At 43.6% G+C, this 255,903-nt stretch overlaps 5 protein-coding genes and 1 long non-coding RNA gene across 17 annotated transcripts; 3 read left to right on the top strand and 3 right to left on the bottom strand.

The window, feature by feature from the left end:
- The first annotated feature begins 9,451 nt into the window (after window positions 1-9,451).
- C6H5orf34 (chromosome 6 C5orf34 homolog) lies at window positions 9,452-34,789 on the top strand. Of its 4 annotated transcripts, none has more exons than XM_045021286.1 (14): window positions 9,452-9,681; window positions 9,992-10,048; window positions 10,278-10,505; window positions 11,025-11,114; window positions 12,572-13,236; window positions 14,162-14,263; window positions 22,543-22,666; window positions 24,017-24,108; window positions 24,412-24,481; window positions 26,268-26,438; window positions 27,136-27,263; window positions 30,824-30,904; window positions 32,271-32,311; window positions 34,034-34,789. In XM_045021286.1, the coding sequence occupies exons 3-14, from the start codon at window positions 10,311-10,313 to the stop codon at window positions 34,222-34,224; spliced, it is 1,950 nt and encodes a 649-aa protein (XP_044877221.1). In that variant the 5' UTR covers window positions 9,452-9,681; window positions 9,992-10,048; window positions 10,278-10,310; the 3' UTR covers window positions 34,225-34,789. The 4 variants fall into 4 exon arrangements, with proteins under 4 accessions (XP_044877221.1, XP_044877224.1, XP_044877222.1 ...); XM_045021289.1 differs by having other exon boundaries at window positions 27,169-27,263; window positions 34,034-34,787; XM_045021288.1 differs by lacking the exon at window positions 9,452-9,681 and adding an exon at window positions 9,733-9,751.
- A 14,847-nt stretch (window positions 34,790-49,636) lies between these two features.
- On the top strand, window positions 49,637-104,004 carry TMEM267 (transmembrane protein 267). Its single transcript, XM_045021192.1, has 4 exons — window positions 49,637-50,013; window positions 57,029-57,446; window positions 80,340-80,400; window positions 103,881-104,004. The coding sequence occupies exons 1-2, from the start codon at window positions 49,690-49,692 to the stop codon at window positions 57,362-57,364; spliced, it is 660 nt and encodes a 219-aa protein (XP_044877127.1). The 5' UTR covers window positions 49,637-49,689; the 3' UTR covers window positions 57,365-57,446; window positions 80,340-80,400; window positions 103,881-104,004.
- A 10,753-nt stretch (window positions 104,005-114,757) lies between these two features.
- Window positions 114,758-117,763, bottom strand: LOC123372762. The gene is made up of 3 exons (XR_006580438.1): window positions 117,743-117,763; window positions 115,793-115,884; window positions 114,758-114,842 (listed from the first exon to the last, which is right to left on the bottom strand). It is a non-coding gene; the product is annotated as an uncharacterized LOC123372762 (long non-coding RNA).
- Window positions 117,764-119,424: 1,661 nt separating this feature from the next.
- Window positions 119,425-139,897, top strand: HMGCS1 (3-hydroxy-3-methylglutaryl-CoA synthase 1). Of its 3 annotated transcripts, none has more exons than XM_045021111.1 (10): window positions 119,425-119,572; window positions 129,242-129,699; window positions 130,219-130,344; window positions 131,803-131,967; window positions 132,637-132,805; window positions 132,942-133,112; window positions 134,320-134,426; window positions 134,806-134,931; window positions 135,456-135,619; window positions 136,025-139,897. In XM_045021111.1, the coding sequence occupies exons 2-10, from the start codon at window positions 129,252-129,254 to the stop codon at window positions 136,115-136,117; spliced, it is 1,569 nt and encodes a 522-aa protein (XP_044877046.1). In that variant the 5' UTR covers window positions 119,425-119,572; window positions 129,242-129,251; the 3' UTR covers window positions 136,118-139,897. The 3 variants fall into 3 exon arrangements, with proteins under 3 accessions (XP_044877046.1, XP_044877044.1, XP_044877045.1); XM_045021109.1 differs by lacking the exon at window positions 119,425-119,572 and adding an exon at window positions 126,788-126,893; XM_045021110.1 differs by lacking the exon at window positions 119,425-119,572 and adding an exon at window positions 126,909-126,924.
- Window positions 139,884-214,898, bottom strand: NIM1K (NIM1 serine/threonine protein kinase). 3 transcript variants are annotated; one of them, XM_045021114.1, is made up of 4 exons: window positions 214,807-214,898; window positions 160,209-161,363; window positions 142,605-142,873; window positions 139,884-140,986 (listed from the first exon to the last, which is right to left on the bottom strand). In XM_045021114.1, exons 2-4 carry the CDS (start codon window positions 160,498-160,500, stop codon window positions 140,237-140,239), a joined length of 1,311 nt encoding a protein of 436 aa, XP_044877049.1. In that variant the 5' UTR covers window positions 160,501-161,363; window positions 214,807-214,898; the 3' UTR covers window positions 139,884-140,236. The 3 variants fall into 3 exon arrangements, with proteins under 3 accessions (XP_044877049.1, XP_044877050.1, XP_044877047.1); XM_045021115.1 differs by lacking the exon at window positions 214,807-214,898 and adding an exon at window positions 171,368-171,401; XM_045021112.1 differs by lacking the exon at window positions 214,807-214,898 and adding an exon at window positions 166,862-167,238.
- Window positions 214,899-220,057: 5,159 nt separating this feature from the next.
- Window positions 220,058-255,506, bottom strand: ZNF131 (zinc finger protein 131). 5 transcript variants are annotated; one of them, XM_045020086.1, is made up of 9 exons: window positions 255,385-255,463; window positions 251,231-251,307; window positions 248,252-248,390; window positions 246,806-246,907; window positions 246,078-246,222; window positions 239,876-240,239; window positions 239,551-239,773; window positions 230,916-231,046; window positions 220,058-221,842 (listed from the first exon to the last, which is right to left on the bottom strand). In XM_045020086.1, exons 3-9 carry the CDS (start codon window positions 248,373-248,375, stop codon window positions 221,177-221,179), a joined length of 1,755 nt encoding a protein of 584 aa, XP_044876021.1. In that variant the 5' UTR covers window positions 248,376-248,390; window positions 251,231-251,307; window positions 255,385-255,463; the 3' UTR covers window positions 220,058-221,176. The 5 variants fall into 5 exon arrangements, with proteins under 5 accessions (XP_044876021.1, XP_044876017.1, XP_044876018.1 ...); XM_045020082.1 differs by having other exon boundaries at window positions 239,551-240,239; XM_045020083.1 differs by lacking the exon at window positions 251,231-251,307 and having other exon boundaries at window positions 239,551-240,239; window positions 255,385-255,506.
- Window positions 255,507-255,903: the final 397 nt, after the last annotated feature.

The raw sequence follows: 255,903 nt of genomic DNA, 5'->3' as shown, positions 1-255,903 counted from the left end.
TAGCTTACACAATCAAATGCTTATTCTCCTGGTTTGGCTCTTCTATGTCACATTTCTTTCGTGTGTGTAGCTGCAGCAGCTTGGTGGCTGAGATCTAGACACCTATTGGTAAAGCCTTCCTATGTTGATATTTATATGGCTTATCCTCCAGTGCTTTATCCATAGAGACCCTACCTGGAAGAAGCCAATTATAGAGAGACTACCTAATGTGCCTTTCCTTGAGGTCCGCAGATTTCCTAATTGAAAGAATGAAGCAGCTGCTCAGGAGTCCAACAGGTGGTGCCAAAAATCAAGAGACTCACAGTCAAATTGGGAGACTTGACTTAGATCTGTAAAGGGTATTTTACAGAGTGGTGCCCTGTCCTGTTCACTGGGACACTGCCTGCACTCTTCTGCTGATAAAATCACTAAGCCTCCCCCTCCCCCCCACTGCTTATACAAGCAGGAAGTGGAAATTGGTAAACAATCAATTTTATTTAAAAGTATTTGGAAAAAAATGGTTTCATTCCTAAATGCCAGATCTAAATTTTAAAAGCATATTTTAAAAGTTTATATGAATGATACTTTGTGCGTGAGGGAGACACGTCCAGAATTATGGATTTGATACTGTAAACGATGTGATTATTTATATTACAAATAAATAGTCCCTATCAGGGATTGAGGCTTCAGTGCACTGGGCACTGTAGAAACATAAAGTAAAAAGACACTTCTTACCCCCAGAGAGCTAACATTCTTGCCTATTGTTTTGTCCAATAGGTGGACAAAACAAGTGTGTCGGTGGAGGAAGGGGGCATGTGGTAACAAGGAAAATGAGCATATTTTGTATAGAATGCAGTAGTTATAAATGATCACTTGTCTAGCTCCTATCAGCTAGCAGTGCTTTTGTAGGTATCTTGTCTCTTGGGAAACGAAAGGTGGTGAGGAACCAGATAATGGCATTCAAGGAGTGGAGGGGAACTTGAGGAAATATATTCATTCATTTTCAAGTGCAAATACTGAAAATACCAACCTGTGGGTAGATTACTTGATTACACCAATTCGAACAGCTGCTATTTCAAACTTCACATATAAATAGAAATGAATGGTATTTGCTAAATTTGTCAGAAATCTTTGCATACTTACCAAAGGTATGCAAAGGGATTTTAAAATTACATATGCAGAATGCACAGTTGGAACACAAAAAAATCCAGCTGATACTGCTAATGTGCCAATCTGAAGTGTATGGTTTTTTCTTTAGTAAAAGACAAACATTCCAGACTGAAACGAACCTTTTGTCAGAAATTACTTTCTTCTAACTGCCTTTTTAAAAATACTTTTGCTTAACACTTCCCACTCCTGGATTCATCTTTCTTTGTGGACATAGGTCAAAATCTATGTGTGCTAAATTGTTGAATGTTTATTTTAAACAATGGTCCATTGATGCTAGTTACAGAAAGAAACAAAAAATGGTTCAGCTGTGTCAGGTTTCACAAATATGTGTAACTTTAACTTGTTTTAAAAAAAAAAATTATGGGAGCAGCCTTTAAATGCCAGTTGTCCCAGTTTTTCTCTTGTCAATTTTATTAGATTCTTGTAAATGTTTTGTTTTAGCTAGTATGATCTTTCTTTCTTTTTCACTGTATATCCTACTTGTGATGGTTCAACTTTCCAGCATTTCTTCTCTCTGGGCCAAATGCAGTCCCACACATTAAGTTTATCTTTTTGGCTCTTACTACTATATAAGGGGTAGAAAGCTTTCCTTCACACCCAAGACCATACTGCAGCTTTGGCTGCAATAATCCTTGCTACTGCAGTATTTAACATAGTGTTGGATTTGTTCCTTCCTCCCACCTCATCTCAAACATATTATAAAATTTTTCACCAAGTTGACCACAGAATGTCACAATTGCTCCATAGCCACCAACTCAGCAACAGATAGTTCTTACAGTAAATTCAGTCAGAGCGCTATTTATCTGTAAAGTGGGGATAATTATAAAGTGACACCGTTTACAGCACACTCAGGATAAGAACTCTGTTTCTGAGTCCTAGTCCAATGCCATAAGCATAGAACCATCCTTCCTTTAAAACAAATATTCCTAGTATTTAGAGAGAACAAAAATCCTAAAAAGATTAATAATCCAAATTTGTGTCCACACACAGACTGCTGCAAAATAGCACCTGGTGTGAAATAAAACTAATGTATAGAACAGGCTTAAATTCAGGTATTTCAATTTGCAAGTGCTTGGCAGTGTCCTCTTCAGTCTTCGTGGGGTCTGCAGAACCCACGCCGAGCACTTCCTCATCAGTCTGCAGTGCTCCGGTAGCCGAGCAAGGACTTGACTCCCAGCACCGCCACGGCTCTGCACATAAGAAACCCCCTTCGGTGTGGCACCGTTCTCAATCCCCAGTGCCACAAAAGAAGAAAAGGATGGATAGGAGTCACTCTTCCCCCTTTGAAGAGACCTGTGGCATCGAACCACGTCTCAAGCCAGGCCACCTCATCTCTCCAGCCTTCTAGGGCCTTGTTGATTCCTGCCTTGTCTGGGGTTCAGTTGAGTCTGAACTCTCAACAGTCCCCGGAGCGCCAAGGTGATCACTTCCAGCTCCCCTCAACGATGGAGGCATTCAAGGCAGCCAGGGATCTTATACTCCTCACAGCGCCGTCCTCCCCGCAAAGGAGAGACAAGTCACCGGTGACTGCGTGGCCCCAGTTCCAATCAGATCAGCAATGATGGCGTGCAGATCACCATCTCCGGCGCATCTCTCCCTGGCACGGCCCACCCACCCAGGGGAGTTGCACCAGTCCCCGACCACTCAGCACTGCTCTCTGGCAGCCCAGAGTATTGCTCCTTCATGGTCCTACTCGGAGACCTCAGAGGCAGAATCCTATCATTCAGATAGGAGCAGGAGGTCCAGATCCCGCCACAACCAGCCCTACTCAGCACTGTGGCCTCCTCAGTTGCAACCTTCCATGCAGTGGCCCTTTTGGACACCTTGGGTGTATCACCAGGGACAGGTCCAGGGCCCAAGGTCCAGGTCTGCATCGGTGTCCTTCATCCCCCACAGGCACCGCCGGCTCCACCAGCAGCGGCATGGCCAACAGAAGCGCCGCCGACACCGCTGTTGTCTCCTACAGCTCCGGCACCAACCCGCCCATCAGCAGTACCGCTAGTGGCTGCAGCATTGCTACTACCGGCATTGACAATATCAGCACCGCCGGAACCAACAACTTCGGTACCGCCTGCCTCAGCACCAACATTTCCATCTCCAGTGGCCCTGGCACCACAAGCTTCAGAATAACACGTGCGGCAAGACCCACGGGGCACTGAAGGGAGTGAGCAGGCCTCTCCTCCTCATCCTCCCCAGATGAAGCAGTGGCAGGGACGTCGACGGCCCCAGGTCTGCATGATAACAGGGTCCTCCAGCAGCTCCTATGTTGTGCTGCCCAGAACCTGGGCATACAGGTGGAGGAGGTCGTGGAGGAATCTGACCCTGTCGTCGACATCCTCACACCTTCTGGTCTCTCTCGTATCTCCTTGTCCTTAATAAGGATGATTTCTGAGACAACAAAGACCCTATGGCAGACCCCTGCATCTCTGGCCCCTACAGCCAAAAGGAACGAGAATCAGTAGTTTCTCCCTTCTAAGGGATATGAACATAAACATCAAGTAGCTCAGGGCAGTCTGGCTGGCGTGCGTGGCCTTCCGCTCGCATCTGGAGGGCAGGGTGGTCAGGGTTCTCACGGACAACATGGCCTCGATGTTTTACATCAACAGGCAAGGTGAGGCCCGATCCTCTGCCTGGAATCCCTCAAGCTGTGGGACTTCTGTATAGCCCATGACATTTGTCTACAGGCCTACCACCTACCGGGCACCTGGAATTCGAGGGTGGATCACTTGAGCAGGGACTTCTCCTCTCAGCACGAGTGGTCTCTTCACCCAGAGGTGGTGCACAGACTTTTCCAAGAGTGGGGAACTCCCTGGGTGGACCTGTTCATGACTCGACAGAACCGTCGCTGTCCCTGGTTCTGCTCCAGGGGGCTGGGATGGGGCACTATCTCCAAAGCCTTCCTCCTATTCTGGCCAGGCCAGTTTCTCTATGCCTTCCCCCCATTCCCACTGATTGGTAAGGTCCTGGAAAAGATAAAGATGGACAGGGCCCGGGTCCTCCTGATTGCCCAGTGTGGCTCAGGCAGCATTGGTATGGGACCCTCACGAGCCTGGCGGTCGCCCCGGCGTGGCCGTTACCATCCCACCTGGACCTGTTGTCCCAGGACCAGGGCCACTTCCTCCACCTCAACATAGTGGCACTCCACTTCACGGCATGGCTGCTCAATGGTTAGGCCAGGAGGAAGGGACTTGCTTGGAAGGGGTTCAGCACATCATCTTGGAAAGCAGCCAACCCTCCAAATGCCAAGCCTACTTGGCAAAGTGGTCTCAGTTTTCCCAATGGGCGGCTGAGCGGGGCGTTTCCCCCATGGCTGCCCAGATCCAGCTCATTTTGGATTACCTCCTTCACCTTAAAGCCCAGGGCCTGGCACCCTCACCCATATCGGCCTTCCACCCACTGATGCAGGGGCACATAGTATTATCCCATGCCATGACTGGCCAATTCCTTAAGGGATTGGATCATCTCTTCCTGTACGTTAGGCCCCCAGCCACGCAGTGGGACATGAACTTGGTGCTGGCCTGGCTGACGGGTCCCCCGTTTGGGCTGCTAGTTACGTGCTCCTGGTCGCACCTCTCATGGAAGGTAGCCTTCCTTGTAGCGATCACATCAGCTAGGTGGGTCTTGGAACTCAGAGCCCTGACCTCCGAGCCCCCATACATGGAGTTCCATAAGGATAAGGTCCAGCTCTGCCCACATTTTTTGTTCCTCCCGAAGGTGGTCTCCGCCTACCATGTGGGTCAGGACATTTTCCTGCCGGTCCTCTGCCCCAAGCCCAATGCGTCCAGTGAGGAACGCTGCCTCTACACGCTGGATGTGAGTCTGGCTCTGGCTTTTTACCTGGAGCGAACTAAGCCATTCAGGAAGTCTTCGCAGCTGTTCATCTCCTCGGCCGAATGCATGAGGGAGTCAGCCGATCTCCACTCAGTGGCTCTCCAAATGGATTACCTCGTGCATCTGTACCTTTTATGACCTGGCGGGAATCCCTCCGCCGTCAATTGAGGACACACTCAACTAGGGCGCAAGCCTCATCAGCTGCCTTTTTAGCCCATGTCCCCATTCAGAACATTTGGTCTTCAGTTCACACGTTCACCTCGCATTATGTGATCATCTCTCAGACCAGGGAAGACACCAGGTTCGTCGGGGCTGTGCTCCGTCCAGAGAGTTTGTGAACTACCCACCTCCAACAGATATCGCTTGGAATCACCTATTGTGGAATACAAATGAGCCGTCACTCAAAGAAGAAAAGACCAGTTACCTTTTCCGTAACTAGTGTACTTTGAGATGTGTTGCTCATGTCTATTCTGCATCCCACCTTCCTTCCCCTCTGTCAGAGTTGTCTGGCAAGAAAGAACTGAGGGTGGAGGGAACGCACAGCGCCCCTTATACCGTGCCAAGGAGGCGCCACTCCAGGGGTCGCTAGGGGCGCTCCCCTACGGGTACTGCTAGGGGAAAAACTTCCAACACCAGTGCACAGGGCGAGCACACATACCTATTGTGGAATAGACATGAGCAACACATCTTGAACACCAGTTATGGAAAAGGTAACTTTTTTCTTTTTTTTCCAGAGTCACTGCTTTCCAGGATAAAGATCCTCATTCTATAAGTATGGCCTGCGTTCCTTGTTCCTAGATGTAGAACTTTGCATTTGGCCGTATTACAATGCATTTTGTTTGAATAAGCGGCAAAGAGTTCTGTGGCACCTTATAGACTAACAAACGTATTGGAGCATGAGCTTTCATGGGTGAATACCCACTTTGTCGGATGCATGCAATACGTACGTTAGTCTATAAGGTGCCACAGAACTCTTTGCCACTTTTACAGATCCAGACTAACACAGCTACCCTTCTGATATTTGTTTGAATAGATTCAGGGTACCAATCAATCCATATCACTCTGTAGAACGGTCATGTCTTCATAATTTACCATTTGGCTAATTTTTGTGTCATCTACAAATTTTATCAGCAGTGATTTTACTTCCAGGTCATTTATTAAAATGTTGAATAGCATCAGGCCTCATACCAATCCCTGCAGAAATCCACTGGAAACACCCCCCATTTGATGATGATTCCCCATTGACTGCTAATTTTTGAGCTGTCAATTCTTAATCCTTTTAACATACTTTTATTGATATTGTATAGAGCTATTTTTTTTAAATCAGAATGTTGTGTGGTACTATGTCAAATGCTTTGCAAATGTCTAAGTACACCTTTACCCTGATATAACACGGTCCTCGGGAGACAAAAAATCTCATGGTGTTATAGGTGAGATCGTGTTATATCGAACTTGCTTTGCCTCCCCACCCTGTTCCTTGTTCCCTGACTGCCCCCTCCAGAGACCTGTCCCTAATCACCCCCCAGGACCCCACCTGCTAATCAACCCACCTGCTCCCTGTCCCCTGACTGCTCCGACCTCTATCCACACCACCTGCCCCCTGACAGGTACTCAACAGCAGATAGGAGCAGGAGGTCCGGATCCCGCTGTGACCACCAGCCCTACTCCACCACCTTGTAGGTTTTTGGCCATCTCATAAACTCTTCTTTAAGAGCTCCCAATTTTCATTCACAGTTTTTCTGTCTAAATTTTTATTCCAATCAATTTGACTCATAATTTCTCAAAACTAGGGAAAATTTAGCTTTTTGAAGCATCAGGGTATATATGTTACTGGTTGGGACTTTCTTCTGTTGGACCATATTCTGTGTAATCAGGTCATGATCATTTGCGTGTGTGTGTGTGTATATATATAATATTTTTAGAAATTAAGAACTCTCTTGTATGTGTCTCCCAAATTGAAGTTTTGCCCATAATGGCACAATTTTGTTTTTTACACATTAGACAGGTGCTTAAAAAATAACTCACCCTATTTGCTGATTTGATTTGCTGGTCTGTAACTGATCCAGAAACTAAGGTTCCACCTCCCAACCTTAGCAGCTCCTGTGATGTCACTCAGCTGCCACCTTAAAACCATTGAAATAGAGATAAATTCAAGAAAGATATTGATACACTGTCAAGTATCAGAGGGGTAGCCGTGTTAGTCTGGTTCTGTAAAAGCAGCAAAGAATCCTGTGGCACCTTATAGACTAACAGACGTTTTGCAGCATGAGCTTTCGTGGGTGAATACCCACTTCTTCGGATGCAAACTTGCATCCGAAGAAGTGGGTATTCACCCACGAAAGCTCATGCTGCAAAACGTCTGTTAGTCTATAAGGTGCCACAGGATTCTTTGCTGCTTTTATTGATAAACTGGAGACGGTTAGGAGAAGATCCACACAAATGATTAAAGGATTAGATAACAAGCCTTGTAGTGATCGATTTAAGCTTAATCTACTTATTTTAACAGCAAAGGTTAAGTGGAGACTTGATTACAATCTATAAGTACCTGCCTGGGGAACCAATATTTAATAGTGGGCTCTTAAGTCTATCAGAAAAAGATATCCTGATCCTGGAAGTTGAAACTAGACAAATTCAACTGGAAATAGGTATACATTTTTAATGGTGAGAGTAGTTAACCATTGGAACAATTTATGAAGGGGGGTGGTGGATTCTATATCATGGACAATTTAAAAATCAAGGTTGGATTTTTTTTTAAATATGCTTTAGAAAATATTTTGGGAAAGTTCTAGGGTGCTACATAGGTCAGACTAGATCATGACGATGGTCCCTTATGGACTTAGAATCTATGACTAAAGGATGGTTCTGCAACTCCTCTTGCAGCGATTGTGATGTTTAGTTATCATCCCACCCCTAGCAGAGACCTAGAGAACATGTTGATCAGTGACAATATTGCCAACCATGAGTGCTCAAAAATCAGGCTGCCCCAAATATAATGCTTTAAAAATCATGATTTTTAAATATATATATATATATATATAAATATGGTTCTTTTTACTTATATTCTGTTTTTTAACACCTTTTTACACTCAGATCATGTTTTCAAGCTTTCCTATGCAAGCATGAGGCACAGAAGATTACTGTTTTATAAAAAATGAAAGCATATAGTCACATGCCTCCAGGAGCTGGGGCTATAAGAAATACACTGAATATTGGAATAATCCAGTGATGTCACATTCATTACTGAAAAGCTGATTTGCAAACTTGCTTTCAGTTCATGTATCCCCAGTAATTTCTTTCATTTCAGAAATGGAGAGTTAGCACAATTGTGGAGATGCATAGGTGAGGCAGTGGTTGAATGCCTACCATTTCAGTTCTTTCTCTTTTGACATTTCTGCAGTAACAGCTTCTACTATTCTGCATGCTTTACAACTATTTTGATTATTTCACAGTAACGTATCAGCAGACCTGCCATATCCATCCCATATATGTAAAACAGCCAGACCCTGAAAACTAGCTTTAGGGATGGTATAATTTCTATCAATGGGTGGACTAGGCCCAGTATCATTATATACAGACATGTCACATGCTGATGTCTTCAAGATCAGTGTTTTCTTACATGAGTAAAGTACCTCATGGGGTGTCTACTGTTGACCCAGGGTGTAATAGTATAAGAGAGGTGTAGGAACATAGAATGGATGCATTTCCCCTGCAACCATGTTCTATTCTCTGTTTGTTATGCTCCCTCATACATTCAGTTGCAGGAACAGCTCCTGCAGGAGGCTGCCGTGCCTCATGCACAGCAGCTCTCTTCTCTCGCGGTGCTCAATCTAGACCTAAGAGCATACCTAACCCTGCTTTGCAGAGCTATCCCCAGTGTGCTGGAACAATTTTGACAGTGGGGATGGTGAGAGCCATTGAATCAAATGGTAACCCTGTATTAGGGTGACCAGATTTCCTGATTTTATAGGGCCAGTCCTGATTTTTCTTATATAGGCTCCTATGATATAGGCCCCACCCTGGTCCCGATTTTTCACACTTGCTGTCTGGTCACCCTACCCTGTATATAATTGAAATCACTTCAAGTCACGTGGTGCAGCGTTACCCTCCACACCCCTATTTCAAGCAGCGATGGCCACCCTTGCAGTGGCACCTCAGAGGAAGACAAGGGGAGCGAGCAACTGGTAAACACGGGGAAGTGCACAATGAAATGACCCCGAGGCGAAGGAATGGGTAACGCCCCCCCAGCCGCTGAACAGGTCGCAACGGGAGGCCGGTCCGCCGCGGCTTGCTCCCTGCGCGCGCGCGCGCGCGCCCAGCTGCAGAGCGGGCCGTGCAGCGCTTCCGCGCGAGCCTGGGGCACCACGCGCAGCCGCCGCGCGCCAGAACCTCGTCACGCCAGCGGGGTCTGCAAGCCCCGCCCCGCTACACGAAGCCCCGCCCCGTTCCTCTTCTCATTGGGCCCCGACTCCAGCCCGCCAGAGCTGCCGCCGCTCAAGCGGGAGTCGCCGAACTAGGCTCCCCGGCAGCTTGGGGCGCGGCGCTTCCCGCTCTGATCCGGCTGCACGGTCTGAGGCGCTGCGGGCGGCACCCGGCCCTCCGCGCTGCTCGGCGCCCTGATGCGGAGCGGCCCGCGCCTGGGACGGGACGGGGCAGGGTTGTGGCTGGCCTGGGCCGTGCTTGTGGGGATCTGCCATTGACTCTGTAAGCGGCCCTGGGGACAATACAGCTAAACGCCCCCAAGCGCTGAGGCTGAAACGACTCCTGTAGAAAAGTGTGTTATTGTTATTCCCCCTCCCCGCAGTATAGTCGCTGTCTGCGGAAAAGGCCCAACGTAGCTCAGGAGCATCGTCAGCGCTCCCCTGTTGTGCTGATGATGTTGTGTACCACCAAGTATTGTTAATAAGCAAATGCTAAGTGTGGTTAAGGAAAAGGCACCTTAACTAAGCCTACACTGATCGTTTCAGCCTTGGCAGCAGAATTAATTGAAGTTTCGATACTTACTTTCTTCCAGAACTGTTGATATTTGCCCTGGGACATACTGAAGCTGTAAACAATACTTTAATAAGGGGTGGGTATATGTCTATTTATACCTATAAAATGGAGCTTATGCTGTTTGTTTTGTCTATGCATGCTATGTAAAAACTTGCTCCACCACCCCCATGCTATGATAATTTGTTAACTGTGGAGCTAGGAATTTACTGTAATCCTTTTTTATAGATCTGCTCCTGTTTCATTATTTGTACATGTGTATTAGGAAGACTACCCTTATAGCCTAAGTCTGTTGTCCCTTAATGTAGACTCTCTTCGACAAACATTTTCCTTTTACTGCAATGAAGCCTGAAAGTCTCATGATTCTCTATGAGGATGACTCTGTAGAGGTGCACTATATAGATGGATCCAGACTGCTTCTTTCTCCCTGTGGCTCTGAATTCCTGTTTGAAAAGGCACTTCCTGTCTCTGCCCATCCTCTGCAGCCAGCTGAAAGGATTCGCCAAAGGACTCAGTTTGTTATTAGTACCTACCGAGTACGTGAGTTAAATTTCTTTTTCTATGCTATCTCCACATAGAGCAAAAATAAAGGAGAAGAGCAGGTGGGATAAGAAGATAGTACCATGGCATATTATTATTCCTTCCATTATAGCAGCAAACAACATTCAATGTTTCAACTACCTTTTTTTAGAACATTTTTATGAACTGCCAATGTTAGCAATCCAAGTAAACATTGTCAGTCAGCTAACATGTTCTTCTCAAATGTATAGATGCCCATTGTGGATGGACAATATATCTGGCCCTTAGTATTCCAAAAGGCTATGTAGACTTCTTAATGTTGATTGGTAGTTCATACAGTGCCTTAGCGTTTGGTAGTTCATACAGTGCTTCTGTGGTGTAGAGAAATTGTGATGGCATTGTTGGTTATCACTGTACAAATAATGCTGAATTCTAAATCACTATTTTCCTCCCAAAAAGAGGAGATAAAGCAACCACTGAAATGTTCCCACTGTGTAGCCAGTTCCATGATCATGTGTCTCATACCCTTTCCTCAGGAGCAACTCCTACGAGCAATAGGTTTCCGGAACCAGTTTTGTACTTCCTTGTATTTACCTTCAAGTATCATACCTTCTGAAAGGAAAAATGTAAGTTTTGCATACCTAATAATATTTTTGCAAAATAAACTTCAGTGAGAGTCTGATTCAGTGATTTTTTTTTTCTAGTTTGTTTTACTTTCGTAGTATGTGTTTTTTGTTTTGTTTTTAAGTTCTGTAAAATGCAGTTTGGTTGGTAAATTAGATTTAGAAAATTTTGATTTTTAAGTTGCATAAGAAGAACATAAGAGTGGCCATATTGGGTCAGACCAATGGTCCATCTAGCACAATATCCTGTCTTCTAACAGTGGCTAATGCCAGGAGCTTCAGAGGGAATGAATAGAACAAGTAATCATCAAGTAATTCATCCTGGAAATAAGGATGGAAACTATTTTATTTAATGTATTTAGTTTGGTAAAAGCACCCAATATTAAAATGATGGGCACAGTGGAAAAAGTTATACAAGAATGTAAGTTGAAGCAAGTTGAAGAATGTAAGTTGTACTTGTATGTAGCTAGGTAGTTGAGGTGTAACTGATCTAGCAGCAAATTTTGACACCTTTTTTGCAAATAGGTTTAATAGGTATAGTTTCAGGTACCTCTGAAATGTGATACCACAAAAGCTCTAATTCAGGGGTCCCCAACGCGGTGCCCGCGGGTGCATTTAATGCGCCCGCGTCCTGGCCGGCGGTCGAGCATCCGCCGAAATGCCGCCAAAATTCGGCGGCATTTCAGCGGATGCTCGACCACCACCACGGTCCTTCATCTGGCACCACTAGTGTAAATTCATTATTATATTTTAAAATTTCCTTCGGGAATGTATTCTAGACACTTTCCAAAAGAGATCCACATCACTAAATCACCAAAGCCGCTGCCCTGTTGGTAAGATTGGAAGGATTAGATTTTTTTTTAAAATGTTTATTTCACTGTACACAAACTGAAATAAACATATTTCTATCGATCTTAATTGAAATTTATAGACAGGGAAAGTTAAAAAAAAAAAAAAAAAAAAAAGCCACTTGAGAACTTTGATTAAAGGATAATTACTTTGTATATTTTGACATGTGATGTTGAAAAATTGTGGTTTTAATGGTTAAAAAGCTTTAATTTTTGAGTCCCCGCATCTACTGTTATTACATAACTATTGTCTGACCTCCCTTCCCATAATTTTGCACAACTGTGAAAATTTAAATGGATAAAAAAATGCTAAAAATTAACTAACTCTAGCCATTGAAATTATTTAAAAAAAAAAATCAAATTCTGCCAAGCCTACTTGTTGGCAGTCTCAACAGAGAGGACAAGGATTAAATGAGCATAATAACTAAATTACTCAGTGCTAAAGGAGTATGGTTCCGCTAGAACAGGTAGAGGCACACTTGAGAAGTGAAGTGAGATGTCTTATTTTATAGATAAATAGGAACCTTCACTCTTCACCACTGTCACCTTTCAGAAGAACTAAGTTCACTTAAAATAGATTCTATTACCTTCTGTTCATTTTCCTCTTTTTAGATTCTTCTCTCTGATATCTCAGAAATCAATTGGCCTAGCCCCAATGCTACTGATGCAGCAGAATGTATGGATAATGGAAGTGTAAAAATATTATCCTTAGATGGTCGTGCTTATCTCTGCATGTCAGAACTGCAGCAAGAGTTTACAGTGGAATTTTTATGCAAAGTAAGCCAAAAGTGTGCTGCGTCTTCATCTTTCTCTGAAAAAAACAGCAATAATCAAAACAAAGGTCAGCATGGAAAATCAAGCAGAAGTGTTATCTCAGAAGTGTTTCCTAAACAAATGAGAATGGAGAATAAGAAAGAGGAACATTGCTGGACTATAAACAAATGCAGGGAATTGGACAAATCAAAGGACTGTTTAAACCAAGTAAAAGGACAAGATGAGGCCCCATTGTCTCTTACATGCTGTTCATCTGAATACGTGTGGGTTATGCAGCGCTGGTCTGTTTCCTCATATCCAGAAGAATGGAAATACCCTTTGTCCTTGGCGTTAATGTTCTATCAATTGCACACTGATAACATATGTAAAACATATGTGGAGAATAAATGCACTAGAAATGGAACTGCAGGATCTGATGTTTTAAAGGAAACTGAAAAAACAAAGGCAGTTTCTCATTTGCCTAGAGCTTTGCCACTCAGCTGTAGTGCACCACACCTACACAGGTAACAGGAAATTTGTTTGCTTTTTAGTTTTCTGCAATATATTTTTATAGTTCCGAAGATCTGAATGTCAGCTCTTCAACAGCCTGATTGAATATTAACCATCATAAATGTCTATTTAAAATAAAACATGTAACAAACACACTTTTCGTAGGAACTTCATGAAATGTAGTATTCATAAGACCAACAATACATAGACTAGGGTAAGCAATTGTAATAGTAATCCGAAGAAAAATGGTAAACTTTAATATTTGGTATATTGTCGAGAGAGAACCTCTAATTCGACAAATATGCACGTAGCAGTAATGGTGATATTGAAAAAATACATTCAAACTACTTTGGGTTTTGGGAAAATAATGCTTGGGAAGTTTGCCAGTGGCATGGACTACTCTTTTTAAAAACTGTATTTTCAGAAAAAGGAAGAGGATAAGGGGTGTGTGTGTGTGTGTGTGTGTGTGTGTTTATGTTCGTTAGTACACATCCATTCTTGGCTGTTCACAAAAACATGATTCATATTTGATTATAAGTAACTTGTTCCGTATTAAGTATGAGAGGGAAAGTACAGCTATAACTTAGAAAGTAAGGTTAAATGGTAATAATTGAGCAGACTGAGTTTCCTTGAAACAAATTTTTTAAGGGTCACTAAGTTTGAACACACTCTCTCATGCCAATTTACTCTGAGACCTTTCATTGACTGAAGAATAACTTCTTGGCTAGTTGGGTAGTTCTCAGTTCATCCATTTGCAGTTCCTGAACATGTGCTGCTTTTTTAAATGAGTTGAGTATTGCATTTTTTTGGATATTTTATCAAAAATTAAGCAAGTTATATGAAGATTTCCCTTGTTTCTTTGAACAGTGCAAAATATTAATAATAATACTGATGAACTGCAAACTTACTGCAGCTTTTCTGTCTTTGACTTTTGCCCAGGTGGAGTTTCTGTGACCTCTTTCTACAGAGGAAGCAAGACAGTGAACATAATTCTCACACTCTACTAATAAAAATTGTTTGGTGCCAGGGTATTATTTACAGGTAAGAAACAAATAATTTGTTCACTTTTGGAAACTTATGCACTTCTGTGGTAATTACGCTTTTAAAAAATGAAATTTCCAGATTCAAATCTCTATTTTACTTCCTGAGGAGTTAGTTACATTTAATATTCTGAACATGTTTTTGCTGTATTTATTGGGGTTCATTACTCTGAAATAAAACTTCATAGACTGTGACTTGGCCATTGTGGTATTAGCTTGGGAGTAAACATATGTCACTGAATTGAAAAATGTTTTATTCAATCATTCTTTAATTATATGAACTTTAAAAAGGTGCTTCAGAATTTCTTGTCTTTGAAAATTCTGGGCTGGGTATGTATTGTACAAATAAAGTTAGGACTTTGAGGCCACATTTAAAACTCCTAAATAAGAGGACTGGTTTTTTTTTTTTGTTTTTTTTTGGAGCAGCAGGGGGAGAGAGTATTTAGCTCCTATGCACAGCTGCCAGAGTTAAGGAGTTTGGCTCCTCAGAAAATTATGCTGCTTGTTTAGGGCTAATTTCAGGCAACCAAGTTTTAATACGTTGGTCCCAGTTTCTAAATAAATCCAGATTTAGCAATCAGCCAAACGCTACTATGAACTAATTGCATAGAATTATATGCAAATAATTTAAAATAGGGCTGTCGATTAATCACAGTTAACTGATGCGATTAACTCAAAAAAATTAATCGCAATTTAAAAAATTAATCGTGTTTGTTAAACAATAGAATGCCAATTGAAATTTATTAAATATTTTGGATGTTTTTCTACATTTTCATATACATTGTATTCTGTGTTGTAATTGAAATCAAAGTGTATATTTGATTATCATTTTACAGTGCAAATATTTATAAACAAAAGAAATAATAATTTTCAATTCACTTCATATGAGTACTGTAGTGCAATCTTTGCTGTGAAAGTGCAACTTACAAATGTAGGTTGGGTTTGATTTTTTTATTTATTTATTTTTTTTTTTGGTTACATAACTGCACTCAAACAAAACAATGTAAAACTTCGGAGCCTACAAGTCCACTCAGTCCATAGGCGGCAGGTTTGTATAATTTTTGGTGGGGCCCAAAATGGTGGTGCCCCCCCGCTCCCGCCCTGTAAGCCGATATAAAATGAAGCTACAACGCGTCAGCGCCACAAGATTACAAGGGTCAATTAAAAGTGGAAAGTCAGAAGCAGCACTTGCCTACTTCAATATACGGTATTATATTTTGTTGCATCTGTTGTGATGAAGTGGGAATGTTCTTAATATTTTCTCTGAATACTGTGTGGGTGCCTCAGTTTTCCCCTGCAAGATGCCAACTGAAGGTGTTGGGGACAAAGAGATCAGGTGGCCCTCCTTGTCCAGAAGAGACACAGAGGCCAGAGGAGGGAGTGTCTTTTTGGAGCTGGCTGGGGAAATTGGGAGAGACCAAGAACTTGGTTCTGGGCTCCCCACCCCCCCAAGATGGACCTGACAGAGGTGTTCTGTCTTCTGTTCCAACAAGCTCTGTTTAAACTGTGTTCCCGTCATCTAATAAACCTTCTGTTTTACTGTCTTGGCTGAGAGTCACATCTGACTGCAGAGTTGGGGTGCAGCGACCTGTGGTTGCCCCAGGACCAGCCTGGCAGACTCACTTTGGAAAGTGCATGACGTGGAAGGGCATGCTGAATGCTCCCCGAGGTCAGACCCAGGAAGGTGTAAGCTTCTTGGCCCTGGAGACAGTATGCTCCGAGAGAGGAGGCTCCCCCAGAGTCCTGACTGGCTTTGTATGGAGATGTTTCCAAAGCATCACAGCATCCCCTTCCACACCGTGCACTTCCCAGAAGTCCGCACAGGCACTGACACTCCCTCCTCCGGCCTTTGTCTCTTTTCCAGGCATTAGGAGGCCACCCTGATCTCTCTGTTCCTCCAACACCTTCAGTTGGCACCTTGCAGGGGAAACTGATTTGGGAGAAATGAAGTAAAAGCTGCCCAAACCGAGCTTGAGCACTCCTGAATTTTGAGGTGTTCAAATCTGGAAGGCAGGTGCTGGGGTGTGGGAGAGGGCTGTGGGCTCCATGGGGGAGCATGGCAGCAACTGTCTGGAGCTGCATGGAGCCAGATACCCTGGTATGAGTGGCACAGTAAGCAGTTTGGGGGTTGGATAATAGGTAGGGAGTTCCGGGGGGCAGTCAAGGGGACAAGGAGCTGGGGGAGTTGGATGGGGCCGAGGTTCGAAGGGGCAGTCAGGGGACAGGACGCAATGGGATAGGCATCGGAGGCTAAGAGGTTTTATCAGGGGACAGGTAGGGGGTGCGGTCCTGGGGGGGGAAGTTGGGTGGGGTCTCAGGAGGGGGGCAGTTGGGGAAAAGGAGAAGGGAGGCTTAGATAGGGGCTGAGGTCCCAAGGGGCAGTTAGGGGCAGGGGTCTCGGGAGGGGATAATCGGGGAACAAGGACCAGTGGGGCTTAGATAGAGGGTGGAGGTTCTGGGGGGCAGTTGGGCAGGGGTCTGGGGAGGGGGCAATCAGCGGACAGAGGCTGGGATTCAAAGGGCTCTGGGCTGCTGGCAGCCGCGGGGATCCCAGAGCCCTTTGAACCCAGCCCCGGCTGGGAGTCAGAGGACTCAGGGCTGCCTGCAACCGCAGGGAGCCCAGAGCCTTTTAAATCCCAGCCGGGCCGGGAATCAGAGGGCTCTGGGCTGCCCGCTGCGGCGGGGAGGCCCAGAACCCTTTAAATCTCAGCCGCTGCTGGGATTTAAATGGCGCTGGGCTGCCTGCAACCGCGGGGAGCCCGCAGCCCTTAAAAACTCAGCCGCGGCAGGGATTTAAAGGGCTCTGGGCTGCCTGCACCCGCGGGGAGCACAGAGCTTTTAAAATCCCAGCCCGCGTCCGGGAATCAGAGGGCTCTGGGCTCCCCGCCGCAGCAGGCAGCCCAGAGCCCTCTGATTCCCGGCCCGCGGCTGGGATTTAAAAGGCTCTGGGCTGCCCGCCGCGGCGGGGAGCCCAGAGCCCTCTGATTCCCGGCCGCGGCTCGGATTTAAAAGGCTCTGGGCTCCCCGCGGTTTGCAGGCAGCCCAGAGCCCTTTAAATCCCAGCCGCGGCCGGGAATCAGAGGGCTCTGGGCTGCCTGCTGCAGCGGGAAGCCCAGAGCCCTCTGATTCCCGGCCGCGGCTGGGATTTTAAAAGGCTCTGGGCTCCCCGTGGTTGCAGGCAGCCCAGAGCCCTTTAAATCCCAGCCGCGGCCGGGAATCAGAGGGCTCTGGGCTGACAGCTGCGGCGGGCAGCCCAGAGCCCTCTGATTCCCGGCCGCGGCTGGGATTTAAAAGGCTCTGGGCTGCCCGCCGCAGCCGCCCGCCCAGAGCCCTCTGATTCCCGCCGCGGCGGGATTTAAAGGGCTCTGGGCTCCCCGCCGTAACAGCGGGAAGCCCAGAGCCCTCTGATTCCCGGCTGCGGCTGGGATTTAAAAAGGCTCTGGGCTCCCCGCGGTTGCAGGCAGCCCAGAGCCCTTTAAATCCCAGCCGCGGCCGGGAATCAGCGGGCTCTGGGCTTTCTGGTGCGGCGGGCAGCCCAGAGCCTTTTAAATACCAGCCGCCGCCGGGGAATCAGAGGGCTCTGGGCTGCCTGCACCCGCGGGGGAGCCCAGAGCCTTTTAAATCCCCGCCGCTGCTGGGATTTAAAGGGCTCTGGGCTGCCTGCAACCGCGGGGAGCCCAGAGCCTTTTAAATCCCAGCGCGCCCGCCGGAATCAGAGGGCTCTGGGCTTCCCGCTGCAGCAGGCAGCCCAGAGCCCTCTGATTCCCGGCGGCGGCTGGGATTTAAAGGGCTCTGGGCAGCCCTGGCGGCGGCGGCAGCGGCGGGGGGGCGCGCTCCAAGCAGGGGAGAAAAAACATTGGTGGGGCAGAGCCCCTGCTTGGGATTTATTCATGGGGCTAAAGCCCCAGAGCCCCATATAAGTCGGCGCCTATGACTCAGTCCTACTTCTTGTTCAGGCAATTGCTAACACAAACAAGTTGGTTTTTTTTTTATATATTTACAGGAGACAATGCTGTGCTCTTCTTATTTACAATATCACCAGAAAGCATTTGCGTGGCAATTTTGTAGCCTGCGTTGCAAGGTATTTATGTGCCAGATATGCTAAACATTCATATGTCCCCCTTCATGCTTTGGCCACCATCCCAGAGGACATGTATCCATGCTGATGATGCTCATTAAAAAAATAATGCATTAATTAAATTTGTGACTGAACTCCTTGGGGGAGAATTGTATGTCCTCGACTCTGTTTTATCTACTTTCTGCCTGTTTTATACACCTCTACCTCGATATAACGCTGTCCTCGGGAGCCAAAAAATCTTACTGCATTATAGGTGAAACCGCATTATATCGAACTTGCTTTGATCTGCTGGAGTGCACAGCCACCCCCCACTCCCCCTGGAGGACTGCTTTACGACATTATATCCGAATTCGTGTTCTATTGGGTCGCATTATATCGGGGTAGAGATGTATTTCACGTTATAGCAGCACATGTTTATTTTAAGAACACTTTCACTGCAGATTTGACAAAATGCAAAGAAGATATCAGTGTGAGATTTCTAAAGATAACTACAGCACTCGACCCAAGGTTTAAGAATCTGAAATGCCTTCCAAAATCTGAGAGGGATGAGGTGTGGAGCATGCTTTCAGAAGTCTTAAGAGCAACGCTCCAATGCGGAAACTATAGAACCCAAACTATCAAAAAAGAGAATCAACCTTCTGCTGGTGACATCTGATTCAGATAAAGAAAATAAATGTGTGTTGGTCCGCACTGGTTTGGATTGTTATCAGGCAGAACCTGTCATCAGCATGGACGCACGTCCCCTGCGATGGTGGTTGAAGCATGAAGGGACATGTGAATCTTTAGAGCCTCTGGCATGTAAATATCTTGTGACACTGGCTACAACAGTGCCATGAGAACTCCTGTTCTCGCTTTCAGGTGACATTGTAAACAAAAAGCAGGCAGCATTATCTCTTGCAAATGTAAACGAACTTGTTTAAGTTATTGGCTGAACAAGTAGGAATGAGTAGACGTTGCAGACTCTAAAATTTTACATTGGTTTATTTTAGAATGCAGGTTTTTTTGTAGATAATTCTACATTTGTAAGTTCAACTTTCATGATAAAGAGATTGCACTATAGTACTTGTATTAGGTAAATTGAAAATTACTATTTCTTTTGGGGTTCTTTACTGTGCAAATACTTTAATAAAAAATAAATATAAAGTGAGCACTGTATACTTTGTATTCTGTGTTTTATAATTGAAATCAATATATTTGAAAATGTAGAAAAATCCAAACATATTTAAATGGTATCCTATTATTATTTATCAGTGTGATTAATCGCTTGACAAGCCCTTACTTTAAAATTAGGGCTGTCTACACTGGCAAGTTTTGTCACCACAACCTGCCTTTTGGCGACAAAACAGCAAGAGCATACACACAACAATGGGACTTTTGTCACAAAAAACACTCAGTTTTGGCGACAAACAACTTCCACCCCTACAAGAGACTTTTTTGTCTTTCCCCCTCCCTTTATTGTTGACAAAGAGCCAGTGTAGACACTACTGATTTTGTCAACAGATCTGGCTTCCGCCAGTATCCCACAATGCCTGCCCTGATTGCTCTGCTCAGTATTTTGATCTCTGCTGCCACGCAGGCATGTGCCTCTCCCCTTTCAAAGCTCCTGGAAGTATCTGTGTGCTGCTCCCTTTGGGGAACAAACAAAGAGCAAATCACTGGAATGCTCCTGTTCTGCTCAGCACTAGGAACACAGCCATAGGCAGACTGCTGCTGCAGGGGGAGGGGGACAGACTGCTGTGCTGCTATGCCATTTCTCAGCACTGAGAGCTCACAGAGATTAGCCCACGAAAGCTTATGCTCAAATAAATTTTAGTCTCTAAGGAAGTGGTCCCAACGCGGTGCCTGCGGGTGCAACGGCGCCCGCTGGGGCATTTGTGCACCCGCGCACTGGCCGGTGGACAAGCATCAGCCGAAATGCCACCGAAAAGCAGCGTCATCAAGAGGCATCGCCGCCAAAATGCTGCTGATTTTCGGCCGCATTTCAGCAGCGATGCCTCTTGATGTTGCCACGTCTCGGCATTTTGGCGGATGCTTGTCTACCGGCCACGGTCCTCGGTGGCTCATCATCTGGCGCCTGCCACCTGGAAAAGGTTGGGGACCATTGCTCTAAGGTGCCACAAGTACTCCTGTTCTTCTTGTGGATACAGGATAACACGGCTGCTACTCTGAAACCTGTCAAATAAATTTGTTAGTCTCTAAGGTTCTTTTTGCTGATACAGACTAACACGGCTATCGCTCTGGAACTTGTTTTGAAAATCTGATTTCAGTGTCTTGATGACAACTGAAACAGAATTTGGTATTATGTCCTTCACAGTAGTATAGTGGGAAAGCAAATACTTTAAAGCTTCATTCTTTCTCTAGAATATCTATTTGCCAAGTAACAATGAGTGTGAAATATTTCTGAACTTTCCAAATGTTTAACCCACATGAGCAGACTGACTATTAAGGCCCCAGTTCTGCAATTCATTCCACATGTGTTTCCCTGTGCCCATGTAAAGCCATTTGGACTTCAGTGGGGCTTTTTGTGGACAGAGTGTACTGCCCATCCAGATTAAATTGCAGGATTGGGCCCTGGTCTAGTCATAGATCACATAATATTATGTGATCGTGTAATGAAAAATCCTGTATCATATCAAAATATATACAAGGAAGAGGTGGTAAGGTTGCTAAGGTAGCATTAAGTCTGAGGGCTTATCTAAATGTGGATAAATGTAAAGTAATGCACATTGGGGAAAAAAATAACCCCAACTATCCATACAATATGATGAGGGCTACTTTAGTTGCAGCTAATCAGGAAAGTAATCTTGGGGGTCATCGTGGATAGGTCTTTGAAGACGTGCAGGCAATGTGCAAAGGCGGTCAAAAAAGCAAACAGATTGTTAGGAATCATTAAAAAAGGGATAGAGAATAAAACTGAGAATATCTTATTGCCCTTATATAAATCCATGGTACGCCCATATCTTGAATACTGTGTACAGATGTGGTCTCCTCGTCTCAAAAAAGATATACTGGCATTAGAAAAGGTTCAGAGAAGGGCAACTAAAATGATTAGGGGTTTGGAATGGGTTCCATGTGAGGAGAGATTAAAGAGGCTAGGACTTTTCAGCTTGGAAAAGAGGAGACTTGTGGGGGTGGGGGAGGAATATGATAGAGGTATATAAAATCATGAGTGGTGTGGAGAAAGTGAATAAGGAAAAGTTATTTACTTGTTCCCATAATATAAGAACTAAGGGCCACCAAATGAAATTAATGGGCAGCAGGTTTAAAACAAATAAAAGGAAGTTCTTCACACAGGGCACAGTCAACCTGTGGAACTCCTTGCCTGAGGAAGTTGTGAAGGCTAGGACTATAACAGGGTTTAAAAGAGAACTATAAATTCATGGCGGTTAAGTCCATTAATGGCTATTAGCCAGAATGGATAAGGAATGGTGTCCCCAGCCTCGGTTTGTCAGAGGGTGGAGATGGATGGCAGGAGAGAAATCACTTGATCTTACCTGTTAGGTTCACTCCCTCTGGGGCACCTGGCATTGGCCACTGTCGGCAGACAGGATACTGAGCTGGATGGACCTTTGGTCTGACCCATATGGCCGTTCTTATGTTCGCTACGCAGCTTTTAGTGACAAGGCTGGATCGACACAGCCTTGTAGCTAAAAGTCAGCAAGTGTGAACCCTCTTTTGTGGTATTTTGTCAGCACTTTTGAGCTGAGCGCTCCTGCCAACAAAGCCACATTCACACTGCCTCTTGCGTCGGCAAAACTTTTGTCTTTCGGCGGGGGGGTTAAGTACCGACGAAAGACAAAAGTTTTGGGTTCAACTTGCAGTGTAGACACACCCTGAATTTCCTGCTTCTTGAGGGGTTTAATCAAAACTTCCCTCCTAATGTGGACATACTCCTCCATCATTGCTATATTTCATTTCCAATACCTGTGGGTGAATTATGTTTTTATGGGATATCTACTTATATTTAAGAAATTTTAAAAAGCTCTCTTTTTAAAAAATTGGATAGTGCTAAGCTTCCTTTTTAAAGGGGAAAATAAAAAGTAAGCAGTGAGAATACTGATGGGGAAACAAGGAAATAACTTTTCATGTGGAGGCTTTGGTGAAAGGATGTGTATTCACATCTAGCAAATTACCATTTTCCCCCCTTTAATTGGCAATACTGATAGTTAACTCCTTTTGTGTCCTGTCTTCTGATCTCTTAGGTTTATCCATGATATTGAAAACTTTATAGAAATTTATCCTGGAGATGGATCAGTTTTCAAGTCAGAAGGAGCATTTTTGGGAAACTATTTTACACATTATTCAGTTCACAAAGAAACAAGACAGGTGGGAATTGCCCTTCTTAAAAAACCCAAACTGTTTTACTACTTGAATACTACTCTAATTTTCCATTCAAGGTTATCTGCATATTTCACTTGAAGAAACTGCTTTAACAGGATAGTTTGTACTAAGACATTTTTCTAGTTTAAGTCACTTTTTAGTACTTTGTGTGATAGCTCCTCTGAAGATTTTTCAATAATATATTTTTATCACTTGTAAATTAGAGAAAAATCTGGTTAGAACATTTATCTCAAAAACTCAGGAAAGTAGGTATTGTGATCTCATATTCCCTATTTTTCTCTCTCTGTTAGGATTTTTCCCGTTTAAAAACTTAATTCTTGAAAGTTTTTTTTTTAAAATAGCATCAAAGGCCCAGAGAGTCAATTTTAAGTGGTAGCACTCCATTCTTAAGCTGTCTTACTACATTCTGATCTCCTTTAAAAACAAGACAAATAAAAGAGGCAGTGTGGTGCAGTGGATGGGACTCAGCAGACCTGGTTTCTATTCCTTGGTCTGCGACTGACCTAGTGAACTTTGGACAAGTCACTTCACTTCACCTCTCTCTCGCTCTGTTTTCCCTCTCACCCTTTATCTATTTATTTCATGTTCTTTGGGGCAGAGCCTGTCTCAAGTATTAGCACAATGGGTTTGGAGAGATCCTGATTTTTAGCTGGTGCTGCCATACTATAAATAATAAAGGGGTGAGTGGGAAAAGAACAGAAAATATAGGAAAATGCAGCTTGTGTGTCTAGGATGGAATTCAGTTGCTAAATGATCACAGGTGGCACAGCAAATGACTTGAGTTGGCAACTGCAGACTCGGTAAAAACTCCACAGTGAATCAGTTTCTAAGATGGTCACAGCAGAGTGTTGCAAAGTGCAACTTGTTCTGGTTGTCTAAACCAGGCTCTTAAAATGAGGACTGGAGGGCGGGGTGGGAGATGGGATGGAAATTGACTCACGGGTTGTATAGCTAACATGAACCTTATGTTCACATCTTAGGAGTTGCTAAGAACACAGAAACAAACAACTATTTCTAGGGCTATCTCCTTCCTTGGTCTGGTCAGAATACCTTTCAAAATCAGATAATAGGAACTTAGTATTACAGTTGGGCCTTGGTGAAAGGCCTTGGTCCAAGGGGATGACATGATGTTTGTTTGATGTGGTGGTGGTGATGCCTCCTCCCATGCTGAATAAGATGTCTGGTGTGCCTCAAAAGAACCATTCAAAATAGGGGTGGCAACCTTCAAAATCTTTTTATTCACTGGGCGAAGGAATGCCCAAAACTTGATGTCTTGCTAGTTCTTAAATACCACAATATCTATAAATAAATCCTCTATTTTCTGTCATGTTCTAGAGAGAAGAAAAAATGTATTCAGCAAACAGTCTGCCTCCTGATACACCAGAAAGTCCATACTCCATCTGTTCCATTATTACCCAGGCAACCAGGTGAATTATTTCTTTTGTTTTATTTTTGTTATATTAATTGCTCTAGCCTTCGGAAGGGCATTCAGTAACAATGATGACAAATAATGATTACCATATTGTTCTAGTTAGACTTCAACTATAGCTCTGAATATGAGAAATAAATCAAAGTAATTTATATCAACAGTACCAGAAAAAATATATAAACATAATGAAATAGGTTACAAAATAGATCCTTAACAATAACTGTGTAAATGAAGCTACAGCAAGTATTTGTGCAGTGCAGCATGTTTTCTGCATATGAGATATGTATTTTTTCCTTCTCAGAATTCTCCAATACTGTCACAAGACTAAACTTTCATTAATCCATAATTACAGTATCTGCTGCTGGAGAATGGTATGTAACTGAAGACTTGTAAGTATGTTAACAGTTGAACTGTTAGCCTGTGGTTAGTAGGGTCTACAGACAACAGCTTCTGGGAAAAAGAGAGGTGGTGCTGGAATTAGTAATATTTGAAATTCATAATATTGATTATGGGAAACCACCAAACACTAATTTAGCCATAAATTCCTTTATTAAATCCAAAGGCCAAATGGTATTGGTACCATTGCTCTAAACATGCCTAAAAAGCCTAACTAATAAGCAACTTACTATGTTAAACAGTACAAAACATTTATAAGCATTTGATCGAGATCCGTACAAATGAGCTAAACCTGTGAGTGCTTAGATCCATATTGGTCAGCTTCAACGTGGTCAGGCAGGTATTAGCAATCAAGTAAGAATTTACTTTTTATACCTGTTTGTTAAAAAGGGTATGTCATTGTCAGTTACTGACTTCAGCTAAAAAACAACTTGAGACAATTCACCCTTATTTCCAGTTTTAATCCAGATAAGATTTACAGCTTCCTTTCTTCCCAAGGCCTTCCCTTTTGTACCTTCTCCTTCCTACCCTCAAGCAGAACAGTGGGAAGATTTGGACTTGTTTCTTTTAAGACATTTTTGCTTTGTCTTGTTACTACAGCTCTTTATTTTATTAGTTACTTTTGAAACCATACATCGGGGTGGGCAAACTTTTTGGTCCAAAGGCCACATCTGTGTATAGAAATTGTATGGTGGGCCATGAATGCTCATGACATTTGGGCTGGGGTGCGGGAGGGGGTGCAGGCTCAGGACTAGGGCTGGGGATGAGGGGTTTGGGGTGCAGGAGAGTGTTCTAGGCTGGGACAGAGGGGTTCAGAGGGTGGGAGGGGGTTCAGGGCTGGGGCAGGGGGTTGGGACACGGGAGGATGGCTCAGGGGTGCAGACTCTGGGCAGCACTTATCTCAAGCAGCTCCTGGAGGCAGCTTCATGTCCCCACTACGGCTCCTACACGGAGGCATGGCCAGGCAGCTCTGCTGCGTGCTGCCTTGTCCTCAGGTGCTGCCCCTAACTCTCCCATTGGCCACAGTTCCTGGCCAATGGGAGCTGCAGCGGCGGCGCTTGGGGCAGAGCAGCGTGCGGAGTGGAGCCCCTTGTCTGCCCCTATGTGTAGGAGCCAGAGAGGGGACATGTCGCTGCTTCCAGGAGCCGCACAGAGTAGCCCCCGGCCCTGCTCCCTGGCTGGAGCACCAGAGCGGGACAAGCCCCATACCCCGCTCCCCAGCAGGAGTTTGAGGGCTGGATTAAAACAGCTGGTGGGCCGTAGTTTGCCCACCCCTGTCATATATATCCTTACCACACTACAGTACTAATTATTATTCTCATGGTCTTCTTTTACTTGATGATTGGGGGCTTCTTTATAAGACACACACATAGATATCTATATCTAGTGTTGAAGTCAGGATCATAATCTTTTACCTTCTGGATTGCTAATTTGTGAAGTGGTGCTCTGCTTCTCCATCCTTTGTTGGTTAAGTTACACCCTTAACCAAACTTAGGATAACTTTAGTTATTTAATGTTACATGTATCCTACAGGTGGGTATAAGCTAAGAACAAGAACAAAGACCTAGGACTAGCTGGTGGGGCCTGAACCAATTGAATGTAAGGGGATGTCAGCAAGTCAGAGAGCAGGCAGGGAAGCAGGTTGCTGGTGTCTCAGTAAAAAAGCTGCACTGTGAATCTGGGTACAAGTTAAATATTAGTAATGACATAACTTTAAATATAGTAAATTTTATTTTTTCTTGAACACTTGGTTTAAATTAGATACCAGGGACAGATGGAAGAGAAATGCTGCCAGTTCCGTTGCATGAAACAGTTATTCCCAATGTGGGGAGACTTGTTGCATATTCAGATAATAAAATCCATGCTCTGTTTTGTGATGGGATGACCTTGAATATGGTTTGGGATTTCAGCTCTTACTATGGAAGAACACAGGTAATTCTCAGGAGCAGGGAAATATCTGTTTTTAAAATCTTTCTGTCTGAAGGTGGTGTTAGTTAATAAATGTGAAGTCTAGGGAAAGTTTTATACTTGGTTCTGATGTGCATAAAAAGCAAATTGTGCAGGTGGGGAGCCTCCATCTGCCCTGAGTTTGTAAGTCACATTTGTTATACACTGTGGTTCACTGTCACAACACTCTTCTGTAGCTCTGTTGTGTTAGAATGTTGACTGAAGTAAAAAGTACTTGCGGGGGCGGGGAAGCATCAGCAGATGTGACTCAGTACATGCAGAGTAAGATTTGTTAAGAAATTAGGTTTTGTTTGTATGAAGTTACTACTCTAACAATAACAGAACTTGAGAATGAAGACAAATCTATAACCTCATTCTCCAGATGAAAGTAGAAGGAATTAAATATTCTGAAAGACTGGATATTTCTTCACATGGGGTCAGACAGGAAGTGAAGGAGTTGAATTTTCCATTGTTCTCGGATAGCAAATTGAAATCAGTGTTTGGGCAATGCTTGGCACCAGGAACTCCCAGTTGTTCTTGTTTCTGTGATCATGCTGCCAGACCACACCTTACATCTATAGCCAGATACAAATGTTTAAGTGAAGCATTTGCAGATATTTCATTTTGAACTAGTGTTGTTGATGTTATTTAAAGTAGGTCTACCTCTTTGATTCCACTACAGAACAATGATGCTCTTTCATCTTTCTCTTCCAAGATAAATCAAGGTGGTACCACAGGATGGTGTAAAGTAATTTCTCCTGATGGGGCACAGCAGCTAATCCAGATAAAACATCCTGGACTCTATGAAAGGTATAGCTGATGCATGGAACAAATTTAACAAAATCAGGAATTCAGTAAAAGTTGAATGTGTTTCTGAAAATAGACTGTGAAAAAGGTTGTACCTGACTGGCTAGCAAAGATCCAGATTGCACAGCACAGGGCGTCAGCCAATTAATTTGATGGGATATTCACTTATTCATTTAATCATTTTTCCATCATTCTGAATAATAGCTATTAGGAGTTGAAGGAAGCAGAGCCTGTCACCTGAGGGATGCATTCAAGAGGGACTGCTAAGGGGTCTTAACTGTGACACTACTTTTAGTTGTCCCCCCTCTCCCCTCCGTTACACTAATAAAATAATACCAACAGGATCGTATAAGAGGGATAAGACACAATGCTGGGTTTATTGTAAATACAGAGAGAGAGCGAGAAATCAGGATATGCAATTCAATATTATTTCACTACCATTCCTTATTCATTCACACACTCATTCATACAAGTTCTGCAGAGTTGTTATAGTTACCAGCCTAAAGGTTGCTCGCGGCAGAGTACTGGCCAGGTAGCCTGCACACGAGGGTGGAGCAGAGTCTTCGTCAGATGCGCATCCGATGCTCCTGGAGGGTGGTTGCAGAACCAGACTCAATAGAGCCCTTCAGCGTAAAGCTGAAATCAGGGGCGGGAGGGGAAGTCAAAGATATTGGTAACAGAACAGGCCTCTGAGTTTTTGGTTCTGTTCTTAAAGGATTTTGTCCTTATACAAGTCCATGGGAATCGCTTCATCATGCTGATGTTTGTTTGAAATGATTATCAATCAGCAGGTGGCACATCCCTGACAGATGAATGTTATCTTGTTCTTCGAGTCTTCAGCCCTCCATCGGGGGAGAGGAGGGCACTTGGGTGGATTCTGGCTTCCCCTGCAGGGTCATCCGGTTATCTCCCTGCTACACATTCTTCGGCCAATCGAGACTGAAGTTGTAATTCTTAGGCTGGCACCTCCCTGACCATTCATCCTTTATCTAAATCAAGCATCCATCCACATACATCCTCTATTTTAACATACATTTATCACTTATTACTTCACTATCTCTTTTAACATCTAACAATTCTCAGGATGTTGCAAATCTACTTAAACGTTAACATACATAGCAAACAAGTTAAAAGCAAGGAAGAGTGGGTAGCTGTGTTCTGTTTTGAAGAACAATTACAGTTGTTTTTGCAAAGCCTTATCACTCCTTTGAGAACAGACTTTCTGTCTTAGGATGTGTTAACACATTTAGCAGAGAGAGAGAGACACAAAAATGAAAAATCAAGAGGCCTGTTCTGTTACCAATATCTTTGACTTCCCCTCCTGCCCCTTTCTCTCTTGGCCTCAGACTTGTTATACACATACACTTTATGGTTCTAATACAGGTCTGTCGCAACTTACGCGCATTTAACATGCGTGATTTCAGCTTTACGCTGAAGGGCCGGAGTCTGGAAGCATGGCCTCAAGTGGAAGAGGTGTGGCCTCAAGATTTAAAGGTCCTGGGGCACCAGCTGTGGCTGGGAGTTTAAGGCTTTTAAATCACCTAGGGGGTTCCCAGCTGCAGAGGTGGCTGGTAGCCCCTGGGGTGAACTAAAGGGCCCGAGCTCCAGCCACTGTAGAGCTCCGGGCCCTTTAAATGCCAGCCCCAGCCCGGCTGCTAAAGCTGCGGGCGGGATTTAAAGGGCTCCTCCGGGCTCCCCACCGCGGCAGGAAGCCCGGCGGAGCCCTTTAAATCCCGCCCGCAACTCCGGCAGCGGGGCCGGGGCCAGCATTTAAAGGGCTCCTCTGGGCTCCCCACGGCGGCAGGAGCCCAGAGGAGCCCTTTAAATGCCGCCCCTGCCCTGCTGCCGGAGCTGCAGGCAGGATTTAAAGGGCTTGAGAATATAATTTTCAGTATACGCGGTTTTCGCTTTACGCGATAACTGCGGAACAGAACCCTCGCGTATGATAAGACTTGCCTGTACAGAAATTCCCTGATATAGTCCAACACCCTGCTCCCCCCCCCTTTTTTCCCCCTCAAATAATGTATCCTAAGCAAAAGGACTAGGGAGAGCACTTGTTCTTTGCTTAGGTATACCCTATATCCACAACTACTTATAGGGTTCAAAAAGGTTGCTTAACTTAAATTCTCTAAGAATTATTTTTGTACAAATATTAAAGCAAATTTGACCAGATAGCAATTCTTGAATTATTTTAATGTTAATGTTCTTGCATCATTTCCATACATTTCTTAAGACTAATTCTACTCACCATCATGACACAAGTAGTCTAATTCAGTGGTTCTCAAACTGGTCCGTGAGCTCTATTCGGGTGGTCCGCAGATAGTTCCCTCTAAGGTTTGTGCCTGCACGGCTGCACAGAAGAGAATGAAGGGCCACCCACCTAATTAGTGGAGCACAGGCATGGCTCCACTAATTAGGTGCCTGGACCCTGGAGAAGATGCACATGTAAGGTGAGGTGGTGGCCTTGGGGGGAATATGGGGTAGGTGGGAGGGGGAAATGGGGTGGCTGGAATTTGGGACGTGCAGGGGTGTGGTGGCCAGAGAAAGAGGCGACTTTCTGCAGCTCCAGGGCTACAGCTGCTGGGGAGAGAGGGCCCTCCTTCCCAGCCCCAGCTCGGGGGCTGCTGCAGTGGGGGAGAGAGGGAGAGACCCCGCCTCCTTCCCAGCCCCAGCTGCTGCGCCAGGGGAGAGAGGGCACATCCATCGCATTAGAAAGGTAAGACTACTGATATTAAAATATGAGTTGTGTGCTGTTATTTGTAGAACAAATATATGTTAATTATTAAGATTTTTTAATATAGCACTTTTATCCAAAGCACTTTTACAAAAGTTAGCTAACAGTACAAACAATATTTGGAAATATTAAGTGGTGTGCCGAGACCCTCAGCAGCCCCAGAGCACCCATGGAGTCAGCGCCTATGCCTGTGGCAACCTGTATTCTTACAAAAATTCCTGTGGACTCTTTAATATCCATGCAGAGCAGACAATGCCTCGGTTTTAAAGTTGCATTCAAAACACATGCATATCAAACTGAATGGAACTTCATAATATAGGAGTTCTGTGAATTAAGTTTAAGGGCTGAATTGACCATATAGCATTAAAAACTGGTTTTTGATTCCAGTGAGTTTGGGCATATCAAATCTGATGCTTTAAACCACTAAGCTGTCCCTTTCTATCTCCAGTATCTAATCTCCTCTTCTGTCTATCACCTGAAACTCTAAAAAGTGCTTTACAAGCAACAAATTAAATGCAAAGTAATGTTCCTTTTTAAACATAATTAATATACTCAGTTGTACAGTAAGGTTCTCTTTCATTTATATGTGGGATTCATAAAAGGACAAATTTCTTCACTGGGTAATCACTTATTGATTCTGGAGGGTTTTTTGTTTTCCTCTTTTATCAAATTCACATAAGAATATCCTGGAGGTTAGCTTTATTCTGTTCCATACCCTACTCCAGATTTATTGTTTAATGCTGTCAACTTTCTGTTCAAATTTAATTAAGAGGTATTTGTCTGATCTAAATGGTTATTTTCTTTTTTATGAATTGTGTTTTTAATACAGGTACATCAGAATTATAGTAGCATGGTGCAGAAGTTTGAATGATGATGAGGGAGAGACTCTTCCTGCAACTGAGAGAAACTGGTATTCATCACGTATAACTTGCTATTCATAATATAAAAGGAAACTACCAAAGTTTTAAACTCTAAATATGACACACTGCACTTTTTTAAAGATGAAAAATTTAAACCCATTTATATTTTGTGACTCCACATAATTTTTCTTACAATATATTAAACTATACAAGCAGCTTGTGTTTAAACAGAGGCTTGTTTCCTCATCTCTATTTTCTGTTTCTGTATTGAAGCCATAATGCTGAAGCTCTTGTCAAAGTAGAAGACAAATATTAAACGGTGTTTTGACTTTGTTGCAGGATCAAACGGAGAAACTGGGCTATGAGAACATAAGAGAATCATCATTATTAAAAAACAAAATACTTCCATACTAGCATAGGAAATCCAGAAAATTCTAGTTCCAAAATATATGCTTCCTTGTGACGGTCCACTATAAAAATCTTATAATCAGAAGAACAAAGTCATTTCATATTTTAGATTCTGTGTACACTCCCATCATTTTGGGAAGTGCTCAGATAGCATGGGTAATAAGCACTAAGAACACAGATTATAAACATTTACTTTGAAGCAGAGGTGCTGGCTTTGTACTCTTCCTGTTGCTAAAGTTTTTGTTCTAATAGCCACCATTCTGACCCCACAGGAACGCATCTTGTGCTTCTACAGAATCTGTAACAGTAGTTAAAGGGACTATTTAATCATACTTCTGTCTGAATTATTTTTTTGAACTGTTACTTGTAACATCTAAAATTACTATCTCAGAGATAGTTAAGGAAAAAATCTTTTCTTGTTTGCTTTGAGCACGTCACAAGGTTTTATAGAAACAATTTATGTACAGTTTTTCCTTTGTATCTGTGTCTTTTTTACACAACAATAGAAGAAACTTTTTTTTTTTAAATAGGGAAATGTGATCACAACCCCACAGTAATTGGCAGAGAGCTTTAGGTGCAGGTGTAGTATTTTGAAAGTACTTCCAAATGACGTTTTAAATTAACTAGACTTCTAGCTGTGTCCTTTTTAATGAATATGTAAGCTATTCCCTAGCACTGTGCTGATATTTAAGAAGACTGGTACACCTATATAATTTGGCATTAAAAATCTCTATATAGATTGAATTAAAATTGGCGGGGGAGAATATTCTCAAAGTAGAGCTCTCATCCTGCAAACAATTGCACATATTTAACTTTATCCACATGAGCAGTTCCGTTGACCTCAAAAATATGAAGTGGGGAGAAGAAAAAGCAAATCATTCTTTTACTTGTACAGGTCATCTATAAAACTGCATAAGGAAATAAAATCATAAAGGCAAAAATACACATGAGAAATTTTTCATCATCTATCCTGCTATATAAAATAAGTTTTAAATCTTCTTTTAACAGGTCTGTTGTTGCTGAACTTGAGAAAATACAAAGATTTAACTGTATCCTTTCAACAAATATTTCTTTAGCATATTTTGAGTGTTTAATGACCGTGTCCCTTTATTCCTTTTATTGTGTAGGTCTTTTTTAAAAGTGTCTGCCCAGTTATTTATCCTAGGGAAGCTCCCCATGTCACACCACTGGGAACTCCAAAAAACGGGCAGAACACACAGAAATCCCCAAAAGGGAATAGCTCTATTGTTCAAACTTCTATATTTATCTTTTTATTAACCTTTTCTTGGAATACTTGGAATAGATAACGAAGTTATCAAGTGCCTCAATTTTGCTCCATTGTTAAGCCAGCTGCAAAAAAACCTTTTACTTCATATACTCAAAACATCATGTAATTACCCATAAATTTACTTCAGTTTTTTAACATGCATTGTTAATTCCTTTAGACTGCACAATCTGACATCTTCCTTGATGGCTTTTCTTTTAAATACACTTTGATATATACAGGAAAATATTCATTTTATATAGAGATTTGATTGGAATAAGATTTGGAAATATTAAAGAACTTTCACTTATTTGATTTCATAGCTTTATTTATTGGTTATTTATTGGTTTATTTAAAGGGGTAAACAGTGAGGTGGCAAAGTTTGCAGATGATACTAAACTGCTCAAGATAGTTAAGACCAAAGCAGATTGTGAAGAACTTCAAAAAGATCTCACAAAACTAAGTGATTGGGCAACAAAATGGCAAATGAAATTTAATGTGAATAAATGTAAAGTAATGCACATTGGAAAAAATAACCCCAACTATACATACAACATGATGGGGGCTAATTTAGCTACAACGAGTCAGGAAAAAGATCTTGGCATCATCGTGGATAGTTCTCTGAAGATGTCCATGCAGTGTGCAGAGGCGGTCAAAAAAGCAAACAGGATGTTAGGAATCATTAAAAAGGGGATAGAAAATAAGACTGAGAATATATTATTGCCCTTATATAAATCCATGGTACGCCCACATCTCGAATACTGTGTACAGATGTGGTCTCCTCACCTCAAAAAAGATATTCTAGCACTAGAAAAGGTTCAGAAAAGGGCAACTAAAATGATTAGGGGTTTAGAGAGGGTCCCATATGAGGAAAGATTAGAGAGGGTAGGACTCTTCAGCTTGGAAAAGAGAAGACTAAGGGGAGACATGATAGAGGTATATAAAATCATGAGTGATGTTGAGAAAGTGGATAAGGAAAAGTTATTTACTTATTCCCATAATACAAGAACTAGGGGTCACCAAATGAAATTAATAGGCAGCAGGTTTAAAACAAATTAAAGGAAGTTCTTCACGCAGCGCACAGTCAACTTGTGGAACTCCTTACCTGAGGAGGTTGTGAAGGCTAGGACTATAACCATGTTTAAAAGGGGACTGGATAAATTCATGGTGGCTAAGTCCATAAATGGCTATTAGCCAAGATGGGTAAGAATGGTGTCCCTAGCCTCTGTTCGTCAGAGGATGGAGATGGATGGCAGGAGAGAGATCACTTGATCATTGCCTGTTAGGTTCACTCCCTCTGGGGCACCTGGCATTGGCCACTGTCGGTAGACAAATACTGGGCTAGATGGACCTTTGGTCTGACCCAGAACGGCCTTATGTTCTTATGGTTGCAGTATGCAGTGGCAAACCACCTAATTGAGAACAATGGTTAAAATATTTTAAAAGAATTTCTTTCATTATTAGATGGGAGACAAAACAGAAATTTCCTTAACAAAGCAACTGCTAGTCTTACTGCAGAACAGCAATGTTCCAAACAAGACTTCGGCTATGAAAAATAATCCATCTCATATTACTGATAGACAACCAGAAAACAGTTTACCTGAGGATTTCGGTGAAAGGAGCATATCAGAGGCTTTGGAAAAAACGTCAAAAGTCATCCAAGATATTGAATCTCTCCTAGCCTCCTCTGGGAAGTGACGCTTGAGCAAGCATGTGAAAGACTAGCATTATTTAAATGTTTATGGCTCTATCCTGCAGTCTTGTGCATCAAGTGGGATTTTTGGGTGTGCAAAGAATGAAAGATCAGGCCCTAAGAGTTGGAAACCTGTAATTTTTGTTCTGAATAATTGACACTCTCCTACTGTAACAACAGAATTCTAATATCCCATACAGACATACAAAGGATAGAACAGAAATGAGGTATATTTATGTTGTCTGGTTTTATTTACAGGGCTTGAGTAAAATTGCCGCCTTTAATAGAAATTAAAATGACAGTGCATGTTTCTAAATTCCAACATGTTTGATTTATATACAGAATTGTTTTAAGCAATTGAATTACTGGTAAATAACTGACGTGGCTATCATAATCTGGTTAAGCAATTTTTAAATATGAAACACTTAAATGTTTTATTTTTAAGAGATCAAAGGAATATTCAAGATGGCCCCTCAACTTTTTCTGCTCTATACTTTTACTGTAAAACAGAATTTTAAGAACATTTTGAAAATAAAGTTTCACTAACTCTCATTTGTTTTTCATTTAATGAATATTGCCTTATAGTGCCCTACCTAAACAAAACTTATTTTCTTTTTAGGTTATCGTACTTATACATACTGTAGATAAAGAAAAAGTCTTCTAGATCATCTTGTCTGTTCCTAACCTTATCAGCCAAATACAGGATTATTCCCTCCAGAATATTCTCCGCTGCTTATCTAGTCTTGTGTTAAATCACTAATGAAAAGAAGCTTGCGCTATCAAAATTATTTCCAAAACCCACAACACTCCAATAGTTCATAAAATGCTCTTTAACAATTTTCAGCATGAACAAGGTTTTTGTGTTTTTAGTATTGATACTTTGGAGCATAGTGGTGGAGGTGTGTGTAATCTTCCTTAAAAGGCATTTGGGACCCAGTGTCATGCCCTATGACTCAGCCTGCAACCAACTTTAGTGCTGTATATACTTGTTCATAAGCTGAATATTTTTGGTAAAAAAGTGACGCATTGAAAAGCGGGGGTTGGCTTATAAATGGGTCTACACCAAAATTTGATGATTTTAAACTCTATGGAATCATTTAATTGAATATCTAATACATTGTTTTGTTTACCTGGAGCATCCGCAGGCATAGAGCTCCGCAGCTCCCTGTGGCTGCAGTTTGCCGTTCTCAGCCAATGGGAGCTACGGGAAGTGGCGGCCAGGTAAACAAAATGTCCTGACCTGCCAGGGGCTTACCCTGACGAGCTAGAGCCAAAGTTTGCCAACCCATTTATTGATGTCAATACTACAGCCTTTTAAAGTTGCAAAGGCTTTGTTTAGTGGACTAGATTGGCTTGAAATGAATACTAAAAGAGCAGTGATGCAGATCTGCATGACATTTGACCCATGCAGTTCAAAAAATGCTACACCTTACAAGCCAATCAGAAAAATACAATGAACGATAGTACTATAGCACTGGTGTCAGTCTGCTACTGTGTAATTTGATCTCTTCATGCATTTCTACCAATGAACCTCATAAGTCTCGAGCCAATATGAAAATATAACGTGCAGAATCGATGGAATCGCAAATAAAATTGAAATAGCCTGTTATCGCCATAGACATGCCAATCTACAGGGCTGCTTTGAAATTAAAAAAAAACAATAACTTGACAGTGAAAGCAGGTGAAATTCCTATATAAAGTCCTACAAAATCTATAACTAATCTATTTTCATACTAGTATTTAAAATGAACAGTGAAATAAAAAGAAAATGGTCTGCTTATCACACAGCGTTCAAACTTAAAGTTGTTGAATATGCAGAAGCAAACAATTACACCGCTGCTCTTGAGAAGCAAGTAAGAGAATGACGAAAATATAAAACAACACTAAAAGACATGCCAAGAAGCAAGAAAAAACGTCCAATGAGGTGTGCTTCATTTCCTGAGCTGGAGAAAGATCTCAATAATTAGGTTGTTGAATGTTGACAAAATGGGTACATTGTCACTAGAACTGGAATTCGTCTGCGTGCTCTGCAAATGTCGAAAGATGACAAATACAAGTCAGTAAAGCTGTCAATGTTTGTTGCATCAGCAGGTTGGTGTACTCACTTCATGAACCATCATGATCTCTGACTTTGTCAGTGAACAAAGATAGTGCAAAAGCTGCTGAGAAATCTAGAAGAAAAAGTCGAATCTTTCCAAAGGTTTATTATAAAATATCAAAAGGAAAATGTATTTGAACTATCATAAATAGGAAATATGGATGAAACACGGATGAAATTCGATCTCTCGAGCAACAGAATGGTAACCGGTGTTGGTGAAAAAAACAGTTTTAATTAAAACCACTGGCCATGGAAAAAATCCATTTAACAGTGGTTTTATCGTGTTTGGCAAATGGATCAAAGCTCCCTCCTGTTGTTATTTTTAAAAGAAAAACTTTGCCTAAACACATGAAATTTCCTGCTGGTGTCATCCTACGTGCACACGAAAAGGGAGGGATGGATGAAAGTGGGACTATTGAATGGCTGGAAAAAGTGTGGAATAAGAGACCAGGAGCACTTTTCAAGAAAGCTGCTATGCTCGTTTGAGACATGTTCAGGGCACACAAGATGGATGAGGTGAAAAATGTGGCCAAAAATATGAAAACTACTTTGGCTGTAATACCTGGAGGCTTAACTTCAGTTCTACAACCGCTTGATGTCTGTCTGAACAAACCCTTTACAGACAGGCTATGCAAAATGTGGTCTGAATGGATGTGCTCAGGTATGGTGAAGTTGACAAAAGGCGGGAATCTTATGAAGCCCAAAATCAATCGGGTTGCCCAGTGGATCAAGGACGCGTGGGTGTCCATTCCCTTGGAAATGATACAGCATTTCTAAAATGAAATTTCTATCAGCAATGCACTCAAGGGGTCAGAAGATGATGCCATATTTGATGATTACACAACAGAGTCTGATGAGGAGAAGGAATCTGAGTCTGAAGACGACACTGCCAACATCTACGATGACAATGCAGGTGTAGCGGTGACTGAAGCAGAGTTTAATGAACTGTTTGGTGAATCAGACTGATTCAGATTGTGAAGGATTTTAAGACTTTCAAGTCTCATTGTTTTGTTTTAAATATCCATTTACTGATTTTGAATATTGACTAATTTTGAAGGTGAATACAGATTTGTTCAGTTATTATAACAATAGTTTTTTTGTTAAATTACATAAAAGTTTTGCTAGAATTATTTTAGAGCGTTTCTTATGACGCCAACTTTTAAAACATAGCAGGGGCCGAAAGGCTTTGACTCCCCGTCCGTCAGGGTAAGCCGCTGGCGGGTCAGGACATTTTGTTTACTTGGAGCGTAGATGATGTAAAGAAACTGGAAAAGATCCAGAGGTGAGTGACAAAGATGAAAGGGCTAGAATGCAAGCCATACGACCAAAGGCAGAAGGAACTGGCTATGTTTAGTTTGAAAAAGGGGAGATGAAGTGGGGACAAGATACCAGTCTTTAAATACTGAAAAGGCTGCCATAAAGATGGAGAAAAGTTGCTCACTCCTATTATAAGTGCAGCTAAGAGGCCATTGCTTCAAACTGCAGCATAGCAGCTTTAGATTAACTTTCCGTTAAATTTTTCTTAAGTACAGTAGGACAATGGAACAACCTGCCGCGGGATGTTGGGGAATTTCCTTCCTTGGAGGTTTTCAGGAGACAGGTTAGCCGTCTGTCTTGCATGGTTTAGACACAATACGTCCTACACCTTGGCAGTGGCTGGGATTAGACCATATGACCCTTACAGTCCTGTCTAACCCTATTGTTCTATGATGCTGATTTTCACAAGCTGCTCTTGCTTTTCAGCCAGGTGGCTGCCTCCAGAGCACAGTGTACCATTAATGTGGCTTTTAACTGCTGGCTGTATGGTAGGCTGGCCGGGAAGGGACGGGGGGGCTAGCGATGTGTTCACAATCTCTGACCGAGCCGGCAGTGCTCATTTTCTAGGAAACGTTTTACAAGGGTGTCAAGTATCAGTGGGTATTCACCCACGAAAGCTCATGCTGCAAAACGTCTGTTAGTCTATAAGGTGCCACAGGATTCTTTGCTGGTTTTACAAGGGAACGCTGCATAATCAAGGACCAGCTGCCCAAAGCCAACGGGGCGGGGCCAGGGGATCCGGCGCTGCCACCAGCGGGACGGAGGCACTGTCTGCCTTGGCAGCTCCTCAGCTTCTCCCGCGCCGCCCCTGCTGCGGCGAGACACTTAGCGGGGTCCCGGGGGCGCGACCCGCGGGCAGGGCGGCTCCTGGAGGTCAGTCCGCCAGCCGCTATCCCAGAGTGCTTTGTGCCTTTCAGCGGGCGGGCCGCCCGCTGTGCTGCTCTAGTGAGAGGCGGGCCCCGCCTGTGAGCGCCGGCGGCAGCGCCCCCACCCGGGAGCAGAGCCGGGCGCCGCACGGAGCCGGGCCGCCAGCAGGAACGTGCGCGCCGGAGCCGCCGGCTTGGGAGAGAAGCTGCGGCGGCAGCAGCAGCAGGAGCGGCTGGGACGAGAAAGGTCTGCGCGGGGTCGCGGCATGAGCCGGGCTGGGGTCAGTTCGGGCGGGGCCCTGCCCGGGTGTTAGGATGGGGGAGTGGAGGGCTGGGCCGGGCCCTGATGTCAGTCCAGGCTGGGCCGTGGCTCCCCAGACGCGCTTGGCTGCGTGTTCTCAGGGACTCAGCGCTGCTGCAGATTCCTCTGCTGCCCTAATTAGGCTCCAGTGTCACCCGCCCTCCCTGGGATTAGGGCGGGGTCACACACGCCCCTTCCCTCGGCACCAAAAGCTGGGCTCCCTGCACAGCGTGCTCAGGCTCTGCTCGAGCAGCCGAGAACCGAGACCGCCTAGCGCAGGGGTTTGGGGCAGAACAAGTGCTGAGCTGCTGCTTTGTCATCACTAGAGACTAGCTGCCCCCGGCATAGACGGCAGGTTTGTATAATTTTTGGTGGGGCCCAAAATGGTGGGGCCTCCCCGCTCCCACCCTCGCTGTGGAAAGTGCATGATGTGGAAGGGCAAGCTGAATGCTCCGAGGTCAGACCCAGGAAGGTGTAAGCTTCTTGCCCTGGAGACAGTATGCTCCAAGAGAGGAGGGTCCCCCAGAGTCCTGACTGGCTTTGTATGGAGTTGCTCCAAAGCATCCCAGCATCCCCTTCCACACCATGCACTTCCCAGAAGTCCGCACAGACACTGACACTCCCTCCTCTGGCCTTTGTCTCTTTTCCAGGCATTAGGAGGCCACCCAATCTGTTTTCCAACACCTTCAGTTGGCACCTTGCAGGGGAAACTGATTTGGGAGAAATGAAGTAAAAGCTGCCCAAACGGAGCTTGAATTTTGAGGTGTTCAAATCTGGAAGGCAGGTGCTGGGGGTGGGAGAGGGCTGTGGGCTCCATGGGGGAGCATGGCAGCAACTGTCTGGAGCTGCATGGAGCCAGACATGCTGGTCTGAGTGGCACAGTAAGCAGTTTGGGGGTTGGAGAAGGGGTAGGGGGTTCCGGGGGGCAGTCAAGGGACAAGGAGCAGGGGGGGTTGGATGGAGCAGAGGTTCGGAGGGGCAGTCGGGACAGGCAGCAATTGGATAGGCATGGGAGTCCAGGAGGTTTATCAGGGGACAGGTAGGGGGTGGGGTCCTGGGGGGAAGTTGGGTGGAGTCTCAGGAGAGGGCTGTTGGGGACAAGGAGAAGGGAGGCTTAGATAGGGGCTGGGGTCCCAAGGGGCAGTTAGGGGCAGGGGTCTTGGGAGGGGGTAATCGGGGGACAAGGACCAGTGGTGCTTAGATAGGGGATGGGGGTCCTGAGGGACAATTGGGGCAGGGGTCTGGGGAGGGGGCAATCAGCGGCCGGGGGCTGGGATTCAAAGGGCTCTGGGCTGCTGGCAGCTGTGGGGAGCCCTGAGTCCTTTAAATCCCAGCCGCGGCCGGGAGTCAGAGGGCTCTGCGCTGCCCGCAGGCTTTGCGGCGGCGGCTGGGATTTAAAGGGCTCAGGGCTCCCCGCGGCTGCCAGGAGCCCAGAGCCCTTTGAATCCCAGCCCCTGGCCGCTGATTGCCCCCTCCCCAGACTCCTGCCCCAATTGCCCCTCAGGACCTCCACCCCCTATCTAAGCACCACTGGTCCTTGTCCCCCGATTACCCCCTCCCGAGACAACTGCCCCTTGGAACCCCAGCCCCTATCTAAGCCTCCCTTCCCCTTGTCCCCAACTGCCCCCTCCTGAGACCCCACCCAACTTCCCCCCAGGACCCCACCCCCTACCTGTCCCCTGATAAGCCCCCTGGACTCCCATGCCTATCCAATTGCTGCCTGTCCCCTGACTGCCCCTCTGAACCTCTGCCCCATCCAACCCCCCCTGCTCCTTGTCCCTTGACTGCCCCCCGGAACCCCCTACCCCTTCTCCAACCCGCTTACTGTGCCATTCAGACCAGCGTGTCTGGCTCCGTGCAGCTCCAGACAGTTATTGCCATGCTCCCCCGTGGAGCCCACAGCCCTCTTCCACCCCCAGCACCTGCCTTCCAGATTTGAACACCTCAAAATTCAGGAGTGCTCAAGCTCCGTTTGGACAGCTTTTACTTCATTTCTCCCAAATCAAATATACTGATCCACTGTAACTTGCTGTAGAAAAAGTAAGATAAAATTGAGCAAGAAATGCTTATTAGCACTGGAATTGCTACTTTCAACAGCCATTGCCTTTTTGTTTGTTTGAAAGGAAGACAGTGAGATTGCACTGGCAAATTCCCCATAGAAAGAAAGAGTGGAACAAAAGAATAATAAAGGCTCCTCAACTTTTCCTCATTTATGGAGGACAGTCTGTCTGTCCCACAACCCCCTGGCTGTGTCCGTGTGTGTGTCTGTCCCACAGCGCCCCCCCTCCCCTCCCCTCCCCTCCCCAAGCTGTGTCCCTGTGTCTGGCTGCCCCCAGAGCTCACCGGCTGTGTCTGTCTGACAGTGACAGACCCTGCTGCTGCTCTGCCCAGGGCTGAGAGCCGCTGCCTGTGGCTCCCTCCCCCTCCCTGCTGTGGAAGTGTGGCCAGGCAGCTCCGGCACCGCCCCCGGCAGCTCCCATTGGCTGGGGTTCCCGGCCAATGGGCTGTGAGCCAAGTCAGCCCCGGAGCCTCTCTGGGGCTGGGGAGAGCTGCCGCTGAGGTAAGAGCGCCCACATTGCTGGCGCGGGGACCCCCGGAGCACAGGGCCTGGGGCCCAAACATTGGTGGAGCTGGGCCCACCCTCGGGATTATTGGTGGGGCCTGGGCTCCACGGGCCCATAGAACTCGCCACCTATGGCCCCCGGGACAACTGGGCTTCAGCGCTGCTCTGTGAAGCTAGCCAGGTAGTCGTAGATTTACTGACCGCTCTTCAGAACTGCCTCTGTCAGGCTGATACACTCTTCCCCGCACGCACAGCCCAGCCATCCCCTGCTTGCAGTGGTTCTGCTACCTGACTTTAGGTGCCTAGAAAATCATAGGAACAACACTGTGATCCATAAAGCTGAGTTAGGCACCTAGGCTCCCCATACAATGCGGGGAGAGAGGCATCTAACAATTTGATCCACAAAAGCTAGGATGCTAAATGGGGAGTTGCTTAAACTAGCCAATTGGAGATGCCAACAATAGGGGTGTGTCTTATACCCTGCTCCTCCCTCTGAGATAGGTGCCTCCCTGCAGCCTGGATTTAGGTGCTAGCTATCCACAAACAAGAACCTGCCACAGATTGGAGTTAGGCATTTTAGGCACCTAAACTGTTTCTTGTGTGAATGAGTTAGGTTCCTGTCTCACTTCTCACAAAACAGCCCAAGGAGTTGGTGTTGCCCATGTTTTGAGTTTTGGCCCGGTGGTTAGAGCACTAACCTGGTATGTGGGAGTCAAAGGGGTGGAGAGCATTTGAACAGGGGTCTCTCACCTGAGGAGAGAGCTTTAACCGCTGTGCTTTTGGATAATCCAGTGTGGGGTTCTTGCAGTCACTACTGTTGAAGCTCTTCCAATGTGGATAAATAATAAAAGAGAGTGATAGGAGCAGGAGGACTGGGCCTAGGGTGTTTTCACCTACCAGGTGCATGTCCAGACTACTGGACTACAGAGAGAGGGGTAAATTGGACCTTGATATCCCACATCCCCAGTGAGTGCTCTAACCACTGGGCTAAAAATCACAAGATGTGCACCATCACCTCCTCCCACTTCTTGCCAAGGAGTTCTTCAGTGGACTCTCTTTAAAACAGTGGACCAGACAAGACTGAACTTTTAGTTCAGTGGGTTTCCTAGAAAATACTTTGGAGGGGAATGCAAATTACCCACCCCTGGATCCATCCATTTGAAGCTGCAATCTGAGAGGAAACCTATTGTTTGCTGATCACCTGTAACATAAGGATGAGATCAGAGGCGTATACTGGATAGAAGAGTGACTCTAAGATTTATGAGTGTGTGTGTTCTGGGCTAACAGCTGTTGTGAACTCATGACCATAGAAAAAACCCTTGTTGGGGTTTGAACAAGTGTTTATCAGTCAGAGCCCTTGTTGGAGTTGAGGCAATCTCTGGTAATGTTATTAGCATGCATCACGTGTAGGATCTTTTGTCGTCTTTAATATTTTTTTCTGTAATGCTTTTACCTTAGGAATAAATGTACTTGGTTAGAAAGGGCTGTGTGGTAACTTACAACTGTGGCAATTATGCCATTTGTAGCCTCTGAGGAGAAAATCAGAGCAGGCCTGCTTCGTCAGTCTGACTTTGCTGGGAAATTCACAGTATAGGCAGTAAATTGTGAAGCCTGGAAATAACCTGGTTAGGAGGCAAACAGATGTGTGTGTCTCTGCCCAAGAGAAGTGACAATTGGGGAGCAAGAAGCCCAGGAGCAAACACTCTTGCTGGACCATGGAGGGAGAATACAGTTGCCCAACAAATTATGTTCGTCTTTATGTCTGACAATTTTATTCTTTACTATAGTTTCAAGCAGTTTGCCCGGTACTGAAGTCAGGCTTACCGGCCTGTAATTGGGGTCATATTAGTGATCCTCCAGTCATGTGGTACAGAATCTGATTTAAATGATAGCTTACAGACTACAGTTAGTAGTTCTGCAATTTCACATTTGAGTTCCTTCAGAACTCTAGGGTGAATACCATCTGGTCCTGGTGACTTATTACTATTTAGTTTATCAATTTGTTCCAAAACCACCTCTGATGACACCTCAATCTGGGACAGTTACTCAGATTTATCACCTAAAAAGAATGGCTCAGGTTTGGGAATCTCTTTCACATCCTCAGCCATGAAGACCCATGTAAAGAATTCATTTAGTTTCTCCACAATGGCCTTATCGTCCTTGAGTGCTCCTTCAGCACCTCGATCGTCTAGTGGTCTGATGGTTTAGCAGGCTTCCTGCTTCTGATGTACTTAAAATACTTTTTTTTTCCCCTATTACTTTTTGAGTTTTTGGCTAGCTGTTTTTCAAATTCTTTTTTGGCCTTCCTAATTATATTTTTACACTTCATTTGTCAGAGTTTATGCTCCTTTCTATTTTTCTCACTAGCATTTCACTTCCACTTTTTAAGGATGCCTTTTTGCCTCTCACTGCTTCTTTTACTTTGTTGTTCAGCCACCGTGGCACTTTTTTGGTTCTCTTATTATGTTTTTTAATTTGGGGTATACATTTAAGTTGAGCCTCTACTATGATGTCTTTAAAAAGTTTCCATGCAGCTTGCAGAAATTTCACTTTTTGCACTGTACCTTTTAGTTTGTGTTTAACTAACTTCCTGTTTTTGTGTTGTCTCCCTTTCTGAAATTCAATGCTACAGTGTTGGGCTTAATTATTACACTATTACCAAGCTGTCCAGCTATATTCATCTCTTGGACCAAATCCTATGCTCCACTTAGGACTAAATCAAGAATTCCCTCTCTTCTTGTGGGTTCCAGGACTAGTTGCTCCAAGAAGCAGTAATTTAAGGTGTCAAGAAATTTTATCTCTGCATCCCTTCCTGAGGTGACATGTACCTAGTCAATATGGGGATAGTTGAAATCACCTATTATTATAGAGGTTGTTTTTTTTAATAGCCTCTCTAATCTCCTTGTGCATTTCACAGTCACTATCACCATCCTGGTTGTGTGGTCGGTAATATATCCCTACTGCTATATTCTTATTATTAAAGCATGGAATTATTATCCATAGAGATTCCATGGTACAGTTTTGTTCATTTAAGATTTGTTCTTCATTTGATTCTATGCTTTCTTTCATATATATATATATATATGACACTCCCCCACCAGCATGACCTGTTCTGTTCTTCTGATATATTTTGTACCCTGGTATTACTGGGTCCCATTGATTATCCTCATTCCGCCAAGTTTCTGTGATGCCTATTATATCAATATCCTCATTTAATATGAGGCACTCTAGTTCACCTATCTTGTTGTTTAGACTTCTAACATTGGTATATAAGCACTTTAAGAACTTGTCACTTTTCAGCTGTCTGCCATTACATGACGTACTTATAGACTGGGATCGAGGCAGCTGTGCTACACTGGCAAAGTTTTGACACTATAGCTAGCAAACCCTGCTAGTGCAGAAACAGTTTATACCAGCAGAAGAGTGTGGGTATATCTTATACCAGTTTCCTGAATAAAATAAGCTAAACTGGCAAAAACAATTCTTTGCTGGTATAACTGCATCTAGAATAAGGCTTTGGCCAGTATAAATATGTCATAAAAATGATATCCATAACTGATATTACTACACCGACCAAATTTTTAATTGTAGATCTGGTCTAAATCTTCTTTTCACACAATAACTAGATTGAGATCATTAAGTAATGTATTTTGCAAGCCCTCTAATCATTATTGTAGCTCTTCTTTGAAACCGCTCCAGTTTTTCAGTATCCTTTTTTAAAGTGTGGACACCAAAACTGAGGCAGTATTCCAGTAGTGATCTCTTCAGTACCATATTCGGAGATAATATCACCTCCCTACCCCAACTTGATATTCCCACTATGTGAAATGGGGTTTTCTGGTACTCTAATGCTATGATGGATAGAGTGTATGTTGCTTTCATTGACATGTTACCAGAAGTGTGTCCTTTTTGGTACATTAGCATAATCTTAATTCTAATCTATATTTTTGTGAGTCTATAGCTGCATGTTCTCAACCACTTTTGGGATAATACCTTTGTACACATAATACTTGTTTGTATATCTTCAGTTATAGGATTTCAACTAGGGTTTTATTCCCTTTGCTGTGTTTGCAATAACCACTTGGAAGGGAGGCCCAGATTTCATTTGATATTTATTATCTAATACTTAGAGCAGTGATATGTCCTGTGGGGGTTCTGTAGCAAAGAAAGTCTACATCATCTGGAGACAGCAGTTATTTTTGTCTTGTTCGGTGGTGGTCCTGCAAGAACAGGCTGTTTTAACAGAACAGCTAGGTCACTCATGTAAATGTTGAATAGGGTAAGTCTGAGGCAGCATCCCTGCCTTACTCATCATTCTTGCTTGAAGACTTCTTTTTGCATATCTTTTATCTCTCAGTTGGATTGTTATGTTTATTTTAATTGTATCAAATGCTTTCACACTAATTCCATTTTGTAGTAGTTTAAATATGAGGTTCTGTATTGACTCAACTTTTTTTTTTTAAAGTACTTAGTTTCTCTCCTTGTCTTATGTTTTTATATGTATGTTAATAAGTGTGTAGTGTAAAGATGTGAGGCTTCTACAGAATTGTTTACTAATATTGATGCTGCCAACACAGATGCCTCTGTTGCTTGGCTGAGAGCATCTCTAGTTCTTTGTCAGTGGAGGGTTAGGTTAAGCTGCATGTGCGTAGTGGTATGGTTCAGAATCTCAGTTTATATGTTATGGACAGCAAGTTTTCAGTTTCTGGAGGTTTTCTTTGCTTTTTTGTGTTGCTGTGGGGGTGGAGTGGGTAGTCTTTAATGGGATTTTCTAGTAGATGTTAAATTTAAGGTGGCATTTTTCCCTGGTCTATGATTTTGGCCTTTAGTTCCTTAAAAGCAGAGGGTTAGATGTGTTCTTTCAGACTTTACCATTCTGAATTGCTAGGTGTTTTTGTAGTTAGGTTTGATTCTTATGTGTCAGAAGTAGTGTCTTTTGCAGGAAAAAAATAAAAGTAAGTCTGAGGTTTTTTTGTTGGAGCCTTGATTTATAGTTCCTTAGTATGGTGGTGGAGGTGTGTAACCTGAAGAGCCCCTAAATGTCCACAGGCAGGTGGCCCACTATACTGTAATGCATATCAGGCTTGACACACTCACTACACCCAACATATGCATCATACTGTGTACTTAAAAGGTATCATGTGAGGTATCATATGTAAACAGGTGACATGCTGGTTCCAAAAATGATTGTGTGATGTATGTACATGTTGAGTACAAAGAGTTATGCATGTGTCCTGGAAATATGTTCTTAAAATGCATTTGGGAGGCAGTGCATAAACTCATCCTGCCCTAGACAAAGAAATATGGATTCTGTCTGGCTTGATTACAGGCAGAGGACAATGAAAGTACATTTAGATATATAAGCAGGGTCTGAATGAACTCTCCCCTGATAGCTACTTCGGGACGGGGAGAGACTTCAGGAGCAAACTGTATTTACATGAACACTACTCTGCATAGGTATCTAGCAGATAGGAGTTGTGTAGCTCCAAGTGATCTGCTTTGGCTGGTGTTGGGTTACAGATCACTTTAGTATGGCATGCAGGGGTAGTGAAATGTTATTATCAATGTTGTCTTCATTGTATGACAAAAGAGGAGCAGAACTGTGCTGAGCGTGTCCTGATTGAGGGGTCACCCTCAGCTGAAAGGAATTTGTAAACCAGGGGCTCAAATGCCAGCCTGCCAATGAATTAAGTTAATTGTATTTAATATTTCTGAAGAATCTTAGATTTTGTGCAATGAATTTTCTATTAGGATATGTTTTATTACAGCTTCAGATAGAGTTGACAGGTTTCAGAGTAGCAGCCGTGTTAGTCTGTATCCGCAAAAAGAACAGGAGTACTTGTGGCACCTTAAAGACTAACAAATTTATTGAAGCATGAGCTTTCGTGAGCTACAGCTCACTTCTTCGGATGCATAGAATTCAGACTTTACCATTCTGAATTGCTAGGTGTTTTTGTAGTTAGGTTTGATTCTTATGTGTCAGAAGTAGTGTCTTTTGCAGGAAAAAAATAAAAGTAAGTCTGAGGTTTTTTTGTTGGAGCCTTGATTTATAGTTCCTTAGTATGGTGGTGGAGGTGTGTAACCTGAAGAGCCCCTAAATGTCCACAGGCAGGTGGCCCACTATACTGTAATGCATATCAGAATTCAGAATGGTAAAGTCTGTGTGTTCCATTCTATGCATCCGAAGAAGTGAGCTGTAGCTCACGAAAGCTCATGCTTCAATAAATTTGTTAGATAGAGTTGAGTTTAACAAGTATTTAGTGCTAGCTGACACTTCTTCATTAAGACTTTTCTCTTTGATAATTTACAGAATGACTGAAGATTAAAAGGACAATGGGCTGCGTGTATCCTGATGGTATCTTGTGTACAGTGACATGTTATTTGCTATGGCATCTGAGACTGAAAAGGCTCATGCTCTTCTCCAAACTTTCAGCACAGCTTCAGTTATTTCCAGTTTAGGATTGGGAATATTCTGCTTCATAGCAGACCGACTTCTCCCTGTGAAAGTAAGAGGGATGGGGACAAGTGTCCCAGCCAGGAGGTGTGAACTCTTCCTAAAGGTCCCTGGTCTGTTCCTCCCCACTGTTCAAAAATAGAGCTAAGTAGGCTTCATTAGGAGCCTTTATGTCAAAGTGCTTAAATGAGAGCTGAAATCACCTCTGGTGGGGCAGTGTTTCTGCCCAGCCTGCAAAGAGCTGACAATCACTAGGGGCTTGGCTACACTTACAAATTTGCAGCGCTGCAGCAAGGTGTGAAAACACACCCTCTCCAGCGCTGCAAATTGCGGCGCTGCAAAGCGCCAGTGTGGTCAAAGCCCCAGCGCTGGGAGTGCGGCTCCCAGCACTGTACGTTATTCCCCACAGGGAGGTGGAGTACGGACAGCGCTCGGAGAGCTTTCTCCCAGCGCTGGCGCTTTGACTACACTTAGCGCTTCAAAGCGCTGCCGCGGCAGCACTTTGAAGTGTAAGTGTAGCCAAAGCCTAAGACTGGTGAGCAGAGGTCACAGCAGAGAATCAGGAGGCAGAAGAAGGTGACTGACAGTCGGCCGGTGAACGAACTGCTGGCAAGGCGGTGAGCTGAATGAGCCGCTGGCAAGGCGGCCAGTGGAGAGGAACAGAGATTGTGTTGGGAGAGGCAGTTTTTCAGTTTTGAATACAACAGAGCTAGGGAATAGAACAAATTTCACCAGCTACGTAAGGTAGGGAGCGTTCTTCATATTACTATTTGTTTAATGTTATATTCCATCCTGTGCTAACAGGATCTAATTATTGTATGTGGTTTTGAGATGTTGTTTTAATGAGTCATTAAGGAGATTTAGTTGTTCCCAAGGTGCAGTACCCTTGCAGCAGACAGCTTTGCAACAACTTCAAAGTGTAAATAATTTGATAAAGAATTTTTCTAAATGATAGAAAGCAATTGTCACTAATAATATGATTTCTCTTTTACGAATTTTTGATCCTATCGTTCAACGTGAAAAGTAGAATTACTTGGGTTAGCCCAGCATTCTCAAGAACTGCGAAGGTGACTGTTGATAGCAGGGGCGGCTCCAGGCACCAGCGCACCAAGCGCATGCCTGGAGCGGCAAGCCGCGGGGAGCAGCCTGCCGGTCGCCATGAGGGCGGCAGTCGGGCTGCCTTCGGCGGGATGCCTGCGGGAGGTCCGTCGGTCCCGCAGTTTCGGCGGCAATTCGGCAGCAGGTACGCTGAAGGCACAGGACTGGCAGACCTCCCGCAGGTATGCCGCTGAAAGCTGCCTGACTGCCGTGCTTGGGGCGGCAAAATACATAGAGCCCTGGTTGTTAGATTGAGGGAATGTGCTGGAAACAGCAGTAGAGGTTGCTGCTGAGTGCTAATTAGAGCAGCATATTTAGATTTCCTCTAAAAGGAGTAAAGTTCTTCTCAGTTCTCTTTGACTGAACTATATTGGCTTCATGATGCTATCTGTCCTGAATGTTGCAGGAAAATCCTCTCATTTTGTTTTATGAAATTGGAAATGTCAAAAGATAGAGTCAAAGCATGAGTGTACTAAAGTGTTTGTTTATTCTCATTAAAACAGCACAAAAATTGTGATTAGGAGCCATACTGTTTGGGTCAATGAATTAAGTTAATTGTATTTAATATTTCTGAAGAATCTTAGATTTTGTGCAATGAATTTTCTATTAGGATATGTTTTATTACAGCTTCAGATAGAGTTGAGTTTAACAAGTATTTAGTGCTAGCTGACACTTCTTCATTAAGACTTTTCTCTTTGATAATTTACAGAATGACTGAAGATTAAAAGGACAATGGGCTGCGTGTATCCTGATGGTATCTTGTGTACAGTGACATGTTATTTGCTATGGCATCTGAGACTGAAAAGGCTCATGCTCTTCTCCAAACTTTCAGCACAGCTTCAGTTATTTCCAGTTTAGGATTGGGAATATTCTGCTTCATAGCAGACCGACTTCTGCAGTTCTCTTTCATTCAGCAACACGACTGGCTCCGAGCTCTCTCTGATAATGCAGTGCATGGTGTGGTGGGAATATGGTCCTGGGTGATAGTGATTGGGCTCAGGAAGAAGAGTGACTTTAGTGAAGTCATTTTAGCTGGTTTCCTCTCTTCTGTCATTGATGTCGACCATTTTTTTCTAGCTCGCTCCCTTTCATTACAGGTAAGCAAAGTAGATCAAAGTTCACTTTATTTTCTTAATTATTTTTGCATTTCCACCTACTTCTAAACACTATATCAGCTCTTGGAGCCTAAAGTTTGCAGTCAGAGGTCTCATTGCCTTGATGTATTTAATTGGTTACATTTAAATGCTTTTAAAACTTATATAAAAAGCTATATTTTATGTGTAAAAATTCATTTACATCTCACTGCAATTTAAAGTATAAAAGCCCAACATGGCATTTTTTTCTCTTTTAAAAAATGTGTGGTATTAGATGTAGATATTTAAGTTCTAGAGATTCTATGCATATAGTTCCTAACATTTGTATATCACTTGCTTTGTTAGCCAAGTTACACTTGTGTGCAGCTTCATACACTTTGTGTCTATTTAAATGGGATTGTCCCTTTTTTTCTTTTAGAATAAGTAGTAAAAGCAGCCAGATGACAGAACGTCCAACTGTTATTTAGTTTAAATAAGATTAGGCATTGACAGATTGAAAATTAAGCTTAGCTAGGGCTCTGTTTTGCACCTGCAGAAGGAGGTGGTGGTGGTGGTGGTGGTAAATAATTACAGGCGTAATTTTAGCTATTTGTAGGCAACATTTAAAGTCACTTGTATGTTGCAATTATTTGTGCTTGAAATTGTGGCGGAAAAATGGAGACCAGCATTTGAAAAATCTCACTCTTAATCAACAATTTGATGTTTGTAGCCAACTACCATTAGGGGGTACTCAAGAAGGATTTGACACTAGATTGATTTTCTTTGGATTAATAAGAGGAGTAAATATGACACCAATATTAAGGAATGTATATGTATAGTAGATAGTGATCTTTTTTCAGGGCTGTTTCTGTCAGAACAAAGTTCTTGTGCCATTCTTGTTGGAGAGAACCAGATTTGAGTGTTCTATGTAACACGTTAGTTAAATCTAATAGAAAGTAAAGAACAATATACAAATGTTTCAACTTGGGAAAATGGAATTTTCTAAATTAAATTTGTAAGGAACTTTTTGTGTAAAAGGCACTATTATTTGTAACAGATTTTAAAATCATACTTGTGCTTGAAAATGTTTTACCTCCTATTGTTGCAAGATACACCTTCAATTGTTATAAATGAAAGATTAGAGAGGGAAATTCTCAATTTTTTCAGTTTGTGTACTTTGTGCATTTGACTGTACTCTTTGGATGGTCAGTTTCCCCGTATGTTTGTGTGGGACTTTAATATCACAGAAAAGGCAGAACACTTTTGATTTTTAAATAGAAAAATATTGTAAAACCACAAAATTGTCAGAGGACACTTAACTCATTATTTGAAACTGGGATTTGGACAACCTGAAATCTAGTCAAACAGTTTAAATAGAATTTATTTTAGATCTTATTTTAATGAACACTTGTCATCTGTACATCCACTTATTTTTTAAAACCTGCTTTGTATATGTAAATCACTAAATACTAATTGTTTTAAAAACCTAGGTTTTTTGTTTGTTTGGTTTTGGTTTTTTTTAAGAATCTATTTGCTATCCTGAGCTTTTTTTCTCAAACAGGAATATTCTGTAAATAAGCCTTTTCTTAACTATTTCCAGTAGATGGCAGACTTCACCAGTAGTGACATGTTTCAGAGTAGCAGCAGTGTTAATCCGTATCCGCAAAAAGATCGGGAGTGGCACCTTAGAGACTAACAAATTTATTTGAGCATATGTTAGTCTCTAAGGTACCACAAGTACTCCTGTTCTTTTCACCAATAGTATATGTCAGTGCAGAAAGGATAATATTTGCATGTACAATACTCTAGCTTGTGCTATCATTCCTGTTTACAACTACAGTACTCTGCTTGAACCTACTTTTGTGAATGATTATACTTTATTTATTTTTAAATGTCCTTGCTGTTAGTTTGTAGTCTAGTAAAAGAGTATTTGTTTTTTTCACATTCCAACTGTGACAGTCATTATATATTATGAAAATTCAACACCCAGTATTACAATAGTTAATGAAAAACAGTATGCTTATGAAAGGATTGTGACAAGAACAATTCTTTCATTAGCTACAGTATAGAGGAGCTATATTGAGACTTTTCACCTCAAGATTTGAGTAATGAAAAGTACCTCCACTAATGAAGAAAGGAATAAAGAATAACATCCTCTGACACTGGTCAGATGTCATGTTGTTAATTTCTTTCTTCAACATAAATCTCTAGGATCTAATCATACACTGGAAGTCAGTGGGCACTTTACCATTAACTTCAGCTGTAGCATAATAATGTATTTTCTTCACTATTAGAAGTGGGCATTCCTGAAGTACCTAAAAGTATCTAAGAAAACGTTTTACTCATTCTTGTTACAAAATTTTGCTTTAAGTGGCACATTTCATTCTCTAGATAAGTCAGAGTAATGAGTTAAGTATTGATAATATATTAACTGCAGATAAATAGATTAGTCATGGAGAATTTTGCTCAGTAGGTTTATCATTTACCACTATTGAAACATGCCTTGGATAGTTGTGACTGTCAAGAGTACCTATTGATGGATAGCTGCTCAGTTTAACATTTCATATGAAGGACAGGAATTCTTATAATGGAATATCCTTTACTTTTAACACTGATGTCAGCACTTGGAATAAGCCCACACTTGGGTATGAGATCCTTTTACACTAAAGATTTGAATCAACAAAAATTACAAACATGATTTTTTTCATTTCGGAATGGATCAATTCTGTGTAGCATTACTATCCCTTTTTTGACTTGAGAGCAGTTTCCAAAATTCAGGATCTCTCAAGTTACTGTTAGGAAGAGAAATTATTGATGGAATCAGATATTTCTTGGATGCAGTTCTGTTCATTTACAAAGAATATACCAAGTCCTGTTTCACTGAACACAATAGAAATCAGAAAAGAGTTTCTATACTTACAGTTCAAAGCCTAGTTTCAGCCACCACTGTATTCTAAAAGCACATTCTCTACTGTATCCAAAAAGTATTCTCTGTAGGCTTTTTCTCAGGGCTGTGCTCCCGGTGCTTGTTATGGATGTCTCCTTGGCTTTCTGCTCCTTCTCTGTGTCTTTGTGTATTTCTCTGTCATGCTCTCACCCAGCTCCACCAGTCAATCCCCTGCATTCACTGTATCAGACCCCAGGGAAATCCCTTGCGCCATACGATTCAGCTTCTGCACAGACTTTGCCATGTGCCTGTGTTTTGGGTGATGCTCCTGTAGTTTCAGCTACCTGATTTCATAAATGAGATCAGTGGCTCTTTACACTTATCTATGAATGAAAGGTGGCTGCTACACCACCAATTTCAACAAGATTTAGCCCAGACTATAACAATTATATGAAATAAATTTTTATTTTTTCTAGGGCTGTCCAGCGATTTTTTTTTTTAAAAATCACGATTAAACAGTAATAGGATACCATTTATTTAAATATTTTTAGATGTTTTCTACATATTCAAATATATTGATTTCAGTTACAACACAGAATACAGTGTACAATGCTCACTTTATATTTATTTTTTATTACAAATATTTGCTTTGTACAGAACAAAAGAAATATTTTTCAATTCACCTAATACAAGTACTATAGTGCAATCTCTTTATCATGAAAGTTGAACTTACAAATGTAGAATTATGTACAAAAAAACCTGCATTCTAAAATAAAACAATGACAAACTTTAGAGCCTACATGTCCACTCAGTCATACTTCTTGTTCAGCCAATTGTTCGGACAGACAAGTTTGTTTATGTTTGCAGGAGATAGTGCTGCCTGCTTCTTGTTTACAGTGTCACCTGAAAGTGATAACAGGCGTTCGATGGCACTGTTGTAGCTGGCATCGCAAGATATTTACGTGCCAGATGCACTAAAGATTCATATGTCCCTTCGTGCTTCAACCACCATTCCAGAAGACATGCGTCCATGCTGATGATGGGTTCTGCTCAATAACGATGCAAAGCAGTGTGAACCAATGCATGTTCACTTTCATTATCTGAGTCAGATGCCACCAGCAGAAGGTTGATTTTCTTTTTTGGTTGTTCAGGTTCTATAGTTTCTGCATTGGAGCGTTGCTTTTTTAAGACTTCTGAAAGCATGCTCCACACCTCGTCCCTCTCAGATTTTGGAAAGCATTTCAGATTCTTAAACCTTGGGTTGAGTGCTGTAGCTATCTTTAGAAATCTCACATTGGTACCTTCTTTGTGTGTTGTCAAATCTGCAGTGAAAGTGCTGGGTCATCATCCGAGACTGTTATAACATGAAATATATAGCAGAATTCATGTAAAACAAAGCAGGAGACATACAGTTCTCCCCCCATCAGCATAGAAGCATGTCCTTTGGAATGGTGGGCGAAGCATGAAGGGGCATACGAATGTTTAGCATATCTGGCACGTAAATACCTTGCAATGCCAGCTACAAAAGTACCATGCAAATGGCTGTTCTCGCTTTCAGATGACATTGTATATAAGAACCAGGCAGCCTATCTCCCGTAAATGTAAACAAACTTGTTTGTCTCAGTGATTGTCTGAACAAAAAGTAGGACTGAGTGGACTTATAGGCTCTAAAGTTTTACATTGTTTTGTTTTTGAGTGCAGTTATGTAACAAAAAAAACCCTACATTTGTAAGTTGCACTTTCAAGATAAAGAGATTGCACTACAGTACTTGTATGAGATGAATTGAAAAATACTATTTCTTTTGTTTAGCATATTTACAGTGTAAATATTTGTATTGTATATTTGTATTAAAAATTTAAAAAATAATAAAGTGAGCACTGTACATTTTGTATTCTGTTATAATTTAAATCCAATATATTTGAAAATGTAGAAAAATATTTAATTTCAATTGGTATTCTATTGTTTAACCCTATATCCTTTTCTGCTGATGCCTGCATATGCAAGCTTCTTCTATAGGAAGCTGGTCATGTTGAGGAGATCACACAGTACAGCCTACTCTTTCTTGATCAACACAAAGCACTAAATAACTTGATAGGAGCATTGCCAGCGGATCAAGGGAAGTGATTATTCCCGTCTATTTGGCACTGGTGAGGCCACATCTGGAGTATTACGTCCAGTTTTGGGCCCCCCACTACAGAATGGACTTGGACAAATTGGAGAGAGTCCAGTGGAAGGCAATGAAAATGATCAGGGGGCTGGGGCACATGACTTACGAGGAGAGGCTGAGGGAACTGGGCTGGTTTAGTCTGCAGAAGAGAAGAGTGAGGGGGGATTTGATAGCAGCCTTCAACTCCCTGAAGGGGAGTTCCAAAAAGGATGGAGTTCAGCTGTTCTCGATAGTGGCGGATGACAGAACAAGGAGCAGTGGTCTCAAGTTGCTGTGCGGGAGATCTAGGTTGGATATTAGGAAACACTATTTCACTAGGAGGGTGGTGAAGCACTGGAATAGGTTACCTGAGGAGGTAGTGGAATCTCTATCTTTAGAGGTTTTTAAGGCCCAGCTTGACAGAGCCCTGGCTGGGATGATTTAGTTGGTGTTGGTCCTGCTTTGAGCAGGGGGTTGGACTAGATAACCTCCTGAGGTCTCTTCCAACCCTAATCTTCTATGATTCTATGATAACTGATCAGCTTTTGCTAGTGGTCTGTCTGCATGTGGACTGAGGGGCCAGTTCTTTGGAACCTTGCCACTACCATTTGTTATACAGAAAAAGAACATTCTTGCTATTGAAGGGCTGACAGTCATATGACAAGACAACGTTTCTATATTTTTAACTTGCTCTGAGGTCTAGTATAGTATTATGTTTTTAATTTCTATTTAAATTTGTTGAGTGCCCATCTAGGACTTTTGTGTGCGATTACATTCTATAAAAACAATTACCAAAATTAATAGATTTTTGAGAGCTCCTTAAATCAAAGTACGGAGATTCTGTATTGAAGTGTACATATGTGTTAGCTTTATTGATCATGTTTTAACCTACAAGGATAGTTACAAAGCAATGATTAACTCCCAAAGTCCTATCCTAGCATACAGTGAGCGCTATGTAAAACCTGGGAAAGATTCTCTGTGGGTAGTTTCTTCTTTAGTTGCTCCAAAATCCTCTTCAGGAATGCAGAAGGGTTATATACAAGGCATTTCATTAGAGTGAACACATCCTGCCTTGTTAATAAGTTCTACCTGAATTCATGTTGCAAGCTATTCAATGAAGATTGCCTGAGAGATCAGTAGTTCTTTTGAACTGCTGTTTTTCTTTCCCTTTTAGAATATTAGTTGAAAAAATTGCTATTCTAAAGAAATGTATGGCTGCACACATAATGGAGAAAGTTCTAGGTATTTCTAATAGGCACATTTGCAATGTCTTCCCCAATACATATATACATGGTGAACATTTATTGATCCTCTTGTGACAAATAGTCCATTTGATCTCACCTTAAGCAAAATCTCACACTTTTATTATTCTATCTTGATAAATACCTCAACAGAAGCCAATATCATCTTGTTGTTGAATTGAGTTAATATTAAGCAAGTTCAGTGTAATGGTTATTAACCAACAATTGATCTTAAAAATTTTCATGTTGATCTTAACTATATACATAAACAACTTTTAGCATTTGAAAATGTTCTTTGTCCATAAACAAGGAATACTGAGCCAAGAAGACAGCCAAAATGAGCTGGTGGGTGTTTTTAATTGGATTTTGTTCATTTTGTTTTGTTAGAAATTACCTCTATGATTAAATAAGGTATATCTAATATTGACAAATTAATGTATTTCAGCACAGTAAATTTAGTTTTATACAAGATGCGTTTTGGTTTTTTTGACAATAGTATATTGTACAGTTGTGTATTTCCTGTTAATTGTTTTATATGCTGTATATTGAATTTCACCGCAGCAGCATACTAGATAAGAACAGTTGGCTCAAATCCTGAGAGGGAGAAATGAATAAAGATAATAGTGAAAACAGTTTGTATTTGCACTTCTATGGGAAGCAAATGGTTTTTGTTCACTTTATATTTCATCTGTAAACATCCGAGAAGCATTTTTACCTTGTCATGATGGTGTTGATTGCCAACTGTATTTTTTTCCTTTCCACAGGCTGCTCTGACTCTTCCACAAAGACCACTTCTTCATTGTTCTACTGTGATTCCTGTTGTGGCTGTGACATTAAAGTTTATTATGCACCTTTTCAGGCTTAAGGACTCATGGTGCTTTCTTCCCTGGATGTTGTGTATATCCTGGACTTCTCACCATGTCCGTGATGGAATTCGTCATGGCCTCTGGATCTGTCCATTTGGAAAAACTGCTCCCTTGCCATACTGGTTTTATGTGGCAATCACAGCATCTTTACCTCATCTGTGTTCATTTCTTATGTATTTAACAGGGACCGGAGAACTAATGTCTATAAAACATGGAATTCACATTGATGTCTAAGGATGATAGTCCTTGGAAGTCACTTGTTTTGAAGCTTACAGTGAAGTTGATCCCTGTGCATTCCTCATGATTTCTAAATTAGGTAATTTGAAGCCACCGAGCCATTTATAATTCCAGAATCAATTATTTGTGGCTACAGAAATCTGTTGTCTGAATGGTGTTGATATAATTTCTAGGCGTCCTCTTCATGACATCTGTAGTCTTCAATGTCAGTTCTGTAATAGCTAATTTAATATATAAAATTCAGTCATTCCTAAATATTTAAATTTCCTCTTCCTACTATTATCTCTGCTATAGTAGTGCCATTCCTCTGGTCACCCTCCACTCTGGGAAATATGTTCTCCCTTTGAGCACCCACTTTTTTCCTATAATTAACATTTGCACAGCACTTTGAAGATGCAAAGCACTACAAAAGTGCTAAGTATTAGAATTCAGTGCTGTATACCCCTTCTGAGAAATATCTAACAGCTGTTTTTTGTAACTTGTTAGTTTACCCCATTTGAGTCTAACTTCTTGTACTCAACTGGCTGGAAAAATAATGCTGTTTGTTTTTTCAGGATATGCTACTGATTGTCTTGGGAACACTTAAGTTTGAACAGTGACTGCTATTTAGTAAAATGTATTCCAAGCACTTCTCTTGCATAGTTGCCTGATAATCAATTTCCAAAAAACTCTTATCTGAGATTTTTGGTTAGAAAAGGGAAAACAATTAGTTTAGGAGTATTGTGTCTGTGAAATTACAGAAGGTTTGCATTATTTAATACTAATAAATATTAATAATTTTATCTAATATTTAAACAATTGTGTTAAAGGCTTATTTGCTGCAGGAAAATATAAGCTTTAAAGAATTTTCAGTTTAAATCCTAAGAAAACTGAAATGACTCCAGAAATATAGCTATTGTATTAAGAGTTTACTACTGTATCTATTACCTGTTACTGTGAAGCTTTTTTAGCTGCAGCAGCTTCTACTAAATATAATATTGTTCCTCTACTTAAAAACAAAAGCACCTCATTATACTGAAATGTTATTATTTTATGCTGGTAAAATGCAACTTTGTGTATGGCAAATTCATGAAAACGGCAGGAATGTGCACCATGAGCTTATTCAAAGTAACCTTTTTCATTCTGTAGAAATATCTCAGAAAATCCTCAAAATAGAACTGTGTGTGTTAGGTTTTAGTGGGTAGCATTATAAGTTGTGAAATATTTGCATCAACCTCTTCCTTAAAAACTCTTAAAACAACAAATTCCAATTTATTTATATGCGTAAGGAGCCAGATTCTTGGCTGGTGTAAGTTAGTGACTTCAGTGGAGCTAGGCCAACTTACACCATCTGAAGATCTAGCCTGAGATGATGTTTTTTATGGAAGAGAAACTGTAGAGTTGGATTTGTTTAAAATAATAGGAACAAACAGTAAAGAACAACTTCTGTATTTTCTGCATGTTAGAGCTCTCTAAATTTACCTCTGCTATTGCTGACTCATGGGGGGCTTGCATAGACCTCCTGTGCTATGCAGCTGTGCATACTGCACCCCATTCTGAAGAGTTACTTCCTGCCAATCTTCTCTCAGAAGCAGAAGACTAAGCACCACTTGAGCATAATATGGTAATTAGGCTTGTGAGAAGAATGTTGATGTAGTTATTCTGCTTAGCATGAAACCTAAAAGTCTTAAAGTGAGCACCCTCCTTGGAAAGAAAATTTGAGGGAGCAGTATGGCATGAAAAGAGGAAGCTTCTTTAGGAGTGTTTTGCACAGCATGTGAATCTTTCCCTTTTACATGCAACAAATGCTGCAATGGGCACTGGGTATCAAAGGCAGGGGAAGGCTGAGCTTTCGCAAACAGCCTGCCCAGGCTCCACCTCCAGGCCCCCTCCTGCTTCCTGGCGCTGTGCTGCGGTGGGCTCTTCCCCTGTGGCCAGGGTCCCAGGCTGGGGCTAATGGGGGCTGGCCTGCAGCCAGGGACTCCACTTGGCGCTCCAGGCCTGGGGGGTGGGGCTGGGAGCCAGTGGGCAGGGTCTCAGGCAGAAGGGATGGGTGGGGCTGGGGGCTAGCCTCCCCAAGCCTGGGGTTTACCCACCGCCCAGGAATGCTGCCCAGAATGCAACACCACAAGCATTTCAAATTGTATAGTGCCTTTTTTGCAGGAATTGGATATTTATCCATTTTTTTCTTATTAAAACAATAAATAAAATCCCTACCCTATTCGGAGACTAAAGGTCTGTTTTCTCCTCTTAACGTTTATTTACAAATATAGGCTACCAAATGTTTAGTAATTAAAAACCGTGCATAAGAAAATCCATATGGGAAAGTTTCTTCTGTTCTTGCTTCATAATACAATATTATCTGTATAACTTATTTTTACTCAAAGACTATTATGATAAAACTGAAATGAAACTCTCACAAATTGATGGGGGAGAGGGACTAAAGATTCTTAAAGATAATTAAATTTTCAGGTTGTAATCGCAGCATTTTTGTACCAGATACATTTCTGCCAATTTTCCTTAAGACTAGAACTATAAAAAAAGTTTGGTTCTTCTTTGGGTAATGTTCCTATGAGTGCTCCACTCTTGGTGCACACATGCCCAACACATCCTTGATTGGAGATTTTCATTAGCAGTGTCCACTTGGCCTGCACATGTGCTGTTGGTATTCTTTGCCCTGCACTGAGGGTATATCAGGCTGTGTGGGTGAACCTCTCCTTCAGATCCTTCTCAACCACCTCAGCTCAAGATGGAGCTAGCATGTTTATTTCTCACCTACTTTGGCATTTATGGAGCTTCTCTTTAGCTTAGTTAACTGGTTTGTTAGTTGTAGTTAGCTTAGTGTTTAAAACAAAACAAAACAACACTCTCCTTTTGGTTAGGAAGACTTGTTCGGTTCCTGTCAGGGAAATTCTCTCTGTGAGATGCATGCCTGGTTCACTGGGGTTTAAACGCTGCTTCTTGTGTAAAGAGGCCATCCCAGCTGGTGACAGGTATTCACTGCCTGGGCAAGTCATAGATGCCGCAGAAGTGCAACTTCCATCTAGCCCTAAAATCTAGGGTTTGGAATAACTAACAAGTCAAACTTCAACTCCTCATGATTAAGTGTTCCCTCTGCCCTCCTTTGGAACCAGGTCAGGACCCTTCTGAATATCAGTCTCCAGGAGTTTCTAGTTCCCCATCCACCTTGGTGCAACATTTTCCTAGCAAGAAGAAATGCTCAGAGCCCTTCTTCCAAATCCTCTCAGAAGAGGAGATCTAGTTCCCCTCCCAGGGGTTCTCCCTCAAAAAGACCTCTGTCTCCAGCCAGATCTACAGCCTCGGAAAGGTCTTCCTTGAGGCTCAGTACTGAAGAGGGGAAAGGCCCCTCTGGGGGGATGTTAGAAAACACAGCTCTAAGGCTAAACAGGGCTCTAGGAAGACCCTGGCACCCTTGGTTGGGGACAGCACCGAACATAGAAGATCTATACTGTCAACTCTGACTCATCTCTCGATGCCCTTACCAAGTGTATCAATATCATGTAAGCTGCCAACCTCTTCAATGCCAGCTTCAAAGCACCTTAAGCTTCTGGTACCATTGGACAAGGATAAACAGTGTCATTGAGTACCACAGGACTTCAGATACTAGAGAGACTTGGCAGTGACTGTTCAACCAGAGTCTCCATTGCTGGTAGGTAGTGAACATCTTTTGCTACCAAGAACCTCTTGGTCTCTGGATCTTTTTGCATCCCCAGTTCCATTGCCCCCCTTTTCTATAGGCCCCCATTAGAAAAAGAGGATGTTGTTGATGACCTACCCTTTGCTGCTTCCATTTCAGTGCAGGGTTCTCCAGTACACCCTGACCCTAACCCCTTCTCCCGAAGGGGCAGGGAAGATGCTCTGGGATCTCATCATTCCTGGTGAGAACAACTCTGGATGCCACCCCCTCTCCTGTATGGCCATGCTGGGACCCCTATTATCACCTGTTTTCTAGGGCCTGACCTTATCCCATTGGGATGACAGGGAGAACTAAGCTGCTTCCCCCCCAGCAACAGAGGAAACATTTGAGTAGCAGGAGGCCAGGGTGGACAAAGAAGCCATGTTTCAAACCACCATCTCAGTCCTTTTTGCCAGATGAGGCCCTGATGCCTCCTCTTCCTTCAATAGCCAATCCAGGACCTTGTTAAGTGGGTGGCAGACTCTCTGCAGATACCCCTTGAGGAAGTTGGAGAACCCGAGCACAGGCTGTTGGACATTCTACATTCCAACACCCTCTAGAGTTCTCTATTAATGAGACTCTACTGGAACATGCTATCTGGCAGACCCCAGCTACATAACACCCACTTGTAAGAGGTCCCACAAGAAATAGTCTATCCCCACCAAGAACTCTGAATTCCTCTTCTCCCACTCACCTCCCAATTCTCCGGTCGTTGATATGGTTACCAAGTGGGGCAAACATCACCATTATAAATCCATCCTATATGACAGAGACCAAAAACACCTGGACCTCCTGGGAAGGAAGGCCTACTCATTGGCTATGCTGCACTTACTCATTACAAATTACTAAGCATTGATGGCGAAGTACGACTTCACCAGCTACATGAAATATGGGTCATTTATTGAACATCTTCCTCTAGATCAAAGGGAACAATCTGAGGCCAGTATTGCTGAAGGACAGTTATTGGGAATAACATTGCTGCAGGCAGCGCTTAATACTGCAGACACCAAAGCCCATTCTATTGGTGGTGATGAGTAGGGCTTCCTGGCTACAGTTGTCTGGCTTCCCAGTCAAGGATCTCCCATTTGATGGATGGAAGTTGTTTTCAGAGAACACAGACAAGTCATTACATATTTTCCAGGGTCACGTTACACTTGTTAGGCATCTGTACTCCTGCAAACCAATGTAAGTTCAGCAGATCACAAATGGTACTAAGATCCCACCCTGTACAATTCTCCAGATTCCAGAGACCTGCAGAACCCCAGGAAGAAAGGCAGGTTCCAGAGGAAGAGACAGTATAATCCATCTGACATGGCTTCATAACAGGTGTCATCATCAAAGCATTAGTTTTGATGGGACAGTTGAAGGTTCGAATTCCCTCCCTCAGTAGCCTGCCAGTTTCATTGTTTTGCTCATCTTCCCCCATTTGGAAACACACTACCTTTTCCAGCATGCCTGGGACTGTATCACCTCAGACGAATGGGTGCTGGAAGTAATATCGTCGGGCTACACCATCCTCATTACTTTCCTTCCTTCCTCCCTCCTCATTCCACTTCCCTGTCCCTCTTCAGGGACCCCTCTCACAAGCCCCTGCTAAGGCAGCAAATAAACTCCTCTTCTGTTAGGTGCAATAGAACTGGTACCTGCTCATTACAGGGGAAAGGTTTTCTATTCAAACTATTTCCTTATACCAAAGAAGAATGGAGTGTGGCAACCAATTCTAGATGTCTAAACAAATTTATGAGATCCCAGAGCTTCAGGATGGTGACCCTGGTGGCTATAATTCCATCTCTAGATTCAGGGGATTGTTATTTGGCTCTCGATCTCCAGGACATGTACTTCCATATAGCAATGCACCCATCTCACAAGAGATTCCTCCGATTAGAGTAGACCAGGATCATTTTCAGTATTGTGTGCTCCTTGTTCTCAGCTCCGAGAATGTTCTTGGAGGTTCTATCGGTAGTGGCTGCTTATCTATGTTGTCAGGCTATTGTGATATTCCCTTAACTCGAGGATAGGCTACTCAAGTCTCAATCTTACCAAGATGTGTTGTCCATATTCCCCAAGGATAGGGGTGTCCTTATGGCCACATCCCAGGTTTCTCCCTAAAGTAACTTCTGAATTTCACCTGAATCAGATGATATACCTGCCAGTTTTCTTTCCATACTTCTAACCGAGAGACTGTTCTCCACACTCTAGATGTGAGGAGGACATTATCCTTCTATCTGGAGAGAACTAAGCCATTTTGTAAATCCAATAGACAGTTTGTTTCAATTGCAGGCAGGTCAAAGGGCTCTGCCATTTCTACCCAGTGACTCTCTAAATGGATTTCTGAGTGTATTATAGTTTCCTACCAGGTTGTCGATGTTTCATCCCCATCAGCTTTTTGGTGCACTCAAGTAGAGCGTGATCTACATATATGGCTTTCCTTAGAAATGTTCCCATTTCAGAAATCTGCAGAGTCGCTACATGGTCTTCGCTACATACCTTCTCTAGACACTGCCTTGGTCAGTGTCTCCAGATATGATTCTGCAGTTGGCAATGCAGTTCTCTCTTCTGTGATGGACTCCATTCCAAAATCCCCCTCCTAGAGGGGACATTTAGGAGTCACCAAGAGTGGAGCACTCATAGGGACACTACTCGAAGGTTACTCACCTGTGCACTAACTGTGGTTCTTCTAGATGTGTGTTCCTACAAGTGCTCCAGTACCTATCCTCTTTCCCCTCTTCTTTGGAATTTCCTCCGAGATTCAGTAGTGCAGAAGGAACTAAGAGAGTGTTTTCCCATACAGCCTCAGTGCAGGGCAAAAGGATACCAATGGTGCATGAGTGCGCTGAATGGACACTGCTAATGAAAATCTCCAATCAAGGCACATGCACCAAGAGTGGAACACCCATAGTGGGATACATCTCAACAAACCACACTGCATGGGGTGAATAACCTCTTCTCTCCTCTTGGAAATGGGCCATCCTGATTATCACCTATAATTTTTTTTCTCTTGCTGATAATAGCCCACCTTGACTGATTACTCTCATTATAGTTAGTATGGCAACACTCATTTTTTTTCATGTCTGCTGTGTATATATATCTTCCTACTGTCTTTTCCACTGCATGCATCTGATGAAGTGGGTTTTAGCTCATGAAAGCTTATGCTCAAATAAATTTGTTAATCTCTAAGATGCCACAAGTACTCCTCATTCTCTTCTTCTGTGTTAAACTGCTAGAGAGAGAAATCACTTAACAGTGTCATTTTAGTTTAACTGTGGACATCTTAAATGTTTAAAAAATGGTGAACTTGTTTTCACAGCTGCAAAAGTGCATTAAGCAACATAAATATCGTCTGTCACATGTGGCTCTTTCTAGTCTCCCTGTCCCAAGGAATTTTAAAAAAATTAAATGTTATATGTACACATCACTATCTCTTTGTATTAGCAAAGGTCAAGTCAGAAAAGCTCTCCTTTCACTTGGACATGGAAAGTGATGGGGATTGTGGTTGTTCTTAGACCAAGAGTTTGTTTCACAATCTGGGACCAGTTCCCAAGAAAGATCTATCTCCTGCACAAACAGGCTTTTCCTTTGTGGTAGACAAATCTGTTTTGATGAGGAAAAGAGTGTCAAATCATGCTTCTCATCTGGAGCTTTAGGCAACTTTTTAGGTAACTTGGACTCAGGCCATTGCAAGCTTTGAAGATAAAGATCAATCCCTTGAATATGACATTGTATTCTATGAGTAGACAATGTAGAGAGAAGAGGACAGGTTTGTGTTTGTGGTATGCCAGGCTGTTAAGAAGACAGGATGTCACCTTCAATTCTGTACTAGTTGTCATTTCTTGAGGGCTGACTGCTTTATGTGCAGGTAGATTGCAGTGAAGTAGTCCAGCCAGATGGTGACAAAGGCCTTTCTGACTGCATTAACTATTTGAAAGTGTTTCACTCTTTAAGTAACTTAATGTATTTGAATGCAGTGGTGTTGTAGCCTTGTCGGTCCCAGAATATTAGAGAGACAAGGTGGGTGACGTAATTAATGTATTTGAAATTTACTGCACTCTTTACAGTAAAAGTAGGTATAAATGTGTAGAGTGCACCAGTCTTAAATTCACTGAAAATAGTATAGCAAATGCAGAATTGTAGCTTAATTTAAAATGTGGGATACGTACCACTAAGGTTTTCCCAGGTGTTAGTCTAACAGTTACTGTAGTGTACAAAGAATCATCACAGGTTGTCATAAATGCTAAAATTCCTGGTTGTATTTTTAAAGTGCAAAAATATTTATTTCCCTCCAAATAAACTGTTTTGGGGGATATATGCTGTTTCTCTATTTTGGTAACTTGCTCTTCTGTTTAAATATATATTCAGTTTTACAACTATTTAAAAAAAATGCAACAAAACTGTGTAAATAGGACATAACAATTGTTTTACTTATCCAATAGCCTTACTAGAAAATAAGACACACATCCCCACAGAAATTACATGGCTACTCTATTTTAAAATGCAATTGATATTTTTTATGAGTTCTGTACAATTTTTGCTTTAAAGAACTTTAATACTGATTGTGCCTTAAATTAATCTGTGATAAATTATGACAGTTCACTGATCATTGCCTTGCCCAAAGCTGTGTCTTCATGTATTGAGTTAAATTGAATTAAGTATATTGTTAACTATCCAGGCTCAGGCATTCACCAGTTATTGGAATAACATTCCCTTTAGCTTTTTCATCGTCACTTCATGTTCCTACCTGGAAACAAAAAAGCAGTTGAGGAGAGGGGAACCATGTGTTAAAAAACTTTTAAGGAGAATTTACTTGTGTTGAAATTGTCAAGGTTGGAGCCAAGGCTGTCTTTAAGCATATGCGGCTGCATAGGGCACCTGAAAATTTGGGGCACCCCTTGGATCCTTGTGTCTACCCTCCCACCTCTTCCTATCCCTGTTCTGACCCTTCCTGCAGGCTCCCACCACAGCTGGCTGCTGCAACCTGGTGAGCCTTCCTCTGGAGGGGATCTAGTACTAAGGCTTTGGCTACACTTGCATTTCAAAGCGCTGCCGCGGCAGCGCTTTGAAGCGCTAAGTGTAGTCAAAGCGCCAGCGCTGGGAGAAAACTCTCCCAGCGCTGTCCGTACTCCACCTCCCTGTGGAGAATAACGGACAGCGCTGGGAGCGCGGCTCCCAGCGCTGGGGCTTTGACTACACTGGCGCTTTGTAGCGCCGCAATTTGCAGCGCTGCAGAGGGTGTGTTTTCACACCCTGCTGCAGCGCTGCAAATTTGTAAGTGTAGCCAAGCCCTAAGAGGGAAAAAGCCTTTCAGCCTGCCAGACCTATTAGCACATCACTGAAACTGTTAAAGAGCCATTCAAGTGGTAATGAAGCCATTTGTCAACCCCCAGCTATATCCTGTCAGTTTCTGAATTTACTGACAAAAACAGTTGTGCATTACTATAATATTTACTCAGAACATGTTAGTCTACAGGACCTTAGTTTAAAATTTACTTTAAAAATATTTCGTTAGTGTGTTGCTGAAGATTATAAAATCACATCTCTAAAAAATCCTTGCATAGATTTTAGATGCACAATCTGAGTATTCATCTTTAGCCTTAAATGCTTGGATCTTCAGACGTATAGTTTTTTAAGTTAAGCCTTCAAAAGCCCACCCTTATCTAAAATACATATGCGAGCCCGGGCTTCCATCGGGCATAGGGGCACCAGGTTAATAATAGTGCATAGAGCCCCATAAATCCTAAGTGACGGCCCCAGTTGGAGCTTGTAAATGTGCATTTGCATTGTAATCATTCCCTAAAATAAAAATGAAATTATGAGCTACATAAATATATCAAAGAGATCCTTCAGTTTAACAGAAGCTAATAGAATCAACCTACAATTCTCCTTTTTATGTAAATTATACTCACCATAAGCCAAATTCTATTCTGTTAGTATTACCTTACTTGGAATTTACACCTGTGCAGCGGAAAGTAGAATTTGGTTTTCAGGGCACGATCTTACTCCCTTTGTTCAGGCAAAACTTGTATTGAAAACAGTCAGTGGGAGTTTTAGAAAGACAGAGGCCATGGCTACACTTGCAAATTTGCAGCGCTGCAGCAGGGTGTGAAAACACACCCTCTCCAGCGCTGCAAATTGCGGCGCTGCAAAGCACCAGTGTGGTCAAAGCCCCAGCGCTGGGAGCGCGGCTCCCAGTGCTGTACGTTATTCCCCACAGGGAGGTGGAGTACGGACAGCGCTGGGAGAGCTCTCTCCCAGCGCTGGCGCTTTGACTACACTTAGCGCTTCAAAGCGCTGCCGCGGCAGCACTTTGAAGTGCAAGTATAGCCATAGCCAGAGTAGATGAGCTAATATCTTTTATTGGGCCAGCTTCTGCTGGTGAGAAAGAGCAGCTTTTGAGCTACACATAGCTCTTAAGATCTGGGTAAAATATTCCCAGCATCTCAGCAAAATGCAAGGTTGAACAGATTGTTTAGCCTAAGTAGTTAGCATATATTGTAAGGGACCATGAAGGTAGAGTTCTGTCAGGTTAAAATGTGCTGAATCAATCTCTTAAATGTATTGCATCTTTTCCCATTCACTTTATCACCATCCTAATGGCATTTACGGAATCCTGTTTTTGCATTCTTTAAGTGGAGGAAATCTGTAATTATAGGATTTTCTTTAAGTATTACACTGGTATCTGTTAACTGTTGTCAACTTTGGTTTTAAGTCCTCTAAATTGACCATAAGAGTGAATACTGTACTGCAAGTCAGTTTTATTTTACTTGTAACACTATTGGAACATTAAAGATGTTTGACAAAAGTAATGATTGTGCTTGCTTATTGCAACTCAGCCCTCTTGCATTTCTTGGAGGCTTGACACTCAAGTTATCACTTTCCATCTGTTGTCTTTGTGTATACATACATTTTAATTTTAATTGACTATGTACACATCAACTACACTACATGTACTTTCGGGGGGTGGATTAACTCGTCAGACCTGGGCTTATCTGATGCCACGGTTTCTTCTCACAGGGCCAGGACACCTTGTGACGCTTCTCCGCAAACTAATAATTTCTTGTAAGCATTGTAAAAAGAAAACTATCAATGAGTCTTAAGGAGATTTTTGAGGCCCTCATACAAATTGTAGTGGAGGCATTTCAAGCATAAGGAGTAATAAAAAAGTCCAAAGTTGTTTGTTTGAGGTGTGCCTAAGTGGCAGTTGAAACTGGCATTGGTGGTGGAGCAGAGAAGAAATGCAAGAAGGGACAAGCATGGAAATTCAAGGGAAGGGCAAAGCTACAAAGGGCCTTGGAAGTCGGGACAAAAAGATTAGGGATAGATTGGGTAGAAAGTGGAGGGATTCAGAACGGGGTAGACATGGTCAGAACAACAAGCAAGAAAGATTAATTTGGTAGCTACATTTTATATAGACTGGGAAGAGAGTGGGTGTTAGGATACAGATATTCAAGCCTGTCTGCAAAGGCCTATACTTTAAGAATTTAGGTGTATTCTTATCACTTATACAGAGGTATAAAAGAAAGGCAATGATTTTGATTTTGATTCTATCTGTGTAAGGGCCTTCTCTCACTGTGACAGTCTAAGGCCCTGTTTAGTCATATTGAAATAAGGCAATCTGGGGCTGTTAGGAAGGTGATCCCGTCTATCACCTCCAGAGAAAGGGAAGAGCCAAGAAGATGTGAAAGGAAATTTAGTTTGATAGTTTTCTGTCTGGTAAGAACTCACTTATCAATAGACACAGCTGGAAAACCCGTATGTCTGTATAGATGTAGTTGTGAAATCCTCACTTCTGTATTGTTTTGTATGTTTATTTGCATGGTCTCTGGTTCTGTGATTGTTTCTGTCTGCTGTATAATTAATTTTGCTGGGTGTAAACTAAGGTGGTAGGATATAATTGGTTAGCTAATCATGTTACAATATGTTAGGATTGGTTAGGTAAATTTTAGTAGAATAATTGGTTAAGGTATAGCTGTGACTATTACTATATAAATTAGGGGTAAGTTGGGATTCGAAAGTAAGGGAAAAGGAACTTGGATTTAAGCTTGCTGCAAGTTCACCCCAATAAACATTGAATTGTTTGCACCTTCGGACTTCGGGTATTGTTGCTCTCTGTTCATGCGAGAAGGACCAGGGGAAGTGGGAGAGTAAAGGAATAAGCTCTCTAACAGCAGGTGCAATGTGAGAGATAGGAAGGCTGTAGATATAGAGGAGACAATCACACTAGTCAAGACAGCAGATAATGAGAAGCAGTCTGGTTGTGTGAATAGAGAATGTTGTTTGTTACAAATTTTATGCAGGAAGGAACATCAAAATTTGAACACAGCTTGTCTGTGTCAAGGGAGAGGAAAGAATGAAAGATGGATTTTGTGTTTTGACTTGAGTGGGATGATGGTAACTCATTCAAGAGTGACAAAGAATGGGAAGAGTGGACATGGCTTCGAAAGAAAGGTAAGAGTTTCAGTTTTGGCCTTGTTAAACTTCTATTTTAACAGCAAAAATATCCAGGTGAAGATATTGGAGAGACAAGTTGAAATGTAGGATTAGATGAAAGGAGACACGTGTGTGTAGCACAAGGTAGATCTGTAAAGTATTCATGTAAAGATGGTAGATTACCAATCGTAACACCCAAGCCTTTTTTGTTTTAAATCCCAGCCTATAGCAGGTCTTACCTTAGTATGTATTCATTCATTATATCAAATAGTAATGTGAAACTGTTTATTGACCTCTGTGACACTGGCATACCAAGTGCCAGCTCATGCCAAGGCCACTGGGCCTCACTGAACATTGACAAATGCATAGCTGGAAAACAGTTTGGCTCAAGTGTGTTAGCATTGTTAAAATAAATATTGTGTTTATAAGAATGTGGTTAGTGTTTTTATGAAATGATTGCAGGACATTGCGTGTAGTAGTCTCACTTATATTATTTCTATCCCATAGTATAAAGTTATATTGAGTGTTTGCAGTTTAAACTACTGTAATTGTGTAACTCACCAAACAAGAAAGAAGCATTAATTAATTTAAAGTGCTGGTGTTGCACACGAGAAGGCCCCATTGAAAGCTAATGAGCCTTAGTGAAACATGAAAGTACAGACTTTTGATTGCTCCCCTCCCACACATCCACACAGCTATGAAGAGAGACCTCCAAGTGAACACTCCCATCAGTTTGAACTTTGGGGGAAGGAAATAAAAATGAGTGCTTGAGATGTTCATACTTGCTACTTGGTTGGTGAAATCTAAGTATAGGACTTGCAATCAATTTGCACAGGAATAAAAACGTGGCTGCTTTTGGAGGGGCACTTTCTGTGCCCGCCTCAGCCAGAGGAACTGCCTTTCCCCTCCCACCCATGCCGGAGGAGCTGCCTCTCTTCCCCCCCCAATTCTCCACTGTGGCTGGAGAAGCTGGCTCCCCTCCCTTTCCCCTCTCCTTCTCTTCCACCCCCGTGCGGCCAGAGGAGCTGATTTAGTCCAGGGCTGGTGGAGCGGCCATCCCCCCAGCCCGGGGCCGGATGAGCTCACTTTCTCCATCCCAGCCCAGAGGAGTTCTGTGCCACCACTGATTGAGGGGCTTCTCTGTGCATGCCCCTGCCTATTTCTCAATAGTCTGCCCTGAGGTTGGCACTCATTCTTGTGAGCCAGTCCAGACAATGTCACAAGCTCATTACTCCAAAGTATTAGATGCAGCTTTTTTGTATTTTAAATTGTATCAATATGGGGCCAACAGTGCATGTGTGGTACTGATACTTAATGGTACTCTTCGCAAAAAGCTGTGGTTTTACTTTGTTGGTAGTAGGTACTGGTGCTTCCTCAGGGGCAAGTGGAATATATTTCTTGAAAATGGTGATTACCTGTGCTAATTTGCTGTTAGAATGCAACACTTTTTAAAAGACTATTTTATTGATGTAGATTAACTTGCATAACCTTGTACCTATAATTATAGTTTGCATCATAAGTCTGAACACTAAATTTGAATATAAAGAATAAGGGTTATGTCATAGGTTTATTCCCCACTTTGAACTTTAGCGTCCACAAGATGGGGACCTGCATGGACTCCTCTAAACTTAAATCCTAGTTTAGATCTGGTAAAGCTGCCACCAACTAGAAATTCCAGTGTCTAGTACACTCCCTGTTCCCCCAAACTTTCCCTGGGGAACACAGATCCCAACTTCCTTGGATCTTAACACAAAGAGAAATAATCCATTCCCCCCACCTTCTTCCCCGTCCCCTTGTCCTTGGGAGAGATACCTTGATTCAAACTCCTTGAATCAAACAAAGAGGGATTCACTTTTCCCCCTCCCCTTCCCCTGAAAATCCAAACAAGAGAAGAAATCACTCAGGTTCTAAAAGAAAAGATTTTATTAAAGAAAGAAAAAAAAAAAGTACACTATCTCTGTATTACCAGGATGAAAAAATACAGGGTCTAACTTAGAAGCCTGGAGAGGCTTTCCCCCCCTCCTCCTTCCTCAGAATAATCAAAGTAATAGCAAACAGAAATAAAGATATTTCTTCAGCAAATACACAATTGCAAATGTAGAAATCAATTATAAGACTAAACCGCCTTCTAATACTCACTATACTGAATAGAAGAAAATACTTCAGGAAACCTTGGAGAACTTGAAGAATATGTCTGGCCTCTCTTAGATCCAAAGAGAGAACGAACTCAAAACAAAGAACACAGACAAAGGCTTCCCTCCACAGAGATTTGAAATTATCTTGTCCCTTGATTGGTCCTCTGGTCAGGTGTTCATCAGGTTACTGCTTGTTAACCCTTTACAGGTAAAAGAGAGACCTTAACCCTTAACTAACTGTTTTATGACAGTTATGCACTCTGTGGTGCTTTAAAGTGACTGAAAGTTCAGCAAGAGTCAGTTTGCTTGCATGAGTGGGGTTTTTTACCTGTAAAGACGTGCGAGTAGCACTCGTCAAAATGAGAAATGACAACACTGGCTAAAGCTAGATTGTAGGGTATGAGCTAAAGCTCGCTGAAGTCAATGGGAAAACTCCCACAGACTTCTCTGGGCTTTGGATTAGGCCCACAGTGCAAGTACAGTCAGGGCCGGCTCTACCATTTTTGCCGCCCCAAGCCGGCCCTGAATACAGTAGATCTGCAAATTCTCCCAGTCGAGGAAGACTGCTCTTTGTCTTAATCTCCAGCAACTCTGCTTTTTCTGCTCTTAGCAGGGCAAAACTGTGAGCAGTAACTGCCAAATAACTATAGATTGTCAGTTACTTGTATGAGGTGGACACTATCCAGCAAGAGTTAGGTTGAGACCAGTAGTTCATTTGTGACGTGCAAAACTGAGAGGAGACTTAATCTATTTCATTACACAGCACTCTCCTCCACAAAAATGGTTAACGGTCAAGAATAGACATACAGACTCCCTATGCAGATCCCAAAAATGCCAAGGCTCAGTCAATAAATATTTTTCTTCACATTTAATATTTCAGCTGTTCCATTAACAGCAATGGAGAATCAAAATATTGAATTCTCTTTTCAATCAGCATATTTTTTAATAAACCTTCATTGATGTTTTTGTAGTGTGCTTAGAAAATTCTGGTGGTCTTCTTTTACACTGATAACTGATAACTTGCACAGATTATTTTCTGGGAGTACTTATTAGACACTTTGATTTTGCTTGGAGGTGAATACATAGTGATTAGAGTGGTTGAAAAGTTAGAGGGTTTTTTTTCCACAAAAAGTTTAACTGAATACTGAAATACTGAAATATTTCAATTTGAAAATGGTGCCTCATGGGAGCTGTAGTTTGCGTGCCTCAAGCTTCTATTCTCCTCTACAGGCCAGTCTCCCAGAACAGACTACATCTCCCATTTTGGACAAGGAAAGTGGTAGATGTATTTCAGCCAGGAAGTGTGGCCAATAGAGAATGGAGATGTAACATCACTGAACTACAACTCTCATTAGGCACCATGGCAGCATTTCTAAAGCAAAATATTTCAGTTTTTGGCCAAAATATTTTACTTTTTATTTAAAATAAATAATAAATGGAAGTTTTCACGAGAAGTGTCTGCTTTTCATGGAAAATTTTTGTTTTTCCAAAAACTAATTTTTCTGTCTAAAAATAGTTGTTCTTAGAGTGCTTGCTCATGTCAATTCCACGTTAGGTGCGTGTGCCCATGTACATGGCCGCCGGAGATTTTTCTCTTAGTGGTATCCATAGGTCCGGGTCAGGCACACCTTTAAAACCTCACGCTCATGTGCTGGTATATGGGGTGCCGCCAGGTCCACACCCTCTCAGTTCCTTCTTACCACCCATGATGGTTGCTGGAACTCCTCTCTCTCTTGCCACTTGCAAGAGCTCCTAGTGTTTTTTCATTATACTATTAATGTATATAGTTATATTTTAGTGTTAGTAGTTAGATAAGTTAGGATAGATAGTGGTTCTATTAGGGACGTTGTTTCAGGAACGGGGCATGACCCAGTCCTTGGGTTTCAAATTGCATGCTGCCTGTCACAAGCCCATGCCAGTGAGCAACCCCCCCCCCAAGTTACTTAAAGTGCCTGGGGGGACACACACGTCAACAAGTGCAAGATCTATAGGCACTTCAGGCAGCGCATACAGAAGGATGTGGTATTTGCCTAAAAGCCCTGTTAATAGAGGTTGCCCTTAGACTGGCCTTGGAACCATCCCACTCCAATTCAATGCCGAGCACTTTGACCTTGGTACAGAGTGCTCCATGAGCACTGGGCTCACTACGACACCATTCACCATCGCCGATGCTGAGAAAGCGATACAGAAGGCAGTGTGCTGAACGAGAGCGCTCCCCCGCGCCAAAGAAAGATTAAAAAAAGGGGTGGCAGGTAAAGGACCCGAGCCGGGCCACTTGCCATCTGCAGAGTATCTCCACCTAAGGCTTTAAGCCCAAAAAGGGAACCACCACCAACTCCTGGGGGCCTTTGCACCTGTTAGCTCCTTCAACACCGGAGGCGTTTTAGGTGGCCAGGGACCTGATAGCCCTACCGGTGCCATCCACATCACGAGACCTCCCTTCGACTTTGGAGTCAGTGAAGGCAGGACCCTCCAAGGGGACCCCCCCCCATGGCACTGTCGTAATGGTCACTCACCTGGCAGCAGTCTCCAGCATTCTGGCACCGGTCTCCTACACCATGACCTCGGTCTCCAACTCTGTGACCCCCATCCCCAGCTCCTCATTCCCAGCACCGGCTTTGCGCCGATTCCACCGATCCCCCGGAATCGGGCCCCGCGCCTAAGGGGGCCCCGCTCCAGGGGTCTTCGGTGGCATTTCAGCGGGTGGGGGGGTCCTTCGGTGCTGTGGAAGACTTGGAGCAGACCCCCTGCCGCTGAAATGCCGTCGAAACTCCGGACTGCTGCCGAGTATGCCAATTGGGCCCCGCGGGTCATAAGGCCATCCCTGCTCATTCCCAGTCACTGGCTCCATGACACGTATTGCTGGCCTCAGAATGTTGATTTTTGTCATATTGGCACCGATTGCCAACCTCTCATCATGGGTCACCGACTCCGGCACTGGACCCGACTCCTCAATCCCCAACTCCTCCACATTCTCCACCATCTCAGCACTGATCCCTGCCTCCATGGTATTGATCCACAAAGCCACATCACAGGACCCCCTTCCCTCTGGCACCACTCCCCAGCTCCTCATCATAGCCAGCAGAGGGAGGCACTGACAGCCCCGCCAAGGTCTCCAAGGAAGGAGTCCTCCCCAACCATAGAAGCATTGGTCGCTGTATGCACCAGACTTCGGTGCTGGCCCTGCGGTGGGAGTCTGGCCACCAGGGCAATAACCAGCACATTTGGCAATATTGGAACCTGTGGGGGCTTCCTCTGATGCCATCAGCTGCCACATCTGAGAAGTAGATCATGGCACTGCCCGCCTGCCCAGATGCAGGAGCCTGACTCCAATGCCGGTACCAAGGTGCAGACCTCGGCTCCAAGGGAAATTACCCTGATTGAAGAGGATTCCAGTCACTCCCCCAGCATTACCATTGTCCTCATCATCCCCAGACAAGGCGGTTGCTGGTCCTGCCCACCAGCTCCCACCAGATGACTTTTGGGCTCACCAGGAGTACCTTAAGAGTTGCCTCAAATTTAGGATTAGAGGCAGAGGAGCTGAAGGAGTCTACAGATGTCTCCCTGACATGCTGGTGGCTGTGGCCACTTCTAAGGGTACGTCCAGACTACCCGCCGAATCGGCGGGTAGCGATCAATTTTGCGGGGATCAATATATCGCGTCTCATCTAGACGCGATATATCGATCCCCGAATGCGCTCCAGTCGAGTCCGGAACTTCACCGGAGCGCGTGGCGGTAGCGGAGTCGACGGGGGAGCCGCGGACGTTGATCCCGAGCGGTGAGGACGGGAGGTAAGTCGGGATAAGATACTTCGACTTCAGCTACGGTATTCCCGTAGCTGAAGTTGCGTATCTTACCTCGACACTGCCCCCCAGTGTGGATCCCAAAGTGGTGCTGAAATTGGTCAAGGCCCTCTGGCAGACCCCATCTTCTCTGTCTCCAAATCGAAAAGGGCAGGAAAAGAAGTATTATGTCCCAGCCAAAGGTTATGAGTATTTGTACTCTCACCCACCCCTGGGTCTCTGGTGGTGTCTGCCATGAATGAGCAGGACAGGCAGAGCGCCACACACAAAAATAAGGATGCAAAGAAGCTGGACTTGTTTGGGAGAAAAATGTATTCAACAGCCAGCCTCCAACTCAGGATCTCCAACCAGCAGGCATTGCTGGGAAGATATAACTATAATATCTGGGACTATGTGGCCAAGTTTAAGGATTCCTTGTCTCAGGATTCGAGGCAAGAATTTCTGGTCATTATGGAGGAGTTCTAGACAGTAGCCAGAGCCCTTTTCCTGGCCTCACAATGCTTGTCTCCATCTCCTCGGCACCGGTTGTCGTCATATCGGCACCAGTCGATATTGGATGCAGTTGATTTGGAGGCCAGGTCAATGGCCTCAGCTGTGTCCATGTGGCACAGTTCATGGCTGCAGTCCTTACAAGGTGCAGCAATCTATTCAAGACCTACCCTTTTGAGGGCAGTGTTCTGTTTTCAGAGTAGACAGATACCAAGCTGCACGTCCTGAAGGACATCAGGGCAATCACTTCAGCCCGACGGGTCTCCGAGATCAGAGTTTTGATGTCTGAACCCCGTTATATGGTGTTTTACAAGGACCAGGTTCAGCTTTCTTATCTGAGGTGGTGTCAGTTTCACAATAATCAGGACATCTTCCTACCGGTCTTTTTTCCAAAGCCTCACAAGACTAACGAGGAGTGTCAGTTACATTCTCTGGATGTTATACGGGCCTTGTCCTTCTACATCGAGAGGACCAAATCCTTCTGTAAGTCAACGTAGCTCTTTGTAATAGTGGTAGATAAGATGAAAGGTCTGAAGGAGTCTTCTTAGAGAATCTCCTCGAGGATAACTTCCTGCATCAAATTCTGCTATGAACAAAAGGGGTGTCACCACCGTGACTGCCCATTCCACCAGAGCGCAAGCTTTGTCTGTGGCCTTCCTTGCGCAGGTACCGATCCAGGACATCTGCAGAGCTGCCATTTGGTCTTCGATCCATACCTTTGCACCCCATTACACCATCATTCAGCAGGCGCAGGACGACAGCAGCTTCGGTAGAGCAGTATTGCAAACATGTCCCTGAGCTCCAAGCCCACCTCCAGGGATACTGCTTGTGAGTCACCTAACATGGAATTGACATGAACAAGCAGTCGAAGAAGAAAAAATGGTTACCTACCTTTCATAGCTGCTGTTCTTTGAGATGTGTTGATCATGTCCATTCCATTACCCACCCTCCTATCCCTCTGTCGGAGTTGATGGCAAGAAGGAACTGAGAGGGCATGGGACCAACGGTGCCCCATATACTGGTGCATGAGCACTGAGCTCCAGGGGGCACTGGAGACGGCCCTATGGATACTACTAAGGGAAAAACCTCCGGCAGCTGTGCACGTGGGCATGCACACACCTAATATAGAATGGACGTGAGCAACACATCTCGAAGAACAACAGTTATGAAAGATAAGTAACCATTTTTTCCTAATTGTCGCCAGGGGATTGACCCTTTAAGGGGAGATGGGTCCAACCCCACCTGTGACACAGTTAGCTGGCCTCCCCAGCTCTGGACTTTTTCCAATTCTAATATATCTTTTTTGAGATGGAGTGACCAGAACTGCACACGATATTCAAGATGTGGGCATATCATGGATTTATACTGTGGTATTATGATTCTTACTGTCTTATTATATATCCCTTTCCTAATGATTCCTAACATTGTTAGCTTTTTTGACTGCCGCTGCATACTGAGCAGATGTTTTGAGCCACAATGACTCCAAGGTCTCTTTCTTGAGTGCTAACAGCTAATTTAGACCCCATCATTCTGTATATATAGTTGGGATTATGTTTTCCAGTATGCATTACTTAGCACTTATCTGATTTTATCAGCCATTTTGACACCCAGTCACCCAGTTCTGTGATCACAATGGAACCTTCTGGCCTTTGAGTCTATGAATCTAAGAAAGGTCTTTGGAGTATTAAAAGATGCTGTATTGACATTAAATCCTGTGAAAAGGATTTTAGCCCAAAGATGAGTGGTTTTTTTCCCTGTGACTTTTCTGCAGCTGAAGCAATGCCTGAATGGAGTAAGGTGAGTGGTCAATTACTATGAAAAACTGATTCTAATATGTATAGCTCAGTCCTGCTGTGGCTGGATTAAGAGGAAGCAGGTTCTACCTGTTTGTCTCAAATGTATTCTGATAAATGCCGCAGGATTATTATTTTTCTTTTAACCAGTTCCTGGTTTGGTTTCATATCCATCTAATAAACTGGGACTCCGTAGTCACCAAGACTGTCTCCCGTGAGTGCATTTTCCCCAGAATTCTTGTACAGTCTGCAGTTATAGTGTATCTCACTCTGTGCTTATGCTGGATGATTTAGGGGCACTCTTTTGCAAAGAAGAAAAATTTCTGACCCATTCTTGAAACCATTCTCACAATAGGGTGACACAGTTATTATTTAAATATCACACTAAGCAGATACTGGGCAGCACATCAGTATCTATTTAAAAAGCATACGCAGTAGGCTATAGGTAGACATTTTCTAGGAAAAGACAAATGATACTAAAAAGAGAGGTTTCATCCAATCAGGTATTAAGGATAGAGATTCATCTTTTTTTTTTTTGTCCATTTGTTCTACATTCCCAATTTGCTGAAGGACTTCTTAGATTGCTTGCTTTACCACATAGTGTAAATTGCTTACACTAAAGGTTTCAGATGATCAAGTGCAAAAGCACAGAACATTTACAGAATCCTTATATGCAAGATCTGTTAATAAGCTGCTGGCTCGCACTTGATACCCACTGCTGCAAGATAAACAAGGAAGTATCTCAAAAGGGGGAGTGTTTTTGTACTGAAGGGAGAGAGTAGGTTATTTCCCTGGTGACATTTCCTCATTCTGAACAGCTCTGAACTTTCCCTGCCAAGAATTACTTTATTGATGTCGTTGAAGATACCAGTTTAGACAAGAAATCAAAGACTCCCTGTTGCTCAGTGACCTGCCTACATGAGAGACCACCTCTCTCCTGGGGTCTGATCTAAAGCCCAGATAAATTTAATGGGACTCATTCCATTCATTTTAATGGGTTTTCAGATCAGACTTCATCTCCTTTGATAAGCTGCCAAAGTTGTGGTCTGCAGACTGTTTTTAGTGCTCAGGTGGAGCAAGTTTAGTGCTCAGGTGGTTCTGGTCCCTTTCCAGTCAATGATGCACCAAATATCTGAGTAATTCCTGATATAAACCAGAGTGGACTGTAATTTATGTTAATATTCTACTAAAGTGTGAACTCTAGAGCTATTGAGGCATTATTAGCACTTCTAATGGTCTATTTTGCAGCCTCCCTGCCTCACTCCATGACCATCAGAGGATATATTCTTTCATGGCTGTATAGATCTGAGGTGTCTAGTACAGTGTTGTTTTACTTTTGTTTCCCTGAAAGTACCAATAAAAATCAATTTGCATAAAGCTTATTTACTGTCCTACACATTAACATCAAACCAATTTTGCATTTCACCTCTTGTCTGACATTCTTTGCTTAAGGTTGTAAAACATGTAAACTGGTAGTTGTGTAAACTTTTACAACTGGGGAGATACCTTATCATACTGAACATAAATAATGTGCAATTAATTATCAATACATTTATATATAAAGAGATGATAAAATTAATCCCAGTGCCAAGGTCCATCACAAAGCCCACTTAAGTTTTGAAGAGAAAAAATTTGTATTTACATGTTATGAGTAACATTTTAAAGTGGATAACTGTATCTAGGTACATGTAATTCTCTGGAAGAGACTGGTAATATATTTGGCTGGCCTCAGGCTATGTACTTGTTTAAAAAGAAAATGTGTTGTATATGTCTCTGAAAACAAAGGAAGCAGTGCTGTTTTTTGTTTAGCTTCAGGTAAATTGCTAGCAAATGTTAGGTCCTTTTGCATCCCTTCAGTCTCCCACTGTATCCTGAACATAAGTTCCCATCTTCTCACCAGCTGATATGATAGATTTGGATGAAATTATGGAGTAAAGAGTTGTTGAGAGACAGTAGTAAATTCATATTCTGATTTGTATGATGTGGATTTGCAACACTTCAGAGAGAGACTGGAAAGAAAATAATACAAAGAGATATGAATCTATTCCAAAACTCTGAGAGGCAGAAGAAATGATTGTGAAAAAGCCAGTCCTTTGTACCACATAGAGCCGTATAACCTGGGAAGGTGTGTGGCAAAATGAATGAATGAAAATCAGCTCGATGTTCATAAATACATTTTTTGGTAAGGGCTATGTGAGAAACATCACATTCCAATGAAGCAGCAACAGCAATCATATCGCATAATTCTATTCCTATTGAAGTCTATTACATTGGCTACAAATTAATAGGAAAGCATGGCCCAGTGCTCTGAGGTCCGGCCCTGGGAGCTGAGTTCTAATCCCTGCTCTTATACCAACTCCCTATGTAGTCTCCTGATCTTTCTGCTTCAGCTTCTCACTGTAAAATGTGGGTAATAATACTTACCTAGCTCTCAGTAGACCTCTGAGAAATAATTGATTAATGCTTGTAAAATGCTATATACACACACCAAAAACCTATGTTAAAAGAGCATTATTAAGATTTGAACATCAAGCACTCAAATGTTAGAAAGTGCCAGAATTAAAATTGGCTGTGCAACTTTAATTTAGCCTCTTGTGCATATGCATTATGATAGTCTTTAATTGCATGATCACATACTATTTTTTTCACAGGTCCCTTGCTTCATTCAGTGCACAGGATGGAGTTACACTGAAGATGAATCAAGGTTGTGAGGTAAAGTTGTCTGTTGAACCCCTCTTCATCTGTTGAAAAAGTTGGAAGGTGTGTCATGAAAGAGGCAGGGGATGGCAAAAAGAGAGAGGATGGTTTCAAGATTAAGGCTGTTAGCATATAAGCCTGTTTGTTAGCCTGAGATAGTATTTTGGGTTTGACTTTTAATACTCTTACATCCTTACTAATATGTATGAAGGACAAAGATGCTGTGTGTTGCATTTCCCACAACCAGATGGGGCTTTTAGTACAATGGGTCAGATAAGGGATGGAGCTAAAAGTGTTACAGGGCATGGTGGGAGTGTAACAGAGTGAATATCCTGGCCTATGCAGACAATCTGGTCCTGATCACTTACAACCCCAAGAGTCTCCAACAAATGTTTGACATCACCAGCCAGGCTGCCAACTGGATGGGACTCCACTTCAGTGCCAGGAAGTGTGCATCCCTGCATATCGATGGCAGTAGAAGGGATTTGGTTTAGGCAACACCATTTCAGATCCAGAGTGAAGCCATGATCTTCGAGGACGGACAAGCATGCCAACATCTCAGCACGCTGATGGGTTTCCGTGTCCAGCAGACACCTGAGGATACCATCGCAGAGATCCTACGAGATGTGGCAAGGATCGACTCCTCCCTACTGACACCGTGGCAGAAGATCAGTGCCTTGAACACCTTCCTGATCCCCCATATCTCATTTGTTCTGAGGGGATGTGCCATGGCGTAGGTACCTCTGAACAAGGCAGACCACACCATTGGGCAGCTGGTGAAGAAGTGGATGTTTCTTCCCCAGAGGGCCAGCAATAAATTGGTGTACATCTTGCACAGGCAGTGCGGTGCCATTGTCCCTCGTATGGGTGATCTCTGCAACATTGCAGTGATCGCTCACGCCTTCCGATGTGCCCAGATGCCATGGTGAGGAACATCACAGAAAGTGCTCTGTGGGATGCCATGAAGAACTGAATCACCAGGACCTCCTCCAACCAAGATGTAGCCACCTACCTGAGCGGCTCGCTGGAAGGCGAATTTGGAAGAGACAGGGGAGACTTTGCTTCGCTCTGAACTCGTGCCTGCAACACTATGCGACGACTGGAGAAGTGTATCAGCTGCCACTGGACATGGTGTGAGGAATGCCAAGAGCTGGGAGTCCTGGTGCCACAGGTGAAGAACACGGAGCACACCATCATCATTCGAAGAGCTAGAACCATGCTGGAGAGGACCCTGAAGGATGTCATCCACTGCCAATACGTGGAAAACCTGAAATGGCAGCCAGACCAGGGCAAGGCATTTGAGGTGACGTTCAAGTGGGGCACCAGCAACAACTTCATCCCCAGGGGCAGCTTCACCTGATTTGCTGACTTGAGGTTCATCCACTGGGCCCAGCTCAACTGCATCCCACTGAACAGAGCCGTCCGCCATGGGAATCGGGACGAGCGATGCAGGAAGTGCGGCTACATCACGTCCTGTGTTGCTGCAAGCCCCGTTCGAGAACTTGACACAATGCCATCCAGGATCGCCTGGCCAGAGCCATCCCACCACCCGTGGGGAAGGTTGCCGTAAACTCCGCCATCCCTGGAACTAACAGTCAACTGCGACCAGACATCGTCATCACCAGCAAGGACCGGAAGACGGTCATCATGGTGGACATCACAGTGCCTTTCGAAATAGGACGCTAGCCTTTCATGAAGCCTGAGCTCAAAAGCTGGAGAAATATGACCCTCTGGCCAACACCCTGAGAGCTAGGGACTACGAGGTCCAAACTCGTGTGCTGATCATCAGCGCATGGGACCGCGGTAACGAGCGAGCGAATGTGGAGTTGGTCAATGCTGTGTTCGGCTGATGCGGCAACTCGTGGTGTCGGACACCGTCAGGTGGTCAAGGGACATCTACATAGAACACATCACTGGACATCGGCAATAGCAGGAGGAATGAGCTGGAGTGCCTATGAGAAGCGCAATCTGGAAAGTAACTCACATACTTTCCTGATAGACTGTGTTGTGTTTTTTTTTTTTTAATCTAAATGGACAACCTACCTAATTCTCAATTACTGAGGGACAGTCTCCACTCATTGATATATTTTGCTTTCCACAACCAAATCTCTGTACAATTTTCATGAGTAATGTACCCGAGTATTCAGATTCTAATATCTAAACTGTACTGTTAAATCCATTCGCCTAAATGTGGGTTATTGCTGATTATGTGCTCTATGTATTATGACTTTTAAAAACAAACTTTGTATTTGTGGATAATCTAAGCAATATGCTCAGATGTACAGACACTTTTCTCAACCTATCTATGTAATTTTTTTAACATTAATTATAATAAAAATTTTAAATATGAGCGCACACTTGACTACCTCAACTCCTTATCTCAAAGCAAGGTCAGGCAGCCAGTTGGGAGGGGCAAAGAGGGTTTGGGGGTGGGGGAGAGGTAAAACACTAAGACCAGAGAAATACCTACCCTGACCAAAGCACAACCTCACTCCTTACCCCTCTCCTGGGATACAAAAGGGGTGGGATGAAGACCTCAACTCCTGATCCTCCAGAACAGAACATGACCATAAGTTATAACAGGTGTGACTAGGGGTGTGCATTGCAGGTATGTTTGGACCTGCTAAGAAGAAGGAGTGGGAGAGGGAATGAGAGTGGGAAGGAGAATGGTAATGGGAGAATGAGGGACTGGGAATAGGGGAATAAGGAACAGGGACACAGGCAAGGCTCTGCAGTGTCAGAGCTGGGAAGGGGGGATACAAGGTAAATGCTCTGCAGCATCAGAGATAGAAACAGAACACTGGGAAAAGGGAGCTCCATCGGTGTGCGGAGCTAGGGGTTAGAAGAAGAAGAGGTTCTATTAGTGTATAGAACTGTAGTTGGAGGGGAGGAGGAGAAAACACTATTGGTGTGTAGAGATAAGCCTGACTAGTGTGAAGGACTTTGGAATATGTTGTTGGGGTTTTTAGTTCAAGGCAAACCACATTGCCTGTGCTTAGGACTTCTGGTCTTCTGCTTTCCGTCTGCATGACAAGAACCAGGGAAGGGGGTGAAGGGAAAGCCCTCTAACAAAGGCAGTTGAATGCTGCCCAGGAGAATTAGATGCTATCCCTGCTTCTACCACAGACTTCCTGTTTGAGGCTAGGCAAGTCACTTAAACCATGTTTTTCACAGATCTACTGGTTTTGTGTTTCTCATTTTCTGGGTGCCCAAATTCATACACTGGAGTCTGATTTGCAGAAGGGCTGAGCACACTCCATGCCTAATGAAGTCAATGGGAGCTGTGCTTTGAACATATGTAGTGCTATATAATGCTAAGGCCTCTGAAAAACCAGGTCCTTGTCATCTCAAATGGGGGACCCAAAGTTAGTGGATATTTTTTTACTGTAATCTTCTTGTGCCTCAACTCCCATCATCCTCACTTCACAAAGGTGTTGTGAAGATAGATTATTTGTGAAGCACTCAGATATTATAGTGTTGAACACCCTAGAAAAGCCCATGAAGAAATGAATGATTCTTAGAGCAGAGTCTGAAACATGTGCTCTAAATAGGGCACGGAGGCCACATATTGAACAATGAGGAGAAAACAAAATATTGAACAGCTGATTGTTAAATGAGCACCATCCATTCCATGCCCTTTTGAGTGCTTGATGTCGCAACTTAGTAATGTTCTTTCAACATAGGTTTGTTTGTTTAATTTCCTATCTTCTCATCCAGTCTTCTTTCTTTCATTCTTTCTTTCATTCTTTCTAGTTTAGAGAAGTAGTCCAGATTACTGAAACAAAACCCACATTCATGCAGGCAGGGCTTTTTACATTCTTTGTTTAAAAGAATGTGTCAGGTATAGTAGCAAGAAGAATTTGCCTTAAATCATAGGAAAGTTTGTAGCTATTGAATTTTATTCCATTTTCATAGTCCATTTTTTGACTATGTAATATAAGCTACAGTATTCTTGGTTCTGCCTGTGAATAATGAGGACTTGTATCCAGGCACTGGGTTCTTTCCAAGGCCAGCTGTATGGCTCTGGAGTCTATTGACAAGATTATTCTTACTGGATATCACCAAGGTCTCCTGCTGCTGCCCCACAAATCCTTTGTCTTTCAGGTAACAGCACACCCCACCATCTCATTTTTAATTTGTGATTGTACTACAGATAGTCGGAGCTGGGAAACAATATTACTGGGATCTAATCTCAACTGTAGGTTTTCCAGATTCTAGAAGCAGAGACACAAAGCCTTTTTTTCTCATCTAGTTTCCATCAGCCATTTTGTGTAACCCTGGAGAGTTTTCTTTGCTTGGACTGAGAAGCTATTTCAATCTCCAGTTTTCATTTTGCTTCACTTTTTTATGCAGTGAGTGAAGCTGCTGTTCCAAATCTGCTTGGTGGTAGCTCAGCCTGAGTTGCTTTTAAATGTCAAATTGGAAATGTGCCCATTTTTAGCTAACACCAGTATTTCTCTTTTTGCTTCACATGAATAGCCACAGGTCCCAGTTTGCAGGTGCTTATATATTCCTTATAAACATTGAGAAAATCCTTGAAATGAAACATGGTTAGAGTTCTGGGAGCTGGTGAGGCTGCCAGCATGTCTGAGGAACTGAAATTTAATCAAAGTCCAGATATCAACTCCTTACGGACTTTGAATTGAATAGATACCAGAGAGGCAGGTTGTATCATTTTGTGCTTGTGTTTGAGTAGATATGCAATGAAAATCTTCTATGAACAGGATATTTCTTTATCCTCCATTCTTGAGTCTCTGCTCTCCTACCCCACACGCTCTTAGCCTCCTCCAGGCCTTCCTTCCCCCCACCATTGTTCTCTGTACTCTACACATCCCTTTTTTCCTATCCCTTGCCTTTCCAGCATTCTGTGGCCCCACCTGTTTTTCCCTCTCTACCTTCCTCCTGGCTCAATCCCCAATTGCTTTTACCTTGATCACTTCCAAACCCTCTCTTGGCCTCTGTTGGGTACTTCTGCCACCTTAGTTCTGGTCTCTGTCAGTGTCCAAACAGTATGCTTTGCCCATTAGGATCCTGCTCCTGCAGGGCATCTACCCAGAACTACACTCCTGAAACATCTGAGCAGAGTGGAGCGCTGAGCAGGGGAACTCTCCCTGTTGTCATGCATTGCTGGTGATGCTCCTCCAGTCAGCTCTCTACTTCGCCAGGTGCTGTAGGCATTGGTGGTGAGGCAGCACTGCTCAAAGGGATTGCAGGAGGTGTCTTGCTGCGTGGGAACACAATAAGCAGCCCTTCCATGTTCAGGGATAACAACTGTAGGACTGTCCGGAAAATGTAGGACACAGCTGTAACCTATATACCTCTGTCTGCTCATTGCTTTTAAGTAATTTTAAGAACATAAATGAAGAGAGCAGTCAGCTGATAGCTCTAATAGGACAGTAAAGTAGTGACATTATAGTGACTGGCAATGGGATCTGGGACCTTTCTTCTCATAGTCACTGGTTCAAATCCTACCTAATTTAGCAGTGACCAAAAACTGTCATTTGACAGCTGTTCATGGCCTCATTAAAATGAGCTGGCAGTTTCAGTTCTGTACCTAGTACATAAGTGTCCACATCCTGTTTGGCACTAATTAGCATCCTTGTTGGAAGCCTGAGACCACAGATAGTTCAGTTCCACAGCTAATAATTCTCACTCTCTTGCGGTTCCAAGTTAAGGCACATTGCCCATGGCAACGTGGGGAAGTCTGTGCTGCTTTTCCCTGTGCCACACCTTTTGCTCAAAAGAGAAAAGGCTTCAGACCCAAAGAGCTGTGAATCTGGCCCCTCTCACCAGCACTCCATTTACACACACACACAATATTAAAAGTTTCAAAAAAGACTTGATGTAGAGTTTAAATGTTTGCTTTTCATTCCCCCCATTCCCCACTCCTATGACAATTGTTATGAATACCAGGTTAGAATCCAATGGCTGGATCTTTTTTTGTCTGCAATTCAGTGATTTCTTCTTAGCCTTGTATGGAGCACAAGCCAACATGCCAACAGATTATTTACATCCCCTTAATCAAAATTTAACTAAAGCATTTCCAGCCTAGGCTTGGCACAGTCAATTATTGTTAAATATTCCAGCAAGAATGCCCTGATGTAGGCAGTGGCCTACCTTTTTGATTCCCTTATGGTACCGTCTGTTTAGCAAGCCTACTAACATGTCTTGATCACTCACTTTGCTATAAGCTAATGCCACATGTTGGGAAAAAGGTGAATACATTGAAAACTGATCATCTTGACTAGCTGGGATCTTGCAGAACAAACTGTATGTATGTAGACAGGCCATCGATGTACATAGCAGTTTACAAAGCACATTAAACAAGCTAAAACACATAGCCCCTGACCTGAAGAGCTTACAATCTAAATTGACTAGAGACACATACAGAACTTAACTCAGAAAGGAGTGGTGGAAGGAGAGAAGGGTTCTGTGACAGAGTATATCTCTGTATTCCCACCCTACACACTATTGTAATAATCTTTGTACATAGTATGCCTTGTAAGGTATCATTTGAAAACTCATAATTTGCTGGTCTGTATTGTCCCCGTAAAATATGTGTGGCAGCATTGTGAAATTATAAGATTCCCCTATGGTGTTGTTAACACACGTTCCAAACCCCACAGCTTTGCCCAAACAGAAGTTGGCAGACAGGTCTGTCCTAAACAAAGGAATGTATGCTTGCCTTTGTTTTCTGCTTAAATGCAAATTGAGTCAGCAAGCAGGAAGGGACAAGAAAGGAGTTCAAACAGGTGAAAAAAACAGCAGTGGAACATCCTTCCACATAGACTCTGTCTCTTGGGTCTCAGCTAGAAATTTTTTCAAGAGGGGGACTGAATCTATAAAAAAAGGAGGGACAAACACCCCAAGGAACCCCTCTTTCTTTTCCTGACCCATTGCATTCACTCCACCTGAAGAGACAAAGGAAGCATTGATTGGACTCTGGGGGAAGGGTCCTAAAGAGTTTGTTCAGTAAGACTTCTGAAAGGATGTGGTGAGAAAACTTAGCTTTGAATCTACTAGAGTTAAATTAGGCACCAGTAAGCATTTTATCTTTATTTTTTGTAACCATTTCTGACTTTTGTGCCTCATTACTTGTATTCACTTAAAATCTCTTTGTAATTAATAACGTTGTTTTATTGTTTTATCTAATGCAGTGTGTTGAAGTTGAAGTGTCTGGGTAACTCTGTTTGGGGTAACAAGTTGTGCGCATATTATTCCTTTAAAGGGATAACATACTCAGTATACTTCTACTGGCCAGAAGAGAGCTGGGCAGTACAGGACCTACGTTTCTGGAGGAAAATCTATGAGGAAAACGGGGTGTTTGTTGGGGTCACCCTGCAGCATAACTAAGGCTGGTAAGAGCCAAGGTATGGCTGGCTGGCTGTAGCACACACACAGATGTAGCTGGGAGTGACTTACACGCTGGAGTCAGTTTGTGAGACCAAGGGTGACACAGCTACTCATTAACCTGGATTATACCCTGGTATGTCAAAGGGTCACAGTCATTTAACCTCCTCACCAACACAAAAACAAAATATGCATGGCCAAGAAGCTGCTTGAAGAGTTCACCTGCTGCCTAACAAGCATAAATGCATTTTAATTGTGTTTTTCTTTTATAGTTACTAAGTGCTTGTTTTAGTTCAGTGTAATTTAATTTCTTTTCATTTTCAACTGTTCAGTCTTGAATAATGTTCACATTTGAAAACTAATGTAACTGCTCAAAAGGTAGTAATTATTATTCTTTCTTTTTTTTAGAGCTTCATTTCATTGTTTCACATTTTTCTGAGTTATAAGAGCTCAGTTAAGTAACTTGGTTTTTTAAATTAGGCATCCGAATCTATCTAAAGGCTAAGCCTATTGGAGACCATAACTCTTACTCTCTTTTTTGTTGTTGTTTTTACGGTGGTTACTATTCTAATAAACTAGTGCTTTAAAATATTTGACCAGTCAGTTGACCAGTTATTTTTGAATCAATCAAATGTCCAACACTATGCCCGATTAGCACAGTTCTGGGAAAAGGTGGTGTTGGTTCACATGTTCTCCTGTGATAGTTGGTGGTTAGACTGTGACAGTTATGAATGTGCAATAACACATTCTGATATTGTTTCTCAGTTCTGATTTTGTTTTTACATTTCTCAGTGACATAAGAATGGGTTGTGTTGGTTTAAAATCTACTATTAGTATCCACCTATAAATAGTTTTGTTACTTAAAATTGCTAGCATAAGCTCTTTAATATAGTAGCACTAAAGGGGGGTAGAGAGAGAGCTCAGTGGTTTGAGCATTGGCCTGCTAAACCCAGGGTTGTGAGTTCAATCCTTGAAGGGGCTATTTAGGGATCTGGGGCAAAATTCTGTCAGGAACAGTGCTTGGTCCTGCTGTGAAGGCAGGGGACTGGACTCAATGACCTTTCAAGGTCCCTTCCAGCTCTATGAGACAGGTATATCTCCATATTAAAGGATAAAAAAAGTATTGTGTTTGAACCAACCCTGTCTCCCTTCCTTCATGTTGCTGTTGAAGCAAGTAAACATTTTGTTTGCTTTGGCTCCCAGAAATACAGAAAAATGGCTTTGCAAACTCTGCAAGAACATGATACTGTGAAACTTGAGCAAAATCATAGTAACACTTTTGAAGCAGTTGGTTTTATTCTGCATGCAGTAGTTATGTCTGCTAGCAGAAATAAAATGTATCCCTGCAGAAAAGTAAAACCAGTTAATTGTATTCCTGAAAACACAGTGGAGATGCACATATATCTGAGTAATGAGCAGAAAACACTGTTGATTTCATGTTATATGGAACTGTGTGGTGCAGAACGTGGTCCTCCATTGTCTTTCTTCCATTGCAACCCCCTGTGCAGGGATCTGTTTCCACTCCCACTGATCTCAGACTTTTGCTATTGATTTCAACAGGAGCTGGGGCAGATCCTTAACATTAACGTTAAAGATGGGCCTGAACTACAAAGTTCAGATCCTGATCCAAGATGGGTGACTCTATGTAAGGACATGGCTGTTTAGTTATTCTGTGAGCTAGAGAGCACCCAAGGGGCCTGTCTATGTCCAGCAGCTGGCATACAGAACCTCCTTTAAATCTGTTACAACCAAGTTCCTAACCTGGGGACTATTGCTGTAACATTTACTTTATCAGGTTTCTTTTTCTTATTCAGTCATTTGTTTCTCTGTGTGTATGGTGAAGAACAGCTAAAATTTATACAAAACTGCTGCAAGTCCTTATCTTGGTACAGATGCAGATTGGCAAAGGTTTCTAGATGTTGTAAGTCCCTTTCTGGCTTTACTATTGCACAAACAGTATTACAGGGCAGGTGCTCGCTGCGTGACTTGCTGAGTTACACGTAAGTAACTTCCTTCATGCCAATAGTAAATGAACATGCTCTATTGTATCTCTCTTCTTAAGAAACATACACAAATTTCCACATAGGTTTTGTGTGCTTCTGGTGTCTCAGACATGTTCTGGAAGATTAATGACCCAAGAGTGATGATAAGCAGGGTTAGGGGATTATGACGAACAAATCCATAGCACCAGACCTACTTGATTACATTTTTATTAGTACTGAATTGCAAAATTAGTGTTGGAAAGGAACGTAGTAGATATACTACAAAGTCTCTACACTGTAGGAAAGCATGATTCCATGCTTCTGGAAATTTTACTAGAAATGTAATGGCTGTGTCCATACTCACTGTTATAGGCTGGCAGGACTCAGATTTGAAGGTCAGAAGGGACCATTATGATCATCTAGTCCAGTGGTTCTCAACCAGGGGTATGTGTACCCATGGGGGTACACAGAGGTCTTCCAGGGGGTACATCAACTCATCTACATATTTGTCTAGTTTTACAACAGGCTTCATAGAAAGCACTAGTGAAGTCAGTACAAACTAAAATTTCATACAGACAATTCATTTTATACTGCTCTAAATGCTGAAATGTAAGTACAATATTTATATCCAAATCAATTTATTTTATACTTATATGGTGAACATGAGAAAAGAAGCAATTTGTCAGTAACAGTGTGCTGTGACACTTTTGTATTTTTATGTCTGATTTTGTAAGCAAATAGTTTTTAAGTGACATGAAACTTTGGGGGTACACAAGACAATCAGACTCATGGAAGGGGTACAGTAGTCTGAAAAGCCACTGCTTGACCTCCTGCATTACACAGGCCATAGAAATGCACCAAGTGATTCCTGCATCAAATTCATAATTTCTGGTTGAGCTAGAGTACAACTTTTAGTATTTATAGACGTAAAATATGGAGAAGGTCCCACTAGATCAGTGGGACTTCAGCACATGCTTAAGTGCCTTGCTCAATAGGGATTGCCTACTAAATCAGCACCTGGAACTGGGCAGGAAGTGGATTTCCCATTTTATAAGAAATTCTCTGAATTTGACTGTTCTTTGTTCTGAAACAAAACAATAACAATTTTTTAAATGTCCGGAAAAATGATTTTTTCTAAAGGAAAAAAAAATCAGATCAAACTGTTTTGATTAAAAAATCAAAGTATTTTTCCAATTTTGACATTTTACATTTTTTCATAATATAAAATGTCATCTCAAAATAAAAATTCAAATGTGTTCTCTTTTCAAAATGAAATGTCATCAAAACTGATCTGTTTCCATGAAATGTTTTGCTTTCAGTGAATTGGCAGTTTCTGACAAGAGTAACGTTCTTTTGGGAAACTTCCAACCAGCTCTTGTGACCTCAAATTAAAAGACTGAAGGAAGAAGTAAACCTGGAGCCACTGCAGTGCAAAGGGTAGGGGAGTGTAGGAGGGAGAGAGAAGTCTGTGGGAACACAGAGGGGAGAAGAGATGCTGGGAAGCAGATGCCAGCACTGTGGTGAGAGGGAGAGCCTAAGAAGCTGGAAGTGTTTATTGTAACAAGGGTGTAGAGGCACAGGGAGGTGAGAAGGGTGGTATTACAAGACCGGAGAGAGACTAGCAAGTAGGTACATTTTAGCAGAGGAGAGGCACTAACAGGTAGGTGGGAAAGACTTCCTCTTCAGTTTTTTCACAGATTGCCTGTTTTTGTTGACCAGTGATGGGCACCATATAAGAATCTTATTAAATTTAGCGACAAAGATTCCTGCGGCACCTTATAGACTAACAGATGTATTGGAGCATAAGCTTTTGTGAGTGAATACCCACTTCGTCAGATGCATGTAGTTGCATCTGACGAAGTGGGTATTCACCCACGAAAGCTTATGCTCCAATACGTCTGTTAGTCTATTAAGGTGCCACCGGACCCTTTGTCACTTTTACAGATCCAGACTAACACAGCTACCCCTCTGATTATTAAATGTAGTTGTTCTTGTTCAATTTAAGTTTCAAGAAAGACCTGAAAGGGAGGGGTAAGTAGGCAACTTCTAATTGCAAGAGGGAAAGGAAAGGTTTTTCTTGAGCAGGTGCAGCACTGCTCTCCTTCTTGTGCAGTAATATCATTCTGCACGAGTGGTGATTAAGCATGAACTGTTTCAAATTATTTGTCTGAACGTTTTGTGCACCAGAAATGGTAGAAAGTTAGATCAGGAGACATTTTCTGTAGGCAAATACTTCCTCTATGTGCAAGCATCAGGGAAGGGCCTTCTTTCATGCAACCCACAGAAATATGGAAAGCAACTGGTCTCCCAGTTTAGCTTGAAGCGATTCACCAAAAAACAAACAAACCCCCCCACTTTTTGTTCAGATTGGATGTTCTATTGCTGCCATAAAATATTCTCCTCTTCCACCCCTAGTTCTCCCACCAAATGGAAATTCTATATTTGATTCAGAAATAAGAGTGCAGGGAATGTGAACAGAGTGATGTCAGAAGTATAATTTCACCCGGGATGCTCTGGTTCTATGGTGGCAGAGAAGACGTGCTCCTACAGTGTAACTTTGGTCTCCAGTTACTGCTGTTATTAACAGTTCAGAAAGGCAGTAAGAGGTAGGGTGAAATGGGGCAGTCCAATTCTGCCCTCACTTATGGCCATGCAACCTCTTGGAAGTCAATGTGTTACCCGGGGTTCTTTCAACCCAAAGCTCTTGGTAACTTTTACTCTGTGCGAGGTGGTGTCAAGAAATAAATCGGGAGGAGAAGGCCATCCGACCGATAGATGGCTGGCACAAACAGGACAACACAAGAGTGTTTTCACTTAAAGCTAAACTTTACTTAGTCTCAAGCACTTACACACATCTGCAACAGGCTAGTAAAACACCCCCAGCCCTCACTAATTACCCAAACTGAGTGTGGCTCTCAAGTGGCATAGCGACAACCCGTCTGCCAGTGGGGAACACAAGATGCATCCAGAGGGAGAGACCCGTCCAACTACCTCAAACTTTTCCCCCTTATTTATACATTAAGTAATACAATGACATGTCACTTAGCCCTGGTCTACACTACAAGGTTAGGTTGAATTTAGCTGCATTAGGTCGATTTTATAAGCAACGCGGCTACACAACCAATCCCATTCCATCGACCTAAAGGGCTCTTAAAATCGACTGCTGTACTCCTCCCCGGTGAGGGGAGTAGCACTAAGATCGACCTTCTTGGGTCAAATTTGGAGTAGTGTAGATGCAGCGTTGTACAATTCGATGGTATTGGCCTCCGGGAGCTATCCCAGAGTGCTCCAATGTGACCACTCTGGACAGCACTTTCAATTCCGATGCACTAGCCAGGTACACAGGAAAAGCCCTGGGAACTTTTGAATTTCATTTCCTGTTTGGTCAGTGTGACGAGCTGAGCAGCACAGGTGACCATGCAGTCCCAGAATCACAAACAAGCTCCAGCATGGAGCAAATGGGAGATGCTGGATCTGATTGCTGTATGGGGAGAAGATTTGTGCAGGCAGAACTCTGATCAAAAAGAAGAAATGCTAATATATATGCCAAAATCGCACAGAGTATGGTAGAGGGAGGCTACAACAGGGACATACAGCAGTGCTGCATGAAAGTTAAGGAGCTCAGGCAAGCCTACCACAAGACAAAGGAGGCTAATGGTCGCTCCGGGTCAGAGCCCCATACACGTCGCTTCTATGATCAGCTGCATGGCATTCTAAGGGGGAACCCTACCAGTACCCCACCACTGTCCATGGACACCTGCCAGGGGGGAGTCTCACGCAACACGGAGGAGGATTTTATGGATGAAGAAGAGGAGGAGGAAGAGGAGGAGAATGTGCAGCAGGAAGCAGAGAATCCATTCTCCCTGGCAGCCAGGACCTTTTCATCACCCTGGAGCCAATAGCCTCCCAAGGTGGGTTCCCGGACCCTGAAGGCGAAGAAGGCACCTCTGGTGAGTGCACATTTGTAACTACACTACAGGGGTTAAAAGCAATTGTGTTTAATGTTTGATTTGCCCTGAAGAATTGGGATGTGTTTACGGCCAGTACAGATACTGGAAAAGTCTGTTAATGTGTCTGGGGATGGAGTGGGAATCCTCCAGGGACATCTCCATGAAGCTCTCCTGGAGGTACTCTGAGAGCCTTTGCAGAAGATTTTTGGGGAGGGCTGCCTTATTTTGTCCTCTACAGTAGGACACTTTACCATGCCAAGCCAGTAGCAAGTAGTCTGGAATCATTGCAGTACAAAGCATGGCGGTGAATGGTCCAGGGTTATGTTCGCATTCATGCAACATTCAGTCTTTACCTTTCTGTCTCAGCCTCAGGAGAGTGATATCATTCATGGTCATCTGGTTGAAATAGGGGAATTTTTGTAAGGGACCAGTAAAAGGACCCAGTTCATGCTGGGCTGTTTGCACTTGGCTAAAAGGGATGATCCTGGAGAATAGCCACATGGTGAGGGGAGGGGTGTGCTGCATATCCAACCCAAAACTACAGCCCCCTCCTTTTAAATGGCAAACCCAGCATTGCTTGCTATAGGAAAGGAGGGTGCTGCAGTTTGAAACCATTCCCAGATGTTACGAAGGTGGAAGAAGCCAACCCTGTGTACCCTTTGGCTTACCATGGCTGCCTGGAAACCGAATTCTGTTGCCCAGCCGTATGTGATGTGTCACCATACCGGCAGGCGCTCAATATAAAAGGCAAAATGCGACGTTGTACCTAAAGCACATGTGCTGTCTGGTGTGAATTGTGAAAGAGTCTCCCTTTTGTTCTCAGAAATGTATCTTAAATTTTACTCTCCCTTTTTATCCCCCCTGCAGGTGCAAATGTTTCTATGCTGCCAGTATCATCTCCGTCCCTGAGGTTATCGGAGATTAGAAGGTGGAAAAATGCACTCGCGATGACATGTTTTCTGAGCTCATGCAGTCCTCCCGCACTGATAGGGCACAGCTGAATGCATGGAGGCATTCAGTGGCAGAGGCCAGGAAAGCATTCAGTGAGCACGATCAGAACACTCAGAAGGAGATTCTGAAGCTAATGTGGGAGCAAACGGACATGCTCAGGCATCTGGTGGAGCTGCAGGAAAGGCAACAAGAGCAGAGACTGCTGCTGCATCCATTGTATAATTGCCTGCCCTCCTTGCCAAGTTCCATATCCTCCTCACCCAGACGTCCAAGAACATTGGAGGGGGATGCTCTTGGCACCCAGCCACTCCACTCCAGAGGATGGCCCAAGCAACACAAGGCTGTTATTCAAACAGCTTTAATTTTTAGTGTGGCTACAATAAGCCATGTGGTCTTGTCTTTCCCTCCTCCCTCACCCCACCCAGGCTACCTTGTCAGTGATCTCAGTTTTTTAAAAATAAATAAAGAATGCATGGATTCAAAACAATAGGGACTTTATTTCCTTTGCCAACTGTGGTCGAAGGGGAGAGAGGGATTGGCTTACAGGGAAATAAATTCAACAAAGGGGGCAATTTTGCATCAAGGAGAAACACACATAACTGTCACACCTGTAGCCTGGCCAGTCATGAAACTGGTTTTCAAAGCCTCTTTGATGCACAGCGCGCCTAGCTGTGCTCTTCTAATCGCCCTGGTGTCTGGCTGTTCAAAATTGGCCACCAGGTGATTTGCCTCAACCTCCCACCCCGCCATAAACGTCTCCACCTTACTCTCACAGATATTATGGAGCACACAGCAAGCAGCAATAACAATGGGAATATTGGTTGTGCTGAGGTCTAACCTAGTCAGCAAACAGTGCCAGTGAACTTTTAAATGTCCAAATGCACATTCTACCACCATTCTGCACTTGCTCAGCCTATAGTTGAACTGCTCCTTACTACTGTCCAGGCTGCCTGTGTATGGCTTCATGAGCCATGGCATTAAGGGGTAGGCTGGGTCCCCAAGGATAACTATTGGCATTTCAATATCCCCAGTGGTAACTTTTTGGTCTGGGAAGTAAATCGTTTCTTGCAGCTGTTCAAACAGCCCAGAGTTCCTAAAGATGTGAGCGTCATGCACCTTTCCCAGCCATCCCACATTGATGTCAGTGAAATGTCCCTTGTGATCCACCAGTTTTCGCAACACCATTCAGAAGTACCACTTGCAGTTTATGTACTGGTTGGCAAGGTGGTCCGGTGCCAAGATAGGGATATGGGTTCCATCTGTCGCCCCACCACAGTTAGGAACCCCCATTGCAGCAAAGTCATCCACCATGACCTGCACATTTCCCAGAGTCACTAGCCTTGCTAGCAGAAGGTTACTGATTGCCTTGGCTACTTGGATCACAGCAGCCCCACAGTAGATTTGCCCACTCTGAATTGATTCCCAACTGACCGCTAGCAGACAGGTATTGCAAGCTTCCATAGGGCTATCACCACTCGCTTCTCAACTGTCAGGGCAGGTCTCATCTTGGTATTCCTGCCCTTCAGGGCAGGGAAAAGCAACTCTCACAGTTCCATGAAAGTGGCCTTACACATGTGAAAGTTTTGCAGCCACTGGGAATCATCCCATACCTGCAACACTATGCGATCAGGGCCGCTCCAGGCACCAGCTGAGCAAGCAGGTGCTTGGGGCGGCACGTTGGGCTCTTCGGCAGTGGATCCCTCGGCCCCTCTCGGAGGGAAGGACCTGCCGCCGAAGAAGAAAGTGGTGCAGTGGAACTGCCGCCGATCGCGATCACAGCTTTTTGTTTGTTTGTTTTTGTTTGTTTGTTTTTTGCTGCTTGGGGCAGCAAAAACCCTGGAGCCGGCCCTGTATATGGTCCCACCACTCTGTGCTTGTTTGCTGGGCCCAGAATCGGCGTTCGACTGTATCAACTAGCCCCACTGCCGCCATGATGCCCCAATTGCCACATCCCGTGCTTTCAGGAACGTTTGTGTCCATGTCCTCCTCACAATTGTCCTTGTGCTGGCATCTCCTAGCCAGGTTCTGCACATATTGCAGGATAATGCGTGAGGTGTTTACAATGCTCGCAACAGCAGCAGTGAGCTGAGCAGGCTCCATGCTTGCTGTACTAAGGCATCTGCACAGGTAACCCAGGCGCGAAACGATTGTCTGACGTTGCTTTCAAGGAGGGAGGGAGAGAGGAAGGGGAGACTGATGACATGTACCCAAAACCACCCGTGACAATGTTTTTGCCCCATCAGGCATTGGCAGCTTAACCCAGAATTCCAATGAGCAGCAGGGACCGTGGGATAGCTACCCACAGTGCACCACTACGTGAGTCGATGCTAGCCACAGTATTGAGGACACACTCTGCCAACCTACTGCACTTAGTGGGGACATACACGATCGACTTCTATAACATCGACCTAATTTCATAGTGTAGACATACCCTTAAAGAAACCTTGTTAAGCAAGCAGTTTCAATGGTCAAGCAGGAGGTTTCCTTCTGATTATTGATTAACCAGGTGTGGGGGTTTTTTCCCAGAGTTTGCAGCCTTCAGGCCCCTAAAATGCATGTATCAGCAACTTCAACACAATTCTTATCAGGAAGGACGCTGGGTCAAGCTGCCCTTTCTGTGGCACCCAAAACCTCCTCCCCTCCTATCTTGGTTAAGCTAAACCGGCTGCATGGCCACTTTACGGCCTGCTGACTTGACCGCTTTTAGCAATAAGCGATAGTGGTTTCAGGCACTTTACTGGTTTGCCAAAATCTCCCCGTACAAATGGGCCAAATTCAGCACGGGCGCAACTCCACTGACTTCTTTGGAGTTGTGCCTGTTTGTGTCACAGCTGAATTTGGCTCATTTACTTTAATGGAGTTGCATGTTTGTTACTGACAACAGAATTTGGCCCTCATATGTGAATTGTATAAAGCAATGATCAATTCTGATTCTTTGGTTCTTCTTAACCAACAGTTATTTAGCACCTTTAATGCCAAAGCACTGGCAGCTGCCAAGTCCAACACAGAGATAGAGAAGTAATAACACAGAAGTGGGTTTGATCCTGCAAGATTCTGAATACTTTGGCCTGATCCAGTAAAGTATTTAAGCCTATGCTTGACGTTAAGTACGTGAGTAGTCCTATTAAAGTCAATAAAACTTTGAGCATGTGTTGAAGTGTTTTGCTAGATTGGGCCAGATAGCTTAGTACCTTGCAGGTTCAAGCCCACTTGCAGCATCTGTGAAGGGTGGAGCTTTAAAGTTAGTTTCTTTTACTGCAGTCCTGGAGGTAGGATCACCTTTGTTTCCTGTAATTTACAACCTGGTCTGTTACAGTAAGTGCTGCAGCAGTTGGAAGGAATGGATTTGAAGCTAGTCACTCTCTTTGCTGCTTTTGCATTTGTGGTTGTCCAAACATCTGAGGGTAAGTCATCCTGTACATTATCTATTTGCTACATTTAGAATAGGTTTATCTTAAAAAAAAAAAAAAAAAAACCAAAACAAAACATAAGGCAGAGCATCTCTGTGTGGAATTGGAGCTGTTTTATATCCATAGCATTGTGAGTAATTGGAGATTATCGCTTTTGGTTTTAATTTCCATACAGAAAACTGGGAGAACTTTAAGCAGGACATCCTGACTCCACTGACATCAGTGGCAAAACTCCCCTTGACTTCATTGGGGGTAGGATTTCACTCTGTTTTAGCTAATTACTATTTGTAAAATCAAGGGCAGTTGCATATTTAGACTGGGAAATTTTTTGTAAAATGGTTTAAACAGGAAATGCCAGGTTTTTAGAAAGGATCAGTACAACAAGGTATTTGTGACAATAAATGCTACCATTTTAACTGCACTTCAGAGCAACTGGGACAATTCATCTGATTGAAGTTACTCACATGCAGGAGGGTCTCTAGGACACTTTACTTGCAGACTTAACCAGGACTTTCTAAAGTCATGTACACTGTGTGTGATAGGTGCCATGTTTAAGTAGGATTTTATAGCTAAAATGTAGAAAAACTGATTTTCATGGTCTCACATTTTAACTGTAGCAAATTGCACAATAGATTAAATCTCCCATTTTGCACCATGCTTACTGACAGCTATGCTAGGTGCATACATGAGTTGGGTCCACATACTTTGAATTTTCTAGCCCATAGAGTCAATATTTTATTGTTTTCCTTGTAATTTTATATTACAAAATAATCTTGTTAAACTCTGTGATGTTAAAATATTTATCAAATTCAGGAGGCGATCCAAGAGCCTGATCCTGTGCAATATGGAGTGTTTTCAACCCCCATTGACTTCAGCGAGAGTAGAGTTTTAAACAGCAGTACATCAAACCACACTGCAGAACTTTTAGTGCATGGTAGCAGGCTCAGACAGCCAGTTAGTGCCCAGCAAGCTAGGGCATTGCAGATTTATACCCCGGCTTGCTGTGCACTAACTGTGTATAGACAAGCCCTCAGCACCTTGCAGGATCATGTCACAAATGGGTAAAATGTGCCTTAAAATTCTACCCTGCCAAAATGGCCTCTGCACCTGTTGGATGGTACAGGCTTGTGTGAGCTGTAATCTGGATGTACTTGCCGGGAATGCATGTGCTTCCATGCTAGGGTGTTCAAATAAGGGCATAAAGGGAGTTTTCTTAAATTTATTCTTTTATTCTGTATGCCAGATGGATCAGTATGTATGAGACAAATAATTAGGTGACTAAGGCAAACACACTCTGCATTTAACAACAAATCAGTAATTAAAGGCAAATTTCCTTAAAGTCTAGCAAACATACTAGCCCATTTTGGAACTAGAGAATACAGTAGGAGTTTTATAGGCTTTGAGCCAAATTGTGCCTCCGCTACACCCCATTTACTTCAGTGTGGCACAGATGTAAGAATAAGACCTGGCTCTTAATATTCAATTTTATGTGGGTTTCTTTCCTTTGTGGTTTTCCGTATATTTGACCTCTGTTCAGTGGAATACACGAGAGCCCTCTGGTGGCCAACATAATACCTGTGCAGTCTCATGAATCAAGGCAGCCTAATGGATAAGGAATCTCCAAAGTATTTCAAAGGTAGTGGATTCAGATTTGGTTTACTGCATTTCAGGTTGGAGAAGTGCTGGCTATGTCTTTTGGGTATTCTGGGGTGCGACTTAGGACACTGGTTGTACTGCCCCGGCCAAAGGAAGAGACATTTGGGGAACTATTACTTGCTAAGGATTAGCAAATGCATGATAAATGGTAAAGGGTTGGAACAATGATTAATTTTCAATTAAGATACAAAAAAGAAAAAAGTTTTAAAAAACTTGTAGAAAATAAGAACCACCTCTCCACCCCCTCAAATGTGCTGAAAATAAGGAAGGGTTAAAAATAAGTGGCAAGGGCTTCCACCAAACTGCCAGTCATAAAGCGAGAGTGAGTGAGTTAAGCAACTAAAGTTAAGCAAATGGTAATAAACATGAATGGGCAAGGGAGGAGAATTATATTTCAAAGTAGAAATTACTTACGTGATCCTGTATGTTTTTAAATAAGGACCAGATCCTGCAAACACTTAATCAACTGAGTTAATTGTAATGATGCAAGTAGATCATGCAAACACCTGCTTGTACCAAACCGAGTGCTTACTGCGGGTTACAGTCTCATTGTCCCATAGTCAATCATACTCAGTAGTAAGTGTTTGCAGGATCAGATTGTAACCTCTGCAGGGCAGGGATGAGTCTCATATGTGTTTGCAAGAACTTTTGCACATTTGGGGCACTGCAAAAATTAAATCACTTTTCTAAAGCAAAAATTTTAAAGTGACCTCTGAACTCAAACTTATCACGTGGAAATGCTTGCCTGGGAAAAGAGTAGCTCAATCACATAAAGAAGTGGGATCTGCAAAAAGAGGTAGATTAGAGGTTATGTGTTTAAAGATAAAATTGGGGGGTTGGGTTCCCACTCCTGGGCTTTACTGGGGTCAGGCAGGGAGATCTGCCAGGGTCCAACCAGAGGGTTGGGGGAGATGTGGGTTTTTCCCTCTTCCTTTGCTTTCATATTTTGACCTCCTGCTTAGTTTCCTCCTTGCTTTTCTCTTCCCGTCCCTAACCCTCACCCCTTCATTTGTGCCTCTCTTCCTCCTCCTTCATCACATGGCCCACCCAGAAATGTGGCTTCTTGACAGCAGTTGGAGGGTGGCCAGAGCTGGGAAGCTATTGCTTCTTCCTTTGTTCTTATCCCCTGGAAAATGTGCAGAATTCCAGTTGGAAATTCCAGTAAGACTTCAGAACAAGAAATCCTCCCTAAGTGGCTTTCAGCTCCCGTCAGAGATGGGTGAAAACTGACCACAGGTATTGACTGGCACAGCATCTCAGTGGGTTTTGCTGTCATGGGAAAGACCAGGAAATACTGCTTTGGAACTGGATGGTGCAAAATCCCTGGGATTTTCCAGAAAATTTTGGGATGTAGATGTGGTTGAAGGGCTCCTTGCTCCTCCCTGGGTCTGTCATCGTAAATTAGGAGCTCTGGATGGTGGGGAACTGCATTGAATTTCTTGGATAGCCGTCTGGTGGATTCTTCTGCATAATTGTATGATTCAGCTCTTTATAAATAAAGGGAACAAAGCCTCTAACAAACAGTTGATGTCTCCTTGGTGAAAGTCCCCAGGCAAGAGGAAGGATCAACATGGATAATATAATCTGTAGAAATAATGACACCAACAGGGCGATGTCCGTCCCTCGTGACAGAGAGGAAGCAAGAAGCTGGGGATTTGCCACTGCAGCTGCTAATCCCACACAGCCCCTAGCTCTAGCTTGCTGGTTGAGGAATACAGCTTGTGACTGTGTTACCACACTGAGTCTAAATCCTGGCTGGATGAAGCAGTAATGAAATGGATTGCTGTCTGTGCTGCTGACAGTGACAGAGGCAGGCAAAACATGGGAGGAGGAGGCGGAGGGAGGAATGCCTGTAGGAATGAAAAAGGCCAGGCCAAACTTCAGTTTTCTTTTCTTTTAGCAACTGGATTAGACTGAACCAAAAATCAAACTTAAGGGCAAGTCTTCCTGGGTGCACGAAGAAGAGGGCACAAGTCTCTCTGCTAGTTCAGACACTGCACTATATTGCTTTTTCCCCTGAAAAAGATCCCGTGTGCTTCTTATAAGCATAACATTTTTGGTGGAGAATTGCGAAAAGGGGAAGACGTGCACTGTGATTGTTGAAAATACTGCTAAATACTACTAAAAGGTATCCCATACGTATAAAGTGATCGATCATTCCGGTGTGCACACCCCTGGTTGTAGAGGTGCCAGGCAATAGGGGGAGAATTTAGAGTCCTCGCTCCGACCCGTCTGTCAGGGAAAACTATACAGATATACACTGTTTGTACAAACTGTCTAGCTATACACACCCCTGGTCATAGAGGTGCTGGGCCATAAGGGGGAGGATTAGAGTCCTTGCTCCTACCCGTCTGTCGGGGAAAAATTGCATAGGTGAATATATTCTCGGTCGTAGCAGGCTTTGGTCAACTACCAATTTAGCAAGGAGGGTCCCCTCCTAGTCCCTTTTCCTAAACCTTTTCCTAAACCACACTCCTATATCCTTCAGAGTGATGTCTTACAGAAAGCTACTCCTTATGTGCTTGTTCCGGGTCTTTACAAAACACACACATTCTACACCCACTAAAAGCTCTGCTTGGCAGAGCAGGAGGGGGGATCCTGACTAGACTGAGCAGGGGAATCAAAAGGAAGCTCCAAGCCCAATCAGAGACGGTGGCTGGCGGAAAGAAGTCAACCAACACAGCCCAGGAAGGAGGGCTGTGCAACCTCTAAACTGGAAGGGTGAATTATGAGCCAGGAAGGCCAGAATTTAAAGCCACAGTTCCAAGGAGGACTGTGGGACACTAAACCTTGTGGGTGAGCAAAAAGAGACCTTGGCGAGAGCTGAATGATACTGAATAAATGGGACCCCAGGAGAGGGGAAGGGAGGTACATTTCCCAAGTCCAAGCAGGCCATAATGGGGATGTTTTACATGTCCTCTCTGGGTTCCCTGATCTCCACTTACTCCCCTGAACACTTTGCAGTACCCCTTCTCCCTTCAATCTCCCCATGGGAAATACTGGGGAGGGGGGCATACAGGCTTATCCCAGTACTGCACCCCCTCAGTCTCATAACACAAGGATATATCATCTTGGGGACAAAATACATGCTTCTCCTTCCCATCAACAAGCCTCTTCTGGCTCTTTAGGTGGTTTGTCAGCCAGGGAAGCTGTCTGCAGAGAGATAAGGAGAGTAGCTGCAGAAGGTGGCTTCAGAGCTGAGAGCCAAGCTTCATTCCTGGGGCTTCAAGCCCTCAAAACAGTTGTACTAGCAGTAGCAGCTTCAAAGACTGAAAGTATTGATCCTGATTTGCCTCTGCAAGATCAGTTTTAAAATCAGACCCAAACACACAGTCATTAGCGATTGCTGTCACACTGTGATCACAACAGTCAGAGCCTGCCCTGAGGTAGGCACTGACTGTTGTGACCACAGTGTGACAGCAATCGCTATCTACAGCAGGATGGACATCCAAACTGGTGGTATGGTCTATAATTAGATTTCACCTACCCAGTAACAAAAGTGAACTCCTGGACAGCTGTGGAGTCAGTCCTCAGGCTCTTGCCACCCTGGCACATAGCATTTTCAAAGTGTGACAGGCCCATTAACCAATCCTTTGTATTGTGATGTTCCTTGATGGCCCATCTGATTTTGATATTCCTTCTCTATGGGCAGGGGGATGATTCCTGTGCCTGGGTTCACAAGTTCAGAGCAAATATTTTCAAAGTTAAAAAGCAAAACTTACATATTTCCTTGTAGTATAGAATACAGACATAACAAGTGAGATTAGCGCATGCAGCAATTTACAAGCATTTCATAGAATTTAAACACTAAATACATTCTTATAAGACTAATACCTATTTTGAACAAAACTAACAAATAGGTGAACTAATTCCAGCTATGAATTTGTCAGTTCTTAGCTAACACCTATAGCCTTGGTTTACCAGCATCACAGTTGCTTTCAGAGTTCTCCCTCCAGAAGTGTAAGCTATTTATTAAATCTCGGTATTTAAATACAAATCCACAGGGATAGTTGGAAGAAATGCTATACCTGAAGGAGTGGTGGTGGAGGTGGTGATAAGACCCAGGAGGAAGAAATACTGACTGATCTTAAAGACTGCAATCTTTCACTAAACAAGATGGGTTTGACAAGATGGGCAACACAATGTCCCATTCATTTCAACGTTGAAGACTTTTTTTTCCCCTTTGATTCTTTCAGCTACTTTATTTCTGGTATCCTTTAACTGTTGCACGGAAGTATCGCACCATGTACCCAGAAGACTTCTAAGAAAAGTTCTAAAATTTGAAATCCAGAAAGATGATGGAGTGTGCAACATACCAGCTGTGATGTAAGTGGAGTTCTGTATGATCATATATTAAAGAGACATTGTCAAAAGTTAAAAATTATTGGGCCTGGTTTTCTACCGAGTTATTCCAATTTTATACCAGTATCACTCCATTGATGTCTTTGGCATAAAACTGATGTAACAGTGGAGAAACAGACCCTGTATATTTTAAAAACTTTCCTTTCCTGCATTACACCTTCAATTGTTAAAACTGAATTAATTGTTTAAAATCTAATTTATATTTCACCATTAATGTTTTGTTGCTTTTGCACTTCACTCAGCATGGAAAATGAGCATAAACTTAGCAAATCAGATTTTCTTCTTTTTTATAGTCATTCCTACTCAGTTTCACTTTTTGCTGTCATGTACTTGCAAAATAACACAATGTTTGGTCAGTAATATCTCAAGGGAGTGCTTAAAATCCAAATAAATTAAATTAAGTTAAAAATCGTGGAAATATTCCTGTTCATCTTAGGCTTTGTAAGTCTTTTGTTTTTATAACACTTGAACAGACCTGACTGTGTCACTTCATTCCCAATGCACTAATTTGCACTGTGTTTATCTTCAGCCCCAGCAAAGACGCTTCCCTCCTGCTCTGTACTTTTTCAGGTTAGGAGTTACTGAGTAATTATGCACTAAAGCTACTTTTGCTTTGGAAGGTAAAGCTGGGAGAAACATTTTGGATGAATAGTTTGTTTACTGAAAAATGCAGTTTTGGTTGACCCCAAACTATTTGTTAATTTGATTTAAATTCATTGAATAGTTTTGGCCAAAAAAGTGGGGGAGGGGCAGGGGCGGCTCTGCCATTTCGCCGCCCCAAGCACGGCGGCACGCCGCGGGGGGAGCTCTGTCGGTCGCTGGTCCCGCGGACGTGCCTGCGGATGCTCCACCAGAGCCGCGAGACCAGCGGACCCTCTGCAGGCACGCCTGCGGGAGGTCCACCGGAGCCGCCTGCTGCTCTCCCGGGACCGGCAGAGCGCCCCCCGTGGCATGCCGCCCCAAGCACGCGCTTGGCGTGTTGGGGTCTGGAGCCGCCCCTAGGGAGGGGCTAGATTCACAAGGAGACTTAGGCACAGTTCACAAAATGGAGTGTGTGCGCCCCTCTCATCCCTTTAGTCCACTCATCTGGGATGTGGGAGACCCAGCTTTGAATCTGTGCTCTGGAAAAGGGATTTGAACCCAGGACTCCCATCCCAGGACTCCCATCTGGGGTAGATCTCAATGTGTGCTGTTTGAAGCTCTTCTACCTCTTATAAAGAATTTACTAGTCATTGGAGCAAGGACTTGAATTTGGGTCTCCCCCTCCAAGCTGGGTGACCTACTCATCAGATACAGGGTATTCGAGCATGGATGTCTTTCAATCTCTCTGTGGAAGATTTCCTACTTGTGATAAAATACTTGAATAATATTGGACCAGAGAGAGTGAGAATGGCTCTGTAGACTGGTAGTTAGGTCAATCACCTGGGATGGGGGATACCTGGTTCAAATCGCTGTTTTAGAGCAGTGATTTGAACCTCAGCCTCTCACATCTCAGATGAGGACCCTAACTACTGGGCTAGAATGGGAGGATAGCATCCAAGGCTTTGGAGCGGAGCCCGGAGCTGGAGCGCAGAGCAGCTCTGGAGCAGTGGAGCTGCAGGTTTTTGCCTGGAGCTGGAGCAGAGCCAGAGCACAGCTCCAAAGCCCTGGTGGCATCACCACCACTTCATTCTCCTAAAATACAGTCTTTTTACAAATGCCCAGAAAGAAAATATTTCAGATCTAATGGAGCATTGCATTTGACCCAAAATGGACTTCCTCTATTAGTCAAAAATGTCTGAGTATGGTTCAAACCAAACTGAACATTTTTTTTATTTTTGCAGTATTGACAGCAAACAAGCCAACAGAAAAAAAATCAGATATGTGCCTAGCTCTGTTTGGAAGATAACATGGTGATCAAAAGTTGGTCTCCCAAAAGCTGAGCTGAGAGTAGTTTTGTTGCTTTCAAATATGGCTAGTTACTTTTTAAGAGTTGCTTCTTTAAAAAAAAAAAAAAAAGAGTTTTGCAATAGACAACGTAACTTCTTTTTCTTCTGGCAGCCTTCATGTAAAGCACAAGAAGTTATGTGTAAGCTCCCATAATAAAACCGTTAAGAAATGGATGAAAAGGAACAGAATCACAAATCATAGAAGAAATGGAAATCTTCATTCTGGGAAGAAAAGGAACACCAAAAGGAAAAATCAAATTGTGGTGAAGCAGTAGTGTGCTGAAACAACACCCAGGACGGAGTTACCTATGAATGCTGCATTGTGTTCTCTGCAATAGACAAATGTTTGGTTAGGAGTTCACATACAATGACTGCTCAACATTTTGCAATTACAGCTTTAAAAATAGTTTTCCAAATGTCTAAATTCCCAGAGCGAGCAGTGACAGATGTCAGCTGTACACATCCTTTACCACCTTTAATATGCATCTTGAAAGGATCTTGTTCTTTGGGAATCATTCTGGCCGGATAAAGGCAAAAGTTGATGCATTAGGAATGACAATATCTTCCTGGCCACACCTTGTGCTTTTTACTCTGCTTCATCCTCTGATATCTCTGTATTTGTCAATACTTCTAATTTCTGACACCCTCTCCTGACTTGGCTTTCATATCCTGCTCACTCTCTGACTGCTGCTTTAACAACTTCTCCCCCTCCTCTGCTTATCTCAGGGTCCTGCCTTTGGCACCCTCCTCTTCCTTATACCTTATCCTTCTCCGCTTGCACAGACTTAGCTATGATCTTTTTGCTGCTGGCTCACAAATTGATTTCTTCTCATGTGACCTGCCTTCTCCTTCCCAGTTGTGTATCTGACTGTTTTTCTGACATAACGTTCTGGATGGCCTGCCACCAGTTCAAGCTCAAGATGACCAAAAATGACCTCTCTCCCCCCCATGTCAAGCTTCCTTTGGTTCTAAACTTTCTTCATTATTGCTGGCAATACCACTGTCCTCCCTGCTCCTCAGGCTCAAAATTATGGGGTCCAAGATTCTGCTGCAAAGATCACCTCCCCGGTTTCATTACTCTTTTTTCTGATCATGTTACTCCCCTTTTCAAGTGCTACCTGCCTACTGTACCAAACTTCTCATCCTGGCCATCACAGGCATGCACCTCTTTGCCCCAGTCTACACCTTTGATCTTGTTCCTTTTGTCCCACCTCATAATCTTAGTATTGCCAGTGATACCAGTCTTGCTAGACACGACATGTCCCTCCTTCCACTGCCATCTTTCCTGCTGCCTCCTAATGCGTGGAGCAGCCTTCCAGACTCAAATCACTAGGTCCTCTCCCTCCTCATTCAAAACCCTCATGAAGACTTACTACTTCCACACAGCCTAGAAATACTAAGCCATGTCAGTCACACACACTCTTTCTGCCCCAACATAACGTGAGAGAAGAAATAATGAGTGAAGGAAGGTAGAGATTTAAAATCAGATAAGAGCACTATGCTCATCAAGGTATACCTATAATAACCCTAAATTACAATAATGTGGTGTTATAACTCTTTTCTCTCTTTTCCAATTGTTTTTGTTCTCACTGCAGCACATCTAAAATTAGACTGTTAGTTCCTTGAGAGTAGGGACTGTGTAAAGTACATTGCAGTTATTATTAATACAAACAACTAAAACTACTAACACATGATAAAGCGTGTAGGATGGTAGATACAAGAAGCAAGCAAGTCTCCCCAAAACAAAATAAAAACGGCTAAATAACAACCCAGCTCCTTCAGCTGCTGACGTGCACAATGCTGGAAGAAACTGATTCACACCTGAAATAGCAATAGGTAAGAAAAAAATAAGGACTGGATCCTCAGTTCAGTGCAGGGGGCGCAGCACGGATGGTAGCTCTAGGCCACCTTTATTCTTTCTCCAATCCTCTAGGATGATGAGGGCTGAATCCACCTCTGGCACAATTTAGAGCAGCCATAGCTCTCACCTACGCCTGCTAGAAAATGTTCTACTGGCCCAGGATTGTTCCCCAACCCTTGATGCACCTGGAAATGCTTCCCATTGGATACCTTCTACACCAAGGTTGGGGAGCAGGTGGAGCAAAGTTGGCATAGTCAGCTTTACACCAGCTGAGAATTCCACCATGCTGGGGAAATCCTCAGCTGTCCGATTAAAGCCTTTGTACAACTGGAGAGGTGCCTCCGGAGGATCTTTATCAGAGGTGAGGATCTGGTGCTTACAAGCTTTGAGCTTTGTTTATTGAGACAGAAGGAACAAAAAGTTCTGGCTCGGTGAACCTTTAGCCAGGGTACAAATAGTCATTGTGGGGCAGGTTTTGAAAGGTATTTAGGTGCTTAAAAGATGTAAATAGGAGCCTAATGGTCTTTTTAAAAATACATAGATGCCAAATTCCCAGTGATTTTGATGGGAGTTAGGAACCTAGTGGGCTTTTCAGAATTGCCTATCTGCATCTTTAGGCACTTAAATACCTTTAGAAATCTGACCCTTTTAAATGGAGCCCAGAACACAGACCTAGGCCAGGGAAAATGCCTCAGCCATAGTATGTACATGATTTGAAAAAGCTATTTTTGCAGTATGTTTTCAGCAAGTACAGTATATGCTAAATATAATAAAAATTACCATTTTGAGACTACCAAATATGGGATATGTTGTAAACATGAATGACATAGCTATATATGTTGTAAATTATATTGTGTTATACAGATGTGAGCCTGATGTATGCAACAAATCTGCTCTACATCACATTTTCCATTGGTTGACTTGAATAAATAACTACAGGGCCAGCCTGAGGGAAGATGGCAACCTGGGCAAAGATGTACTGTTGTGCCCTTTCTCTGAGTTTAAGTACAGATACACAGTATGGTCACACATCTTGAGTTCACTGGGGAAGCTTTTAAGTTATAGTAGGGACTGTGTTCACCTATAGCTGAGACCACCGCAAATGGCACGGGCAGCCCATATGCTCAGCAGTGGCTGACTGAAGCATCCAAGCCTCTGGTACCAGCGATGAGAACGCCGGGCTGACAGCCATGTGAAGCGCTGGGGATGTGTGGGGGTGGCAGCACTGTGAGGCATAAACTGAAGCCCAGCACAGCACACACCTGGCATGGGGTCTGTTGCCCCAAGCTGCCAGAAACCTGCCCAGGGAGCCCCGTTGCCTCCATTCCTTAGCACTGCCCAAGCCCAGACACCACTGTATGCCCCCAGGAGTGCTCACCACTAGCCCAAGTATGCCCTGTCCGCTCCTGCTCCATGGGCATTTGGGGGCAGGTGAGTGGCTGCTCTGGCAGGTGGGCTGCACCACGCAGCCCGGGATGAGTGCAGGAGACACCAGGGAGAAGCAGATCTTTCTGGCGCTCTCCTTGCCCCACCCAGCCCAGCGTGGACTGGCACATGGCACAGCCCCGGGGCAAGGCCAAACCTGGCCCCAGCCTGCCCTGCAGGGTGCTCCCTTGTGCCTGCTGGGGTTCCCACAGCTTGCCCCGGGGCAGACCCTCCCCAGCTGCAAGTTGCAACAACACCCCCGCAACTTCAGCCTTTCCCCAGCGAGAGTTGGTCCCCTCTGCCTGTCCCCTCTGCTGAGCCGGGACACTGTGTGGGCCAACAAAGCCATCCATTAGTGGAGCCCAGCCGACAGGCCTCTCACCTCTTAACCTGCCTGGGCCCCACACCCTCTTGACCCCGGTGCCCTGGGAGGTCGCGCATGTCGCCCACCAGTAGGGCTGGCCCTGAATAACTGCTTGAATATATTGCTGAAAGCAATGCTGTAGGGCCCGGTGCTGCAAGGTACTGAGTACTCTCAATGCCTGTTCACTTCCATGTATGATTGAGCCCTATATAATGTACCTTGTTAGTTCCCGCAGTCATATGAGTATTCTCTGGCCTGTGTTCTGCTGCCAGTCGCCACACTTATCTTTGGACTCTTCCCTCTGGAGCTAGGCATTTTTCTTGGCCAGGGTTATGCTGGCTTTCAGGCCCTCTTTGGGTTTCCTATCAATCTGTGTAAGTAAGTGGTCTCCACCAATGGCTTGTTCCTGCTGAGTGTCCTTATCTCCCACTGATGTTCTACAGGAGGTGCTCAGCTCGTCACAGGAGTTGACCTACGCACCTGTCTCGCAAAGCTGGTTCAGGTATGTCCTAGGCCCTCTATGGGCCCATTTGATTTGTTTCCTCCCCTGCAGTCATTCAGTCTCCTCACACTGTACACGCAAACCAAGAAAGCATGGTTGATCAAAGACAGCAGTGTGCAGAGGCAGGCTGACGAGAGAAGGGAAGAGTGGAGGATGTAGAGGTAGAATGAGGAGTGGTAAAGCTGCAACTCCAGCAGGGGCAGGCAGCAGCAGTCACTTGGAGTAGAGTCCTGGAACCCACAAGCAAGGGGAGAGAAGGCACCCAAGACGTCCTGGAGATGCAATCCCATCCAGGTGAGTAGCAGTGAAACAGAGAAGAGGACCCTTCCCAAACATCAACTATTCCCATTCTCTTGCCCAGAGAGGGAAGAAGAGTGATGGGTGTTTCAGCAAATGGAGAGGTTAATATGGGCCTGTAGGAAGTTCCATGAAGTTCTGCTTGGCAGACGGTGCATGGGGCATTCTGCTAGGCATCAGGAGTGTTTTTGTCAGTGAACCCAACATGCTCAGCACTTTGAGGGTGCAACAATTCTTTTATGGTTTGGAACCTGCCTGCCTGAGAGGGCGTGTTCCAGCCTGCAGGGCCGCCACCCCAACAGGTTTCGCAAAAACAGCTCTGCTGCATTGAGAGCGAAATACAATGGGAGGATTTGGCGCAATGTTATAATGGAATGCCAGTTCTAGCATAGGGAGTAAGGTCTGCCAAATAAAGAATGTTACAGGTGATTGTCTGTGTACTTTATATATTTATGTTGTATATCCTCTGTCGCTAGATTCCTCTGTCTGCATCTCCTGAATTCTTATGTGTTGAGAAATTACTGATTCATAGCTGGATCTGTCTTTGGTCCTTCTCCAAAATAAAATAGACTCTGCAAACAAAAACTGTGTACAGCATTTAAGAAAAGCCATCTAATAGACAATTGCTGAGTGACATTTCTGTGGGGAGGGTGCCTCAACACACTTTTGCCACTTGCTGATGACTGGTATAGTTACAACAAGACATGAGCACTTACGTTTTCAAAGCCATTGGCATTGTAAGAATCACACAGAGCTAAGTCCTCAGACACCACTAAAATGTTTCACTTAATAACAGCTTGTTCTTATACAGCACTTTTCATCAGTAGATCACAAAGGGCTTTACAAATAACTATCTTAATTTTACAGATGGGAAGGCATGGAGAAGTGAAGTGACTAACCAGCAGGCCAGTAGCAGAATAGGAATAGAACCAAGGTCTGCTGAGTCCCTGTCCAGTACTTGCTCCATTAAGCAACATTATCAGGGCCAATTCAATGTTGAGACTAAGTACAACTTACAACCTGTCTCCTCTGGACTCAGTAGGGCAAATTCAAAAGTGACATGTGAGGTGGTGTAAGTTACAAGTCAGTAATCGAGTGTGAGTGTGTTGGTCTAACATGTATGCTGTTTGGGGCAGGAATTAGGTGTAAATTATGTCTATCAGCATGGACACCCCATGTCTGCTGACAGCGGGTGTGTGGGGGGCAGGGGCGGCTCTAGGGATTTTGCCGCCCCAAGCACAGCAGGTAGGCTGCCTCTGGCGGTTTGCCTGCACAGGGTCCGCTGGTCCCGCGGCTTCGGTGGACTGCGGGAGGTCCTCTGAAGCCGCGGGACCAGCAGACCCTCCTCAGGCACGCCTGTGGGAGGTCCACTGAAGCCGCGGGACCAGCGGACCCTCCACAGGCAAGCCGCAGAAGGCAGCCTGCCTGCCGCCCTCATGGCGCCGGCAGAGCGCCCCCCGCGGCTTGCCGCCCCAAGCACGCGCTTGGCATGCTGGGGCCTGGAGCCGCCCCTGGTGTGGGGGAGCACAATGCCAGAACAGCTTCAGTTACTGCCCCCCCACAAACCCTCCCCTTCCAGAAAGCAATGGCCCCTGCTGCAGCTCCCAGCTGTTCCTCTGCTCCTACCTCTGCCTCTCCCTACCGTATGCAGCTTGCTGGCTCAGCTGCTCTGCAGGGAAGGGACCAAGCAATCTGGGGGGGCGGGGGGGAGCATGTGACCCCGCATGCCCTCTCCAACACGCTTGAACATTGGCACACAGATACGTAAAAAATAAACCATTGTGAACTCTAAATGCCACATGCTAGTGTGAACCATTAGAGTAAGACATTTTGTCACTTATTAAAACAGTATTTGAGCATTGGGATAAACCTCACTTGTCCACTTCCTAACAAAACGCTCCGTTCGAAAAATCTCGCTCACTTCTGTGAGTCTGGTGAAGTAAGTTTTGTCCATTCTTTTATGTTATTTTTTGACGTTTGCTATTTATCTACTTGGAAACAAAATTAAAATACAATTGTTTTCTTTCAGTAAAGTTGTCTCTGCATTTTGTTTTTCAGAGGAAAAGAGGGTCCTGTGGCCTATCAATGTTTGTTTTCTCTGCTGAGTGGAGGGTCTTGGGGGCTAGATTTTCAAAAGATGCAGATAGGGACCTATGCCCAGATCCTCAAAGGTATTTAAGTGTTTAACGTCCATTACTTCCCCCCCCCCCCATAGATTAATAGATTCCAAGGCCAGAAGGGACCATTGTGATCATGTAGCCTGACCTCTGGTATAATGCAGGCCATAGAACTTCCTCAAAATAATTTTTAGAGCAGATCCGTTAGAAAAAAACATCCGATCTTGATTTAAGAATTGTCAAGAATGGAGACTCCACCGTGACCCTTGGTAAATGGTTCCAATGGTTACTCTCATTGTTAAAAATGTACACCTTATTTCCAGTCTGAAATTGCCTAGCTTCAGCGTCCAGCCATTGAATCATGTTATACCTTTCTTTGCTACACTAAAGAGCTAGCCCATCATTAAATGCTTGTTCCCCGTGTAGGTACTTATAGACTGTAATCAGGTCACCCCTTAACCTTCTCTTTTTGAAGCTAAACTGTCATAAACAGATAGTTAAGAGTTAAGGTCTCTTTTACCTGTAAAGGGTTAACATGCAGTACCTGATGACCACCTGACCAGAGGACCAATCAGAGACAAGATAATTTCAAATCTCTGTGGAGGGAAGCCTTTGTCTGTGTTCTTTGTTAGAGTTCTCTTTTTGGATCTAAGAGAGGCCAGTCATGTCTCCAAGTTCTCCTGGAGTAGTTCCTACTATCTAATAGTGAGTATTAATTAGAAAGGCGGATTAGTCTTATAATTTGATTTCTACATTTGCAATTGTGTGTTTGCTAAAGGAAATTCTTTATTCCTGTTTGCTGTTACTTTGCTTTTACTGAGAAAGAAAGGGGGAGGGGGAATGCTCTCCAGGTTTATAGGTTAGACTCTGTGTATTGTTCCATCTTGGATTACAGAGACAAGTTACTTTCTTTTTATTCTTTAATAAATCTTTTCTGTAAAGGACTTGGTTAATCTTTCTTTGGGTGGATTCTCAGGGAAAGGGGAGGGGGAGGCATCCCTCTGTAGTTAGATCCCGGTATCTCTCCTAGGAAAAGGGAGGGGGGAGGAAGCAGGGGGGGAATGGTTTATTTCTCCTGGGTGTAAGAACTCCATAGATTTGGGGCTCTTGGGATTCCCAAGGATTTTGGGGAAGGACTGTGTCCCAATCCACGTACCTGATTGGGTGGTGGCAGCTTTTACCAGATCTAAACTAGGATTTTTAGTTTAGAGGGAAACCAGTGCAGGTCCCCATTTTAGAACCCAACAGCTCTAAGTGGGGGTGAGACCTATGACATAAACAAATTGAGATCTTTGAATCTCTTACTATAAGGCAGGGGAAAGTCAACCTATGGCACGGGTGCCGAAGGCGGCACGCAAGCTGATTTTCAGTGGCACTCTCACTGCCCGGGTCCTGGCCACCAGTCCGAGGGGCTCTACATTTTAATTTAATTTTAAATGAAGCTTCTTAAAAATTTTAAAAGCCTTATTTACTTTACATACAACAATAGTTTAGTTATATATTATAGACTTATAGAAAGAGACCTTCTAAAAAGGTTAAAATGTATTACTGGCATGTGAAACCTTAAATTCGAGTGAATAAATGAAGACTTGGCACACCACTTCTGAAAGGTTGCCGACACCTCAGAAGGGAGAGGCCTGGGTTCAGTCCCCACCGCAGCCTGAGGAGAAGGGTTCTGAAACAACACCTCTCAGATGAGTGTCCTAACCACTGGAATATAGAGTGTTTCTTACACTGTCTCTGGCCCAATTAATATTTAATTAAGGTGGAATGGCTTCAACAAGAGAGGCTGAGAGAGAACCACATCAGAATAGCCTAAGTCTAGTGGCTATGGCATACACTTGAGAGGTGGGAGATCTCTGTTCAAATCCCTTCTCCTCATCAAGTAGATGGGGGAATTGAATGTGGGTCTCACACATCCCAGATAAATACATTAACTGCTGGGCTAAAGGTTATATGGATGGCCCTCATCCCCAGTGGCCATTTTGTGTGGAGTTAGGTATGCTCTGAGCAAAACCTACCCTGCAGGCAAGCTAGGTGGCGTAATGCTTATCTTCACCTGGTTTGAGAAATGTGCTGGGACCTAGGCATGAGACTGGTGCCCACGCTCCTGCCTGAAGCAGCAATGCACATGCCCAGTGACAGAAACCCAGAGAACTTTTACAGTGAAAATGTAAGCACTGAGTGAGTTCACATACCTATAGGGTGAGGTGGCAGTGGAAAAGCGGTTGTTGTACACACACAGGTGTCTAAAACTGGGCTTTAGGCTCTCAAGTCCCTTTGTACATCTGTTCTTGTATTACTGGGGAGCAAGAAAGAATCCAGTTTGATGTTCAGATACCATGAATTTACATGATTAAATTACAATTAAATTTAAAAAAAACAGGCACCTTTACATTTGTAAATTGAACATAATTTGGACTTCCCGTCTCTTTTGGAATCTGTAGGCCAAATTTATCACAGCTGCAAAAAGACACCACCTAAAATGATGAGATGAAATCTTGCAATACAGCTGCCAAGGGTTTGGCTAAGTTTTTGTTACTGAAACTGACTGTAATTAGATATTGAAATTTTCTTGTAGTGTAAAATTTAGTAACACTGTATTTCCTCATCAATCAACTGTAATAATCTATTACAGGATCCACCTATTGTTTTTTTTATATAATTAACTACTATTTCTGAAAAAGTTTCCCAATGGCAGCTGGGTGTAATTTTAGTTGAAGTTCAAGAGTGACAATAGAAAAAGTTTAACTGAACTAACACTGTTCAATTTCCTGGTTTTATTAATTTATTTACAAAATAAATTAAATATAATAAATAACTTCGAGTTCTCTTGCTTGCTTAAGTCATGGCAGCCCCGAAGGCATAGAAAGAAACTTATAGCAGAAAAACAATTATTAATAATTTGGACTTCCTGATCTCTGTTCCTCTTGGTCTAGGTTGTAACTTTAGTCTTTTTGAGCTGAAATTACTTGGCACCCAGCTCCCTATCTCACATTGAAAACACCTCTTTCAAATGAAATCCATAAAGATTCGACCCAAACTGGAAAAGAAAATCCTTAAAACTGCACAACAAAACTGCACATATTACTGGCAATGCATCCATGAATTGCAAAAAAGCATCATTCTCTCTCCTTGAATTCAACGATGACAACTACTCTACTCTTGCTGAATGTCTAATGGTTTTTTTGCACAGGTACATGAGAAGTTGTAACCATATCAGTTAAAGTGTTTGAAAGTGAAGGAACCTACATTACTGAAGTATATGATGAGATGCTGAAGTAGGCACAACTTTTGAAGTCCAGGCTGAAAAAAACAGGTTTCCTTTTTTCCTTTTTTAAAAGCTAAACAAAGTATGGAAAAAATTAATGTTTCTGACTAGGCAGTCATCCTCTCAGAAGTAACTAAAACAGAGCTGTCAAACATATAGCCTGTAGGTATAATACAACCTGCAAGATATATCTGTGGTCTGCATGGCGTTTTCAGAATCTAAACCAGGTGTAGGCAACCTATGGCACTCATGCTGAAGGCAGCACGCGAGTTAATTTTCAGTGGCACTCATGCTGCCCGGGTCCTGGCCACCAGTCCGGGGGGCTCTGCATTTTAATTTAATTTTAAATGAAGCTTCTTAAACATTTTAAAAACCTTATTTACTTTACATACAACAATAGTTTAATTATATATTATAGACTTATAGAAAGAGACCTTCTAAAAACACTAAAATGTATTACTGGCACACAAAACCTTAAATTAGAGTGAATAAACTAAGACTCGGCACACTACTTCTGAAAGGTTGCCGACCCCTGATCTAAACTATTTTTTGAATGAAAGTTTCTATTTTTTACCTATTTATGGAGCATAATTAAAAATGGAATTTGATCTTCTCCATACAATGAGTGTGAACTAAGTCCACCAAAGGAACCTACAGAAAATAGAAAAGTTCTGTGTGAATGTCACAGAGCTGGGTGCAAGGTGTAACCCAGACCAGTGAGGGATTGTGTCAACAATTGCCCTGTAACCCTGGGTGCTACACAATGCTTTGCTGCTGTAGCTCCCAACCTGGGCTGCTCACTACCAGCCTACCAGGATGAGTGGTGGAGTGCCAGACTAGGGTTGCCAACTGTCTAATCACACAAACCCAAACAACCTTGTTCTGCTCCCTTCCCTTAGGTGCCGCCCCTTCTCCGAGGCCCCCGCCCTGCTCACTCCATACCCCCTCTCTCCGTCACTTGCTCTCACCCACCCTCATTCACTATCACCAGGCTGGGGCAGGGATGCAGGAGGTGTGGCTCTGGGCTGGGGCAAAGGGGTTTGGAGTGTGAGAGGGGGCTCTGGGCTGAGCCTGGGGCAGAGCCTGCCTTAGCCCCGCTGTGCTGCTGCCTGGGAGCCACCTGAGGTAAGTGGGGCCAGGAGGCTTCATGCACTGCCCCGTCCACGTGCTGCTCCCGGAAGCAGCCAGCATGTCCCTGCAGCCCCTGGGGGGGCAAAGGGGAGCATGGGGCTCCACGTACTGCCCCTGCCTGCAGGCACCGCCCCTGCAGCTCCCACTGGCCACAGTTCCCGGCCAATGGGAGCTGTGGAGTCGGCACTTGGGGAGTGCGCGGAGACCTCTGGTCCCCCCACAGGGGCGTGCCACCCGCTTCCGGGAACGGTGCGGGGCCAGGACAGGCAGGCTTTACCTCTGCTGTGCTGCTGGACTTTTAGCAGCCTAAAATCTCCCGGTTTGGCATCAGTAGCAGGAGATAGAGCCTGATTCCAGGACCCTCCTGGTGAAACTGGGAGGGTTGGCAACCCTATGCCAGATAGTCCTAGTGCAACAGCTCTGACCCCAGGCGCCTGCCTACAGCCCAACTCTGGCTTAAAATTATATAAATTCAGTAATATTGTATACAATCATTTATCAGTTGAGGTTCAGCCCTCCCCTGTCTTTTTAGACCGGGAAACCTTTGCAATGCATTATTTGAAAAGTAAAACCCAGACCAAGCTTTTCTCTCTCCTGCTGGGTGTAGACGCCATGCTGTCTTTTCCTCCATGTGTTAGTTTGAGGTTTGCCTCCGTCCCTTGTTAGCTTGATGGGTCTGTTTACATGATATGTAAGTACATTCTCCTTGTCCTTCAAAATACTTTGGAAGCAACTCCTAGCTGGGGAAAACACGTGTCTTTGTTTAGTACAGACCTGTTTACCAGCTCCCCCTGACATACCTGGTTTACGCACACTTCAGTCATAATTTCAGCATATTCCATAACTCTTGAGACCCACCATGTATGTACATCATGAAAGAATATTAATGATCAGTGAGTTGTTAGTTTTCAAATGATACCACACAAGGCATATTTTGTACAAAGATTATTACAACAGCATGTTGGGTGTGAATACAGGGGTCCTTAGTGTCACAGTGAGCTTTCACCTCAGTTGTTTTCAGTTCTTGGACTAAAGAACCAGAAGATTGCATTTGGAAAAAATATTAGTGCAACAGCTAGGTGATATGCAATTTATGTGGGAAGAGCGGTATTACAAATTCTGAATCTTGCATGGATGTTTACCTCTGATGCAAAAGTTGGGAGTCATTCTCTCTCTAGCCTAATGATTCTTTAAGTATTTATCCACAGTGGATCAGTCATTGGGAGAGAACGTGACTCTGTAGTTCATCAGGGAGTTGGGAGACCCAGGGTCCAGTCCCCCTGTTCCAATCATTCTTTCATTATATATCCAGAGTGCAACAGCTTCAACAGGAGGGACTGAGGGAATGCTACATTAGAATATCCCATAGCTCAGTGGTTAGACAGCACTTTTAAACAGTGCAGCAGGTGACTGCTAGTTCAAATCCTTTCACACCTTCAGGCAGAGAAGGGCAGAATTAAACTTGGGTTTCCCACATTCCCAGTAAATGCTCTAACTGTTGGTTATGGTATGTGCACCACCTCTTCTCCACCCTAGTATTATGGCTGAGTGCTGACCTGATAGGTAACCTCTAAGCATGTCAGATTGGGCCTTGCACGTGAGTTAGGCTGCCAATGCCTGTCTTCCCCCAGTTTGTAAATTACTTTGGGGCTTAGGCAGGGATCTAGGCATTTGGATGCCTAAGGGAAGCAGCAGTAGGCAGGCCCAGAGGCAAGAACATAAACACTTAGGGAACCTTTACTCTGAAAAACTTAGACTCTGAGTATTTTTAGGCACCAACAGGGTTCGGCAGGGGTTCTGCAGATCGAAACGGGTACTTAGGTGCCGATGAGATTTAGGGCATTTAGGTGCCTAATGACCCTAATGTTAAACTCACAGAAATTATGCTTGGCACCTGCCTCCTCCTCCACCCACTGCTATTCCTCTTGCCTTTGGGAGTCCCTGGTCCATCCCTTCCCTAAGGAAGCCTGTGCCCCATCCATCTCCATGAGAACCTCCATCCATCCCCCTGCCTGCCACTTCCTGACCCTGTCCACCTTTATGTCTTTCCCCTTTTCCCCCATAGCAGCCTCTCTCCACCCAGGGCCCTGCTCTGGCACCCCAGAGCTCCCCTAGCCCCCCCCCCCCCCCAGGGGCGCGCCTCTCCCCTTAAGGTAACATGAGGCTCTGGTTTCCCTCTGCCTGGGCTGAGACTCACTCCCGTTGCTAGGTAACATCCTCCTCTGTGCGCCAGGGACCCGCGCGGCCACACTACCCTTACCCGTAGTCGGCAGCACGCCTCCCATTGGTCAGCTGGGCCCTGCGCGGAGTTCCCACTGGGCGGCCTCTCCCTGAGCCGCGCTCCCATTGGTGGACAGCAATCTGCCCAGGCCGCGTCACGTTCTCACACCATGCGCCAGCACCACCCGCCTCCCCGTCCGCTGACTGGTTGGGAGTGGTGACAAAAGGGGACCCAGCGACAGGTAGGGGGGGGCAGGGGCTCTGATTGGGCGGACGAGCTGCCGCTCACATTTCAAGCGGCCGCTTGGGCGGCGGGGCTGGTTTAAAGGCGCCGCCCCTACTCCCGTGCCCCATCCAGTGGCTGAGGGAGAGAGAACGAAGCGGCTAGCGGGGACCGGCGCATCACGCAGGTGAGAGCTGGGCAGAGGCGCATCCCCAGCCGCTCGCGCGGGGCGAGACTGAGCTGTCCGGCTCCGCGCGGGGCTGGGACCCGCGCAGGGGCTCGCTGGGGAGCTGCGAGCTCCGCGCCCCCGTCCCGCTCCGTGCGGCGGGGCTGGCGGCTGCCTGGCGTTCGGTGAGACCAGCCCCCCGGCGGGCTGGGCAGGGGCTGCGGTGGTGGGCTGGGTGCCGGCGCCTGGGTGCCATCCGTCAGCGCCGTGTCACATCTCCTCGGCTGCCCGGCGTGCTTCGCACAGACAGGGGTGGGCGCTGCCCCGCGCTTGGCTGCGCGGGCTGTGGCTGCATTAAACGGGGACTCTCCGTGTCTGGCATGCCAAGGAGCCGGGCCCCCAGAATCGGGGCATCGGAACCGCGGGCGCCGGCTCACCTCGCGGTGCCTGCCTAGCCCAGGTGCCCAGGTACTTGGGCTTGGCAGTAAAAGGCATCCTGCGTAGATAGTGTATCCCTCACTAGCGGATCAAGGAAGCTATAGAGACATACTATGAAAACAAAGGCTGTATGCCAACGAGGCGATGGTGGTTGTTTTTGTGTATTATAGTACTATACAAAATGTGCCAGGCTTGTACAGGCGCATAGGACAGCAGTCACTGCCCTAGTATCCGCAATGGCTACCACTGTAAGGTATAGGACAGTCTTTTACTGCATGGTGTTTGTGCAGCCAGAACCTCTGCAGAATGCTTTTCAGCTAATAAAACTCTATAGATTGTCATACTCTATCTTTGATCCACCTGGGTATGAATGTCCTTGATGTCACTGGGAATTTTGCCTGCACAAGTATGGGGCTTTTGGAGGCAGAAAATTGAAGGGATTTTGTATGTCTTAAAGAAGAAAAAGAAATAAATCAAAGGAGTCGGAGGCACTATCCTACTGAAACTCAGTCACACATTAAAACATGTAGCTTAACTATTTTTTCCCCTGAATGTCTTTTCTACACAAACTCTAGAAATGTATCTGGCTTCAGTGATTCAGGAACTGAACTGACCAGGTAACCAAAAGCAGGAATGAGTGCAAGGCATGACTTTAGTGGATAATGTCACTGACTCCTCCTATCCTATAAGCCTTGTGTGTGCATTAAATACATTTGCTATTGCTCCACTTCATTGTGGTCAGAACTCCAGGTCCCAAAACCATTTTTTTTTCATCTCCTTACTTCAGCCCTCTTTACCATTGATCATATAGTAGTCTTGCTAAGTGTCTCCCTTGCTTTTCTTCTATATCTGGCAAGTGCCCAGATCAAACCTAATTACAGAACTGAGCCTATGTGTTACTATGCAAGGGGCTTTTTAATAACTGAAATCCTGTATGTGCTACATTAGCAATGTAAAACCTGATATAGGAAGAGAGAATATTTCTCTGAGAAATTGTACATGCACTGCACTTCTTTTTATAAATGCATATTGCTGCCTAAAACCTTAGCTGTAATCAGAAGAGTGCTGTACTTCATGAACACTTCATGGTTTAGCAGCAGCCTTCTTAAAATCTTTGGCTATCTGCAGATAATCTTTCTGATACATTTGGTAGAAATATCAACTTGTGGTCTGGTCAGTGCGTAGTACATGCCGTATTCAATGCACACTGATTAAATGTATTTTGAAATAGGTGGAGAAAGGAACTACATTAAGTTAAAGAGCATATTAACTGATTATCAAATTCATCATAGTAGTATTTCTTCAGAAATGAAAATAATAGTTTTTATTGAGTGTTTTATTTATGAAACATTTCAGGAATAAAAGGAAAAAAGTGAATGACCAATTGCGTTGCCTGCAAGAACCAAAGATACGAATTCTTATTCTGTTTTGTAGCTTTCAGCAGACTCTTTTATAAAAATAATCTGAAAAGTCTAGAGAATGATCTCAAGCAAACTAGCAGAACTTGCTCTAATTTAAAAAACAAAACAGTGTGTGCCACCATATGATGTCTCTCCCATTATGGAAAAACTGAGCTAGTAGCATTTTGCAACCAAGGCAAGGACTGTTGTAGTTTGCACATTATGCCTCAGAGAGATTCTTTAAAAAAGGCCTTCCAGTAGTGTGAGGGAACATAACTAATTATCATCAATGCCACAAATTCCTTTTGATACTGATGGCATTAATCTTTCTAAGAACTTGTTTGGCTGCCTGTTTTAGATTTGTTCTAAGGGTTATTACATGCATCAGTTTTGGTATCAATTATGTCGTCTTGTCTTCCAGGCCTATTAATACAAAAGTTAGACTTAATTTAATATTGCTGTCATTGTGAATAAAGCTGGTTTGAAAGATGCTGAACACTCACTCATGAAGGCTGAAGTCTTTTTACCCTAGAATAGGAACATTACAAGCAGCACTATAATCTTCCCAACCCTACCCATACTTTCCTGTTAATGGGCCTCATTCCATTCCTGAAGGGAATGCTTGTAGTAGGAGTTAGAGCAGGGATGGGCAAACTACAGCCCTCCAGACATTTTAATCTGGCCTTCAAGCTCCCGCTGGGGAGCAAAGTCTGGGGAGTGGGATAGGAGGCTTGCCCCACTCCATGCAGCCCCCAGAAGCAGTGGCATGTCCCCCCTCTGGCTCCTACCTGTAGGGGCAACCAGGGGGCTCCGCACATTGCCCCCACCCCAAGAGCCACTCCTGCAGTTCCCATTGGCCGGGAACTGTGACCAATGGGAGCTGTGGGGCGGCGCCTGTGGACAGGGCAGCACGCAGAGCTGCCTGGCCGTGCCTCTGCATAGGAGCTGACACTACTTCTGGGGCTGCTTGAGGTAAGCGCTGCCCAGAGCCTGCACCCCTGATGCCCTGTGCCCCAACTCCCTGGCCCAGCCCTGATCCCCCTCCTACCCGCTGAACCCCTTGGTCTCAGCTCGGCGCACCCTCTGGCATCCCAAACTGCTCATCCCCAGCACCACCCCAGAGCCCTCCCCTCCAGCCCTTCTCCCCCTCCCCCCCGCACCCAAACTCCATTCCCCAACCTGGAGCTCCCTCCTGCACCCTGAGCTGATTTCTGGCCCCACCTCAGAGCCCACATCCCCTCCTGCACCTCAACCCCCAATTTTGTGAGCATTCATGACCCGCTATACAATTTCCATACCCAGATGTGGCCCTTGGGCCAAAGGTTTGCCTGCCCCTGAGTTAGAGGGTAGCTCAGTTTCCATAACTCATACTTTGGCCTTTCTCAAGGGTTGACTGACTGGGTCATGGGCCAGGATGCTATGCTACAAGTGCAGGTTACACTAGACCTGATTTCCACTGGTCTCCATCTATCTTATGAATGATTTTTATTTTTCAATTGTGCCCATCCAGAGAAAAACACAGGCCACTTGCCAACCACCCTGGTTAGTCTGCCGTATGATCTTTGCTGATATTATCAATAAGGGTACCAGTTGTGATGTGGAGCTCGGTGCAACAGAAACTGGAAATGGACTGTTTTGCCAGTTCCTTCAACTGCAGACCTGTCAGATGGCAAAGACTTTTTGGTCATTATCAGTGTATGTTGGATTTGAACAGAAGTGAAAGCTGGATTTATGACCTTTCAATCCTCTGAGATGTGCAGGCTTCTCGCTATTGTTATGGTGATAACTCTGGTATCAAAATATTCTTGTCTTTAACATGAAACAGCATTTTAGCTGAAGATAGAAAAACCTTAATACCTTAAACTACAACAATGGGAGTAATTTGAACTCCATCTTCAGTATAGTGTTTTGTCTTTAAATGCTTTTTATCTATGACCATACAACTTCGGGGCATGGACTCACTTTAAATGGAAGGACAGCAATACTGTTAATAGTCATTGCATTGCTTCTGATTCAAACAGTTTTGCAACTGAAATTTATTTTCCCTTAGTAGGAAATGTCAGTGGTATTCTTGTTCCTACTCAGTGTTACAACTGAGGAAATGGTATTTTGTTGTGTGGCAGGTTTCAATCAAACCAATGTTTATCCATCCTCAGTTGACCTCATTGGGCTAGGACTAGTTTGCTTGTAAACTGTCTATTCCAAATCTCTTCTGATAGAGGGCCTAATTAACCACTAATTATTAATTTCAATCTGGGGTTTGTCAGATTAGATACACTAATAAAAATCACTGTTTTTGTAGTGTATGCAACCTGCTTTTGCTTTGCATTCTTATAGCATAAACATGCCAATTAATATTTACTGAGATGAAGCCAGTGTCCTATTTCACTTTGCTGGGACACCAAAATATAAATCTGAATTTACTACAGTAGTAGCAAGCACTTCAAGGATAAGCTAAAGGAACAATATCTGAACTACTGACAAACTAATTTTAAACCTGTGGAATAAAACTTGAGTAATTTAGACTGATTAGAAACTTAAATAAAAGTAATAACTACATTATTTTAGTGCTCCCAAAATGCACATCAAGCAAATTTAGCAGGTGGAAAACAACACTATTAAACAGTTCGTACTAGTTAGTATCACTTTAAAATAACTTTACCCTGATGCACTTTCTTTTCCAGGTATCCTTATGCAGTTGCTTCTAATCATAAAACCAACCAATTGTCAAGTAACAAACCTCTGGCTTCATGTTTACAAAGTAATAAATGCATCTGAGTATTTATATTTGTCTTTTAGGTAGCAACTAAATGGGCAAATTGAATAAGTATAACTTGTCTAAATCCCTCTGTAGCCCCTCCTGTTTTGGTTTGAGTAGGTTTTCTTTTGTTCTGTTTTGTGTTGTCATTTAACTCAACCTGCTCCCAGTCTATGTATAACAAGACCACAAAGCCACTCTTACTCTAAACTAAAACCCTAATACTGCAAACACATACTTCCAGGAGAACTATTGACTTAAAGGGGACTATTCAAATTAAGTAGTTAAATTAAGAACCTGTATAAATGGTTGCAGGATCATGGCCAAAGGCCATATCTACACTACAAAATTGTGTTGACCTACAGCCACAATTTATTAAATTGCTTCTATGGCCATGGCTACACTTGCAAATTTGCAGCGCTGCAGCAGGGTGTGAAAAAACACCCTCTCCAGTGCTGCAAATTGCGGCGCTGCAAAGCGCCAGTGTGGTCAAAGCCCCAGCGCTGGGAGCACGGCTCCCAGCGCTGTACGTTATTCCCCACAGGGAGGTGGAGTACAGACAGCGCTGGGAGAGCTCTCTCCCAGCGCTGGCGCTTTGACTACACTTAGCGCTTCAAGTGTAGCCATAGCCTGAGTGTGCACACTTAGCTCTTTGTGTCCACAGTGCATGCCCTCACCAGGAGTGCTTGTATCAGTTGTATTGTCAATGTGGGGCATTGTAGGATGGCTCCTGGAGGCCAGTAACAGTTGACATAAGCAATGTAGTGTCTACACTGACATTGCATAGACCTAATTATCTTGACTGTGATTCTGGGATGCTCGGAGAGGTACTGTTTCTAAAGCAGTGTAGAGAGGAACTTCCCTGGGCAGGAGCCAAATTTAAGTGAAGATACTTCCACAGCTAGGTTAATGTGAAGCAACTTATGTCAATCTAACCATCTAATGTAAATCAGGCCTAAATGGGGCACTATAGGTTTAAATTAACAAATTGGATTCTATCCATGCAACTTTCTCATAAAGACTAGTCTGTGCCTTCCCTTTATCACACAGTACAGGTAGGTGTTACTACATACATTCACTTCAGCTAAACAAAAAAGTCTTGTTGTAACCTGTTATACCTCAGCCTTTCCCTCTCTGGTTATTCCTACTTGCCCTCTCTGTCTAATGCAGAGTGCCAGCACCTCAGAGCAGGAACCACACCTTTTTATTTAGGTGGTCAGGGACCTAGCCCAGTGTTTCTCAACATCTGGGCTATGGACCAACACCCTTGATATAGTTTAGGAAAGCAGCAAGCCAGTCCTTGGTATCAAAAAGCTTGAGAAACATAGACCTAGCCCACCTCTAACTTCTACTGGACCTAATTACCTTGTCACATCCTAGCCTGTTCAGGTCAGGCTACTATTTCCTTTGTGGAATGAAGGCTGGGGAGGGGAAAAACATGTGCTGATCCTTGCCCCTACTACATACAGTAGTGGCACATCTACACCCCATGTTTCTGTAGGATCCAGGTGTAGCCTGCACTTCACAGCATAGCACTACATCCTGGACATACATAAAAATGGCCATACTGGGGCCAGTGTCAGGTGCTCCAGAGGGGATGCACAGAACAGGTAATTGTCAAGTGAGCCATCCCATGTCATCCATTCCCACCATCTGACAAACAGAGGCTAAGGACACCATCTCTGCCCATCCTGGCTAATAGCCATTGATGGACCTATCCTCCATGAACTTATCTAGTTCTTTATTTTTTTATTTTTTTTTTGACCTGTTGTAGTCTTGGCCTTCACAACAGCCTCTGGCAAGGAGTTCCAGAGGTTGACTGTGTGTTGTGTGGAAAAAATACTTCCTCTTGCTTTAAACCTGCTGCCTATTAATTTCATTTGGTGGCCCCTAGTTTTTGTTATGAGTAAAACAACACTTCCTTCCTTACTTTCTCCACACCAGTCATGATTTTGTAGTCCTCTATCATATCCCCTTAGTCATCTCTTTTTCCTCAGATGGCTGCTATTCTGTACCCTTAATCATTTTCATTGCCCTTTTCTGAACCTTTTCCACTTCCAATATATCTTTTTTGAAATGGGGCAATCACATTTGCACATAGTAGGCAACATTTGGGCGTACCACTGGTGCTATTGTCTGTTGTTCCTGTGGATGACTCTTTTCATTGGAAACTGCATAGCCTCTATTTCCATCAAAATAAAAAAGCTTCCTCCACTGTGGGTCCTACTGCTCGGGAAAGCTTTAGCCTCAGCTAGCTGGGGATCCCCTCCCACCTCACAACACGGCTCAGGTGTAGTGACCCGCAGGCTGCAGCAGAAATTCCAGATGACTCAAGCAGCCACTTCAGCTGTGTCGCACCCAGCCCTGGGGCGGCGGCCACTATTGTCTCCCTCCGTTCCCACGACCCCGCACAAAGGGGAGGCTGCCGGGCAGGACCGGGGCTTGTCTGTCTGCTCGCCCACGCGGCCCTGCCCTTGCCCGCTCCCCCAAGGAGCAGGCGCCGCGCTCGCCGCCGCCGCCGCGCGCGCGCGGGCTGGGCGGGGCTGGGCAGGGCAGTCTCTGCACTGCAGCACTAACCGGCGCTACGTCACAGCACTACGAGGGGTGGAGTAGCCTGCTGGGGGCTGCCGCGTGGGTTGCTGCAAGAGCGCGCGTGCGCATTTGGGTGACAGCCGCGTGCGCGCTTGCGCACTCGGGTCTGCCCGCCCGGCCCGTTCCGCGGGGCGGCGATGGGATTCCGTAACGTGTAAGCGAGGGGGCCGCTGCGGAGGGGCGCGGTAGGCGACGGGCGCCCCCGGGGGTGGCTGAGGAGTCGCGGCCTGTCCCAGGCGGGGGGGGGCGGTGTCTGAGCCCGCGGGCCCCATCCGGCCGCTCTGGGCCTCGCGCTCGCAGGGGGGCTGCGGGCACGGGCCGGGACCTGCCCCGTGCTGCGCGGAGCCGAGCGCCGGGCGGGTACCGCGCAGGCTTGGCCGCGTGGCTCCGGGGCGGGGGGCGCGGAGCGGGAGGCTGGGCGCTGTGCGGCTGTTGTTCTTTTCTGCCCTTGGCAGATGGCAGTGCCTGTGGGGAGGGGCGGGCGGGGGAGGGGTGAGGTGTTGCCTCCATTTTGGGGCATCCAGTAACCCTGAGTCAGAAGGACCCCGAGGCTGGATACTGACTAGAGTGCCTGAGTGCCATGTTGCCTAGTGGACAGAGCGCTGTGCTTGGACTCAGGAGCTCAGCGTGCTGGATGACCTTGGGCAAGAAACCCCACCGCTCTGCCTCAGTTTCTCTGTAAATGGGGATAATGACACTGATTCCTCTTGTCATCACTAGTTCTCAGAGCGCTTTACAAGTGCTATAAAAGAGCTAGGGATGAATTATTTATTAATAGTGGGGCTCTCAAGACCTTTCACCCTTCACCTCCGGGGAAGAGCTGAAAAAGGAAACAAAGGAAATTAGCTGTGGCTACCAGCTAATCAAACATGCACAAACCTCTTAGGACACCAAGAATCCAATCCTGTTCTTTAAAAAGGTACATTTTATTAAAAACAAAAAGAAAGAAAATATATCTGGAACTTAAGCTTTTGCTAAATTTTAAAAGAGCAATTCCAAAAATCAAGCACCCAAAATAGCTTTCTTGGGGGTTCAGCTTAAAAGTTACAAGCAAACAAAAGCATTTGGGGTTAGCACAGAGGAGTCCACAAACCAATAAAAAATAAAAGAAAGAACTCTAATCACATCTAGCTAAACATTCTGATCTACTTACACACTGGAGTTCAGATAGGCACGATCTGATGAGTTATAATCATACCTGGCTTATTTGCTTATAGCATGGTTGCCCTGTCCCTTCAGCCCAGAGAGACACAAAGTTTCTTTCCCAATTTTAAAAAGTTCTACCTTCCCATTGGCTCTTTTGGTCAGATGCCCACTTTTTTTTTCTTTATCTGGGGGACTTTTTAACCCTTTACAGGTAAAGCATGTAAAGAATAGCTACCAAGAGGGATTTTACAGCTAATTGGCTGGCTGGGTGTCCATTAAAGGGAGTTATCCCCCCACTTTATTTATTACAGGCAGTGTATAGACAGGTGGCTGGGATCCAAAGGTCTTCATGGAATTGGCTGCTTTCGTCGTCTTCCTGATATGAAGGGGTCCCATGTTTATTTCTTCAGAGACTGAGAGCTGATGGGTCCCTCCCCACAATGCACATCTTGATCCAAGTACCTGTAAGGGTTATGATAGGTCTCCAGGAGGGATGTGCAATTCAAAAGATCAAGATCTCAAATTAAACGTTGGTACCTATTGTCACTGCAGTGACAATTTCATTTTATTAATTTATCAGGGAAACACTTTCAACAATAAAGGTGGCATCAGTACTGCAAAGATCCCCTGATTTGCATTGTTCAGGAAGTGACTAACTGAAAGGGTTTCTGCTCCTGAGTAGACAAATTAGAATACCAGCATAATTACATTCTGTGTCATGTTTACTTAACCTAGATTTCAGTTAAAAAAAATTCTACATGTAGCAGTTGCCCTATGGGTAGACCTCTGAGCCTAGATCTCTATGGCAGACCTCTACTTGTAGCCACCTTCTGTTGGTAGACTTGTCCTCACATGAATCATCCAGTTGAGTTCAGTCGGCTTATTAATACGCATAAGTGTTTGCATCCTCAGGGACTAAATTTGTATTTTTAATAATTACAAAAATTCTTAGTGGTGTCAGACCAGAAATTCAGCTGACAATTATGAAATCAAACAAGTACAAAACATCCACTAATAAAATGGGAAGAAAATAAATAACTAGCAATACAGAAATAGAAACTTAATTTTTTTTCCCTTAAATTTAAAATTAATTACACTATAAAAAAAAAAGAAAAAGGATAATATCTTTCAGGGAGTTAAGTATGTTTGTGAAGTGCACCTCTAAGGAAGATGAGTACTCCCATATTGGTATGAGAGGGTAGGACATGTCATAGCAAACAGCATTAGAGAGAATATGTAGGAAATAGTTTTTCAAGGAGTTTGTGGGAATTTAGAAGTCTACTGCACAATTACTTATTAAAGTGAATGTGTCTAAATAAGCTTTGGTGGTGTTTTGTTTTTTTCTCCTCCTCCAAGCTCTACAACAATGCCTGGGTCTCTTCCTGTGAATGCTGAAGCCTGTTGGCCAAAAGATGTGGGAATTGTTGCCCTGGAGATTTATTTTCCTTCTCAGTATGTTGACCAGACAGAATTGGAAGCATTTGATGGTGTGGCTGCTGGGAAGTACACCATTGGCTTGGGTCAATCGAAGATGGGATTCTGCTCAGATAGAGAAGATATCAACTCACTCTGCTTGACTGTGGTACAGAAGCTTATGGAGAGGAACAATCTCTCCTATGATTGCATTGGGAGATTAGAAGTTGGAACAGAGACAATCATTGACAAGTCAAAATCTGTAAAGACTGTCCTGATGCAGCTCTTTGAGGATTCTGGTAATACAGATGTCGAAGGGATTGACACAACAAATGCATGCTATGGAGGCACTGCTGCTATCTTTAATGCTGTTAACTGGGTTGAGTCCAGTTCTTGGGATGGTAAGTTTGGTGTCTTTGTTCGAAAGCTACATCTTAAGTCTTTGTCCAGAAATCTTCCTAGTAACCACCTTAAATACACAGCACATAACTTTACGCTTGGATAGCAAGCCTTTTAAAAATACTTCATAAGATTTCCTTTCTATAGTTAAAAAATGCTAAGTAAAACAGACACTGGACTTGAGATAGGTTTCTTGGGAAATACGCTAGACAGAAAATGTATAATTCCAAGATGACTTACACGTCTAGTTACACCTTGTGTAAATGTGAAATTAGATGTATTGTATATGCTTTACAAAGCGATTTTGAGACACCTACTTATCATTGATTTTTTTCTTGGAAATCTGGAATGCTCCAAAGAATGAAAATAAAAGGCAGAAATAAATTTGGAGAAGTGTCAGCTATTAGAGCTCGCACAATCCTGCAGCCATCTCTTCCTGTAAACTGAAAAACTAAGCATTGCAAGCTAAAAATGAAGTTTCCCAGGGACTTCTTTCCATAGTTATTTCTTGTCTTTTCCAGGTCGTTATGCGCTTGTTGTTGCTGGAGACATAGCTGTGTATGCCACTGGAAATGCCAGGCCAACCGGTGGAGCTGGTGCTGTTGCTATGTTAATTGGTCCAAATGCTCCTTTAATTTTTGAGCGAGGTTAGTGTCATGTGGAAAGATTTTAAAACAGATACCATATGTGGGGCCTGCAGAACACCCTCAACTCCAGGATGTCATGTACTGTAGTTACTGTCATTCCAGGCCTCCAGGGAGTCAGATTAACTTTTCTGGTGTTAGAACTTGCACCTTCTATCTCAGTCTAGACTGGCCTTTTTGCTGCTCCTGGCGGGATTCACCTGCGGGTGGAGTAGAAGGTACTGCCTGCCTTCCTTCAGAGTTTCACCAATGGAAATACCAGGGCTGCACTGTCTAGCCTAGTGCCTGTCAGCGCAGTTTTCTCACCGGGAGGGCTGTCAAATGATGAAAATCAACTTGTTACAGGCAGGATAGGCTAGATTCATGAAGGAACTTAAGCGTAGTGACACTGAGCGTCAGCACACCCAACTCCTAGGAGCCTAGAAAATTACTGGGATTAACAAAACCTGGGTTAGGCATCTCTGGAGAAATGGTCTGAAGTAAATAGAATGAAATTCAATAAGGACAAATGCAAAGTATTCCACGTGGGAAGGAACAATCAGTTGCACACATACAAAATGGGAAATGACTGTCTAGGAAGGAGTACTGCGGAAAGGGATCTGGCAGTCATAATGGACCACAAGCTAAATATGAGTCAACAACAGTGTAACACTGTTGCAAAAAAAGAAAACATCATTCTGGGATGTATTAGCATGAATGTTGTAAGCAAGTGCTACTCCGTGCTGATTAGGCCTCAACTGGAATAGTGTGTCCAGTTCTCTCACCTGAGAGGGGCCAGATCCACGTTCAAATCCCTTTTCTCCCCTCCTGGTGGAGGTGGGACTTTGAACTGAGGTCTCTCACAACCCCAGTGAGTACTCTAACCATTGGGCCATAAGTAATGAGGGAGGTCATCCCCTATCCCCAGTGCCTGATTGGTGTATGCCTGCTTATATGGGCCTGATGTGGTAGGTGAGGTCTGAGGACACCTGCTGGGTTGGACCCCACAGGGGAGTTAGGTCGAGAAATGCCTCTTTTCCCCCAGTTCATGAATCACACTGGGGCTTAGGTGTCAAAAGGTCCAGAGTGGGGCTGCAGTTCACATGCTCAAACAGAAACATAGGCACCTAGGGAACTTTTACTGCACAAATTCAGGTGCTACGTGAGTTTAGACATCTAGAAGGTTTGGCAACAGCTGAGGTGAAAATTTTTTTTGTGGATCACATTGAGGCCTGATTCTGGGACTAAGACACCTGAATCCTTTTGTGAATCTAGCCTGGTGTTTTGCCAGCACTTCCACTCTCACATGGGTAGTGAGTGATCTGGAGCTGTATGACAAAGCACCATGGATGAGAGAGTGCACTACTAAGCTGTCTGGCCAGCACCAAATCTTATCTGCATGCCACTAACCTGGGGTGACGTGTATTCAGGTTGACTTATAAAGTGATTCTCTTAAGCACTTTTTTTTTTTTTTTTAAATAGGACTGCGTGGGACCCACATGCAGCATGCCTATGATTTTTATAAGCCAGATATGGTGTCTGAATATCCTGTAGTTGATGGTAAACTATCTATTCAGTGCTACCTCAGTGCATTAGATCGCTGCTATTTTGTCTACCGCAACAAAATCCGTGCTCAGTGGCAAAAAGGTATGTATTACTGTAAAATGTTTACAGGCATCGGTGGCAATCTACAATTCTATTTGCCATAGCACATAATGAGAATGCAATATATGTACAACCGCATATATCTGTATATCCAGCCTAAAGAAATTTTAAATAAATATTAAATAAACCTCAGGGAAGCAACATTGTGACCAGGACTTTGGCTAGTTTCTACCTCCAATGTAACTTGCCTAGCAGGATGTGAGTGTGTGTTGCTTTTTTAATGATCCCTTAATCCTGTGACACTGACATTTGTATTCAATTGTTCAACAACTATACAGAATAAATATAAGCATTTTGTTTCATATTTATTGAGCAGCACTGTTTTGGAGATAAATAACTACCTCCTGCCTCTGCTAAATCTTACCAATGTGCCAAAATACCATTCTTTTTTTATGTAGCACCACAACCATACATCAATTTACAATACAGGCACAACTTGCCAATTGTTATCAGAAGAACTTCTTTGATGGCCAGAAATTACCTTATATTTTGAAATGCAAATAACTGCAGTGCTTCTAGTAACTTGCCAGCAAAGGCTAGGTTTTACAGTAACTTCCTGGATGCTACCATACTATAGCTTGTCTTTTTTTTTAATTGCTGGCTAAGTGAGCAATTGTACACATATTGTTACAACTTACTTGCCTTTTCCAGAAGGAAGTGACAGAGACTTTACCTTGAATGACTTTGGCTTCATGATCTTCCATTCTCCATACTGTAAACTTGTACAGAAATCTGTGGCTCGACTGTTGTTGAATGACTTTCTTAGTGACCAGAACTCTAAAACAGAAAATGGTATCTATAGTGGCTTGGAAGCTTTCAGGTGAGAACTGCTACTATCACTTAATTAGTCCGAGGAAGAAGGGAATCTAAAATGTGCTACACATCCTATATGTTTTTCCCTTACAGCTGTTTCAGTGAGTAGCAGCAGTTTCTAAACCTCATTATTTTTTGAATAGGGATGTAAAACTGGAGGATACCTATTTTGACAGAGATGTGGAGAAGGCCTTTATGAAAGCTAGTGCTGAACTCTTTAATCAGAAAACCAAAGCTTCTTTACTTGTATCCAATCAAAATGGAAACATGTATACTCCTTCAGTCTATGGCTGCCTTGCTTCTCTTCTAGCACAGTAAGTATAAAGCCAGAAAAGTTAGAAGTTGTAACTTGACCTGTTAACTCTTGGGAATAAGTTATGTTTCTAGAGCTTTTCAACAGCTTTACTGTAACCAAAACAAACTATCCCAAAAAAATCTTTCAGGTAACAATCTTTTTTTGTTTGTCTGTTTTGTTTGTTTTTTAAAACCCAAACGTAAGTATAGCAAAGTGCTCTAGATACATTAGTCTTGCAAATGAAGTGGGTCCACCCTGGTGCCAAGCCCCCACCAGCTAGCTCCAATGGGCTGCTCTTCCTGCAAGCAGTAGACAAAGCAGGCGGCTGCCAAACAAAGTTAGCAGGGAGCATTACACGACTTTAAATGAGCACGTTCCCTAATTGATCAGCAACATAACAACAAAACAAAACAACATTAACCGGGATGACTTTAAGTGAGGAGTTACTGTACGTCATCCGTCCATCTTTCGTGAGTTGCATCCAGAAATAGCTGCTTCCCTACTATCCAAACTAATTAGCCACTGACTAAACTTCTCATTTACTTGTGCACACCTCTCCCAGGCTCCAAAAAAGTTAAGAGGAGAGAAATTAAGACATCTTCTCTTCGCCACCAAAACAAGCATACCCAAGAGCAACTTCCTTTGTTTCTTTGCAGACAGTTCCAGCTAGCATCAGCTGTGGTGCAGCCACTGAGCCTGTGACAACACCAAAGAGAACTCTAGCAAGCCCACTCTTTAGCATCAACTTTCTCTCGGCCTGGGCTTTTTAGTTTTCTTAGAGGTGGTGATACACTTTAGGCATGGAAAAAGCAAATAACCTGAGGATTGTAATGTTCCATTTAAATGAGTTTGATGGTAGCTGCACCGCAAAGTCCTAAATCTTGTTTCAAAGATCATTATATAGTGCTGTAGATGTATGTGGCACTTCTCGATTAGAAGGTGAGAAGACCCCTTTCCTGAGACGCATACAGTCTAATACAGGCAATGCAATGTGTAGATGTCTCACCATGAGAAGTGAAAAAACAAGAAGTGAGGAGCACTCTTTGTGTTACTTGTTTTATGTATAGGAACTGTGGCTTGTAGTCCGAGATGTGAGCTGCACCCATCCAATAATCTTTGGTCTTAGCAGGCTTCTTCCTGGAAGCTAAATATCACACTTGGTTATTTAAAATTTGGCATTTAAGCATAGTTCTATTAATTCTTCTTAACTGTTGTTTGATGTACAGGTACTCCCCACTGCAGCTAGCAGGACAAAGAATTGGTGTGTTCTCCTATGGCTCTGGTTTTGCTGCTACACTCTACTCCATTAGAGTTACACAGGATGCCACACCTGGTAAGTTAATTTGACTATAGCATTTCTCATTTGGACAGCTCACCTGAAAAGTTGGCTACACTAAAACACTGGTATAAGCAGAAATGCAACAGACTGGCTAACAGTGATAGATGTATTTCTGTACCATTGGGAAAAGACTAAATTTCGAGATGCTGTCTCACCATGTTCTAACTCCCAAAAGGCTAGCTTTATAACTTTTTGTCACTTATAATGACTAAAGCTATAATAATGTAATCTTGTGTCCTAGAGATCATGGAAATTGCATATTAAAATACAACCATAATCTTCCAGTTTGTACGAAAGTCCTTTTGAAATATTAGTGCATTGACATTTACTTATGATGTTAGCACTGACTTAGTGGAGGTCTTGTGTGTTCCAGGTTCTTCTCTGGATAAAATAACTGCTAGCCTATCTGATCTGAAAACAAGACTTGACTCAAGAAAGAGTATTGCACCAGATGTCTTCGCTGAAAACATGAAGATTAGACAGGAAACGCATCACTTGGGTAAAAGCATTTTCAGTATAAAGTAAATTACAATATGGTTAACAAAGTAAATTCCTGATATTATCATCAAATCCACGAATTCAGTTAAGGATTGAAGTCCGGGGCTTTCATACCTTTCTAGTTTTACATAATTTCAATCAAGCACTGCAGCAGTTCATGGCACAATTTGAGCTAAAGTGAAGGCCATACTTTGGTATTAGTACACGTGCTCTTCTGCTATTGCAGTTTGGAAAGGGGCAGTGAATATTACAATAAACATTAACCATCAAGTTTCAGAGGGGTAGCGGTGTTAGTCTGTTTCAGCAAAAACAACGAGGAGTCCTTGTGGGACCTTAAAGACTAACAAATTTATTAGCATAAGCTTTCATGGGCTATGACCCACTTCTTCATATGTATGGAGAGAAAATTACAGTAGGCAGGCATAAATATATAGCACAAGAAAAGATGCCTTACCATTTTTAAAATGACTCCTCATTATTAACCATCAACAATCAGTTAACAATATTTTACTTGTTTCCTCATAGCCAACTACATTCCACAGTGTTCAGTGGATGGTCTCTTTGAGGGAACGTGGTACCTAGTGCGAGTGGATGAAAAACACAGAAGAACTTATGCTCGACGTCCAGTGCTGGGTGATGGGCTTTTGGAAGCAGGAGCTGAGGTTGTCCATCCAAGCATAGTTCATGAGGTGAAAATTCTGTATTTTTGTTAATAATTGATGTAAATAGCAAAACTATTTCTATATGGTGGCACTATGCAAATCCCCTGTAAAAGGAGGACAAGGGGCTGCTAACTTATTTCCATCTAATTTGTTAAAATAGGTAAAATAGCCAAAAAATCAAAGATAGACATTTTTAAAAAAATCCCACATGCAGAATGTAAGTTTTGGTGCAAGAGAGACTGAGTCAGTTTGTATATAAACCAAGACTGCAGAAACACCCAATCAAACGTGAATACCTAAAACCAAACTTTCTAACTACTGTAGCATGAATTTTGTCTGGGAGATAATGCTGGGAGTCTAGGAAGGAGCAATGAAATCTAAGCAGGAACTGGAAACTTCTGTTTTTTAAAACTTTTTTTTTTTCCTCCTCAGCTTATCCCGAGCCCTGCTAAGAAAGTGCCAAGAATCCCTGCAACCACAGAATCTGAAGCTGTTGCTGTCTCTGTTTCCAATGGAGAGCATTAATATACCTCTGTGAGGTGTGAAATGGGCGTGTGGTGGGAAAGGAAAAGGGATTAAATATTATCTAAATTTCACTGTACAGAAATATTCTAATTGGAGCATGGAAAACTGTTTAAACTCCTTGACAGGCTTTGTTTAATGTGGTTTCATAACACTAAAGCATGAATGTATTGGAAAAGAAAAAGGCAAAGGTTCTGAGGGCTTTCATAACTCTGGATGTTGGTGTTTTAAAAAAAAATTCAGGAATGGGTGTACTAATTACAAGATCTTGGTAAGTGGACACAGAAAAACTGGAATTTTGCTTGACTTCCCAATTTAAGTGAAACCTTCTAAAATAGGTTTAAATGTGCATGCACAAACTCACCCTGGGAGTAAAATTTTCTAAATGGAGGAGGGGGAGAAACGAATGGGTTCCCTCCTCTCCCCAAAAACTGACCAAAAGCCATTCTCTCTCTGTTTTTCAGAAGTCACTTTGGTTTTTAATGTTGGGGTCCTCACTGCCTTGATAATAAGCAGTCAGTTTTCTAAATACAATATACCCATTTCTTCCCCGGCTAAAAAAATTAAGATAGGAGTAGGTATTAAGTGATCAAAAATCTGTGACCACCTTATAGATTTGGTCTCCATCTAACTCCTAGTGTCTGTATCACATCACTTTTATCCACATCCTTACAGCCCACCACTATACTGTTTTGGCAACATGAGCAGGGGCCAAGGACTGAATGAAGTTGGAGTCTTCTGTTGTCCCTCCACTGAGCAGTTCTTGGCAGGGCAGTGGGAAGAAAGCTGCATCTATCAAATAAAGGATTTAATTCCTTAATTCTTTCAATCTGGCACCTTTTAAAAAGCATTTAGGTTTAATACTCTTTTTTTTTTTTTTTTTTTTGGTCAGAATGATCACAGAGGAGACTTCTAGTCCTCAATTTCCAAATACTATGGGGAGTTTATTCAAACTGACAAACCACAGAGGGAAAAGTTGTGACAGCTCTTCCTTGACTCCTAGCTCTTCTACTGTATTTTTCTTTTAATGACAGGTTTTTAACTCTGAACTCATGATTGATTTCACACTCCCCTTGTACTTCTATAACAAGACTGTTGCAGGAAAACACACAAACCTTTTTCCATCCTTCCAGTCTGAAAGCTGTTTATCATGCAAGGAGCAAATGTCCAAAACTAGTGGGGAGACCATTCTGAGTTATCAAGAGCCTTGCTAGTTTGTAAAATATATTTAAATTGTTCTAATGTACAGGACTGAGTCTCTTGTTTAATTTTATTTCACTGTCCACTTCTAAACTTAATTGTCTAATATAAACTTGCAGAAATGACATGTTGCGAAATGCAGGTTCTTGTGTAATGTAGTGTTTGTATAATACACCGTATGTCACTCATGAGGATTTGATAACTTTTTTTGTTGGACTTGTACAGTCAACTTTCTAAAATTTCATTTAATATAAACTGATGTGGACTAATGGTCTAAGTGCTTTTACAGAAAGTGATGGAGAAATGATGCATGAAGATACTTTTCCAAGTGTTTGGGTTTTTAGTTTCATAAGAGCAACTCTATTTGCTGGCAGAAGACAAATTTATCACAGAATAAAGTCTATTGCTGGCAATGGACAGGCAAAGAACTACTGGCACAAAAAAATTAACTTGCCATCCTCACTAACACCGAAGCAGCTGCTTTTGTAAATAAAGTTTTAGAGATACTCAAACCGGTGTTTGGTGTAGTGCTGAACTGGTGTGGAATACATCTCTTAAATGGATTAGGAAGAATCTAATGACCCAGCAAACACTGGAGAGTGTACAGGTTACTGATCAGGGAACCCAGCCTATGCAGGTTTTCTAGTATAAATGCTTCACTTTTCCGTTCTGTAGTGGAATATTAAGAGGAAAATGAATCAGACTGTCTAGTTGACACTCTAACCCAACAATATTTAGAATCATGTTTTAGGACTGCATCTTTCACTATTATGTACTGCTTGTTCTTTAAACCCAAACCATTTCTAACACAGCTGTAGTCTGCAACAATTCTTTTCCCATCCCCTTTCCTTCAATGTTTTGAAAAAGACTTGATAGCTTAATTTTTCTTGACTGCCCTCTTCCTCTGCACTCATCTATGACTACGATGACTGCAGTTTCCTGTTACTTTTTAAAAAACCCAAGCTCCTTTTTACTACATAAAAGCAAATGAACCACCCCTCTTAATTTTTAATGTATAAAAAGAGCTATTTAAAAACCTATTAGGCCAGTGTAAATATGGAAAAGCTGCATCTGAACTTAAGTTCTGGTTGTCCATTTGTATTACTAACGGAAGCTGTGCAACTTCAATTTTTACTTAGCCTAACAGGGGCTTACCTCTAGCTGTCAAAGTAGCTATTTTAACTGTGCCAGCTCATAGTGGTATAACTATTGGGGAACCTTTCTTACAGTTTGTATTTAAGTTGATGTAGGGGAGCAGAGCCCAAAACTTCTGATTTAAGCAGAAGTTGGGGTATCTTTGTCGCCTGTCTTACACACAAGGATTGCATAGGGCAACTGTCTCTTAAAAGGATACATAGTAATGTGAATAAGGCAAGGAGACCACTACTACAGGAGACTAGGCTATCAGAAAACTCCCAAAACAACCCTATCCCACTCTTGTGTATGGGTTTGTAGTATTTGGTGGTTGATTTTGATACCAGTGACCATTAGAAGTAAAACAACAAAAACCCTTTTGGCTTTCGGTGCTAATCTTTACTGCTGAAGTAACATGAGCCAGAAGCACTGCATTGTGGTATGTTTCCTTAATGCCCTATGCAAGGACATGAGTGTTGAATCTATAAGTGAAGCTAAACCCAGATAAACTTGGAGTCTGGTCCTGTTAGCAGTAGCCCATGGCCTTCATTTGGAGCAGGGCTAGGTACGCCATAGTTCTGCATTCTTGATGCCTCATCTCCTTACTTGTAGCCTTATTAATAAGTTTGTCATGGAATAGCAGAAGTCACGGATTCCATGACTTTCTCCAACCTTCATGACATTGGTGCCCTGCAGCAGCCCAGCCACTGCTGCCAGCGGCGGGACTCTCTCCCTCAGCTGCAGGAGGGAACCCCCCTCAGCTCCCAGCCACCCGCCCAAGCTCCCAGCCACTGGGCAGGGGCGAGGGGCCAAAGCTCCATGCCACTGCATGCAGCAGGGCAGGGTGGTGGACCCTCCCGCCTCTCCATTTTGTCAGGGCTGTTTTTAGTAAAAGTCAAGGACAGGTCACGGCTTCCTTGAATTTTTGTTCATTGCCCATGACTTTTACTAAAAATATCCATGACAAAATCATAGCCTTACTTATTAATTTACTCAATGATCAAACCATATGAGTTCCAGTAGATGGCAGCATAGTTGAGTGGACCTAGGAGTAGCAGCATTTCTCACAGTGGTACTAAAATAAAGGTGACAAATGTTTGATTTGAGTTAGTGGAGCATCATGTTAGGGTTTGATTTTAAATACAGGATAACCTGTGATACATTACAGCAATTTAAGGATTTTTCAAAAGCTGATCCTGGACTAATGATGAGAAAGGAAAAAACGGTTAGAGCTTCTTTGTCTGTTAAGGTGTAATAGCTAAAAACGAAGCGCTAACATTTAATACCTAACAGTCTTGTCTTAAGTAATAGTTATAGAGTCCTTGTAAATAAATATTCACAGCTGTTCAGGAATCAGTCTCTTTAAACCAGATTTTGTCCATTGCAAATTGGCAGTCATTTAGATTACTGTACTGTTGTGACTTAACATCAGGCTAATAACATAATATTTCTGCAAGTGGCCACGTATTATAAATAGCTGTCCTAAAAGATCAGACCAAGTATATTGAGTAATTCTACTCAATTATTAAAAGACAACATCTATTAAACAACTTGTATTTGTTAATCAATTAGTATATCTTCCATTTTACATGTGAGGTCTGTGGGCCGAAGTGCAAACACAAACAAGTCTGTTTGAGCAAATCAGTCCTCTGGATGAACTAATACATTTTGAGATTTAAGGCAGTTTTGGTTTATTTAAAAATTACAAAAATGTAACATCAAAGCTTACTGTAAAATGAATAAAACCCCTTGTTAAAGTTACTGAATGTAAAGTCTGCTATATGCAGTTTATAAAATTGAACACAACTTGGATGTATGTCTGATACCACGGTATGAACTGTGACCTTTCTTTAAATCCTGCTCTTTGGGTTCTGGTTGCGTGACTATAGGAACAGTCTCCAGGGCTCTTTTCTTTTGCACTCTGTGCAAAACAATTCGGTAGATACCAGTTATTGAGCTTCGAGAATCTCTTCCACGGTTATTTTGAATGTGTTCTTCTGTGATTCCCAAATCTTGCAAGGTATTTTTCACTTCAATTTCCTCCTCTTTGAGGGTACTAGTCTCTGCTAAATATTTTGGATCCAGTTTAAATTGGTCCAAGGCTTTTGGATGCTGTATCCCTTGCATCCATTCGTTCTTCATAATACATTCAATAGTGTATCGTGCAGTTGGGACTGGCTGAAGAACTCCTCTGATCAGTTTCTGGCAAGTGTCTGAAAGGTATGGGGGCAGGCTATATGTTCCATCAAGAATGCACTTCTTCAGTTTGGCCACTGTGTCCGCACGAAATGGCATTGTACCAGTTGTCATAAAATATAAAAGGATGCCTAGCGCCCATATGTCCACATAAACACCAACATAGTTTTCATCTCGGAAGAGCTCAGGGGCAGCATAAGGAGGAGACCCACAGAAAGTGTTTAAAGTTTCCTCTTTTTTACTTATTGTGCTGAATCCGAAGTCTCCCACCTTCACACAGGTGTTACTGGTATAGAATACATTTTCTGCTTTCAAGTCCCGGTGAATGATATTGTTGTCATGCTACAGAGCAAAAGGAAAGCAAACTAAGTATTAGTATATATGCAAAGGCTTTTCCAGCTCATTTTTTCCCTGTATCTTTGCTATACAGAAGTTGCCATTTAAAAAGTCAACATTTGCCAAGTTACCATACAGTGGGTCTGAGGTCCTCCACTGTTTCCCTATAGTTGGAATAGGAAAGTCTAGATGTAAAGTATGGAAATGCACAGTTAAGGTGCCCAAACAAACTTAATTTTGCCCTGTGCTAACACCAAAGAGGTGGGGGAGAAAAAGATGCAGGGTGTTTTTAGTGTAATCTGACACCATAACAACACATGCATTAATCATAGTTGTACGGTTAAAGGCACCTGAACAACCTACCTGTATTTCCTAACCCTAATATTTAGATTTCTTTTAAGGAGTTTATAACTTATAATCTTCCATGTTTTTTACCTTACATTACTGATAAGTACTTTTAACCATACCTCCATCTTACTACTGTGTTTGTGTGGGGATAGACTTTAATGCCAAAAGGCATGCGATAGTGCATAAAGGCCTATCCTGGATCCAAACAGAACATCCTTTAATCTCTTTTTGAATGTTTCTGTGGAGAATACCTCAGCAGCCTCTAGTCCAGGGGTAGGCAACCTATGGCACGCGTGCCAAAGGTGGCACACGAGCTGATTTTCTCACTGAAGCTTCTTAAACATTTTTAAAACCTTATTTACTTTACATGCAACAATAATTTAGTTATATATTATAGACTTATAGAAAGAGACCTTCTAAAAACGTTAACATGTATTACTGGCACACGAAACCTTAAATCAAAGTGAATAAATGAAGACTCGGCACAGCACTTCTGAAAGGTTGCCGACCCCTGCTCTAGTCTTTAGTCTTGATAAAAAGCAGACCAAACTCCCATGGACTTCTATTGAAGTTTAGGCCAGGGTTGAATTTGATCCCTAAGGATCTTCTAAGTGGGACTATGATCACTTTTTAGACTATCACTTATTCTAAAACTAAGGCAGTGCTAACAAGTGCCATTATGCTCATCTGCTGTGTTCTCTCTCTCCATTATTAGCACTTCCATTACCTACAAAAACAGAAACCTGCTCTAACATGCTGATTTTTGGTTCCAATAGTTGGCATGATATTATAGACTACCTCTTTCAGTGTGCTTACAGATGTAAGACATGGGTCATGACTTCACATGTGGATGAGAGTGCTGCACAAGAGCAAGGAAAGTTGTCATACTGATGTGTTGCTGTATGTGAAATGAGTTTTGTGCTCTCAGTCCAGTACCCAAAGAAGAGGTGATAATATCAGGGGGAAAACACCACAAAGGCAGCATAGTTAGGCATTAAACAGAGAGGCCAAAAGTTGAATGGGCATGGAGACAGCAGTACTGTCTCTCCCTAAAAGTGGTAGCCCTAGACAAAGGCTGAAGACAGTGATGTGGGGAAGTCTACATTGCCCCTGCACATGGGGGTATCTGTTCTATGGGGACTTCGGTGTCCAGAGCTGCCTTTCAGGAACCTTTCATTAGCACTGCTCCTACTTGGTGCAAAACAAAACAAAAATACATACATGAAGTCTGCTAAAGTAATGAAGGGTAACTTAGGCCTATAGAAAAACAACTTACCATGTGCTTCACAGCAGATGCAATCTGGGAGAAAATTAATTTACTTTCCATTTCTGCTAACTTTCCCTCTGTGCTGATTTTAACAAAGAGTTCCCCACCTCCTGCATACTCCATCACGAGGTGCAGTTTCGACAGTGTTTCCACCACTTCGTAAAGTCTGATAATGTTTGGGTGGTGCAGTTTTTCCATGCTGGAAATTTCACGGGACAGTAAGCGTTGAGTCTTCTGGTCTAACTTGGTCTTGTCCAAAATCTTAACTGCAACTTTTTCTGGAAAGACAAATGTATTTGAATGTATTAGGCAAACAAATATTTATATCAACACTCTTACTTTAAAACAATCCTCATTTAACTGAAAACTTTTAAAAAGCTCAATTCTACGAGTGATTGCTCATATAGGTTCCAATTAGGTGTGTGCACAGTCGTCAGAAAGTTTTCCCTTGGCAGCTCCCCTCGGGTAGGCTCTGGAGCCCCCTGGAGTGGCGCCTTCATGGCACTGAATATATGCCCCTGCCAACCCAGCCCTTCTTCAGTCCTCCTTACCACCGGTGACTGTCATTGGAACTACGGGCGCCTGCCTAGCAAGTGCTTCCCTTACTGTACTTTCTGATAGTTGTAGTTTAGTTCTTAGTTAGTAGTAATAGTGTAGATAGTGATAGATAAGGTTGGGGAGTGAGGTTTTTTTCCCCAATCCCTAACCCTTCCCTCCTTGGGCTCCGGGGCATGCCACGAGCTCAAGGGTTCAAACCCTGCAGAGCCTGCAGCAAACCAATACCAACGAGTGACCTCCACGACTCGTGTCTGAAGTGTCTGGAGGAGGCACACAAAACAGATAAGTGCAAAATCTGTAGAGCTTTCTGCCCCAGGACAAAAAAGGAGTGAGACTTCTGACTGAAACAATTGCTGATGGAATCCGTTCTTCATCCCCAGCATGCCACGGATCATCAAGACCCGGCACTGAGCATATGCGTACGGAGTGCCCCGGCCTCAGTATGTGACACGGTGCTGAGGAACGACTCTAGCCTAAGAGACCCTCAGCAACGGCACTCCCCAGCACCGCAAGCTTTGGCCTGGCACTGCTCCCATTCACCAGTGCCACACAAGCGGCATAGGAAGACTGACAGGGGGCGCTCCCTGGTGCCGAATACAGCGGGACCGGCAGGCGCACCCCCAGTGTGTCCCGCGAAGGAGCACTTGGTACTCAAACAGGAGGAGTTGGCGCCATTGACTTTGGTTCCCCTGAGGGGACCGTCGAGTCCGGTGCCCAGCAACTCTTCAGAGCAGTGCCAGGTAGAGGAGCTAGAGCTGCCCTCCACACTGGACACTTTTGAAGCCACCAGGGATGTCAATGACATGACAGCTCCCTAGCCCCGGCGGTCAGGGATAAGCCTCCAGTGCTGCATCGTCTGGCACTGTCTAGAGGCAAGCTGGTCATGCTGAGGAGATCACCATCGCCAGTCTGGCACCGCCCTGGCGCTGCTCCTGATCACTGTCACCAAGACACTGTTCTCTGGCACCGGGTTCCGGGCATGGCTCCCCGGCACCAGAGGGGCAACGCTCCCCTTCCCCAGCTCTGTGAGAGGAGCAGCACTGATCCCCGGCACTGCAAGAGGAGCAGCACAGATCCCTGGCACTGCGAGAGGAGCATCACCGATCCCCGGCATTGTACTCTTGACACCGATTATCCGCACCAGATTCCCAGCTCGGACACCTAGGCACCAGTCCTCAGCACAATATCCTTCGATGCCACCATGGTCATCACGGTTGAGATTGATCTCGTCCAACTCTGATGGGGACTCCTTCTATTCCTGCCGCAGCAGGCACAGATTGGACTGGCGACAGAGGGAGACACTGATGGCATGGCATCCCCAGTGGCAGCCTCCGATGCAGTGGCCCTTTTGGACCCCCCTGGGCTTACCATTAGGCCCAGGGTTCCCTCTCCAGGGGCTCCCGCTCGGTGGCCTTTGAGACCTGAGCACCTCAACCATCCAAGGACCGGCCTACACCTTGGGGATCCGAGACGACGAGACCACTCCAGCACAAGTCCTGCTGCAGGGCCAGGCTACTGCTACTGCAACAACAGCGATCATATCCTCCTCGGCTGAAGCAGGATTTTTACAGACGTTGGGGCGGGAATGGCAGGCGCAAGCCCTCCCACTCCCTTCCTGGGCAGGGCAAGGGCCTGACCAAACCTTAGTCAGGCTCAAAGCAGGCCTTTTGAAGGTGCGCCTGAGGATGGAGCACCTGCCTCAACACCGGATCCTTCCCCGTGCTTTTTTAACCGTCTATTCCACTTCTACCATTCTTGGTCCCAAATAACACTGGACCACTGGGTTCTTCACACGGTAGAAGTGGGATATTCTCTCCAATTCTGCTGCCCCCCCTTCCCCGTCCCTCTTCAGGGACCCGTCTCACGAGCAACTCCTTATCCAGGAGGTGCAGGCGCTCTTTGCCATAGGAGCAATGGGGGAGGTTCCTCAGGGGCAAGGGATTCTATTCCCACTATTTTCTAATCCCCAGAGCCAAGGGGAGTCTCAGACCCATTCTAGACCTTCAAAGACTCAACAAGTTCATGGTAAAGTTAAAGTTCTGCATGGTCTCCCTCAGTACAATTATCCCTTCTCTGGAGCCAGGAGGTGGGTACGCCGCCCTTGATATGAAAGACGCGTACTTTCACAAAGCTATACAGCCTGCACACAGACTCAGAGGTGGAGTCTCAAGTCCAATTAGTCAGATCCACTTTCGAGAGACTGGGTCTCCTCTCAGTGTGAACAAGTCGACTTTGTTCCCGACCCAAAGAATTGAGTTCACCGGGGCAGTGTTGGACTCAGTACAGGCAAGAGCGTTTTTGCCAGAGACCTGATTCCAAGCCATAACAGACATTATTCAAGGCCTCAGGCGGTACCTGACAACTGCAGCAAGAGGATGCCCGAGTCTCGGTCACATGGCAGCCTGCACTTACGTGGTCCAGCATGCCAGACTGAGGCGCAGGCCACTCCAGCCATGGCTCGCTTCAGCCTGGACTTAGTGGTCACGGTGCCAGAGCAAGTACTTGAGTCCCTCCAATGGTGGCTTGACTTTCCGACAGTGTGCAAGGGAGACCCTTCAACATCCCCCAACCTTCCTTGTCCCTGGTAACGGATGCATCAGCTCTGAGATGTGGTGCGCATTTGGGAGACCTCCAAACGCAGGGCCTATGGTCTCAGGAGGAGCTCTCTCTCCATATCAATATCAAGGAGTTGAGGGCCGTACAACTAGCACGCAGAACCATTCAGGCCTGGCTACAAGGCCAGTGGGTGGCAGTTATGATGGAGAACACCACTGCCATGTTTTACATCAATGAGCAGGGTGAAGCCCGTTCCTCTCCCCTAGGCCGGGAACCCCTCCGGCTGTGGGGGTTCTGCATAGCCCACTCCATTCACTTGGAAGCATTCTATCTACCAGGAGTTCAGAACACACTGGCAGACCACCTCAGCAGATCTTTCCGCAATCATGAGTGGTCCATCCAGCCGGATGACATACACTACATCTTCCAAAGGTGGGGGTTTCCCCAGGTCGATCTGTTCGCCACCCAGAGCAAAAGAAAGTGCCCAATGTTTTGCTCCTTACAGAAACACAGCCCTGGCTCAATCATGGACGCATTCCTGCTACCCGGGGTGGGTGGGTGGTGGTGTCTGTTGTACACCTTTTCCCCGATCCCTCTCATGCACAAGGTCCTACTCAAGGTCCCCTGGGACGGGGCAGAGATAATTCTGCTGGCACCAGCGTGGCCTCGCCAATGTTGGTACACCACACTCCTGGAGCCATCAGTAGATGCCCCGATCACGTTGCCACTCCTCCCCAACCTGATCACTCAAGACCATGGTCGTCTTCATCACCCCAACCCTCCAGTCCCTCCACCTCATTGCCTGGAAGCTTCATGGCTGAACCCCATAGAGAGTCTGTGCTTGGAACAGGTAAGGGAGGTCTTACTTGGCAGCAGGAAATGCTCCACTAGGGTCACATATCTGGCAAAGTGGAAAGTTTTACTTGCTGGTGTGACCAGCATTGTACATCCCCACTGCAGGCGCCTATAGCGCTCATCCTAGAGCAGGGTTCTCGCAACAAGTGTTTTGGGGGCTACCAACTCTTGCTGGTGGCCGCCCTGACACTTTTTCCTAAAATGCTTGATTAACTTTAGGAAAAACAAATAAATAGCACATATACACAGCCACATAATTGTAATTTATTCATGTAGGGTTTTTGTTTTTTTTGCAGACTCAATAATAAAAATATTACTGTGAAAAGTGATATTTGTTAATATCAATCACTTTTCACAGGACACTTAGTAGCTATGTGGAAGGCTGTGAAAGGTGATACTTGCATATTTGTTAATATCACTTTTCTCAGCAAGGCCCAGGACAATTTAAGCCCTGGGTTGGGGGGGGAGGGCGGAATCAGAGGTAGATGTAGTGGGGGACATGGTGGGCTGGATGTGGGCTGGGAAGGCAGTGGGGGCCTGGGTGATGGAGGGGTGGATGCGGGGAAGGAAAGGGGGGAGGGATAGCTCAGTGGTTTGAGCATTGGCCTGCTAAACCCAGGGTTGTGAGTTAAATCCTTGAGGAGGCCATTTAGGGATTTGGGGATTGGTCCTGCTTTGAGCAGGGGGTTGGACTAGATGATATCTTGAGGTCCCTTCCAACCCTGATATTCTACGAAAAATATGGTCTATGAAAGCAGTGGGATCCAGGGGTGATGGGGAGGGGGATATGGATATGGATGCGGAGCCAAGAGAGAGGAGGGTGGGTGGTAAGGCCTGCAGCTGCACGGCTGGAGCTGGGGGTTGGCACCCGGTGCTGGGTAGCCAGGGGTCAGTACCCATGGCCAAAGCCCAGAGCTGCACCTCCAGGGCAGAGAGTTGGGAGCCCAGGGCCAATGCCCACTGCCACGCAGTGAGACCCTGGAGCTGGGTGCTGGAGCCTGGGGCCGTGTGGCCGGATCCAGGGGTCAGTGCCCACCCCCCAAGAGGCTGAAACCAGCACTCACTGCTGTGTGCCCGGGGTCAGGGATCAGAGCACACCTGGGGCCAGGGATTGGTGCCTGCTGCCGCATGCCTGGCACCAGGGCTTGGCGCTGGGGGATGGCGCCGCATGCTGCTGTGTGCCTGGGGCTGGGGACTGGCATCCGGAGCTGGCGCCTGCTGCCGCATGGCTGGGACTACAAGTTGGCGCCTGGGGTCAGCAGCTAGGACTGGGGGTCGGAGCACGCGACTGCGGTTTAGTGCCTGGGGCCAGCAGCTGCTGACGGGATCGGGGGTTGCTGCCCAGGGCCAGCAGCTGCTGACGGATCGGGGGGTGGGGTCCCAGGACTGGCACCACCTGGCCAGAGACGGGGATTGGAGGCTGCTGCCACGTGGCCAGGGGTTGGAGCCTGAATTGAAGCCCCATGGCCACAGGCCAGGGCTGTGTGGCCGGAGCTGGGGGTCAGCGCCTGAAATCCTGCAGCCGGAGCCAGGTGTTGGCACCTGAAGCCTCATGGCTGGAATCCTGGTCCGCGCAGCCAGGCTCCCTAAGTCCCATCACTGGAGCCTGCCTCCCAATCGCCCCAGGGCTGCCTCCATGCCCCGCCGCAGGTAGAGAACTCACTGTGCTCCTGGAGTGTTGTGCCTCACCTGTCTCCAGGGGCCATGCAGGGCTGTGCATCCAGGAGGAACAGGCAGGCAGAGGGGCGGGGCAAATGTTTTGCTTCTCCCCCATCACCACTCAGGAAGCTGTCATGATCGCAGGGAAACCCCCTGGTGGCCGCATGCGGCCATGGTGGCCTCATTTGAGAAACGCTGTCCTAGAGTACCTTCTGCACCTGAAACAGCAAGGCCTGGCAGCATCATCCATAAAGGTACACCTCGCTGCTAGCTCGGCCTTCCACCTGGGAGCATCTGGATGCTCCGTCTTCACCAACCCCATGGTTGGCTGGTTCCTCAAGGGAACAGCTACATCCATACGTTAGACAGCCTGTTCCTGCACTGGATCTTAACTTGATCCTTGCCAAACTAATGAGGCCTCCATTTGAACCACTGGCAACTTGCTCCCTTCTCTACCTGTCGTAGAAGGTAGACTTCCTGGTCGCCATTACATCAGCAAGGAGGGTGTCTGAATTGAAAGCCCTCACCTCCGACCCACCTTATACGGTTTTCCACAAGGATAAGGTGTAACTCAGGCCTCACCCAGTCTTTCTTCCTAAGGTTGTGTTACATGTTCCTGCCTGTTTTTTATCCTAAGCCTCATACCAGTAGCCAAGAGCAGAGGCTGCACTCTCTGGATGGTCAACAGGCACTAGCCTTCTACATTGAATGCACTAAGCCGTTCAGGAAATTGAACCAGTTGTTCATAGCAGTGGCAGACCGGATGAAAGGTCTCCTACTCTCTTCTCAAAGAATATCTTCCTGGCTCACATCCTGCATCTGCATGTGCTACGAGCTGGCCAAGATACCAGCCTCGGCACTTACGGCACACTCCACAATGGCCCAGGCCTTGTCGTCGGCATTCCTGGCCCAGGTCCCAATACAAGAAATCTTCAGGGCAGCAACTTGGTCCTTGGTGCATACATTCACCATGATCCAGCAAGCCAGAGATGATGCAGCTTTTGGCAGAGCAGTGCGCCAGTCAGCGATTCCATAACTCCAACCCCACTGCTTAGGTAAGGCTTAGGAGTCACCTAATTGGAATCAACATGAGCAATCACTCGAAGAAGAAAAAACAGTTACTCACCGTCTCGTAACTCTTCTTCGAGATGTGTTGCTCATATCCATTCAAATACCCAGCCACCTACCCCTCTGTCGGAGTAGCCAGTAAGAAGGAAGTGAGGAGGGCCCAGGTCGGCAGGGGCATATATTCAGCGCCAGGAAGGCGCCACTCCAAGGGGCGTCACAGCTGACCCGACGGGAGCTGCTAAGGGAAAACTTTCTGACGCCTGTGCACGCAGCATGCACATACCTAATTGTTCTCCTTAGCCACTGAGGACAGGACACAAAGCAATGGGTTTAAATTGCAACAAGGGCAATTTTAGGTTAGACATTAGGAAAAACTTCCTAACTGTAAGGGTAGTTAAGCGGTGGAAGCTCCATCAAAGGAGGTTAGGGTGACCAGACAGCAAGTGTGAAAAAGCAGGATGGGGTAGGGGGTAATAGGAGCCTATATAAGAAAAAGACCCAAAAATTGGGACTGTCCCTATAAAATCCGTACATCTAGTCACCCTAAAGGAGGTTTTAAAGAACAGGTTGGACAAACTTGTCAGGGATGATCTAGCTAATACTTAATCCTATCTCAGTGTGGGGGACTGGACTAGCTGACCTGTCGAGGTCCCTTCCAGTCCTACCTTTCTATGATTGTGCTTGCTACAATGCCGAACATAGAGGAAGGTATGGTCTCTGTCCCAAAGAGCCTATACGTTGAGACACAGGCAATAGCTTCCTCTGGGCCCCAGGAGTATTCAACTCCCTAGCTCCGCTCTGCCCCAGGCTCCGCTGACTCCTCTCCCCAGTCCACACCCCCACCCCACTTCTTCCCCCCCCAGTTCCGCCCCCTCCCCTGAGTGCGCCCCAGTGCTCCTCCCCCCCAGCACACCACGGAACAGCTGATCGCGGGCGGGCGGGAGGCACTGGGAGGGAGAGAGAGAAGTTGATTGGCAGAGGCACTGGGGGGGGGAGGGGAGCGTGGCTGCCTATGGGTGCTCCTCAGTTTTTTCCATGGGTGACTCCACGGAGTCAGCACCTATGCATTGAGAATAAAGTGTCTTCATTGTGGTTCATCAAAGAGCACATAACCCACTGCTTAATGTAGAGCTAAACCAGTCACTCAGAATGAGATTCATCTGTAAACAAATCCTGCTTTTTTGATGCTATTCCAGTCACACAAAGCTGCTGCTATACTAAGTTTAACCAGGTTATCCATTTATGTATCCAACATGTTCACTGTGGTGAAGAAATGGGGTCACAATGTACTGATGTATGTAAGCATGGCTGCTTTGCATCACCAGAGTAGCACCAAGCAGCAGGAGCAGTTCGTTGGTATAGTCATACTTAGCAGTAGGTACGTGATTTGGTAAGTGGCTTCTGAGCACACTTACTGGATTGGGCCCCAGAGGTGAGTAAGGTAGACAATCCTGGGCTTTGTGGATCACTCTCGGTTCCAGGTGAAGACAGGCATCCAGCTGCCTAGAGTATGGTAGCAGTATTTATGGGCAGTGACAGGAACATAAGCGCCTGCAAAAACTTTGGGGGCCAAGTGAGTTTACAGCAAAAATTTAGCTGCCAAGTGCATTTAAGCACCTACTGTGTTTGTTGGCAGCCAAGCAAGAATTTTGTGGCACGCAGTAGGGCCTAAAACTAGGACGTAAGGGCCGAAGTACCTTTGTTTTCATCTAGTTGAGTAGCAAAGTTAGTTCTGTCCAGGTTATAACTTTACATTCTCCAGTCCTCAATCCACTAGGTAACCATTGTGGCTTCAAGAGGCTTCAGTGGAAAAAGCAGGAATTACAGCAATAGCTGGAGCATGGACAGCTACTGCACTGGAAATGGGCAGTGGAAACACCACAAAGACAAGCTTGTTAAAAGCCTAACTGGTTTGGATGCAAACACTGGCAAAATCACTGCTACTTGCTAGGGATCCATCACATTCCCTTTCTGCTTATCCCTCTTTGTTTTGTCCATTGTCTGGCCATTCACAAGGGTGACTAACCCTTTGGTATTTTGCACCTGCCTCAACAATGTATGTTATCATATGATCAGGTTGGTACAAGAGGCTAGAATCTTAGGGCTAAATTGGCAAGGGGGGTTTAGGCACCTAACTGTCACTTTAGGCGCCACTGGCATTCACAAAACCACCACTCAGCTGCTGCTACTCTCTGTAGGCACGAAAAGTCACCCAGGGCTGAATCCCTAACGGGGCTTAGACTCAGCATTGCAGCACCTAACTTTTAGATGCCCTGCAGCCTAATGGAATCCACAGCCCTGAGTTCTTTGCCCAGCTCCCTATACAACGCATAGGGAGAGTTAGGTGCCTACGAATGGGATTCACAGAAGCCAGCATATTGAGCAGGGAGCAATCTGCTAATCGATAAGAAATGCTGTGGAGAGGGACGGGGGCTTAAGCCCCACCACTGAAAGTGAGAGTGGTATCTCCCTTGATTTGGGATTCACGCTGGAAACCCTCTCCTAAAGTTAGGACTGCTCGGGCTTAGGCTTTCTCACAAAAACCAAGAAGGAGGTGGTGCCTCCCTTGAGTGTAATAACCCACTACTCAGAGCACTCACTCAGCACATGGGAGAAGACCCCTGCTGAGAAGCAGCCACTTTAACTCAGCTCTCCTACCTCTGAGTTAAATGCTCAAACCAGCAGGGTAGAGGGGTGTGGCTCTCTTATTCTTTCCTACTGCAGCTGTTCCACTTTGTATCAATGCTTAAATAGTCATTAGAGCAGGGGCTTAAACTTGGTTTGCCCCCCATTGTTGCTCAGTGGCCTAGCCACTGAGCTATAGCATCATTTAACTTTCTTGTTGGCCCAATTACTATTTAAGGAATCTTATTCACCACTTATTCCCCCAGTCACTCTTCTTCTCAGACCCTCCTTTGAATCAGGATCATTGGATCAGTGGATCATTCTGGAAATTAAATCTGCCGTTTTTGCAAGATAAGGTGACTTTAAGCTTGTCTGTGGTATCACACAGAGTCTAATCTTTGCTGCTGATGTACACGTCTGAAACAAAGCTTAGAACAGGCAGGAAGGAATTGCTTTGCAAAGCAACAAAGAAGCCAGGATGTACTTTAAGTGCAACTTTAGCCCCAGTCAATTAATTTTCTAACAGTTAATCATCTTAAATTTTGAGTTAGGTCAAAAGTTAAAACCTTGAATCTTCATTATAGCTCCAAATCCTGTACCTAGGAACTCAGCACTTTGGATCCTAAGGTAACAGAAGTATCACCATTTTCTACATCTAGGAGCCCCTAGTTACGTCAATGGTAGCATGAGCAGGCCATTACTTTGTGGGGTGGGGGGGAGATGGGGCATATGTGTGTGTTAATAAAGAAATCTGAAAAAAACACCTTTGTCTTGAATATTGCTATTATTGCAACATATTTTAACTTCAGTTCACCATTTCAATATGTCTGGGTGAAATATCATTCTAACAGATATAAATTTGTCACTGTACAGGTTAAGAAACCTCCACATTTTGCATCATTTATGTTTCCTAGTAATTTAAAATGCACAAAACCATCCTGATATCAAAACTGTAATTATATACATTAGTTAATGTGATGCTTCTAAAAGATGCTGCAATTTTAGCCCAACATATGAGGAATTTTTTTTTAAATGCACAGAACAAGTATGTGCAACATGAGCCAAGGCAGGACAAGCTTCCCACCACTGCCCCACCGTGACCTGTGAAGTCCTTTTTTGCTGACTAATCCTGTGCAGTCTGAAACAGCCAGAAATCACCAAATCATTTCATGTAAGCAACACACCAGCTAGCCAATGTTAACTTATGGTTAATAACAGCCTTGGCAGGATTCAGATTGGTGATCTAGACGTGAAAGGCTCCTTATCCTATTGTAAGCAGAGTCAGGATGAGCCCCACCCTGACATCTGGTGGTAAATTATGGGGAGTGCGGAAAGTGTTGCATTGGTATTTCGGTTATTTGCATGGGCACTCCCACCCCACTTAGCATACCGCAAAGCAGCATGGGATGGTTATTTTCACAGCTGTGGGAGCCCCAATTACGTTGTTATTGGGGCAGGAGGAATGAAATGTTGTCACCCTGATTGGGTAAATGGGGAACTACAAAATTGTCTTGTGATGGGGGGTTTCATTGTCAGCTGGATAGCGCTTGCTAGATGGGGCACATGGGTTCCAAAACCCATTGAAAAGAGAGAGGCTGGGGACAGAGATCTGTACTTGGTGGTGCCAGAAGCACCAGTTCTACCTGTGCCTCTCTCCACTGTGGAATGTCAGAGTTAATTTTTGATTCCCTTAAGAATCTAAATGCAGGTTACTGAGCTGAATTCACTGGTACTGGGGCTCCCCTACTAAGAGTTGAAATCACTGAAGAGCTGGACTTGCTGAGCTGAGAGCACTGAGTACTGTGCTAATGAGTGGGGGAGCCTGAAGCAATACTGTGGAGCAAAGCAGCTGGCAGAGCAGAGTGGAGCAGTTTGTGCAGCCACTGGGTGAGTGGAGCCGAGCAGCTCGTGAGGACGGCTGGAGTGGCTCACAGGACAGCTGGTGGACCAGAGCGGAGCAGCCCACAGAGCAAGCGGAGTTGAGCTGTTTGCGGAGATGACTAGTGGAAGCAGAACCCCACGAAGAGGCAGGGCAGTTGGCCCCGAAACCACGTAAGGTGCCCCTTTTCTACCCAGGCTGGGGAGGGGGACCTCTGCAGAGAGACTCTTGAGCTCTGGGGCTGCACTGACCCGGGACAGAGACTTTTGGATTGTGGGACTTTTGGGACTGTGGGTGATTTGGGGGTTGCTGGACTCAAGGGCCCCGAGAGAAGGACATGGCCCAATTTGCTGGAGTGGGTCTTTGCTCACGGTTTGACCTATGAACTCTAGCTGAGGTATTTTCCCAGTTCAATGCTTGTTGTTTGTCATGTAATTAAACCTTTTCTGCTACACCAAGACTCTGTGCTTGCGAGAGGGGAAGTATTGCCTCTTCGAGGCGCCCAGGGGTGAGTGTAAGATTTTCCCAGGTCACTGGGTGGGGGCTCGAGCTGGTTTTGCATTATGTTGTGGGGAAGGGACCCCTATGTATTGAACCCGGCCCTTGCTGCTTTCGTTTCGGCCCGGCAGAAGGGTTACACTATTATTAACTGCCTGATCCACCCTGTCCCCAGTGAGGAAATATAATTATACATTACACTCACAAAATGCAATTTAAAAATCCTAATCTAGAGAATCCTTATTACTTTGGTGTTTTACTGGGCAACAATTACTGCCATATGCAAAGCTTACAGTATATCGTTTTTTGTGACCAGTATGAGTGTTCAGATACTATAGTATCAGAGGGGTAGCCGTGTTAGTCTGGTTCTGTAGAAGCAGCAAAGAATCCTGTGGCACCTTATAGACTAACAGACGTTTTGCAGCATGAGATTTCGTGGGTGAATACCCACTTCTTCAGATGCAAGACCACTTGCCTGATTCCCTCTCTCACACCGGTGTAATTCAGACATAAGCGCACTTATGCTGCTGCAGTTACATGGTTGTGAAGTGAAAGGAGACTAAGCTCCACAGCGTTCTGAAAATTTTCTGTCTTAACTTTTGAAAAATATCATTTTCTCTTTTTTGGGTTTTTTTTTTTTTGGCTTCCCGCACCTCCAAACTTGCTTGACTTATAAACGCCAAATGATCTTTGTTTTGTTGTCCTTGCTGAGCAAAAGAACCTTTCAGCATTTTTTAACAGCGGGTGAAGAGTAACATTATTTCCAATTTTAATAATGAGTGGAATTTCAAGAGGCAGAATATAATTAGAATTTGACCAGGACATCAGGGTAACACCAGAACTCATGCAAAAAGATCATCAGAATTTTTATAAGCCATAAATAATTTGGACGTCTGATTTCTGTCTTAGTCAAAAGACAACTCTTCCAATAGGCCAGTGCCACCTAACACCATGATGGCGCATTGGTTCAGCAAGGTGGAATTACTAACACCCCTTCCTGAAGCATGTAAGTGTTTTTGTGTTGGTTTCTCATCCAAATACTAACCTGACCTGATTCTGCTTAATTTATGAGAACACATGAGCTAATAAATAGAGTTAGTTGAAAAATTCTCCTCTCCCCCTGGAGAATGTTGACTTTTTATCAAAATTTGTAACCCTTTTAGGGTTGAAAATTAAAGAATGAAAACTGTCAGCTAAAGAGAGCCAAAAAAAATTCAGCTTTGTGGTGAAAAAAAACAAACCCAAAATGTTTCAAGGAAAGCAGATTTCCCACAAAATTTTTGTTTACTTGAACCCCAATTTTCCATAAATACAAAGCTTCAGTGGAAAATTTTCAGCAAGCCCTATTTGTAGGCCAAAGTGATATCTCTCCAGGATTCAGTAACATACATGCGGGTCCAGACCAACCTCTGACCCTGACGTCCTCCCTGCTCCTTCCTTTCCTAGGTATTCCCTTTATCGCTGTGTGATTGAGCAACATCTTTAATATCAATGACAAGATACTGCTTCCCCTGGAAAGCAAACTCAGTGATGAACCAACAAAGCAAGCAACATATTGTGGGTCAGATGAAGCAGCTACACTGTTCAGTGGTACCAGAAGAGCTAAGAAAATAGAACAAAAGCCTCATGCATGGGAAAGGTGGAGGGTTTGCAAACCTTTAGAATATGTATGTATTCTGTATATGTATAGAGAAGAGCAGAATAAAAAGTCAGAGTGGGAAGGGCTTGGGGCTTTAAAACATCTCTTGGAGTGGATGGAGAGTGAATGCAAGAAGGAAAGGGAAAGAGATGGAAATGAGGATCAAAAAGAGGAGAAAGGGATAAAAGGGCACAGGGAAAAATGGGACATCTTAGAGAGGGAAAGTGGTGTCTCTTCCCATTGTTTTCAGGCAATGGTAGGGTGAACTCTTTTTTATGAACATTGATTGAATCCTAATTGAAATTTACATATGTGTGTCATAGGTTTTATACTAAAGTTGTGACATTCAGGAATCACAGTGAGAGATTTGTCTTTGTTTCCCTGCACCAGTCACCTGACACCGATCAGCGTTTCAAAAGGTTCTTACCTTTGTCACATGGCAGAAATCAGCATCCACTGATTGTGGTACTTACTCTTTATTTACCAGAAATTAGAAAGACTAGAAAACTACAATGAACATTGTTAAAGCCTGTTCTTTGTATATATTTCCATAATCTTGAATTTAAAAGCTGATGCCGTTTAGCATTTTTTGTATCTCAGCCAATAAATGACTCCTGAGAGTGACTGAGTAATAGCCTCTATTCTAAGTTTTCATGCAGCTGTTGATTTGGAAGTCATAGCATGGTGGCACCATTCCACCAGGAGTGAGTTCTGCAATATAAATGCTAATGATCCCCACCTACATTGCAGTGTGGGGGTAAGGTGAGGTTTGATTTTGCAATCCACAGCAGAGGATGTTGGTCTAAGAAAACATATTAAAACCTGGGGCATAACTGATACTTGGGTGACATTCACCTAAGAACGTACGGACTGTAGTAGGCCTCCGCTGTAGTGGACTATGGTAGTTCTGCTATTCTGGATGTTGGCAGCTAGAGAGTGGACACACAGAGGGCCTCAGCACCCGACTGTAGCAAAAGTGGGCCCAGGGCCTGTTCTGAATTCACCATTGTGGACAGGACATTAAGGGGCAGGGTTACATAGATCCAGTGGACACAACTCCCTATGTTGGGATTGTGCAGAAGTCACAGCTCCTAGTCCAGTCTAGGAATTGGAGTCACAGTTGTGGAGAGGCTGCAGAGGGGCACTGTTGCCTTTCTGCCCCCCAACCCTACACAGCGTGACACTGATGCTCTCTTGTCTACTAAATTCCACCTTTCTCAGGCCTGCCAGAACTGGGAGGGGGGAAGGTGGAAGTAGAGCGGTGCAGACACAGCCTGGCAAACTGAATCCTCTTTTCCAAATCAGTGCACTCCGCATGTATCCAAAGGTTGTGTGCACCCAGACCTTGGATACACTCTCAACAGGGTTCATTGACAACTTGCTTGAATGTGCCTATCACAGTTTGTGGCTCATAATAGTTGTGTCTCCTGAGGGCTGTAATTCCTTGGTCTAATTTCAGTTGTTGGGTTTAGTGTGTGGGTGCCGGGTAGTGTTGGTGGCCTGTGATATACAGGAGGTCAGATTAGACGACCTTGTGGTCTCTTCTGGCCTTACATTCTATGACTCTCTCCCTAAAGGAGAAAATAGGCATCATCCTGTGCACACAGAAAAGTGACCATCCGCAAGATCTGCTGCACAACACGCAACTGCCGCTGAGGGTACATCTACACTGCATCTGAACATCCGTAGCTGGCCCGGGCTCATGGGGCTCAGGCTATGAGGCTGTTTAATTCAGGGCCACCCAGAGGATTCAGGGGCCCCTTCCATAAAAAAAATTGCAATACTATATTCTCGTGGGGGCCCCTGCAGGGCCCGGGGCAAATTGCCCCACTTGCTCCCCACCCCCACCCCACGGGCGGCCCTGGGAAAAATAAACCTTCCGCATCTCGGCACAAACCCAGTTTTGAGAAAACTTCTTTACACAGTATCACTGGTTCTCAGCATCAGCTAGTGCTAAAAGGCACTAAAGCTCATTAAAAGGGTTGGACAAATATTTTCCATCAAAACTTTTCCTAGATCAAAAACTAGGGGTTTTTAAAAAGCAGAAAAAAATCACGGACAATGTCTGCTTTCCTTCAAAATTTGTTGTGTTTTTTTAATAGAAAAGCTGAAATTAGTCTGCCAAAACCTGAATATGGTTTGAGGTTTCAGAAGTGTGTGGCCAAATATTTGCTGCTTGCTGTGTTTGATTGTTTAAAGAAACAATAAAATTCTGCTTAAAAAAAAATCCAAAACTTTTGAACCACCTCAGCTTGTGACTAAACGCCTGAGCCCATCCAGTCAGAGATTTTTTCCAGGTTTCTGATACTCTGCTGGCTTCCTTGACTCATATCTGTCTCCATAACTTTGGGTTCATTTAGGTTATAACATAAGAACAGCCATACTGGGTCGAACCAAAGGTCCATCAAGCCCAGTATCCTGTCTACCGACAATGGCCAATGCCAAGTGCCCCAGAGGGAGTGAACCTAACAGGTAATGATCAAGTGATCTCTCTCCTGCCAACCATCTCTACCCTCTGACAAACAGAGGCTAGGAACACCATTCCTTACCCATCCTGGCTAATAGCCATTAATGGGCTTAACCTCCATGCATTTATCTGTTTCCTAGAGACTGGCTCCATAGGATCCCTCACAAACTGGAGATGGTTACTGTGGGTTTGTCTTTAATAGCTTATGTACATACTCCACGAACTGAGCATTTGAGCTTGTTCCAGAATCTGGGATGAGCCTATGTTGTGAAAACTGAAATGCTCAAAATAGCACATGCACGTGAATGGACACAGAGTGCTAACATTTAATTAACCCAGGGGTTCTCAGACTGGGGGTCGGGACCCCTCAGGGGGTCACAAGGTTATTACTGGGAGTCGCGAGCTGTCAGCCTCCACCTCAAACCCCACTTTGCCTCCAGCATTTATAATAGTGTTAAATATATAAAAAAGTGTTTTCAATTTATAAGGGTGGGGTCGCACTCAGAGGTTTGCTGTGTGAAAGGGGTCACCAGGACAAAAGTTTGAGAACCACTGAATTAACCCCTCTGAAGCCTCAGGGAATGCAGGGGAGGGGGGTCTCCCTTGGTAGGGTTGGGAAGGAGGTAGGTGGTGTAGGATATTGCTCTTCTCATGTGATCCCGCCCCCAGTGACTAATTTTAAATGAAGCTACCCTCCCCTGACATGAATCTCCCTATGGCACTGAAATTAAATATAGACTATAATTTGGCATTTGAGAAGTGAAAGGGATGGTAGCCCTAATGGAAAAGCTAACAGCTTGGCTCTTCTGCAAGCCTCAAACTGCTGAATGAGCTTTAGGGTAGGGAAGGCTGTGCCTCCCAAACAGCCTGGCCCTGCCCCCTATCTGACCCCCATCCACTTCCTGTCCCCCAACTGCCCGCCCCCCTCAGAATCCCCGACCCATCCTGCTCCTTGTCCCCTCACCGTCTCCCAGAGACCCTCCCCAATCACCACCCCAGGACCCCATCCCTGCTCCCTATCCTGACTGCCCCGCTGAGTCCTGACAGACCCCCGGAACGCCCACGATCTAACCCTCCCCGTTCCCTGTCTGCCCCTCCCCAACCTCTGCCCCCTCCCTGTCCCCGGGACTCCCTGCCCCTTAACCAACCCCCCCGTCCCCAGCCTCTTACCCCCGGCTCCCCCCTCACCCGGAGCCTCAGCGCGTCGCACCCAGGAGTGTCCCTGAACAGCGGTGCAGCGTGGCTCCGGTGGGGCCTGAGCCCCGCCCCGCTCAGAGCCGCGTGGTAAGGGGAGGAGCTGCTTGCCCCGGAGCTCGCAGCCCCGCTCCCTTACCACGCAGCTCTGAGTGGGGCGGAGCTCAGGGGCCCCGCCGGAGCCATGCTGCAGTGCTGTTCAGGGACACTCCTGGATGCGCTGAGGCTCCAAGGAATTCAGGAGTATGTGCACACAGAACCACCCTTTAATGAGCTGTATTGTGTGATGTGGGGGCAGGCCCAAGGCTCCATTTTATTTGGGGTGGTTGGAAGCCAAGGGATGCAGCCTGTGCAAGCCCTGGAACACAGAGACTGCAATTTTCCTTGAATCTGGCACAGGAGGTGCTAGACAGAAGAAAGATCCTTCCCCTTTTCAAGGGCAAGGGATAATCTAGTCCTAAGCATTTACCTGTGTCTCTGCCTACAAATCCATGTTGCCACAACTGTATAGGTATGTAGGATTCACACAGTGCCTTTCATTCCAAAGAACCCTGCACCATATATCTACACAGCATCACCACAATCATAACATGTGTTGCAAATGGCATTGCCTACCTTTGGTTAGAGAATGAATTCCAAGCTTCACTTGTGAGAAATTCCCACTCCCTATTTCCCCTCTCACTCGATAGAATCCAATCCTCTTCCCCAGAGTTAATTCCTTCACCACCTTTTCATCCTGGGACATATCCTGGGTTAGCTTCTCAAATGGGGTCAGCCTGCGCTTCCTGCCCTCCTCATCTTCTCCATAGCACTCAGCCCGCCCGTAGTCCTCTCCGCTGTCCTCACGATTCCACCTGGCATATCGGTGGTTTCCAAGACCTCCGCCATTCAGATAGCTTGTTGTCATAGTCCACAGAGCAATCACATTTCCATTTGGTTTAACAAGCTGTTCCAGTGGAATACAATCCTGGACATAACAGAATTGTGATAACCTGAACAAAAATTGCCAGAGGTCCAAAGATCAATGTGGAAATGACTTAACAACCAAATTTGCCATCATATATATATTGCTGGTTCTAGCCAAAATCAGAAGTAAAATTAAAAGCCAATCGTCTTTTAACCTCCAGTGAGCAATTTTAAATCCTTATTTGTAAGATAAAAAAGGCTTGATGATTAAAGCTGTAAACTGTACACATACAAAAGCAAAGAGTCCATTCTCAATGGAGTGCAAACAAATGCAATACATTTGACACTTCTTTAACTTTCAGGTTCTAGTTTGCTGCCCTGAAAACACTGACAGGCACACCTCAGACTGGTAGCTCAATAACTACTTTGAATAAGTCCAAAAGTTTTCAGATCACTTCGAACAACTAACCTTCGGCAGGATTTGATGCAGTCCTTCTTGGTTCAAGGCTCAGTCCAAAAGCTGAAAGTTGGATTTTCTTTTGATTCATTTTTCAGTCAGCAAGCTTTTCACTGTGATTTGGAAATGCCTGACCTTTACCTTGCAGTCCTGCTGTAAAATGCTTGCTACTGATTTGTTTAATTTCCATTGCTACTTTGATGTGCAGAACTGCTGCTGAAGGATGCTAGGAGCAGTATAATCTGTGCACCAGGAAAAAGAAAAGCTGCACCTCAGTCTTGTTCGAGTCACATGGAAGGAAAGCACAGGATTAAGTAACTGCAATGTCACTTTAACCCTCCTTTATTTAGACGAGCCTTCTTTAAAGCCTTGAGCCTTCTCAAAATTTTGCAAGACGCGTTGTCTTCCTAAGAAGAGAGATGAAGAAAGTCATTAAACCCTTTATATAAATAGCCTCATGTTTCACTGAGTTACATTATAGCATAGATCATTTACCAATTTTATTTCCACAGTCCACGCTGTTTGGTTTTGACACACATACAAATTACAGCTTGTACTAAAACATACTTACAAGCAATCACTTAACATGATAATAGTAAGATGTTCTTTCCTCTCTACCTGCTGATAACTGGGCAGGAAGAGGAATTTTATCAGACACTGTTAATCATTTGTACACCCAGCAGTACCAGTTTGTGCACAGAAGGCGTGGAAATGTTAAAGAAACTGCTGCCTCTAGCCTCCCTCACCCATGCACAGACACAGGAGCAATTTCCTTACATAACTGATTAAACAGAATTAGATCAACAAAATGATTATCACTTTAAGTATGTGGAGTCTGTGAGGTACGTAAGGATGGTGAAGACGGCCCAATGACTCAAGGCCTTGAGTTTTGGCAGGTAGTTATCTAAGGTATCACATTTAAAGGGGTGTTACCATTCATGTCCTGCATATATTGCAGGATGAAGCTGGCTGGCTCAAAGACAAGTTCCCTGTGCCACTGGGGATAGGTGGAGAAATGGAAGGTATTGTGGATAAGGCATTAGACTGGGAGTCAGGAGACCTGGTTTCTCTTCCTGCTTTGCTGTTAGACCAGGCTTAGACAAAGCCACATCACCTCTCTGTGCCCCAGAAATGATACTCACCTTCCTTTGTAAAGAGGTGAAACGTGCAATAAGAACTAAGTATTATTATTTAATTAAACTCCTGACAGTAACCCAACCAAAATCTTTATTATATCACAGCAGTATAGGTGCTATTTATCACTAGGTTCTGGCTCTCTGGCATGGGTGCACAAGAGTGGTGACAGGGCACAGATAACCCACCCTTCCTTCCCTTGTGCAAGTGCTATGGGAGCAGCCAGGGTGTCGGGGCTTGCACTTCAGGAGCACAAGCTAACACAGGGTATGCCGAATAGGGAGTGACTAGAGATATCTCTACATTGCAATAAAACACCCATGGCTGGCTTGTACCAGCTGACTTGGGTTTGTGGGGCTCGGGCTAAGGGGCTGTTTAATTGCAGTGTAGACATTTGGGCTTGGGCTGCAGGCCAAGCTTTGGGAGCATCCCACCTCACAGGCTCCAGCCTGAGCCCAAGCATCTACACCACAATTAAACAGCCCCTTAGCCCAAGTCAGCTGGCACAGGCCAGCTGCAGGTTTTTAATTGCAGCGTAGACATACCCTAAATTAGGGATAGGCAACCTATGGCATGCGTCCCGAAGGCTGATTTTCAGTGGCACTCACACTACCCGGTCCGGCAGGCTCTGCATTTTAATTTAATTTTAAATGAAGCTTCTTAAATATTTTGAAACCTTATTTACTTTACATGCAACAATAGTTTAGTTTTATATTATAGACTTATAGAAAGAGACCTTCTAAAAAGGTTAACATGTATTACTGGCACACAAAACCTTAAATTAGAGTGAATAAATGAAGACTCGGCACACCACTTCTGAAAGGTTGCCGACCCCTGCCCTAGATGGAGCATAGCTAGGGCCCAGCCCACCCAGAATCAGCTGTAGGTCTGATGCTGGGGACAGAGCATATGCTGCACCAGTAGGGCTTGCTCCCTTTTAAAAAACACTTACTGGGTCCTTAAACAGAGATGCAAAACCATTTTAAGTATGCTCCCCTCAGCACCCAGGCTCTACCCTGGATGTTTCTGCTATCTGAGGCTGCCAACATGAAGTTCTGCTTTGCTGTCAAAATTATGTTTGTTGGAGTCAGAGAGCAGAAACCAGAAATGCAAAAACAGATTCACTAAGGTGCTAATGGCAAAGAAAATTAACCACAGAAATCTAGCTCATCATTATGCCTGTCAGCTCATTCGGTAGCCTGTGTGAAAGAATCAGCCTACTTATACTGATGGGGCACACAGAGGATACTCAACAGTAAAGGCCATTTTCTGCAAGAATTACGTATGCTTTTGCACCAATCAGCTGTACAAAGGGCTGAAGAAAATCCTTCTTATGGCCTGTCCGATAGACCTATGTGAACAGTTCTTGTGTAATGTTCATTATGGGCAAAGAGAGGCCAGCTAGAGGGGTGTATATGGAAGCTCAATATCATGGCTATGAGAACGCTTTAACCCAGAGCTCTCTGTCTGTCCAGACAAAGAGGAAACTGGGTCAAGGCACTGTCAGCACCAGGTCCTTCTGGAATTTACGCCTACCAAATATTTCTTGAGCCCAAAGATGGCCACTTTTAGAACACAGCCTAAAATTAATTTATTTTTCCAGCCCTCCTGCTAATTGCAGGCCCTGCAATCTCCTGGCACTTAGCCCACTGGCTAGGGTTCCTCAGTCCTTTAAGATGAGCTATTTCAGTGCTGCAGGAGCTAATGGTGTATATGTTCTCCATCTGTGGGCAATGTTGACTTACTCTTTAATCTAAATCATGTAGAACAGTGGTTTTCAACCTTTTTTCAATTGCAGAGCTCTAAACAATTTTGAATGGAGGTGCAAACCCTTTTGGAAATCTTAGATAATGTCTGCAGACCTCCAAGGGTCTGCAGACCACAGGTTGAAAACCACTGTTTTATGGTAATGGCACCCTTTCATGGACCCCTCAGGCATAGTCTGGGGAGCCCCCTGCCCCGGGGTCTGCAGACCACAGGTTGAAAACCACTGATGTAGAATGCACCCAAATACTGTGGTGGAGGGGTACTACCCAGATGCCTATAATAATAAATAATACTAATTCCAGGAAAGAGACAGACAGACTGAGAGATTGACATTACCACAGCCAGGAGCCACATGTACTGAAGGGCAACTTATGCCCCAAAGTACTTCAGTGATCCACAACAGTTGGCCAGCCTGCTGTCTGTCTGATTTAGCTCATTGCTAAGAAACAATACTAGTGATATTAGAGCCACCAGCAAGACAAAAGGAATGAAGGCATCAAACTTTAGGAAATCTTCAAAGCCAGCACTGCTGTTATGTTAGTGTTTGACCCCATTATTCAAACATCTACACCCTCAATCAGTGATGCCACCGGCATTTGAGGACTCAGCTCAAGCCTTACATCACATTAGAATGAACAGAAGAAGGAGAAAGCCAAGAATGAGAATATTTTTAACTTGCAAATACTATGTAGGTCAATATTTTTCAGATTTGGATGCATAAACGTAGGCTTCTAAATCCACATATTGGCATCTGTAATTCCTTCTGCTAGGTGGAGTTGGCAGCAACAAGGGATGGATTCAATATCCAGGGGTTCCTCTGAACAATACAACACAGAACCGGCTTGAGCCCCCACCCAGTAATCTGGGAAAATTAACCACCACTCCAAGGTGCCTCTAAGAGGCAATACTTCCCCCACTTGCAAGCACTGAGTCTGTGTATAGTAGAGAAAACTTTTAATAAAAAGGGGAAAAGAACCTGGCATTAATTTGGGAAAACACCATAACCATGATTTTAACATAACTGACCATGAGCAAAAGTCTCTCATCCCCCCTGCCCATAGTACATTAGGCAGTGTCCTTTGCCTCCATTTCTCACTTTGCAGTGCAATAGTCAAACCACCCTGAGTTCTCTGATGTTGATATGCAGGGAACGATCTGGACCAACAACCTTGAGTCCTGAGATTGCCCAGGTCCGAGGCATTGGAGACAATGGTCCACTGATGAGGCCGGGGCCACGAATGGAATTCCTTCCAGCACTGATGTGGGATCCTGCCACCAGATGAGAAATGACAGGACACTGTCTTAAATCCTGACCACTCAGTCCATGCTGTGCCGGTCGGGGTCATAGACCAATGCCAGCCACACCTGTATGGGTCTGAGGCGTCGTCATGCATGCCAGACAAAGTACGTACATGCTGCCAAGTGGCCCAGCTGTCTCAGGAACATGTGGGTGGTGGTGAGCGAGTGGGTCCATAGGCCCAAGATGAGGTTCGCTATGGCCTGGAACCAAGTCTCTGGGAGGAAGGCGCTGGCCCGAGTGGAGTCGAGGACTGCTACAATGAATTCTATGCACTGACTCTTTCTTGTTTATTATCAACCCCAGGTCGCGACAGGTGGAACAGACCAGATCAAGATGCCTCCGCACCTGATCTGGGGACCAGCCCCTTATCAACCAGTCGTCGAGGTACGGTATATTTGGACTCCCCAATGTCACAGGTAAGCGCCCACTGTCACTATACACTTTGTGAAGACTCTTGGGGTTGATGAGAGACCAAAAGGGCATCGCCGTGAACTGGAAGAGGCGCTGGCCCAACATGAAACGGAGGAAGTGCTGGTGCCCCGAGAAGATAGAAATGTGTGTCCCTTAAATCGAGGGAGGCGTCCCAGTCTCCCAGATCCAGGGACAGAATGATGGAGGCCAGGGAGACCATGTGAACCTTCAACTTCTTGAAAGACTCATTGAGGCAATGCAGGTCTAGGATTGGTCAGAGGCCCCCCCCTTTGCCTTCAGAAGTAGCAGGAGTAGAATCCTCTTCCTTCTCTATTCTGAGGAACCTCTTCCTCTGCCCCCAGGCGCAGGAGGTTTTCAACCTCCTGAACGAAGAGTTGCTCATAAGAAAGGTCCCTGAAGAGGGACAGGGAAGGGGACTGGGAGGGATGGTTGGCTATAAATTGCCAGGTGTATCCTGAAGAAACTGTACTGAACACTCAGCGGTCCAAGGCGATACCAGACCAGGCTGACTGGAAAGGCGGTTGAGGAAGGAGGGGAGTGGATCCTGTACATTGGCTGGTGGATCGTCCTCGAGCGCACCCTCAAAATGACTGCTTCTGGCCTCCCTGACTTCTGGGTCAGGGTCAGGTTGGGCAGCCGAGTGGGAAGAGGATGGGTAGCGTCTCTTAGGCCCTGTAGAGAGGGTTTGTTGGGGTTCGTCTCACTCCGGGGCGGCAGGGAACCACACCACCTCCTTAGTCCTTGTATGGCCCCTTGAGGAATCAGTTGGGCCGCAGGAGTCCTGGCTCAAGCTGTCCGGCAGGAGGCTGAGCACACACAGGTAAGAATTAGCAGACAACAAGCCTAAGCCCTGGGTCAAGGTGGGGCAGTAAAGAGTCACAGCTCAGGCACTTAGGCAGGGGTTGAGGAAACACAGGTACCCATTAGCAGTTACTAAGCCCAGGCCCTGGGTCAGGGCGGGGCAGCAAGGAGTTCAAGGATCAGGCCCTCAGGCAGGGGCTCAGCAAACACAAGTAAACAGTACACTCAGGCTTCAGGCTGCGAGCGGCCTGGCAGAGGGGGAGATGCCACCCAAGCGTTGGGTTGCAGGGGGGAAAACAGGCCCTCCCACTCCACTGCGTCCCAACTCGTGGCCCTAGCCGTGGCCAAAGGCCTGCTGCTGTGTCAGTGGGGATCCTGGCCGCAACACACTGACATGGGTTCTGGCAGTGCTGCTTCCAGACTCAGGTCGACTCCCCCTGAGCTAATTCCCATCTCCCGCTCTGGAGGTACCTGGGGCAAGGTGGTGTCCTCAGGGGAGTCGATCACCACTGGATCCTCGGGATAGCTGGCGAGGGGTAAGCTCAGCGACTCTTCTGTAGCTGGCGAGGGGTAAGCTCGGCAACTCTCCCACATGCTGATCTGTCAAGTATCAGCCGGTCAGGCCAATCTCCAGGTCCGCCGCTGGTTGCTGGAGTCTCCCCAGTGGGAGCTGGGCCAGAGGTGTCTGGCCTCCAGTGGCTGCCTCTCAAGTGAGCTCTGGGGTTGGGCTCTTATACTTCCTGTCCAGTCTCTGACCTTCTGGGGGGCAGGCTGGGAGTGCTCTGGCTCCGCCCACTCTGGTGTCCAGCAGAGCTCGTACCTCTCCGGGGCACCGGGGAACCACACCGCCTCCCTACAGGCCCTTTTGTCCTGGTCCTTCCACCTGTAGGAGCCTGACCCGGGACCTCTCAGGACTGCATCGGAAGAGGAGGAGGAGCGGGTGAAGGTCGGAACAGCTTCCTGGACTGCTGAGGGGTGTGCAAGCCCAGGGAGCAGAGAGTGGCTCGGGAGGCCTTGAGCCCATGGAGCCTGGAGTCAGCTCGTAAAAGAGCCCCAAACCCTCAAATGGGAGGTACTAGATAGTGGCCTGCTTTCTCCTGGGACAGCCCAGAAGCCTGCAACCAGGAGCTACGTCTCATGGCCACCACCAATGCGACCATCTGGAGAACTCTCCGGGCCACCACTGTGCCTTCACTCACCAACGCGGCAAACTCTTGGGCACGATCTGTGGGAGGGCATCCGTGAACTTATTAAGGGAGTCCCACAGGTTAGAGTTATAATGTCCCAGCAGGGCCTGGTAATTAGAGACCCTAAACTGTAAGCTGGCCATTGAATAAACTTTCCTGCCAAACAAGTCTAGTCTTTTGGCATCTTTACTTTTTGGTGTTCTGCTGATGTGGCCCTGTCTGTCCCTTTCACTCACTGCAGAAATGACCAGCGATGCTGCAGGGGGATGAGTATATAGACACTCAAAGCCTTCACAACCTCCTCAGGCAAGGAGTTCCACAGGTTGACTGTGCGCTGTGTGAAGAACTTCCTTTTATTTGTTTTAAACCTGCTGCCCATTAATTTCATTTGGTGGCTCCTAGTTCTTATATTATGGGAACAAGTAAATAACTTTTTCTTATTCACTTTCTCCACACCACTCATGATTTTATATACCTCTATCATATCCCCCCCTAGTCTCTTCTTTTCCAAGCTGAAAAGTCCTAGCCTCTTTAATCTCTCCTCATATAGGATCCGTTCCAAACCTCTAATAATGTTAGCTGCCCTTTTCTGAACTTTTTCTAGTGCCAGTGTATCTTTCTTGAGATGAGGAGACCACATCTGAATGCAGTATTCAAGATGTGGGCGTACCATGTGGCCAGGGAACTAGGTTGCAGTGCTGGGGTCCGAGGTCGCAGTGACGGGGACTTGCACCTGCGGTCCGGTGACCTGGGGTATTCTGCCGGTCTATGTTTCTGCAGCACCCCGATGGTTTTCCCCTTTGGTGCCATGAGCTGAGCCGTTTCGGGCACCTGCGATGCCAGTTGGCCTTGCTCTTTAGCTGCCAGAACCACTTCAGGCACTGAAGGCCCCATAACTGGCTGGGAGCCCTTGCCACTGCCCGGGTGGGGTGCGGGGGAGCCCTTGCCACTGGCCGGGCTGGGGGGGTCCGACCTCAGCGGTATCCCCGTGAAGTCTGTAGTGGATGCATGGCCTGACATAGGTCCTTTGCCTGACGCCCCTCTGTACTTCAGTGCCGAGGGGCGTTGCTTCTTCTGCCTCTTCTTTGGCATAGGCGAGATGGAACGGTGATGGGCTGAGTCCGGTGCTGGTGGTGCACTACGCACCGAGGCCAAAATGCTGAGCGTGGGTGCTGCGGTGGAGGGTTCCAACGCCGGACAAAGAGCGGCTGCCAACAATAACGCCCTCAAGCAGATATCTCGCTCCTTCTGAGTCTGCGGGCAAAAGTTTTTATAGATGCAGCACCTGTCTTTTCTATGGCTTTCTCCGAAACACTGAAGACAGCTTTTGTGAGGCTCACTGATCGGCATGAGCCTCCTGCATGACACACAGGGTTTAAATAAAAAGTCCCAACTGGGACTCCACTGACTAACTAACACTATCAACTAACTACAATGAAACTATGTACAACAACAATGAAACAAAGTCAATGGAAAAACTGCTACTGCTCTTGCGAAGCAAGGCAAGGCGCTCCAACTAACCGTCACGGGCGGTAAGGAGGAACTGAGAGGGTGCAGGGCCAGCAGTGCCTGATATACCGCCACATGGGAGTGCCACTCCAGAGGGCGCCACAGCCGGCCCTAAGGATATTGCTAAGGTAGAAATCTCCAACAACTGTGCACATGGGTGCACACACACCTAAAATGGAATCAACGTGAGCAAGCACTAGAAGAAGAAATTGCCGTATCTGTCACACCTGGTCTGAAAACTTTGGTCCCTGTTTTTTAATTTCACGGGGGACCAATTTAAAAAATCTTACTGCGTTATAGGTGAAACCATATTATATCAAACTTCGTTTGATCCGCCAGAGTGCGCAGCCCCTGCCCCCGCCTCGGAGAGCTGCTATATCCAATTCGTTATATCCGAATTCATGTTATATCAGGTCGCGTTATATCGGGGTAGAGGTGTATATTAATTGACTCTAGGCCAAATTCTGCTCTTGGATGTAAACAAATGGCTTTCAATGACTTCTGGCTTCGTCTGTGCATAGCACCATTCACAAGTGCTGAATTAGACACTGTACTGAGCAACATCAAACCCAGAATGGCAGCAAGATATGACAACATTATATCGGAGTTTCTGAAACACCTTGGAACCAATGCCCATCAATGGTTATCCAAATTCCTGATTTAGGTTGTCAATGAGGGTGACCTGCCAAGGATCTGGAGAATGTAAAGCAAAGTGATTGCCCTTTAAAACTTGGAAAGGACCCATACAATGCGGCAAGCTACTGACCAATCTCTGCTATGTGTCATCTTCAAAGTCCTGGAACAGCTTATCCACAAGCTGTGACTAAGACAGTTTTGAGCATCTTCCACCTCTACAACGCAAGTGCTAAACATGAGTTAGACACCTTCCTCAAAGGAAAATGACTGAAACATGCGGCAAAACTGGTCTACATTTGGTGTACCACTAGATTGCTCTTTGACTTACCTTACCACAACTGTCTAAAAAAGACTGCTGCCAAAAGTCAGGACCAGGAATAATCTAATCAGCTGGTTCGACATGGGGCACAGGCTGGGATCATTATTTTTTGTTGTTGTTGTTGTTGCAGAGAACTTTTTTATCCTTGCACAGTACGTTCCTCAGGACTTGTTCCATGTATGTGGCGTCCATTGGTGTCAATGGCACTTCTGCCCACAGATAAGGATATTCACACTGTACAGCGAACCAAACAGCACAAGGACTATGCATCACACATAAGACCCATTTAAGGGCTAAAATAGTGTATTGGTCTTTTTCTGGCTCTCTACAGACATGGTGAATTTAATTCAGATTGAATGCAGATTATGTAAAATGGAAAGGGTAATTTTGCCCTTACTGATTTGTTTGCTCTTTCACTCCAATTTTCAAGAAACAAGTATGTAGCCAGAAAACTAATCAAAATCAAAGAAAACTGAGCTTTCTTTTATGGCTTGTTTTTATCCACTCATACCCAGCTGCGAAAATATTAAGAAAAATAGCCATTATTTTGTCTTGATTTCATATAGCAATTATTAAACCTCAAGTGATATCTCTTTGACAGTCTTTTAATCTCTGGATGTTGTTGGCAAGATCTGCTTTAAAGCAGCCCATAACATTAATCCTGGGTTTCACTGATGTAACTCAAAGAAATTCAACACTGTGATTTAATAGAAAGTGAAACTTCTAGTAGTGTATTGAATATTCTGATGCAGAGCTCACAGGATAAACTAGGGTGACCAGACAGCAAATGTGAAAAATCGGGACGGGGGTGGGGGGGGTAATAGAAACCTATATAAGAAAAAGACCCAAAAATCGGGACTGTCCCTATAAAATCGGGACATCTAGTCACCCTAGGATAAACGGAATTGCCCTTTACAAATGCAGTGCATGGAGTGGAGAGTGGCCACATGGCCACGGAGGTCTGTTAGCCAGTCTCTCCCATATAAGGGGCATGCAGACAGACTGCTGTCCTGAAGATGCAGTAGTGATCACGGGGTGGCTTTCCTGCTGCTTCATGGCTTGGAGGAAGATGATTCCTTTCTCCACTGGTTCCACAGAGACCACTATGCATAGTCTGGCTATGTGTATTGTGCACTGGGCTCCAGGATTGGCTCTGGCCTGCTCTAATTTGAGAGGACCCACCCCATATTCCACTATCCAATACAACCCAGTTCACTAAAAATATAAAATGAAGGTTTTCCTAATTCAGGAAGCTGGAAATCCTAAACATTTGGCATGCATGTAAGAAAGAAATGTCTTAATAAGCAGATTCATTAGACCACTTACCTATGATTTGTTTAGCAAAGAATTTATCCAAGAATAAGACGGACGATGCTAAGGAAGGATTAGCAGAGTACCTGGCTTTGGCTAATCTCTGTGTCCTTGAATTGGAGCCGCTCAGTGAGAATTTTCTGGTTTTATCTCCTGGTAGTTACCCTGATCTTGTGTATTTTTCACAGCATATGTCATATGTACAAAATACATGACTCTTGTTTATTAGTATATAGCATGCTCAATGGGAGTCAGTCCTTCCTGAGAAAAGTGGGAAAGGAGCACGGTCCATCTCTGTGCCCCATCAATCCATGGCTGACAAGAAAACCCACTGGGCTGTAGATAGCTTGCATAAATTAGAGCAGCCTTCAGACTGTCCTAACTCATGCTGGGACCCACTCTGGCACCCGGACAACCTAGAATTAGGGGAACAATAAGAACATCTTTGTGCCATCCCTTCTGAGCTGTGCCAAGTGGTATGAAGATGAATTAATCTCTGGACTGGAAGTTGGCGGTTGCCTAGGGACCAGTAATATTACATCCAATATGTGCAAACAGAAGACAGTTCCAATCAGAGGAGTGTGGCGGGGGGGGGGGAGGGTACAATGGGCAAAAGAGCTAATTTCTTGTTGTGAAAATGAGTGAAGTTGATTGGGAGGAATAGTTTAGAGAGAAAAATGTGAACGAAAATTAGGAGTTCCTTAAGAAGAGTTTGTTAGATGGCCGAAAAGCCAGGATTCCACACTTAGGAAAGAGGACATCTTTGGCTATAATCCCTTCCAGGTTCAGTGGTGAAGTGAAGACAGCAATTAGAAATCAAAAAGCAATATATGTCAAATGGAATAAAGGAGAAATAGACAGAAATCAATATAAATTAAAAGTTAGGAAGTGATAAGGGATGCTAAAGACATCAAGGGGAAAATCCATGGTTGGCAGGGTTATGGACAATAAAAAGGATTTTTTAAAGTATATTAGGGGGCGGGGAAATCCTAGCATGGTATAGATCCATTACTAGATGGAGATACTAAAATCAATAATAATGATGCAGAAAAGACAGAAGTGTTCAGTAAATATTTCTGTTCTGTATTTGGAAAGAAGCAGGATGATGTACTCTTATCACATGAGGATGAAATACTTTCCAATCCATTAATAACCAAGGAGGATGTTAAACAACATCTACTAGGATAAACATTTTTCAAATCAGAGTGCCTAACTTGCACCCAAGAGTCTTAAAACAGTTGGTTGTTCTCTAGCTCACTGATATTAATTGTTTATAGATCTTGGAATACCAGGGAAATTCCAGAAGACTAGAAGAGGGCTAATGTTGTGTCAACATTCTAAAAGGACAAGTGGAATGACCAGGCCAGTTAGCCTGACATATTTCCCACGCAAAATAATGGAAAGCTGATATAAGATTCAATTAACGAAAAATTAAAGGATAGAAATATAATAAATCCAGTCAACATAGTTTTTATGGAAAATAGATCTTGTCAAAAAAACCTGATTTCATTCTCTGAAGAAATTACAAGTTTGGTTCAGTAAGGTAACTGCGCAGATATAATGGAAACTGCAGCCAGACAACTTCAAATTAGAAATAGGGCACGCATTTTTATTGGAACAAGCTAGCAAAGGAAATGATGGATTCCCCATCTCTAGATGTCTTCAGATCAAGCAGGGATGCCTTTCTGGAAAATATGTGCTAGCCAAATACAAGTTATGCTTTAGTCAAAGACAAATTATTGGGTCCAGTACAGGAGGAACTGTATGAGATTTAACAGTCTGTGATATACAGGTATTCAGACTAGATGATCCAGTGGTCTCTCTGGCCTTATACTTTATGAATCTACAAAAAAACAAAACAAAACAACCCACAATGCTCTCTGGCTGCAGCCAGGCCCAGGCCCTTCATTTTTAGAAGGAAGTGTTCCCTAGATTAATTTGAAGCCCCTTCAGTAAACCAAGTATCACCACCACTGGGCAAAGGGCCCTTCCTGATCTCACTGAAGACAGTGGGAAATTTGTTTAAGCAATTTGCTGGATCAGGGCCAGACTGCTCAGCACCTGCAGGATTGAATCCTCAATAAGATTCATTTTTAGATCTTGTGTTAGGAGCCTGTGTGTTAGCAGAAGGACAGAAGTTCTATCCCTGCTCACTTCTGTGGCTTTTGGGTGGCTAAGGTGCTAACTGAAGTCCTATCTGTCCACAGATCCGTTAAAATCTTACCAGTCTAGTCCAGTGCAATTTGGCTCACAGATTCCACTGTGGGCTAACACGCTCTTCCTACTGGCCTTCCATCTAAAGATGAACTTTAGGGCTGTGTGACAGTCTGTACCCTTACGTTCATCCTTTTTATAAGACTATGATGCATTTTTTTTGCAAAGTATGCCTTGCAAGGTATCATCTGAAAACTCATAATTTGCTGGTCATTATTGTTCTGGTAAAATATGTGTGGCAATATTGTATGTAAAGTTATAAGATTCTACTACAGAACTTTACTGAGACATGTTCCAAGTTTAGAAAAGCAGGCACAAACCAGTTCCTCAGAGACAAAAGGTAAACTGATGCCTCAACCAGGTGTCAACAAAATCAAAAGGACTATCACCTGATTAAGCGACCATTCTTTGGCAGGAAGAACATTCTTTGGCAATGGAACAGCTGGAAATTCCTGTACAAAAGGACTCTCCGTCTCCTGAACCTCAGCTGGAGATGATTTTCAAAGAAGAAAATAACTATAAAAAGAACAGGGGACACAATAATCTCTCCCTTCATCTCTACTCATGGCATCAATGACACTTGAAAGACAAAGGAAGCATCATTGGACTGGAGGTTGATCCTGGCTGAAAGATTCAGCCAGTAAGACTGCTAGAACATGTGCTGAGAGAGATTCTTTGCTTTGAATTCACTTTAGCTTGTAAAGTTAGCTATTAGTTGCGGTTTTTTATTTAATTGTAACCAAATACTGACTTTTACGCCTCATTACTTGTAATTACTTAAAATCTATCTTTCTGTAGTTAATAAACATGTTTTATTGTTTTACATAAGCCAGAGTGTGTTTGGACTGAAGTGTTTGGGGAACTCCATTTGTGGTAACAAAGTTTGTGAATATCATTTTCTATTAATGAAATGATGGACTTAATATGAGCTTTCATTGTCCAGGAGGGTACTGGGCAGTGCAAGACACATTTCTGGGGGAAAGTCTGGGGCTGGGAATTTGCTGGTGTCACTCTGCAGTGTAATTCAAGGGTGGCAGGCTGGCTGCCTGAAGCACTCTTGCAGTCTAGCTGGGGGTAATTTACATGCTGGGGGCTGTGTGGGAGTAGGCCAGGAATGGTTGCTCTCACAGTGAAGCAGAACAAAAGGCACCCCAGGTTGGAGAACAGTCCAGATTGTACTCTGGGTAAGGTCACAGGCTGCCATCCCCAGTGAGATTTGCTTAGGTCTTCCTCATCATATTTGCTCCCAACTGAATTTTTGTATCAACATTATATAACAGAGACATACATTTTTAAACCACCACCCTCCTTGCTCCAAACATATTCAAGCATGGCAAAACGCCTGTCTGAAACAACTTATAGGCAGGTGCAGTGTATAAAGAATTGGTTAGTGTCTTTTTAAATAGTTTATGAGCCTTCTAGTGGCCCTCACTATGTTTCAGAAGCTACACAAACCCTGCCAGAGAAGCAGTGTGTATACGTAGGTTGTCCTTGTATGGTATATATACTTAATAACCTGTTCATATAATATATGTTGTGTAAAGAGCAGAAGACACAACAGTGGGCACAAAAGACTAATCTTAAATGATCTGCCCATCCTTCCAAAAAAAACCCAAAACCTTCCTCCTTAATCAATGTGAATTAGTGAGAGGATATATTAAAAGTAATCTGCTTCTCAAAATCCTTTTGCTTTTTAAAGGGTAGAAGAGTGCTGAAATCAGTCAGCTGCTGATATGATAAAGGGCAGCAGTGGCATAAAGTTCTCCATATAGTAAGTTGCACAGTGATGTTGGCCTCTGACATCACATAAAGGACAAACACTTCTTCAAAACTTCTTTCTAACGTATGGAATTAGGGAAGGCATTTGTCTTATTTAGTAAAACTCTGACTTCAGTAGAGGCCAGTCAAGGGAAAGTCAGATATTGTATGATCTTTACTGACTGCTGGCAAAACGGCTCTGAGCTTCAATGGAAGATTGAAAGTAGACTGGCTCATACAGGGTCACAGGGCCGCCAGGAAAAATAAATGGACATCTCTGAGGTGGGTGTTAGACCAACTCATTGCTGGTGAGGAAGCATTACACATGAGTTTAAACAAGCCATTGGAGCCCTAACAGTGTTACAAACCAACGAAATTCCATCGGTAGGAAATGACTGGCAGCTCTTTAAGACCGCGTAAAGTACAGGATAAACACTGGTTTTAATTGCTTTGCCTGCCTAACTACAGATATCACTAGTCATTAGTGTCAGACTTTCTCACCCATTTTTGATGGGGGTGGGGGTCGGGAGGCAGATTAAATTGCACCATCCTTGGTTTCCACAGATTATCCACTTCAGACTCAAACTTTTGACTAGGATTCTATTCTCTAAGTAAAACGTGTAGAGCAAACTAGTCACATTCTTTACATGAGTGTTCAGTTTGAGGATACTTGATATAAAAAAAATTAATAGTTTTAAATAACTATGTGGTGAAGACCCTAAGGTCCCAGCCAACCCAACGTTATATCACCTCCGTGAGCTGAGCAGGCTGCAGAAGGTTGCAGACACCAGTGCTAGAGCAGTATCATATACTGTTAAAGGTCAAGATTAGAAGACAACTCCTACATACCAGAAAGTTTCAAAGCAACTTAAAAAGAGAACACTCCAACGATACTGCATCACAAGACATCTCACAGATAACAGAGGACTTCAAGAAACTCAGAAAGTGTGCTGTAGAATAATAATGACTAAGCAATGTTCTCTGTCCCACAAACAAAGGAAGACAGAAGCAGGAGGATGCCGAAGTGAACTGCTGGCTAGGTAAGTGGTGGAGGGCTTTGGTTTTATGGAATATTGGTCTATTCTCTATGGGGAAAGGGGGCTGAATAGTTTGGATGGTCTCCACCTCCACAGAAAGGGAACCAACCTCCTCAGGGGCAGCAGGCTAGCGTAGTCAGGAGGGGGGTAAAGTAATAACAAAAGGGGAGGGTAAAAAGAGGGAAGATAAGAGCACTCATTTAGCACAATATCAAGATGTTCATAACAAAATTAATCAAAGGACATGAAGAGAAGAAATTCTTTAATTGCCTACGCACCAGTGCTAGGAGCTGTGGGAACAAACAAGAGGAATTGTTATTGCTCATTTATTAGCGTAATTGGATCTAGTTGGTATTACTGAGACTTCGTGGGGTAATTTGTATGATCGGAATGTTAAAATCAATGGTTATAACCTATTTAGGAAGCATCAAGTGGGCAAAAGGGGGAGGGCACTCTATGTTAAAATAGTATTACCTATTTCTGAGTCACTGACAACTCAGAAAAAAATGACTTGAGTACTTATGGACCAATGTCCTAACAGATAAAGCATGTGACGCTGTATTAATTGGTGTCTCCTACAGACCATCAAATCACGCTAAGAACAGGATGACTGGCTCCTTAAGTACCTATTTATGACGGAAAAAAAAGCTGTGTGATCATGGGGACTTCAGTTTGAGTGACATATGCTGGAGGTCTCATGGTGCCAGAATGAAAACATCCTTGGAATTTTCAAAATATTATAGATGACAGTTTGCTAACTCAAAAAGTGTTGCATCCAACATGTGGGAAATCTACATTAGACCTCACTCTGACGGATAAGGAGGAAATTAACTACAAATTAATGGTATCTTGGGTATAAGCAATAATGACTTAATCATATTTATAAAATGCAAACAGAATAAAGCCTAAACACATAATATATACATTTGGAGATTTAAAAGGGCCAATTTCACAAAGCTGAAAACAATTACAAGCCAAATCAGCTGGGAGGAAGCGTTTAATTAGAAAAAGGTGAATGATAATTGGGAATTGTTTAAGAACACTTTACTTGATACCCAAAAAGCCACAACTGATTAAGGAGGCCGTGCCCATTAAAAATTAACCTGGTTTAGAGGGGAAGTGAAGCCAGCTCAAATATTAAAAAATAACATATAAAAATGAAATAAAGGGAAAGTTGATAGTAAGGAATATAAACCAGAAGCTAGGAATTGTAGAAATTTGATAAGGGAAGCAAAGAAATACAAGGAGAAATCTTATAGCCAGTAGAGTTAAGCACAATAAGGAGTTATTTAAGTATACTGGGAACAAAAAGAATCCTACTAATGGTATTGGTCCATTACTAGATGGAAATGATAGAATTATCAATAATAATGCAGAAAAGGTGGAAGTGTTCAATCAGTATTTCTGTTCTGTATTTGGGGGAAAAACAGATAATGTAATCATATCATATGATGATAATGAAATACTTTCCACTCTCACAGTAACTAACGATATTGTTAAAACAGCGGCTGCTAAAGTTAGACATTTATTAATGAGCAGGTCCAGATAACTTGCACCTGAAAGTTTTAAAAGAGCTGGTTGAGGAGCTTGCTGGACCATTAATGTTGATTTTCAGTAACTCCTGGGACACTGGGGTTTGATATCAGTCCCAGAAAAGATAATGAAGTGGCTGATCCAGGACTCAATTAATAAAGAATTAAAGGAGGGTAATAGAATTAATGCCAATCAACATGGTTTTATGGAAAATGAATCCTGTCAAACTAAAACATCCTTGGAGCCTATCTTTTTTTGATGAGATTACAAATTAACAAAGGAAATAGTATTGATATACTATTAGACTTAGAACATTTGACTTGGTAACACACATTTGATTTAAAAATAGAATGGTATAAAATTAACATGGCATATATTAAATGGATTAAAAACGGGCTAACTGATAGGTCTCAAAAGGTAATTGTAAATGGGGAATCATCACGCAGTGGGTGTGCATTCATGGGGTCCCACATGGATCAGTACTTGGACCTACACTATTTAACATTTTTATCAATGACCTGGAAAAAAACAAATTCATCATGAATAAATGATGTAGAGAGTTTGTGGACAACACAAAAATGGGGGAATGGTAAATAATAAAGAGGACAGGTCACAAACAGGGGAATCTCGATTCAGAGTAGAGAGGTTATTTTACCTCTGTATTTGGCACTGGTGTGACCGCTGTTGGAACACTGTGTCCAGTCTGATGTCCACAGTTCAAGAAAGATGTTGATAAACTGGAGAGAGTTCAGTGAAAAGCCATGAGAATCATTAAAGAATTAGAAAAACGTGTTATATTGAGAGACTCAAGGACCCCAAATTATTTAGCTTAACAAAGAGAAGGGCAAGGGGTGACTTGATCACCGTTTATGAGTACCTACATGAGGAACAAATATTTCATTATGGGCTCTTCACTCTAGCAGAGAAAGGTATAAAACAATCCAATAGCTGGAAGTTGAAGCTAGACAATTCTGACTGGAAATAAGGTGTACATTTTTGAACAGTGAAGGTCGTTAAACGTTGAAACACTGTACCAAGGGTCATGGTGGATTCTCCGTCACTGACAAATTTTAAATCAAGATTGGATGTTTTTCTAAAATATTTGTTCGAGAAATTATTAAATTCTATGACCTTTGTTATACAGGAGGTCAAACCAGAGGATCACAATGATCCCTTCTGGGCTTGGACTGTTTGGGCTTGTTTACCTGAACAATTAGTTCATGGCAAACTAGGGTGTGAATCTACCCTGCCTGCGTTAGCCTGCCGTGGACTAACTGTCCATGTGGACCCTGCTGATGTGCATTAACAGTTTGTTAATGTGCTTTGATCTAGTCCTCTTTGAAACAGGACTAGATCAAAGTTCATTAACAAACTGCTAATGTTACTCCTGAGGGAATTCTGTGCCAAAAAATTAAAAATTCTGCACATAATATTTTAAAATTCTGTAAATTTAATTTGTCTAAATAACACTATATAATCATACCAGTTTCAATTATTTTGGAAATTTATTTCAAAATACCTGTCAGCAAGTATATGTCTGTAACAATACAAAAACACACACATTTTCCCCCTGGAGTAGAGAGTTAAAGAAACCCCTATTACAACCCATTTCCTGTTTCTCTGCCCTCTCATCCCGACAGCCCACCCGGGGAGGCCAGACACTCACTCTTCCTCCTCCATTGAGCCCCGCTATAGGGCCCTCCCCGGCCCAGACACTCACATCCCCTAGCCCACAGCTGCATGCTCCCCCTGGCCCAGACAGGTTGCTGAATCTGCATTTTTTGCCAAAAAGGTATCAGTCAAAAAATGTCATTGAGATCTAGTTATGAACAAATTAAATCCCACTTAACCCCTATTTTGAGGACTTAAATGGTACATAGACCCTTGTGTGGGTCTTCTACCCAAAGATGAATTTCATACATTGTACACAACAGTATACCCACCCTGCAAAACGATGGGTATACTCTGATGAGTGCCTGAAGACAATGGCTCAGCCAGGGTGCACATACACACTTGAATCTGCTGGCTATCCTGCAGCCATTCATACTTTGGCTGTATCAATGCATTGCAGTTTAATTTCCCTGTCTAGCATAAATTCTCAGTGGTACTTTTCTTGTCTTGATTTTCAAAACATTTTATCCTTTTCGCTTGGATAAAAATATTTTGTCTGAAAACAAAACAATGGATTATTCCACAGGAATTACAAGAAAGTCACACTATGCCTACAACCAAGATGGGACATTAAATTCAAGCCCGATTTTCAATTTCATCAGTTTCTTCTCAAATTACCTTTCGGACTGAGATTCTTTTTGGCTCAGAATTGTTTTGTAAGGTTTGAAGAAAATCTATTTCGCTATTTCTGAGCTATTGAAGCATGAAAGATAGTGTTTCAAAAACCATTTAAAAACAGTCAGATAAGGAGGGTGGTGTTAAGAGGCACGGAGATAAAACTGAAATTATTTGGATTTAGAAAACCAGGTAGCATAGTTTTATGCAGATCCAATCGTTTTCATAGAAATGGCCCTTTATACAAAGCATGCTTATGGACTCACATATTATCATCAACAACAATCCAAACAGGAAAACATAAGAGACATAAAATATTAACTCTGAAACCTGTCATAAAATATTAAAAACCTTTAGACTAAATATTCTTACAAAACAAATGTTCTCCCCTCTGAATCAATATTCATCATACATGAACTTGAGCAATGAAGCCACAAGCAGGATTCTGTATTTTCTCAAAAGTCTCAGGAGAACTTTTTACTTTATAAATAGCCTACTCCAGGAGTTCAGACATCAAGGACATGCATCTGCTTCTCTACTGATGGCATTGATTTTTTCTTCCAGTTACACATAATGCAATTCCTAGCTACCGGTAAGGCAGCTCCGTTACATATGCTCTGGATCAGCAGAAGAAGAAACTAATGTTTACAATTCCCTTTGAAGCATAGCAATGGGAACATTGTGGCTCAGCACTGTCCCTGGATCTACAGTGGATGGAACAACCATGGCAGCTGTACATAGGTTCTGGACTATTTTCTGATCCATAGAGCCAGCTATCAGTGTTATGAGAGACCTGGATTTGACATAACCTGCAGCCATCTTATTCACTTAGAACTGGAAGTGAGGATGCCACAGAGTCAGAAAATCTGGCCTTGGCTTAGGCAGACAGAACAAAAACAGTTGCACAAAGCTGTACTATTACTAACAGGATAGATACAGTGAAAGGACAGATTCATGGGGAGGAGGTGGAAAACTGACCTTGGACTGGGTGCCTATGTCTATAAAAAAATTTTTGTTGAAGTTGCTTTGCTGATGAGTAGAATAATACATTTTTATTTGCTGATACTAGGGTGACTGTTAGCCTATTGGGGCCATTATGATAGTTGTGTGCCCAGTTTGGAGAAAATCTACACAGAGTTTAGTTAGACAGTGTACTTTGCAGAAGTTTAGATTTTTTACAAGCAAGGAGACTGGCATCAAACTCCCAAGCAGCTAGGAGAAAGGCTGGCCACTGGAATCTTGCTTCTGTCACTCAACACCACCTCAGACTTTGGGTAACTATATGTGCTCCTCGAGTATTGCTAGTTTTGGTATGTGATTTGTACTCAATAAAAACAAGGATTTTTGAGTGGAAGCTCTCTGGTGTGTACCAATCATTTATCAGACGGAGGTGCTGCATCCCCCACTAATTTCTTTCCTGACACTGCCTGGAAAACAGATTAATTACCATAGCTTTGGGTTCAGATAACTCCAGGTAACACTGGAACTGAAAAAATCCTGAATATCATTTCATGTAGCACCATTCATATTAAAGATATAGAACACTGGGACTGTATGACATTGTGTTCTACTGGACTGGCTCAGACCTGCTCTATTTTCAATATTTCATGTGTGCAGTTCAGCTAACAAGTGTGATATCTGTACTCAGGTTTGACCATATACTTATTACACTATAAATTCCCAAGGTGCTTTACAAAGCAATAACATATTGGCAGTGTTGAGACTGCAGACCAAAGGTCGTAGAGATATCATGCAACCAACAATAGCTCACACAGTAGGGTTACCAGCGGTCTGTTTTTTTACCTGAATTCCTGGTCGAAAAGGGACCCTGGCAGCTCCGGCTGGCACCGCTGACTGGGCTGTTAAAAGTCCGGTCAGTGGCACAGTGGGGGCCCAGGGCTAATTTTAATAAAAGGAAGCTGTGTCCACTGCATTTTAAAATGTCCTTTACTCTCCTCAAACTTTAACCTTGACAGTCATTTTGCTTTTTGCTTTAAATTGTACCTTGGTCAGTCTGCAATGGAATTGCTCCTGTAACATAAAAGTAGCTTCTATTAAACGTATATCCAAAAGGGAATAGACATATAATAAAAGTCTTTGTTAGCCTTTTAAGTAATGGACCAAACTTACACGTGGCTCCATTACCTCTCTAGAATTATACCAGGCATTAGTTTAGCCCATGGCTTCAAATGAGAAAACGGGCTCAGGAAAAAGAATGACATTTCAAAACAAATGGAGGTTACAGAATTCTATGAGTCCATTCCAAATCATTCAGGTAGAGAACATATTGGACACTTTAGCTTCTATTAAAAAAGAAACAACTTTTAATGAGAGCAGTTTTTATTCAAGGAAATGATAGTGCATTTAACAGACAATGCAAGTGAGAAGAAGAAGACATACAATGCTAATTGACTGCAGTGATTTGCAATGACTGGATAATAAGAGAAAACATTAATGCACTATTTTCTTTCATATTGGTATTATTTCAAGTTAGTGTGGTCCCAGTATTCCTAATTTGCCATTACATGGGTTGATAGATGTAAATACAAACACAAGATGTAAATATAAACATCAGGATATCATATTAAAAACCAGGTCTGTCCCAGTAAAACCGAATATATGGTCACCTTAAATACGGAGTCCTTCCCATCTTGGGGTCTTATTCCATCCCAGGCCAGTATTAAGTTGTTATTAACTGATTATCATTCAATTGCCTTCACAAAATGAGTTGGTGGTTTCAGACCAATACTTATTAGTGGACAAATCACAATAACCATCACCATGGTTGGTGCTTAGCACTAACAGGGAGCCTGTAGCAATATGGAGTTCAAAGGCTGAAGGGGCTATAGAGACTGAACAGAGAGGAAGCAGTTGAGGTGCTAGCTGGGAACCTGGGAGACCTGGACTCAATTCCCTGCTCTGCCACAGACTTTCCTGTGTGACCTCAGGCAAGACATTTAGAGCCAGATTTTCAAAGGTATTTAGGTGCCTAAAGATGCAGATAGGCATCTAGTGGGATTTTCAAAAATATCTAAGCAAGTGAGGTGCCTAAGCCCCATTGACTTCAATTGGAGTCTCTCTGGGCCAGATTTGTAAAAGTTTTTAGGTGCTTAAAGATGCTGATTGGTACCTGGTGGGATTTTCAAATGAGCCTAGGTGCCTAACTCCCATTGGTTTCAAATCAATGGGAGTTAGGTGCCTAAACAACCATTTGAAAACCTGACTAGTCCCTTAACTGCATCCTAAGGTGCCTAAATACCTTTCAAAGTCTGTCCCTCTGTGCCTCAGTTCCCCACCGGTGAAACGGGAACATCAATACTTCCCTACCTCACAGGGGCATAGTGAGGATACATATATTAAAAAGATTGTTAGAAGTTCCAGTACTACGGTAATAGGATCCACCTAAGTACCTTAGCTAGCTAGAACTGTTATCTCATCCCTACAGATAATGCCTCTATAGCAGGGCTGGGACACATTAACAGATAGTGAGGGGAAGCTTGTGCTGCTAATACTCAGGCTGTACCTCTTCTGTGATTGAGGACTTCACACCCCACGCCCTCTCTCAGCTAAATTTAGACATATTTAATAAAACATCATAATAAGAGATTAAAAACGAAAGTTCAGACCTTATCACGGTTAGGTATTCTGTACATTTTTAAAAGCCTACAAAACAAATATCAAAGAAGCAGTTTAATTTCAAAGGAATTCTATGTCCATGACTTGAGATTTGATTATGCTTGGAAATTTTTGGGTTGGTAAAAACAAATCTGATTAGAATCTTTTTAATGTGACAATGAAAAACACTTCCCCAAATGAGTAAACCAAGGTATAGCTTGCTTTGCTCCCCAGAAGCAGCAGCTGGTTTAGCAATGAATAATAACTGTGCAACTTAATGTGGGTGCATGTTAAATATTTAAGTGTTCCCTGCAAGGGAAGTAATGCCATGTTGCCTCCAAGATCTTTAGAATAGCTCTTCTTGGCATTATGCAATGCACTGCTGTCAGGGTTCCTTCCCAACTCTGAACTCTGGGGTACAGATGTGGGAACCCGCATGAAAGACCCCCTACGCTTATTTCTACCAGTTTAGGTTAAAAACTGCCCCAAAGCACAAATTCTTCCTTGTCCTTGGACAGTATCGCTGCCACCACCAAGTGAGTTAAACAAAGATTCAGGAAAATGACCACTTGGAGTTCCTGTTTTCCCAAAATATCCCCCCAATTCCATTCACCCCCTTTCCTGGGGAGGCTTGAGAATAATATATCAACCAAATAGGTAAACAAGGTGAGCACAGACCAGACCCTTGGGTTTTTAGGAAATTAAAAACCAATCCGGTACTTAAAAGCAGAACTTTATTATAAAGAAAAAAAAGTCAAAGAAGCACCTCTGTAAAATCAGGATGGAAGGTAATTTTACAGGGTAATAAGATTTAAAACACAGAGGATTCCCCTCTAGGCAAAACTTCAAAGTTACAAAAAACAGGAATAAACCTTCCTCTTAGCATAGGGAAAATTCACAAGCTAAAACAAAATATAAGCTAACACATTTCCTTGCTATTATTTACAATATTTGTATTCTTGGACGCTTATTTCAGGTAGGGTTTTAGGAGATGTTTTTTCCTGCCCTGGTCCCTCTCTGTCCCAGAGAGAACAACAAAGAGAGCACAAACAAAACCTCCCCCCACAGATTTGAAAGTATTTTCTACCCTTATTGGTCCTTTAATCAGGTACCAACCAGGTTATCTGAGCTTCTTAACTCCTTACAGGTAAAGGAGGGATTTTATGCTACCCTTAGCTGTATGTTTATGACAACTGCTATGCTATCTGATTGACCTGTCTGCAAACATTTTTTAAGGAGAGTGAGGAGATAATGACTAATACTCAAAAGAAGAAAGAATTGCAGTGAATGGAGGATGAAGGAAGAAACTATTATTTTATCTGGTGAGTATCAATGTGTGAAGATGACTTCCACTACATTTTTTGAATTGTTGCCTTTCCATTCTTAGGGACCAGATTCTGATAGCCTTGCTCATGTTGAGTAGTTTCTGATTTCACAAGTAGACCCAATGGTCCAGACAATAACCCCCTTGCTTACATCTCTCACAAAACTAAGTGATTGGGCAACAAAATGGCAAATGAAATTTAATGTGGATAAATGTAAAGTAATGCACATTGGAAAAAATAACCCCAACTATACATACAACATGATGGGGGCTAATTTAGCTACAACGAGTCAGGAAAAAGATCTTGGAGTTATCGTGGATAGTTCTCTGAAGATGTCCACGCAGTGTGCAGAGGCGGTCAAAAAAGCAAACAGGATGTTAGGAATCATTAAAAAGGGGATAGAGAATAAGACTGAGAATATATTATTGCCCTTGTATAAATCCATGGTACGCCCACATCTCGAATACTGTGTACAGATGTGGTCTCCTCACCTCAAAAAAGATATTCTAGCACTAGAAAAGGTTCAGAAAAGAGCAACTAAAATGATTAGGGGTTTAGAGAGGGTCCCATATGAGGAAAGATTAAAGAGGCTAGGACTCTTCAGTTTGGAAAAGAGAAGACTAAGGGGGGACATGATAGAGGTATATAAAATCATGAGTGATGTTGAGAAAGTGGATAAGGAAAAGTTATTTACTTATTCCCATAATACAAGAACTAGGGGTCACCAAATGAAATTAACAGGCAGCAGGTTTAAAACAAATAAAAGGAAGTTCTTCTTCACGCAGTGCACAGTCAACTTGTGGAACTCCTTACCTGAGGAGGTTGTGAAGGCTAGGACTATAACAATGTTTAAAAGGGGACTGGATAAATTCATGGTGGCTAAGTCCATAAATGGCTATTAGCCAGGATGGGAAAGAATGGTGTCCCTAGCCTCTGTTCGTCAGAGGATGGAGATGGATGGCAGGAGAGAGATCACTTGATCATTGCCTGTTAGGTTCACTCCCTCAGGGGCACCTGGCATTGGCCACTGTCGGTAGACAGATACTGGGCTAGATGGACCTCTGGTCTGACCCGGTACGGCCTTTCTTATGTTCTTATGAATAATTGAGCATCAGTGTGGGTAAGGGCCTCGCAATTAGACTCATTAGCTTCAATGGGGCTATTCACCGAACAATTCAACATGAGAAAAGATTATCAGAATCTGATCACCATTTATTATATAATAATATAAATTCCATCCATCAAAAAATTAGATTAATCTCCCCATTTAATTTCTAATAATGTCCAAGATCAAATACTGCACCTTCTCATTGATAAACATATAATTTCACGTTTGACCTCCAAGAGGACACTAGTCTCATTTCATCATATTGGACGTAAACATTAATTTTATACTTTCCAGTGTTAGGAAAATACTGAAATATATAACATTCCTCAGTCATAAGTTCAACAGAAGTCTCACATCTGACATTTTTTACTTCTTTTCAAAGAGATGCTGAATTGATGGCACTGGAGACCGGAGACCTGTATTTATCCACAGAACAAGTTCTGCACATGCAGCAGTGATGAAAGCTTGCCCACACTGCCCTGCCACTGTGCTTCCACTCTGTCCTAGCTGGAGCACTTCTGAAGGTTTGAGCACGGTTCAGCTTCCAAAAGGCTCCAATAAAATGTCAAGAGTTTTGTGATGTAGAACCTGCTGGCTGGACTGAGACCTTGAAACTTACTTTACACAGTTCTGGGGTGGGCAAGCAGAGCAGTCACTCTGGGCGCTATCTTTCAGGGGGCGCTGTAGGTATGTGCACATGTGTTTTCTCCTCTGCAGCTCTGGGGTAGGGGCAGGAGTGCCAAAAACGTTTTCTCTGTTGGCCACCAAAGAGTCACTGTTGCACATATGCCAAAGATGGACTATCAGAAAGTACCAATCAGAGGTACAGCTATAAGCTAGAATGGCATTCAGTTAGATATACCTATAAACTAGAGTAGTAACTAAAGGTTAAACGCTCCATATTCCAGTACCAATCCCTACAGACATCCAGTTTCCCCATGTCACACTTTAAAAATCCCAATAAAACAGTTTTATCTTTATCTGAATGAGATTTTTTGATTAACAATAAAAAGGAGCAGCCAAAAAACAAAATCAAACAAAACAGAGTGCCAGATACTCAGCTACTATTAATAGCTGCAGCTCTATTGATTTCAATGAGCTACACCCATTTACAACAGCTGAATATCTGGCCTAGAAACTCAAGCGTCCAATAATATTTTTGGATAAACTGAAGACTCTTACACATTTACATCCTTAAAGAGCAACACTGGCCTGAATATCTTGCAATAATGGGGTAATCTGTAGGAGACCAGCTATTTCTAATTAAACACATAGATTATGTATATTATTCCAAAGGATGTTGGAGATGCTAAATTTGTACAATAGAGTATTTGAACTGCCACAAAAAAGACGACAATAAAAACCACCAGAAGGTATATTTTTTCTAGAGGGTAGGACAGATGATACTTGTTTAAACTTTTACATTGAAAATAAAATACAATCTCTTCCTAAAGGTTTGGGGCCAGATTCTGATCTCATTTGCAAGAGTGCAGATTGGGAGTAAATCCATTAACTGAATCTATGGAGTTACAAGTGAGATCAAAATCAGTTCCTTTATTTTTAGGAGACTAAAGTTTCTTATTGATCAGCCTATGAAGGGTATACACTTACTTCTGGGTAGGAGAGATTCACACTAGTATGTTTAAATTTACCTTACTTCACCTCCAATTCTTCTACAAACACTCAAGATCCTTACATTTTATTCTCGCTGATATTTGCACTTACCTGATGAAGTTATAAGCCATATTTTGTAATTGCAGAACCACTGATCGTACCACAGACCCAATATCAAAAGTTTGTGTAAAAATCTTTTTTTAAAAAGTCACTCGGAATCCCTTCCTCCCCAGGATCTTGAATAAAAGTTGCGGCTAACAATCCAGACTTCAAAAGAAATTGTGAGAACTGAGGCATAGTCTTTTAAGCGCAGTAGAATCTACAAGCTAATACTGCTTGATAGAAGTTCTGAAATAGCCAAAGCTATTTTTACATAGATATTAACAGTGCTTCTGGCACTTCATTCACTGACTAATCCATCCTGGATTTCCTTAATGCTGTGCCTCTTCAAAGCAACCTGCCATCAACACACGGAAAGGCAGCTGCATGAGTGGAGCAGAATTAGATGGAGAGAAGTTGCAAGGGAAAACAAAACAAAACAAAAATCAAGGGGAAAAAAACCTCTCTAGTTTCACTTTAGTTTCTGAGAAAATAATCTGACAAAATATGCAATGCAATTATACATTCTAGTTTTTTATATACTTTTTACCATGTGGGTTTTAAAGTCATAATATTAAAAAGATGTATAAAGTTACCATGGTGGCAACTGTTTAGAAACATACAACACTAAAAAGATGTTTATAATTTACTAAATTAGAAACTGGAGAACAACATGTGAAAGCCATAGGTGTGGGTGTAGCTGAGGTCACAGATGAGTAGAATAGCTGTTTAAAATGTATTCACACAAAGTTACATGCCCACAGCAACATAAAAGATGAGTGGAAATTCTGTTTCTTTAAATATTAAAGTAAAGAACTAAACCACTTATTGCGGTGGGTTTAAAAGCAATGCTCATTTCAGTACTACCAGCAATGGCTGCATATATCTAAACATATAAAAGCATTTTCAATCTGACTGGGATTTTAGGTTGAATCTGTGAACAGGTGAAAATTTGGAAAATAGGGGTGGATAACCCCATCACATTCAGGGGCGGCTCTACAAATTTGGCCGCCCCAAGCAGTCATGCCCGGGAGGCGCCCCCGAGCCGCGGGAGCAGCGGACCTCCCGCGGGCATGACTGCGGGACCTCCCGCAGCTGCGGGCGGTTCGCTGGTCCGGCGGCTCCGGTTGAGCTGCCGCAGGCATGCCTGCGCGAGGTCCACCGGAGCCCCGGGAGCAGCGGACCTGCCAACGTCATGCCGGCGGGAGGTCCAGCCGAGCCGCGGGACCAGCGAACCGTCCGCAGTCATGCCTGCGGGAGGTCCACTGGAGCCGCCGGCCAAGCGTCCCCTCCGCAGTCATGCCTGCGGCAGGTCCGCTACTCCCGGGGCTCCGGTGGACCTCCCGCAGGCATGACTGCAGCAGGTCCGCCGACCCAGCCTGCCGCCCCCCCGGGAAAGGGCCGCCCCAGGCGGGTGCTTGCCCCGCTGGGCTCTGGAGCCGGCCCTGATCACATTTCACAGCTACGTAGGGTCACACAAGGCCAATGAGATCAAATGAGATGAGGGACTTCTAAGCATAATCTGGGAGCTGCAAGTAGTGGTGCTTGTAATTCAGTAGGTGGTGTTCTTCCTTCTGAGGCTTGGTCTACACTACAGAGTTAGTTGTCTTACATGGACCTAATTATGTCAGTGTCTACACTACAGTCTTGCTCCTGCCCATGCTGTGACGGAACCTCCCATAAGGCTTTATGGAAATATGCTTAGAATGTGTTTTATGCTACATATGCCGTGTAACATATCTCAAAGGTTATGATCTACTGAATGTATTAATCCTACTTGTATGCATGCATCATTATTCGAAGTTATGAATGTTGGCTGTGTACTGGCTTGATTTCTAAATAACCTTAGTAGAACATTTGGTCAGTTCCTGGAGAAAGGAATGTTGAAATTAAGTACCTAATCAAGAAACACTTAAAGGACAATGGATCTTGGAATGCTCCAATCCACATAAGAAGTGTGTTGAGAACGTTCAAGGTAAACAATGGATGCTACCTGTAAAAACTGTGAGTCATGCATGGACTTGCCCAGGTGACTCCTAAATTCCATCTTGGGGCTGGACTTTGCATAGGAAGGAGGAGGGGGTCTCCACCCACAAGAGAAAGTCTATTTAAACCCCTGGGAGACCCCTCCATTTTGTCTTCATCTGGCTAAAGAGAGAACATCTCCACCCCCCAGGATACTTGGAAGAATCTGAAACAAAGGGCAGTAACTTGCAAGGGGTGTGAGTGATTGCTGGACACAGGCTAAAAGGAGATTAGTCTGTAAAAGGGAGCATTCTGGAACTGGTGAGGATCTTATCTGTATTCAGTTTGATTACACACAGATTTGCGCATTTTATTTTATTTTGCTTGGTGATGTACTTTGTTCTTTCTGTTACTACTTGGAACCACTTAAATCCTACTTTCTGTATTTAATACAACCACTTTTTACTTATTAGTTAACTCAGAGTATGTATTAATACTTGGGGGAGCAAAGAACTGTGCATCTCTCTCTATCAGTGTTATAGAGGGCGAACAATTTATGAGTTTACCCTATATAAGCTTTATACAGTGTAAAACGGATTTATTTGGGTTTAGACCCCATTGGGAGTTGGGCATCTGAGTGTTAGAGACAAGCACACTTATGTGAGCTGCTTTCAGGTAAACCTGCAGCTTTGGGGCAAGTAATTCAGACCCTGGGTCTGTGTTGGAGCAGATGGGAATGTCTGGCTCAGCAAGACCGGGTGCTGGGGTCCTGAGCTGGCAGGGAAAGCAGGAGCAGAGGTAGTCTGGGCACATCGGCTGGCAGCTCCCAAGAGGGTTTCTGTGATCCAACCTGTCACACATGTAAGTGCCCTACTACAGCAACATAATAACTCCACCTCCACAAGAAGTATAGGGCTTATGTTGGTGTAGTTAGGGAAAAGCAGTGTCCTTGTAGACGCTGCATTACTTATATCAGCTGTTGGCTGTCATTCTTGTCAATTTCATAGCTCAGCTCTGCCACCTGGCTCACAGCTGGAGCCCTGAAATTGACAAGAAAGGCTGATCGCCTCCCTCCTATGAAATTGAGCCTGGCATGTGCCTCACAGCTTCCACTCCTCCCCCCTCCAGCTGTCAAGTGGGCACCAGGCTCACAGCTGGAGTCACTGCTCCCTGCCACTGGGTAACAGCCCCAGCTGTGAGCCTGGTGCCCGGCTCAGTTTCACAGCATGGTTCCTAGCCAGCCTTTCTTGTCCGTGTCACAGCTGTGCGCTAGACTGCTGCTCTGAGCTTGAGGCAGCTGTGACATTGACAAGAAAGGCTGGTAGGCTCCACGCTGTGAAGCCTGCGCCAGGCTCACAGCTTGGGCTGTCACCCTGAAGTGGGTGGAGGGCTCCAGCTGGGAGCCCAGCTGCCGCCCAAATGGGGAAAGGAAGGGGCAGGCTGTACCTGCATCCCAGCAGGTTTCTCACAGGCATCCACTGTGCTGCACAGAGCAGTGACCCAGAGCATCCACCCTCAGCTGGCGTGAGAAGCAGTTCGGACCTGCACCTTCCATGTGCTGCCAGGGCCCAGCTGCCAAGGACAGGAGCCAAACATGCCTGGTGTTGGGGAGTAGGAGCAGCAGGAGAAGGACAGAGCCCCTCTCCCTGCCCCTAGAAGGCCAAGCAGAAATCTAGGGGGCATTTGACCCCACATACCCCCTCCTCACATGTTGCCTATGGAGGGCAGTGTGGACGTGTGGTGGCTGTAAATTCACCTAACATGGATCAACTTAATTGTGTAGTGTAGACAGGCCCTGGGCCAGATTAAACCGATATCCCAGTTACGTGCTAGAAAGCACTGTGGGCTGACCCCAAAGCCCACTGAAGTCAATGAGAGTCTAGGGGAACGTCTACACTACCCGCCAGATTGGTGGATAGTGATCGATCTATCGGGGATTGATTTATTGCATCGAGTTTAGATGTGATAAAATCGATCCCCGATTGCTCGGTCATTGACTCCAGAACTCCACCATGATGAGAGGTGGAAGCGGAGTCTACGGGGGAGCAGCAGCAGTTGACTCGCTGCCGTCCTCATGGCCAGGTAAATCGACCTAAGATACTCTGACTTCAGCTACGCTATTTGCGTAGCTGAAGCTGCGTATCCTAGGTCGACCCCACCCCCCAGTGTACACCTAGCCTAAATTAAGCTAAACTAAGCTAAGCTGACTGGTCTGTAATTCCCTGGGTTGTCCTTATTTCGCTTTTTATAGATTGGCACTATATTTGCCCTTTTCCAGTCTTCTGGAATCTCTCCAGTCTTCCATGACTTCTCAAAGATAATCGCTAATGGCTCAGCTATCTCCTCAGTCAGCTCCTTGCGTATTCTAGGATGCATTTCATCAGGCGCTGGTGACTTGAAGACATCTAATTTGTCCAAGTAATTTTTAACTTGTTCTTTCCCTATTTTAGCCTCTTCTGATCCTACCTCATTTTCACTGGCATTCACTATGTTAGATGTCCAGTCACCACCAAATTTCTTGGTGAAAACTGAAACAAAGAAGTCATTCAGCACCTCTGCCATTTCCACATTTTCTGTTATTATTCCCCCCTTCATTGAGTAATGGGCTTACCCTGACCTTGGTCTTCCTCTTGCTTCTAATGTATTTGTAGAATGTTTTCTTGTTACCCTTTATGTCTCTAGCTAGTTTGATCTTGTTTTGTGCCTTGGCGTTTCTAATTTTGTCCCTACATTCTTGTGTTATTTCTTTATATTCATCCTTTCTCATGCCCCAACTGGAGTTGCGCCATCAGCGAATGGCATCGCTGCAATCCCGAGTGTGCAGAAGATGTCACTTTGCTCCTCACAGAGTGACCTTGCACTTATGGTGTGTCATGAACATACAGCTAAGGGTAGCATAAAATCCTTCCTTTACTTTAAAGGGTTAAGAAGCTCAAATAACCTGGTTGGCATCTTACCAAAAGGACCAATAAGGGGAGAAGATACTTTCAAATCTGTGGGGGAAGGTTTTTGCTTTGTGCTCTGTGTTGTTGTTCTCTCTGAGACAAAAAGAGAGACCAAACAAGTAATCCAGCTCCTACTGAAATGATATATCTAATATTACAGAAATAGTAAGTAATAGCAAGGAAATGTGTTAGATTATCTTTTGTATTAGCTTGTGAATTTTCTCTAGGTTAAGAGGGAGGTTTATTTCCTGGGTTGTTTTTTTGGGGGTAACTTTAAAGTTTTGCCTAGAGGGGAATCCTCTGTGATTTGAATCTTTTTCTTACCCTGTAAAGTTATCTTCCATAGTGATTTTCAAGAGGTGATTCTTTTATCTTTTTTTAAATAAACTTATTTTGAGAACCTGATTATTTTTCAGTGTCCTAAAGACCCAGGGGGTTTGATCTGTGCTCACTTTGTAACCAATTGGTTAGGATATTATTCTCAAGCCTCCCCAGGAAAGGGGGTGTAGAGGCTTGGGGGGATATTTTGGGGGAGGTAGAGCTCCAAGTGGCCCTCCCTGAATGTTTGTTTAAATCACTTGGTGGTGGCAGCGATACCAAGGACAAGGAAGGAATTTGTGCTTGGCGAAGTTTTTAACCTAAGCTGGTAGAAAAAATCTTAGGGGGTCTTTCATGTGGGTCCCCATATCTGTACCCTAGAGTTCAGAGTGGGGAGGAAACCCTGACATGGTGTGTGTAGGTCACGATGCATGGAGGACGCCAGCTAGCTCTACACAATAGCAACTCCCACACAGCACGACCTCGCATGCACCATACGTACAAGATCACGCTTTGTGGAGGATACTATTTTGTAGTGAAAAATGGCTTCCTCCACACAATGTGACCTCACAGATACAGTGAGTGAGATCACGCTGTGCAGAGATTGCCATTTTGCTCTTCAAAATGGCATCCTCCATGCTGTCTGGGGTCCCAAGAGGAAATAATTAATGAAAATGGGGTGATGCCGGCAAAAGGTTTGGAAACCCCTGGTCTACGGGAAGCCAGTGTAGGGAGTGGAGGAGAGGTTTGACGAGTTTGCACAATCCAACGCTAATGAGAAGACATGCTGCAGCATTCTGTACTAGGTGGAGCTTCCTAGGGGCTGAAGGCTGCATGCCGAGGTATGTCACATTGCTGTAGTCCAGACAAGAGATGATGAAGGCATGAATAAATGAGGCCAGGACATCATCTACCAGGATGGGATGGAGTCTCCTAGCCACCTAGGGATGGCAGAAAGTATTATGTGTGGGTGCTTCTATGTGAGAGCTTGGGTCAGTGAGGAATCAAAGAGCACTTCCACAATAGGTCTGTTCAGTCTGTTGTTTAGATGTGCACCTTCAGCCAAAGGAAATTGTTCTGTGTATGTGGACTATTCAAAATGCTGTCCTCTGCTCACCATCATCACCTCTATCTTGCTCAAGTTCAGCTTGTGCCAGCTGTTCTTCATCCATGCGCTGATCTTGTCCAAGCCCTGGGCCATCATGGTGATGGTGGTATGGACATGTGGTGAATGATAAATAGAGCGGTGCTCATCTGCATATGATTGGCACTTGAGTCCATGTCATCTGATCAGTTCACCTAATGGCTATGGGATACATTTTTGGTTCAATGCTGTTTAATATTTTTATCAACAATCTAAATGATTATATAAAATCTTTGCTGGTAAAGTTTGAAGATGACACAAAGATTGGTGGGGTTGACAAGGTGCTGTTACAGACTCATCTGAACCACCTGGTTAAATGTTCACAATCCAACAAAATGCAATTTAATACAGCCAAATGCAAGGGAATACATCTGGGAACAAAGAATGAAGGCTATTCTTACAGGATGGGAGACTCTCTTGGAAAGCAGTGACTCAAAGGAGGACTTGGGGGTAATCATAGATAATTGCCTCAATAGGAGCTCAGTACACTGCTGTGGCAAAAAGGGCTAATGGGATGCTTGGATGCAGAAAAATGGGAATAGCGAGCAGAGATAGGGCAGTGCTCTTGCCTCTATACACAGCATTGGTAAGACCTCTACTAGAATACTGTGTCCAGGTCTGGTGTCCGCACCTCACAAAGGATGTGGAAATACTGGAGAGAGTTCAAAAAAGAGCCACGAAAATGATCCAGGAGCTTAAAAACAAGCCTTGTAATGTGAGGTTTATGGAGCTCAACCTATTCAGCTTATTCAGAAGAGAAGGTTAGGAGGAGCTTTGATCACTGTGTATAGGGGCTTACACACAGAAGAGATATCTGATAGTGGGGGCCCTTCCAATCTTGCAGACAAAACCATAACAAGATCCAGTGGCTGGAAGTTGAAGTCAGCTAAATTCAACGTTGAAATAGCAGCAAGAGTAATTAACACTGGAACAGCTTGCCAGGGGACATGGTGGCGGACTCACTATTGCTTGGAGTTTAAAAACCAAGAGTAGATATCTTTCTAAAAGATATGCTTTAATCCAGCTTCTTGGAGAAATTCTATGACTTGCTGGGGGTGGGGTGTGTCTGCTGGATGGTTGTGGTGTGCTCTTTTGGCCTTGGAATCTGTGAATTCCTTGGTTCATCCCCTCTTTTCACAGGCCGTGGGAGGAACAGAAAGCTCTGCACTGCCCCTAACAAGCTCATAATACTTGCAGCTCTTCAATAATACAATGACTATAATTAAATTTAATGCTTCAGGGCATCAGCCAGGCATGTGCGGGTCAGGAAGGACTTTTTCCCCGCCTCATGCACAATTGGCCGGATGTACTTTGTTTGCTAGTTTTTTTCCTTCCTCTAACACATTAGGGATCGGCCAGAGCTGGAGACAGGACACCCGATGGGGTGGACCAGTGCTCTGAGTTGGCACAGAGAATCCTTTTTCTTAGGACTTGTCTACACTTAAAATGCTGCAAAGGCACAGCAGCAGCTATTCAGTAAAGACTCTACCTATGCCAACAGCAGGGTTTTCCCATTGGTGTAGGTAATCCACCTCCTTGAGAGATGGTAGCTAGGTTGACAGGAGAATTCTCCTGTTGACCCAGCACTGGTCTACACTGGGGGTTAGGTTGGTATAGCTGTCTTTCTCAGGGGTGTGGATTTTTCACACCCCTAAGAGACGTAGCTATTCCAAAGTAAATTACTAGTTTTGACCAGGCTTTAGATACTTGGCTGGTGGATCTTGTTCACATGCTCAGGATCAAATTGATCACCAGATTTGTGGGAAGGAATTTTTACCCAGGTCAGTTTGGCAGGGAACTTGGGGGGAGGGTTTCATCTTCCTCTGCAGCAGGGAGCATGGATCACCTGCTAGAATCATCTAGGATTACCTCACCTGCAGGGCCTTGGGCACTGGTGGCACCTTTGTCTCTCCTGAATCTGTCAGTTTAGTCTCCTGAGCACTGAAATGCTTTATAACCTAACACAAGTGATTGGGCTCAATACCGGGGTAACTGGGTTAAATTAATGGTCTGTGACATACAGGAGGTCAGACTAGATGATTTAATAGGTCGCTTTCTGGCCCTAAAACTCAGTGAAACAGATTGCAACTGTCATGTTCTCAAGATTATGACCTGTATCGATCCACCTTTTCCATTTCTTTGGAGCTTTGGGTTATGAAGGCCTGAATTAATGGAAGGAACTGGAGGGCAGTTAGGATAACTCCCTATTCCTCCTTTTTATATGCTTGGAAACCTACACAAGGACGAAGGGGCACTGCTTTTTAAATGATTCGGAGTTTTCACGCCTAGCTGCACCTGTCCCAAGAGTGTAGATCCATACAAACGATACAATCAAAGAACAACAGTTACTCTGGCAACTGTGTTTTAATCTGTAATCAAAAGTTAAGAAACTTTTTTGTTGTGCTGTCTTTTGCAGAATCCTATTGTTTTCCATGCAATAGGATTAAAGGAAAGAAAGTCAGGTTTAGCATAAGTTTAAATTTCTGGTAACTATTTAGGCAAGCTTTTGATGTTAATAGCACAGAACATGAGAATTCTGTTTCACAGTGAGAACATCCAGGAGTGATTACAGATTAAAAAGTGAGAGGGAGAATTAAAACCAGAGAAATGTGAAACCATTATTCTTGAAGTTTGTTTCAGTGTCAAAGCTGGAGCAGTGGATCACACTTTTTATGGATAACTCAGAAGAATTTTGCTAAATATATAACAGAACTGGAAGTTTCTATAGATTGTAGACCTCACAAAAAACAAACAAAAAAATGCCTGCTTCCACACTGTGCTAGTTTCTTGCTTTATGGAGTCACTACATACACACTTAGGGTCAAATCCAATATTCATTGAAGTCAATGGGAAGAGTCTCCTTGAATTTAATGGACATTGGATCCATTCTCCATCCATTACCTTGTATTCTAGTTGATGGAGATAAGCCAGGAATTAAACAGTTCTCTTTCTGCACTTTTCTATTTTGACCTATTGTTAAGCAAGTATGGTAGAAACATAGTATCTGCTTCACCCTTGCATTACTCAAGTTTGACTTCAGTGTATCCTCACTGAACTTAATTTAGTTACACCAATGTAAAACTGGAATAACACCCTAGTGAATCAACCCAAGAGTTAGAAATCTAGGGTATATGTATCAGGTGAAAACAGAAAAAAAATCTGATTCCAAAGCTTATATTGTCTTGTTTCTTAGAAAAGGAGATAAGATGCAATTTCTATACGTGCACATTGATCAGATTCACTGGGCTTGAAGGGAATGTACTGAAAAAGGGTTTCATGCTAACAAGGTGCACGGCAGTGATTGCAGTAGAGATGGTTACTGTTTTTTAGCGGTTGTATGTTAGCTGGCATATTAACTTTCTCCTCACATGATGCTCTCTCTTCCTTCCAACATAGTCAGCTTTTGTGTTTTCTGATATCTTTCCAGCAAAACAAAATACATATCATCCAGACAAAAACTGTTTGAACTTATTTACCTTCAGAAAAATAACTGGGTTCAGTGAACCATTTGCAAATATATATAAAAAACTTTATATCCTTCCCATGACTATCATGTAGAACTTGGTTCCTTAATCTTCAGAGTGTGAGCATAAGGTTACTAGTTTGATACCTGGCTCATAGGCACAGTCTCATTATTTAGGAGAAGTAAATCCCTTTACCTTTTCCCTGAGTAACTTGTTTTAACACTAGCATATAAATCTCATTTGCACGTATCTCAGCGTCAGTGAGGCCCCAGCAAATTTGCTAACGTTGGCTGCTTCACTCTAGATTTAAAAGTAAATCCTGGGCTTTCTTAGAAACCAACTGCAATCCCTTTAAGGTTGTCCCAAAGCATTTACGCCTGGTCTAAACTACGGGGTTAGGTCGAATTTAGCAGCATTAGGTCAATTTAAAAATGAATGGGTTCACACAACCAACCCCATTCCATCGACCTAAAGGGCTCTTAAAATCGACTTCTGTACTCCTCCCCGGTGAGTGGAGTAGCGCTAAAATTGACTTTGCTGGGTCGAATTTGGGGTAGTACGGATGCAAATCGACGGTATTGGCCTCCAGGAGCTAACCCAGAGTGCTCCATTGTGACCGCTCTGGACAGCACTTTGAACTCCGATGCACTAGCCAGGTACACAGGAAAAGCCCCGAGAACTTTTGAATTTCATATCCTGTTTGGTCAGCGTGGCAAATTCAGCAGCACAGGTGATCGTGCAGTCCCCCCAGAATCACAGAGCGTTGAATGTTTCTACGCTCCCCCTATCATCTCCGTCCCTGAGGTTATTGCACATTAGAAGGTGAAAAAAACGCACTCGCGATGACATGTTTTCCGAGCTCATGCAGTCCTTCTGCACTGATAGGACACAGCTTAATTCAGTGGCAGAGGCCAGGAAAGAATTAAGTGAGCGCGAAGAGCAGAGGCAGGACATGATGCTGAGGCTAATGGGGGAGCAAATGGACATGGTGTAGTGTCTCTTGGAGCTGCAGGAAAGCCAACAAGAGCACAGACCCCACTGCATCCACTGTATAACTGCTACCCTTCTCCCCATGTTCCATAGCCTTCTTACGCAGACGCTCAAGAACACGGGGGGGAGGCAGCTCCGGGAACCCAGCCACTCCACTCCAGAGGATGGCCCAAGCAACAGAAGGCTGTCATTCAAACAGTTTGATTATTGGTGTGGCTACAATAAGCAATGTGGCCTTGTCATTCCCTCCTCCCCCACCCCACACGGGCTACCTTGTCTGTTATCTCATTTTTTTTTAATTAATAAAGAAAGAATGCATGGTTTCAAAACAATAGTTATTTTATTTCGAAGGGGGGAGGGTGGTTGGCTAACAGGGAATTAAAATCAACAAAGAGGGCGGGTTTGTATCAAGGAGAAACACAACTGTCACACTGAAGCCTGGCCAGTCATGAAACTGGTTTTCAAAGCCTCTCTGATGCAACAGCAGCAGTGACAGTGAGCTGAGTGGGCTCCATGTTTGCCATGATATGGCGTTTTCCCAGGTAACCCAGGAAAAAAGGCACAAAACAATTGTCTGCCATTGCTTTCACAGAGGGAGGGGCGACTGACAACATGTACCCAAAACCACCCGCGACAATGTTTTTGCCCCATCAGGCATTGGGAGTTTAACCCAGAATTCCAATGGGCGGCGAAGACTGCAGGAACTGTGGGATAGTTACCCACAGTGCACCGCTCCGTAAGTCGATGCTAGCCACTGTAGTGAGGACGCACTCCGCCGACGTAATGCGCTTCGTGTGGACATACGCAATCGACTGTATAAAATGGATTTCTAAAAATCGACTTCTATAAAATCGACCTAATTTCGTAGCGTAGACATATCCTTAGACTGGGACTTTGAATGGGGCCTAAGAGAGCTGGGTGCTTAACACCCATTGACTTTCAGTGGGAGATGGACCCTTAACTCCCTCAGCCACATTTTAGGAATCCCAACCTTAAGAGTTTCAGCAAAAGTCTTTTTGAAATTAAAAACAAAGAGTATATTAAATTTTGGACATTTTTGAAATACTGTTTCAAGCAAGATAGAATGACGGAAATAACTCCTAATAAAAAATAGAGAGAAGGCTCCCCCTCCCCCAGCCTCTCTTAAATGGGTCCAACAGATAATCCAGTTATTTGGAAGGATGTGTTTGTTATGAGAATCAGATAAAATGTAAGTATGCTTTTGTGCCTCCTCACACCACTTGCACTGAGTATGCTGAAATACTTTAAAACACACTGATTAATCCTCAGATTGGCACTACAAGCAGATATGTTAGTTATCTCCATTTTACAGATAGGGAAAAAGAGGTAGTGAGATTGACAGAGTTGCCTAAGACTGCAGAGAGAATCAGTATCCAAGCCAGGTTTAGCATTCAGGAAATCCTGACTGACAAACTGGTTTAAGAGTACAACACCCCTTGCAATAATGTAGTGCAGACTAACTATCATGATGTCACAATGCCTACCCGCTAAATCTCAGCTCTAGAGTGGAGAAAGCCTGCAGCCTGGGGAAGGGACTGACCTTCCTCTCTTCATGCTTTAGGGCTCAATTTTCAGAGTGTAGGCTCTTGTGGGATGTTGTTCCAATGAGATGGTGTAATGACACAACTGGCATCATATCACAACACAGACATATCACGGGTTACAATCTGCTGAACTCCAGCCTGCAACAACTTCATCTCTGTGCTGAATCATTTGTCCAGCCCTAGTTTTGAGTTTATATGGGTTCCCAAACTACTACAGAATATCTGATCATTCTCTTTCTCATGTAATTTTCCAGTCAATTACACTTGTTTGACAATAAACAATTGATCATCTATAAGATGTCCTAAATGACAACAGCAAGCTGAAAGAAAGCTTTTCCCTGGTATGAATACAATACACAAGAAAAGTGCATGCTCCCTTTATTTCAGCATTAACTGATACCAAAGGACCAAAGATGTCATATGGGAGTGAGTGGACAGGCTGTGACTGAGGGAGTTCTTGGTCAGGTTTTTTTAACATACCTGTATACAATTCTGGTTTTTAGGTATTTAAAATATGCATTATTCTAACCCTAAATTTTAATTAAAAAACCATTTAAGATACATAATTCATGAATGCATATATAATTTACTGCCTCATAATTCATGACTATATATAATTTACTGTCTAGATACCCAGATTTATATATAGGAGTGCATGACGGCCAAGGAAAGCCACCAATCATGGAAAGATGGCATCCGCTGGGATTCTTCCTTCTGCTCCTGTCCGTAATCAAGAGTGAAGCTTCCCAGTTTCCTTCCCTTTGGCTAGTAATGTCAAACTATGGAGCCTGCCAGAGCTTCTGAATCATCGTTCTTCACTTGAATACAGGGTGTGAGGGATGGGGCTATGATACTCACCTCCTTTTTAAAGCACTTTGAGCTCTACTAGTGAAAAATGCTATGCTACTAATCCCAGGATTTTGTGGCATTTACAGTTACAGCACCTTTTCATTAAAGGTCATTCTGTCACAGTGGGCTAATAAAGCTCAGCATGTTTGCAGCTCTTTCAAGTATTCAGGGAACCATACAACCGATTAGGGATTTACAATTCACACAAGAGTCTCTAAGAAGGAGCAAAGTATAATTTAACTAATAAAATCAGAAGCTCGCAGATAACACAGGATAGCAGAAGATGTCAAAGAAGAATGAAGAACTGCCAAAACAGGGTTTTCTCTGAAGGAAACGATGTTCTGCAACATACTTGTAAAGGGAGCTATTTCCTAGTTATAGACTGGGAACCTGATAGAGAGAGAACCAGGACTAGATTTGCTACTTGATGACAAAAGGATGGATGCTGCCTGCACTGGTAGTGTGACTGCCTTTGCCCTTTGGATAGTGAAAAAGAAGCAGAGCTCTAAGAGATCTTATTGCTTGAAACTATCCTTTTGTGCCTTCGATTCATGTTGTGATTTACGTTATGTGTTGTGATTTACTGTAATTCACACACACACAAGCCTGTTTCTTTCTAGCCATCAGACACACAGTTTCCAAAAGGATGATCTAATCACCTGATTTCAGTTCAATCTAATTATAACAATTCTTCAGCAGCATTTATGGGCCAGATTCTACAGTCCTCACATAAGAAAATTCCCTTTTAAGTCATCAGGAGTTTTGCCTGCAGCCAAAGGACTGCAAGAAGTGCTCTCTGTGAGGATATGGGCTGGGATGATCCATTCCCAGTACCTATTTAGAAATAAAACTAATCACTAATTTGCTTCTTTTGACATGTCCAATATGTATAATGCATATTAGCAATGCCCAGCTTATTCCTGCCTCACAACCTGCATTTATATATTTTTTCTTTGAAGTCTGTATTTTCATGTAAAATGTGGGGCCAGTTTGTGGTGGCCAAGCAAATCAGCACTTTCATTGTTCTGCCAAACAAGCATTCAGAAGCTCATCAAATGCTGGGTCACTAGAGGCCAAGAACACCAAAGAGGGGATGTAATCTGTGTCTGGGAAAGTTGCCAATCCTACTACCTCTTACAAGAGCTCTGGCTCTTTGGCTCTGGAGGGAGTCCCTGCATCATTCTCCTAACCTCGCAGGACATCAGTTGTTTCAATGGCATCTAGCAGCCAAATGAAGCAGGGAGATAAAATGGTGAGCAGGGAGCAGGATCAGTCCCTAGATTAGGGCTGCTCAAATGCAGCCCTAGTGACAAATATGGCTTGCAGCATCCTAAAATGAGAAATGCAGCTTTCCTTGTGCTGTAACAGCACAGTGTTGGATAAGGGTTTATTGTTGGTGAATTCAAACAGGAAGAAGTTCGTATTGCTCTGTCAGGAAGGTACAAGGATATGCCCATGAGCACTAGCTATTTTTAAAAAGACATGCACATGTAGTATGATTATTATTTAGTGTTTATTTATGGTGCCATAAGTGTGCAATGCATTTACATGTAAATCAGCCGCAGACTTTGGATTCCTGGCAACTTGCCAGTAGGGCCTTTAGCGTTGTGAAGTCTGGGCATTTGAATGAAGGGTATCACAGTGAAAGAGACACTGAAAAATTCCCATAACCATGATGAAATTGCCATAACCCTATGCCTTTAGCATGTTTAAGCAGCAAAAAGGCCAATTCTGATACCCAGCTGAGAGAGTAATTACTAACACTCAAGAGATTTACTGCCTGACTCATCTTAAGTCAATGCTTCTTGAGAGAACATATTGCAGGGGATTCTACAGAGTAATGTAAAAAGAGAGGAAGAGGTACTTGCCCATTGACACTGAAGAACAGCTTTTCTATCCAATCAGGCTATATGCATTACTGAAGAGTATAAAATGGGCCCAGAATAAACTTGATATAGACCTCTCCCTTCCACCCCTTGCTCCCTGTTCTAAAAGGTAAACCTTTTCTTTCTTGAACTCCTATCTCTGCACACTGAAGTCATTAAGCAATGGATAGTTGTATCTTCTCATTATTACTTTTTTTGAGGCATAGAGGGTGTGTGGGGGAAAACATCTTCTCGATTACTAGACCCTGGATTGTGTTTAGTATATTTTAAAATGTCATAAATACAAAACATAAAAGAAAGGAATATGGTGTCTGTGCGCATGCATCTATATAATGTGAACATGATTAATTTATTAGCAATAGAATCGTAGAACTGGAAGGGACCTTGAGAGGTCAACTAGTCCAGTCCCCTGCACTCATAGCAGAACAGATATGCAGAAATGGATTAAATCATTAATAAATACAGTGCCTTAAAGGAAAGAAAACTATTGCCCAAATTACCAGCTCTTTAAGCAATTAGGCATGCAGAGCTCTCACCAAAGAGTGCTACACTGAAACAATAAACAGGCAATCACAAAATTGGGCACCAAGGCCATGAAATTTTAATAACCTACAGCATCTGGAAAGAGATATAAGTAGTAAGTCACATTTGCTTTAATTGTAACAAAAACACAAGAGTCCTAGGGTTAAAACCTACCCCATTCAGGAGAGGGGTTGGAGAGAGAAGAGTACAGCATCAGGGCAGAATTTCTAGCTAGCACACAAACACAGGGCTGGCCACTACACTGACCAGCACATCACAACTCCAGTGGGGTACAATCACTTAGCAGAGGAGGTACCTTATAAGAGATCAAACCTATCATTAAAACCTGCATTGAGCATCAATTCTGTTCAAGTAAAACAGATGGAAAATTAAGACATTCTACACTAACATGTCTGAAACATAAAGAGTAATATAGTTTGAACTGTACTGTTTGTAGAATGACTCCACAATACCGTTGGATTATGACAACATAAACCATTAAAAAACAAAACTTTTCCTATGGCAAAAAAGAAATTATGGATGAAATCCTGGCCCTATTGGGGTCAATGAAAAAACTCCCATTTCACTCTATGGCTCTAAATGATGTGCCTTGGGAAATATATTGCTGTGCCCACCAATGGCTATTAGCCAGGATGAGCAGCGATGGATTCCCTAGGCTCTGTTTGCCAGAAGCTGGGAATGAGTGACAGGAGATGGATCACTTGATGATTACCTGTTCTGTTCATTCCCTCTGGGGCACCTGGCATTGGCCACTGTTGGAAGACAGGATACTGGCCTAGATGGACCTTTGGTCTGATCCAGTATGGCCATTCTTATGTTCCTACGCTGCGGGTTGGGTGAAACCTTGCTGAAGCTGGGGTGTGTGACAACCATTTGTTATTCAGGATAAATGTAAAAATACAATTAAGCTCCTTTATGGAATAGACAGTTGAGATAATGGGAGCCCTCTCACAAAATACAGGCCACATGCAAGGGTGGTGAAGAATCTCAGCTATGCAGGCAAAGGGGTTTCACTGGGGGCTGAATGCAAATGCAGAGTGGCTGGATGTGTGTGGAGTAAAGCAGCAGAAACAACACAGAAGCACACAGAGAAGGAAGCAAGGAAGCCCTGGAGAAGCACTTGCACCATGAACCTGAGAAGAAGCTACGAGAGAGAGAGCTTTTGGGTAGAGTGCTGGTTGAAAGAGGCTTGGAAGTGTGAGCAAAGAAACAGTCTCCTGCCATTTGATTTGTTCAGGGAAACAGGACGTTGTACATGCATTGTAAATAAACAGGATCGTACCAAAGAAATACCTGACTCCATCATCAATTTCTCCACCTAACAGTACTAACCCGGAAGACCTACTTGGGTCAAAAAAAGCTAACAATTAATGTAACTGATCTTGCAAAATGATCTACATGCCATGGACGCAGTTGTGACACCCTTATCCACAGTAAGTTGTCCCCTTCAAGCAGGGACCTTGTTCTAAATTCTTCAGTGCTACTTTTGCACCTCCTGGACTGACAATACTTTTAACCTTGTCTTCAGTTAAATGAATTTTTTGGTCTGAAGACAGGAAAACAAGGGCTCAGTTTCAATATGGCAAAGCAGACACTCCACCGTATAAAGGGGCCATAACCGGGGGGCTTAAATGGCCCTTGCAGAATCCCTCAATTGAAGGGTGGTTCTCAATATAGCATACAGCTGGCACAGTGGCTCTACACTGTCTCCCACCGCCAGTGTAGAAGGAGGCTGAAGTGTGACTCGAATGCAATATGATCCACCTTTTCTTTGCCGGCAGAACAGGCCATAGAGGGCAGTTACCAGTTGGACAATATAGAGCAGCACTGGAGAAGGGCTGGCACAGAGTTGTTATGGAGAACTGCTCTATGGCTTTAATGAGTGTAGTCTGTGGGGGTCCCTCATGGCTTCTTTACACCAATGGGGTGGCATAAAGTGGCTATTTTGCTACACAAAATCTAGGCCCTTGTCTTCCTTTTCTTCATGAAGCTGGATTTAAAAAGAAAAAGGAAACCGCTACGGCTGAGTTGAGATTTCTACTTAAAACAAGACTAAAATACCCATACTTTATAGTTTAATTAATGAATTTCATATGAAATTTGTTATAATTGCACCTCTGAGGACAACTGAATTTTCTAATTCATTTTCTAGATGACAAACTTTCTTACTTTTCCATGATAAACATTTTAAAATATTTTTAAAAAATGCATCAGCACTCATTGACTTGAATGATTTGAATAACAGAATAGCACTGACTCTTCAAACTTTTTATACATTTTATCTCATTGAAAAACTCATACGTATTCTACATTTCAGAAAATTAGGTTGTATTTAGCCTAAATTATTAATGCTTGTTGTATTCAACTGTTATGATTATAGTCAAGACCACGCTGATAGCTCAGATTATTTTTAAGTAGTGCCATTGTTATATCAGACTATTAACTAATAAAATAATAATAACAATAACAACAACAACAACGTTCATATCTGCAGGGTCTTTTACACCAAAGAATTGCAAAGAGCTTTGTAAACATTAATAAAGCCTTAAAACACTCCTGTGAGGTACAAGTATTAATACACCCACTTCGCATATGGGGAAATTGAGCTACTAAGGCCTGGTCTATGCTTAAAAGCTCAGGTTGACATAGATACCATGCTCAGCGGTGTGAAAAATCCACAACCTCAGAGCACCATAGATAAAGCCCCAGAATCCACAGTGTAGGCACGGCTAGGTCAATGGAAGAATGCTTCAGTCGACCCACAGGTGAGGTGGAGTTACTACAGAAATGGGAAAATCCCTTCCATCGCTGTAGTGTGCATTTACAATACAGTGCTATAGTGGCATAGGTACGGTGCCAGAGCTGTGCCGCTGCAGCACCTGTAATGTAGACATGGCCTAAGTGATGTGTTCAAGGATAAAAAGCAAGCCAGTGACCGAGACAGGAATAAACCCAAGAATCTAGATTCCTAGATGGCTGTTCTAACTTTGCCAAAGTCTGCAACTTTGCCAGACCACCAGACTAATTAGTCTAAGAACCTTTTCTCACCCTCTTATTTTCTTTTGCTTCACATGGAAACAAAGTGCTTCATTTTCAATTTTCATCACATAAATTTTGCCGCTTGACTTGAAGTTTTTTGTCCTGGCCTTCCAGGTGCTACATAACTCTGCTCCACCCTATTGATTAGATGGTATCTGTTATGTTGCCTGCCACCCCCTTTTCTCCACTAGCACTATGAACAGAGCACTCTTCCTGAGCTTATACACCAGGCCATTCCTCATTCCATCCTTGAATAAGCACTTAAGTATATGCTTACTTTTATGCATGTGAGTAGTCCCACTGAAGTAAACTGTTCACAAATTTAAAGTTAAACATATGCTTATGTGCTGTGCTGTATCAGGATATCAAATCGTTTTTCAACATCCACTTCTGCCATGACATCTATAAGAAATGAGCCAGACATTCATTTATGAAAAATCTAATAACTGAACAAAACAAACAACAGGCAACCATGGCAGTAAGAAGACATAAACCAGTCATCATTTCCCTCACTATGTTTCTAGTAGATTTTATGCATATCCCCAACCCTAGACATTTTATATTGCAAACTCTTTGGGGGCGAGGGAGAACTCTGTCTTCACATATATATGTACAATACCTAGCACATTTTGGTTACTGCTGTAATTAATAATAATAATAATTTGGATCAACAAATTAATTCAAAGTGTAAATATCTTCCTGGGTCATATAATTTCTTTGTTATTTGTATAGGTTTCTGGGGCTGTTTTTTTTTTAAGAAAAAGAATAAAAGGCATTTAATCCACCTGTTATTTAGTGGCTTGATATTGATGAGCTAATCTTGAAACTAGATTAACCTGCCTGGATTAACATGCCGCTTTACAGCTGCATAGAGTCATGGTTGTCACGACAACCAAGAGACAATGTATCCTGTTAATCATCTCTCAACAAGTCTGTCTCCACTATCTTTAACAGGATTTATCACCAGCACTGACATACTTAGGATGATTTTATTTCAGATATCTAGATAGGTATAATCTAGCTCTCTTTAGATCTTAATAAATAGCAAAGTACTTGCAAATGCATTGCAATTAACAATCAGTGAGAAGAGCAACATTGGAAGGAAAGAGAGACCTTTGGTTATTATTTGATATGTATATTTATAATTCACTTCCATGAGATTATTCGTATTTTGAAATAGAGCATTCAGACAGGCTCTTATTTTATAAATCTAATCAAGATGTTTTTCTACATTTTCAAATGTATTCATTGCAATTACAACATAGAATACAAAGTGTTCAGTGCTCACTTTATATTATTATTTCAGATTACAAATATTTGCACTAAAAAAAGATCAACAAAACAAATAGTATTTTTCAATTCACGTCATACAAGTACTATAGTGCAATCTCTTTATCATGAAAGTGCAACTTACAAATGTAGAATTTTTTTTTGTTACATAACTGCACTCAAAAACAAAACAATGTAAAACTTTATAGCCTACAAGTTGAAGCATCAAGGGGCATACAAATGTTTAGCATATCTGGCAAGTAAATACTTTGCAACACCGGCTACAACAGTGTCATGTGAATGCCTGTTCTCACTTTCAGGTGACATTGTCAATAAGAAGCGGGCAGCATTATCTCCCATAAATGTAAACAAACTCATTTGTCTTAGCGATTGGTTGAACAAGAAGTAGGACTGAGTGGACTTGTAGGCTCTAAAGATTTATATTGTTTTGTTTCTAAGTGCAGCTTTGTAAAAATAATAATAATAATAATTCTACATTTGTAAGCTGCACTTTCACGATACAAGAGAGCGCACTACATTACTTGTATGAGGTGAATTGAAAAATACTATTTCTTTTATCTTTTTTACGGTGCAAATATTTGTAATTGGAAATAATAATATGAAGTGAGCACTGTACACTTTGTATTCTGTGTTGTAATTGAAATCAGTATTAGAAAGTGTAGAAAAACATCCAAAAATATTTATAATAAATTTAAATGGGTATTCTATTACCATTTAACAGTGTGATTAAAACTGCAATTAATCATGACTTTTTAAAAACTAGTTAATTTGTTTTGCATTAATCGCTTGAGTTAACTGTGATTAATTGACAATCCTAGAAATAATACAGTACTCCTGAAATAAATGATGAGGAAAGAGGTGCACCTTGCTTGTTCAAACAAGGGACAGGGGTATCTATTTTCCACTCAGAGAACTAGAGAGCGGAGTTCTAATTCTTCCAATATCCTGGCTTCATTGAAGGTAAAGAGGGTTTTGTTCATAAGCCATAGAAAGGGAGTCAGGATGCCTGGTTCTATTCCTAGTACCACCACTGACTCCCTGTAGAGTTTTAATATAATCTTTATCATTGAATATGTCTGTACCTCAGTTATCACATTGGTATAAAATAATAAATATTTACCTACTTCACATTGGTGTTGAGAAACTGAATTAATTAATGTTTGTACAATGCTTTGAAATACTAGAGCATCATACAAGCACTAAGGAACATTCTGGTCCTACACACTGAAAACCCACATAGGGAACGAGAAATTGTAGGTTTCTCCCCGTAGAATTTCTACAAGATCATTCCATTGTTGGAGGCGAGTATCAGGGATATGGTTTAGGTCCCTTCTAAAAATGCAAAAGGTGTGTGTGGGGGGGTCAATTCCCCCAAATTTTGAATTTTAGTAGTTTGCCAGAGGTCAAGGCTGTCCACACAGATGCTGTGTGTGCTGTTCCCAGCTGTATGGGACTCTCCCCTATTCCCTATTAGTATGGCTACAATTTATACGCTCATGTTCATATTTGCTCCAATGAAAAACAAACATTTTTAAAACATAGCTCAGAATAATCCACTGTTTTGTTTTTATTTCCTGCTAGTTCAGCACTTCACCCGGGATGACATGTCACATCTGGTTATGCCTGTGCCTTGCATCATGTTGTGCAGTGGGAATTGCTGACATACTTGTTCAAGAGGACATGTTATTTCAGAGTCCAGAAAACTCTACGGGGGGGGGCGGGGGGTAGCGCCCACAGGAAAACCTGACCTTGGAAGCAAAAGGATATACACTCAGTTTATTGTGATGCTACCACATTAAGTGGATTCATGCCTGGTGTAATTTAACTGCCTTCAACATAGTTTATCATAATTATTTATTTGCACTGCAGTAGCACGCTGAGACCCAAATCATGGATCAGGGCCCCATTGTTCTAGGTGCTGTACAAACAGGGGCGGCTCTAGGTATTTTGCCACCCCAAGCACGGCAGGCAGGCTGCCTTTGGCGGCTTGCCTGCGGGAGGTCCCCGGTCCCGCGGATTCAGCGGCATGCCTGCAGGAGGTCCGCCGAAGCCACGGGACCAGCGGACCCTCCACAGGTGTACCGCCGAAGGCAACCTGCCTGCCGCCCTCGCGGCGACCAGCAGAGCGCCCCCCGTGTCTTGCCACCCCAGGCACGTGCTTAGTGTGCTGGTGCCTGGAGCCGCCCCTGTGTACAAACACGTAACAAAAAGATAGTCCTTGCCCCAAAGATCTTATAATTTAAAGAAAACTTTAAGTTTACTTCTGCAGTTTTTAAACACAATGATACAATAAGATTCCAAAGTCACAATTCCTAAACTAGTACATCAAAATCTAGAAATAGCAGCCTTCATGAGACCTTTTTTATATAAACCCATTTTATGATACCCTCACAATGAGTATTACCTTCTTCCCCAAATAGTCTAATTGACTGGCATCATCATGTGTGTTGCTTGAAGTCAGTGGGACTATTTTTAAGTCAAGTTGTCCTTACTGAAGAACTCTCAATGGGAGAAAAGCTACCAGAGTTTGGCCCATACTATATACAAATGGCAGGGTAAATAAATAGTGGAAAATTACTCTCTCTCAACTTTAGCAGTTGGATTGATCAGTCTCTGAAACTGTTCTGAATCTCAGAAAATGTTAGACGATAAACTATTTAAGATTAAAAAAATCATTTAAGAAAAGTGATAAAAATATATTTTTAAAAAAAATCAAGAAACCAAGTCTTGCTTTTTGGAAGTGAATTGGTACTGATAGGAAGTGTGAGAGGATGTACGTATGTATGACTAAAAGTAAATTTTATTTGATTGAATAATGTTTGTTACATTATAGACATACAAAGAATATAATTTTGTATAGTATTAATATAATATTGTACCCTCTTCTAGCCTCCCTCTTCTTACCCTTGGGAAAATTAAATTATTAAACACACACACACACACACACCCCTTCAATGAGTCTACTCACAGTGTGTGAAGTTAAACTTCTGTGTATGTCTTTGCAGGATCAGAGCCTTAGATTTTAAATTTCTTCGGGCAGGGATATGTTATTTTCTTGTAAATAACTGCATCTATCAGATGCTGCCATATGCACCAATTACATATATAAAATATTAATAATGCCCCAATCCAGCACAGCATTTAACCATGTGCTTAACTTTAAGCATGTTGTTAGTCCCATTAACATATATGGAACTACTCACATCATTAAAGCTGAGCATGTGCATAGATACTTTGATGGCTTGGGGCCTAAACGCATAAACTGGGGGCCCTATTCTGCCTCATTTACACCATTTTTATGCCAATATAACTTGATTAACTTCAGTGCAGTTACTTCTGATTTACAATTTCAATGTCAAAAAAAATATATCATGTACTGTAATACAAAGGAAATGTATATACCAGTCACCTTGCAGAAACAGAAGAGGCAAACCTTGTAAGGGGAACAATAATTTTATCTGGTTTACAGGGGCCAAAAAGATCAGTAATTCTATGAGATAAAGGAATGCTACCCCAAAATACTTAGATTGTAGATAAAACTGAGCAACCTAGAAATGTGTTTATTATAGATTATAGTACTGGATTCTAAAGTTAAGCACAGCATGTGGGAATATATTGGACAGATTTTTGTAAATACCCATGGTCAGATTCTTTGCAGCAGTTTTTTTTTAAACTCAGGTTGGCATAGGGCAAAGGGAAAGATATTTTTGTCAGTTTGTTTTAGACAATATTTACTTTTAATCCTGCTCTGCCTAACAAGGAGGATTCATAACACAACCTCAGAATTGTGAAAGAAAAATCTGAGAACTAGAGTGCCACCTTACTGCATAAAATAGTTCCAGTTAATCAGCAGGACTACTTGTGGAGTGAGGTACTAGTCTTATGTGAGTCATTAGAAATTTGACATAAAATTGTTAGGCACCCTTTAGAAAAAAGGTTTTACTCCAGATCTTTCTTTTTTTCGTGACAGCACCAAACAACTACTAAAACAACAAAGTATTTCCATTGTCAAGAGTCTCCAGATGAACAGACAAAAGAAAGTTGATCCAATGCCTATTGAAGTGAGTGGGAATCTTTCCAATCATTTCAAGGAGATTTGGTTCACCCCCTAAGTTATTTTACACGATTAAGAAAATTAAAATAGAAACGTAGGGGGAAGGATTGCTATTACATACAAAAAATACCACATTAGACCATTAAAGATTCATGATTAAGCACTCTAAAGTTACTGTCCCCTTGTATGTATTACAGTATAATCTTAAATTAAATCATATGCTGCATCAGACAATATATAGTGCCATTTTCCTTCCAACTGTAGATTCTCACAGATATTATCTTGCAATTGTTTTTCATTCTTCTTTCATTAGCTTCATTCTCATAATCCTGCTCTATGTCATTATTGATTTAAACCTTGTATAAGATACTTTCTCTTATTTCTATGGTATTTACATTCATATTTTCATAAGCACTCATGTATTGTGGCCAGGATTTTCAAAACTGACTAGCTCTATTGAGTCAATGAAAATTGACAATAATGTGGGTAAAATCCACAATCTGAAACAAGAATCAGAGGGGTAGCTGTGGTAGTCTGGATCTGTAAAAGCAGCAAAGAGTCCCGTGGCACCTTAGATGCAACCGACGAAGTGGGTATTCACCCACGAAAGCTCATGCTCCAATACGTCTGTTAGTCTATAAGGTGCCACAGGACTCAATCTGAAACAAGTTAGCAGCAGCCTGCTGGAACAGTCCGTCCCATACACCTTGGGAGAGCCCCTCTCTTGCATATCCAAGGAACCTTATGTCTTTGTGAGATTGAGAGACCTTAAAGTATGGAAGGGCAAGGATTCATCCAGTGCCCCTTATATGGTGCACTGAAGCCTTCCTTCAATCAATTCTCACCTTGCCACTGTCACAGGAACTCTCCCTATGGTGAGACATAGTGAGGAGACTGTGGGAATGGGAGGCTCTCGCAAGAAAGTGCTTGTCCAGTGGAGTTCCAAGTCTTGTTGACAGGATCCTACTCCAGGGGGAAAGCTGCGAGGGACCATAGCAGCTCACTCCCTTATGGTGCACTTTAGCAAGGCATTGCACAAGTAGCTGGAAAAAGCGATAATGTGGAGCTCCTTCCTTGGTTTATGTACAGATTTAATATTATTTTCAATAAGCAGCTAAATTAGCCATGCAGAACACATAGCCCGCTTCCTCAAATGTTCATTTTAGAAGATTAGCAAAGGAAAAGCCAACACCCAAGAAACAGCCAACGTGTGCCTGAGCAGGATGTGACCTTAAAAGAGTTTTAACTCAGTCACATGAAAAAACAATTTTTGATCAAAACCAAATTTCCCAGGAACACTCAAAGGCATTTCTCCTGAAGCAGGTCTATTTGCATGTCACTTTTCAGGTTCAGGTTCCAAATGTAGTACTGTTCCATTTTAATAGTGAGGACAGTAGTATTTTCATTCTCTTTTTCAAATACAGCTGAACTGTTTTTGCTCAAATATTTTGCACAGAAAAATCAATGGGGGGCAGAGGCAATGCCCTGATATTTCAGCCCAAAAGGTGGAATTTACAGAAAGGTGTAAGATGAAGACAGAGGTTTAGAATGGAAACTATTAAATAACTCTACTATAATGACTGCAGCCACCCGCTGCTACAACATAAACAAACTTTTCTTCTTTGATACATTTATAGGCCCAGATCCTCAACTATGTCTAAGGGACACACAGCTCAGCTCAGGAAGAGGACATGCAAAAGGTGGCCTTTGCAGTCCTCCAATACTAGGCTGGCTGTGTGCTGGTTCAGACCTTTTGTTATCAATTGGGGGAGTCCATAACTACTCTACAGATCCCATACTGCAGCGGGAGTTGGTGGGGAGTAAGAAAACCTTGATCATACTCTTGAAGTCTGCATCAGGGAAGGAGGACAGGACAGCAGCAACTATGCCAGCTCTATGCCATCAGAGAATTCCCCCTACGCTAGGGAGATATTCCACCCTCCCACCTGGGTTGGCTCTGCCAGCTTTAGGCTGCTTTGTACTGATGGGACAGTGCAAAGCAGCTGCCACACTCCACCAGAGCAAGTGGGCCCTAGACTGCAGATGAATGAACATCTCAGAAATGCTTTGTAGAACTAAAGCAATATCAGGCCAACAGTCTCCTTTAAGTTTTCCGTAGGAAAAACATGACTTCACAAATGACCCGAAGAAGAGCTCTGTGTATGCTCGAAAGCTTGTCTCTCTCACCAAGAGAAATTGGTCCAATGAAAGAGGTTACCATGTCTCCCTCTGACTCCACAAACACTAGGAACGCTTGGCTTGATATACAGGCTGTGGAACATGCTGCAGCCAGGGATACTAGAGGCAATGACCTCGGCAAGCCCCGTAAGGGCAGCTAGGGTGACCAGATAGCAAGTGTGAAAAAGCAGGACACTCTGTTTTTCCGGGGTATAGCTGCCTATATAAGACAAAGCCCCTAATATTGGGATGTTTGAGCATCCTATTGGCATCAAACTTTTTATTTTAATTAATTACATCTCAATATGCTACCACATAACAATGGACTGTTTGAAATACATCTGAAAGTTTTGCAGGGTGCAGCATAAACTCTCCATTCAGTCTCACCCCCACCCTTCCAAATCCTCGACACCTCCCTAGATCCCAACATCTCCCCACGCATCCCCTTAGCTCCCCCAGAGCCTCTGCTGCCTCTACCCCAAACATATCCAGCCCCTCCATTTACACAGACACCCCCCAGCACCCCTCCTACGCACACACCCATTCCGCTCCAGCCTCCCGCCACCTGGGGGGCTGCTCCACCCATCCTCCCTTCCCATCCCAGGCTACTGGAGCGCTGCCCCCGCCCCCCTTACCTGCGCAGAGAGGCTGCGGGGCTGCCCCAGGCTGGCTCCGCGCGGGGCACGCATTGCCGCCCCCTGCCGGCCGGGGGCGCCAGGCTGGCTCGCAGGCCGCGGGGAGGGAGGCAGGGCAGGCCCGGGAGCGGGCGGGCCGCCGGGCGGCGGGAGGCCGGGCTAGCTGCTAGAGCGGCAGCCCCCGGGGAAGGCCGAGGGCCGCGCGCGGGGCATGGCGAAGCGGAGCCCGGTGCAGCAGCACCGCGGGGAGCCAGCCGCCTTTGCACCCGCTCCGCCGTGGGAAGCGCCCTTCGGCTTTGATTGGCGGCAGCGGGAGGCGGCCCCCGGGCTGGGGGAGGCGGCCCTAGCCGAGCCCGGGAGCGGCGGGATGGGTGAGGAGCGAACCGCACAGCCCGCCTGGCCACCGCAGGGCTGCGGAGCGCTCCCCGCGCGGGGAGCCCAGGCTGGCAGCTGGTGAAACGCGTTGGGCTGAAGGGGGACCAAGATCAGGGGCATCTTTTTTTAGGGCAGAGCTACTCGGGGTGGGGGAAACAGGTGCTTTAAGAAACTACAATGCAATTAGCCAGCGAGCCGCTGTTTTCCTCGACAACCTTGGACAGCTCCGCTCGCTTTACGTTACACAGGCAACGCTTTCTAGGCAAGGGGAAACACGGTAGTCATGGTACTGCAATCACTTAACTCAGTGGGCTTCATCAGGCGTTTCAGAGACTAGGACTGAAGATCAGCACTGATTCGGGGAACCCAAAACACCCCAACAATCTAATAGTAAATAACACTTTTCATTACAAAAAAAAAATTAATCCTGGCAACAATCCCTTAACCTGGATAAATAGGTATTAGCCCCATTTTATAGATAAGAAAACTCGGGCAAAGAGAAAAATTTTCCAAATTGTGGCCTCGTTTTCATGGGTACAACTTGAGTTTACAAAATTGGCATTCACACTTGCATTGTATGCAAAATCAGGATTCTTGCACTACTGACTAGGGCTACCAGGGGCAGCTCCAGGCCCCAGCACGCCAGGCGCGTGCTTGGGGCAGCATGCCACGGGGGGCGCTCTGCCGGTCGCCAGGAGGGCAGCAGACTGCTCCGGTGGACCTCCCGCAGGCATGCCTGCAGAGGGTCCGCTGGTCCCGCAGCTTCGGTGGACCTCCCGCAGGCATGCCTTCGGTGGAGCCGCGGGACCAGCGGACCCGCCGCAGGCACGTCTGCGGGAGGTCCACGGGAGCCGCGGGACCGGCGACCGGCAGAGCGCCCCCCGTGGCGTGCCGCCATGCTTGGGGCGGTGAAATGGCTAGAGCCGCCCCTGAGGGCTACAAATCACATAGTTACAGGTGCATGTAGTTCACTTTGTGTTTACAATACAGTAGAGGGTTTAGACGGCACCCACAAAAGAGTGATTGTTTTATGTTGCAGAAGTCTTGTAAGTCTACCATTCTTTTCTGATTCCTACCCCAAAGGCATACGCTGTAGCATAGCTTCAGGAGTTCTGGTAACAAGTATCTGCTGAAGTTTTAAGCCCAGACTGCTCACTGAGGCTCTATAAATGGTTGTAGCGTATATATTATAGGTGAAGCAGGTAGTGATGCTTTCAGTTAAAGTTGTCCAACACCTTCTCAGACCTTGTTTTCAGTTGCTTATAAATGTATTAAGCTTCGAGGTTAAAAGAAAAGAACAATATATCAGGCTCCCAGCTGTTTAGAATTTCATGCTCAGTGTCTGCCTCACACTGAATTTTTGGAAAATTTCAGCAAAAACAGGCCAGCTATTTCTCAGAACTATGTTGGGGAAAAATTAGTTTTGTCATATTAGAAAAATTCTTACAATTTGTTGAGAAGGCCTGCTGCCTCCATCCTTTGGAGCAGGGACTTGATATGTGGTTGTGATTTCAGAGAGATGGGATGTGTGTGCCCTGGTGTCAGGGATGGCTCTTTTGCCGTGCCCAGGAAAATCCTCCCAAATTTGGCCAAGTTATGACCCTGTGAAAATTTCAATTCACACATGCTCAGACTTAAGAGTTTGGCAGCTAAATACTCAGAGGATTCCATCCGTGCTCAGTTTACTCCATCCTGCACGGGCCAAGCAGGAGTTATCCTGGAATTGCTCCTCCCAACAGCCAAGCACTGCTATAGCACTGGGCACAAGAACTGAAAGCAGAGAAATTCTTTCTCCTGTGCTCCCAATGCTAATCTGCTGAGCCCAGGCAGCAAGGAAACAGCCTAACCAGAATTCAGAGCTGTGAGGAGCCTTTCCTGGGAGTAGGGTCATGGGGAAGGCTGGGCCAAAAAGCTAGGGAGGGTGTGGGCAAGGCCATCCTTAGGGAAGTGCAGGGCCTGGGGCAGAAGTTATGGATTCGTCTCTTCCAGGACCCACTGTGCCGGCCAATCGCAGTGGCCCATGGAGCCACCTAAAGTAAGGGGCCTGGAGCAGTTGTCCCGATTTGCCCTACCCAAGGGACAGCTCTGGGTGTGGGAAGGACAGGGGCAGAAGAGTCAGTAACCACTAGAACATACTGCCTTCAGAACTGGACTGGAACACAGCTTTCCTGAGTCTCAACATTCCTCTGCTGTCAACAAACAACTGTGAAACTCGGTGGAAAAATGTTGCTCTCATCACCCTCTAGTGACTGGCCCACGGAGAGGATAATAGCCTACTGCTGCTAGCATTACTCTTATCTCACCAAGCAGTGGTCTGTACTGTGGAACTCAAGGTTCCAACCCTGCCACAGAATCATATGGGTGTTACTATGATGGAATTTCTATTTGCTTTGTTAAAAACCCAGGAAGTTACACAAAACAAAACAAAAAAACCCCACCAACCTGAAACCCTACATTAAAAGAACATCAAGGATGCAAAGTCAAGCCCCCAAAAGTTGAAAAATACCAGAATTAAGGTTGCCTGCGCAATCTTCATTCAGAGTCCTTGTGCTTCTGCATTACAATAATCTTGAATTACATATACTCTCCACCCCTTCTTTCTGTTGTATCTATGTTAAATTTGTTTGAGGGGAGTGGAGGAAATCACTGGAGTTTTAAGCTGCAGATTTTTTCTTGACATCTCTATCTTCTCCCATCTTCCCTTTGTCCCTATGTAGTAACGCAAATTGCCATACTGGGTCACACTGTAGTCCATCTAGTTGAGTACTCTATTTCTGAGTGGTCAGGTACAGGTATTTTGTAACTTTGCAGGAGGATACAAGAAACCTGACAGAGGGATGTGATGGATTACCTTCCCTCAAGTGAACTTTCGCCTACTCCCCTCAATTATCAGTTTTTCTTTTAGCCTAATATGACTGTGGTCTTTTATTCCAAATTAATGTCAATTTTTTTCTTGAATTCTACTAGGTTCTTTAACTCAGCTCTAGTGCTAATCCATTCCCTATACTGGTTATGCATTACATAAGTGTATTTCCTTTCCTTAATTTTAAATTAGCTGCCTTTATTTCATGTGTCTTCTTGGTTCTTACATTTTTTCATAATATAAGTAGGAGTACCCTTTGTTCTGTACATTTATCCACTCAAATTTCCCCCATCCAAACCAGTCCCTTTCTTTTCCCCCCTCTGATTCTTGCCTCTATTGCTAGAGCACTGCTTCACCACTACTGAATCAGGTATTTCATGGTTTCCCACTGGAGATCTGCTCCCTACCCTGTGGAGGAGCATGTTGATTAGCAAAGAGCATATGCTGGGGGATAAACAGGAATGAGAGCAATATGTGTCTAGAGAGCAGGAGTGAGTGAAGGATATAGGTAGGTGGCATCATATGACCTGGGGAAGTGATAGCAGCCCTGGTCATTTTTACACATCCTACAAAATCATGCAAGACCAGCCTTTGGTTTCTGTAAATTAGTAAACTATCTGCTGCTGGTGGGTGTTCAGCGGATGCCTGCTACAGGCTAGATACACACTACACTCTCTCATGGAGAATTTACCTCTAGACTTAGTGTTGCTTTCTGTGTATGACAAACCCCTCCCCACAACTCTTACCTATGTAGGCTCTTTCCCCAAAATTCACTGCTGGATACTGTACACCTTTTGAATCTACACTGGACCAACAATTTATCTGAATTCATTTTAGTTTCATTTCAAACTTCTCCACTACGGTCATTAATTAAAAACATACAATTCATGTTAGCAGTAGTAGGAGACTCCTTACATTGCACATGCTGATCATATATAACACTTTCCCATGACCGTGTGAAAATGGCAACTAGCACATAAATATCTACAAAACAAATCAACATTTAGGCTGCCATTATAAATATTCATTTTTGTCTCTTTACTGTTTTTTTTTTTCTGGTGGTTACTAGAAAACAATTTTAAAAGCTCCTGCACCAGTGTATTTTAAAAATCCTGACAAAAAGATTACTTATGAAGATAGAAACATTAAATAGGTAAGCAGTTAAAACTAAGATTTAAATATTCCTAATATTTACATTAGAAAAATCAATGACTTACTTTCAGTTAAAAATTAATGGAAGCTGGTTGCAGTGATTTGACAGAAACCCTAAATTGGAGATTAACACTTGTTTGACTCCTTTTTCTACTCTTTTGTGAAGAGCAATAAGCCAAGTCCTGCCCTCAGTTGTATCTACACAACCTCACTGGTTATCTTCTGTTTTTTAAAAAAAGAGACAATTATAATGTTACGGGTGTAAAGCAGCATAAATAGAAAGATCGCACCCACTATACGTTGTGTCAAGGTATCTTTCAGAACCTTACATATATCCCTGTTTACTGTGGAATATTCGCTCAAGGGAAATGGTGGCAGATAGCAAGCATTAGACTGAGACTAGATAAAGCACTTGAGAGCATACTAGAGGGAATAATTCTGCACTTTCAGGAAAATGAACAAGATAGGTCTGGGGTCTGCAGAATTGCTAGAATTCTGTGAGAAATCGTCTGTATAAGTTTTCATTTTCAGATATGAGGAAAAAGTGGTCTGATTTTCAAAAGTACTAAAGTCATTGGTAGCTGAAAAGTCAAGCCAACATCCTTTAATGAAGTTCCGTATGTAGTAATGGGTTATTCTGTCAAAGTGGATCTGCACTAACTCCATTGCTATTACCAAGATCACAATCTAGCCCAGAGTTATTTATTACACTGCAAAGAGCGAGAATGTTTTACATTAGAGCTAAACTGAATTGCATTGTTACCTGCTGTGTATATTGTACTGTACAAGTACTCAGACTAAAACACTTGTTTCCTAATATAGTGACTGAAGCAAGTAATGTCACAGTTTTTTCATGGTTGGTATTGTTTTATTGTTCAATAATACTGATTAAAATATTTACACTCCTACTTTTAACTCCACAGTTTAGCACTCATACCTATGGCTTTAATTCTTTTTTAGCACAAGATCTTTATGTCAAGTGTCAGAGAAAATATCATTTCAAAACAGGAACCTGATATATCATACACACATTTTCTCTGTTTTTAAATGCATTCATTTTTAATCTGAAGTGGTAAGATGGTACAATCTTTCAGCCGCTCCATTTACCATGGGATCAGTTGATTTTTTCCTATTGTAAGTGGCCCTTTCAACAATCATCACAATGTGTAATTTGCTCCATTCTACCCCCATCTAAATTTAAAGCAAGAGCTGGTAGCTGACAATTATAAGCAAAAATATAAAGCACTATAGCATTATCTACATTGCCTTGTACTGCACTAGCTTCTTAAACATTCTAGGAGCTTTGTGGAAGCTTAGTCAATTCTGAAAAGGCACAAGACTTTTTGCACTACAAGAACTTTAGTGACAACACTTGTTACCATCAGTCTAGCATCTTCAAACTGGGCTGAAAGAAGGCTGTTGATATTAGGAAAAAGTATATTGAGAATTGCTGCTATTATAAGGAACTGCTGCTGGATGACAAACAGCTGTGTGTTTTCTAAGTGGGTCAATCATCTGTCCTTAAATATCCACGCATACATTAGAATCCCCATATTCTAGCATTTTGCCATCACGCTCTCTCTCTCTCTCACACACACAGCCACCCACCCACCCCTCTTCCTCTGCAAGTATATATCAAGGGCTTTTAAATTGGAGGGGTCAAGTCTCTCATTGACAACAACTGCACACATATGGGGCAAATGACAGTCTATTCAACCGACTATTACACTTCTCATAAAGCTGCCCATCTCTGGGATAGTTTTTGCTCTGTGGCATTACATGAAAGGGGAAAAGTTCTTTTTAAAGTACAATAGGATGATTTTAATTGTATATGAAATATCCTAAATTTGGTCCACCTTCTGGTTTCCTAAGGACAGCGATGCTGGAGAGCCGACCACTGTTGGTACAAAAATCAATGTAGAAATTAACAAAAATAATTTGGTATTTCATCCCTAAACCTGCACAGTACAGTCATTTGTCCTAATCATCCACTTGCTCATCTTGTGTGTCCACTATTCGTTGAGTTTTTAAATCTTCAGCTTGTTCATGATCTTCTTTAACTGTCTCCACATCACCTATTTCACCAGTTTCGCTCTCTAACTCTCCCTGATTAATGTTTTCAGACTCCACTTGTTCTAGATCTGTTTCATCTATAAGTTCTGCCTGTACCTCCTCCATTTGTATCTGATTTACATGTTCAACATGTAGCTCCTCCATCTGTACATCAGCACCGTGTTCAGTCTGAATGTGTTCCACTTCTACGTAACTGATCTGTACCTGTTCTTGTAGATGGTCCATCTGTTCACCTTTCACGTGATTATCTTGAATCAGATCCGGATGTATCTGTTCCACAGTTACTTGTGCTGGATCCACTTGTACCTGAATTACTGGTAGTACATGGACTTGCTCCACTTGTTCTATAATAGTCATTGATGTCACTGGTTCAGTTTCCACGGCTTCCACTGGAAGAACCTCCTCTGTCACTATTCGTTCTGAAATGTTATGAATGTCTCTGAGATGCCTTCTCAGTTCGCTGCCTTGCATGAACCACAAATCACATAAGGTACAATGGTTGGGTTTGTCACCTGTGTGTATTACCAAATGATCTTTAAATTGATCCCAGCTGTTAAATACGCTATTACATACCTGAAACAACAAGATGTAATATGTTAAATAATGCTAATAAAAACCTGATAAAGCAAAGTACATTGTATATTCTGGATCAAGCTTACGGACTATTACCATATAGTTTCTTGCTATTATGATTGAACAAGTTACATGAACGTCAGCCAAAAAAATCCAGGTTGTTAAAAACAAAAAACTGGCAGAACTTGGGGTTAGGTCTAGTACCTGAATTTTTTTAAGTGATTATATTTCAAGTTGACAGTGCCTCTCTAATTCTGGCCTTGTGCATATACATAAAGATGCAGACAACCTGGGCATTTATGGATTGGTACTGTGTTTTTAATGTTCCCCAGTTTAACAAAAAATACAATTCTTATATTGAATCCCACCTCCCCCTTCAAAGATCTTATGTTAGAGCTCTGGCTATCTGGTTTATAATACTGCACGAAGAAATGATACATACAAATGTTATGTGTGAAAGTTACCAAACAGATAGACCGAGCATGTTGCACTTTTTCTAAAATGATATTACAGGCAGGGCTGGCAGCATTATTAAGGTTGTCCAATGCTTTGCATCATAAGATCCTGTTTTCAGTTGCTCATAACTTTGCCAAACTTTAACCATTTGGGCTGAAATTTTCCATGCCGGGTAGCTGTCGCCGGTTGACTTTTTTGGAAAATTTCAGCCAAAGTGGTTCAACTGTTTCCAAGAATGCAGCTAGGGAATAGTATGTTGTTTTGCCCAGGTTTAAAAATTCTAATGACTCTTTCTTTGTGAAGTTCTATCACCCCCACGCTTTGGAGCAGGGACCTGAAATTTGGCAGGGGGTGGCCTGTGTGTCAAGGATGTGCCTTCTGTCATCCTCATGAAAATCTGCCCAAATCTGGCCAAGTTGTAAGACTGGGGGAAAAAGTCACAGTTCACCAATGGTCAGTAGAGGCTTCATTTTAATGGCTAAAATCAAAGAAGATTCTATCCTCACTGAGCACACACAAGCCTCTCACAGCTGCTAAAACTGACCAGACTGCATATGCACCATCGCCAGGGCGTCTGAGCATGCTCTATCCTCTCAACTGGGACTGGCTGGGCAAGGAAACTAGGAGGATAAGTCTGAGAGGCAGAGACTCGGACTAGGTAGGGAAAGAGAATGAGACAGGAGCCAGAGGTGAGGAAGAGATGGAAAAGATGTCACGTTTGGGGAGGGGAATAGGCACAAGAATCTGTGCATGTCAGAACATACTCCCCTCCAGAGCCTGGAAAGGAATTCAAGATTCTTGAGTCTCACCATTCCCCTGCTATCAGCAAATACCTGTGAAACACACTGGCAAAGTGTCCCATCCCTATATCGTGCTGGTCTATATAAGAGGATGACAACCTACTACTTCTGCTATCAGTTATTCCATTTGTTCAAGAGGCAGAAGTCTGTGCAGTAGATCTAAAGGTTTCAACTCTACTGATGAATCATTGGAGTGTCAACTGATGCTATATAGTGGATTTTTTGTTTTTTTTCCAGTTAGTTTACAAAACAGGAAAATATACACAAAAACTATGCTAAAAGAACATTGTAAAGTGTTGACCAATATATGCTGGTTAGCATACACATGTATGTCATATTATGAATGTGTATTATATCTGCACTTACATAATTAACATTCATTAAGCACAAATAACATTAAGCACAGATTTTATAACAATTATATAGCCTAAATTATCCCACAACACCTTGCATTAGTTGAAGTAAGCTTTGGCTTAGGTAGATAGGAAAGTTGTCAGGAGAAGGATATATGATTATTTTACCAGAGCAACAAGCAGGCAGTTATTCTCACAGGCCACTACTGGAATGCCCCAAAGGAAGAGGACAAGACGTGTTTATTCTACCCTAGTACAAACCTAGGAGGTGCCATCATGCCCGTTGATACTTGGAATGCCTATGTTCAGAACAAAGAACTAAGGGGTAGACCACAGTATCAGAAAAAACATGGTTGAAAGTTGATTGGTTAAATCTCATTTCATATGATGTACATCAGTGGTGGGCAACCTACGGCCCATCAGGTTAAGCTGATTGCAGACCGCGAGACGTTTTGCTGACATTGACCGTCCGCAGGTGAGGCCCCCCACAGCTCCCAGTGGCCACGGTTCGCCGTTCCCGGCCAATGGGAGCTGTGGGAAGCGGCAGTCAACATGTCCCTGCGGCCCACCACTTCTCGCAGCTCCCATTGGCTGGGAACGGCGAACCATGGTCACTGGAAGCTGCAGGGGACTGTGCCTGCGGACGGTCAACATCAGCAAAATGTCTGATGGCCCGCAAGCAGCTTACCCTGATGGGCTGCATGCGCCCTGCAGGTTGCTCACCACTGATGTACACAGTACCTTTTACTTGTAACCATGTAGGGTATAAAAAGATGGCTTTAGGGGTGTAACTCTGGGAGCACATCTTCTGTGCAAGATGAATATAACAATGCTGCACAAGACAGCTTCCTGGAGACTGGCATTGTACAGAAACTTTTTCCTGACTAGACTCTGATTGGCTATTAGCAATAAACCTGACTGAAATTGGTTATTTGGTCTCTTGAATATATTTCATAACAAACTAAAGAGTGGTCAAGCAATTGACTATTCAATTTATCAAAAAAAGTCAAGTACTCAAAAGTTAGGAAATGCTACAATTAAGGTCACACAAGCAATCTTAATTCAGCTCCTTTGTTCAAATGTATTATGACATGGTCTTTAATTACATCACTATTTTTACAACAGGACCCCAACCTCATTTAGTGCAAAGGATGGACTTGGTCTGGGGATGAATCAGGGTTGTATAGTGTAGGAGAATGTTGTTTGTAGGACCTCTCTAGCTTATTTGTTACAGAAGCTGGAAGGTGTATACTGAATGAGGCAGGGGTTGCAGTAAAAGAAAAGATGGTCTTATGGGTAAGGCAGTTTAATGTTGCCTTTGTGAACTGGATCCTATCCCTGACTACACCAGAGTTTTATGAAATGCTGGTCATGTCACTTAAACCAGACTATTCACAAGTGGTTGCTGTGTTCCTCATTTTCTGGGTGCCCAGCTTGATATCCTGGAGATTGACTGCAGAAGTGCTGAGCACACAGAGCTGCAACTGAAGTCAGTGGGAGCTGTGCTGTATAAGTGCTGTATAACACTAAATACTCTGAAAAGCGAGATCCTCCTAGTCTCATATTGAGCACCCAAAATTAATGGATATGATATTTTTGGCCTTAATTTCTTTGCCTCAGCTCCTCATTTGTAAAATAGGGATAATACAACCCCCTCACCTCACAGCGGTGTTGTAATAGATTCATGTTTGGGAAGCACTCAGATACTGTAGTGAACACCGCAGAAAACCCCATGAAGGAATGTATTAATTCCATATTCAGAGCAAGATTTGTTTGAATAGTGTGCAGTAAATAAGGCCTAGTATCACACACTGATAACGAGAAGACTAAATATTTCAATAGCTTCTCATGAAACAAGCAAGGATCATTTTATGCCCTGAACGAGACAGGGGTCCTGTGGTAAATTATGTGACCATGTAATACAAGACCATCTTAATGCATATGGGGTCAATTAAGATAGCATAGGCAACCTTAATGCTGGCATTTCCTAATTTTTGAGTGCTTTATCATGTTTTTTTCATATGTAATGCAGATGGGCAGAGGTGAAAGTAACTTACAGGACCGGTACTGTCGGAGTCCTGAGGGGGACATGGCCTGAACTGGAAGAGGCGTGGCCCTGGGGAGCTCCAGCCACTACTGGAATGCCCCCAATGGAAGAGGACAAGACATGTGAGGGCCTTTAAATCAATCCGGGGGGCTCCCAGCTGCAGAGGTGGCTGGGAGCCCCGGACCCTTTAAATTCCCACCGCAGCTCCGGCTGCCAGAGCTGCGGGCGGGATTTAAAGGGCTCTGGGTTGACTGCAGCCAAGGCAGCCCAGAGTCCAGCCATGGCAGCCCAGAGCCTTTAAATCCGGCCCCAGCCCGGCCGCTGGAGCCGCGGGCAGGGGGGTTTAAAAGGGCTCTGGGCTGACCGCAGCTGTGGCAGCCCAGAGCTCTTTAAATCCGGCCCCAGCCCAGCCGCGGGTGGGGGGTTTAAAGGGCTCTGGGCTGACTGCAGCCACGGCAGCCCAGAGCCCTTTAAATCTGGCCCCAGCCTGGCCGCCGGAGCCACAGGCGGGGGGTTTAAAGGGCTCTGGGCTGACCGCAGCCCTGGCAGCCCAGAGCCCTTTAAATCCGGCCCCAGCCCGGCCGCCGGAGTCGCGGGTGGGGGGTTTAAAAGGGCTCTGGGCTGACCGCAGCTGCGGTAGCCCAGGGCCCTTTAAATCCGGCCCCAGCCCGGCCGCCAGAGCCGCGGGTGGGAATTAAGGGGCTCTGGGCTGCCTGCTGTGGCGGGGAGCCCAGAGCCCTTTAAATCCCCACCGCAGAAGCCGGTGCGGTCCGGCATGGCGTACTGGCTCTTGCCGGTATGCCGTATCGGACCATACTGGCTTACTTTCACCTCTGCAGATGGGTAGCTAAGACCCTTGAGCATATCTAACAGCATTTTTACCTATGCTACATACATAGCATATGCGGTTATTGTAAGTTTATGTGACATAGGTAAGACTTAGTAAACAATGAATCAGTAAACTGTGCATTTAAAGAGGACAGCAGCAGAAAGGACAGCAACGAAAGTTCAGTAATATCTCATGAGTTTTACAGGACTCTACGAGTACTTAGTGAGGTATATGCTTAAGTGGAGAGGGCCTGGTTCTCTCTGCCTCTTCTTCAGTAAAAGGATAATGCTTAGCCTACCTCTCAGGAGAGCTGTGATGATTAATAAATGTTTATGAAGCTGCTTATTAGTACTCTTGTTTTAAAATGACACTATTATGGATCTGGACATTTCTTGTCTGAATATCATGACAGAACTCTGAACATGACACCTGTATCCATTTTACTTGCAGTACTTCTTTGAGATACACAACCCCTCTCTCATTTCCTTCCCCATCTTCTGAGCTCAGTCAACTCACGAACCAGGTGACCATTTGCAGACGAGGGGTGGGGGAGAGAACTCAATATTGATGCAAAAATATTAATAAAATTTATTATAAAACTTATTTGTATTAGGTTGTTACAAAGTTAGTTTGCACATTTACTGAACATTAAAACTATAGCTACTAGAATGTTACAGCCAGGATGATTGGAAATACAACAAATGCATACATTTAAGTAGGCATATTATCAAATGTTAAACCTAAACCTAATCAAAGAAATTCCAGAAGGTTTCTGCTTCTTTCTCTCAAGGACAAGCAAACATCAAGCAGACAAACCTCAAAAATACTTTTAGGAAGAAACCTAATTGTAAAAAGGAATGTAAGGTGTGTTATAAGAGCCATAAATCTAGATTGTAAAATGAGCTTATACCAGCAATCCCCACCTCTTTTTTCAAAGAAAAACCTGAGTTTAAACTCACACAAGGTATTCAAGAAACAACCTTATTGAAACTGATTTCTTTTGTAAACACACTGAATTCTCCACTCTTTAAACCTGGAGAACATGTATAGTAGGAAGTGTTTTATAGAAAATACTGAATACTTCCAACTCATCATTCCACTTAAAAGATGAAAGCATCTTTTTTATTTAAATGAAAGTTTTCATACAATAACTGCCTGATATCATTGTTATATGAATAGTACTCCTGGGGGAAATCTGCGCCACTGCGCGTGCGCACATTTAATGAGCCCTGCAGATTTCTAATTTTTTGCACAGAAGAAAGCTTCTGCCAAAATGTTGCTGCAGTTCCGCCTTTTGCCCACCAGAGGGTGCTGTGGGGATAGAACAAAGTTGCAGCTCCCTGCCAGCGAGGGACGAAAGCGAGCTGCCTTCGCAGCGCTTGTCAGGCCAGGTCAGGAGACAGGGGCTGTGGGGTGGTCAGACAGGGGCCCATAAGGGCTAGTGGGGGAGGACAGACTCAGGCAGGGGCTGAATGGGAGCGGAGGCAAAGGGCCACGGGGGGAGGGAGATGTGGGGACAGGGGGAGGGGTGCAGAGCTACATAGGGATGGGGGAGTGGCTGGGTGAGGGCAAAGAGACACATGGGGATGGGGGAGGGGTACAGGGACACACAGGGCTGGGGGGCTGGGTGAGGGCACAGACACATGGGGATGGGGGAGGGGTACAGAGCTACATAGGGACGGGGGAGTGGCTGGGTGAGGGCACAGAGACACATGGGGATGGGGGAGGGGTACAGGGACACAGAGGGATGGGGGGCTGGGAGCTACATAGGGATGGGGGAGTGGCTGGGTGAGGGCACAGAGACACATGGGGATGGGGGAGGGGTACAGGGACACATAGGGATGGGGGGCTGGGTGAGGGCACAGACACATGGGGATGGGGGAGGGGTACAGAGCTACATAGGGACGGGGGAGTGGCTGGGTGAGGGCACAGAGACACATGGGGACGGGGCAGATGTGCCTGACTGAATGGGAGAGGTTAGAGGTCAGCCAGGGTCTGCATAGGGGAAGCTCCCTAAATCTCTCCCCACCCCCCCAAAAAACCCGTTCCATACTTTTCCCACCCATACCCAACAGCCCTCCAAGTTCACACCAAGGCTCCTTCCCAGCAATTTACTTCCCTCCGTTACCCTTGACTCCCCCAAGCCTTTGCACTGCTTCTGAGGGGTGTGGGAAATCTGGCTCTGTATTGTAGTTATACCCAAACCCTCCTGCTGAGCCTCCAACTCCCCACCTCGCACTTAGAAGCCCCCCTGATGAGCCCCACTCTCCTGCACCTGGACCCGGATCCCCACCCCACCAAGTCCCAACCAGCTGCACCTGGATCCCCATCCCAGGGAGCCCCTCTTCCTTGGATCTGGACCCACCCCCCTGAGCCCACCACACCCAGACTCTCTGCCGAGGTCCATCCCCCTCACACCCAGACCCCCCTCACTGAGCCCAAACCAGCTTCACCAGGACCCCCTGGCAGAGTCCCATTACCATTGCATCCAGAACCCCTCAACAAGCCCCTGTGCATCCAGATTCCCCCCATATCAGTGAGCTGCCTGCACCCAGATTGCTACACACAGAACCCTCTGAACCCACACCTGGGATCACTGCACACTAAGCTCCTCCACATCTGGATCCTGCCTTGCTGAACCTGCCTGCCCACAGCTGGTACACGTGGCAAGAAGGGCAGGGCCCTGGGGTGTTTCCGGAGCAGGCCCAGTACTTGCGCTGTGTCAGGGTTGGGTGCCGCCTCACCGCTGAGTAGGTGTCCCAGAGGAATGATGCAGGGTGATCTCCCATCCCTGTGCAGACAGTGGCCTATGCTCCCCAATGCCATGCTGGAGCCTCCACATTTATTTGACACAATTTGCAGAATTTTAAAATATTGTGCGCAGAATTTTTAATTTTTTGGCGCAGAATGCCTTCAGGAGTAAAGATGAAACTAACCCAAGGAAAAGCTCCCCAAGAATTCAACGTGGATTGGTGAGAGGAAGTTAACTAAGACACTGTCAAAGGGTTTAATTTAAAACTCTTGTGATGATTTTGTTGGAATACTGAAATGCTGTTGTAACTTAAAATACAACAGTAGTTTCTCACATTAATCAAGTTTATACCATGTATTCCTGAATAGGAGACGAAACAGTGGATTCAATTGGATTTAGGATCATTAATATTCATAATTGGCTTGTTTTCAAATAACTCCTTAAATGGCTTATACAAAGTAACTGATTTAAATATTTTTGTTTATTTCCTAGGATGTACTATATATACTCATTCATAAGCCGATTTTTTTTTTTAGTAAAAAAGGGAAGCACCAGAGAAGGGGGTCAGCTTATGAAAGGGTATAGAGAGAGAGGTGGGACACAGCCCCTCCCCCCAACAGGGGGAGCAAGGAGAGGCAGCAGAGCCAGAAGGAAGAGGTGGGGCCAGTCTCTCTACTTCCGGCCACACTGCTGTATCACACTGCTCTACTCCGGGGCTGGCAGGCTGCAGCTGTGTCGCTCGGCCCCGCCCCCCCAGAGCAGGCTGCAGCCATACTGCCGGAGCACGCTGCAGCCATGCCACCCGGCCCAGCCTGCTGGAAGATGCTGCAGCCGCACTGCCAGAGCGGCTCCAGCCAGGTCAGAGACATCCTCCCCTGGCCTTCCCCAGATAAGGTGGGATGGGGAGAGTGTGGGGGTCCCAGGCTAGGGGTGGGGTCATGTGGGGGGTGGTCACAGGGGTTACTCCCCTGACTCCCAGCTTCTGCCCCGCAAAAAATTTTTCCCACCAGTTGCTGTCCTGGCCCATCAGGGTAAGCCGCTGGCGTGCTGGGACGCTCGAGGAAACAAACCATCTCGGCTCGCCAGCGGCTTATCCTGATGGCCCAGGAGCCAAAGTTTGCTGACCCCTGAATTATAGGGTTGGCTTATGAACGGGTTATAAAAATTTTCCATTTTTATTTATCCATCTTGGATGGGGGGGGGGGGGGTCGGCTTATAAAAACGAACCGGCTTATGATCGAGTAAATACGGTAGTTAAGATTGCTTACTTTTCCAATTATGAATGGACTGGTTATTTATCAAAAAATCCGCCAGCCCTGAAATAAAATTATTTTGCCTATCTAAGGATATGCTAGCGAATGCATTTAAAACCGTACTGGGAAACAACATACTTGAGTCTTAACTTACCAAGAGAAAAAGCACCCCCCAGAAGTGGTTCACTCTCAAGAACATAATCTCTGTTAAAAGGTCTCTACAGAGAGACATACTGTAGACCTTGTGATGGAAATAACCAGTTTATCAGTTGTGTTCAGTCATGTGAGTTACTTAATGTTTTCTTTTCCTTTCTTTAATAATAAAAGAAGCATGGTTAATAATTGTGATGGCCTGTCTTTGTCTCAATAATGGTATCCACCACGGTACGTAAAAACTCCTGTGACTAAACAGTGGGAGCCACACCCTTGTGTTGGCAGTAAGAGAAACAATGCCTATCATTTCTTACTTCTCTAATCTAAACAACTGTAGTAATTTTAAAAATAAAATTACTTGGTGTCCAACAGTTTAAATTTCCCCTCCCCTCCACCAAGACTCTCTCCTCCTGTTGCTTCCATTACATACCTGACATTCATACAGCTTCTTTCTTCCCTTTTTAGCTCCAGCACCGGATTGACAGGCTGTCAAATGACATTTGAGTGTGCTATTTCTAGCAAAACGTTCATGGCAATTTGGACATTCAAATGGTTTTTCACCTGTTAAGACAGATAAGAATTTATAGAGGTATAGGAAAACAAATCAATTCTATTGGAGTTGGTGTGTGTGTGTGTGTGTGTGTGTGTGTGTGTGTGTGTGTGTGTGTGTGTGTGTGTATGTGTGTGTGTAGAGAGAGATTTTAGTAACTTGGTAAACATAATTTAAAGATTTGGATATAATCTTTTAAAGGTATCAGAGGCAGTCACTGGGACTGTTCTAATAGAAACAGCCACTTCATTTAATGCATTTTATACAGAAACCACAAGGGCAAAGAAAACAATGGTTGAGTAGATTAATTTTTCCACAGCTGGGAGCTGTGATGAATTTGACATAACTGCTGATTACATTTTAAATGGAATCTTTAGTTTCATGAAAAGCTAATTTTTGATAAGAGCTTGGATACATTCAAGTATTATCTTGATTTGCTGAGATGAAATACAAGCACTGACTGGAACTAATAACCATACAGAACTCTGCATTACTCATTCATGTCCAGTTTAACATATAGAAATATTCATGTACCAAGAACTGTGAAGACTATTTTTTGTTTTAGAGTTACATGAAGTCAGTATGGCTCCTCTTAACAAATTGGTTGAAACCTTCCAGGAAAGAGATCTAGGTGCTGTCATGGGCAGTTCATTGAGTGACATCTCCCAATATGCAGCAATAATCAGAAAATAAGACCATACGATACACTGAGCAGGCAGCAGAGACCATTTCAGAGGAGGGGGAGAAAACAACAAGAGCAACAAATTCCACAATGAGTCTTCCTAACCTTCAATGCTATGTACAGTTTGGTCAGCTCATTTTCAACCAGATACAGCAGAAAAAAATCCCGTGAGAAGCAGTGACTAAAAACATGATTAGAGACTTGCACAGCAGGAGAGATTCAAAAGATGGCTGTTATTTAGCATGAAAAGCATAAAAAAATTAGAGACGCTCGGATTGAGGTACATAAAGAAGATCAGTCTCAATGAAGGTAGAAATCAGGAGCTCCTATTTGTCTCTCTCATCACACAGAAGTGAAATTATATGCATGCAATGAAGTTAAAAAGTGGAAAATTTTAAAATTAAAATAAGAAGGTATTTTCTGAAACTCAATAGATAATCTACCCATGAAACTTGCTGACAAAAGTCTAGTTTTCAATAGTTCACTGTCAAACTGGAAGGATGTATCTAGTGGGGGTCCTGCAGGAGTCTATCCTGGGGGTAGGACTATTCACTATTTTCATTTGTGAGTTGGATAATGGTGTGGAGAGTATGTTTATAAAATCTGCAGATGACACCAAGATGAGAGGGGTTGCTAGCACTCTGGAGAATGGGATTAGAATTCAAAAGACCCTGACAAATAGAGAATTGGTATGAAATCAACAAAATGAAATTCAATAAAGAGGTGTCCAAATTATTGCACTTAGAAGGAAAAATCAAATGCACAAATACAAATTGGGGAATAATTAACTAGCAGCAGTACTGCTAAAAAGGTTTATGGTGGCATACAAATTGAATATGAGCCAACAATGTGATGCAGCTGGAAGAAGACTAATATCATTTTGGGGTGTATTAATAGGAGAGTCATACCTAAGACATGGGAAGTAATTGTTCCACTCTACTCAGCACTGCTGAGGCCTCAGCTGGAGTAGTGTGTCCTGTTCTGGGCACCACCCTTCAGGAAAGATGTGAACAAACTGGAGAGAACCCAGAGGAGGGCAACAAAAATTATTAAAGGTTTAGAAAACCTGACCTATGAGGAAAGGCTAAAATAACTGAGCATGTTTAGACTTGAGAAAAGAAGACTGAGAACCTGATGATAGTCTTCAAATAAGTTAATAGCTGTTATACAGAGCAGTGTTTTTCAACATTTTTATACCAAGCACTGGCTTGCTGACTTCCTAAACTGTGTCAGGGAAATCTCAGGGACCAGTGCCGGTCCACAGACTGGTCATTGACAAACACTGATATAGAGGACAGTGATCAATTGTTCTTGTCCTATCTTTAGTGAACCTGGAGAAGTAATGGGCTTTATCTGCAGCAAGGGAGATTTAGGATAGATATTAGGAAAAAAATTTCCAACTACAAGGATAGTTAAATTCTGGCTTCCAAGGGAGGTTGTGGAATCTTTGTCACTGGAAGTATTTAAGAACAGGTTAGGCAAACATCTGTCAAGGATGGTTAAGGATGGTTTAGGTTTAACTTGGTCCTGCCTCAGTGCTGGAGGATGAACTAGAGTATTTCTCAAATGTGGCCACTGCATGTGGCCACCAGGGGTTTTTCTTGTGGCCAAAGCCTCCTGGATGGTGATTGGAGGGTGGAGGAGAAGCAGTGGCCCCTCCCCCAGGGCTGCCAGCAGGGCTTTGGGCCCTGCCCTCCTCCCAGAGACACAAACTCTGGAGGAGCAGGCAGATGGTGAATTCCCCATCTTCCCGGATGTGGAACTCGCTGTCTGGGCCAGGGACCTCGGACTTTGCTGCGAGCCCCAGATTCCATCTGTGCGGTTTCAGGTTCCATCCCTCGCCCACGTGGTGGTGGGCTCCAACCCTGGGCTCACCACCCCTCCCCCATCTCATCTGGCCCCTGCTGCCTGCTCTGTCCCCGGGCTTCAGCCATGTGCTGGCAGGCTCTGTCTCCTGACTGCAGGGCTTCGGGCTTGGCCCCAGCCCTGGGATCTAGCCACAGGGCTTTGGGCTCAGCCCTGGATCTAGTTGCGGGTCTTCGGGATCTGGCCACGGGATTTTGGGCTCGGTCCCCAGGCTCAACTCGGCCCCCGACCCCATGGCAGTGGGTGCTTGCCAAGGGCTCACCCTTCCATTGGCCCTGGCATCTGCTGCCTCCCCCATCCTCCCATCCATTCCCCCATTGCCCCAGGCCCTCAATACCTCCCTACCCACCTCCCCATCTGGGGCTTAATTTGTCCCCGGGCTTGCCGGGGCTGAGTAAATCTGCTGTGAAATGTTAGATTTGTATGTTTGTTAATATCACTTTTCACAACAGACTCAATAGCTTGCTAGGAAGCTGTGAAAAGTGATATTAACGTAACAGTATCATTTTTCACAGCAGCAGACTTACTAGCTAGCAAGTCTAAAAATAATAAGCAACCAAAAAAAGCAACAGAAAACAACAAAAAGACAAACCACCTTATTTGTGTTTCTATTCTGTTTAGATCCAGTAAAGAATAGAGGCAACTGCACATTGTTGTTATTACTGAGTCTTCAAAAAACAAACAAACAAACAAAAAAAACCCCAACCACCATACATAAATAAATCACAATGATTTGGACAGGGTATATGTGGATATTGGTTTGTTTTCCCTAAAGTTTTTCCTAAAATACTTAATTAATTGTCAGAGTAGCCACCAGCAGGAGTTGGTGGCCACATTCTAGGGCCCCCAAAATATGTGTGTGAGGACCCCTGGACTAGATATCCTCTCAAGGTCCCTTCCAGCTCTACATTTCTATGATTCTAGAATATTTGAAACAAATTGTTCAGTAAAATTCCAAAGAGGATAGGACATTTACACATACACCAGCATTTGCAGTTACTCTAGCTAGGACTGAAATTTAAATGGCCGTCAGTCACTTGGCAAAATTTTTCAAAAGTGCCTATGTGACTTAGGAGTGCAAGTCCCAGGGAGTGCCTAAATCACTTTTGAAAAAATGGGACTGAGAAAGAACCACAGTAAAAATAAGAATAATCAGAAGGAAACCATTATGTAAAAATAGTGAATTATTAAAGAGTAAAATCTTAATGTTCATAGGAACTGTTGGAATCTATTCACCATCAACATACAATTAAAATCCCAGGATCTCTAATCAGACAAGAATGGCAGTGTACACAAAGAGTTGGGCACATGAACTTTAGCCCAAATAGTCTCTTTTGCAGGAGGATTGGAAACCCCAGAGAAACAAGGAATTGACCCCAACTATCTGCACATTATTCATCCTCAGCCCAAAGAGTTATATGGATTGTAGGGGATGTGTTGGGGGTAAGGGATAACCTATGCCTAGGCCCTGTGCCAAGACTACACCAGGGGACCTCTGTTCCACTGCAGTTCCCTGGCAGCAAATTGCCATCAGTCTTGCAGGTCAACAATTCTGGACTTTGCAGAAGCAATGTCAGGAGCATATGTAGGAAAGGAAAGTAAGTTCCAGAGTGGAGACCAAGACCAAAATCAAAACAGGCCAAACCCGCACTTTGAACTTCATCTGTAATCCAATCAAATCCAGGACTCATTTACACGTGCACCCGGAGCAAACCACCGCTCAATAAGTGGGCAGTCTCATTCTATTATAGCTGAAGTTCTTTAACAGTCTTCAAGTATATTCTTATGTACAGCACATTGCAGTAATAATCTCAAGATGACAACATCATGAACAACTGTGGCGAAGTCTGATGCCCCCTCAGTCCCCCCAAAAAAGTTTGCAACCTGCTTGTCAAGTGAAACTAGAACTACGCTCTTGCTCATTGTTACTGCATTAATATTTAAATTAGGTCTAGATAGTGGAAAGTTACAGTGAACCCAGTTATTTTGGATTTCTCAGAAACATATGTGACACTATTTATATAGTAGAGTTTCTAGGAATATTAACTGAAGTTTTCACAAATTGTCAGTTTTCCCCACATGCTTTTATGGACAATCTTACCCAAGTTTGACAGAGTACTCTTTGTGCTATGACTACTATATAGATTCACTACTGAAGTAGAAACAGAAACTGATTATTATACTTCAAGAAGTCTAATCTTTGTTACGGTATCATTAGCCCTCTCCACCAGCTTTCTCTGAATACGATCTATTTCCGCAAAAAGCAGTGGTGGGCAACCTGCGGCCCATCGGGGTAATCTGCTGGCGGGCCGCAGGACACTATTTACATTGACTGTCTGCAGGCATAGCCGCCTGCAGCGGTCACAGTTTGCTGTTCCCGGCCAATGAGAGATGCGGGAAGCGGTGTGAGCCGTAGGGATGTGCTGGTCGCCGCTTCCTACAAGTGCTATTGGCCAGTAACAGCGAACCACAGCCACTGGGAGCTGCAGGCGGCTGTGCGTGCAGATGGTCAATGTAAACACTCTCTCGCGGCCCACCAGTGGATTACCCTGACGGACTGCGTTAGACCCGTGGGCTGCAGGAAATATTTTTTGTCTTTAATATTTTCACCATGATTAGAAGTTTATAAAGCTTCTCTAAATCTCATTTCCTACTTTTGTGCATTACCTGTCTTTCCTCGCCAATTTTGTGCATTATCTTTTTTGCCCTACCCAATTATTAGCATTAGAAATTATGGAGTTTTTTTATATATAAAAATCTTTTAGAAGGCTATTGTACATAAATATAGGATATGAATAGGCTCATTTAAAAAAAAATCTTAGTTTTTTCAAATAGTCTAAGTCCTTAAAAAAAAACAACCCTCCAAAAAGTTTTCAATCCTAGTTACAGTGCATCTGACTATTTAACTCTCATTTGTTAATCAAGTGATAAACTGATTTAGAGACCCCCATCTATTTTATTTAGTTAAAAATTCAGGAAGACCCCAATGCTGAGAGACACTGAGATCCATAATTCCCAGTAAAGGCAGTGGGAGTTGTAGGTGTTCAGTCCCTCTTTTTGTCAGCTGACCCCAATGTTTTGCAGCAAGATCATACTTAGGCAAAAATAATGAGTTAATTGCTCTTGCGTACAAAAGCTACATTTTTTCATTCAAACAAATAACTACTGTTCTTGTTCTGAGACATACCAAATTAGCCCTACTAGTAGAAGTCTATTCTATTGCAATTTATGATGGGCAACTGAAATTTCATTATTTTCGCTTTATTAGAAATCATGATAAAAGAGGAGACGAGTGAGTGGATTCTTTTCCCTGGTCTGATAAGTTACCATGACAATTTTGGAAGTTAGTACTTTACAGGATTAATCTAAACACACACAGTTTAGGTTTAGAGATACATAGAGCACATTCTAGAAGCTTATGACAAAGACAGCTGATGGCTGGCCTTATAACTTCAGCTAGAAAGGAAAAGCTTTTTCCACGAATAAGTTGTATGCAGTTATTAGTACTAATTGGAAATTTGTTAATTTGTAGCAACTGAAGTCAATTTGTCACTTTACTATATATGCTTTTATCTTGTCATTGTTAATGCATGACATTATTAGTGTTAAATACCTTGGGGAGAAAATTACATCTTCTGCTTCAAATTCAGTTTTTATACTATGTGCCTGCCACACTATACTCTCCAAATACTAGGCCTGATCCAAAGATGACTAAAATCAACGAGAGTCTTTTCAGAGATCTCAGTGGACAATAGTGGAGTGCCACTATCCAGTTGAGCACAACATACATAGGGGTTTAACTATTTTTACTATGTTTGCCTCTTTTTTACATTCCAACTTTGCTTTCCTTCTAATAATTATTTCATTAAAGTGAAAATTCAGAAAGATATGGCAGTAATTAATAAATGGGAAATGCCTTCTACGTACTTGCTGTATAATGGCATTAAACTAAGCCCTTTTGTTAGAACACCAAACTAGGTGTAACGACATACCAGCTACTTTGGCAATCTGACCAAATATTGTCCTTAAAGCTGTCATGAACATTTTCCAAGAGAGAAACCTATAATCAGTTTATACATAGCTTGGTCATAATGGATGAAATCTACCACACTACAGACGGGCCTACACAAGCCCACTGATGTGTCTGCTCAGCAGTGGGTGGTGGCAGTGGGAGTTGTGTACAATGGAAGCCCTCTCCATACTGCTTGGACATGGAAGAGGTTTTTTCAAAACCTTTCTACATTAGTTGTAAGTAGACAGGAATGCAGCCACTACTCCAGTGGCCAGGAATCTCACATAAGGGTGCAAAGAAGTTCTAGGTCAGAACCTAGAATAGTAGCCTTGGAAGACCTGTTCTGCTACCCACATCTACCCACTAACGTGTTACTGGACTGCTCATTTGGGTAAAGTTACAAATATGCTTAAGTGTTTGAAGGACCAGGGCCCATGCAAATTTTCACATGTTATTCTAGCACTAGAATAACACAAGATATTCTAGCACTAGAAAAGGTTCAGAAAAGGGCAACTAAAATGATTAGGGGTTTGGAGAGGGTCCCATACGAGGAAAGATTAAAGAGACTAGGACTCTTCAGCTTGGAAAAGAGAAGACTAAGGGGGGATATGATAGAGGTATATAAAATCATGAGTGATGTCGAGAAAGTGGATAAGGAAAAGTTATTTACTTATTCCCATAATACAAGAACTAGGGGTCACCAAATGAAATTAATAGGCAGCAGGTTTAAAACAAATAAAAGGAAGTTCTTCTTCACGCAGCACACAGTCAACTTGTGGAACTCCTTACCTGAGGAGGTTGTGAAGGCTAGGACTATAACAATGTTTAAAAGGGGACTGGATAAATTCATGGTGGCTAAGTCCATAAATGGCTATTAGCTAGGATGGGTAAGAATGGTGTCCCTAGCCTCTGTTTGTCAGAGGATGGAGATGGATGGCAGGAGAGAGATCACTTGATCATTGCCTGTTAGGTTCACTCCCTCTGGGGCACCTGGCATTGGCCACTGTCGGTAGACAGATACTGGGCTAGATGGACCTTTGGTCTGACCCGGTACGGCCATTCTTATGTTCTTATGTTCTCAGGGCTAATAAAGTATCTATATGGTACTCAATACTGCAAATATGGTAAAGTAATACAAATGTAACTCTTTTAAACAGCAGGATCACAGGGAGCATGGAAGAGGCACTTAATCTCTGTATAAGGTGGGGGAAAACGAAGCAGTAAAAAGCAAAAAAGTTACCTCCTGTAATGACCCACTGTAGTCTAAAAGCAACATTCTGATCTCAGTCACATAGGGCTTTTTTTAATCAGTGTAACTCCACTGGGTTAAGTAATCACAAAGTGTCAAAAGAGTTAATTTTCTACTGTATGTTGTCTATATTTGCATAACTTGCTTACCCAAACTACTATATTAGTAGGCATTTGTTTAAGAATTTTTTGCTGGTTTATGATACAATGTGGTAGGTTTGCTCAGTGGACTTATTTTTTTCAGACGAATTTTCTACTGAATAGCACTTTTTTTTTGATGAACTGGAAGTCAATTTGTTTCCACAAGTTTATTCCTGAATTGGATACTTGTTTTTCAGAGGAGTGTCACTCTTTGCATGTTGGTTTTTTTTAAACAAATACAATATACTAAATTTAAGAACACATTTATTTCTTTAGGAGGCTTATTTTTCAGTAGGTGGCTAAGTGAAATTTGTGAGTCAATATTTTAAGTAAGTTGCATTCATTAAGATCTACATTCACTGCTATGTAAATAGATTGTTCCCATTTTGTCATGCCTGGAAGCCCAGCAATTCTAGCATTCTTCAGTCTCATGATTCTACACAGCATTAGAAAAATATTTGTAAAAAAATCTTGCACACACTCCCCTCTTATTTCCCCCAGTCCCACAAAACAGGCAAACACAAACCCAAAGGAATAGATGTATACTAGAAATACAGAAATGTTACCTGTGTGTTTCCGAAGGTGCTCTTTAAAATGTCCAAAGTGGTCAAACTGTTTATCACAGTACTGGCATACGTGTATTTTTTTGCCAGGTCTTTGCTTCTTGCTGGCTCCACCTTCATCAAGGTGGTAACAGGTGAGGTGCTGTTTCAATGCACTCTCTCGTAGGTACCTTTTATTGCATATGTCACATTTGTAACTCTCAGTGGAGTGTGTTTTCATGTGTTCCTTAAAATGGTAAAACAATTTAAACGAACGGTTACATTTCTCACAGTGGAATAAATTGTTCATGTGTGACAGCTGAAGTTCCACAATTTCAATACCTTCTACCTGTTTGCATGTAGGATCAGTTGCATTGTCACCTTCTTCTTGGATCTGGCATTTTCTTTCCCCCTGACGGTACTTGCTGGTGATATCGGCCAAAAGAGCCAAAGCAGACTCGTCTGATGTACCAGTAGTCTGTATATATTTTATAGACTGTTCTGCAGAAGCTACTTCTTCCAGGGTTTCAATGCTATCATCTTCCACTTCAATTGTCCCTTCAGCAATCTCCACCTCAATTTCAACAGGCTCTGATTCTGCAGATGGCAAAGTTTCTGTGATGACATTGGAAGTTTCGGCTATCTTCCTCTTTTTGGTTTTATTTTTACCTTGTGTTGAATTTGATTCTAGTGGTGCTGAATTTTCTTTGTTCCTGTAAAGTGTGTAATATAAAACACAGTAAGGATCCAAAACCACCTACATAATAATTCCTGCAATATACTGAAATTACACATGAGATTATTCAAAATACGTGATAAATCAGTAATAAAGTGTATGAAGAGAATGCATGTTGTGAAACACCATGCAGATGGTTACACTGTAGATTCAGGAATGCACCAATCCTTAATCCATAATCTTTACTGCTGAACCATCAGGGCTAATGGAGTGTGGCCTGTGATGGAGGCCCTATTATGTGATTGTCCCTATTTTATAACTAAGTGAGATGACCAAGGTTTTGTTTTAGATTTTAAATACTCCACCCACTCTGGACTGATCTAATACCCATTTACAAGAACAATGAATGGACAGGCCCATCAGAAACCAATCAGCCTCACTGGTTAGACAAAAACTCTCAGGCCCTGGAAAATGCTACACATGAGGCTTCAGTGGAGAGAAACTCCAATGGGGGAAATGAGAAAAAGGTGACTACCTCACATGATCTGGTAATGAAGCAATCCCAGGACCACATACGTGAAAAAGAGGTGAGGAGAGGGAACTCACTCTGTCTCTCTTAGGAAACAGCGTAGGGTTGAATCTCTGACAGGGTGGTAAAAAAAGAGAGCTGTCTTTAAACATAAAAGATTGTCCATCACCTCTGTAACTGAGCTCAGAATGCCGTATCTAGTTTAGGTTATGTGAAGTGTAAATCTAGAGATATTGAGTAAACAGTGTAATTCCACTTTTTTCTCTATTTTAATAAGTCATCTTTTAAAGAGAACTACTGTTGTGCACATATTTTATGCATTCTGTCCCAAAGGAGAAGAAAACACTGCAACTGGTAAGATGTTTGTGAAAACTACACCCCCCCACCCAGTCCAGGGCCATGAGCAAAGGTGTTGGATCCCAGGAACATCAGGCTGCTGTAGATGAACACAAGTGGAGAAGCCAAAAGGACCCAGCAGGAGATGGTGGTGGTGGGATTTGGTTTGCAAGGCCTGCAGTGCAAAATCCATCATACTGTACTGGCACACCGAAGCCTGCCAGCATGAAATGTGAAATTCACCCCTATGCGAAGGGCCAACTCGAGGACTTTAGTTCTCAAAATAGGAACTGGGTAGGATTTATGTGGTGTCTAGGACTGGTCCACACTCAGTTGTATACCAATTCAACTATTTTGGTTGCGGCGGGAGGAGAGGGGTTAAGTCCTGGTTCCAAGTCCACAGAATGATAACATAGGGGGAAGTGCTGGCATGGTGGAGCGTTAAAGTGGTACTACCTTACCACAACCCTAATTCCTGGCAGCCCAGCCTGCAAGTAAGAAGCCAGGATAAGGAAGAGCATCCAGCTCTCTTACAGAGTAGCAAATAGCGAAGGCCAGCCTATCCCTTTCCCCTTTATATAAAATGTTAATGAGGCCTTAAACCATAATGTGATGCATTTATATCACACATTTCATTTGAGAATCTAAATGTACTTTGTTTTATTTGATATAACATCTAACCATATAAAATTGAAAACAATATCTTAGAAATGCCTGAGAAAAGAGGAGCTTTTTAGTATCACCTGAAGCTCAATAAATGCAGGTTCTAGCAGATCTGTGAGGTAAGGAACTCACTACGCATCTCCTCGCCACACTCCCCTCCCATTTAAGCCAAAGGAGTTTAGCTCATAGTAACATTAGAGCTGTGCAAATAATGGATTCTTGGCAATTCTGAAAATTCAGGAAAAAAAAAAAATCAGTTCAGGTTTCCCGAATTTTCAGTGAATTGGAAGTCAGAAACATTTTGTTTGGGCCCTTTAATAAAAAGCAAAGGAATTCAAAAAACAGAGGAGGAGGTGATGGTGGTGGCCTGTGGTTAGGGCACTCACCTGGGAGGAGGGGGAATATCCACGTTCCATCCCTGCTCCAATGAATATATGGCATAAGGAGGACAATGTCACCTCCATCAATGGGCCCAAATCCCCTTGTGAATGTAGCCTGAAAAATCAAAATGTTCCTTTCTGATGTTGAAATGGTTTGTTTCAACATTCCCAATTTTTTTTTTTTTTTTTACTTTTTCCTGGAACAATTTGCCAAAATTTATATGCATTTTCAAAATGCTTTAATCGACCCATTAGCTATATTTTTCAGTGAAAAAAGTTTCATCTGAAAAGTTCTGCCCCGCTTTAGTAACATTATAAAATATTATTTTTGCCTTAACACTTTGTTTAGAGATGGGTAAACAGTGAAATTAAATGGACACTGTCCAGTTAAATTTAGCACCAAAATGTTGTAAAAAGCTTATTTTTGAAGAAACTAAATCCAAGATTAAAATATTCCTAAAACTACTAAACAAGTTTTTTTGTTTTTTTAAAGCAAATAGTTATTTCCTTGCAACTTTATTCTTTATTGCAACTTTATTGTAACATATCCATTATTGCCTTAGATCCTGAAACTGACCCTAAATAAAACTCTACTATGCTCTATTTTCCAAGCTGAGAGAATTGTAAGAAGTAAAGGAACTGTAAATACAGTAGAACCTCAGAGTGACAAACATCTCGGGAATGGAAGTTGTTCATAACTCTGAAACATTTGTAACTGAACAAAACGTTCTGGTGGTTCTTTCAAAAGTTTACAACTGAACATTGACTTAATGCCGCTTTGAAACTTTACTATAAAAAACAAAAATGCTACTTTCCCTTTATTTCTGTATTTGATTTTTTTTTTTTTGGTCTCTGCTGCTGTCTGATTGCGTATTTCCGGTTGCAAATGAGGTGTGTGGTTGACTGGTCAGTTCGTAACTCTGGTGTTCGTAACTCTGGCCTGGTCTACACTAGGCGTTTAAACTGGTTTTAGGAGCGTAAAACCGATTTAACGCCACACCCGTCCACACTGAGAGGCCCTTTATATCGGTATAAAGGGCACTTTAAACCGGTTTCTGTACTCCTCCCTAACGAGAGGAGTAGCGCTAATATCGGTATTACCGTATCGGATTAGGGTTAGTGTGGCCGCAGATCGACGGTATTGGCCTCTGGGTGGTATCCCACAGTGCACCACTGACCGCTCTGGACAGCAATCTGAACTCGGATGCAGTGGCCAGGTAGACAGGAAAAGCCCCGCGAACTTTTGAATATTTCCTGTTTGCCCAGCGTGGAGCTCCGATCAGCACGTGTGGTGATGCAGTTAAAAATCAAAATAAAGAAAGAGCTCCAGCATGGACCATGCGGATGTGATCGCAGTAAGGGCAGGCAAATCTGTTCTATCAGCGCTCCGTTACAGAAGACGAAATTCAAAATCATTTTTAAAAAAATCTCCAGACAGACGCCATAGCAGGGGCTCAGCGCACTGCTGCGTGACAAGCGTAACGGAAAGCCAAAGAATCAAATGGACGCTCATGGACTGGAGGACTCAAGCTATCCCACAGTTCCTGCAGTCTCTGAAAAGTATTTGCATTCTTGGCTGAGCTCCAAATGCTTCTAGGGTCAAACACAGTGTCCGCGGTGGGTCAGGGCATAGCTCGGCAATCTACGCGGGGGGCCCCCCCCCCCCCCCCAGAAGTGAAAGGGAAAACAATCCTCTCTTGACTCTTTTACATGTCACCCTATCTTTACTGAATGCTGCAGATAGACACGATGCTGCAGCACTCAACACCAACATCCTTGCTCCCCCCATGCCATGGGTGGCTGATGGTACAATAAGACTGATATCCATTGTCATCATCAGCCTATTGGCACATGGGGCAGTGCAAAAGGACTGGTAACCATGCAGACTAGCATCCGTTAGGTCGATCAAGGGTGCCTGCCCCTAATTTTTCCTGGTAGATGGTGCAATATGGCTGGTTACCATCCTCATCATAGCAACAGGGGGCTGAGCTCCATCAGCCCCCACCCTTCATATGTAAAGAAAAGATTCAGTTGCCCCTGGACTAGGAGTGGGATGCTGGGCTCCTCTCCTACACACTGCTTAATGTCCTGTCTGGACTATCATAGCAGCTGGAGGCTGCCTTCCACTCATTTCTCACTAACAAGTCACTGTGTCATCACACAAGTGGGGGGACAATGCTATGGTAGCCCAGGAAGGCTGGGGGAAGAACAGAATGAACAGGTGGGGTTGTTGCAGGAGCACCCCCTGTGAATAGCATACAGCTCATAATTTCTGCAGGATCTGACACAGAGCAGCTGTGCTCTCTGGTTATGGTATACAGTGGTTCTCTAGTACACTTGCCCATATTCTAGGCAGGACTGATTCTATTTTTAGATACCAAAAAGGAGGGATTGACTCAGGGAGTCATTCCCAATTTTGGATTTTGCGCCCCTGGCTAAGAGCAGCCAGGGGCACTTATGACAGCAGCAAATGGTGCAGTGCAAAAGGCCTGGTAACCATGATCATCTTTTTACCAATTTATGGATTGGTAGATGGTACAGTATGGCTGGTAACCATCTCTGCTGTCATGCAAAAGCAAAAGCATGCTGCTGTGTAGCGCTGCTGAATCGCCTGTCAGCGGCATCTAGTACACATACGGTGACAGTCACAAAAGGCAAAACAGGCTCCATGATTGCCATGCTATGGCATCTGCCAGGGCAATCCAGGGAAAAAAGGCGCGAAATGCTTGTCTGCCGTTGCTTTCCCAGAGGAAGGAGTGACTGACGACATTTACCCAGAACCACCCGCGACAATGATTTTTGCCCCATCAGGCACTGGGATCTCAACCCGGAAATTCCAAGGGGCGGGGGAGGCTGCGGGAACTATGGGATAGCTACGGAATAGCTACCCACAGTGCAACGCTCCAGAAGTCGATGCTAGCCTCGGACCGTGGACGCACACCACCGATTTAATGTGTTTAGTGTGGCCGCGCGCACTCGATTTTATACAATCTGTTTTACAAAACCGGTTTATGCAAATTCGGAATAGTCCCATAGTGTATACGTACCCTCTGAGGTTCTACTGTAGTAATATTAGCTATTTGCAATATAAGTAACTTTTTTGCCCTTTTTTTATATGATTTTTATCCTGATAGTGTCTTTTCAATCCAAGAGTGAAGTTGTGCAGTCTTGATTCCAATCCCAGCTATTACCACAAGACCATACTTCTCTATATTTACTGGCAGCAAAGTTTAAGCATAGGGCAAATATTTTAAAATAAATATTGATGTTGAAAACCCTGCTTCTAGTCTGCAGTGTGACCAAGCTTTATTTAATTTTTTTTTTTTAATAAAGCAAAGTAATATAGTAAGTGTAAATACTACTACTGCAGGAACTATAGGCCTATGTCTGCTCTCCACTATGCTGAATGTTAATGAACTGTTATCTGGTGTGGAAAAGACCCTTGTGGTGGGATAAGAAGGAAACAGCAGCTTCCCCTTATGTTCCTCAAGCTTGCAGAAACTCCTGTGTGAATTCCAGAATGGGAAGTAGGGGTGGCTGTCATGGGCTTCCTCCTCATAGAGAGAGAAACAGTGCATATAGCCAAAGGGAAGATTACAGCAGAACTCCAAGAATCGGAAGGCAGAGAAGGTCCTCCGAAGAGCAGTGAGAAGGGAAGGGCACCCAAGGGCTGTACTTTGTTTTCCTCACACCTTCTCAGGCTTTGCGAGCCATGTCCCCGACACTAAGTTCCAGCTCACAGAGTTTGAGGCTCAGTTTTACCCTTTATGGTTTCCATCCCACCCTCATAGGAGGAGGCTACAGACTTTGGGAAGAAGAGGTGGATGAGGACTCTATAGCTACTACTCAGGTTCCAGGAGAAGAAGAAACAATGCCGCACAATATTGGCAAACAACCCTGACAAGAATCTTCCTCAGATATTGTATTCCATGTTTCTAGAATATGAATGGAAAAACTACACGCTTACCTGATTTCAAGTGCTTTAATAGCTTCTAACATCTGTAGATACTCAGCTGCTTTCCAAACATCATTTGCTTCTTCTTCTCCTTGGACCATTAATTTTGCTGTGTAGGTGAACTCAATTAAGTGTCGAAATGCCATGTTACTTACACCTGTTTAGAAGTAAATATATATTGTTTTTTTGCAATTCTTCAGATTTTAGTTGTTACATTTCACATGTATAAGAAGTAAATTTTGCTAACAAATCTTTCACCATCTAGATTTTTGTTCACAATGTCCTGCTTATTGGCTTTTGCAGATCACCTTCATGAGATGTTCTCATAGGCTTCAGAAAGTCTACAGCTGCATGCAATGGAGTCTGATGCAGCTTCTTCAGGTTTGTGCCATGTTTAATAGTAGAACTATGGGTTCCCATAATGTAAAACATATCATTATCTTCATCACTGGAAAGGTTGCTAGTCCCCTTCTGCTAAAGTGGCTAGTACTGAAGTTTAGAGAGACAGCAGTCTCCATCGTGTGTCTACTGACACTGAAAAAAGCCTCTCCTCAAAATTGTTCCTTCAGATGTTATCTTTGAAAGAAGCTGCCTTCTGGTGGCATTAGCTACCTCACAACCACCATGGAGCTAGGTCTTCACAAGGTGGTTAGTACCACTAAAGCCTGCACATTAGTCTGTATCACTAACATTACAGAACTATAAGTATTTTGGTCATACAAGTCATATCAACAGGTTACCTTCTATCTCTACCAAAGGCTCCTGAGTGAAATCTTGGAAGAATTTGTAGAAGAACTGGCTGCAGGCAGCAAGGACAGCCTTATGAGCTTTGAAATGGTGACCTAAAAGGAAATGGATAAAAATCAAATGTTTTGAGTCAACATACATGCATTCATGCTAGACGCTAATGGGTTCAGAATAAAGGAAGCTGCAGAATTCAGTATGTGAAGACACTGTAGCAGAGTGCAATCTGAGCATGCTGTTTGTTGCATGGCATGTTACTGCAGACATTTTCCTGGGCCTTCACTGACCCATATAGCTTTCAGCATGTTTAATAGCTTCTCCTCAGGCTGAGTTATGCAAGAGTCCTCCAGTTCCAGGGTATGAAAGTCCCAACAAACATAAACACAACCCCCTCCACAACAGAATCTAACACACCTATTTGGAAATAATTAATAAAACACAATTGACAAACAGGACAATTATTCCAAAATAGTTTCTATCAATATATATTCAACCCCTTGTTTGGAAAAGAAGCTCTATTAACTCAGATTAATAAGAGTGGTTCATAAGACATCAGTCACACTTTATTTCCATTAGTCCTAAGGATAGAAGAGTCTGTTCACCCAAAGTCGGAGCTCCAACTTCTTCCATGTAACAAAGAGAAGGTTCCAATTACCAGAATATGTAGGTATTGATGACTGAATGATGACTATTAGGATACATCAAAATCAAAGGACTGTTTACATATGGGACCATTTTTGCTTGAGAGGCCAAACACACCAAAGCTAGGCGGTCTCCTCTCTTCAGAGTGCTCAGGTGAGGGAAAAATAAAAATAAATAAAAACAAGGAAAACACCCTAAACTGAATACTCCACTGTAAAGCACTAATCCTGATAGAAAAGGACTGGGTTATAGGCAGGGAATTCACCAAAAACAGATGGTAGAAAAAAACCCCAAAAATCTTAGTTCTTTGGTAACAGAGAATTATCTCCACCTGGCAGGGACAGGAAAAGAACTGAGTTCAACCAGACTGTCCTTTTAAAGAAGGGAAATGAGGTTACAAGAGTTTTGCTATTCCCCCCATTCTATCTACATCGGCTGATGGTGGGCGTAAGTGTTCCTGCCTAGGCTGGTTTAGTCAAAGCATTAAGAAATTCAATTTTGAATTTCTGTTTTGCTATGAACACTAGTAAACAAACACCACTATTATTCAATGCTGCTGATTATTTCAGCATAACATCTGAAAATTAGGGAAAGGTTCCACCTTCTACATCATTCAGGATGAAAGTCTACTTGCAATTTGTAGTACTGCTATATAAAACTGGAAGACATTAGTTTGTGTTCTGCGCAGGCTGAGAATAAAATACATTGATGCTTTATTTTCAATTGTCTGATCTATGGCAATCAAAATGAAGAATTCCAAAGCATCTGGATATCAGCAGATTCGGTATGACAGTACGTACCATCTACAATCAGAGTAATGTCTGTAAACTGATCCTGCTCACGCTGTTCATTCAGTCTGTCCAAAATAACTTTATAATGTTCTGGGAATTCTTGAATGCATTCCATCGTTTCTTCGGCTTCCATAGTGGATGGACTGGTCTACAAAAGATTATTAATGAAGTAAGAATACTGCAGTACTCAATGTTTTACATCTTCAATGTGTCATACAAACATGAACTAATTAGCATAATGCTTTAATTAAATTCAGTGCTTAAAAAAGAGCCATGAAATAGAGTAATACGATTGTTAATAACTACCAAATCAGATCAACAATAGGTGTACTGCAATTTAGCTAGCTGACATGAGGTACTACGGTAAACAAAAAAGAAACAGGGCTTTATTATAGACAGAGACTAAAACTTGTGCAAGTCTACTTCTTCATTCTATAAATTGGAAAGAAATCTGCCTCCCTGAAAGCAATCAGAAGGGAGGGGAGACATAACTGATTATCACAATTTCAGCAAAAATTTGGCAAGATAATACCAGCATCTTGATACGGTTACTTTGAGGAACTCTGCTCACCCATTTGATGGCAGAATGGCTCTTCAATACTCTCACAGATTAAGTTAATTTTCTATTCAGTGAAGAGAAGATGTTTAAAGAAGGTAGAGGAATGAAGGAAGTAGGTATCCATTAAGGAAATGTTTCTTCACCTATGAGTTCAGGGGAGTTGCAAAGGATTGAAAATTTGGTTACTATCTAAAGCAAAGAAAATCTCACTCCCGCACTTCCCGCACAACCCTACCGTTCAGGATCTACTATTCTCTGTCAACCTCTCAAAATAGACACACAAATAAGTCATACAGGCTTATCTGATACTTTTACAGTAAGTGGAAGAGGGCTGTGAAAGGTTTTGACTTTAAGGGGTCACCAACCAGAAAAGATCATGAAAATCTACCCTAAAACATGGACAATGGATGTTAATCTGCTGGGTATGTGTTACTATCTTTGGAGAGACAGTCCAGATAATTACAACTGCAAACATTTCAATCAAATAACTTTAGGCAAAATTCTTCTTTCAGGTCTGCATGGCAGTACCCATCTGTGATGTTCTATTCCCCCTACAGGTGTGGCTCTCACACAGAGGTCCATGGGAGCTCTTCATATGTTAGAAGTATAAAATCATTCTGCTCAATTCAACCAGGTGAATCTGAGAGGAGGATCTCCTTCATAAGTCCCTTAAGGCTCTATTTAAGCAGAAATATTCTGTGGGGTACAGCAGCAAAGAAATCTGGAATAAGCCTCTGCACCTACCCTAGGGCTTTTCCGAGTTGTGGAACTGTATAAAATGAGTTCTCAAGGAGACGCCCACTACTGAAGGGCGTCGAAAGGAAAGCCCTCTGCTGCAGCCCCAAACTTTCTTCAGAAGCAAATCTGAACCAATGCAGGAACTTAATGTCTTTTGAGTGAACTTAATTCAGCTCAAAGAACAATTGGTTCCAGACAGAAGACAAAGATACCAAGTTTGAATGTGTCTTTATGGAGTCTTTGTACCTTTTCTCCTGCTTGGGGATAGGATGCCAGGCAATAGTTACATCAAAGATGTTTCCTTCATGATACTTCATATCTATAGTTTGTGATTAATCTGTACTTAGGTGCTAAGTACCTGGGGGAATAGCATGTGGGAGAACAACACAGTAGAGATAATGTAGAGTATCTTACATTAAACTGGAGATGCATTGCCAGCTCCAGTATCATGGTGGCTGCTGTGACAGAAGCATATGGTGTGGGTGCACAAAGTGGAGAGCCACAGAGTTCCATGAAAGATTAGAAGAAAGTCTTCATAATTAATCTAAATGCGTGGTTTTCCTCAACCAGAATCAGAGGGCCTCCTCCTTTGAACATGAGCCGATTCCTTGAGCCTACCCACTACTATCCATCTGACATTACCAAGCTTGCTAACTCTCAGGCCTGATCTACACTAAGAAGGTAGGTCAGCTCAGCTACATCACTTAGGGGTGTGAAAAATTTATACCCAAATTACACAGTTAAGGCAACCTAACCCCCCTTGTACACAGCACTAGATCAATGGAATTTTTTTTCTATTGACCTAGCTAATGCTTCTCCGTGAGGCAGATTACCTGTTGCAGTGGTTCTCAAACTTTTGTACTGGTGAGCCCTTTCACACAGCAAGCCTCTGAGTGTGACCCCTCCTTATAAATCAAAAATACTTAAAAAAATTTTTTAGCACTATTATAAATGAGGGGCTGAGGGCTGACAGCTTGCGATCCCCTACGTAATAACCGCGTGACCCCCTGAGGGGTCATGACCCCCAGTTTGAGACCTATTGCAACAGGAGAACCCCTCCCATTGGCATAGGTAGCATCTACACTGAAGTGCTGTAGCATTTCAAGTGTAGGCAAGACCTCATACATGGCTGCTGGAGGTGAGGAAGTATTTAACATGCTTGTGTCTTGAAGTGGCGTGGGATGGAAATAAAAAGGTGGAGTGGAAGCCTGGGGACAAAACTCTATTATTATGATAAGGAGACATTTTGTCTCAAGGCATAGGATTAGGCTTCACAGATGCCAAGTTGGTGGAAAGCTGTTGCTATCCTATTTCTCCATAGAACAGATCCCTCTTTGGTTTTTTTGTTCGTTTGTTTAAGGAAAATGCCCTATTTAGAATATGTCCAACTCAAAACAGAAAAAAATAAAAATGTTTGCTTAAATAAATCTATTTCTGTTTGCTATCACTATGTCTATTATAAGAAGTAGAAACTAAGATACATAATAGACAGGCAACTTGGAATAACAGGTAAAATGCCACAAGGATTCTGCTAATGTAAAACCACAGGAAACAAACCCAAATCCCAGCTCTTATAACTTCTATATATTCAAAAGCAGTTTAACCTCCAGAAATTGCTTTTTCCAAACTTTTTGTATCTTTTCCTCATTGCTGCATTTTCCTCATCCATGGAGTAATAGTACAAGCCTCACCGGTTAAGAATCAGTCTGACAAGTAAGCTCCATGTTTCCATTACTAGTTCTCAGAGTTGTCAGGAGTACCCCAATTCCTGTGAATTACATAAGCCAGGTGATCACACTCACACCTTATGAAGGATTTATTTCCATAGGTTGAAATGCATTTGATAGCAAGTGATAATTTATCATAAAGTAATACAATGCTTTGAAATTATTTTGGAAAAGACTTGCATTATTCCTAATCCTCATTAACAATGTGTCTGTTGTGGCTTTCACAGGTAAACTCAAAAACACAGCAGATAGATAAACTAATAATAGTGACCTTCATCCTGAAAGATCCCAAATGATACCAGTGAAATGCTACCTCTGAGTTGAAGCACAGCAACAGTATAACAAGCACACAGCAAAACAACAAAACTTTGGAATACCAAGTGAAGTATTCAGTGTACCAATAGGGGGAAAATTGAATTTAGGTAGACAACATGAATGATCAAAGCAGAAATTTTGACAGGACACCAAGGATACCGCATTTATTCTCCAAACAGCAGTTTTTCTTGTTAGACCACAGTCTAATAGAAATGGAATTAACTGACAGGGTGAAATTATTATTCATTTTTCCAAGGTGGAAGGGTGGGAATATACAGATAAAATGCTAACTAAAGCTAAAACTATGCTCTTTATCACCACTCCTGTGAAAGGAAGTACAAATAATCTGCAAAACTCAGCTCATACATAATAAAAAAGAAAAAAGTGTGATTTTAGTTTATGTGGGAGGTGTCAGGCCAATAGCCCTGGAAGCCAAAAGCCATTGATCTATCCAAAGAGCATGTCCAGTAAACATAGTGGGAGTGAAAGCTACCCCTCACATCAGGCAGACTACCTCTCAGAGTAAGAGATTAGTCCATTCTCCATGCCCATTCAATCCTTACAAACTGATGACACTGCCAGTAAGGGTGCCAACTAGTGCCAATTGTGACAGTGGTTTTTTGACACAAATATTTCCCAGACTCAAAGGAGACAATGGAGAATCTATAAAAACTAAGTAATGGTGCTAAAAATATCCTATTTCTATACAATTTGAGGTGTCTATGCAGTAAGTGGAGATTATTCTAGGGTGCAGCGGTCTTCCTGCCAGCTGCAGTTGCATCTTTAGTTCTATGACTCAAGTGCTTAAGATTCCCTCTCACTGTTTATTAAAATGCAGCAGTGTATTACATAGGGATTACACCTTACTCTCTCTGTTATCTCAGAAATGGAAATTAGTTCAAGTTAGCAAGGTTGCTGCTACAAGACTTTGAAGCTTGCAGGTCCTCACACAAACTACCAGGAGTCTCCTTGGGCCTTATACATTGCACTACATATGCAGCTAATAAGGATTTAAATTAGTCTATTTGATATATGGTGCGTATCAGTGCTTCATGCTACAAAACACATGATGGAATCTTTAATGACTTTTCTCTATCATCTGCAGAAGCATCTCCAGCAGTGCAGTGTCTCCTCAACAAAGCTGCATGGTGTTGAGTACTGACTCCAAAATCAGTGTCAGCTACTCTGTCTCCACACCCAGGTTTTCCTAGAAAGTCTCCCAAACAAGTACCTACTTACTACTGCTTAACTTGTATGATCTGATCAAACCTCACCACAAAGTAGTACGACTGAAGATCTTTTGTAGTAATTGGTAGTTCAAATCCACCTCAGAATAACTTAAACAAATACTTATAGTCAAATATGTATGTGCTGGTGTAAATTTATAACACTTTTATTATTATTATTATTACTAGAAACTCTAGTCATGGACCAGGACCTCATTGTGCTAGGTGCAGTACAAACAAAACAGACAATTCCTGCTCCAAAGAGTTCAATCTAAGTTTAAAAGAAGAGCCAAAAGATGGATGCAGACAGATGGGGAAATAGAAGGAAACAATATTGGTCAGCACGATAGATGGGTTTCACACCCATAGGCGGCATGGAAAAGGAGAGATATAAGGAGGGTTTTGAAGGACAATGGAGTAACTTTGCACATGTATATGGGAAACTCCTTCTAGTGTAAGGGGCAGCATGAGAGAAAGCACAGAAATTCTTGTTTGAAAATTTAGCAAGTGGGCAATATAGGCTGGCATCATGGGTCGATCGGAGGAGGCAGCTGACAGCTTGATTAGTGAAGAAACGGGGTTCCTTTGCTGTACTCAGATAACAGGTAATATAACCCCTTTTTAACACCATTGCCCCCTTATTTCTGTGCATATTTTACCACTTCCACAGAACACAATAGTAATGCCTTATCATGGGGGTCAGCAACCTTTCAGAAGTGGTGTGCCGAATCTTCATTTATTCACTCTAATTTAAGGTTTCGCGTGCCACTAATGCAATTTAACGTTTTTAGAAGGTCTCTTTCTATAAGTCTATAATATATAACTAAACTATTGTTGTATGTAAAGTAAATAAGGTTTTTAAAATGTTTGAGAAGCTTCATTTAAAATTAAATTAAAATGCAGAGCTCCCTGGACTGGTGGTGAAGACCTGGGCAGTGTGAGTGCCACTGAAAATCAGCTCACGTGCCGCCTTCGGCACCCATGCAATAGGTTGCCTACCCCTGCCTTATCATGTTTGGCCTGAGTGGACAGTAATGACAATGTTCTTTTCCTCACATGGCATCAGATCACTATTATAAGTCATTTGGATGTGGGTTTTTTTGCATTTTATTTAGTATTTTTCTTATCTTTATAGTTGCAGGTCAGCTGAGATTTACAAACTGAAAAAAATGCAGTAATGGGAACAAATTAATTCCTGCCCTAAGCAGTCTCAACTCCACTGAAATTAATGGAGTTTCACCAACCTACATCACCAGTGAATTTACCTCAAAGAAACCATGCTTCACTGCATGCTTTGTAAGGTTCTTATCCATTACATGGTACACCAGTTTTCTCTTTTGTGGAAGTTCAAACTATATGCAAAATATCCCCAAGCGATACCAAAGTGCAAAAATGCAGAACATATGTAAAGTATCCCCAGAAACAAAGAACATTAAGTGATCTCCATAATGGGGGGTAAGAAGTAGAGGTAAGAGGTAGAATGCTTCCTATCTTCAAAACTGTCTGAAAGCCCCAAAAAACTTTCCAAACTGGGCTTATTCCCAGCTCATTGTTCTGAAGGAAAATTCTCTAAATCACAGAAGAACGGAGCTTTGTATATTTCACTTCATTCCCTAAGGGGGGAGGGTACAGAGGGGAGATATGGGTGTCATACTCCTGTATCATCTCCCCTCAGGAAGGAGCTGGGTGAAACAGGAGGTAATTGACTATGTCCCCTTGCAGCGGGGACAGAGCATGGTGAAGCACATTATGTCCCATTCTGCGTGGCAACGCCACAGCAGGGATGGAGCATAAGGCAAGGTGGGATGCGTTAGGTCCCCACCGCGTTGTGACCCTGCAGCAGGGATGCAGTACGGTAAGGGGAGCGGGAACAGGTCACATCCCCTCTCTGCGCTGTGACCGCCCAGCAGGAAGGGAGCACGGTGGGACAGGACACGTCTCGCGCCCTCCACGTCGTGACCCCCCGCCCAGAAGCACGGTGGGGTGGGAAGTGTCTCGTCCCCTCTGCGCCCCAGTAAGATGGAGCACGGTGGGGAGGGCACGTGGCGCCCCTGCCTCACGTCCAGCAGGGCCAGGCGGGGCTGCCACGTGCCCAACGAACACAGCTTCACAGGGTTCGAACCTCAGCGCCCCAGCCCAGGGCTGGTCACATGGCTTCAAAACCCGCCTCCAATAGGGAAATCTTGCTGCCAATCAAATACACTCCAGCCAATCACAGGGATGTGGGTGATACCACGGCAGGACACGGAGCCAATGGGCGTTCGCTAAGAGCTAGAAGCTGGGGAAGGCGGAAGGCCTAGGCGTGTGGAGCGCCCGCGGGTGGCGGATAAGTCGGCGAGAAACGACGGGCTATCAGGCTACTACGAGGGGGGACTGGGCGCAGCCGGGCCCCCACCGCGAGGCGGGCAGAAGGAACAGCCCGAACCAGGCACCTGGCGGCACCTCGGGCCCTGTAGTGGTTATTACGTCATCAAAGCGCGCATTAAATCGATCCCTTTCCAATCCCTCTTCCGGCCGGGTCGCACCCCGGAGGCGCGCGCGCCCCGAAGGGGGATGAGCGTTCCGCCTGGTACTCACCGCGAGGAGCCCCTCGCCCCGTCTCGCCGGCTCTGCCGCTTCCTGCTCGCCGAAAAGCGGGGCTGGCGCCGGCCAATCGCGACTCGCATTCCCGGCCTGCACCGCGAACCGGAAGTGACGGAGCGATGACCTTTAGCGCAACAGGACGCTTGGGACCAGCTGGCCCGGGGAACGCTGGGAGTTGTTGTCTCCCGCCAGGAACGGTGTGGCGCGTTGCATTCTGGGAGCGGCGGGATTTGGGGGTGGGGGAGGAGAAGCGGGGCTCCCAGCGGGCTCGTTCGGCCGCCTTGCCAGACCCGCGCCCTTGTTCGTGCCGGGGGACTCTGCTGTAGGGCAGCGGGGCGGCGGGTAGAGGTGCCCAGAGGCTGCTGTTCCCTGGCGAGGGGCCACGTGTCTCGGCACAGGGCGCAGCCCCCGTTCTAGTCCCGCGCCACCGGCCCGTCGCTGCCCGTTTGGCTGAGCGGGGCCCGAGTCGCAGGCATTACACCGCCGAAAGCCTTCCCCGGGAGATAGTATTTC

Source organism: Mauremys mutica, chromosome 6, assembly GCF_020497125.1.
Source record: "Mauremys mutica isolate MM-2020 ecotype Southern chromosome 6, ASM2049712v1, whole genome shotgun sequence".
Taxonomy (NCBI): domain Eukaryota; kingdom Metazoa; phylum Chordata; order Testudines; family Geoemydidae; genus Mauremys; species Mauremys mutica.
This window is presented reverse-complemented; position numbering and strand designations above follow the sequence as displayed.

Bases quoted from the DNA above. Each gene is read 5' to 3' on its own strand.
- C6H5orf34 (XM_045021287.1), top strand. From the start codon at position 10,311: ATGAAGCCTGAAAGTCTCATGATTCTCTATGAGGATGACTCTGTAGAG. The intron at 11,115-12,571 runs GTAAGTTTTGCA...TCCTCTTTTTAG, and splicing joins TACCTTCTGAAAGGAAAAAT to ATTCTTCTCTCTGATATCTC. The intron at 30,905-32,270 runs GTATTCATCACG...TTCTTTTAACAG, and splicing joins CCTGCAACTGAGAGAAACTG to GTCTGTTGTTGCTGAACTTG.
- NIM1K (XM_045021114.1), bottom strand. From the start codon at position 160,500: ATGACAACAAGCTATCTGAATGGCGGAGGTCTTGGAAACCACCGATAT. The intron at 142,874-160,208 runs GTAGGCAATGCC...TTGTCTTTCCAG, and splicing joins AATTCATTCTCTAACCAAAG to AAAAAGTTGCAGTTAAGATT. The intron at 140,987-142,604 runs GTAAGTTGTTTT...TTTGCTCTGTAG, and splicing joins CATCTGCTGTGAAGCACATG to CATGACAACAATATCATTCA.
- ZNF131 (XM_045020083.1), bottom strand. From the start codon at position 248,375: ATGGAAGCCGAAGAAACGATGGAATGCATTCAAGAATTCCCAGAACAT. The intron at 246,223-246,805 runs GTAACCTGTTGA...ACTTCTAAACAG, and splicing joins GCCTTTGGTAGAGATAGAAG to GTGTAAGTAACATGGCATTT. The intron at 221,843-230,915 runs GTATGTAATGGA...TTGTTGTTTCAG, and splicing joins AGAAGCTGTATGAATGTCAG to GTATGTAATAGCGTATTTAA.
- TMEM267 (XM_045021192.1), top strand. From the start codon at position 49,690: ATGTTATTTGCTATGGCATCTGAGACTGAAAAGGCTCATGCTCTTCTC. The intron at 50,014-57,028 runs GTAAGCAAAGTA...TCCTTTCCACAG, and splicing joins CTCGCTCCCTTTCATTACAG to GCTGCTCTGACTCTTCCACA.
- HMGCS1 (XM_045021109.1), top strand. The intron at 130,345-131,802 runs GTTAGTGTCATG...TTTTTTAAATAG, and splicing joins TCCTTTAATTTTTGAGCGAG to GACTGCGTGGGACCCACATG. The intron at 134,427-134,805 runs GTAAGTTAATTT...TGTGTGTTCCAG, and splicing joins TACACAGGATGCCACACCTG to GTTCTTCTCTGGATAAAATA.